This window comes from Vanessa atalanta, chromosome 8, assembly GCF_905147765.1.
Source record: "Vanessa atalanta chromosome 8, ilVanAtal1.2, whole genome shotgun sequence".
Classification (NCBI taxonomy): domain Eukaryota; kingdom Metazoa; phylum Arthropoda; class Insecta; order Lepidoptera; family Nymphalidae; genus Vanessa; species Vanessa atalanta.
In genome coordinates, this window is record NC_061878.1 from 2782764 (window position 1) to 2997499 (window position 214736).

Genomic DNA, 214736 nt, shown 5'->3' on the forward strand with positions numbered 1-214736 from the left:
ATTAGCAAAGACTATATCGGCATTGTTGTCACCCCCACTAACTGACCCTCGTCATTCAAATGCTTTGTCTATCTCGGCGGAAGAATTTGTTCAATATTTGTATATAATGTTTGTTGTTGTACTCTAGATCTAGGATTATAACTGTTTTTTTAAACGACACACTCTGCCACACCTTTCGAGCTATGCTTATAATATTTATGCATATAAATTATACATATATACTTATATGATACTAATAATATGTTTAAATATAGTATAATAATAATATGTTAAAAATATTAATATATATACATATGTAATAATATTTTTAACGTTCAAGACGTGTGATGCGTTTTAATGTTTAGAGATATTACAATAGAAGAACAAACTAGAAATTCACTTCAAATCCCGATCGTAAAACGCCAAAAAGTGATTGCAATATTTACTATTTATAATAATATTTCAAGGATACATATATTTATGTGTTAATATATCAACATCACCATGAGTCGGTTTTCAAAATTTCACTAGTGAGTTACCAAGTGAGTTCTTACAGAATTCAACTGCATCTTAAAAACTAAATAAAATAAACACTGAATTAAATGCTTTATTATTAATAAAACATAATATATTGTAAGAAAGAAAAATATTTAAGTTTTACTTTTAGGAATGAAAACAAAATTTCCAGTTTCAAATAATATTTTCCTTTTCGTCTTAACATGAAAAAATCCTTTAAGCGGCACAATTTGATATAACTATTTAAGATAAACTCGACTCTTCTGCCGTAAGCCTTATGACTATATTATTAATAGTACTCAATTTTAATATCCTTTGATAAATAAACAGAAGGAAATTCAAAGTATTAATATAACTCTTTGAAATAATCTAGCAAAATTAGTACATCCTGTATTTACCTAAAAATAATTATAACTTAAATAACATTAACATTAAATTTACTATTTGAGTCACAGACTTCGGGATTATAGGGACTAAATTACAGTTTTAAACTTTCACAATTTAAACACATAATAACAGTAATTTGCGGTTCAGTTCAACGTTTAAACGTATATTTATGTACGTAACAGTAACAAAACAGTAGAAAAACTTTACTTTTATTAAACTAGTCATTATAAATGTTTTAAAATATAAATAATATTGTTTAAATCACGCAATTTTTGTATTATTTTAATTGAACACGTTAGGTTATTTTTTTTTTGTTAGTTTTTGTTTTTTTTTTGATAGTCATGTCTCAAATCAGCCAGTGTAATATTACAATGGAAAATTAACACGTCAAAAATATTTATCAGTTTTGACATTGGATTTTTATAAATAATTATTTATGGAATAATTATTAAGTTCAAGTGACTTTTCATTATATAATAGCTGAAACTGTGGTATAAATCGCGGAAAATTTATAAAGAACAATCCTATAGCATACAAACCGTCACCTTTCGTTTTACCCCTTCGAGGGGTGAATTAAAAAAAAATAGGCTATGTCTTTTTACAGTATCATTTCGATACAAAATGGCATCTTAATCAGTTGAGTGGTTTAAGCGTGAGGCAACAGACAGAATTACTTTCACATTTATAATATTAGTATGGATATACGTATCATATTAAATATATAAGAAGTATTAACTACCTCTTGGCGATTAGTTTTTGTTATCTATAGTTGTTTTAAATTAAGCAAAATATTCCCGCGACATTATATCGACATCAATCTTTCGAATTAAACACAGTAGCAGTGTAAACTTATACGAAGCATTATAAAATCAATATCAGTGAGTGTGCTAAATTAAAAAGCAATCAAAATAGTTGTTGGCTTAACGCTAATTAACTTAATCGCCATTTCCAATGTGTACACATTATTTCTAGAAGTTTTAGAATATAAAATAATTGTTTGTCTGCTCCGGTCTGATATTATAACAGGTGTATTGTAGGTTCACCAGGCTTGTCAATTAGTGACGGATAGAAATTATATTATATTATTAACGCACCATGATTTCGAAATATGATAAAAATTTAAACTTTTTATAAGTAATTTATGAATTTAAAATTAAAAAAAAAATGTTCCATTGGTGCAATCTTTAATTATTTTTTTTTCGCATTATGTTTTGTCTGCAATTTGTGCTGATGCAATTTTTTTTTTCTATTCTATTCTTTCTGCAATACCCACACATACATAATTTAAACGTAAAGTCAATTCTATCAAGGCAGGCATTAAAAATTCACGATACGCGGTTCAATATCAGCCTACAAACGTAAGACGGAAAACTTATAAATTGATTCTTAATAATGTTACAAGTCAAAGTATTGAAACATTTAACTTGTGTCGTGGTTACCCTAGATGCAGGTGTGGTTGGCGTGGGCCCAGAAGATGATATCTTGCCTTATTTATACGCCGCACTCTGCTCGTTATGCTGCATATTACGTTCCGTGCTCATAGTACAGTGACGTCATTTTTGACGTACGATATATTAATTTTATATCGCAAACAAATAATGATAATCAAAGTGTTTGTTCGCTCGCTACAAAGCAATTATAGAATATGTCTCACAGGAGTTAACACCACGGAAGGTTTGAAAGATAAAAGCAATTTCCGTTTTAACCATAATTCCTACTTGACTTTACTTAATCTTAAATTGTACATGTATAAATTTAACGCTCTCGCTGCCTCTTGGGAGTTATTCGTATAACCCGTCAACAGCGGATATGTCTGTTATAAAGTAAAATATTTTAACCAACATTTATATTAAAGCGAGTTTTAGGAATAAAAAAGGTACCTATTATTTTACGTTTGGTTCTTTGGAAAATCCGATTTGACATCGTTTTATAGCATTTTTATATTCATTTAATTTTTCCCAGTTATATTAATTTTCGAATACATTCGATCGCGTCACTAAGTGCCATAGAATGTGATTATATTTATGATACAAAATATATACATATACCTAATATGTATAATTTTTATTATGTTTGATAATAATTGACATGTGTATGTGTGTTGTATATATATCATTCATAAAAAACGTCACATATAAATTTAATAATAAAATAAAATAAGCAGTCTATAAACTTTTTTATTACGCATTTTAGAGTTAACCTACACGCTATCCGCAACAGTTACGTTCCAAGGCAATTGCCAAAAAATGCTTGGAAAGGGTATATAAATGATGATGAAAAGCCGAACAAAGTTTATTTCGATTTTTGTTTTCACATAACGCTTTAAACCATTATTTTTGTAAGCAATTGAAATCACTATTAATGAAATGTAAGTATTTTATATTAAATATGTATCCTTGGTATCTTCTAGTGACTCTTAATCTGAGCCCGTACAGATAGTTGAAAAATAGTTGCATGAATCTCACATTATCATTTAATTTTAGACCGGTATTTGCAAGCTCCCAGTATTGCAGACGCTCGATAGCCACCTATCCAATACAAAAAAAAAAATTTTTTTTGACGGTCCGATAAAATCCTTCATCACGTATTGTATAATGGTGAACATCGTATAGTTGGATTGCTTTAGACTAGGTAATAAGATTTCAGAGTAACTCATATGTTAGTTGTAACGGCTACCATATGATTATAAAGCAATAATAACAAAAATCTAGACACAATCAAGATAATTATTAGTAAGTATGCAATGATTGTTAAACTGGCGACCAGTCCTAAAGAAAACGAGGAGTCCTACGTGCACACTTGCGAGAGATTTAATAAGTACATTTATTTTTAACATGTATTTTTTCATATAAATCAATTATGATATAATAAGAAATATGAATAAAAAATTGACATTGTATTTATTGACGTTATAGATTTAAATTTGGATAATTTTTCAAAGGTCCAAACCGAGGTCAAAGTTTTATTGTTTATCCGACAACTCGTTTCGAAGCGAATTAATTTATTTTCTCTAGTCTTTATATACATACAATTAAATATATTAATTGAATTCATAGACAAATTAATTAATCAATTCTGAATATTGACGCAAAACAAATATATCCATCCCAGGTCTATACCTTGTAATATTAATATTACCAGCCTGTAAATTTCCCACTGCTGGGCTAAGGCCTCCTCTCCCTCTGAGGAGAAGATTTGGAGCATATTCCACCACGCTGCTCCAATGCGGGTTAGTGGATACACATATGGCAGAATTTCGTTGAAATTAGACACATGTAGATTTCTTCACGATGCTTTCCTTCACCGGCGAGCACGAAATGAATTGTAAATACAAATTAAGCACATGAAAATTCAGTGGTGTTCGCCTTTTTTTGAACCAGCAATCATCGGTTAAGATGCACGCATTCTAATCACTGGGCCATCTCGGCTCTCCTGAGCTTAAATAAGTAAGTAAGTAAAGTAAGTAAGCTTAATTTGATATCAGACATTGTTTGTATTTATATTTTTTTAAGATTTACTTACAAAACAAATGAGACCTTATTTTCAAATGGATGTGATATTTGAAGGCTTACATGTCTAGTATACAATAATTCTTTATGGCAAATAGGTACAAAAATATGTTACATTTATTAATAAATAATAAGATTAAACACATCATAAAAACGAATTGTCTAAATAATATGATATATATAGATTTAGCATATTTTCAAGAAAAACAAAATCTACAATTATTTAAAACGGGATCTTTATCATGTTTTTTTATTTTTATTTGGTGGAGCTCGATATTTCGACATTATCTACGAATGTCTTGTTCACGAGACCAAGAAAAAAAAGCAAAAAAATCGGCAGAAGTAGTCAAATATTGCAATAAATCTCTATTTTTTTAATCGAAGTTTTCAATTGATATAATATTGTCGAAATAATATTATTATCATCATGGATTTTTTTTCTCTATTCCTTATAGAAACAACAAAATTTTGAATTATAAAAAATAATGGTGAAAATAAAAATAAATGAGTCCATTGACCCATGATATTTGTTCGTTCGCAAGTACGAAACGATTTCGTTTAAGCACTGTTAAAGAATGTTACATGAAACATTTTATTGTAATGCATGCATGTCTCGAAATGCGAGTAGATAGTTGGTAATATATCGTGCACTACAGGAAAAAGAATGTTTTCCTTTTCCATACGATTACCTAACTACTATTCCATTAATCGAGTGTACTCGTAAGTGAACTTTTAAAAGTGAACTACTTTACTTAACTAACGCGCAATAAAATTGTTATGTTTTTATTATTAATTTATTTTCTCTTTGTTATTCAGCCATGATAGCCCAGTAGTTACAAAGCGTGCATATTAACCGATAATTCTGAGTTCAAACCCTAATTTGTATTTATGTCGTGCTCGGAAGTGAAGTAAAAAATGGTGAGGAAGCTATGACGTGGCGGACGGGAATCTGCCACGTTTACACACCAATCTGCAGTAAAACTGCGTGATCGAAGGTGCTCGAAAGCTTCTCTTCAAAAGGGCGAAGAGTCCAAGTAGCGGGACGTTAACAGGACGTTACTTACCTTTGTTGCGTGCTTTTAACGTCACTTGTGCCCGATTCCTCAGGTAATTTATGTGGTGGTAAAATTTAGAATGATTTCAGAGCAATGCAATGTAAGATATTTTCCATTTAAATTATGATTAATTTAACGGCTTATTGATATACGAGCCTTATTATCAGGTTCATAATTTCATGTACTTCACTGTAATTTAAATCGTGGAAAAGATTAACATCTTACAACTTAACTTAACAACAAGATTACATTATACGTACACAGATAACTATATACATATTGTAAGTATATATGTATGTGTAGCGTAGAATGAAACGTATGTCATTCATTGTACTTTTGTTTTATTGGAACTGGCAATGTAATACAGGTATTTGATTAAATAAAAATAGTTCACAATTTTGATAATAAGTGGAGTTGAGCTCGTGGAAAATATTTAGTTTACCGGCGGTAAGGCTTTTTACTTTACCGTCTGGTATCATCAGTTATTTTGAAGCGAAACATAGACACCTAGTAACACCAAGTCCCTGTTTAAAGTTAGTCAGTGTAATCCATACTAATATTATAAATACTTAAGTATCTCTCTCTGTCTGTCTATCTGCTATTCTCGCTCAATCAAACCACTGAATCGAATTTGATGAAATGTTGTATAAAGCGAACTTTAATCCCAATATATCCTTCATATAAACTATAGCTATTTTATACTTCACGACCAGCTACTAAAACTTGAGTGGAGCCGCGGGTGACAACAAGTTACAACTAAATGGGCTAGATATTTAGAGATTTAGATCGCGGGGCAGTTCATTGACGGTATAAGTAGCTGTTTATAGTTGCATTGCCAGTGGACCATTAAATGGTCCATTACAGTCTGCCTTCTTTAAATAAATAAAAATAATAAGACGTTTAACTGTTGTAGATACGATCGCTGAGTATATTTTAGCTGCATCCACTGTATAATTTGACATGGCATTCTAATTTGGGGTAATGTACCCGCTTTTAATACGATATTCGTGCTCCAGAAATGGGTCGTTCGCCCAATTTCATACATTCGTAAGAAATATTTGTTGTGAAATATTAATATTAACTGTCCCATCCCAATATTTCATTGATGATGAAATATAACTAACATCTGATTATAATCTAATAATTGGATCATACTTCAATCAATTGGATCAAACTTAAGTGTGTGTAATATTTGTTATAAATATAGAATTTTCTTGTTTTTTTTTTTTTGTATGTATAAGAGTAAGGAATCTTATTATAAGTGTCGTTTAATAATTCACATGTATATAGCCTACATTGGAGCAGCATGGTAAAATAAGCTCAAGACCTTCTCTTTAAGTTTAATGAAGGTCTAAAGACTAGTAATCATCATAGCGAGCAAGCATCTAAATTTTACTCGGTGTTAGGGTTTAGTGCATGCCTGTTTTTATACGTATCACACATTCATCATAAATGATACTGCCAAGCAATAATAAGATTTGAAGGGTGAGTGAAGAAGTAACTACAGGCACGAGGAATATAAATCTCAGTTCCTAAGGTTGATGATACATTACTTATGTAAGAAACGTTTACAATTTCGAACGGTGCCAATGTATGGACGGCGGTGATAATTTAAAATTAGTAGAACATAGTCTGATGTCATAAAAACTTTAAAATATGTCCCAGGGCTGAATTACTTGTCTTATACTTTTAAAAGTATTACTTTATATATAAATATACCTTAGAAAAAGTATATTAATAATGTTAAATATATTATAATATAGAAGGAAATGAAACAAGTTAATATGACGTGACAAGCGAAACGCGTGACGCTTATTGATGTGGCACGATGACCGATTATATGTAATATGTTAGGTATTTTATGATGCATGGTCTGTCGTCACAAAATATAAACTATATTCTTAACTACAATGCTAAAATTTACACTCATGGTGTAAACCCATCTGGTCTGAGTGCCAGTTCTAATATAAAGGGTATTGTATATTACCGATTCTATTCATAACCAACTTCGACTATTCCGCACAAAAATTAAAGTATTGTTGTGTTCCGTTTTGAAAGGTGAGTGAGCCAGTGTAACTATAGGCACAAGATCTTAGTTCCCAAGGTTGGTGCATTGGCGATGTAATGGCCCATATGCTCGTCCGCCAACCTATTATATAAAAAAAAGACAGCTTTATCGTGGCTGAGGTCCAATTCTATTTATTTATATCGGTTATGATATGATCTCAATTATATTTCGATCTAACTTTGACCGAATGGGAACTGGGTAGTTGTGTTCGGAGAGCAGGAACCGCTAAACAGCTAACGTTTCGATTCGAGTGTGAAATAGAGTTACTATTTGTTTGTAGTATTAGCGCCCTGATAGATACTATTTACTGATCACTTATTTGCCTACTCACACAACATACTGTACGCTGATTTATAGTGTATAATTGCACAATGTATATTTTTTGATCGTTTTCAGTTTGTGCTTTTTCATACTTAGTTAGTTGACTTTTTAATTTTTTATGGCAAAGGTCGCAAACAAGCAGGAGGCTCACCTGATAGAAAGTGACTATCCCTGCCCATGGACACCTGCAACACCAGGGGGCTTCCACGTGTTTTACTGGCCCTTAAGAAATGTGTACGCTCTTATCTTGAAGGTTCCTAAGTCGTTTCGTTTCGGAAAACCGCCGGCGAAGCATGTAGTTTATTTTTATAACGTTAAATATTTTATTAGATGTGAACACGTGTAAGTGTGCACAGTTCTGAATATTTTACGGAGTAAAATGTATGACATTTAACGTTTCATCATTGAAATTATATAGTGTAATTTATTTTATATATATTTATTTCGATAATTTTACGATATTGATCCGATAGTGAAGTATTCTACAGTCTTCCAAGAAGGTCACTGTCTCTAAAAGAATGTTAGTTCATATATTTCTACTTCAAACTAAATGTTTTAAATAGGCCCTAATCCTGCCTATACCAATCCGAATTGAGTAGCTATTAATAATATATATCATCTAGATCATAAGGGTGTAGAAGTATGTATTATGAACGAACAGACTATTTATGACTTGTGATCGTTTATTTGTCATTTATTTACTTATAACAAAAATCCACAGCTACAAACAGAATTGAAAAATGTAAGTAAAATTAAATCAAACTTAAACTTATTACGCATTTATATTATTTATGTTTAACAGTTAGGGTAGTCTGAGTACTAAAGATAGTAAGTAAGAAAAATAGTATGTATGTTATAAATATATTTTTTGGAGATTTAAGATATAATCTACTAAATATTTCAACAATAAAAGAAATGTCTTTAGCTCGTTAACTTAAGCGAAAAGAAATCCGAAATGACCGTCACGAGACTCAGGATATTTATTTATTTCGAAAGTATAAGCACGGGAACAGACACTACGAAGCCTTGGTAGAAAAATACAATACCTCGGGGCCAAAATCCAAATACAACAAACGGCGTTGCTCATGCCACATTCTGACGTAGTATGGCGATACAATATCGTGTCGTGAGCATCGTAAGTGATTCGATATAAAAGCCGTGATTGGATATAAAATCACTTTGTGTGTAGTATTAGTATGTATTCGAATTTGGAATTAAACACTTAGTGCGACATCGTAATCTGCCATCAATAGACTAAAATTTGTAGGCACGACACCAAATTAAAGTTACACGTTAGTATGTCTATGTTATCTATCTATGTGATATCTATAAATGCATCTCATAACCTCAATATATTTGAAAAAATCGCTAGATTTTTTTTTTTGTTATATTTCTAACCGGTTGATTTTGGTATTATACATATATAGTAATCTTTATAAATGAAAAAAAAAACGACTTAGTAATTGTAATGTGTTTGCTTATAATAAAACTAGAAAAAGTTATACAGTCTCGTAGATTCGAACAAAATACGCTTCAGTTGGTAGGTATTAAGGGAATAGAGGAATAAATCAATTTGTGAAGGCTGAACAATCATGAAACTTAAGATTATTCTTTTGCTGAGCTCATTGTCTTGGGAGAGATTCATTTCCTTTCATTTCTTATTAAATGATAGTACTTTGGAGTTCCGCATTGATATTATGATAAAGAATAAGGTTGTAATTATATGTTAGTCTTATTAATCATAATATTATTCATCTTTCATAAACATATGTACGTCCAATAGCTTTTTGAAAGAGTCGAGATGGCCCAGTGGTTAGAGCGCGTGTATCTTAACCGATGATTTCGGGTTCAAACCCATGAAGGCACCATGTGCTTAATTTGTGTTTATAATTCATTTCGTGCTCGGCGGTGAAGGAAAACATCGTGAGGAAACCTGCATGTGTCTAATTTCAATGAAATGCTGACACATGTCTATTCCACTAACCCGCTTTGGAGCAGCAGTGGGAAATTTACAGACTACTAATGTTAATTTAAGCCTCGTTACATATTCTAAGGTTAAACAGCATTATTTAATAATATTCGATTTCATTAATGATTGAGCCAGTATAACTAATGTTCTAACAGCTTAGTTCTTAAGGCCGGTGACGTAAGAGGTGGTTAAGCTGATGAATATGCTTAACAAAAAATGCGCTTAGCCAGTTCTTACGACACTCACGTTGAGATGAAGTGGCCCATTTATCCTGTCGGAATCCGTATAGTATAAGTATAAGTATTTTTTTTTAATATAAATTTTGGACAACATCACATACATTACTCTGATCCCAATGTAAGTAGCTAAAGCACTTGTGTTATGGAATATCAGAAGTAACGACGGTAACACAAACACCCAGATCCAAGACAACATAGAAAACTAATGCACTTTTTCTACAATAACTCGGCCGGGAATCGAACTCGGGACCTCGGAGTGCCGTACGTATTGATATAAATAAGATTTTTAAACTATAAACTTGTAAGCAAACATGCACACACATACATAAATACACACATAACTAAATTTATTTTTGTAATAATATTTATTGTCAACATTATATGGTCCTTGGTGGTAGGGCTTTGTACAAGCCCGTCTTTTTTCAACTTCTAGACTCCGTACTATTACTGAAAATTATTCGATAGAAAAACCCAAAAACTTTTTATCGGATTAACCTAGAGTTTGGATCTACGATGTCACGTTCTGCGGCCATATGCCTATACCATAGTCCTCGGAGTTCATCCAACAGATGAAGGGATTTTTTTCATAAAGAACATTATAATAATCTGTAAAATTATATTTTTATTTTAAATGGTCTGGAAGGAAACACATAAAAAGTTGCCGCTTTTGTATTATATTTTAGCACAAACGTTCCTTAGAGATTTTCTATAAATCTATACTAATGTTAAATGAACTATAAATACAAAAGTAAACGTGTTTTATAAGTACTATGTTTTGGAGAACACCATGTAATTATTTTTATATAGCAAATATATATAACCTTAACATTAAAACTACTAATTAAAAAATGCATTTACATAAATTGTAACATTAACATTAAGGTGGTATCAGACGGATGTAGGACTGTATGATTAATGTGATCGCGTCCGGTCCCTAACGCTATAAATGTGGTCAGAGTTCCGCGGGATATCTGGACAATGTTTTATCTTTTTATTTAACATAATTAAAAGTTATACCTGTATTAATAAGTAGTCAGAATCCGAGAAAAATCCGTACATTTTTATATATTTTATATGCGATATTTTTATTTTATTAGCTAGTTCCCGTCTCCTTTTATATAGTTAATATAAGTAAGGTCAAGGCCCTCTTATCTTTTTAGAAAGAAGTCTATTTTTGGATCTTATATCACCACAGTGCTTTAGTGGGAGTTGGTCCAAACATTTGGCGGCCAATAACCAATTTAATTCGACATACCTGTTCCTATATATTGTTTCGTACATATATATTATACATATACGTCGAGACTCTGATCGATGTAGGAGAAGTAGTCCTATAATCTTCTCTATAGACGAGTCCTTGAGTTAGTCCAGCGTATGGATAGCTATGTAGTATATGCCCGAAAAAACTGGCGGGACTCGACTGTAAGCGAAAACTCCGTGATATATGTAAAAGGAAAGGATCCATCACTTTGACGCACCTAGTGTGAGGCCTATATCTAGTAGTGTTTACTCGTACCTCGGAAAGCAAGTTAAGTCGCTTGAATTATTTCCCATTATGACAGATTGGCAGCGTCATCGGTAAATACTTGTGTGCACTATAAAATTTCCTGCGCTGATGGTTCATATCTCTGACAGAAGTTTGTCAAGTTAAATCGTCATCGGACAGCAGTGTTTTTTTTTTTTAAATGATCATCGTTCAATTTAAAATGTATTCGACGACGGAACGCCTGAACATTTACACACAAAAATAAAGAATTTATAAATACATTTCCTTTGTAGTTTATCTATATTAGTAAACTCGAAGTAAACAAAAGATAATTTCTTATAACGTTATTCGAAACCTTAACAAGTTGAACGTTGTACTAACGAGATAACTTTATGTTTGAAAAACTTATATTAAAAGTGTTCTAAGAAAGTGAGTTATCCGTAACAATGTAACAAGGGAATAATTTACTAAGATAAATAGATCCTTAAGAATACAATAGTTATCAATTGAAAGTGTGTTCTTGTGTACCGAGTGACGTAGAGCCGAAGATTTTTCGTATGTCATAGGTGGATTGGCGAATGAGCCATCATTATCCGTAGACGTTAGACTTGTAAGAAATATTAATCATTCCTCATGTCGCCAATGTGCTAACAAACTAGGGAACTTCTGTCTGTATTTAAACTAGCTCCCTAACCCTTCAAACTGGAGTAGTACAATAGTAAGCAGTATTGTTTGCCCATAGAATATTTATGATGAGTGGGTGGTACCTGAAATTAAATCTCGAACTATGAATACGAAAAATTATTCACAATTTTGTTGAAATAAAACGAGCACTTTGCAGTGTTCGTGGTCACGGTCAGTCTGCCCGTGACCACGAACACTGCAAAGTGCTCGAAACGTCGGGATGTTAAAATAATTAATATACGCGATTAAATCCGTTAAAAACTAGTTTTATTTCAATGTGTAATAATCGCGAAAATCTAAGACAACACAATTTTGTTCTACTAACAACAGCATAGCTATATATGTACATATGCTTAAAAATATTATGGTTATGTAAAGTAAAGCTGCGTGTACATAAAACTAAAGGTTAGTTATTCAGTGTCACAGAAGTGACATGTTGACATCAGATTATATTATTATTTGAACTCGATCACCAAATAAATCTTGCTTTTAGTTATGCTCAAACGATGAATACACATGTGGATATAAACTATGAAAATAAGAAGTAAATGGAGGGATGATAATAAAATTGTAGTAAATATACATATATATTAAGGAATTACAAAAATACATTTCAATATCAATATCAATGCTTATAAAAAGCCAATACAATCTTTATTGAAGTAATAAAATAATACATAGACATCCGTTTGTAAGCACATTTACTTTAACAGAAGTGTTGTGAAGGTAAAATAATTCCAATGATTTTGACCTAGCCTTCATTTGCTAAGTGCTAAGTGTCTGGAATATAACGTACGATAAGGTATTTCGTCCCAATTTTGATGCTGAGAATAATAACCATACAGAAACGAAGGCCCCAATAATATATAAAAATATGTCGAAAATGTGACAATTCTGTATAAAAGTTATTCAACAAGTAATCCACTATTAAACGGGCAATATTTAACCACGCTTCATTTAACGGCATTTAACGCGAGTTCCTGTTAATCAAGTTAAATAGCGGTTGCATAAACTAAATATTTGATGTGGCTTAGCGTAATTTTCAATTGTGAATTGATTAATCCAAAAATCGTTGTGTGAAACAATACAGATGACAATAAATATAATCCTTGTTTCGAACGAAATGACGTCATAACCAAATAATATAATGTTGCGTTTCGATTATTGTGTAACTGAACTATAAAATTAACATAATTATAATATGATATTATTATAAAAGAAAAAAATATTTTAAGGCATTTGGTGATAGGGTTTTGGGTAAGCGTGTGTGGGTAGATACCATCCACTTATTATTTCTTCTAGCGGTTATGTGAGCCACTCAAAGAGGCACAGGGGACATAACATCCTAGCTCCAAAGCTTGGTAGTGTGTTGGTGATGTAATGGTTTGTTAATATTTATCACAGTTCAATGTCTATGTGTTGGTGACACCTTATTACCAAGCGGAACATTTGCCAGTCCATCAGAAATTTGATATTAAAAGTAATTAAAGAAATGTGAGTGAAGTTACACTACCCGAAATAATATAAGTAATAGAATATTTATTTTTTCTCCTTTCAATCACATTTCTACGAGTTATTTGTGTCTGCAACTATAAAATATAAGGTATTTGATACGAAGCTCAAGTTTTTTGACAGTTCTCTCTTAACCAATTCACTTATACGAATAAAAGTATTCTTTTCTAAACTATATTTTATTTCGTTAAGTGAATTACTTTCAGTAGAAACTTATACATTAATAGACACCAAGTACGTATATTAAACAATTGAAGCAACTGTCAAGTACAGTCTTAACAATTTATCTTCATTAATTTTCAGGTGTCCTTTCTGTTGCGTTTTTAATCGTAAGTATCGTAAAAGGCTGTTCCTTTTAGTTGGAATTTCGGCATTCGATTTTTGAAAAATCATTTTTATCTAGCTCATATTTCAAACACTAAAGTCAACGACAGTATAATTCTATAAGAGATTTTATGTGTTTCAGTGCAGATTAGTAAAATGAAAACATTAAAAACGAAACGAAACATTAAAAATACCACAAAGTATACTTCTAATTATTGTCGCTTATTTCACTAAATTTTTCACTTTTGGCTTGCGAATTGAATTTTGAGTATTTTTTGTTCGCTCTTAGATTTGGTCATCCAAGCCCTCTTGAAAGATACACCTGTTTTCGTAACGTTAAACTAGACACTTAAAATAAGGAATGTTTAGTTAGTAAAACCTCATTTTAACTTCACCTTTCAAGTAGTCGTTACTCTACTTACTAGGGTGTAAAGTGTGAGAAATTTCTTGAAGAAGGTGAAATATGCTTTGAACATCCATTACTTATAGTTTTATTGGTAAAAGTCTTAGGCAAATAGACCTGTAACTTTGACCTACACACATTCACATATGTTCATGTATACTCACGCACACTTTTTTACGATATTAATGTAATTTAATATGTATTATTTTATACTGAAGTTTGTAGTTTAACATGATATTGTACTTAGATGCTGTTACGTTGGAGATGGACGCTAATAAACTGCGACATACTAATGCAATTACCATGTAACTGTTATGGTTCAAAAACTATTGTTGATGCTTGTTTTATTGCACTAACATAACTAAAAGGTAAGTTTTGTTAATTCCTTCCGGATTCAAGTAAAATTTACTATTAATGTTCTATATCATGATAATGATTAATTGTAATATGACGTTGTAAACAAAATATTTTTAATCTGTGATCCATATTTTAAGACTCGCGAACTGCCTATAGTTAACCTTCTTAATTTTGGTCTCAGAAGGAGTAGAGACTGACAAACCTTAGATTTAAGTATTCCATGTTTAAAATTATTATAAACGTATTATTATACTATCTGATCTTCATGACAGATGTCAAAACTATCCTTTTCCCTGTCATACAATGAGACTGCGTTTTGCCGCGTTTTTAATGTTCTCTGCTATATATAAAAAAATCCTTAATAATTGTATTCCTTATTATTTGTTTCTTTTTTTTACTTACAGCCATTTTCCAGGAGAGTTCTCATTAGTTTTGCAATATAATGTACAAAAATAGTCCTTTATAAAATACAACACTATTTTACAAATGAATTTTTAAATCTTTAATTTAGCTTCCTGACATCCAATAACAACTTTGTCATTTTTAAGAATCCATTATGAATACAACTTTTATTAGTTTATTTGTCTTCCTGTAATATGTCCTTTGAATATAATCTGTTTTTTTATATAATGTAAAATGTATAGCTAAAGAACATTCAGATCGAGTCTCTCAAGACAATTCTTGATCTGCACTTGTTTTTTTTTTCTTTTCATGGTATACCTGGCAAATTATGAGGTTCACATGATTGAATATGACTATCATTGCCCAAGGACAGCTACAATACAGGGTCATTGGCCTTTACATGTAAGTGTTCATCATTATTCTAAATCAGCGACGATCGATGCATTAGCAAACATATTTAATAACTTTAGAACCTAATTTTTAAATTCATATCTTCAAACATCATTACATAGTATTCAAAATTGGTTGACCAATAAAATATTAGAATCACGTAGAAGTTATTTTGACTGTAATCACATATTTAGTATATAAGTGGGAATCCTGTCGAAAGATCCTTTAAAACAATGTCGAAAAGATTGATCACGTACAAATGTACGAACGTGATCGGTGAATTTAATTACGTGATATATCGAATATCTATGCTATTTGTATTCACAAGTTTTTATTTACCTTGCAATGTTTGTTTGTTAGGGTCAAATCATGCAAAGTGAATTAGAACAACTTCCTCTTATCCTACGGAGTTAAAATTTTTCATATCGATTCAGTGTCATGTATTTTTTGGTGAACATGACCCGATTCTACAACTAGGATAAGCTCCAAATGAAGGAACTCTACAACAGTCAGCGGCATAGATATAAATATTTGTATAAAATTGTTTTCAAAATGTTTTTTTTTTGCTATCAATTTATTTGACGAAACATTTTCGAATTCGTCACTGATGTTACTCTATCGAAGCCCGCAGGTGCAGGTTTCGTCAGCGACATGTACGTCAACAATAGAATAGTTTTCAGTTATAGTGTATTCGTCGTCTATCTGAATTGTTTTGAGATGGATTTTGCTAAGTTTATGGAAAAATCACTGATTAAATTTGTTTTGGAATATATACCAAAAACAATATTAATCTATTTATATTAAACATCATTAATGGTTAAAATTCATTTATTCCTCCCTCTTGTAGTCATCGTGTCTGTTGTTGAAGCTTTTCTTCAATACTTACCATGTTTTTTTGGATTTCGACTATTCTTGTATGCTTTAACTACGATACCAACGATTACAACGATATAAACCGCTGAAGATTTTATAAAGAAGATATTTTTTTGTTGTCGCCTCTAAGTGACTTTTTATTTAAATAATTACATTACGCTCTCATTTAATTTAAAATTCGATGTTATTCAAATGTCAAAAATTAGTACTACTATACATACATACTAGTATACACAAAGTTAATTAAAAAAATATAACATAAATTAGTTTGGACGTTTTTGACAGATACATAAACACGTCAATTATAATTTGCATTTGAAGACGGAGGTCTTACAGAACAATCCAATGTTTTGCATAATAAAAGCTTTTGTTCACTAAAATAGACGCTTAGTTATCGGAGTGTAAATGAGGGGTCAGTGTTGTCTTAGAACTCAGTTATTGCTTAAGTTACGATTTGATTTAAATTTCTATTCCAATATTATAATAGATGATATCAAAATGACAGCCTGATTTTATATAATGTTCTTGAAAAGTACTTGGTGGATAAGGCTTTGTGTAAGTTACTCATCAGATAATATTTATAATTATTTATTCACATATATGTGAATAAAAATAGATGCTTTTTGACTTTCATAGTCCATTGGCACGGTTGAATATAACCGAAAATCAGTCGTAGGACTAGTGACTATTCTTGGTGGAAGGTCCAGAATTTAATGCCAATTTTCTTACTCAAGGCAAGTTCAAATCTAAATTTTCATGTGATGAAGGAAAACATTGTGAGGAAACCTGCATGTGGTAGATGTGAATCTGCCACTTGTATCCACCAACTCGCATTGGAGCAACGTGGTGAAGTAAGCTCCAAAGCCTCTTCCCAAAAAGGAGAGGTGGCGTAAGCCCAGCATAACCACATTTACAGGATGTTATTTAAATTGTATAATAGTTTTTATTTTATTATTACAAGTAATAGTTACAAAAACTACGTCAGATAGAAATATTTTTATTTCTAAATTCAAAAATATACAGAAATTGCTAACTTCATCGAACAAAAACTATGTCAAATAAAAAAAAAAACAAGTTTTTTTTTCAATAATTTTATTATTGACATTCAGATTTTTATTCATTATTTACAATAGATTTATTATTAAATAATATTAACCATAAATTAAATTATTTTTTTAACAATATTACACTTTTATATTTTCACATAATTATTTATACATACATAACAATAATATATATTAACAAGTAAATGTGTTTATATGTGTATACAGATTAATCAAACGAAATATATAGAAGGTATATACTTATATTTGCTCTTCAGTGTAAATAATTCTTTAGTAAGTAAATATTCAAGTGATTTGTGTCAATGTCACAGTTGTCTGTCTGGTCACTCAGAATAAATAATTTACAGCAAGAACATTTTTTATTTTACTTACAGGCCTTTTTAAATCTGCGTATGTCACACAGGCGATTATTGGGAAATTGTATAGGTATCGTCAATACTATCTTTTATATTTCATACAAAAAACTGTGTCTCAAAGGAAAACTTATCGCTTTGTGGAACTGGAGTTTGAGTGACGTCCATTACAAATAGTTCTTGTGTTCAAAAACGTAACGTTGGCCAAATCTCAGCAATTTAACTAGTTTGAGAAACTCAATTGACTTAACTAACAAGCAGAGGGAAAATATATTTCATGTAACCGAAACCTAACCCAATAAATATTAAATGAAAGAAACCCATTTTATATTTACTCAGAATATTTTAAAGAGAAATGTTTTAAGGTGGGTCGTTCATTGCAATGCGATGCTATATTTAAATATTATAGCTTCATTTTTTTTTCATTTCTTTTGTAGTAATTTAATTGTGTTATAACTATACATACTATTAAACAAAGTCGCTTCACACCGTCTGTACGGTTAAATATTTTATACTAAGGAACTAATTAAAGTATGTCCGTAAAGTTGTAAATGTGTCCGTGAGCAGCTAGTTAATAAATAAAAATAATTTTCATGGAATTTAGAGAGAAAAAGAAAAAAAGATAGGGTGTTATAATAGGATATAAGGATACAGTTAGGATGTTAGTACACTGTAGTGCGACGCGTGGAAATAATAATTGCTATATTTTACTATTCTATATAAACTTATATTTACTAATGAAATTTGTTCATGTCATGTGTATATAATATTATTAAATATGTACTATGAAGAATATTTCATTTGATTAATTACAAATACAGACTCACGACAACAGATACATAAGACTTCATTCTCTTATTTGTTACAAAAATTATATACTTATACTTGCTCTTACCCAGCAAGTTCAATTAAATTTCAAAATAAAAAGAGGTAAATATTTCTTTCAAATAAAAGAAAGATTTTTTTTTTTAATGATAAAGGTGGTCAATGTTGAACCAAGAAGCCTGATGCTATGTGAAATGTTAACAATTCCTTATTTCTCGTTTGTTCATTGGTCATATACCCTTCAAACCGGAACACAACAGTACAAACACATTAGTTGTTTTAAAATTAGTGACAAGTGGCTGGTAACCAGACAGGTACGAAGACCTACCAACAAGAATATATAATAAAAATATACTCGTTTGGTTCTTATAAAATTCATATTAACCTTTTTCGTTGAACATTATTTTAATGAAATATATTTACCTGCTCCTTTATTTGCTTGGTAATGTAACTCTATACGATTTTCAGTGAAACGAGTAACATTTTCATAATATTCGGATTTCAAATAATGGAATGTTTATATTAAATGACCCTTGTATTATTAAATAAAGAGGCCAAGTATTGTTATAATATGTGAATTAATTTTAAGGTTCTTTTTGGATACAAAATAAATTAAAAATAATATTAGTAGCTTGAAAATTTGTTCTTTAACTAAGCAGAGCTAACATCAAAAATACCTTTTCTGACCTGAATAAAAACACTGTGCGTAAACTATGTAATCGCTGATCTTTGGTCTAAGCGGTCATTCTTATTCCGACTCCCGTAGGTATTTTATTGCAATATTCACTTCGGTTTCTGCTGCTTGACATGCTGGCCACTGATGTTATATATGTATATATGTATTTTTTATTTAAAATAGGTAGTCCTATAGATATTGGTACTGTTATAAATAAAAACAATCTCTAACATCATCAATGCACCACCAACCTTCGGAATTAAGATGTTATGTCCAATGTGCCTTTAGTTACACTGGCTCACTCGCAAAATGTATTATATTTGCCAAGCCATATATTCTTACCTTTTTTCGCAAATTAATAATAACACCTGAAAGTATTTCTCAATTACGTTCTTTGAAGGAATAATTGTAATGTCTCATTGTACCAATATGTATGGACAGTGGTCACCGTGTGTGGTGAGTCACTTCACTCATTTGACCGTCCGTCTACCAATACTATAAATGTATATATTTATGTATGTGAATTGTATAGCTCTTCTTGTTTGAACACATCAATTTTAGATGTTGTTTCAAATGACGTTTCGACTTTTACAAACAAAATTGGCTCATCACTACAATACACTAATATTTATATATTATGTCGTACTTTTACACCTATTCAACACTAATATGCTTCATATTTTCTTATTCTTTTACACTGTGCTATTTCATATTTTTTTATAGTTTATGTTCTGTAACAAAAGTCGCCTGTAAGATGTCTTACCGATAAGTTCGCCTCTGCACGCTTTCAACCTGTTATATATTATGATTTGATAATGTACTGTAAATTCTATAAACGATCAAATTTATTTCGATTATAAATTAAAAAAAATACCATACAAACACATTTACTATAAATATTATATTTAGAAATGAATCATTGTTAATTGGCACATTGACAATTATTTATACAAACAATATCACGCTGTACCACAATATATTAACTTTAACAAATGATATAATATTAAAAATCGTTGTTACACAAACGATTCTATCTATATAATCTCTGTACAATACGAGGTGCGATATTACAATAGAAGTGTGTTTAGAGATTAATTTGTTATTAAAATATTTTATACATTCACCAAAAAAAGTTAAGCAACTTTATGCCTTATTTCAATGAACATAAATAATGTTTTGTCATATACAAGTCCCAATAGTAAAAAAAAAACAATATTTTATAGCATTTACAAAAAAATAGTGCGTAACTAAATCTAATGGAATCTCCTTAGCGAACATAAAACGAGAAATATATGAAAATCAATAATAACACAAGTCTATTTTACCAAACCGATCCTTAAAAATCTAATTGACATTAATATATCGTTGACTAAATCCTTCATATTAGATCTCAATTTTTGGACGAAAATTATTTTCATTTAACATTTCTGAACATTATTATTCAATGAGATTTTATTTCAGTAATCTGTTTTTAAGAAATACGTGTTCGTTTTTTAAGAAATTTAGTCGAAGATATAATTTTGTAATATGTTCGTGACTAACAAACAATTACAGTAGTTGAGAGAAGGTTTTGATAATTTAATTAAATATACATATATTATATCTATATTACGTCCACAGCATTACGTAACTTAAGTCCATAGTAATTCGTTTATTCAGTCATACATTTATTTCACTAGACAAGGCACAAGTTTTCTCCCGAGCAATAATAACGTCCATAGACACAGATCGTTCTGTAATCTGATTGCGTTATTTTTCCCTACAGCATCTGAAATCAAGATTTATGTATTAATGTCTGATTAAAGATAGAATTTAAGAGGGAAATTGTTTTTATAGAAATTTATTTATTCTAGAATAAATTTATTGCACTTAACAAGAATCAATTTATATTAAGACTGACTTAATGTACATCATAAAAAAGTACTAACACTAAACTTTAATTTACAACGTTATACAATATGATGATATTATGTAGACATATTTCCTATATATATGTATATATAAAAGGCAAATTCCTGGCTGGCCTGGCTTTCGATGTATAACTAAAATACGTTAAGTTTCAAGACAATGACTTGAAACTTGTTAGAGGCACACTAAATCAGTTTTGCAAAATTTTGATTATCAACAGAGAAAATTATGAAAGACACGTTAAAACTATCAAGTACGCGTTGAACGTGGATTCGGAATTATTATTCAAATCATCCATATCTATCTATACATATATAAACAATAAAATATTTAAAATGTCTTACTGACATACAATGCCAGCCAGTCTAACAGGATGAAATTTTGTAAAGTAATTACTTATGGAAATAATAAGGAAGGATTTTTCATGATTCATCTCCTAGAGGGGTAAAATTGGGGATGAACGTTGGTATGGAAATTCGTTATGTTATAAATTTAGGAATATATATTCAGTATTTTATAAGAAAGATAATGCTATAACAGTTCTTGATTACGGGGATTACTTTAAAAAAATTAAAGGATAATAGACGACTGCGGAACCCGTAGTGGGTTCAATATCAATCGATATCATTATATTTTGCTAAAATTATATACATAATATATTATAATACGCACTTATTTTTACCTAGCAAATACGATATTAATATACTATTTATATTTTCGTCGAAATGTTAACCTCACTATCAGAGATAATTATGTCTCAATTTTTGTGTAATTTGTATTTTCCTCTGTATTTTTAGGTTTTATTTAATATTAATTACATTCGTACTTTTCTTAAATATTTATATATAATACAAGCCAAAATAATACCTTCGAATATTTGCTTACGTTCTAATTGGCGCTATAAAATAGGGTTTCCAGACTAAATGAGTGCTAAATTTCAACGGTTTTCGTTAAGTAAAAGCGAAGAAAATCTAAGGCGGATAGACGGATTTGTAATATTTTTGTTTTTCGGTTGTACACAACCCTGAAAACTAACTTCCTTTTACCACTAGAAAAAGTAATTAAGTTTTTTTTTTTAAGTATATTTAACAAATAGGTACTTAAAAATAACAGTTTGACACGCTACATGACTGCTCTGGAGGTCGAAACATAAAATTGAAGTTAATAATAAAGTAAACAGTTTTTTTTATAATATACTTTCTATTTTTTATCTTGATTAATACAATAGCGCTTATTACAATACAAATGTTTCAGTTGTTACTTTATCAGATGTATTTGGAAAAGTAAATGTGTTTTTGCATGAAAATTATATTTAATAAAAAAACGAAAAGTAACACTCCCAAATAAAAAATAATCCAAATCGGTTCATAAAATACGACGGAGTTCTGATGTAAGAAAAAAAAATACAACCGCATTGATGAACGCCTTCTTCTTTCGAAGTCGGCTATTATTTTGTTACGTTAATTCAGTACATAATCATGTATAGGGCTGGCCGCTTTTACGCGTTTGCCTCCAGCTAGAAGATCAAGATTATTACAATGTATGTAATACTTTAATTAATTAATATCAAAGCCTATTCTGCCATAGGGATAAATGAATTAGGCTACTTGATTAATTAAAGTAAAATATTTGTTATTACTAATATACATATAAAAAATACCTAATATTTATCAACACGAAGATTTTTGCAAACAGATATAGCACAATGGACAGAAGCCATAGAATTTTGAACCGAAATTTGTGAATTCAAATCTATACAAAGACTTGTATTTATAATGCTTCTCGTGTCCATTTAACCCGAACATATCCGATGAAATTTTGCAGCTCCTATCATTTCACGTAGATAACGTAAATACATTGTAAAAATTCCATCTAGGCTCTACAATATCTAATGTCTTTCTCACTTTCAAAATCATTATACAAGTAGGCTCATAAAGCACTTTTGAACCGTTACGTTATGGTATCCAATTAAATGTAAAGGTACCAATTTGGAAAGTAGATTCTACCGAGAAGAACCGGCTTGAAACTCAGTAGTTACTCATACTCATCAGATAAATACTAAGTCAACGCTTTTTTATGTTTAATACAATCTCGAGTAATGTTCCTTATTTATCGATATTTTTTTGACATGAATGTTCAATTTTTTAATAGGCCAAGTTGAAAATATCCTTGGAATCTTATTATAGAAACGAATATTGTGCTCTAGGAAGGATGTATTACTTTGCGAAGTCGGAAACTAGGTGTGTATATTGTGTATAACACCTTAATTTCTATGGTAAACAATTCAGAGTGTATATAGTACTTTATATTTTCTGTCTTGACTTGGGTTTGTTTCAGTATCGCCGGTTAAGATTTTATTACTAGCAATCTCGGGTAGGTTTCTGGTTTCCGAAAAGGATATGATAAAAATATAGTTAATACCCACTCGGGAATAATGTAACTTTCTTCTAGTAAACATAATTTTCGAATTGGATCATCAGTTCCGGAGATTACCCCCTACATACAAACAAACAAATTTTATCTCTTCGTAATATTTTTATAGATATTACTTCCAATCGCGCTATTTGCTCATTGGGCCTTCCAATTAAGGTTTAAGGATTAAAGTTTTTTTTAAAAGGATTGATATAAAACATTTATTAATAAAATAAAAATTCTGTTAATTTGTTTTTAATATAAATACGGACAAGCTTACTTATAGTAATGGGTTTCGTTTGAAAATATAGATTAATTTATCGCGTGTTCCACGTGTTCTTTAATCTATAACAGTTTACAACCCTTTAGCAATTCTTATGGACTATAATTAGCGTAGCGGTTTTATTAGTTCAAAGAATAAAAATAACTTAAAATGACATGCTATGTTTTGAGGCCAGCGATAAGTCTATGTAATAAAGATAATGGAGGCTCGTTGGTCTAGTGGCTAGATATGTGGCTGCATATCACGAGGTTCTGTGTTCGAATCCCGGACCGAAATAACTTATTGGGTTTTTTTACATAAAAAAAGAAGATAAACTTAAATGCATTTATATTTACAAGCATTCTAATCCTCAATCACCGAGAACGATCTCATGACTTCTATTATGCAATAATATTATTATTTATTTGTTTTTTATTATAAATCTATATTTATGTTATAGATACTATACGTGTATATAAGTATATATGTATACTGTTATGTATTGTCAATTATTAATTACTGCCTTCATGGTTTTCTGTTTGACCTGAGGGTTGACTGGCATATATGATAGTGAATCCCTTCAGGCATAAAGTCCGCCTTTGGTTCCATTTACTTTGTGGTGGTCAAGTATTCAAAAATAAAGTATTTAATTAAATAAATAAAAACATCATCAAAATATGTAAACAGGTTCAATTATTAGTATGGTAAAGAATCTTTAATGGCAAATATTTATACGTATGCGAAATTATATTATTATATAGTAGAATAGCTTTTAGCTAAGAAACATAATTATACAGCAATATGCGTATGACAATTAGAACACTACGTATTACTATAATCAACAATTATGTATGTCAGTCAGTCTGTTTAATCATTCACCATTTTGAGAAAGAGTTTGTTGTTAATTCCACCACGCTGCTCCAATACAGGTTAGTGGATACACACGTGGATTCTCATCCGCTACGTGTACGTTTCCTATCAATGTGTTATGTTATTATTAGCTATATTTTAGTTATTATTAGCATGAGATAAATTATAAATAGAAATTAAGAATAATTCAGTGGGCTTGAACTCAGAATTGTTGGTTAAGATTTTCGTCTGGGTCGATCGACTGGGTCATCACGATTATGTATGTAAATATATATGTATTGTATAGTCGTAATAAAAAAGGACTTAGTATTAGTAAGTAAGTAGAACCCAGATAGGTGGTTTACTTAGATTTTAATTCAGTGATGCAAGACTGTCTTTCCAAACTGCACGTGTATCATCGACCGTCCCATTAAATATTCTACTAACAAATAGCACAAATTCAGTATTGTTGTTGTTGACTATAACAACAGTCAGTATGAAGGGTGAATATAACAACAGTCACGAAGTAAATATCATCTTAGTTCCTGTATTGGTGGCGTGTGGACGATATGAGGATAGATTATAATAAAGGTATATTATATCAGATACGAGTTGAATTTGTACAAATAAAATTAGAATTTTACACCAATAATACGAAAAAGGTTACTTACTCATCTTAGGTAAATTTTGTAAAAAGTATATTCTTCTCAAAAATTTAATTAAAAACCTCATTTTTAATTATAGCATGTACAAATCTCTAAAGAAAAGTTATCCGTTAACCTCAGGGCTTTTTGCGGTAGTATTTTTACTCAGACCTAAATAACTAATGAGAGTTTGCTGTAAGTATTCGAATTTATAGCGTCGAGCGGAATAATAATGTCGACCTATTGTCGACTAGGATAGCCTTACAACGTAGACTAGACAAGTACAATATAAAATACATTACTTTTTTTAAGAATCTCTCTTCTCTTTCTTTCTTTGGAGAAATTAGTCTTATCTCCTTCCCTCTATACTTTCAATTAAACATATATCTCGAGTAAACAGTGGTGAAGACTATAGGTCAGGATCCTGGGATTTTAACATCACTAGGTGGACTGTGTATATATCTATATATACCTAATATGCCTTTTTTAAATTGAATAGCCCGATGGAATAGTTAGTCATCTGCCTTAAAGAAACGATCAGGTACGGAAGTGCTACACTGCTTACTTCCAAATTTATTGTCAGACAAACTCGACATTTTTATATTGACTACTAAACAAAAGGCCATATAGATAAAAAATAGTATAGTGTGAGTCAACATCTATGCTAAATTTAAATTAAATTAATAAGAGTAAAGTTCTTACACTCCATAAATATATAATGGTATCCTTAACACAAGATTAATTATCAGTTTAAGTGACATTAAAAAATACGCTGACCGAAAACATTACGCTAAGGAAATGAAGTTCATTGACCGTAAGGTAAGTGGGGTTTATAGGGCGAAGGGCTTTTAATTTTACTGCGCAAGGAGGGTATTTTATTTCGGGTTTTATTATAGTATAAAGGTGAAGATGTTAAAATCAATGTCAGTGATATGTTTCAAGCTTGAAATTATAACCTTAGAAAAGTAAGGTAATACAGAATTATCCTCCAACTGCCAGATAAGGCCTCTTTATCAAGGAGATGTATCCAAGCTTAGTTCACTGCGGTATTGGATTAGGGCTCAGAATTTACCTGAACGTGATCGTAAGATCGAGGTCGTGGATATTCACGATGTTAGGTATATGTATAAAATTAACTACTCCATTCAACCATACTCCACATAGATGGGTGAATACATAGATGTATATTGAAAAATGAAAAGATTACACGACTTATATGTCACGTTGATCTTAACTTCAAAAACATCAAAAACAAACATAGCAAGTTCAAATCCGCGCAAACACCGCCGAGCTTACGCATATTTAATTTGTATTTATAAATTATCCCGTGTTGAGCGACGAAGAAAACACAGTGAAGAGACACTACATCCGTGGGATTTTGTGATGTGTGTATACAAAATAAGAAGCAGCAGTTAAGCAGGGAAAATTTCCATGTATTTGTTATTATTGTAACTTCACAGATTTTTAGTCCGATTTTACGAGATTTTCGATTTTGTTCCGTTACTTACATTTACATATATAACAACATTTAACAATATTGTTAATATTAAATACTAGTAAGTATGTTTGCCTTAAACATTTTCCTAAACAGAAAAAAATATAAGTAGTTTTTTTTAGAGGATGGTTTCAAAGTCGAAGTATGTCATTGAATAAGCAAATTAATTATTTAATCTTGGTAATTGAAAATATATTTTCTATTTCTTATATCTATCTTGTAAGAATCTACTCAAATTAAGTATATTTTGATTTGGTTCTTACACAATATCTTGGGTTTATTTTGTTCAAAAATTCTTTATCCATAACAAATATTACGTGAGCAAAGTCATACACGACCCGCATCAAATAACCCCAACGAAATCAAATCAATAACATTCGAGACCACAAAGAAATAAAAAGGAAGAATTCATTTTCCTTCATATGTCTTAAATAAGTTTATTGCAACAGTATTTCATGATATTTGCATATGCAAGCAATATCTTTGCTGCAGTTTGAAACTGCGTTCTGTTCTAGAGACTGCTCGGCGCCGAGATAAATAAAAAAATTGTAGCCATTTCATTAACCGCGATATTATATTCTTTAGAAAAGCATCAAAAGTGAGTAAAGCAGATTCTTCTCGGATCTTTAAGATTTATTAGGTATTATATTAAAATTGGTGATTTTCCTAGTCACATAAACCTTTATTTTTATTTCAGTTGAATGTCGTTGTGTTCAACCACAGACGTGGGTTCACATTCAGAGAAACACTGTTTTCGAGTATATAATTTAACTAGTGTTCATTGTGAAAAATAATCTCCAAGTGTTGTATTAACTGTGCATAAACGAAATCACACTGAACCAGCGCGATGTACGCTCAAAGTCTTTCGATTCAAAACAGCAGGTTTGATTCAATACGACCTCGTAAGCGACTTACTTTGATGGATTTTGAAGCGTGTAATCACTAAACTGTAAATGGGATGGAAGTTTCTCAAGAAAGGTTTAGATATCCTTAGCCGAACATAATATATGACGAGTCACGTTTAGCACACCCTATCCCAAACTCCGAACGGGATTACTCATGTCGGACACTATCATTGTCTCTTATACAAAAAAATAATATTTTTTACCTCAAGTAAAAAAAAAACAGGTCTGGCTGAATGAATAAATTTATAGTCAGAATAATTCGGAATAAATTAACGATTCTAACGATATCGATCTCAATCTGTTCTAGCACTTAAAAGGTATTGTTGGTTTAAAAAAAAATGTCAATTACACAAACACACTGTTTTTGAACAGTCGTGTAAGTTCCAAAGAACAGTTGTTAAATTGATAATTCCTAAGTGTTATTAAATAAATTACAATATATATTATGACATAATTATTTTATAATTAGAGCATTATTATGTTATTATATTACTAATTATGAAAGTAACATATTATTACTCTCGTTTAAGCGCGTGCAACGTAAAGCCACGCTGTCATGGTTCCCACATGCAAATGACGTGAGGCCAAAGTCGCGTGTCCAATTCAAATAAAATGGCCGTTACATCATATTATAATTACTTTAACAATTAAGTTATACTTGTTCTTCATAAGGAACGTAAGTTGTGTTGTTTCTAGTAGAGTAGGAGAGCGCCACCCCTCAAACCGTATAGTACTAGGGAAACTTTTAGTGTTACTGCATATTTGAGTACCATAGGTAATTAGCCTGCAAGCCCAACGACATCTATTTAATTATATGCTTAAATTGTGTCTGGAAATAAAACTCGTAAGGATACCTTCCTATGTTAAAATTGAATAATGAAATTCTACCACAAGCGTTTTTAAGTAGTGTCATTAAATATGCTCCGATCTCAGTAGTTTCTCGTATAAAATGCAGTCGAAGTAAAATTACTATATATTGTATCGAATACGAACTAGTGGCTATTCCAATCACAGGAAGCGTAAATATAAATAAACTCAACTTTAAACCAACGCGATATCATTGGTTGGCATCTTGAATTATCTGTGTTATACCACAGATAATTTATGGAGTAGTGAAAAAAATGCGTTTTGAATGTCAGTAAACTTGTTATCAAAACTTTGGAAGTAAAATTAAAGTGGATATAAGGTTTTTTTTATAGTATTTATAAGCGAATATGGAAATGGGCCACCTGATGATAAGTGGTCACTATGGTTCAACAACAACCACATTGGCTCTGAAATACTAACCATTCTTTACACCGCCAATTTGCCACCAACCTTGGGAACTAAGATTTTACGTTGGCTCACTCACCCTTCAAACCAGAACACAACGATTCTAAGTATTAGTTTTATGCGATACAAAACCCTACCACCAAGTAATGTTGAATATTTTTGTTTTCTACATAAATATATAACATATAAAGACATATTTTTTCTTCTTATATTGAAATTTGTATACATATAGTTTAATTAACTATACAAATAATTATAGTCTGTAATTCGTCATTTTGTATTTATAGCACTATTAAATCTTAAGGATTCGTTCGATGTTTTCATATAACGAGTAACCAAAATACCGAAGAAATTAATCCTAATATAAAAAATACAAGACTTTCACACAAAAATACCCCAGCAATAGGTCTCTTCCAGTGCCCTTAACGTGACTAGACTTTCAATTCATCGATTACAGTTCTGAACTCGTCCAATAATATATTGAAAATGTTCTTTACTATAATATTGAATTAAGCATCAAAATAATATTAAACTATATTTCTGAACCGGTTTTTCAATACATGGGAGCAACCATTGACAAAAAAAAAGGCTATTGACTTTTTATTATATTTTATTAGTATTAAAAAATATATCATATTATATTCGGAAAGTATTTAATGTTAAAAAACTTCTAACTATACTAAATATATTATAATAATTTATTTATTTATGAGTGATTACAAAATAATCCTTTACACTCTTACTTGAAATGATCGGCTTTTATTGAAATATTTGTTATTAAATACGTCGAGGCGTTGGTACATTAAAACACTAACTTTGTCGATAATGCCCTCGACCTAGACTTTGGGATCTGCCATCAATCAAAATCAATTTCATCCTACGCGTAGTAACATAATTGCATTATGAGCTACATTTCATTAATTAAATTAAGTAAACTGTTCTTTTTAGTACTATAAAAATGGATTTACACGTAGTTGTATATTGATTCCAAGAGCGTCAATTTTGAGGTTAAAAGTGCAGCCAATTTTTCAATGATTTAATGGACTGTTGGTAAAAACGCTATATAAAAATAAATATTAATTTTGGAAGTTATATTTATAATAATTACTTTGTGGTAGAGCTTTGTGCAAGCCTGTCTGGGTAGGTACTGCCCACTCATCAGATATTCTTTTATTTTTAGATAGTAAAACTTTTTGCTGGCAAGTTTGCGTAACCATCTGCCACTAATACAGTTGAGAGCATTATAACTACAGACACGAAACATATTTTCTAATCTCTGATACGGCTGGACCGATTTTGAAGGGACTTTCACTGGCAGAAAGTTAATGTAATAAGAAGTAACTTAGTTAGTTAGTTAGCACGAAGTCGCGGGTACAGCTAGTATTTTAATAAGACCGACGAGCATATGGTGAGTTGTAATTTTCACCTATAGACATTTACAAGGAGTATTAACTCCTATCGCTGTAAATCCTCAGTCAATAAATCTAATATATTACATGCATCGTTCTTATAATTACACTGGCTCACTCAATCTTCTAACCGGAACAGTTTTATAAACAAGGGGACACCCACCCTCAAGGGTCTGCACGATCTATATATGTCACATCTAAAAGCGTACACGGTTATATTAATATTTTATCCTGATGAGCTTGAAAGAATGAAATAACAAAAACGATGTATTAAAATCAAAATTTCGCAAAAATTTCGTAAAACCGTATGGTCTCTATAAATGCCAAGTCTCAATACGCTTATTCTTATTGTAGCTTAGGCTGCGTGTTGAATAAAATAATCATTTAGAAAATTGCCTTCGATATATACACTTATAGATTGTCACATAATATCCGCAATTTATTTCGCTTTTACATGTATAACAATAATTAATAATGTAAAAATGTATTTATGTATAAATATTTAAATAAATGTTCCTAATAATACTTACTATTTTTACTTAACATATAAGATGATATGTGAGGTCGACTCGCGACATAAAGCCGTACGGCCATGCTACGGACGTGAGGTGGCCGCGTAGGCAGTGTCGCACGGCACTGCAGGGCGAGGAAACCCCGATGCGTGGAGTAGTCGTCGGGATATACGTGTAGAGTCCTCCACGATGCACGGAGACCGTCACCGTCTGCACCCGAGACATGAGTCTCGCCGGTTATAACTGGATCCTGTTAAAAATATGTTATTTAATCCAAATTTATGTTTAATTTATGTTAAATCATGTTCGTCCAAAAGAGTTCGTGCCAGGCATGTAGATCTCAGACTTCATTATTCATGAACAGCTTACGAAAGAATTTTGGTTCGTTATTTTGTGATAAAATAATAAAACCGCACTGTAGACTGTGTGTACAAATTTCAATGTATTAAATCTTTTTTCTAAAATCTTATTTTTCAAACATCTGCCAAATATCTGGCATAAGATGAAAGGATATTCATAACTTATACTCTCATAGCCTTGGAGATTATTCCACCACACTTCACATTCATAGGTAATTTGACACTCGACTTCTCACGTAATCTTTACATCTTCATGACGAATTCCAATTAAGATCCTCTTTTATTCCGGCTTGGCTATATCTGTTTTTAATCAAATAAAAATACGTGAAGTCTCAGATATAAAACGATTCAATAAATAGAACTTCTTACTAGACCAAAGTTCGGACAAGGCACAAATCCGGATAACTATAAATTAATTTTAAGAAGAACTTCGGAAATCTATGCAGCTTAAAGACGATGCTATAAATTGGAGCCAGTGATGAAATAAACTTCAATTTCTTATTTCTTACCTTCAACTTTGAAAGAAGATTAAGTGTTAGTATTAATAATTTTTACAGTCAACTCTGAAACACATTTTGGAAATGAGAAATTTCAATTAAAGAAATCCGTTGACGATGAAATTCCACAACATTGGTCAAAATACTAGTTTCACGCTTAATTGGCGTTTGTTATGGATTAACCAATTAATTGATTATTCGGTGGTCGACCAGAAAATAGATTCTCAAAATATATGACACAAATCATTGTTAAATTTTTTATACTAACCTTTGACCCGTTTACAATACCAGACCCATATTCCCATATTTGGAAAAAAAGTAAAAGTAAATACTATTCTATCCTTTTGTTAATTTAAAGAATATTGAATTAGTTTTTCTCCATCCCACCACGCTGCTTTAAAGAGGCAGATAAGCATATGGCAGATCTTCATCCGACACACAGTGATTTCTTTCACTGCCAAGTACGAATTCATTATATTATAATATATAAAACAAACGTAATGAAAATTAAATGAGCTTGCATGGGTTATAACCAAGAATATTCAGTATATTCATTGGTTCACCACTGAGCTAGCTCGACTCCCTCAATATTGTGAATATTATGAGAGGATAAATTACCTCGTTCCAATTATTTTAAATTTCGAAATACCAATTATTTTAAATCGAACGAATTAAATGTCTTGATATCTGTTTCAGTCGTTATATTCGGCTTATAACCGCGGTCATGCCTTTATTATTATACCTGACATTCCGACAGGATTGATAGGATACATCGTGAAAGATTAAATATTATTCGTTATGTTATATAATCCCTTGAAAAAAACAGTATATTATTTACAAAATTACCAGAGATTCCTCTGTTCAATAATGACGGACACTCAAGCGACACATCCGACCCATTAAAGACCGACGTCCGTTGAATTGGTCAGACTGAACAGTCCCATACTTAACGAGTCTTGTTATTAATTGATCGAATAATTGACTCAATTATTCATCAAAGTGTAGGGATTGAAAAGATTGCAATGCTGAACATTTTTAGGAAATCCGTATTCCATTTTATTTATATTCTCCTAGTAATCTCGAAATATAGTAGTAGAGAGCCTTTTGATTCACCATTAGTTTATTAGTTTGTATATTTTGTAATCGTTTGTGATTGTACTTGTGGTGTACAAAAAAGTGTTAAATAAATAAATAAATAGAGTATTAAGTAACTTTATGTAAATCCCAAGTAGTTGGACAACTTGGTAAAGTCTCGTCTCAACTTGAGGCTTGGAGCTTAATTCTCAACGCTTCTCCCACTCAAGTGGCATATTTTTTAGCTACTTTCTGACTCATCATATTCTACTGATTAACAGAAATATTTAGTATTGTTTTTGTAACGGTCTGGAGAAAGAGAAAGCTAGTGTAACTACAGGCATCAGTGATGTAACATCCATTGTGAGCGACAACTTTGATGGAGCAATGGCGACGTAAGAAATGGATAATTTTGTTTACAGTGCCAATATATATGGGGTGTGATGACAACATACCACCCGGTGGCACATTTTGATATTAATAATTATAAAGCGATACAATTATAAGTCGATTCTTATGATAATTTTCTTCAATAGCGAGCACGAGATGATTTTAAGCACTAAATCACTAATCAAACCCTCGTTAACACAGTTGTGCTATCACCTGAACAACCTCGAAATTTGAGCTCGATCGAAAATGAACGAACAATTATTTACTAGTGGGTCGCTCGTGAAACTTTTCGTTTATTCAACAGATTTGTACAAATTTCGAAACCTATGACAGTTTTTTTTTTATTTAATTTCATTGTAAGCTGAGGACGTCTGTTCGCACATTTTTTTTTATTCAGCCATACCACCGCACTCTACGTGGCCAGTAATTTTTTTTTCGTTTTCTAAATTTTTTTTTTAAATTATAACAATTTAATAAAAAGCAATCAAGAATTTTCTTTATTTTTCTGCACATGTACGGCTAGAGCTCTTCAAAATGGGACTGTAATCGATTATTTATGTGCACCTATCGTTCCATAATCGCTGGGACAAAAATCTGCTTACACTATTAATATAAAGGATTAGTTCAGATAAGTCTATATATGGAGCAGCTATTTTTTTATTGGATGTGATTTAATGTGTTCATTTCGAGATAATCACAATTGTACTGTTTGAAATATACGTCGCATTTTTCGATAAACATAAACCAATAAAACGGAATCACCAATAGTGCCTTTATTATAATATTATGAACACTTAGAATTCGTTTAATAGTTAAATTAAATAACAAGATTATGCTAAAGTTCGTCAATGAATAAATCCCATATTTGCTGTTTTATCGTTGGGTTAGGTTAGTCACTACAAGTTAATAGATAAAATATATTTAGAGGTTACGATTACAGTTTTCTGTACAATGTTTTTATTCACCGAGGGTGAGATGAAAAGGAAACACAAGTTAGGAAATATTTAAGTTGAGAGTTATCTATGTGCTGAAATTTTCATTAAAAAAAAAACTGTGTATCAAGCAGTTATACAGTAATTTATTGATAAGGTAAAGCTCATTTTTATCTGTGGTGTAAAATCAACCTACTAGTCCCTTCAAGGAGGATCACAGAGATAGCCGTGAATTCTAACAGTTTATTCTCACAGTATTATAAAATATAATATATTTTAATATCGAATATATTTTCATGAACAACAAAATGACAACAAATCAAACCAAAGTTCATTTGATAATCCAATTAAATGTGATATTAATAAATTATATAATGACAATGAATAAACCAATGAATGATAAAATGTAATCCGATCTTTGTATCAGTTAATGTAGTAACTCATCAAAGCGCATAATCGTTGTTACACTGATCCACTAATCGGTCGTAATTCGTGGTAATTTAGTAATATATTACGGGCACTCAGTCGATTCATCCGGTCCATTAGAATCGAGCCCCCGGTTCAGTGGACAAATCCAATGTTACTACGCCTAATGGAATTTATTAAAACGATTTATTGTTTCTATTTACATAAGAACAAAATATATATTTTTTTATTTTAAATATTGGACAACATTAGTAGTAGTAACAACAGTAGCTAAAGCACTTGTGTTATGGAAAATCAGAAGTAACGACGGTACCATAAACATCCAGACCCAAGACAACATAGAAAACTAATGAACTTTTTCTACATCGACTCGGCCGGGAATCGAACCTCGTTTTTTATCGAAGTCTGGTTTTTTTTATATATAAAAAAATATATTTATAAAACAATTGTTAACATATATATATATATATATTTTACTTTGACTTTGAGTAAAGACCGCTGCAAAGTATTAAGATATGAGCTAACAATCAAAGGCCCAGAGGTTTGTTTACATTTCGTATCATTTAAAAGTGCAACGACTAAACCAAGATATAAGAAACGTCCTATTCTCTGGGCTGCCGCCGCCGACTCGTCGCAACCATTTCACCTATTGTTGTTCTCGCTTAGCCCACTTGCCTACGTCTTACCAGATCAGCAGTGTTATTCTGTAAGAACTCAATTCGTATCTCAGACGTGAAATGTCGCTTGTGAACGTTGTAAGAGATTATTTCATAAATCGAACGGTGGGGTTTCTACAAATACCATCATAGAGTACAGCCTGGAATGGCAATTCCCAAGCAAGATCACACAGTCGCGGATGCCGGGTCACTCCTGCACTTATTCCGATTCGGAACTTCGGATTTCGGATTCGGTTTATTCGTTTGCAAATGAATGTGTGGACATGTCATTTATGTAATTAAGAATTATTGGCAACAAATTAGAATAATAATATCATTTTATCCAAAAAAAATAAGAATTCTCACTAGTCCTTCAGTGGAAGAAATATAGATGTGGTATAGTTACAGTATTGTAATAACATAATGTAGGTACTTGCAAAATTTTGTTACAATACGTCAAGTAAGCCAATAAAAGAAGAAACAAAACAAAAGAAACTGTTAAAAAGGCACGGACAATTAAAAGCCCGTCAATGTAGTTTGATTTAAAGAAAACCGTTGTACGATATCTAGATGCGGATATGATTTAAATGTTGTAATTCTTATAGGAAATTTATCCTCTACGTGGAATTATGCTTGGTGCGAATTTCCCTCTTCCAAGACTATGTATGTCAATAATAATAGCAAGTTTGTTGATATTTTTCTGAATCATTACATGAGTTCCGAAGTAAATGTAAATCGTGGATCTCTTGCGTCCTGCGAATACTTCATGAAGAAGTAAGTAAGAAAAGTATTTTTCTTTTATGGTTGTCAGAAAGTGATATTTTATATTATTTCATCAATAAAATCTTGCTTTATTTTAGAAAAAAAAACTGTTTTATTTTTGTTGTAATTTTATTTTACTTTGATAATTATTTCACTTTAATATTTCTAGTATTATATCCACGATATTTATAAATTAAAATTAATCAGTACATTTTGCTATTTTAACTAAGTATTTTTGTTGTGTAAGTAAGTGATTGTTAGTAAACCGAATAAATAATAAAAAAGTATCACTTCCTGACATTTAACGATTGTATTTTTACTACTCAGTGGATGGGTATTTTTACAACTCAGATGCTTCAGGCTGTCGCATAAAGCCATAGCCTAGAATCTTCTTTAATAATAAATCGTCAAAGAAGGTTTTATCAAATTTGACCGGTAGTTCTTGAGAATAGCACGTTTAATAACATAAACTATTCTTATTTATAATTCAAGTATTTTTTAAATTATGAATACAGTAGCTCGACGCTCTTCATAAACAACTTCAAATCGCAATGACTGGTATACATTTTTATTTATGAAAGGTATAAAGAATAAATGAAAAATCTTTCAGAATAACTTTGATCGTATACATGATCTATGTTTCTATCTGAGCCAATTTAATTCGAGAAATGTCGAAATATGTCTCGGAATATCGTTTTGCACCAGTCGCTTTAATCGAGGTATTTTATTTCTGACAAAAAATCTTTTCGTTTTCAAATATTTTCCTTCAAAGTATAATTTTTTATTTAAAATTAATAGGTGAGCAACGGCAACAGGTTACCACCATTAAAATCGGCACGGAAAGAATAATTTACTTTATTTAATAAAATAAAAAAACAATCCTTTTTTCATGATGGTTATAGAGTTCCCAACTCTAACTTACTTGAAGTTAGACAGGGTATTTCGAACAGGTAAAACTTTTATTCTTAAAATGAATGAGCAAGAACGTGCACTGAAACAAGCGCCGTCTTACTCTTTCATAGCGGTGTAGCGCTAAGATTTGATTTTAGGAGTAGGAACACGTTGTAACAATACAAAATTCTTAACGTCATTTTTTAAATTGAATGGATTTATATTTAAAATATGGACATAAAAGAGAGAAATGCCGTGGGTCATCCAGTCGAAACGAAGTTGCTTTCGCTATATAAAGAATTATTGGGATATAAATTTAATAATATAACCATTATTTATTAATTTAATAATATTATTTTTCAAAATAATATTAACTGTTGCTTTTCAATATACCGTAATCTTATGTATGTACAGAAAAATATTAATGATTTTATGAGAATGTGTGATACTCATAGCATTGGTACAAGGAACAAACACAAACTTGTTACTCCTATTACTCCTGCATAGAGTCAATAACTCTATTATGGGGCAATGTATACGGTTCTATAACAGGATCTCAAAAAGTGCACAAAATGCCTCTGTTGCCAAATTTAAATAAAATTGTAAAAGAACGCTTGTGTGCGAAAGGTATTATACAATTAGTGAGTTCATGGTTGATAACATACCTTGGGAATTAAACGAACGCTTCCTGGCTATTTCTTTTGATATTGAATATTTGTAAATAATTAAATTGACAAAAAAGGACCCTTTTCAGGTCGGGAAATTTTCTTTTCCGAACCGGTGGTAGTGTTTAATTTGACAATCAATAAGTAAGTGTAATGCTTCTATATTGAATAAAGGAATTTGATATAAATTATGTATTTAATTACAGAATCATTAAAATAAATTAACATATTTTGAGAATGTAAATTAAATGTTATAAAAATTCAGTGCGAAAAAAAGTAACAACAAATTAATCTAAATAATGTTATAAAATACCGTATATAATAGAATGATACGTAGAGAAAGAGAGGCAAAGGTCGCTAGGGATATAACACCTTTCCTTACGGGACGATTTCTGCCAGTTCACTGCAGCTAGAGGGAAATAATGTGACGTGTCGATATCTCCTATACCCTGTTCAAGTTAGCTTGATCTTTTTGACAGACGGGCTAGTGATGAGAAACAGAAAATATAACATATATAACAGTCGATGGAACGATGGAATGCGTAATTCAAATTAGAATTCAATTTTTTTTTAACTTATTTTTCTAAATAGCGTTGTACCAGCTAAAAAGACCCCAACCAAAAGGACCCCCGTTCGTAACAATAACTTAACAATGATCTTTAATAAGGATTATTTTAATCGATATTTGTAGCAGTTACTGCCTGTTATTCGCGTCCCTACAACGATCGATGTAACATTGTACAAGCGTCTATTATTTTCAGTGTATCTATTTAAATTTAATTATATTATATTATTCGCCGACATAATTACATCTAACAGGTTACAGCTAACCACTAGACAAACGAAGCGTTCTATGATATTATGTTTATAACCCATTTCTTGGTTATTACAAGTACTTAATAATTATAAGCGGTAATATAATTGTTACCGTTTTCAAAATGTATAGAAACTGGTATAAAGAATAATTTCATTTTTAATTATGTTATGTTTTATATATCAAGATAGATTAAAGTATGGACTAATATTATTCTTTTAATAGAAGTGTATTTGATCGCAGACCTTTAAAATATTAAACTGTGTTAGCTCAGCTGAGTCAGAGGGAATTTTTAATGACTAAGTATTTTTATAGTGGCTAATGAGTTTCTTATTTATTCAGACTTCATAAGAAAAATGTAATTCGAAAATATGAGTATGCAGATCAAACTAAGGAATTGAACTGTGTGAATAAATATTTTTGTAAAAAGCGTACATGAAATCAACAGAGACATGAACCTAAGGCATAATATGAGAGCGAACAATTATTTCTTATGAGTGTGCAGCACTTTAGTACTGACGGTGATCGAACTGAAATTTTTAACGTCGGACTTCGGCTACCATTCTTTTACCCAGACAACCCGGAAGTCTGTTTCGCACCAGTCGAGGCTTTGTTCGCGATTGCTGGAATAACTGGTGATCTACAATTTCTACGATTTTATGCGCTTGCACCTTGGTAGGCGGTTTCACAACATAAGACAAAGGACGACATCACAACGGAGTTAAGTTTGTCCACAGTAGAGTTTGTCCACTGGCTACATATATCGTCCGTTGTGTCAATCCGTAATCTCATGTTGAGTTTAAAATCAATGAAGTGTATATATGCGTGTATGTCTGTAAATATGTGAACTTTTATGTTTGTGTGTGTAATTTATTTATGCATATGTACACGTGTTGGTCGCCACAAGTCATAAGTCTCTAGTATTTATTGAATGCCTCTTAGTTCTAGTCTCTAGCTTAAAAGATCTTTTAATTCGAAGACCGGAGTTTCACAGTACAAGTATTGGTCCTACTTGAACTATTTTCAGTTGATTTGGATTTTAAATCTCACGCAATATCGCACGCACTATATTAACTATACTAAGTTCAGCACAATTGTACGCTTCCCTTGAGAATAACCGCCGTAGTCGATCAGTCAAAAGGATATCATCATCACCATCATCACCCCTATGTATTCAAATTTCATGTATAACTAATTAATGTCCGATAATTAATGCAATTCCAGCTTAAGCCACTTGTAACGGATTTCCAAAAACAAAAAAGAGGCGAGGCCCGTATGAGGCGAGATTTCAACGCATTCGCGCTAAGATTATGGAAACTGTAGTTTTCCTAAAGAATATCAAGCGTACCTATAAACAAGTTAACTGAATCTGTACTGATTAATAATAGCGATGCAAGTACTTATCATTTAGTAGTTAGATTATATACAAATTATTGTTTGTTTTCGTTATAAAATGTAATCGACCTACTCAATCTACCAAGAAATATTAAGTAGGAGAGTCAAAATCCGACCAACAGCTAATAAAACACGCTCCAAATGTTAAGTAATTACTATTGCGTGAAAAATCGAAGCAACAATAAGAAAATTAAAACGAAATAACCGAATAATGGTCCCCCTTTATTCGTTCCGCGTAATCTTTAATAGAAAAATGGTAATTCCTTATTTATATTATTCATTTATAAACTGTGCCACCGCTATAATTTCCTCGAACCGTCAAAAAAGAATAATCGTTCGAATGACACGTCAGAATTAAAATGGCGACTGTGTTACGAACAATGGACGATTGAACGGAAAAAATGGTTTTGTGTAGCAAGAGGTATACAGAGGTCCATTATGTTTTCGATATTGAAAATAATTTTAGCGCTGTAAGGAATTTTACAGCTACGTTGTCATAATATTTTAGCCGGTTTTTTTTCAAAGTTTGTATGTGATGTCTTGCATTATTAAGTTGAATTAAATGTGGCGTATTCGTTAGTATTTAGTAATAGCCTTATATAAGTACTATACTCACACATACATAATTATTGTTCTTTATAATCAACATGTAAAGTGATTTCGATTCATACTATCTTCTGTTATGCTAGAGTGTAGATATCAGAATAGAATTAGTAAATTAAATAAATTCATTGATAAGACAAAATCGTGATTTATCCACATTTATTGTGACTTTATTATACTTCCTAAAAACGTACTAATAATTTTCTACTAAGTATATATTTATATGTTACTGTAGAAGCTCGTACTACGGTTAATCTTAAGATTTTCCAGTAAAACTTATCTTTACTGATTATTAATGGTAAATGTCCATAAAATTTTGGGATTCAAACTTTTACCATCATTCACTTGGTAAATCTACTAGCCAAGTAGCAATACTTAGTATTATTTAGTTTCGATTTGATTTAGTGAGTCAGTGTAACTAAAGCCACAATAGACCGTATAATATCTTTAACATTACGGTCCCAAGGTTGGTAGCGCTTTGGCGATGTAAGAAGTGGTTAATATTTCATAAAGTAACAATGTCCACCACCTAGTCCCACATAAAGACATAGTTTATAATATAAAATAAAACATTGCCATAGAATTTTACCATAAGGGTAAAACCGACCCTAAAGTTTCTCCAGCTTTATATTTGAATTATTAGTATACAGTTCTGCTGTCATATAACCAATCATATTTGTTACCATTTACGGTAACTGGATTAATTTATTGCAAGGCACGTAATTTTGACATAATTGTCAAAATTTTGTAAGAAATATTAGCGGTTATTAAGGCAGTTTATTTTAGGTTGTTCCATTTTCAAAACTTCGTAATAAAAAAAAGGTCGAGAGTAGTTTGTTTAAAAGCTTTTATAGCGATACGGAACCTCAGGGCTTAGTTTTTCACTGAGAGCGATGAGAGTACACTTATACAATTCTAGGGATTCGAGAATAGCGTTTCTATAATTTATACGTTTGAAAAACAAGGTTCCCAAACAAAAAAGGTTATATTAGAATGTTCGTAATTTTTGGACAATATCCAATTACATTACATTAACAACCTGTAAATTTCCCACTGCTGGGCCTCCTCTCCTTTTGAGGAGAAGGTTTGGAGCATATTCCACCACGCTGCTCCAATGCGGATTGGTGTATACACATGTGGCAGAATTTCGTTGAAATTAGACATGTGTCTAATGTGCAGGTTTCCTCGCGATGTCTTCCTTCAACGCCGAGCACGAGATGAATTATAAATACAAATTAAGCACATGAAAATTCAGTGGTTGCCTGGGTTTGAACCTGCAATCATCGGTTAAGATGCACGCGTTCTAACCACTGGGCCATCTCAGCTCATATCCAATTAATGGAGAAATATTGACAGTCTTACAACAAAAATACATCGTGTGTCACAAAAAATATTTTTAATAAATAAATAGTCGAACATTTTTTTTATTATAAATAAATACGTTCTAAATTATTTTATTCCTTTGGATAAAATGGAATACAGGATTTTATTTAAAAATCATACAATTGTGTATGAGCGTACAGAAATGAACAATATTTTCTAAAAGCAATCTGCTTTCGTATACTATTTTTTAATCATATTTATAAAGTTGTCATAAATTGTATAAAGTATAAAATATTCTATATTATGCAATAACATCATCTATTTACCTCTTTAATATTTGATCGTATTATTTCATCAGAACTTTAGTAATAAAATTCATTCCCAGCAACGATAATTGGAGTTAGAAGTCATTTCATTAGTTTCAAAGCCAGTTTTGCTGATAATAATCTTATTTCTGAGGACAATAGTTTTCTCTACACTCAGTCGCTACAAAGAAAATAGAACGGGTTCTATATAATTATGTTCCACAAAAGTGGTAAAAGGAAAAACAAGAATAAACAGGCGTTTTTACACTCGCAACTTAACTCTTTCCAAAGCGGTTTATGTATTTTTATTTCAGAATAAATTATTTGCATCTGTTTTCCTACAGGGCTGTTAATATTCGTTTCTGTGTTTAAAATTACCAGAGGTGATGTTTTTTTTTTTGTAAATTCCCCTTAATAAGTTATTTTTCTGATATTGTTTAAGTATACAGACCTACAATTTATTGCAATCGAAGAAGAAATAAATATTGGACAATATTGGACAACATCACATACATTACTCTGATCACAATGTAAGTAGCTAAAGCACTTGAGTTATGGAAAATCAGAAGTACGACGGTACCACAAACACCCAGACCCAAGACAACATAGAAAACTAATGACCTTTTTCTACATCGACTCGGCCGGGAATTGAACCCGGGGCCTCGGAGTGGCGTACCCTTGAAAACCGGTGTACACACTATTCGACCACGGAGGTCAAAATAAAGATAAACATAGATTTACCTATTGGGCGCGATTACCTTGTTCTTGTTTAATCTTTATTTATAATACAACAGTATTTCACATATCTACTTTAATTTTACTTCCAAAGTTCCGATAACATTCAGTGTTGCTTGCCTGTGTTTGAACCCGAAATCATCGGTTATGATGCACGCGTTCTAACCACTGGGCTATCTCAGCTCCATAGCACTATACAAGTGTGAGCACAAACACGATGCACTTACTATTTCATCGTGTCATACACAAATCCGACTGGAAACGATTACGCGCTTTCCAAAGCACCAGAATGTGTATATTTAAAAATTATACCACTTCAAATTAAAAAATACTCAGGAGCATGCTAAAAACTTTGACAGAATAACCAAATAACTTTATATTATCTCTGTTTAAACTGTATCAGAATTACAAATAAAATATGTAGTATGTTTTTAAATATAAAGACAACAAGAATAATATGTACGTAAAAGTACACGAGTACAAAACGAAAGTATGCTGAATTACTCATCCTCACGCCGACAAAACAAAAGCTTTAGGCTATCACTATACAATTTACATCATGAAAATACGCAGCGTCGAGGAAAAGTTCTACGAAAATATTTCCTCTAAGTTTGTATGTTATAAAAATGCCAAAGACACCCTTTTAAATAAACGATACATACTAAAAGACTTTTGTTAAAACCTGTATGAATTGTTTATATTTCAATGAATACTTCTATAACTGTATCATATTTATTTTTATTACAAATTTTACTTTTATTTATTATTATTAGCTGCTCGTCTTAACTTCACTCGGATATATTACAGATTCTGTCGTACATGTTAATGAAAAATTTTCAAACCGGTCCAGTAGTTCCTACGATTAATATGTTTAAACAAATGAACCAACATATCTTCTAACTCTAAAATATAAGTATAGATATAGTATAGATCAGAAAAGTATATTATTTACTGTCTTGGTCAGGTTTAATAAAAATATGAATAATAAAAAAATATATAAGACAATTAAAAATATCAAAACATGATAAAAATGACTGAATCTATCAAAAAAAGCTTAGTACACTGATGAAAATACAAAAGAGTATAATTTAAGAACATAAAAAATTACTAAGCGTTATAAATTAGTGTAGGTGGTACAAATAAAAAAAACAAAAACGTCATCGCTAAATGTGACTATAACATTTTGTTTTCATCTGCCAAAGAAGTTTTATTCTAATAATAAAAATATAAATAATGCTTCCAAGGAACGAAAATGAACATTGATAACAATATCACGAGAGAACAGCGTCAAAGACGACACGCTAATGTGTTTCTCATTTGGTTTCATCTTCGATATAATATGTTTGAAAATGTCCTTCCTTAGAATTTTTAGGAAGCTGATCTACCAGACACAATGAGATACAGCGCGATACTTTATTAAATTATTTATTTTGTTTGACTTTGTTTAATATCTCGTACGGCTAAAATTGGAATAATTAATAATTATTCCAATTCAAATTTTAATTTTAAAATAATGAATAATTAATGTTTTCGTTTTGCTAAGTTACTTGTTTTTTATTATATTAAAACAATTACCTTGAAGAGCATTTCATGTCTTTTTTTTATGGAATTGGTTGGCGGACGAGCATATGGGCCACCTGATGGTAAGTGGTCACCACCGCCCAAAGACAAGGGCGCTAAAAGAAATATTAACCATTCCTTACATCACCTATCATATTGGGATTAACCTTGGGAACTAAGGTTCCCAAGGTTGATAGTACAACCTTGGGAACCTTAGTTCCCAAGGTTGATAGTAGATAGTAGATGTTATGTCCTTTGTGCCTGTGATTACACTGGCTCATTCACCCTTCTAACCGGAAGACAATAATACAGAGTACTGTTATTTGGCGGTAGAATATATGATGAGTGGGTGGTACCTACCCAGGCAGGCTTGCACAAAGCCCTAAAGCTTGTCAATTATGAAAAATAAAATGGCTTGATCTAGCTAGACGACTCTAGTTCATTGCAAAACAGAGGACATCAGAACTTTTGTTAAAGTAAATCTAAGTTACAAATATTTCAGGAAACATCTACATCAACATCAACAAGCATCTTTCATATTTTCTTGTCTTTAATCAACAAATACACTTTTTTAAGTTTTCTGGTTTTTTTGTCATATTCGTTAACAATTGCGTTGTCATTTGGTTACTCAGCGAAGGTCCTTCTTTTTAAACAGGCAACTTACAACTTTTCGAGAAGAACATAATCGTGATTACGATGAAAGTTTAGACTTCTATATTTATTGCTAATTTTGTTGTAAGTCTTTGGTAGTTTTTTTTACCATTCGTCAAAATATTCGCTTTTAGATGTTAAAATTGCATTATTACAAATAATAGAAAATATTTGTAATAATGTATTTGGGGGCACTATATTCACTTGACGGCAAATAGATGGAAAGTGATTCAAGAAGATCCATCAAAATTCAAGGCAGATATTGAAGAAAGCTAAGACAAAGCCCAAGGCTACTTTCGTTTGATTTCTATCGATGGGAGCCACAATTTACACCAAATTTATCACAAACTTTAATGCCAAAAATTAAGCCAAGATGGCCTAGTGGTTAGAACTCGTGCATCTTAGCTGATGATTTCGGGTTTAAACCCAGGCAAGCACCACTGAATTTTCATGTGCTTAATTTGTGTTTATTTCGTGCTCGGCGGTGAAGCGGCGGCGGGCTCCAAACCTTCTCCTCAAAGGGAGAGGAAGCATTAGCCCAGCAGTAGGATATTTTCAGGCTGCTAATGTACATGCTAATGCTATCACAAGCTACACCCTTTTAAATCGAATATTATCTATATGAATTATCCTGATTTTGGCCTTGGGCACAGAGTAATATCAGCGAACAACGGTAACACGGAAAGGATGTACTTCAAGTAGAGCAGCTGCTGATGCTGGATAACCAATGCGTGCTGATTAGTATGATATGTCTAATATTATTATTTGATCAGCTAATGCTGACCAGGTGATAACGTTTTTAAATTAAAAAAAAATATATAAGACCTGTACAGTAATTTAAAAGACAGATTGTTCGTCGTTTCGACAAATGGTTAGGTTAATTATTAAATATTAAAAATGAACCTTAAACATTTTTTTTTTTTATTTAAAAAGAAAACCGTATATACCTAATAAAATTAAATATTTCTCGAATTTTTCATTCAATTTTATACAAGATGAAATTATATTTTGATTCTATTATGATCTGCATGTATAATGCAACATAAAGTCTTTTAGAACTTTAGGTTAACAGAGCTCACAGCAAAGTTATCAGATGAGGTTTTCCTCGGAGCTGCTTTTTTAGATCGGAACAAGATAATAACAGGTCGATTCTAATGATATCATACTGTTTGAAGAACATTTGAAATCGAATCGGAAAGAGTTTGCTTTCTCAAGCCATTTTAAAAAGACATGAAGTTTTCTTTTTATAGTTCCTATATTATAATTCGACGACCTCCGTGGTCGAGTAGTGTGTACACCGGTTTTCATGGGTACGCCACTCCGAGGTCCCGGGTTCGATTCCCGGCCGAGTCGATGTAGAAAAAGTTCATTAGTTTTCTATGTTGTCTTGGGTCTGGGTGTTTGTGGTACCGTCGTTACTTCTGATTTCCATAACACAAGTGCTTTAGCTACTTACATTGGGATCAGAGTAATGTATGTGATGTTGTCCAATATTTATTTATTTATTTATTTATAATAGAAAATACTTTCAAAATAGAACATATCTAAATATTAGAGTTTATTCTGTAATATTATTCATTTAATGGCAGATTATTTTTTCGTTCCTCTCAAATATATATTCTTGTTAAATTTGTAGATCAGTTTTTAAACTGGTTGTCATGGTCATGGAAACATTAATTGTATGAAGTAGTCGTGACGATTGACATCAGAAACTTGTAACACTAGCAATTACTTTCTAGCGTCTTATTTGTTTACCTAAAATTGAAGAGATCCTGTTAAAAATAGCTTATCAGAAAAGGACACAAAGTCTACCAAAAGTCAAATACTGTAATGATAACAAAAATGTATTCTCACCTCCTGAGGTTCAGAATCCACGAACCAGTCTATTGTAGCAGCTGGCAGTGAATAGTCAGATGTGCAGTTGACGAGTGCCTGTTCGCCCGCATTCACGAATGTGGGAAGACCAGTTATCAGTGGCTCATATTCAGGTAACACTGTTGAATAACAAAAAATAATAATCACCGCTCCCAGCAATAAAATAAGCGTGTACCCACACGCTTATTTTGTTGCTGGGAGCGGTGATTTGGTTTTTTCTAGCATCCCATTAATTATCATACTTAAGAAAATGGTAATTGTAGCTTACGTTTGGAAGATCACGTCTTTATTAAAAATTCATGCATTGAACTTCTCGACTTACTTGTTACCGAATTGTGTCAAAAATTGTTGAAGAGAGAGTCTCGAAATAATATGCATCATATAATCATCTGAGTAACTTAATTTGATTAATTTTTTTAAATTATGGCTCAATATCTCTGTCAAAATATATTTTAAGGTCTCTAGAGATTAATGCTAAACTCGCATAACTAGACATGAATCTAAGTTTTTATGGAAATTGAGTTAGCAGTTGTGTGTGCTAAATAAAATAAATTGAATAAAAGTTACGATCAAAAAGAACCTACTACAAATTTTGCGGCACGAATCTTTTAGATTGGATTTTTTTTTTTTATTTAAATAACGTAGATTTTCATGCTTGTGTCGAACGAATAAAAAAAAATCAAATACATGATATTCTCTCTAAACTACTAGTTTAGGAAGGAAACTTTTAATTTATATGTATTCAAAGCTCAATGGACATGCTGTCAGTAAAACTTTAGTCATCTGTTATCCTTAATTTACTATTGAAATTTATAATAGCCCTACCCTAGTATCGAAAGGTCATAATCAATGATATGAAGTGCTCTCTAACTTTGATTATAATTAAGATAAAACAAATATCTTGTTTATAATCTAGCCTTGCTTAAGTAATAGTTGTTATATTGAGACAACTGTTTTTTGACTTATTGTTTATTTCTAAAGTACGAGTGTATTATGATCGATCGCTATCATACTTGGACATTTCAGGTTACAGTCTTAAACAAGAAACATTCAAGAATTACACGTAAAGTATCATATCAGAAAATACTTATTTTCTTTCTTTTTAAATCTTTATTCTGCAATCATGAAAATTTTATTATTTAAAATGTATAGTGTCCTAATATATTTATGCTTTACTTACCACCTAATGTCATGTTAGCCGATTTTCTGTCCACCGCAAATCTGGGGCCCTCGCTGGAAACCTCACAAGTGTACTTCGCAGTACCGGGTTCAGGTTTTATGGTGATAACACAAGCAAAAGTGTCACAAGAGCTGTTCGTCACGGAGACCCCGCTGCTGTTGAAGGCTCGTGTTTCGTACTGAAAATAAGTTAAACGAATAAAATATATTAAATAGTGTATATATAATTAGGGAGGTCGTATATAATATAAAAAAATAATTGATGTGCCTAATAGGGTGAAATGAAATGGTACGATATTTATTTTATCATAGCACTAAGATAGTGAACTCTCCACAAAGCGGTCGTAGTTAATAGAGTGATACACGAACATTACATCAAATTAATTGCTATCGGTTCTTTCCGTTTCCCGTATGGGAAAATAGTGTAATGATTTTCTATTTACTATATTCCATCGGATAGATATACGCCAAGTTTTCCGTTTCACATGACCGAAAACGTCATTATTTGTAATTGATCGTTGAACGAAAACTTATATTATATAATTTTAATTAACAAGTCTACCCAGTAAAGAAACATTCAACGCATAAATCAGTATATAAGCTGAATCATAGTGATTATGACAATCCTCTTGTCTTTCCAGATCTTTTTTAGTTTCTGCACTGAAGACCAAGTAAAAAAACAAGAAATCTGATATACATATATGATTAGGTGACCTCAATATTAGCGTTTTATTTTTAATTCGAGCAGAATTTGTGTTCTGCTTGGCTCAGACTATCATCAACTTAGTATCATGCCTATTGAAGGTTTTCATTCTCGTCATAATCATTATACATATAATTATTACATAGCGTATATTATAATTATATAAAAATAAACCTCCATTACAAATAAAATGAGAGTACAACCAAAATGAAAATATATTCAAATAGACAATCTGTTTGCATCGAAAATGTTTTCAACGAATTTACATAATTAAATATGTAAACTGGAGTCTAAACATTTTTATGGCTAAACTTAGCCAATACCGCGGGGAGTCATAAATATAAATGTTCACCTAAAGACGACAGTGACCAGTTTCTGTATTGCTAATTTTATATAGCTGAAAACTTTAAATAATGAATAGCACCCCATGTAATTGAAAGCTAAGGATTTAAAGAAAACACAGAAATTTTACAAAAAATTAGAATAAATTCATGTAAAATTAAGTTTTATATTGAAATGTTATATATTTTCTCGACTTTACTACTTTCGGCTTTCTCTACTTTACTTGGTGGTAGGGCTTTGTGGAAGCTCGTCTAGGTAGGTACCACCCACTCATCAGATATTAATAGTAAGTGGCATTGGTGATGTAAGGAATGGATAATATTTCTTACAGCACCTTTGTCTATGGGTGGTGACCACTTAACATCAGGTGGCCCATATGCTCGTCCGCCAAACAATGCCATAAAAAAAGAAGTCCAACTTGAAATGCCTAATTGATAATAAAATTTAGTATTCATTAATTCATCCAAAATATTGTCGTACGAAAATTTTGAGCTTTCGTCTTCTCGGTCGATCTTTATTTTATACAAACGTAATAATGTATATGTTTAAATATAACATTCAGATAGAGCTACTGTGCAATTAATCTATACCAATATTATAAATACAATAGTAACTTTGTCTGTTTTCTCTTCACGCTTAACCCGCTGAACTGGTTTTGATCAAATTTGGTATAGAGATAGTTTGAGGAAAAACATAGACATACGTTTTTTAATCCACCCCTCGAGGGGGTAAAATGTGGAGTGACGTTGTTCTATAGGTTTCATAAATTTTGCTCGAGTTAAGTTACATGCTCGGCTAGTTCTCAATATATGGAATATTTCCTATATATCTCATGTCCTTGTCATGTTCCTATCAATGTCCTTAAATTGTATTATAAAATATATTTTCTGAAGAAAAGGAACAAGATGGCCCAGTGGCTAGAACGCGTGCATCTTAACCGATGATTTCGGGTTCAAACCCAGGCAAGCACCACTGAAATTTCATGTGCTTAATTTGTGTTTATAATTCATCTCGTGCTCGGCGGTGAAGGAAAACATCGTGAGGAAACCTGCATGTGTCTAATTTCAACGAAATTCTGCCACATGTGTATTCCGCCAACCCGCATTGGAGCAGCGTGGTGGAATATGCTCCAAACCTTATCCTCAAAGGGAGAGGAAGCTTTTATCCCAGCAGTGGGACATTTACGGGCTGCTAATGCCAGTAATTAAAATATAAAAATACAAATAGGTATTTATAATTTATTCAATTAAAACTTTTTCCATTTACCGCGTATTTCAATTGTAAATTATTCTTTAGTCAAAGCAGGAAAACGTGGAATAATATAACATTTGGAACTTGAAATATTTCAAAATTTTACATCAACTGTACAGTCTAAAAACAAAATAGCTTAAAGGATGAGAACAGAACCAACTGATCAACCGAATTACATGTGAGTCAGATAAAGTATTACTTGTTTATTGCATTTATTAATCTTGTACATTAACAGACTCGTATCAACCATAAGCTTGGTAGCGAGACACCAACACGCAAGTTAGAATGTTTCCAATGACAGCTGCTGACCAAGAAATGAAAACAGGCTAATAGGTGTTCTATAATATTAAGGATTCCGTATTTATCTATAAAAACGTCAAATAAGTCATTTATATTGTACGGGGCCTTACTTTAATATATATTTTATTTGTTTTTTGTGTTTTTTATTATAGCGGCAACAAAAATACATCATATGTAAAAATTTCAAGTGTCTAACTATAACGGACACGGACGGAACGGACAGCGGAGTCTTGGTAATAGGGTCCCGTTTCACCCCTTGGGTACGGAACCCTAAAAACTATTGAAGTCTGTATATGAAATAAACATAATGTATTTGCCAATAAATGGTATCTTTATTATACAATAGCTTATTATATGAAAAAAAAGTATTAATTAATCTATTTCATCATTATTTTAAAATTACCTTACTTTATTCAACAGTGTTCTTTTGTATCGGGGTTTTAATGATGAAATAGTTCCTTAGTCCGATTTCGGTCATGGCAATCGTACTCGAGAGATATACTAGACCACTGCACAATGTTGCGGTTAAGAATGCAAGTGCACTTTTTATCCTATTCCTCTCATAAATCGATGCCAAGAAGCGTTCTATATAAACTCGCAAATTGCACATGTAATCTATGTATAAGAGTGAAATACGACTCAATGATTAATCACGATATATCAGAACTTATAACACCTACAAACTTTAAATTTGACAGATAGATTCCTTATAAGGTGTAGACATCAGATCAGAATGCATTTACGACACTCTACCCCTGAGAAGTTGGAAGTTTGTATTTAATAAATTTTACGTGTGTAAAGCCGCAGGTTTAACTAGTTCTACAGGTTTTATTTTTGTATTTAATTATTCAACAAAGCTTGTGATAAATATTAGTAACTGTTTACACTTACGATATTTTGCAATTACTAACATAGGACAAAATGCACGAGGCAATTTAATGTCTTGTATTTCCTCCACAGACATTAATTTAAGTCTGAGTCAGAGTCTGAAATAGTGTTTTTCTTAAAAAGGATAGCGTTAGGAAATCTTATAGCAAAGCAAACACAGGGTGCCTAAGTCTCTGCTACCGATATTTTTTATATAAAATTTTATGCATATTCATTATTTTTGCCAACAAAAAAAAATAATATATTTTTTTAAGTTTTGTCTTTTGACAGCTTCAAGAATCTTTACGCTTATGCACAACCAACTAACTCTATCTATATTATACTCATATTTATAATCAAATTATTACTAAATTATTAATTACGGATCAGAAATTATTTATTAATAGTAAAAAGTTGCTATGAAGCTTAGCACTTTCTTTGTTTGAAGGGGTTGTAAGCAAAAAAGCTTGAAAAAATCTAAAAATATTCTAATTTAAAACGTACCCTAAATTTAAATCTGTGTGTAAAAAGGTATCATTAATCACGACCATCTGTTCCAAGACTCATCAGTCGCAGAACAACAGCGGTGTTTTAAAGTAAATTACGCGGATCACCCCTTCTTGAGCCGAAACAAACAACCCTAAACCCGTGTTAAAAATCGCTGCTCTGTCAAGACTTATCTGTTCCATGATCCTTTGAAGAATTGTTTTTCGCTCGACCGGAACTCGATGTGGTACAATTTAAAAGGTATTGTGTCGCAATAATTCACCAAAATTTTTTTTCATATATCGGAAAATTTTGCGCGTACGTCAGTGCCACCGGCCAAGTAAAAAATATCAATCTTGTTTTACAGGTTAATAGGTAAAATTAAATTTAAATACACAATAATATATATTATTTAAAACAAACAAACTCAAGTTAGTAGTAAAAATTATGTTTACAATTATAATTTTCAATCATAGCGAACTAAAGTATGAGACCGATTGAACTCGTAGTTACACAGGGTCTTTCAAATCTGTTAGAGAAGTACCGATAAATATTTTTATTTGCAATTGCGTTGATAGTACATGTTTTTAAAACGAGATATTTGTACGCTACCTTAATAAAGAATTAAATTAAATTTTTATCACAATGGATGTACAAACAAACCAAATTTATGTACATGCCTTTAAAACAGCTTTAAATTTTGTGTGACTTATCTATGCTGATAATATTTTCATCTTAATACCTGTAAACGGTATACAGGCCACTGGTTGATAAATTGGATGTCGAATCGTGATTCATTGCGCTATTATCTTATCCACTCAAAGATTAGATTGAAGTAATAAAGAATACACCAGAACAACCGAGCGAAGTAAGATCCAGCGAAGCGAATCATGGTACCTTGACGATCATATAAACTACAATAAAGAAAAGTCACATTTATATATTCGCACAGTATTATAACATGCTTAATTTACGGTACTTTCGAAAGACAAAATAAGCAATGTATTATGATAACAATCTCCCATTTGATTTTGGCCATTGTTAAAAGGGACTAGAAATCTGCACAGGATATATAAAAGTGCATAAGTGTGTTAATATTCTCCTCTCATATTCTCATGGAGCAGAAAATTTAATACAACCGGGAAGTTAGCAAACACAGGATTAATGGCTTTATGAGCTTCTCAAGACAAAGCAATTTTAAACATTGCTAACTTCCAAAGTCAACGCTGCTATTGATGTTTTGTCAACAAAACCCAACTATTTGTTCGTCAAACCCAGGGTTTGAACGTAGGGCCTCAAGATTTGCGGCCTTATAAGCTAGCCACTAGATTAATGATATAGTCCAACGATGCGTATAATTTTATCAAATAAATCATAGTAACTGTTAAAATCGCTTAGATCTTCTTTATTGTGCTTTTTCTAACACCTGAATAACGTCCCAAGCGAACCGCCAAGTGATATTCGCCGTTCGTTTTATTTCTGGAATAAGGAAAGGTATTAGGAATTTGCAATGTAGGCAACATTGACTGGAATATATTCGATTTTATTAAGCGCAGTAATAAATCAAACACGAGCTTGTAACTCAATCGCACTTAAGCCGACGAATAAATTAAGGTAGATCGATAACCTATCTAGATTAATAAATCGGGTGCTTTTTCTAAATAAGAGCGTATTATTCTTGAAAGAGTCATAAAGTGTGACCTTGTTAAATTATATTGTGAGTACTTTCTAGTTTCGAATAATCTACCTTATTTTGGGTAATAGAGAATATACTCCAAATGCCAAGACAGGTCTCCAGATTATAAGGGTTAAAGGTCACAAAAAAAATGGCAATCCGTCAGTGACACGCTGCTGGGCATATTTTTTTTCTTTAACTTTCTACCACTAGACTAATTGTGTACGGATTAGACCAAGTTATAAATGTGGCAGAACCTCAATCAACATATACAATAGTTTTCATTTTAATGATTTCTTCATCCTCGAGTACAAGATGCAAACTTACTAATTAAGCACATAAAAACTAAATGTTACTTCTCCGAGTATTAACCGAAATATATAGACCAAAATTTTCTATCCACTGGACTATTCAAACTCGTGATATCTGTTACGTAGATAATAATATAAAAATATATCAACTAATGATAAAGAAAAAAGTAATTTTAAGACTTGAGCCTTAGCTCTTACTCAGAGCTCGTCACATTCGGAGCTTTCCACGGTCTGCTTTGTGGAGTGTATTTGCAAATACATGTACTAAATGGGTTATCGACCTATACTGGTGTTCTTATAATATTTCTTCTTTCCCAAGTCACAACGTCGTAAGTTGCAAACACAAATATACAATTTTAAACTTTGTTAATCTAAGCACCTAAAACTTCCTTACTTTGTATTGATGTGAAGTATTAAAACGATGGAAATTAGCTTACAGATTATTATTATTTTTCTCTAACGTGTATTATATATAACCAACCCTCTTATAATAAAACATACTTATGTAGGTATGTCTATGTTCAGATTGTGAAGTATAAATCGTATTAATAAGGTCGGGCTATAAGGAGGCAGCTCAATAAACGAATTAAGCAGTACTTAATGTTAAGTGGATCTTGACTAAAAATCGAAGTCTCTTATTATTTTTGAATATAAGGAGTTTCGTTATGATTGAACAATGTTCCGAATATTCTCAAGTATTTAAAAAGTCATAAACTTGATAAATTTCAAGTATTACGAGCGGCCCACGTTTCTTTCTTTACACCTTTTCGTTTCTTTAAGCAATAATGAAGGACGTTTGAAAATTTTGAATATCGAAAATCTACTTAAATTATAATACAACTTGCTTAAAAACCACAATATGTCGATCGTCCACAACAATATAGCTAGTTATATATGACATATAATAGACATGCTACTCTACCAAATACTGCTCGAAAAGCAAAATTTTTAGAGATCTTGTAACTTAAACCTACTTTAACTTAAAGTTGACTTTGTAGCTTGTTACAAAGTTTAATGTATTGTGATTATCAAGTAATTTCCATCCTAGGTGAGCTACAGTTGAAAGCTTTTTGAACCTAGTTTAATTTATCAAGCAGACTTTTCAGACTTTTGTTAGTTCCATAGCAAAGGATATTTGTCTTCAGTACCAGAATAACATGAATAAGCATAATCAAAAGTGAACGAAATAGAGATGGGAAAAGATCGATAAAAAAGCATTGATTGTATTCAAGCGACCGAAGGAAACTTTCTTTCTGATAGAATATGACAAGTCATGAAGTCACTTCTTATAAAACTACAGGGGGATTATTTTTCACCAAAAATTAGTATTATATATAGAAATAAGCAACGTAAGTGTTCATAAAAAAATCAAAGAACAGAAAAATATACCTTGAGAAACACCAAAATTTAAAGTACAAATGTGACGCTCACAAAATTGTGCACACTGCGAGCGTCCACGTACATAAAATTCGAACCAGCTGCACCAAACCAGTTAAACGTAGAGAAACGAACAAATATTAGACGATCGTAAAATACTTAAAATAATGTTGGTGACTACAGAATTAAATGCATTACCGAAGTCCATTAGCATAACAACTATAAGTTGGTAATTTTCTAGAGCACTTCTAATATCCTCTGAAACGTTCATAAGCGCAGTTAAAGTGTTATGCTCGGATCGAAGCCCAGATTGCCACGGCTTCGGAAGACAATTAGATGCTTCATACTGAGGTAGTTGTTACCGATCAATATGTTCAAGGACCTTAGTATAAAATTAAATGAAGATTTAGGTTTCGAAATTTATTGTTTTTTTTTAAGCAATGTTCAAAGTAATATAAGTTTAAGTATAAATAATGTTTTGCTAAATAACATTAATAGGAAAAAAATATATCAAAATAAAGACCAAAGCAATATCATAAAATTTGTCGCAATAATTTAATCTTTACTCTATATTATTATTAGCATAGATAAACGATTATAAAGAAATGTTATATACTGATAATTTATTATACCTTGTTATAACTGTTTCGTTTTTCAAAAAAAAATAAGGTTGTTGTTTCAAGATTTTCATTATTTCGATCGATTTCTTTATCACATCCAAAGTCAACGATGTAAAATTGCAAGCACAGCTCTTATTTAAATAAAATTAAAATGTTCCAGCATAATCCTATAACTGATCTTCGTCAAGATAAAAAGTAAATTCAAATCTTGAATTATACCATCAAGCCAAGAACTTGGCTCGTTTGCCGACCCTAATGGTATTTTTATTCTGAATAAAATAGAAACTTGTGTCACATTTATTTACTTCTGCTAAATTAGTTTGTATAATACTTCGTTTAAGATCGTTATTTGTCATGCTAATATAAAAATTCGTTATGAGAACGAAATAGTTGTTACATCGATTAAAAACAAAATGACATTAATGCGTTTCAATCTTTATTTATTTCATTTATCACGTCAGTTTCACGTGCAAATATAACTGATTTGAATGTGTGGAACGGATGTGGTTACGTCAGTTACAGAGTCTGCAACTTTGCTCAATTCATATCGATGCGTTTAATTTTCATTTTAATATCTTGCGAGAAAGATTTTTTTACTGGATTTATTTGTTTCGTAATGTAACCTTTTACGAAGGCATATTATTCTGTACAAGGCTATACAGATAACAAAACAGCTTGGAGTTTCTATTGATCGTTTTTTTTTTTTTTAAAACATGATTCGATTACATACTGTATGATGATGAGAAATAATAACTCCTGAGACTGCCGTGGAATTTCCGGTAGAATCTACTTTTCGAATCGATGGTAAATTTAAATTTGAATTTTCTTGTCAAAACTGTTTGTAAATTTATATTTGAATAAGATTACTTATTATATTGATTTCAATTTTTTTTTACCTCTCAGTCACCCTTCAAACCAGAAATCAACAATATACTAAGTATTGCTGTTTGGTGCTAAAATATATGGTGGGTGGTGCCTATCAAGATAGATTTATACCAAATAAAACTCTATTTTAAGTAAAAACTTAAAATGCTATAAATTAATTTATTGCAATCGACTCACAATCATTAAACATATGGTAAAAACAATTTTAAGCGTATCTACAATCAATTTGACCACGTCGGCGAATTAACGGCCTGTGTGGCATGGAACTACTCTAAATCCCAAGAGAGTTAGTGTCAGGCAGGCGGCCGGCCGTGAAATAAATCGGATAGTGAGAAGTATAATGACGCTGATTGTTTTTTTTCGGAACGCCGATATGTATATCAGTCACTTGCTGTTAACCATTTATAGAGCATGGCAATAATAAATTTAAAGTACCCATCGTTGTAACAAACAAACATAAGATCTAAATTATTATTTTCACTGCATTTGTTATTCTGGCTCAACCTTCAAACTAAAACACAACATTACAAAACATCAAGATCAATTTGCATAAATTCTACGTGATCGTGAGTGTAAGTAATAAGTTTTGTTTAGTTCTATATCTAAGTATGGAATTACTTCGTTGCAAATAAGATACAATTTTCCACTACTTAAAGACTAAAGAGCGTGTCAAGGCAATTTTTATTAATAATCTCCCCGTCATAAGTTTTAAGCTTTAAACTAATTTATAGGCTATAAATTTTGAGCAACGGCTAAAATTCAATGTGCAATAGCTATACGTTTTTAATAAAGCGCTCGAAACAGCAGGTTTTGTACACTTTGTTATGAGTTACAATGAAACTATTCGTGCGTAAAATTATTAATTAAAATATTTGAATGTTATGTTTTTCTTTATTAAAAAAATAAATAAGCTGATGAGGATTTCTCTTGATTTCGTTGTTGTAATTAGAGATAATAATAAATATATTTATTGGTTCAAAATAAAGAAGAAAAACATAAAACTTACATTGGAAAATCATATCTGTATTATAATAAATATGGATATGGCAGACTTACTGATTGCTTACAGACGTCTCCATAAGAGGCAGCTTTCAGGTACAGTTGCCAATCTCAAAGACTAGTCAACTGCACAGGAGGTACGATAGTACGTACACAAATGTGTGCGCAATCGTAATGATTATGTAATCATTTTCGCTTGTGGTGTGCACTCACACATACAAAGCCGACTGTATTTTGCTGTATTTTTTATTATTACGCAGACATACGATCTTGTTATACTTCAATTTTAGTGTAATATAATATTATATGCCTCGAACAATATTTCCATGTAATCATTTTGAAGGTTTTTTTATGTTTGTTTGTTGGGTGATCCTGTATTAAGGTAAAAATACTGATCCAATGTTACTGGTTGGTTGGTCCGGAAAGGTTGGCGGAAATTAGATGGCAATCACACTATATAGAAAGTTGTAACTTAGATTAATTTTAGTTACAGTTATTGGAAAATCATAGAAAGCTACAAAAATATTGTAAAATACAAAAAAATAAACGAACTTTCTATCAGAAACCATATAATAAGATAGAATGATTTATCAATATAAATATACTATAAATTAATTTTAAAAGAAAGTGTATCTTAACGCCTATAGGAATTATTATTTTTAATGATATCATTTGGTACGAAGAATGAGTGTACAGTATGGGCACGAAAAGGTTTATCCAAAGGAAGGAACTTCATCGATTAAGTTACATTTCAAGGCTTTTCGAATGACATCCGGCTCGAGGGACCAATATTGAACACTTATACATATAATACAGCTATGATACGGGGATTCAGGTAAAAAGTCTCCAAAAAGTCACGGAGCGGGGTTGGTAGGTTGAATACGCTTCGGTATACGTGTTACGTCACTTCCATTGACGGTGTACACAGTCTAGAGTACAATAGCGAAAATTAAGTTGGTATGCAGATCACCATGTGTAAGAAGTGTACAATATATTAACTTAAGATTTTATGTAATTAGTAGGTGGACAGGAAATTGTGCCACCTGATGGTAAGTAGTCACCGCTGCCCTTTGTCATTAGCGCCGTATGAAAAGACGACAATACGATATTAAGCTTTACCTGCAACCTTGTGCCTGTAGTTACACTTTCTTACTCATCCTTCAAGCCGGAACACTACAATTCTAAGTATTCCTGCTTGCGGGTAGAATATATGGGGAGCTGGTACCCACCTGGACTGGCTTGCATAAAGCCATACCACGAAGTAATTATCATCTTTGTCTTGCACAAAGGGAATATGACGTCAGAGTGTATGTGAGAAGTATTGTTATGCTTAGGTAAAACATACATCAGAGAACATTTACTTATAGCTATTTATTGTCGCTATGCGGATGAAAAATAAGGATGAAGATAATTTCACATAGACATAGTAGATCACGTATGCGTAATCACGGTAGGTTGTCCGATGGTAGAAGGCTTCGCCCTTTAAAAGCCTATCAATGTCTCTACTAGGCTGAGTTCTTTTCCATTAGGCTGAGACTAACACTTGCAGATTGTCTTACGATGTTTTCCTTCACACCCGGGCACGAGATGAATTATAAAAGCAAATAAAACATGTGTAAATTCTAAAGTGTTTGCCCGGGTTTCAATCTGCAATCTCTGCTTAAGATTGAAATATTTTAATCACTGAACCAATTCGGCTGTCATAATGGTAAAGTAGGTATTGAGTCAGAATTAATTAAACCAAGAAGCGGAATCTTCCAAAAGGTAAAAAAGAAACATAGCAATAATAATTATAATATTATTTACAAATTTCACAGAAAACTTATTACAAAACTCATTTCAACTTAAAAGCGTTACTTAAGGCTTTTATAATTACTCTAACCCGTCTAATTAATAGCTCGTACCAAATGGACTTCAAAAAAGATGTTTACGTTAATAATTCTGATACAACCTTTGAATGGACTTCAAAGAAATTACGTAACAGCTTCGGTATCTCCGTCAAGATAAACCAAGTTAATTTGACACGGCTAATGAAATAAACACGGATATTTTTATCAGATTCAGAAATAGGAATGCTAAAAACCCCGAATGCGAATATAGTCACAGATTCAATTTTGACATGTAGGAATTGGGGGAACCACCTCCCACCGCAGACTTAATGCTGAATAATCGTGAGTGGAGGGTTTGAAATATGAGATCCTATTTTAAATATAGGTGATGACGGAGCACTTGACATGCACTGAAGAAAGAAAATTTAATTAATAATAATAATATGATTTACGTTGACGTTATATGCTAGTGATATGTTATATTGGTGGTAGGTCTTTGAGTGAGCCCGTCTGGGTAGGAACCACACACTCTTCACATAATATACTGCTTAGCGCACCCTAGTACTGCCGATTACCCACGAAAAAACCAGAGGTATCAAAGGTTACCGCTAGATGCAGAGGCATCTCTTCGGCGAGCATCACAGGATACCTTACACACGCTATCCTGACGAGGGTGAGTGAGCCAGTATAACAACAGCCAGAAGGGACTGAGGTCTACGGAAAATAAGTCACCATTTATTATTCTATATAAAAAAATGGTTTCTTGTAATTATAGAATTATATTAACTATTAGGCATTTTTAACTTTGGTATACTTATATTTGTGAGTCTTTATTGTTTTAAAAACAATATCAAGTCTCGCAATACAGCGTATCACGCTCCAGATATTAAGTCGGCATTGTTTGAGGTGTCGCTACTTTAGTAAGGAATGTAACATTTTTAAAAAATAATTAAAAATCTTATTTACTTAATATTTATTTAACTTATGAATAACTTTACAATTAGGTACGTATTAATTCAATTGATACAAGTTCCTGAACTAGGCCGAGCCTCTGTCTCAGACGATAGTCTCTTCCGATGACATTATATAATTTTGAATGTGACATGTTTAAAATTAGTACATCCTAATATTAGAAAAGTAGTCTACTGTCGGTAATAATGCAAAAAAGTTCTATTGATTTTGTTTTCTTCATCTACCGACTTATTTACAATTTGTTCTGTTGGACAGAAAATGTGAATGTTTCAAAAAATGCTTATACAGAATTTACATAGAACTTAAATATAAATTTGGATTACATATATGTTGTTACAAATATTAAAAATTTAATAAAACTTAAAACTAAAAATCAAATCTATATACACACTTTAAGAAAAATATAATTCACACCTTAAGAAGTAAAAAGGATGAGATGATCATTGCTGTAAGACTAATTCACAAAACTATTTCTACTAAGTATGTTTTTGCATGTGTATGTGTTGCATACTTTATAAAATTATTCATCTTTTATCTTTGGAATTATATTTCATATGAACGTTCATGTCATACGACTGTGTACCAAAAATTGCGAATCAGAGGCGGGTCGCTAGTATTATTGTAATATCCATATTTCAATATATCGACGGATGCGCCTTACTTAGAATAGAATATTTATTTCCAATAAGCGTCGTCACAATTTTGTCGCCTTCACTAGTTTTATTTCAAATACTAATTATAACAATATGGGTCAGTAATTAACTTTGAATAAGGAGAGTTAGGACTCTCGAACTGAGTTACCTCGAATTACAAGTTTTAGAGGCTTAATATGCTAATGATGACATTTTTTTATTGTTTTTCTGTAATTCATTCTTACAGTAAAATTCATAGATAAATTTCGTTGTTTCTTTCTGGTCGTCCCATTAAGGACACATTTTTATTTTTGAAAGGAAGCCTTTTCTAATAATTAGATTTTGGCCGAATAAAATTGCCTATTGCATGAACTAATTTACCCCCTAAGGTGAACCCTACGCTATTATATTAACCCAGTTCCCGGGGGGTAAAGTATGAGAATATCCGAGCGTTATATTACGTTATTGGGTTATATACATAAATTGGGCACTATGTTACTACGAACCATATTCTCTTAATTTACTATGATATATTGTAGACATTATTTATTCTATTTATAAATATTATATATACACATATTTTTGTCTGTGCTATTTTATGAGATATTTTATTTTGTATATATATATCAAATATATATTACCCACATAATTACATTTATTGTTACTTTTATAAGCTTCTATAAAAAACTGCATATGCTTTCTATTAGGTAAGTCAGCCATCGCTTTCGCTTAGCTTCTTAAAACGATATTTCATTAATAGCAAAAATCTCCCAAAAATATATGATCATTCATGAATTCAGATTAAAGAATATTTCGTTACACTTATTAAAAATAATGTTTCTTAAATAAATATTAGATCATACACCGTATTGCTCAGGTCATGTTGAAAGGACACATGAAAAAAATAAGCGTAAAATATGTTGATAAGTATAATATCAGTACCGGATGTGACAGCAGAGTGCGGGAGGGAAGACTGTTGTTATTAATATAACACTATATAAAATATGTTTCTATAAAACCTCAATTCTGAGCCTCAGCCCACATTTAATCAAGATTTAATGACTAATATTATAGCGAAAGGTATAGTTATCATTAAATGAATAAAAGGCGATCTTATTTTTATAACTCGGTTAATCTAAAATCTTGTTTGTTTGTTCAAACTTCGTTTGCACTTAACCGAAATTAAAATTGTAGGTTGCAAAAAGTGTACGTGTTAAATGATAACACTTGAATTGTCAAAACGCTGCTGGAAAAACGAAAATGAGTTGAAAACGCTGAAATTTTGTTAATACGGGGTAAGCGGTGATAACAGCAAAAGTAGAATTTGATTATGTCGGAATTTCGCCTGCGATTATTATAATAAAGGGCTTAACGCGAACGTTTTGAATATTATCATTTTTTAGGATTTAAATCTATGCGGCTTTATACCGTGTTATCGTAATCACATTATTTTGGGATGAAAGTCTTTGTACAGGCTGAGCGATTTCACTGTGATCGTGATTCTGATTTGTTACGAACGTTTAAGTTTATTTTTCCATGTAGATTTTATTTTTGATACGGCACTTAATCAGTGGTGTGTAAGATAGTTTCAATATGAACATTTTAAACATATAATATTCGTGTAAATCGAGATAGAAATAATCTAATACTTAATAAGGCATTTTTAGAACACATTTATATTTTTGATGTAATAACATTTAAATTAAATAAATTTAACATTTAAAATTTTATCAATTCAAAGTGAATAAAGATATTTTACAAATATAAAACAAACTTTACACAAATACAATATTCTTAACGTGACTTTAACATACCTTAAAAAAAGATACACAATCAGAAAAAAATGATTGAAATTTTCGTATAAAAGAAGGTAATTTTGGTAGTAGAAGGTAATAAAAGGCTGATTCCATAAAAGCTCAAATATCCCTTTTCAAGTACAAAACCAAATGAATGCAAGAATACCGAATGGTTGAATGGTTTCCGAGAAATTCGCGAAGGGACAACCCTAATAAGAATTCCTTATTGAAAGGGTTCGGAAAACCTTCGAATTTCAAATAAATTCCTAATTCAAATTTCATAATCGACAAAGCAAACATTTGAAATAACATACATCTTAAACGATATTTATTACGTACAGATATTGGTGAATAATTTGATATTTATTCCTCTTTATCGTCAAATTGAATGCCAATCAAAATAAGACGATGTTTTCATCGAGGCTTCCTAATACATTTTTATTAAAATAAATTACACAAATGGATGATTTGTTAGGGCAAGTTATACAGTAAATCATTACTTCATGAGTCTGTTTTTTTGCCATTTTGCTGCCCATGACTGGGTCTTGATTTACATTTTTATTAGGTTTGATTTTACTCTTATGTGACGATTTGGCTTATCTACTTTTATACATAGTAAAGTTAAGCTGGCAGGCAAAAAAGCACCACCCATTGACATTGGCACTTTAAGTAATAACAATAATTCCATACATCGCTTATGCGTCTACCTCGGGAACTATGATGTTACTTCTCTAGTTACACTGGTTCATCCCCTTCAAATCAGTAGTTAGTAAAATTTATCCTTAATTAATCCTTAGAATAATTTTTCATTTTCTATGTTTTTTTTGTTCAATACAATAAAACTTCGTTCGTTCGTTCGTTGTATAATAAACTTATTGCATAAATTAAATACATTGATAATTCGAAAAAGCGACAAATGTACAGCCTTAACTCTTCCAATAGTACACTAAAACTGCCGCTTTGGGTGTAATAAAATAAAAGAAAAAACTAATATCAGAATTTTAAAGATTAAATTTACAAGTCAAGGTAAGCAACAAAAAATTATACAATATCTACCAGTCATATAGATTAAAAATAACACCTTCAAAATGTCACCATGTTCCAGTATGTCTTTAGAAAACTTTATTTTTCAAGTTACCCAAGTTTCTAACCTGTCTCTGTTACGTCATAGACGGAAATTAAATTCTGGATGCTGTCCGATATCTTCCTAAGACGAGGAAAATAGACGGTTATTGAAAAATAACTTACAGCCGCGGATTTACTCGCCCGGATATACTCTGCTACATAATTCAAGACCGCTTTAAAATCGTCTGAAAATATCAGCAGATATTTGGTATGGGCAAAATATGAATCACTTTTATATTTTTCAAGATATTTTATAGATAAACAACAGTAGTTTATAGGTTAGTAAGCTAGTGTCAATGTAGGCTTAATGGATACAAAAATGAGACGCGTCTTGGGACGCCCGGTTGAAACAAGTTGTTTTCGCCATATATTATGCAGGTCCGGCACCTTAAGTTTAGAGGATCCTGGGCTAACACTACTTAGGACATATCTGAACGTAGACTTGAAACCATACGACCTGTTTAATTTAATGAATTTATGGATTATTTCGCATTATCGGCTATTTTTGACTTTGACTTAGTTGGGGTCCCCTTGAATCCACGGGGCCCTAGGCTAAAGCCCAAAAAGCCATACGGTAGATCCGGCCCTGATATTATGTATTAAATCACTGACACAGAAATATAATAACAACTTTTGAGAATAAATGATACGAAGCAAATAATGAAAATTATTTTGTACAAAAGCGTATAAAATAGAGGAATGTGAGGGAAAGGTCTTCTGGGGGCATAATGTCTTCTCCATTTGCCACAAGCTACTAAGTGTAAAAGAATTTCGATCAAAAGAATGTATTAAATTGCATTATCGGCGAAAGATGGAGGGGGGGGGGGCGTATGATGGAGCTAACACTATGAAACAAAAGGCAGATAGACCTTGCAAAGCAACAAAAGTGAATATTATTTCCCAGAAACGAGTCTTTTGTTAATATGTCGTTTTGCATCCATTTGTTTTATAATTTGATCTACAGAGCTAATGTCAAAGGATATGATCACTCACTATTATATATTTACTCAAATTAGATTAGAGCGGAATTTAAATCTGATTGTATTATATCTTATTCAAGAAAATCATGGTAACACAAAAATATTCACACGTTCAATGTATTTTGTCGTATAATCAAAATCTGCTAATCTATCACCTAGTAATTTATTAATTACTACGATCTCTATGTGTGCACAGTGCTGCCATCTATTGAATCGATGTATAAATTTCACCCGAAATATTCTGATGGTGACCGATTTATTATGATTATAATTCAATGTCCTGTATGCGTCACTTAAACATTTACCCCAAGGTTGAAAGTAAAACAAAAAAATCCTTATGCTAACAGCTATGTCCTATCTGAGCACTCAAAAAGTGCTAGTTTTTCTTAGTATGACCAACGGGATTGACCTTGCTAAATTCAAATATTTAGGCAATTATCTAATAAAACACATTTATAAACAAAAATTTATTAATTATAGATTTGAATTCAACAAGGTATACATTTTTTTAAATCAATTTAGTTTATCGAATACAATTTTTCTAAAATCGAATATAAAAAATATCAGTTAATTCTAGAATATCAACAAAGAGATTTTTATTGCTACCGTATTTCGGACTATTTTAGATGAACACGATACAATGTTGAACTCAATTTTGATGTTTGTTTCCCTTGAAATAGAAATTGCAAATCCTCTCTCCCAACTCTACCCATCATGAACATTAATAAAAAACTAAAAAAAAAAACCCTGAATTTCAAATAAAATAATTATTAATAAAAAAAAAGCTTTCTAGTAAGCAATTCGGTTGTTTTATTTTTTTATTTTTCTAACCTCTATCATTTATGTCCCCATTTTGGAATATACATATGTATACATACATCCTATACGATCCTCGTTGAGTTTGTTGAAAAAATATCATCTTCGTAGAATACGGGATGTGTTTTCAAAAATATTTTTTTATTTTTAAGAGTATTATTTGAAGTTTGTTTCTATTTCGTTATTTTTTTTTTAATGTTTTATATCAGCGCTTGGCTGAGCCCATAACATTCTGCCAAATTCTCGTATAATTAAAATGACACACAGAAGATTTATCAACTGAACAACTAAAATTAACCGAAAGCTGTTAGTACTTATCATTAACGTGTACACTTGTAAAAGTTGAGTTAAGCGGGTGTTTAGTTAAACACTGTTTTCTCTATTTCTGACATTGATTGGCTATTCAAAAGAACACAGAAGCATAGTATTGTCTAAATTCCTCTAACCAAAATAGTTACTTACTTATTGTTCTGATTTAGCTTCGAAAAAATTGAACATATTGGTATATATGTATACCTTATTTGCTCATGTTTTATTTTAGTAAAGAATTAAAGATCAGTAGTGCTAATAAACACTGCTAAAACATTGGCTTATACTCCTAGTTGTGTCCATTTGATTGATGACGCGGAATACAAAAAATAAAAAATGGTGGACATTTCGCTTATTGATTTTAAATAGAAGAGCCATCGAGTCACAGACTTCGAGGTGGAAATCCATAACCGCGTAGTCTTTTAGAAGAAATCGGAACTTTGGCGTCAGAGGCAGACATGAGCGATGCGCTGCATTCAATTCCGACAATTTAATTCAGCACTACCTACCACGGTGGTAGACGCTGTCTTTAATATGTCTTATAATACTCTTATTACCATTGGTAAAGTCGATCATATGAACAAATCATATAGCTCACGAGCAAAATATTGCCATACTTCTAAATTTAAAAATGCTTAAGTTTTTTATTCTCTTTTTTATATGCATGAATCATACTTATAGGCATTTTTTAAATTAATCTAGATTTTATTCCCATTGAAGAAATTAATTTGATTTAATATTTAGTTATTATAAAATTCGTATATATATTATCAATTAAAGTAACTGAAACGAATCAGAGTTACATAACGTGGACTAAAAATAACTTTATATTGTTCCATGAAACGCCTTTGAATGCTGCCAAAGTCCAAAGCAGTCACTCCTGTCGAGAAAAACTATTCGATTGGCCATTTTACTTCATCGCATTAACAGATAAACTCAAAATGTCGTACCAGACATACATTTTCCCCGTTACATTTTCCTTTCTAATATTTTTCAAGATAAACTGTAAATACAAACTTGTAATTTCAGTAATATTTGTGTGAAATTGAGGGTTAAAAGCAATTCTCTTTAGAAGTATTCAGTATGAAACTATTAGCACATTATTCGTTGGATGTAAAACTGGCACAAAATATTGATTAACTCAGTTTCCAATAATCCTATCACCTTTGCAGTTTGCTGGCACAGCGCCAATGTTTGCTAAATAACCTAATCCAGTTTTAACTGGTTACTAGTTTTTACACAAAGTGGTTGACGTTTAAAATTTAATATCCTTACGAGCTGGCCGTTGTTACCATTACCGTACATAATCAAGGCTTGCGTAACATTACTACGGAATCCCAAAAACTATTTCATCAGAAAGCAATTCCTTTTCTTGTCTCCATTTCGTTTTAGTAAGCTCTTATTCCGTATATTGGCATTAAAACATTCATGACAAACTTTAACGATGCTATATATGTTGTAATAATACAATTGTGTTTTATTTAAGTGTCATAAGATTGTTTTAATGTTATTAAAATTTTTGAAATTAGTAGAGAAACTAAAAGGCGAGGTGCAGCAGCACTTATCCGAATAAGGCTATGATTTTAAATGGTTTATATCAAGTTTATCTTAAACAGAGGATATGGAACTGTGAATGAAATTAAAGGTAGACATCGCGATAAAACTTGTGTGTGTCAAAATAAAAATATAAAATGTCTGATAAGCGAGATATGAATATTATAAAAAATCTGTTTTAGTCTTCAATGTTGTTCAATTTTAGCCATGACGGCAGTTCTCAAGGGAGAAAATGTAATTGCGCAGAGTATATTACATGGCAATTCAAATTTCCTTACTTTCAAAATTTTATTAGAAGGCAAATCAAATACGTGCAGAAATAATTTAGCCACAAAATCAACTAATTCACGTATTAACATAACATTTTCATACTGACAGATTCCGGGATGCTACTGAGAATATTTCGAAAGAGAAACCTGTCTGATGACAGCTGATGATATAGTTACACCGACTTAATAATATATAATACAAAAAATACATTAATTATTATTTTATATTACATTACATTGCGAAATTGGTTTTAAAATACAAAACAGTATATTTTGTCAATGGAAGAAAATTGTTCGTCATTCGACGCCGAATTTTTATATTTTTTTATTCTTAGAAATGTTTTTTCTCATGTAGAACATAGTAACTACTCAAATAGGGTATACCTTTTCAGTTTTACCGTTGTTTACTGTAGATTACTGTAGAGCCTGGCTAGAGATGGCCCAGTGGTTAGAACGCGTGCATCTTAACCGATGATTTCGGGTTCAAACCCAGGCAGGCACCACTGAATTTTCATGTGCTTAATTTGTTTTTATAATTCATCTCGCGCTCGGCGGTGAAGGAAAACATCGTGAGGAAACCTGCATGTGTCTAATTTCAACGAAATTCTGCCACATGTGTTTTCCTCCAACCCGCGTGGTGGAATATGCTCCAAACCTTCTCCTCAAAGATTACTATATAATTTATTGAAAAATTATAAATATATAAACAGAAATTTTATAATATATTGGCATTTCATTATTTTCAAGACTAAGATAATTTTCTACCTTAACTTACACAGACTAGAATAAAAAAAATATATTAAACGATTGAATTATATTTCAGAACTCTCAAAATGTATATTTAAAACTATTCCAAATTTTGAAGGTATATCCAACTGCATTATTCAAAATAAATCTAGCATAATTACTCTATAGTTGCGTAATTTTACAAAGACAGTAACCTTTTTTTATTGTATAGATAGGCCGACTAATATAGGTAAGCGGCCACCACTGTCCATAGACTTCGGTCCCATACGAAATTTTAACCATTGTGAACCGAGATGTTATGTCTATTTTGCTTATAGCTACACTAGGTCCCAACTTTAAGCCGGAACACAACCATAGTAACTATTGTTGCTTGGCAGAAGAATGACTGGGGACTGCACAAGCCCAGTCAACAAGTCGAAGCAGTAACCAGATTGGAATACTTAAATAAACTCATTCGACTCAAACTATCCTTGAAATCTACTTATAGATTTGACAATGTTTGATCAACTACATTTCCTGAAATAGCTTATTGCAGTAACTAACCAATTCCACGCCACAAGTTCACTAAATTAAGTAAACAGTTTCAAACCTAACTCGGATGCCTGGTCGGGGAGTTTAGTATCAAGAAACGATGCTAGCAAACGTTACCTGGAAATTGGATTAGCGATGGACTTCGCTTTTAAAATCTAGACTCGAGTCCGTAATTCTTGTAGTTAAAAGAAAAAGAACAACAAAGAACACTTCCTTTTGTAATTTAAAACTTTTGGGTAGATTATTATTTTGTTCGCGAGAAAATATGGAATAATATTAATGTTTCAGACATGCTGTGCTATGACGAATAAAATAAATACATTTTATTCAAGTAAACTTAAATAAAGTATAACAAATGTTAGTTGCAGACAAATTCTTTAGTTATTACCATATTTGTGAGACTTGAAAACTTTTGCTAATTAATTAAAAAATATTCATACGGGCTTGTTATTCAAGTTGTTAAGGTTATTTTTCCCACATACCCTTTATATAATCCTTTACAATAAATATATTAGAAAAAAATATGAATGATAAAATACAAAACAGTTCGGTCGTTCTCTCCTCTGTGCGTCAAATGATTTTCGAAATAATACTTTAAAAAAAAAAAAACCGAAGCATGCAAATACAATAATGATTATGTTCACATATCAACAAAGAGCAAACACTAGTTAGATTTAAATGAACTATTATCGTTATTGATCGAACTTCACTAAACCTATATAATATATTCTGAAGACTCTTTTTAGAAATCTTTTTAGGTATATGAATCACGCAGTATTGTACTTACTTCTTGTGGTGTGTATCTGAATATCTCGTGTGTGCCTCTGTACCACTTGACGGAGTGAAGCGGAGGATCGAGTGGTTGTTTCGCGTAATGACAACGCAACTCGGCTTCTATTCTCGGGTCTGCCCAACGTGGAACGTCCAAGAATGTTATCGTGTGGCATACACTGCGGGCTGCAAAGAAGATATATGGATGAATAGTAATCATACTAATAATGTCGAGAGGTAAGTTTTTTTTTTTTTTTTTTTTCGGATCATACAGTCTGTCAAATCGTCTGTATAGTAGTCAAATCTACACTGAGAGAGCCTTAAGTGACTGTTAGATACGATAAGAAGTCAAATTGTTACAAACATATCATCTTTCTCATGTATACTATTTATCAGATAAATTATGTTTCATAAAATGATCAATCCATAATATCGTTTAATAGCAGGAAAGCTTACGGAAGCATACCAGTGCAAATATAAGTTAAGAAAAAAAAAAAAAAACAAAATTTACCAGTCAATAGACCAATACCACCCCACTATTGAAATAGTTTACACAAAAACTTACCACAACTTATATCTTACAGACTAACTTACGTAAATAATCGAATGATACTTGAAAATGCGGTTCTTTTGATAAACATTTTTCAAGCGATCAGAAATTCTGAATAGTTTAAAAGTAAGACCTATAGTCTTAGTTTAATTTCAGAGCTCACCAACTATGGCTAATTATATAAAATATAAAGTTTCGTCAGGTTTTCTATGATATCTCTAGAGTAATATAAAAAGAAAACCTCGTCTAGTCTTGCAAGTTCCGAGCGAAGTTCTGTAGGATGTAAAACTCGCTGACTTTAGACATGATTCTATTTTCCAGACTTTCTACCTTGCAAGTTTAAAATTTTATCTCTTGTAAACACGAATTGAAATTTTAGTTCGAGTTTGAAACTGTTGAAGGAAACTAACAAATGATTTTACTAGAACATTGATTTGGTCGATAGTTTAGTTTGTATATACTTGGATAAGTTTGGTATGTTAAATTATAAAAAAATAAAACGTGTGCAAGTCGTTAAAACGTTCCTCCTATCAACGTTGCGTTTAATTTAACTAGAATTAAATTTTTCAAACATAAATATATAAAGATTATTACGTAAAACTTAGATTCTATAAATGTTCGGGATTTAAGTTTTCGGGAATCTTGTATCACCTGACGACATATAATCTTAAATTATAATTAAGATTTTGCGCCGATCGGTTACGTCACTGCGTGGTAGAGAATCTAACAACTTCGTATTCATAATATTAGTAGCGATTAAATATCACACGATCCTTCATAAATTAAATAGTATATTCTAGAAGTTTATCTTATAAGCTTCGTATCTGATAACAAAAGACATGAAATAGCGGCCATTTGGAATTGAATAAGAGACATCAGACCTGACCTATTTATCTTGGACTAAAACTGTTTGCTTGAGGCTCAGATAAAGATATCAATCTATTATGCCAACAGTTTAGCTTGGATATAAAAAAAATATATAGCCAATTATGTCTTCATATTATTTTAACTTTCTTATTCGAGATTTTGATTACTTTCATTGCTGTTATCAAAGCTATTATATTTCTAACCTTACAGTCGTAATAATTATCTTTGTATAGTGTGGTAATATAAAACTATATCTTATCCTTTATTAAGTTCTCTCAGGATCTCATCTTAGTTTTGTAAGAATAGGTCAAGTGAATCCTGGTATCGCGACAGACCAACGTTTCTTTCGAATATTCAACAAAGAACTTGCTGCTTTGTTCATTTATCTAATAATTCTCCGTAAGCACTATAATCTTACTATAATCCTCTCTGTTATCTTAAGAAGATTAGTGCCAATGGTCGCAGAGCCAATTATTGGAATATTAAGAAATTAATATTTTTATGTAAGACTTATTTCGTTACTAAATACTTCGGCGTTAGCTGCTCGTTGTGTAAGAAAGAAATTAATTAATTTAATAAAATATATACTCTCAACAATTTTATCACTTCAGAACTTTTAATGGTCAACTATATTAATTAGTCTCACGACTAATTAATGACACGAAACACTGACGGGCGACCAATTTTACAAGTTGAGATTTGAAAATAAATCAGTCCATTCGGGAAGAAGTTCGTGTACGGGAGCAATACCGGAAATAATATCAGCAAAATGTAGAATGTGAACCAAATAGTTTTGTAGATTTTAAAGGCTGCCATAAATTTATTTTAGAATGAAATAATGATAATAAAATAGGAATGAAGTGTTCTGCAATTGGAACAATAATTGTATCGTAATATAAACAGGAGTACTTAACCATGACTGATCTGCCGCTTAAGGGTGCCCTTCCGTTTATAGGATATTATATATAATCTGTACCCGCATTAGAGTAAATCAAGCATTACAGGAACCTAGAAACTGTTCTAGGAACCTTTGATGTTTGATGACGAGTACAGGCTTGTAATATGTAAACAACCCATTAAATTTAAAGACAGTTTTCTAGCAGTTTAATTATGCTATTAATTTTAATTTAATTTAATTAGATATTTATGCTGCTCTAAGGATTGGAGCAAAAGAAAAGCAATTATTTACTAATTTTAAATATTACTGGATAAAATGTCAAATAAAAATGTCTGGTTCTGAAACGAAGTAATAAATTTGATTCAAAATCATTCGTTGCATATGCTTATTAGATACGCTTTTCAATAAATTTAGTTTAGACAGATTTGGAGACAATTTCAAATTATTTAATAGTAAATGGCGAGACGTTTGAGATGTTTAATTTTATTATTTAACTATACTTAACTTACTACTTACTTACTTGAGCCGAGATGGCCCAGTGGTTAGAACGCGTGCATCTTAACCGATGATTTCGGGTTCAAACCCAGGCACCACTGAATTTTCATGTGCTTAATTTGTGTTTATAATTCATCTCGTGCTCGGCGGTGAAGGAAAACATCGTGAGGAAACCTGCATGTGTCTAATTTCAACGAAATTCTGCCACATATGTATTCCGCCAACCCGCATTGGAGCAGCGTGGTGGAATATGCTCCAAACCTTCTCCTCAAAGGGAGAGGAGGCCTTTATCCCAGCAGTGGGACATTTACGGGCTGCTAATGCTAAAAATTTGGAGGCAAAAGTCCTGAATATTATTAACAAGATATTAAAAATAAAATGCGAGAAACACAATATCGAAAACGTGAGAAGACTCGGAAGGAAAGGCAACAAAGTCAGGCCTATTGTAATCACTCTGTCGACCATGGGCATAAAAATAGAAATATTAAAAAATAGAAAGCACTTTGGTAGTACGTCTTATTACATCAAGGAAGACTTCCCACAAGACGTCCTCCAAAAAAGAAAAGAACTTCAATGTGAAGTAGAAAAGGCAAGAGAAAAAGGTGTAAAAGCGATAATAAAATATGATAAACTGGTAATTCTGAACAAAGAAAATAAGCAAATAGAATACACAACAACACATAACAAAAAAAAGAGAAGCCTATCAGAATCCCCCGAGCAAACCACCAACTCTACGGTTACCGAAATCCAGACTAAAAAACAACCCGCTAAAATAAATAAAACTAACAATATAAACAACTACATTATAAAAAAACCTACATTCACGCCACCTGAGAAAACTCTACCCCCCCACGATACAAGCGAAACAAACTACTAAATAGCAACAAACGTCCGCCCCTCTCAACCTCAATCTCCCAACACGGCTTGTCACCGCGGGAGATTTAGACAATAACCCTCCAATATGTCAAAAACTCTATATTTGCACATACAATGTTAAATCTCTACTATCACCACAAAGAATGTTACTGCTAAAATACTCATTGGAAAAAATCAAATATGACATTATAGGCCTCGCGGAAGTAAGGAGAGAAGGTAATAATATTATAGAAGATGAGGATCACATTTTCTGTCACACCGGAGAGTCGAAAGGGATTCATGGAGTTGGTTTCCTGATTAAGAAAAAGTTAAGAAACAATATTGAAAATTACATAGGGATATCGGAAAGAGTATGTTTGCTAAATCTAAAATTCGAATCAATAAACCTTGCAATTATCCAGGTTTACGCCCCCACTTCCGAAGCAACTGAGGAAGAGGTCGATAGTTTTTACGAACAGATAGAAAACGCCCAGAACCTAGCAGTAGGTAGGGCTATCATACTACTAGGAGATCTGAATGCAAAAATTGGTATGGGGAAACCTGAGGAAAGTATAATAGGATCTTACTGTTATGGAAATAGGAACCCAAGGGGAGAAAAACTTGTCCAATACGCTTTAAAAAATAAATTAACCATAATTAATACAATATTCAAGAAAAACATAAAAAACTTATAGACGTGGATAACACCAGACCAAAAACATAAGAACCAAATAGACTACATTCTGAGCAACAAACCTAATCTCTTCACGAACATTGAAATTATAAACAAAATGTATTTTCCTAGCGACCACAGACTCCTGAGGGGAACAATAACACTAATCAAACAAAAGAAAACCAGAAATAAGTTCAATCCACCCATACCCAACCTATCAAGTAAAAAATCACAAGAAATATACATATCTACTTTGTGCAAGGAACTAAATTGTATGTGCTGGAAAGACAATGACGACATAGAGACGTATTACTTCAAGATAGAGTCCGCCATTCAAGAAAGCCTAAAGAGCTCGATGTCCATCAAAGCAAAGAAAGAAATAATATCAGTGGAAACCTTAACACATATTGAAAGACGAACTGCTCTACAATATAAACCTTCAAAAGATAAAAATGATAAAAAAGAACTCTCAAAGTTATACAAAACTACAAGCAAACTACTTAAAAGGGATTATGAAAACTACAGATTAAACATAATTGAAAAACACTTAACAAAAACAGGAAGTACAAAGAGAGCGTATAAAGAGTTAAGAACCGAAAAAACATGGATTACGACATTGAATTCACAAAATACGGCACAGAATCATCAAACAAGAAGTGACCTAGTAAAAACTGCAACAAAATTCTTCGAGAATTTGTACAAAGATAAATCTATTAGTACCAGTAGTAGGTGCTATGAAAAGCTTCCAGAGCCTGCAGATATGATAAAAGTCCAACCATTCACTAGCGAAGAAATAATGATAAAAATTAAAAAACTAAAAAAGGAAAAGAGTCCAGGCAGAGACAACATACCCAACGAGGCCTTAACAGTTGGATGCCAAGTATTGATAGAACCTATTACTACTCTATTCAATAAAATACTAGAAAAACAGGAAGTGCCTACGAAGTGGACGAAGTCAGAAATAATCCTAATTTATAAAAAAGGTGATCCAACAGATATAAATAATTACCGACCGATCAGCCTACTGCCTACAATGTACAAACTGTTTGGAATGTGTTTGGAAAAAAGAATAGAGCCAATTCTCGAAGAGAGCCAACCAGTGGAACAAGCAGGTTTCCGGCAAGGGTATTCAACAGTAGATCAAATGTTCACCTTGGACCAAATAATAGAGAGGCATATAGAATTTAGAAAAGACCTCTACCTCGTTTATGTTGACTACGCCAAGGCATTTGACTCTATCTCACATAACAGCATATGGGAAGCATTACAACATCAAAATCTGCCATACACATACATCAATATAATTAAAAACATTTATAAAAAAAGCACTAGTAGTGTGAAACTCGATAGAGTAGGCTTAGAATTTAGCATTAGTAGAGGCGTAAAACAAGGAGGTCCGCTGTCACCTAGAATTTTTATTGCTGTATTGCAAGATATAATAAAAAACCTTAATTGGGATAGGAAAGGAATACTTATCGACGGAAAGTATCTCACCAACCTCAGATTTGCAGATGACATAGTCCTCTTCGCTAAGACTCCAAAAGAACTAGAAGGTATGCTTACAGAACTAAGTGATGCTAGCAAAACCATCGGCTTACTACTAAACACTTCAAAAACAAAGGTGTGTACAAATGGCAAGCAAACCCCCATCCAAATAAGTGGAACACCCGTTGAGTATGTTGAAAACTATATCTATTTAGGGAAACAAATTTCTTTTAAAAATTCAAGGCATATAGATGAAATAGATAGACGGATCAATATGACTTGGAAAAAGTATTGGAGCCTTAAAGAAATTATGAAGTCGAAACTCTCAATAAATCTAAAGAAAAAAGTGATGGATTCCTGTCTACTGCCTTGCCTATCATATGGCGCTCAAACGTGGATCTATAATAACAAAATTATGTTAAAAATTCGTTCGTGCCAGCGGGCTATGGAGAGGAGCATCCTTGGTTTAAAAATCACAAATAAATGTCATAGTAGAAAAATCAGAGAAAAAACTAAGGTACTAGACGCACTACAACACACACGGCGTTTGAAGTGGAGGTGGGCAGGCCACATTGCTCGCTACTCTGAAGACAGATGGCCAAATCGCATTGTTAAGTGGCAAGGCCCGGGAGGCAAAAGATTAAAAGGCAGACCAAGAGCTCGTTGGATTGACGAAATAGAAAAAATAGTGTGTAAAAAATGGATGGTTGTAGCGATGGATAGAGAACGATGGAGACTACTGGAGGAGGCCTATACCCGAAAGGGGCCATGACGTTCTTTTAAATTAATATAGTATTAGCAATAGCCTAGTATATAAGTACTTTAAATCTTTTTCTTTCCTGCTATATTAACCTCGTAAATATATGTACTTTTATTTGTTGTCATGGAAATAAAAGGCTTATTATTATTATTATTATTATTAATGCTAAAAAAATTATACTTAAACATTTTAAAAGATTAATTTTTTATTTTACATTACATATCTTTAAAAGTTTCATATAAATGGCTAAAAACTTGTAATTATTTAGATGATCAAATCGCTGATAGTAGTGAAATAATAGCAAATTTATTTGCTGATAATTTTCTCTCAGTTTGAGTTTGTTTCTTGAAAGTACGACAAAGATCGTGGAGACGATATTATTTATTGTGATTTTATCACGACGTAACGTCATCCAAGTAATAAGGCATGCCTGAAACTCAAATGGAATGCGAAATAATTTCAACTTGATATGGTCTAAAATTTATAAAAGTAACGAAAAGGAAAAGAACAAATAAAACTGATAAATACTGATATTACTCACTGATAAATTATATCATTTATCATGTGACGAAAAGTTGAAGAACTTTGATATATTATAGTCATTATATCAACGTAGAAACTTTTTAAGACTTGTGTGTATTTTTAAAGGCGTTATTAATAACTTGGAGAAACAGCATCTCCATCGTTTCTTACCCCAATTTTACTGTAACATTCTCCATAACTATAAATCAATTTTTAGGAATTTAAATACAGTAACGAAAAAAAATATTTTGTTCTAAATCATTCCTTGTATGGTTTTTGAAATATAACGATTTTTTTATAAATTCAGTGCAGTTTTGGAGGCAAATTCTTTAATTAAAAGTGGCAAGAGTTTTTTAATTATATTTAAAGATTTCAAAATATTTATTTTATCTTTTTAATTACATATTATCATTAAAAGTTTGTTCCTATAATTTGCTATTGCGTTCTAGATTTGTTTTAATTATAGTTGTTAAGCGTTTGTGCAAAAATTAAATAAGTTTCGGTATAATTATATTTTCACGTATTAATTGAGTTAATAAACCATCCTTAAATAAATAAACACGAAGTTTAATTACAATCTAAATTTCTGACATGGACACGGGTCACGGGTTGTGGGTACTAATTATAAAATTCAAACTTTACTGAATCGGGAAATCCAATTTCCTTTATCATATTTACAGGAACCGAAGTATGTTACTTGTCAGGCATTGCTCATTCCAACTATGTGTAGCTGCGTGCGTTCCTGAACATAGGATTTTGACTTTTGACACGTGTAAGAGAAACCTGGACCAAAATAAGGACTACAATAAGATTAAAGTTGTGTTAAAGGCGTTTACTAAAAAATCTTAACTATCATTCGAACTCCCTTGAACCCTAAAAATTATGCAAGTTATCAAACTGTGTTACGTCATGAGTATATATTCCCAAAAAAGTCCGTAAATGTAAAAAGCGACGTCTTTTATTTGATTATATTTTCCTCCTTTCTTTAATAAGAATACGTATTATAATGAAATGATAATGATTATTAGTTTATATCAAATTCGGAGAGAAGAAAATTTCTCTTCCAACGATAGCAGTGACGCTTTAACGGTGAATATAAAGTTTTAATAGATGCTTAAATTATATTTTGTATGAAATATTTCACTTAAACTTTTGGTGTACCGAAAATGTTTCGAGAAATAGTTTTAACTAAAATATGTTTCGCAAGTATGTATATAATAAGCTTATAAATGTTTTGAAATATGAGTAAAGTTACTAAGTTTTTTCGTAAATGACTTTATTCTTAAGAAACGCAGAGAAAGTCGATCAGGTCCATACAATTTTGGAATTGATTTGTAAAGTTTTGTCTTGTTCGTGTTCTCTGATTACATATGCTCCTGAGAAGATTGATCCAATACCATTGATACAATAAATAAATACTATATAGATCGATAACAATAGAGTTATGATTAAATTAATACAAATATTTAAAAAAAAAACCGTAAATTTTGATTACTTTTAAATAAAATATACATACTCGTACAATAATACGACAGAAATGTATCCACAAAACTATTCCACAAGAATCAACAGAACACGGAACTTGTGTTTTTACGAAAAGCTTTATATGAAAATTATTCTCTTCAGTGTATAAATAATTTTGCTTCTATTTTCCCCATTCTGTATAACTCAGATTTGAGATACGAATTATTGTGTCACAATGCGCAGATTCTCATAAATTACCATAGCCAAGAGTTATTATATGCTCTAGAGTATTGCTTGGAAATGGTATAGATTTTTATACTAAAAAAACTTTTATCACTCGATATTATAAAACAAAGTTCTCGCTTCAAGCGTTTTATTAATTTATTAAATATACATATATTGACAATTATGTTTCAATCGTCGCAAGTCGCAAAAGTTTTTCGGCGTAAGTGATGTTGTTTCCTTTTACTCGTAGAAATACAGACATATGAACTAAGTGATATTATAGTCTTACTTCCACTTTAGACGTCGATACTGCAAGACAATATAATATATTCTTGACAGTCTATTTCAACCAAATACTACGGACAACCACCACCGAATTTTCACGTGCTTTATTTGTGTAAATAATCCATCATGTATTCGCCGGCTTAGAAATATATTATAATAAATTTACTTTTTAACATTGAGTCTAGCCAGTCCAGAATTCAAGAGTCGTGTTAGTTGGAGGTGTCAAGTGATATAACCTAAAAAATATTTCCATAAAAGTACAACAGACTTTACCCAGCATTAACTCCTATTTTTTAACTCCTTGAAAACCTTCAGAAAGGAGGGGGGGAGGGGTTACTGGATTACGTGAGATTCCTACCCTCTAAAACTACTGCCATGGCCGTCCTCGGCATGGATCGCAGGGCGCGCATTCGTGTCGATGTAACGCATCCGCGGCCCCTCTCGTGTAGTGCACCACTCGTGGCTCGGTGGAGTTCTCCTCGGGGGGCAGCATTAACTCCCGTTCTCATAATGCAATTATTAACATTTCATTACATAGCTTTGAATAATTATTGTAACGGTAATTTAATTAAATCAAAATAGGTACATTATTTAATTATACTTATTATTAATAATCTGTAATTGTGTTAAAGTGTTTTTTGTGTGACATTTGTTAATTATATAAATTAAATTACGTTAAAATATTTAGTAATATATATATATATAATAATAAATAATATTCAGTTACAAATTATATTTATTAATAATTTTTTTTTTTTTTTTTAAGTAATGTTTACGTTTCGAATCTACTTGAAATTGAAATTAAATACGTATATAATTGAAAGGCACATCATACATAGACAGACGCATGACATTTCCGATTCTTACAATTCTATATCTGTGTATATTACAAAGCGTTTCGCGATGCAATTTAGTTTTTATGAGACTTTTATACGAGCTTTGTATACGAAATTATATTTATAGTACAAGGTAAAATTTACGAAAATTAAATGCACTCTAACATTTTAATTAAGTATGCTAAAAAATATAGTAAATAAACTTAAGTTGATATATATAATAACGTGAAATGAATAAGTGGGTTACATACATAATAGTAAAGAAGCATACACGAAACTTATCTATTATGACAAGGTGTACATATAAATACATATACTCATTTTTAATAAGTTCTTATTTACAAAAGAAAGGTTTCATAAATTGTTTTTATTTTTAAGGTTTCATAGTTTTTTTTCAATCAGGTTGTTTAATTTACCTTCGCATAATTACTGCCTGATAAGGTTCGGCCCTTATCCGATGACTAAACTCCAAATTAAGGCTAAAGATTACCAGAATAGAGAATTCATAAAAAATACCACTTCTAGTGTTTAAAAAAAAAGGAACCATTTCTAACAATGCAATAAATCTGACTTTGATGTTTTGTCGGTCTGTAATTTCACTGACTTTTTTTGGGAATAGTATTATCAACTTCCGCCGGTAGCTTACGTGTGGATTAAATTATTCTAATTACAAATAAAATTTCAATATTATTGACATTTTTTTTTTAATTTCATTTCCAGTTTAAGAGTATCTTTGATTATTTACATAATCGAGCGTAGTGCATTAAATCACAGTTTATTTGAAAATACTTTAAGGCTTAAATTAGTTTAGAATAAACCATGTAAATCATGTAAGACACAGAACGATTTTAAATAATTGTATTTCATAGGTAAATGCCACTCATAGTTATAATAATGCATCATAATAACTCAATTAATTCATGCCACTTCCAGTTGCCTTTTTTCTTAGCTCATAACATTTAACGTACAACGTCACGCACTTCATTTCCCTGTTATTATTTCACGCGATTTCTTTCATAACCACTGTATTAATATTTATGACGTCACAAAATGGAGGTTAAAAGAGCCTTTAAACTTTGTTCGAAAAGGCGTGCACTAAAAGCTTTCACGTTTCGACCAAGTTTATTTATTGTAAAAACGTCTGATTTATTTCGGAAGTAAAATATTCATCGTTGTGAAAAGCAAATATTTTTTTACATCAGCCTCGAATATTATTTGAAAGATGAAAGTGAATCCAAAGGAAGGATTTTTATATACAAAAAAATATTCAATTTAGCTTAAGCTTTAAAAATATAATACCAATCCAGCGTACACAGAACATAGATACGTAACATATGCATAAACATACATGCATATTATGTCAATATATATATATATATATATATATATATATATGCGTGACCCTCCAGATCGACAGAGGGAACCGCGTTCCATATACAAAGAACTGATGAGCTGATAATGGAAAATTGTTTGACAATTTTCACTTCTATTTTCTACTAAAATATAAAGTATTAGAATAATTCTCTGATGGACTCATAAACTGCATCAAAGTTTAGGAATACTTTCGAATCAATATATTTGATAAATATGCAAACTTTTTAGATTAAACTAAATGGATATGACGAGACTGTCCATTAATTACAACAAAAAAAAAGCAAAATTTAAAAATAGAACTGCTGTACAAGATAAAATTATAGCCTGAAAAATGATGTATAGTCTAAAATTCGTGTGTTATGTTTCAAAGTTTGAAATTATTTATTTCTGTGTTTTTATTTAATTTCCAATTTAAATTATTCTTACCAATAGTATTGATTATTAGTTTATTAAACTCAACAAAACATTCGAAACCATAAATATGGATACTTCGTCCGAACAAGCCGCTCAAATTGAGGCGTGTTCCTCTTGGAGGCGGTTCGTGTGTCGTATGCGACATTTCGATGATCGAACGAATAGAACTTGCATTCATCGATATGGTTCAAATGCATTCGTTCATTGTAAAATTTTTAATATGAATTTTAAATTAAAATAACGGCACCACTGAATTTTCATGAACTTAATTTGTGTTCGTAATTCATCTCGTGCTCAGCGGCGAGGGAAAACATTGTGAGGAAACCTGCATGTGTCTAATTTCAACGAAATTCTGCCACATGTGTATTCCAACAACCCGCATTGGAGCAGCGTGGTGGAGTATGCTCCATAACCTTCTCCTCAAATAGAGAGGAGGCCTTAGCCCAGTTGTGGGAAATTTACAGGCTGCTAATGTAAAATGTAATATAATACTTTCTTTTTGTCTGTTTTCTCAACCGTAAGGGCGGTTCATCACTGACAGCACTCACCAGTAATGTAAGAAAGTGTTCGATTTTGAGCTTTAGCTTACAGTGTTGCATCAATGATTAACGAGCTCAGTTCTTTTCAATCACTCGTGTAATGCTCGAATCTAAACTTTTACAATACAGGTAAATTCTTCCGGTGAATTATCGCCCTAAGGTTGCACATATGGTCGGATACGTATGTGGCAGTTATCGAACACGTGCAGGTTTTCTCACGACGTTTTCTTTCAGCATTCGTTGTTTCATGTCCACTTTTATTTTAAGATAATTACGATAAAAATACTCATCATTGTGTACCAATAAACTAAAAACTTAAAACAATCAAAATATATCTTAAGGCGGTCTTAACGTTATATAAAGGATAGTAAAATCAAAACTTATTTTAAAGATAAATAAAGACTTAGATATCAAATGTTTAACTGTGATCATTTAACTATGACTAACATAGAGTTCTATGATTCTCAAACTTTGTTTCATTTATCCGACTAAAAATACTTCGGATTTATAACATATTGCTGTTCGTTATTTTTAATGAAATCATATCCGTTTTAGTTTGATAACAAATTGATATTATTTGATTGCTCAACCATTTATCATAAAAATCTAACGAGTTGCCATCTTCTTCCTTTTATACTGAACAAGTTTTTAAAATGCACTACACTAATTTTATTAAACATGTCACTGAAAGAAAACTTAAAAGTACATAAACCCTGTAAATGTCGCATTGCTAGGTTTAGACCCCGTCTCATTTTATAGAGAAGGTTTACAACTTATTATATTAAGCTCAAATGTGGGATGGAAACATATGTGGCAGCTTCGGATATGACACATGATTGTTTCCTCACGATATTTTCCTGAACCCATCGTAGCAATCATCGTTCAAGGTTCAAGATTTCCGGGCCATTTCGGCTCAAAAAATTCAAACAAACATTTATTCATTAAGCGAGTAGTTGAATGTTCAGACATAATTACCTTCGAATTATAAATTCATGATATTCAGAGCGGCATTAGTTAAAATTTCAAGGAACTCCCGTTTTGAGTAAATTATTTTGCAAATGTATTCCGACCTGCGACGATCTGTAACATCTAGTGTGACAAGGACAGCAAGTGAATTGAAGAGAGAAAGAATTATCATATTAATATTTTAGAGGAAGGTTTGCTTTGTATATTTCTTTCCTCATTTTCATGTCTTCATAGCTTTCATTATAACATACTTATAGTTAGTTTCTGTTTTATCAATAAATAAATATCAGAACATAATTATTCGGATATATTTCTGTCCGATTTCAGTCGCGCTGGCAGTTCTCAAATGAAAAGAGTGCATTTCATAGAGCATAATATTAGTGGAAAGGAAGAAACGTTTAAACGCCAATATGGTAATTTTGGGAAAAAGAAATTTAAACAAAAACTATAAACCTTATTTCTTAAAAGGATCGATCGGTGATTATATTTAGTAAATTTGTTACTTAACTGTAAATGTCGCACTGCTTGTTTAAAACATTCTTTACCTTGGTTGATTTAAAGCTATTCCACTTCGCTCATCCAATGCGGGATGGGCGATACACATGTGGCAGAATTTCATAGAAATTTGACATATTCTGATTTCCTCACGATGTTTCCTTTCGCCACCGATCACGAAATAAAAGACAAACTAAGCACACGGGAATTCAGTTAACCTTACTTGGGTTTGAACTTGCAATCATCAGGCAAAACGTTGTAACCACGGGGTCATCTCAGATCGCGATAACATCTACGAGGATCATATCCAATTTATATTTAAGAAAGTTACAAAAACAATTAAATTAAGGCGTTATTCCGGGACTGACATTTACTTAATAAGAACAAGTCGTCTTGCCCGGCTTTTTAATTAAAAAATATTTCGCTCGGTTTCATTTTTCGATTGTCCTTACACATAAATCCTGAATAAGATCATATTTGACTATCGCGTCTCCGTCTATTTTGAGGGCCCGGAAATGATGTCATAGTTTCCAATTTCAAATACTTGACTCAATTTCGTATTTTGTAAAACTTAATTTAAATTTCAGTTCATAATATATCATCATATGTTTACTTAAATTGAATAAATTTTAATTGTAAATTTATGATATTTTTCGTGAATATATTGGTCCATTTATTAAAGTTATTAATTAAAATTTTACACGCTTATCCAATAATTGATTTAAAAATACGTTTAAAATTTGCATGAAATTTGTCACGTCAATAGTCAAACTTAAATATGAGTGGAGCTGCAAATCACATTTGATTATGAAATAAAAATGATATACTAAAACCTTTGAAACGCGTTGCACCTTCTGGTATAAGTTTACATATCCATGTAGTCAAAGTCAAGTCAAAGTCAAAAATCTTTATTCAATATATGTGTTTACACTTGCTTATTGATTGTCAAAAATCTACCACCGGTTCGGAATTTAGCACCTCGGACCTGAGAAGAACCGGCGAAAGAAACTCAGCGGAATATATATATATATTTTTTTGTATATTGGTTTAGTTGTTTTTAGTAGTGTATTATATAAAAAAGTTTCCTCATTTATTTATATAATCAAAATTTGCTGCTCACAATATCGATGTGTGACTATCGTGTAGCATTAGTTAAGTTACGGCCTCACTTGTGCGATACAGCGACTTAATAGGAAATATGACTGAGTACGCACACTGTTAATCAATCAAGTGTGACTGTTGCTGATTACAGTCCGTCAAAATATTTTCCCTGACGTTCCGCGGCTGTCACATAAGTATCTAGTTTACTAATAAATATAAGTTCACTACGAAATAAGTATCATTCGAATATAAAATAAATCCATTTATTCTTAAAATTGGTTCAGACACTTCAAAAGAAAAACTGATCTATAGATAGATAACTGTGTGCATTATACAGTGCTTTAATTTATCCGTAAAATAAAAAATCCATTTAAAATAGTATCGTGTGAAACCGATTGATTGTATTTTACCAATGTAAATGAAACTAAACTTAATATGTAAGTGGCATTTCATTATCAATTCCATCAAAATATGTCCCTTTAGCGCAAGCCTCAAGACGAATACAGGCGCCATTGTATTGACAATCTCATTTCTTGCACGAGTTTGTGATTATAAATCGGGTCCTATTTTTATCGATATCGATATTTTTACTAGCATTCAAATGTAAATGATAAAAGTTCAATATGGCGCGATAAATGAAATAAACGTAGGTTTTTTTTATATATAAAATAAATTGAGTGTGATAAAAATTGAGAGTGAATAAGCATTGCTATAAATTTTATTTCTGTTACGAGATATTTTGTCACAGTTCGAATTTTAAAACCGAAAACTAACAATATTGTGTTTAAAAGATCTAGTCAGTTTATCGTTCAGCCAAAACGGCTTAAACTAATATTTACTTTCATCTAAATAAACATATTAACGTGATATTATAAATAACACGATTATTTATTAAATCCAATCGTATTTGTAACATATATCAATATTGAATATTATCTGTGGTGACATGATAATGAATTACAAACTACAATGTAATGTTTGCGAAAATTTATTAAGTGAAACGAATAAAGTAATTAATTTAATAATTAACATATTAAATACATTTCAGCAATACGAAATTATTAAATCAGCGCTATTCATTATAGTTTATTTTTTCCGAACACAACATCCGTTTATCAATGTTATGATACGTCGCATTTTTTCTCAACCGTTACATATGTATAGAACGTTGGATTTAAAATCGATGTTGTAATTTCGAAATTAGAACAATTAAGAGTTTAAAAATTTGCGTCGCAAATATTTTATTCCTTTGTTACACTAAAAGAACTCATTAGTTAGGCAGACGAGTAAATAGGCAACCTAAAAGTAAGTGTTCCAATTCGTCCAAAGACAAAACCCCTTACAACATCAATGCACCGCCAACTGATCTAAGATACTATATACCTTTTCTCTGTACGCTCATTACACTGGATCAATTACGCTTCAAAGCCGAATACAGCAATAGAGAGCTACTTTGAGGATATTCTTTACTTGGTGTTATGCCCCGTCTGGTATAGGCACCACCCACCCATAATACATTTTTCTGCAAAGAGCAATAAATAGCACAGGGACATAACATCTTAGATCACAAGGTTCCCTATTACATTTCTTACAGTAATCTTATCAGTATCATCAGCTTAATACCACGTACCATCAGGTGGCCTAGCTACATTATGAAAAAGCGGTAAAATAATTGATATATGGGCCAGTACTCATCCACGAAGACGGTAAATTTTTATTCATATTTATCTGAAAATACAATATCGTAAGCATACATTGCACCCAGTGTAGTTTTACAAAAATATGGATTCACGGAAATCATACACATCGTTGATAGGATTGCTCACGATGTTCACTGATCACTAGATGAATTGTACACACGAATGCTCTCAGGAGTATATAAATCAGTGACGTTCGAACCTATTGAATCAATGATCTTTGATTTAAATTAATAAATCGAAAGAAATCAAATGAAATCAACTTTATTTAAATGAGCCCTACACTTTGCACTCTACTCTTTTAATGCAAACATTATTTTGAATTTTTGTTTCAGTGGAAGTATCAAGGACCTCAGTTGTCATTCAGCAGATTTATTATTATTTTTATTATGACTATGAATAACCCATAAATTTAAAATTTAAATCATTGGAGCTCAAAATTATAATATACAACATGATTGTACTTTTAATAAAAGATCAATCAGATATGTATTTTGAAAAATATTATAAAGATTTTGTTTTGAAAGATTATAAATATTTCTTCGAGTTAAAATTCAATTTATAAAAGTTACAATTATTCTTTCTACTATTTGAAATTAATTTAATAATAATTGATTTACCACGAGATAACAGTAAAATTAGTTAAAATCATATTTAATAACAAAATACAAAAGTCATTAATAAACAAATTATAACAAAATAAAATAATAATTATAAAGCAGGCTTGAAAATCAATTTAGAGTTTACAAACAATCTAAATCACCGCATCAAACTATCTATAAAAACAATTCTATAAAAGTAATAATCCTTTTAAATACTCTTAAAAATTAACTTAAATCAATCCGTAATGTAATTGTTACAAGTTCATGACTCTTTCAATAAAATCAATTTAATACACAATCATAAGTTGAACTAATTAAACAGCTCCAACAAACTCCTCAGAACATTGGCTGTAAAGCTAGACAGTCCTCTGGAGGAGCTGGGATGGTGCACACGTGCAAGAATTATTGTAATTGATCGCTTTATTTTTTTACGATGGTGTGCTATAAATTAAATAATTGCATAATTCAAATTAATATAATGTTTAAAAAAAAATGTAAAATTTAATTATTTTTAATTATTATTATTTTAAAATTTGTAAAGTAAATATGTAATTGTTTTGTTGTTAAATATTGTAAATGTACTAATACTAGATTTTTAAGAAAACATTGTTTTACGAACACTATATCGGCTAGTCCCGAAATAAAATCATCATTATTATTATTACATTTTTTTTGTTTATATTTGACTTTAACTGTCACTTATAAAAAGTTATATTTTTATATTTTACATTAATAGAACAATTTTGAATTAAGAATGAGAAATTTGAAATAAGGCTAATTGATTCCATAATGATATAATAATAGTCATTAGAAATTTCAGCTTAAAATAATTAATATTAAAGTCTAACACGGACATAGAAACCGTAGACAATAAAATCATAAAGGCAGATAGACTTTGCGATGTCAAAAATATAACAATCAACACGAATCGTATTTCAAGAGACCTAAAAATATCATCTCCGAAATAACGAACTGACAGACCATTATGAGAAAAATGTACCGTCACCATACTCATACGCCGGGTGATGAAACAATAAATCACGTGAGGCTGCCTATCAATTCAACGCCATATTTTATGACAACGATCGGCTGCAATATTTCGAAGCGTTTGAAACATGATGGTCGTTTATACGAAAATATACTGAGTTTTTGACTTTAACAGTAATGTAAATTCAGATCTAAAAAAATGAATTGCGTCATTAGATGTTTTGCTATCTCTACAATATATTGTAATTTCAGTAGCTTAAGATGACAAAACAAAATCACGTTTTATAATAATTCTCCAATAAATATATTTTTCAATAACATCCAATAATATCCTTATCTCTCGTGACAGATCAATCTTTTAAAAAAAAATAAGTAGGTATGTATTTGTGCCAGTCTCAAATAGTGTGCCAATTAAAATAGTATTAATTAAAGTTGACAAATTAATTTTATAAGTACATAATAATGTAAAATAAATAGTTTCGATTATAATCGTTGTATGTAATAATGTGATATAATTTTATTGATTATGATATTCTATGACGGAGCACCGTATTGGAGACTAGAGCTACTCGGTAACAATATATAAACTTGTGATGCGGCTATATTTGTGGTAGCGTAGCGATTAAGTAAACACATCGTGTCAAATCAAATTGTACCAAATCAAAATATACTTTATTTTGCAAGCACTTTTGAATCGTCATTTAAGACAACTGTATGTAAACGTAAAGCCAACGATTCGGAATGTATATTCTACCGAGAAGAACCGACAGGAAACTCAGTAGTTATTCTTATCCGAGAAAAACAAAGTCATGTCAGTTAAATACAATTATATATAATCCTGCCTTAAAATCAACAACAGTATTACCTAGATGCTTTTATATCATCTTTATAATATTGTGTTAAATAAAACCTTATTGGTTAATGTTTATTTTACAAAAGTTTTGAATTTATGAATCGCAGAGTTAGAAATATCTCCGGAATTTTATTAAAGAAAGGAATACCTTGCCACAAGAAGGATTTATTGACTTTGCGTAGTTGGAAACTTGGCGTTATAAGCTTATCCTTACTTTTCATGTTCATACAATGATTATCACTGATTCTATCAAAGTGATCGATGATACTGTCTGTGTAATAAAACATGTTAAGTTAAATTATTGACAGTGAAAAAGGGAAATAAATTAAAAAAGATTATATTCATAAAATACTATTAATTGTTATTTAGGCTTATTTTAAGTATATTTTTATTTCATCTCCAAAGATTGCGCCCGTGCCTTTGATTAAGCTAATTACTATATGTATATAATGTTTTGCTTGCTTACAATAATAAAATTTGAAGGATTCAATTATATAGTAGATAACATAACATAAACAGCCTGTAAATTTCCCACAGCTGTGTTAAGGCCTCCTCTCCCTTTGAGGAGAAGGTTTGGAGCATATTCCATCACGCTGCTCCAATGCAGGTTGTCGGAATACACATATGGCAGAATTTTTTTGAAATTAGACACATGCAGGTTTTCTCACTATATACATGTTTTCCTTCACCGCCGAGCACGAAATTAATTATAAACACATGATATAACCTTTAAATTAGTGATTGACGGTGTATGAATAGTTTCCATCTATCTTTATAAAGGAAGAACACATTTAACAAATTAAACATTTTATCGTATGTTTTCCGACAATTAAAACACATAACACTTGACACTTCGTGATACGTAAAAAGTTTCAGTGATCATAATTTTTAATTTAAGAAAAAGTACGATAAAGTAACATATTCATACTAACTTTTTAATGCGAAAGTAACTCTGTTTGTCTATCCGTCTGTTGCTCTTTGGTGTAAAGCTGGCTTGAACTCCAAGGAAAGATATACATAGGTTTTTTTTTTGCCTAATCCTTGACGACCAAGCCCTAGAACCCGAGCGAAGCTGCAGACGAAAGCTAGTGTATTATTATTGGCTTCTACAATCCACTCATAGTGTTCAAAATACACGCGGCTGAAACCGCAGTTGAAATATGTATGGCAATATTACTGAACTCACGAATCTTAAATTTATATTCAGAATATACAGGAGAAAATGCAGTCCTTCTTGTTTGCAAGCACTTGTTTTAATTAATAGACTAAGAGTCTTAGCAATTGTACTTCGAAATACCTTAAAGGCTACTTTCGACAAATAACTTCCTTTGTTTGTTGAGTTGAATTTCATTTCTCTTAATTAAAGTAATAATTTTTAACGAAATGAAATGTTTATCACGTTTTAAAAAAAATATTATTATTTTTGGTGTTACGACACAACCCTACGGTTTTAACTTACCTTCTATGAATATATATGATAAATACATGAGTTGCGGGTAAGACTGATTCGTGTACTTCACGGCAAACTGCTAGATGTTAAAAAATTCTCAGTAATAGCCTGGAGTGTGAGAGTTGGATGTGTGTTCGTGCCTCGGAAAGCATGTAAAGTCTGACTCTTCCCGGTCCGAATTTGCGGCCACCTCGGATTATAATAGCGAGAGAACAGAGAGCGTACCTGTGTTTGTGTGGTCTCCTTAGGGAATGACCGCTATTACCGATATCGGTTGGGACACCATCATCGCCATGTTTTTGTCTTACTCTAATTTTATTTATTACTTTTTTTTTAACCAACAATTTCCATGTTTTACATGACCGTGATATGGACACATGTTTACCCCATTTAAAGTTTCGCTAGCTTCGCCCGCATTTGTTAGTAGGATTTATAATTATATCGATTGGAAAATTATTCATATTACGATGTTTGTTACTCAATCACGCCTGAACGGATGAACTGATCTAAATGAAATTAGGCATGGATATACCATAGATTAGAATTGCACATAGAAAAGCGCAAGCGAAGCCGCTGGCGAAAACTAGTGATAAATGTAAATGTAGTATTTACTATTTTCTAAGCTGCAGAAACTATGTATTCATGACATGGAGATTCTCAGATACATTGGAATTTGTTACGAATTCCTCATCGTCGGTCAAAACATCGACAGTGGTTCGTAACACTCAAAAGGGTTTTCAACCCGAATAAGACACATAGCAGGAATTTTCTACTATCTCACATCAATATATTTGATCAATCAGTTTCAAAATTTATTGTTAGATTATGTTAATATTGAAAGATACATCAAACATTTGATCTTCAAGTTTAACTACCTATTATTTAAAAAAAAAAATCAGAATATTTATGAAATAAGAATTCACGAGGAAAACTTTCTGAATGCGTGAAATAAAGAAAAAACTAGTCAAAGTGATAGAGAGAGAGTTCACTTATATATATAGTATATAAGTGCGTCATAATGATTTTCATTTGTTTTTTATTAGCTAGGTTCTCAGTATTAATGTTCTAAATCCTTAAGTTTTTATATCATTACCATAATTTTATTGAAGTTAAGCTGCCTATGTTCTATTAATTTAATATGTTTCTATTTATTTAATTGAACCTTCGTCAGATTTTGAGTGGAAATATTTACAAATTATAGGAAGAAGTGTCCTATAAGTATAGATTTTTTTTCAAATGAGTAGGGCTATCCAATTTGCTAAACTTGATGGTAAGTAAAATATGAATTATATTTATATGGTCAATGTGTCATTAACTTTAGGAACAAAGATGTTATGTCCTTTGTGCCTGTACTATGGTCCACAGTTCCAACATGAAAAATAAAAATAATACCAAGCATTGTTGACGTAATACCCAGACGGGTTTGCATATACGACAAATATATACACTCCCATTAAAAGTTGACTAATTAAGTCCCACTATAAATATTCTTGATTTGGTAAATCGTATATGTAATATAAAAACATACAATAAATATATATTTTAATTTATATTGACACGTTAAGGACGCACAAAGCAGAATTGAAAATAGCTACAGAGGAAATTGTTGACCGCGTAGAATGGTGGCAAGAATGCCAGCAGCATTTTCCCTTTGAATCGCAATTCGGATTCTATGGAAGGTAATTCTACCATCAATAAAAGCAATGAGACCGGGATGATATACATATATATATATATATATATAATAACTACTGTTTTTATTTAAATCTTATCTTCTCAAACAATCATTTTGAAATTTTGCTTAGATTGAAAGGTACCGAAAAGGATATAGGTTACATGGCACTACATACCCCCCCCCCCCCACTCATCATAGACACAAACGAAGCCGCGGGCGGTAACTCATTAATTAAAATGCAGTGTATGTGATAATGTTTTTGTGCCTGGAGTTACACTTGCATACTCACTCTTTAAACTGCAACAGAACAAAATTAAGTCTTGTTGTTTGACGACAACAATATGACGAGTGGGTGGTACCCACTCGCCATAAAGTCTATTCCAGACGGGTTTGCACTTAATTTAGACGGATTTTATTCAAACAGATTGCAAGCACTATTGAATCGTAATTTTACAAGATAAAATTAAATTCAAAGTTAAGTTCTGTCCTGTCCAATCAACGAAGTAGCTCTTGTTTAATGTAATTTCAAACTCATATTAATCACACTCTGATGTGGCAGCGAGATATAGATAAACTCTCTGAAAACTTGTTGATTTTAAAAATTCACGAGATTTTTTTTATATAAAAAATAACATAAATGAACCCATTGTACTCAAATTCGACCTTGATATTTAATCACGCCTGAAAGGGTTTCAAGGCAAAAAAATATTTACACTTTCTATGACGGCATACGACTATAGACGTTATAACAATCACTTAGCTATTGACGTGTGCTGTACCTCAAAGCGTTAATATTACTTTAGAACAATAAAAACGGTAATATTTAAAGCAAATAACCAACCATAATTATATTAAAAGTTAAATTCTACCCTTTCATTAGGAAGCAAACGAAATTTCTCGAAAATGGAACCATTAATGAGTTACTTAAAATTTAAAGTAGAAAAGCAATTTGCATCCTAAGCGAGTCTTGCTACAAATCCAAATTAAATTCAAAATAATAAATTATTAACTTTGATAAAGGTCTAAAGTATTTCTAAGTACTAAAGCTTCTTATTACAAAACTACTCAGTTGCAATAAATGATCTTAATTGTCTTAAAGTGAAGACGACGACGAGATGGCCCAGTGGTTAGAACGCGTGCATCTTAACCGATGATTTCGGGTTCAAACCCAGGCAGGCACCACTGAATTTTCATGTGCTTAATTTGTGTTTATAATTCATCTCGTGCTCGGCGGTGAAGGAAAACATCGTGAGGAAACCTGCATGTGTCTAATTTCAACGAAATTCTGCCACATGTGTATTCCGCCAACCCGCATTGGAGCAGCGTGGTGGAACATGCTCCAAACCTTCTCCTCAAAGGGAGAGGAGGCCTTTATCCCAGCAGTGGGACATTTACGGGCTGCTAATGAAGACATTTATCGGTTATGTAAAGTATTATAAACAAGACATTTCTTTTTACAGAATCATATTAAATGTAAAGCTGTTACATGCTCGAAGTGTTGTACCGTGAAGAACCGATAAGAAACTCAGTATTTTTTTTTTTTTTTTGGTATAGCGGGCAAACGACCAGGAGGCTCACCTGATGGAAAGCGACTACCACCGCCCATGGACATCTGCAACACCAGGGGGGTTACAGGTGCGTTGCCGGCCTTTAAGAAATAAGTACGCTCTTTTCTTGAAGGTTCCCAAGATTATATTTACTCAGTAATTATCCTTTATATGTATTTGAAATACAATTTAATTTCAATATTAATATCCTAACCTAGAAAAACTAACTTCATGCTTTATACTAAATTTCATAAACACCTACAATAAAATCAATATAAAATACTAATAATATATTACCCACATACCTTACATTATGTTTAAATATTTCAAGCCATTTAGGTTATATAGGATGAAAAGAAATAGACGCACAAAGATATATTTAAAAAACATTACTCTCCATATAGAGCAGTCAAGTAAATAGAAGGCGCGAGTCGTTCCGTAAGATGTATTGTATTAGCACTATATAGGTTAGAACGGATGGACAGAGATATCGCACAGAACATCACTTATTATATTATAATATTTGCATACATATTGAGAATAATATTAGGCGTACAATGTTTAAAAAAAAAATTCGGTAATTGTTAGCTACAATAATCTTAGATATGTACCTTTTTTAAATTTAAGCAACTTTTGCAACAAAAAAATAACAGCAAAATAATAAATTTAAATAAATATTTGTTATTGTTAGCTTTTTTTTCGTAAGTTATATATAACAAGATTTTTCTATTTACGTACGAATATTACGTTAAACAATACAAGGGGAACCTTCGACTTATTTTTTCTTAATTAACTTTGAATATATTTTGTAATGGTTTTGTTTTCTTCACAATCACGAACCGAACTAAACACAAATGAAACATCAAAATTCAGTGATTATTGCGAGAATCTCCGCTTAAGATTCGCGTGCCCGAACTAGCTTACCTTGTCGTACTCTTATTTATCAACGACGACGAAATTATTTATCTTTATTTCGCTTTGGATTAATAAAGGGATTTGCAGTATGTTTCATCATCCGACTCCTTCCCTTGAGATACGGTTTTAGATTGTTACTGCTACACTTTGTGAGACGTCGGAAAATACTGAATCCCTGATGATTCAAGCATATTCGTTTGATTACAAAAACAACCCTCTTTGTTGTAGTGGAATTTAACATTTAAACATTATATTTTCTTTCTTCTTTACGTTTCTTTTTCTTCTTTCATATGATTAATATATGATATTCTTAAAATTATTTAATAATTTAGATAAATAATGTTATCAGAGTTTTTTGATTGTAAAATTTATTTGTGTTTAATCTCATGTAGGATTATTTATTTTAATTTTGTTTCAAAATATTTTTGACTCTGATAAAGCACATAAACTGTAATAAATACAATTCAAAATAAACTAATAAGCGTCGGCCATATAATATTATCGATGTCACAAATAAAAAATATGTCTTAATGATAATTATAAATAAAACCTATTATATCGTTTTGGTAATTTAAATAATGTTAAATTTACATAAATAACAGTATTTATTATGAAATTATAAAATATACAGAAGGAATAGATAATCCACTAATAGTAGAAATTTAAAATTAGAATACGCTGTAACTACAATATATAAGTATAATAGTATTTTTTCAATGCAAACATAAGTATTTAATATTGAAATTCGTAAAGCATCTGCAACGGCAACTCTGCAACTTCTTTGTTGAGTTGCTCAACCTAAGGAAGGAAAATTTTATGTTCCACTGAATAGACGAATCTTTTTCTTTAGGTTACATTGTAGGTCTGATAAGCTGTCTAACCAGCCACTTTATAAATTGGAATGTGCTTTTAGCCTTATATCGTTCAAATTTAAAGTATTTTTATGACCAATATCTGAATATTAATCCTAATTTTAGTAGTATTAATATTTTTTTTCTGCTATGACAATAAAAATACCGTCGGTCGCTCAAATCAGTGAAAAAGTTTTTTTGCTCGTCATACGTAATGGGCACATATATAATTTAGACGAGGGCATACAATATATTGTAAGTAATCAAAATAAGTTACACGGCATTTACACGACATGTAAATAAATGCGCACACATGTGTAATTGCGGCTAAGCTTAAAACTATTTTTTGCATTTGAATCATCTTACAAAAATAAATAATACCATCAATTGCAATTTTTAAATATAATTTTAAAATTGAATGCAAAAAATAGTTCAATAAACTGGTAATAATACGATCAACATCGCCATCTCACAGTTACGCCAATTGAGTCTGAATGCAAAAGAATGTTAAATAAGAATATAAAATGTTGAAGTATCCTCACAAAGTAACGAATGGTCTACTAGACCGATAATATCGCAAACTTTTCACTAGTTTACCAGAACCAATGTTCTGCATCGAGCTTAAACTCGAGTTCCTGGGGGAATCATCGCTCACAATTCAGTATACTGATATAGCGGAGGTGGAAGTTAATAATTTTTCATATCACAAGTTTTTATCTGTCGAGTTTTTCTACATAGAATCTTTGTAACAAACTTCAGCAGCTAATAGCACGTTCATATATTTTTATATCTAAATGATGTTTAACGCGCTATATACATGGTGTTTTTCAAGCCATTTAGGTTATATAGGATGAAAAGAAATAGACGCACAAAGATATATTTAAAAAACATTACTCTCCATATAGAGCAGTCAAGTAAATAGAAGGCGCGAGTCGTTCCGTAAGATGTATTGTATTAGCACTATATAGGTTAGAACGGATGGACAGAGATATCGCACAGAACATCACTTATTATATTATAATATTTGCATACATATTGAGAATAATATTAGGCGTACAATGTTTAAAAAAAAAATTCGGTAATTGTTAGCTACAATAATCTTAGATATGTACCTTTTTTAAATTTAAGCAACTTTTGCAACAAAAAAATAACAGCAAAATAATAAATTTAAATAAATATTTGTTATTGTTAGCTTTTTTTTCGTAAGTTATATATAACAAGATTTTTCTATTTACGTACGAATATTACGTTAAACAATACAAGGGGAACCTTCGACTTATTTTTTCTTAATTAACTTTGAATATATTTTGTAATGGTTTTGTTTTCTTCACAATCACGAACCGAACTAAACACAAATGAAACATCAAAATTCAGTGATTATTGCGAGAATCTCCGCTTAAGATTCGCGTGCCCGAACTAGCTTACCTTGTCGTACTCTTATTTATCAACGACGACGAAATTATTTATCTTTATTTCGCTTTGGATTAATAAAGGGATTTGCAGTATGTTTCATCATCCGACTCCTTCCCTTGAGATACGGTTTTAGATTGTTACTGCTACACTTTGTGAGACGTCGGAAAATACTGAATCCCTGATGATTCAAGCATATTCGTTTGATTACAAAAACAACCCTCTTTGTTGTAGTGGAATTTAACATTTAAACATTATATTTTCTTTCTTCTTTACGTTTCTTTTTCTTCTTTCATATGATTAATATATGATATTCTTAAAATTATTTAATAATTTAGATAAATAATGTTATCAGAGTTTTTTGATTGTAAAATTTATTTGTGTTTAATCTCATGTAGGATTATTTATTTTAATTTTGTTTCAAAATATTTTTGACTCTGATAAAGCACATAAACTGTAATAAATACAATTCAAAATAAACTAATAAGCGTCGGCCATATAATATTATCGATGTCACAAATAAAAAATATGTCTTAATGATAATTATAAATAAAACCTATTATATCGTTTTGGTAATTTAAATAATGTTAAATTTACATAAATAACAGTATTTATTATGAAATTATAAAATATACAGAAGGAATAGATAATCCACTAATAGTAGAAATTTAAAATTAGAATACGCTGTAACTACAATATATAAGTATAATAGTATTTTTTCAATGCAAACATAAGTATTTAATATTGAAATTCGTAAAGCATCTGCAACGGCAACTCTGCAACTTCTTTGTTGAGTTGCTCAACCTAAGGAAGGAAAATTTTATGTTCCACTGAATAGACGAATCTTTTTCTTTAGGTTACATTGTAGGTCTGATAAGCTGTCTAACCAGCCACTTTATAAATTGGAATGTGCTTTTAGCCTTATATCGTTCAAATTTAAAGTATTTTTATGACCAATATCTGAATATTAATCCTAATTTTAGTAGTATTAATATTTTTTTTCTGCTATGACAATAAAAATACCGTCGGTCGCTCAAATCAGTGAAAAAGTTTTTTTGCTCGTCATACGTAATGGGCACATATATAATTTAGACGAGGGCATACAATATATTGTAAGTAATCAAAATAAGTTACACGGCATTTACACGACATGTAAATAAATGCGCACACATGTGTAATTGCGGCTAAGCTTAAAACTATTTTTTGCATTTGAATCATCTTACAAAAATAAATAATACCATCAATTGCAATTTTTAAATATAATTTTAAAATTGAATGCAAAAAATAGTTCAATAAACTGGTAATAATACGATCAACATCGCCATCTCACAGTTACGCCAATTGAGTCTGAATGCAAAAGAATGTTAAATAAGAATATAAAATGTTGAAGTATCCTCACAAAGTAACGAATGGTCTACTAGACCGATAATATCGCAAACTTTTCACTAGTTTACCAGAACCAATGTTCTGCATCGAGCTTAAACTCGAGTTCCTGGGGGAATCATCGCTCACAATTCAGTATACTGATATAGCGGAGGTGGAAGTTAATAATTTTTCATATCACAAGTTTTTATCTGTCGAGTTTTTCTACATAGAATCTTTGTAACAAACTTCAGCAGCTAATAGCACGTTCATATATTTTTATATCTAAATGATGTTTAACGCGCTATATACATGGTGTTTTTTTGGACGGATGGAACATTCTGAACCTAAAAACTATATTAAAAAATCGGACAAGTCTTTCGGTCAATATTGTTGAAAGCTGTATGAAGAGTAGTCATCACACGTTCACTCAAAACATTAAATTAAATTTATGTAAATATAGAATCTGCACAAGACCGGTCGTTGTGGCGTTCTTTGGGGGAGGCCCATGTCCAGCAGTGGATGTAAATCGGCTGAGAGATAGAAATATCTGTATTCGAGTATCAGGGTAGATCATTAATGACATTGAATATGGCAACACTGTCATACAAGCTTTTATCTTATGAATGCCTAAAATTGTCTCAATAATCACACATAGTTTATAAAAATATATAAAATCTATATAGATAGGACAGTTGGCCAAAAAAGATGGACTGTGACGCTGTAATAGAGCTTGCTAGTTTTTACTACGAAACCGTGGCTAATGCACGCTGCGAGTCGAAGCAATATATTTTCAACTCAAAATAAATTCTCTCAAAACTCGAAAACAAAGACGCTGTGAATAAAAATTTTTATATCTTCAAAAGAATTTGTGCAATCATTTCCTATTGTGAGATTCCATGAATACTTTTAACTTTCATCTTAAATATCAGCGTTTGTCTCGCGATACTAATAAGTCGCATATTTCAGAATGAACAGAATCTTAATTTGAATTTGATGAATAACATAAAATGTGATAACCTCCTCAGTCGAGAGGTTAGAACTTATATACTTACAAAATTGTGATGATTCAATATATTAAATATTTGCTGGTAGGACTTTGTATAACTCCACCTCCGTTGGTACCAACCGTTCATCACATCATTATCACATCACATATACAATACTTAGTACTGTTGTATTCTAATTTAATGGTGAGTCAGTGTATCTACAGGTACATAACATCATAGATCTTAAGGTTGGTGGTGCATTGATGTTGTAAGTTATTATTTCTGGCAGTGTCAATGGTGATGGTGACCACATACTATCAGATGGTTTATTTGCTGGATCGCTTACTTACTTTGAATTTAATAAGAGTACAAATGAAGCACGTGAAAATAAAGGTGCTTACAGCTTATTGTGTTTTGTGTTCTGCGCCATATAGGCTCGTGTTACAGATATATAATGATAAAAAATAGAACTAAATTTTAATTTCTGACAATTGTAAAGTATGAAATAACTATAAGAAACTGTTGTATATAAAACATGTAGATATTATAAATATTTAGTACATAGATTGTTTTATCACCAGCTCAAAAACTCCTGTAGAACTAGTGTGAATTAGGAGCAGCATATACTAAAATAAAGTTGATTGATCAAAAATATAATGATAAAATAATACGGGCTATTCTTCTAGAATTATGAACATTGTCATCCAATTTATATATAGAATATAGGAACATATATATAACGAGAAATGTTGTGATTCGAAAAAATGGATTTGTGATCGCCTAAATTCAAATAACTAGTAGATCTGATACCACAGTAATATTTTATAAGAAATAATTTTGTATTTAATAAATCTATCCCCGGAGAGCCATAACTCATTTTTTACTCTAAAGAAACAACATTGTAGCGTGCCCTGAATCTGAGGTGACATATATAATTTGTCACGTTGAACGATTTAGAATTTCTTTAGATCTTTATTCTTTGGATGGATAGGAATAATTGGAATGGTCCCTTGAATGGCACCATTAATAACTTTAGAAAATACGTCAAATTAGACGATTATATAATTTGTTACGGGCTTGTATTAGTAGTTCAAGATTACATGTTTCCATTACCCTTTAAATAAATTAATCATTCACTGCTCATGTTAAAAAAGTATATATATCCAGAAGTAAACAGAGTTTATTTGAAGATTAAAATCAGATGAAGCAGTAGTCTGATCATTTATGTCGAAGATTCGATGTCCGTTATAGCATCTGAGTGGAATGGAAGCCGCGGATTGATACGAGTAATTACAGTGTACGGCGCCCTCCAGCCAAATGAACTGATGATTCGAAGCACCAGATTTGATGCGGAAGTCGAAGAAGCGGAAGCTTTGGCGCCTATATCAAACAGTGGATTACTATTAGCTGAATGTAGACGATAATTATTAAGGCATACTATTCTCAACATTATTAAGTGTTGATACCTCGGATGTAGTATTCGTTGATTTTCATGTAGGTATATTATATAAATTTAACTGAACATATGCAAAAACCGATATAAAATTTCGTTGTGCGGGTAACTCATGTCCATGGCAGACGCAAATCTGTCGAAACGTCGTCGACCAAATTTAAAATGATCGCATTTAAAATACGAATAAAATATTTATACAAAAGATCTCCGATCTTGAGGTTTTTAAAGATAGATATCTGTTATAATATAATATTAATTAAATATAAAGCTTAAATTATATTTAAGGTAACATACATAATACAAATAATAATAATCTAATAAAAATGTATGACAATAAGTCTCTGATCTTGTTTTTATAATTCTGAGTGATTTACAGAATAATCTACCCGCAAACCGTCACTTACTTCTCACTGAAGTGTACAAATAAACCTTGGTTTTATATTATGCATGAGAGATTGTTAAACATATTAAAAAACAGCTCGATCCAGTTCTCGGATCTCAGCGGGAACAGTAACATACTGTAACAGTCAGATTATTCCCGTATTATGGTCATATATCAGCGAAACGACGGGTGTAGAATAAAATTACCCTCTCTTGGCGTATTTTTTACCCCACTGTAGCTATTTCTGTGGTCAATTACTCCAATATTGTCTCGTATTTTGTTCTTGATGGCGTTGTAATGTCATTTCGTGAATTCGGGTTTATCTAACGTAGTCATTTAATGTTTATCTAAAGTTATGGTTTGTTTAACTATGCTTTGGGTAATCAATATTATAATTGTTGCGTTATTTGAATCATTAAATACGTATAACGTAAAATGTTTCAATAATTAATTATATTCTAATGAAATCTCATACTAATTAAATTTAACACTACATATAGATCAATTAACTATGGAAGGCACGCCGCTGTATGCTAAATTGTCGGCATGTGTATATAATATCAAAATACTGATAAAACCCGGAATACGTACTCCCTGTACTCCGTGTAGCTATTAACGTTTCTAGTTTTATTTTATCAATTTGTAAATTAACCGTACAAAAAGTCAAAGTTAAAGTCAAAAATCTTTATTCAATATAGAAGTGTTTACACTTACTTATTGATAGTCAAAAAGGTACCACCGGTTCGGAATTTAGCACCTCGGATCTTAGAAGAACCGGTGAAAGAAACTCAGCGGGATATTTATTTTTTTTTACCATTTTGCATGTACAATGATAATTATATTTTAGTTTTTTGAAGCAGCCTGGAGGCGATCATTTCATTCCCAAGGTGTGCAGTCAACTAAAAAGTCATTAGTGTTGTAATATCCTTTAGCACACAAACGCTCTTTAACGATTCTTTTGAATTTTATAATTGAATAATTTTGAACGTTTTCTGGGATCCTGCTGTAAAAACGTATACATTGCCCCAAAAAAGAGTTACTAACCCTGTGTAATCGGGTACTTGGAGTAACAAGTTTATTCTTGTTCCTAGTGTTATAGAAAATTAATTATTTACTTAAGCCGGACTTTAAAACTCTACAAATTTTCTTTAAAAAAAATCTACAAGTGTCGTGGGACATCCGTTTGAAACGAAGTTACTATCGCTATTTATAATGTATTAAATAATAGAGACGTTCCAAAATATTACCAACGTTTGACAATAATTAAGTGCCAAGAAACAAAAAGTTATTACAAATGCCGTGTGAAAACATTAATTAAATATAAGTATTATATAAGTATAATATAGATACATTTCTGCCGGTTCCCTCTAATGTAAGCCGAGTAAAGAACCAAAAAAATCATATATATTTTACAGTTACAGGAGGTTTTCAGTCAAATTCGGTCTACGAATAAACGACTTATTTTAACGATGTGTTAAATAGCCTATTGTCATTATGATATACTGAGAGCCAGTGATCTGCAGACTTACGGTATAGTAGCAAGCTCCATATTACTACCAGGTATACTGCTTCACCTGCTGTTGGTGAAATAGAGGTTCACTATTCCTCTCGAGGGTTCCTTTGAGCGTGCCATGGAGTCGAAAAGCATAAAAATTTGACTTTCAAAACGTGTTCGCAGCAAGTCTGCCCTTTTGATATCTTAAAATATGTAAAAAAATATATAGAAAACTTCAATGGCAGACACTTACTCCGGTTCCTTCTATACTTTTTTTTTAATTTCAATGCTACTTAAATTTGACTTTGACTCGACAAAGTACTATAAATTAATTTTAGCTTCCTAAAATAATAGCTAATAGCTAGTTCATTTATTTACAGCTTGCTTCATTTTTTTCCATTCCATCTTCCATGTTGAAAGGAATGGAATAAATAACCTTACTAAGTTTATCAAATTCAGATTCGATTCAAGATAAAGTACATTATTTTATAAAGAACTTACTTTGAGATATGAGTTAAAAGAAACATTTTTCGTCTTTTCATCTTAAAATAAACGCCTTTTTGGAAACAATTTCAAGTCAAATAACTTCGCTATTATTACGACATTTCCAATATTGGGGTGATGTTCCGTAATAGGGTTCGGAGTGGCTCACTTCCCGGCCCTCGCTATCGACGAACAAATAGAAACTTCGACGTACGAGGTGCGAACAACATCACGTCTGTATTGAAATTAGATATATATTTTTTGTTATATTACCGTTAAATTTTTTTATTTAATCATAGTATCGATCTTGCAGTTGCTCTACTGTGTCACTATGCTATTTTTACAAAGACCATTGATCTTAATTCTATTAAAACAAAGACAATATAAATGTTATTACTTTTCAAGCTCTTTTGAATCGGCTTTTGACAATGTTCATTTTAATATAAAGATTTAACCTTTTCAGAATGTAGTATATATATTATACAGAGAAAAATGACAAAAAACGTAGTACTTACTATTCATTACAAATTAAACACGTACATATATAGTCAACTATCTAAGACAAGAAGTAACACAATTATAAATCAAACAAAAAAATAATAGTAAATCTACTACTAGGTATGTGAAATATTGGTTATAACCTCGAAATTACTGCAGACGTACATCAGTCCCTAGAAACTCGTAAAACGTTAATGCTCCGCAGTGTCGATGCTGGTTCAGAGCAATTCAATGCTTCTATAAGAACTTGTATCCGGTTTACACTATCACTTTCGCTATCTCGCTAATGTTCATTAAATAAACTTTAATTTTAGCATTTTTTTTATCATTAGCAGCCTGTAAATTTCCCACTGCTGGGCTAAAGACGTCCTCACCCTTGAGGAGAAGGTTTGGAGCATATTCCACCACGCTGCTCCAATGCGGGTGACCAGACACATGCAGGTTTCCTCACGATGTTTTCCTTCACCGCCGAGCACGAAAGGAATTATAAACACAAATTAAGTACATGAAAATTCAGTGGGACCTGCCTGGGTTTGAACCCGAAATCATTGGTTAAGATGCACGCGTTCTAACCACTGGGCCATCTCGGCGGATAATAAGGTCTTATATCCTTATAATTTTTTTTTTTTCTGCAAGCCGTTAATTATGCTAAAATGTTTATTGAAACTTCAAAATGAGATCACTTATTAAAAGCATTTTGGAGAACATGAATAAATACTACAGATCTTTACAATGTAATGTAAACCCGCGTTATAAAACCATACAAATGATACAAGCGCAAGTTATTTGTATAATAATAACACTGTTCTATGTATAATACTCCTTAAATCTGTTAATCTAAGACATTCAATGTCTGTAAATTGATGATACTTTTGTTTAAGATGTAGGTTATCAGAAATATAAGGTTTACGTAAATAACGTTAATAGGAATTAGTTTATTAATTGTTAATTTGATATCACCACGACAACATGTAAACGAGATATAAGCTGACAATCAAAGGTCAAAGCCAGATTATGCAAATGGTAACGGGTTAGAACTCGTGTATTCGGAGCTAGAGAGTCACGTATAATTTTCACTTAAGCTACCTTTTCCAGCTTGTACGTGAACATATAAATCTCACTTAATCCATGAACAATTTAAATTTCAATTAATCTACGCACGATATCGTGTAAACGAGATGTAGCATCTGATCGCAGCTCAAAGCGTGATTATGCAAATTAAAACATGCTTGCAAAGAGACTCGAGACATGATAGTGATCGAGGTTTAAGGAAACCTCTGTGATCGATTATTATTTTATTGTACGTATTATTACGACAATTCTATATTTGAACTCTGCTCTTTATCCACTCGCTCTTATTAATAAAAGGACAATTTTATAAAGCAGAGATGGTCCAGTGACTAGAACAGGTAAATCTTAGTCCAGGTCGAGTCGATAATTCATTTGATGAAGATGTAGTAGAAGGATTACAAGCTATTAATATGATAACTTTATGTTCATGTAAAACTATAAATATCATGACGAATATTCTATAAGAATCTGAAGAAAATTTGATGGAATCGCCTGCAACTAACACGTGTTAGATTTTAGTGGAGAGATAGACTTATCCTTTATGGTAGGTTTGCTCAACGATATAGCAATATCGAATGGTGTAAACAAAGTATCACCGAAGAAGACTCTGCTGGACTCAGAGATGCTCTAAGCGACCTAAATTCAACCTTTGTATAAACGAGACTCCCGAACAACATAGTGTTTATACTTGCAGTTATAGTAACTTTTTTAAATAGTGGTGATATATGTCCTATAGTCGCAATATGTAATTGATATGACAAAAATAAAATTTGTGCAAAACGGACTATTCATTCACTTCATTTTATATGTACTTTAAAGATTGCACTAGAAACTTCTAAATCAGTTGAAATCCAAGAAATAACCGTGTCGATTCTGTACAGTATCTAAGCTGAACTAAGACAGGTTAAACATACGCTATCTCTTTCAAGGTAGAGATTAAAAGAAATAGAAAATATGAATGAGCTGGTAGACTGTAGTTATAAAATGTTTTACTATATTTCGTTAGTGTGGAGCGATGAAAAAATCTAACGAAACGTAACAAATCTAACAGATGTCAGCAATTGTAGTTTTAGTTAATGTCTGATAATGAGACGTATAAATGTTTTTTTTTTTAATCGACTGCGATGAAAACGCTTGGCTTGGCGAAAAAAAAAATCAAAAGTAACAATACGTGTAGCATCTCCTTGTTAGTTACGATTATGACTTAGAAACTTATCGATAAAATTTCTTTTAGAAAGATTTAAGAAAGTACGTAATTATTAAAAAATTATACTGATAAATCGTCTATATATTAATAGCTTATTTAAATTAAATATGGGAATAATGTACGGCAGATAATTTAAGAATATATTTTAATGTATACATATAAATGAAAATGAATGTTTGTATTCAATGTGTTCCTAAGCAATTTGTGATATAACTTTTATCGAAAAAAAAATCTTTTTATATTTGACCTTCAACAGAAATATTTTATAAGGACATGTTTTATGTAGACGGGGAAGCTGTCAAGAAATATAAAGTATGTCTTAATGAAAAAAAAAAAAAATAACAACGAGATGTAACCAACAGGTTTTGTCAATTTAAGATGACTTTTTAACGAAACGACATTAATTGATGGCTAACGCTCAAAGAGAACTCGGTGTATGTTAAGTTTGAAATTTTGAGGAAAATGAGGAAAAATTTTTAAGTCGAATATATATAAAGATCTTATACATCGAAGACAGAGTCTCCGGTCGCGAATTTAAATAAATATTTCGAAGTGATGATTTGATAAGTACTTTTTTACTCTGTATTTACTTTTACTAAGAGGTTTAATATTCTATGCCAATAAGAACAGATTTTTATTGTTTGATTCTTTTGGTGCGTTATAAAAATGAATGGATTGCATTGTTATGACATGAAAAGTACATGATGAAATTGCTCGCTAAATTAATTGAGTGTCAAGTCACTCAAAATAGACTTCACGTCTTACTTTACAATGTTATTTTATTACAAATTTTAATTATGTTTGTTTCAAATTTTGAGACAGTGTTATAGTAGAGATGAAAAAGGAAATGAATATATTTATCATTTTAATATTTAGTAGTAGATTATCAACTTTTATGGATTACGCTGAATAAGTAGATATTCTCAAGCGCGTACGTGTAGACCGCTTTGTTTTTTATTTGTGTATTGAACATATATCTTTATTATATTATAAGAAATTATTTTATTCTTCTAGATTATGTTTAAAATATATTTGAAATAGTGACGTAAATAGAAAAAAAAAATTCAATCACGAACTAGAACATACACGTTACACGGGCGTACGAATGAATGAAGCATGATTGCACTTTAATAATTTAAATTGAACTATACTATACTTAAGTATGAAATATTAATCTGTACTAATACTATAAATTTAAAAGTCAGTCTGTCTGCTACCTCTTCATGATTTAACCGCTCCACCGATTTAGATGGAATTCGATTTGAGATAGTTAGGGTCCCGGGGAAGGACATCACAAAAGGCTTATTATTTTAATGACGTGACGTGGGTTTCGTGCTTTAGGTAAAGTTTTATCAATTTCGCTCGGGTAAATCCGCAGGTTCAGCTAGTTTTGAATATAGCAAGTAAGCGACTATTCCTAATGATAATTATTAATAAAGCCAAGGAAACTGTAACTATACTTTTGTAGGGTTTTCTATCAATCTATTAAGAAAATAAAATTAAACCATACTGACTTAAAGATGTTTTTTTATTATACTTTGATGATATTTTGACACATTATTTTTATAACAACAGTTTTTTTTATTGAGTAGGCGGTTTTTCTCGGTTGAATCTACTTTCCGATCCAGTGGTACATTGACATTTAGTTCTACACTGTAACTACGATTCAAATGTGCTTTAATGTCTACTCGAATAAAAAATATTAAATTTATATAAATTTAATATTTTTAATTTAAATTTATTATATTTTGAGTGTAAAATTAAACAATAATATTTAAAATATTAAAGTCAAACTAGAAAGCTAATTACACTCGGTATAAATTCGTCTACCTTCAGGCAAATTATTTCAAACAAAGCAAAGCAAGGGGCTAATTTGTAAATTTACATATACATTTACATATTTCAAAAAAAAAAACCCTTAGAAGTATTATTTCGAACCAATGCACTGTTTCTTTATGAAAACCCCTTTTTTTATTAAATAATAAATGTTTTAAGTGTCAATAGCGCAATGGTTTAGGGTTCGCCTAGCGATTTAAAAAGTCGTACGATCGATCTTTGACTCCTTGGGCTATTGTCGTCCCCACTCCTAACACGATAAACTTAAAAGGAATAAATAGTTCTTAAAAAAAATACTCCGCGACATAATTTTTATCAAATACTTCTAAATGACATCTACTTACATAAGATCATAAGAACCAGTACTTTTACCCAACATTCTGGAATTCCACTCTAACTGTTAATAGCGTGATGTGCCTAAAACAGCTCCATTATGTACTTAAACTTTACAAATACTTTCAACTTCTTCGCGAACGAAATCGCTGTCAAGAGCTACAGTAAAAACATATATAATAACATGAATTTACCTCTAATTATTTTGTGTTCTAAATATTTTTAGTTGTTACTTTTAGTTGAAAATTAGTTGGTATTTGTTTCGTTTGAAATGTTTTTATGCAGTAGATAAATAAACATTTATTATTTAATAAAAAAGGGGTCATCTTTATGGTAAAGTTACTTAAGATCTGTTTCATAAAAATATATTTCAAATGCCCCATAGATTTTATTAACCTCCCAACATTTCCCATTAGCCTGAACACGCTGCATGAAGTATAAAAAAGTAGGGCTTAGAAAGATGAAAAATAGTCTTGAGCTCATAGTGCTCTTATTTACATAATAGTGAGTGTTGCAAGTATAAAATAAACACGGGAATATTGCGCTTCAGCTGCCGTTTTCCGATATCGTTCATAATTTATTCAAACTTCAAATGTACCGACGAAAATTTGTGTTTATCGAAACTTTTGCAGCATAAAAATATTGTTAGTTTTGTAATAGTTATTCGACTAACTGAAATAATTAATTCTATTTAAGGAAAACACAAAGATTTTATTAATTCCACCAACACTCATTTAAATCATCGATTTGTGTTGATATAAAGGGAAAATGCATATTTTATTTATTGCTATACTTATACTTTTCAACTGAACACAATGTAAGCGTGATTCAGAAACCAGGGCTATGACACGACACTGCTATGACAAGTAACAAATTGATGCATTCTTTTTATTACAAATTCAATCAAAAATGAACTAATCTTTTTTCAGCGCTTTCATTCCGTCATCGAAAAAGTGAAGGGAAAATTAAATTTTTTGCTCAAGCTTCTTTTGCTTAAGTGGAATTTAAATACGATTCGTCTGTTGCGAAGAAAGAAATTTCATTAAATGACACTTTAATATTGTTTAAGTCGCCTTGCTGTGTCCGGAAATTTTGCGGTTTTGCATAATAAACGGAACTTTGTTTTTACTTTGACATAATTTCTCCCGTCATTAAATAGATCGGTAACTTATATCGGTCTCGCGTGCACTTTAAACAAGAAAAGTATGCGTTCTGCTTTAATTCTCGAAGAAAAGCTGGAAAATATTTTATATAAAGTTCTTAACTTTATTGTTATTATATTCTGACTAGTATTTTTTACCATATATGATAATTAAATATTATATATATATATATAATTAAAACCGCAAATGATATCATCATATCGAAAAAATTGTATAAATGAGATCTAAAATATTGAGATTCTTTTACTATTACACGAGGTAATACACCTTTCACAGAACATAGCAATACAAACTATGAATTCTTAGAAGCATAGAACTGATAGTCGGGTAGTCCAGAGAAAGACAGTAATCCAAGTATCGTTTACTCTTATTTTCTATAATATTTCCTTTGAAAATATAGTTTAAGCTATTAAATAATATATCTAAGGGCAAATAGAATTGTGAATGTGTGTGTGAAACATCAGTTCACTTGCACCAGAGTAAAAATGTGATTCGAATAATATAATGGACGAAGACAGTCACAAAAATGAGTATTTAATTGTATCAATTGATAATAGATTAGTTTTACAACGTCGCGAAAAGTGAAGTCAAACTGATCGAATTTTTGTAGGCAATTTCAAAGACTAACTTACCCATACAGCTGATAATACATACGAGTAGTACTCGTAAGTCGGTATATACAGTGTATATACACTTGTACGAATTCATAGTCATATGAGACAGCTCCAGACCGACAAGAAATGAAGCGCAGGATTCATATCAGTTTACGTTTAAGCACAAGTGCCATTTCAAACTACTTTTAATCATTTTTGTGAGTAGTTTTAATTGAAATTAAATGCTTTGAACATTTCAGCTTTTGAATATGTTATACGATTAAATACTAATGTCTTATCAACAAGTAATGCGAGATAGACTCCATAAAATCCATGTTTACATTTGATGAAAATATATTTTATGCGTACACTTTAGTAGGAGTTCACTACCAGTTCAGGCGAATATTTGATAATTGAATCAATATTCCCGTGCCTTGGAAAATTAAAACCATAGTTTTTGTGATATCATACCGGTCGCTTCGGACAGCCACCCTACCGAATTATGCAGTGTTAAGGAAAAAAAATACATGTTTATGCGTAAATACTTATTCAGCCATTGATAAAATAAACTAGTCTCACTGTTGAGAATCATCGCCGTCACCAGAATCAGGACAACAACGTCATGATTTATAATATTGTATTAGTTTATTAAAGCTGTTTATAATTTAATGACAATGCTATAAAGCCCCTCTCAATATACAGTATTTAAAATTACAGGGAATTATTTTGTTATATTTAATTAAGTGAAATTCATAATATGTATCACGCTATCCGGATTAGTTGTATAAAATTCGTGGTTTCACACAAAATGTTGCTCTATGTATGGAAATAATAAATATGTTGGTTTTTAATTAAAATGTGATAATAAGTTAATTTATTATCTAATATAAGTACAATGTATTCATAGTATATTTAAAATTATAGTTTTAACAATTCAGACATTAAAATAGAATATATATATATGACATAGCCCACCGTATTAGTAAGCTGAAGTGGCAGTGGACCGGCCATATTTGTCGTAGAACCGAAAACCGTTGGAGAAAATGTGTTCTAGAGTGGAGACCGCGTCTCGGCAAACATAGTACACTATGGACGTCCTCAGGCACGGTGGAGTGACGATTTGCGCAAGACGGCTAGCAAGAGCTGGACCACAGTGGCGTGCATTTGGAGAGGCCTATGTCCAGCAGTGGACGAATGTGGGACGATGATGATTATGATGATGTAGGAAAAAAATAGTTTAAAAAAAGCCACTAATATTTCAGATTCTAAACCACTATAATCGATGGCTACTTTCATAATTTATTGAAAATACTATGAGTTATCGTTTCAATATCTTATCATCTTCGTCTTATTAGATCCACCAACTCTATAGTAAAGCTCAGTGGTCATATGTTCCAACTACTCGTCTTAAATCACATTTTTGACAACGGTGGAATATTTACTAGCTACTAATTCACTATTCAATTCATTTCCACATTTTATTAATTCGAATATAGTTTGATTGAATATACTACTTTTATAAAAAAAATAAAACTCGGAACGTCATAACAAGAAGGTAATATAAACAAATATTATTTATATCATAATGAGCTTTATCTCCCTTACTTAAGAAATGATTGATTTCCCAAACAAATTTCCATCTCTCATATCACACCCTTAAGGAATTATTTCTATGATAAAAACTACTGTCCTTCCGCGGGGTCTCAATCTATCTCTAAGCCAATTTTCATCAAAATCGGAAGAGTTAACAGACAGAGTTACTTTAGCATTTACAATATACCTTTGCATTTCAAGAAAGCAATTTTTAAAACAAAGTCACAACAAAAAGTCCCAAAGATATCACAAATCAAATCTGACAACCTCCAAGTTAGCAAATTCATATTTACTTCACAACTTATAAGTGAACCGCGGCTCGCACTGCCTCTGTTATCTGAATAAAGTCTTTTCTTACGAGATTTTGCTTTACTTTGGTTTGGTTTACAATAAACATTACGTAATTTACAATTTATTATGTGTTGCTATATGGAATCTTGAAGTGCGAGCTTAAGAATTAGACGGATCAGTTTTATTATTTTATATATGATGCCCTCTTTTTATGGCGGGTTATATATAAAACTGGTTCGAGTTACAAACGTTACAACTGACGTATTCATAGAGTAGGTCATAAAAATACTATAGATTTTTTTTTTTCAAAATTTGTCATAGTGTATGAATTCACCTAAATATTATTATACCAATTAATAATTCAATCATAGCAAAATAAAAATGACATCCTCCCCTTTATCCTGAAAACGACACAACTAATGGTAGTACTTGCACTAATGGTAGTCTAGATGTTTTGGTCAAATAAACCACTATTATCCAAAGTACAACTTTTTTAACTCAGGGGAAATCTTCAAAAGATACTAGGGGTCTTAGAGGTTGATGTATAGTTTTTACACACTAAAAGCCTTGCGACATCCATCCTCGGCGAAGATTGGTGACGATAGTTTGAAATTCGTATTGCAAATTCTGCATACACATTTTCCAAAAAAAATATTCTTCGCTCTCACCAGTAAAAATAATAACATAAAAAAGTTGGACACATAACGCACACACGAGTATTTGTGAATGCTTATGACAAAGTTCTGAATGTATGTGTAGACAATAAAATCCCTATAACTAAGTGCCAATCACGTTCCAACTTTATACAAACTTAGAAATTTAACGGACGTATCGGAAAAAGTTTTCGGTCCAATCATAATTATTTACTTCTGAGAACATTGTCTAACTAAATTCGTGTTTAAGGGATTCGATTCTATTAGACTCCGTTGGTATTTGCTATTAAATAAGTTTGAAGCTTTAAAATTGACTGTGCTATACTCACTCATTTTATTATTATTATTATATAGTTTGAGGATGAGCAAATGGACCATTTGGTGGTAGATGGTCACCTCTGTTATATATACATTGGCACTATAAGAATTCAAAACTATTCCTTACATCGCTGATGCGCTACCAAACTTGGGCACTAAGATGTTATGGCACACACTGATTCACACTTGACACTCACCCCTCAAATCGGATTGCAATCGTATTAAGCATTACTGCTTAGCGGTAGAATATGTGTGGGTTGTACCTTTTAAGTTAAATATATTAAGCAATAATACCTGTATAGTTTATATGTTCGGGCTTATAAATATTTTTTTGCAGAAGTTTAACACTTTTTCTCTCTTTCTATAACCATCGATTCAACATTCGATAGAAGGAGACAGAGCATTGATTAACCAATCACTTACTGAGCAATGTTTATAAGTCGATAGATTTTATAAATTTTACGTCAAATGATTATACGCTGATTTTAAGGTATAATGTAAAAAAATACTTCTTAATTAACTTACGCCTTATTCAAGATTCAGCACTAAATTTTTCGTCTTAGAATCTACAATCCGAACGAGTGGTAGATTTATGTTCAGCAAATCCAGAAGGGCTCGTAAGATATTTTTTATATTGATTTTGTTTTATAATTCTAGTAACTTCCTTGTGGCAGTATTACGACATTTTCGGCGATTATTTCCTTTAAATATGCAAAGGTCACTTAGTCCTTGTATTACGTACGTTAAAGTGCTTAAACTCTTATCTGCACACTTTCGGCAGGATCCTCGTCAAAGGAGTGATGAAACTCGTATTCCGCACAACTTCTTAAGATACTTAAGTCCGGGAGAACCAAGTTATTACTGAATATTATCCACTAAAATGCACGATGGCCTTGAGATAGATCGGAGAGTATCTTGTTAAGCCCCGGGAGTTGGTGTCGTGGGAGTATCGAATCGCCAACACGATGCTGTAAGTGTATGCTGTAAGTGTATTTCTTGTAACTATTTTTGGATATTATTTATAAGGCAAGAATATATAAACGAAGTCATTATTTACTACGCAAGTTGCTGTATACATATTATATATGTACCTATATATTAATTTCACCATATGTGTTATTTGCCTGAACAGATTTCGATGTATGGGCTATCGTTAGCATCCTCACATCAACCTGAGTGACTCTGGCTATTTATTAAGAGCGGTCGAGTTTTTTAAATTATTATACTAAATATTTTTTATTCCTGTATTATTATTATTTTGTTGCCATCCTGTTATCAATAAAATAATTGTTCAGGCAATTATAACATTTCTAACGGAATTTCAGAGATATAACATCTAGCTAGTCATGTATCAATTTTTAATTAAAATAACTATTTCAGGAATTCGTTTCGGTAGTTTACATAAGCGGATATAGAAAACCAAAATGAAAGAAAATATATTAATATTATTTTTACTTTTATACTTATATTGTGAATGTAAAAGTAACTCTGTATGTCTGCTGTTTTTTCACGGCCCTACAGATGAACGGAATTTGATGAAATTGGTATGAAGCAACCTCGAACTCCAACCCCTAAAATGCGAGCAAAGCCACACGCAACAACTAGCTAATAAATATATTATGATCTTATAACATTAATGTTTTTTGTTTTTACATTACATATTACATTAGCAGCCTGTAAATTGTTTCACTGCTGGGCTAAGGCCTCCTCTCCTTTTGAGGAGAAGTTTAGGAGCATATGCATATTTAGCACCATGCTGCTCCAATGCGGGTTGGTGGAATACACATGTGGCAGAATTTCGTTGAAATTAGACACATGCAGGTTACCTCACGATGTTTTCTTTCACCGCCGAGCACGAGATGAATTATAAACACAAATTAAGCACATGAAAATTCAGTGGTGCCTGCCTGGGTTTGAACCCGAAATCATCGGCTAAGATGCACGCGTTCTAACCACTGGCCCATCTCGGCTCTTGTTTTTTGTTAGTAAATTTAAATCAACAGTTGAAGGAATGTGAAACAGTGTGGAATTAGTATTCGTTGTTTTGCAAACATGCTATATACAGTTACTACACTATATTGTATATTTTACGTAATTGGATAAGCAAAAGTGTACCGGATAAAAAACTGTTTTCGCCGTATTCTCGGTATTTAGTTTAATTCGTTAAAAAAATACTTTAAATTTTTTAAACAACGACACAAAAAGTTTCCTATTATATTCGAATAAAACTTATTTATTCTTAATTGTAAAAAGTAATAACTAATACAAAAACTCAATAACGAGCTTAAAAATTATACGCGCAAAATTTATACAGAAATGATAATATTTTAGATTTTTTTTTTTACTTACGAATGAATGCATAAAAAGGTGGCCAAGTGCGAATGAGACTCGCCCATGAAGGGTTCCGTAGCAGTACATAATATAAAAGTTCTTGAAATTCGTTGTAACTTTTGAATGAAAGGTAAATTGAGGTTTACGATTTATTTTATTTTGGTTTGGTTATGGTTTTTTTTTTAGTTTTATCATTCACTTATTTTAGAAGTTACAGAGGGGGGCACATTTTAATACTTTGGAAGTGTCTCTCGCGCAAACTATTCACTTTCGAAAAAATTGACATGAGAAACCTCAATATATTTTTTTAAAACCTATCCATATGGATAACCCCAAACGTATGGGTTTGATGAAATTTTTTTTTTTGAGATTTATTTCTAAATATTATTGATTTTTTCTGTATGAACTCTTATGCAGTCCACAGTGTACATTTACTTACCAAGTTTTAATAGTATAGTTCTTATAGTTTCGGAAGAAAGTGGCTGTGTCATACGGACGGACAGCAAGACAGACATGACGAATCTATAAGGGTTCAGTTTTTTTGCCATTTAGCTGCGGAACCCCAAAAATGGTAGAATTATACACTTCAGAAACGTTACATAATAGCTTAAACAAAAATTTGACTTAAAAATTACTATCTGAATAGTCTTTATTATTTATATATATATATGTGACATAAGCATAGATGTATCTAAAATACTGGTTATTGCAGGATCATTATCAAGATGATAATGATTGTAGAGCCTTGCTATTTTTTAATTTATTTTTTTCAATACATAAGTGCAAAAGTTTATCATTAAATGTAATTAATGTGTGTCGTGTAGTGTCGTCGTGACACGACAAAAAATAATATACAAAAAAAAACTCAAGACGAATAATAAAGTCGTTTTTTTTTTTAAATAATTTAATGACTTCGACGGGCTCGCAGTTGCCCTTGCCTTTTTTACATTATAATTTAATACATTTTGGCGTTTTATATTGTATCTTTTTACTAAACATCCTGCCGATCTTCACTGAACTTTGAGCTAGTCTTCTTCTTGGAAGACGTGGCCTTCTTGAAACCTAAATTGTTACAATTTAGTGAAAGAAATATTTAAACAATCTACAGATCTTTACGATTTACTTTCATCAACAAAATTGTCAGCTAGATGCTGATAATGATGTATTGATGGGCAGTTTATCTCTCCAATCTGTTGATCGTACAAGCCAGAACGTATTCAGGTAGGAGAAATGTACCTCATAAACTCGAGCCTCGGAATATATATCATGCAAACCCCAGATGAATAATGCCTTATCGTCCATCATCATTCAACTTGACGAGGTTCCCTGCCAACGTGATGTCTCGATAGAATCACACTTATAACTATGGTCGTTTTGAGCAAAAAATAATGACCTACAAACACTCTACATGCGATATGTTTCTAATTTAATTTAATTATTTTAACTTTCAGGGAGACGATTGATTATCCTTAACATAGGTTATTTAATTAGCCTTGCTAGGATTGCCAGTACTTGATTGAGTTATTGTTTATAAAGATTTTTTTTTTGGATAATCAATATTATTCTGGTATTATATTATCGTGAAGCGAATCACGTGGATAAATTTTTCAAATGAGTCACAATGTTATTTCCGCCACCAGTGACTCCACTAGTGCTCTGTAAATTTAAGGAATGAAATATAACAACGGAAAAAAAAACTGAAGACATTCTTTTTTTAAATTCATAATTTAAAAATCGAAAATTTGTTGAAGTGACAACGGCAATTATATGTTAAAGATAATGTCGAAGCTATATTGAGATTATTCGTATTATGTCTTCTGCGATCCGACCGATCTAGCGACCTTTGTATGTTATATTTGTTTATCTACAAAAATATTTACGCACGCTCATAATAAGAAATAAAAAAAACAACCGCGAATTTCTGACTTTACAATAATTATGCATCGGTTTTTATTAGTTCACTGATTTAATTATACTTTTGAAAACCATTTAAACAATATTTTAAAGTTAAAATTTAAATCGCTTCCACGACATATATTGCATGTACGTTTGTACGGTGTGTATTATAACTGTTGTGGTTATAATTTTTTAATGGAGTTATGTATTATTTAGCACAAATTACATATAAAAGTATAAAATACAGTTCATTTCAAGAGCATGTGTTTGGACAGCACTCTTACGGACAGTATTTTCAGCTTATTCACGATATTTCAAAGTATTGAAAAGAATTCTGCTGAGGAATTCTGGATTTAAGCGAGTGAAAATTGCCTTACCTTCTGTCAACGTTTCGATAAATGCAGCCATTGTATGGACTTTATAGGAACGGGTGATATTTCAGGTTTATTGTATGGACTGTTCACTTATTTTCTTTATGAAATCATAATGTATTTCACTCGTGGTGGGTGAACATCTAATTTGCCTACTGCTACCGAGCTGCCTCTCAGCTATTTCGAATAATGTTTATGTTCTATTCAGCTGGTATGTATAGCTCGAATTCGAGATTTTGCCGGTATCACACTTCCTTGTCTACGAATGCTTGTAAAAGCGTCTGTGTTGAACTCTCTCCATGAAACCAGAGCGCAACTGTACTTATACGAGCATTTATTCAAATTTTTACACACATACATTTACATTAGCAGCCTGTAAATTCCTCCTCTCCCTTTGAGGAGAATCTTTGGAGCATATTCCAGCACGCTGCTCCAAAGCGCGTTGGTGGAATATACATGTGTCAGAATTTCATTTAAATTAGACACATGCAGGTTTCCTCACGATGTTTTCCTACACCGCCGAGCACGAGATGAATTATAAACACAAATTATGCACATGAAAATGTAGTGGTGCCTGCCTGGGTTTGAACGCGAAATCATCGGTTCTTTGTTCACTATAATACATTCTGCTCATTTGGCTAGAATTCGTTGAGAATAACCTACGTGGATCAGATCAATTAATCTGGATAATAATCTGTTATCAGCATCATCACTACCACCACAAGAAAAGTTATTCTACCACCAAATACGAATTCTTTATATCAATGTATTCTGATGTAAATGGCGGGTTAATAAAAGGCGAGGGACACATTACCTAACGTTCAAAGCGAATAATTCTAATGTATTTTTTGCTAATAAATACTACAATCTGTGGTTAAACCTTCTTCAAAGCATAATATATTTTAACCCATTGTATACAAAGTTTCCAGTTTTCAAATCCCGTTCAGAGTACAACGGAATCCGAAATTAATACATTAAGTATTGAAATCCACATTTAGCTGGGGACGTGTTGCAAAATGAGTTTTAACTCTAACGAAATAGGGCTCATTTCATTTTACCTGAAAGTAAATAACTAGGTAGTTTAATACGTAATAGTTAAGGATAATAAATGTTTAATTAGGAGCTTTTTAATTACAACTCTAATAATATTGTAGTTATTATGCCTGAAAGATGTAGTATGAAGGTCGAAACAATGTCGGTTTCTTAAATGTGCACATTATTACATTACATTAGCAGCCGGTACATGTCCCACTGCTGGGATAAAGGCCTCCTCTCCTTTGAGGAGAAGGTTTGGAGCATATTCCACCACGCTGCTCCAATGCGGGTTAGCGGAATACACATGTGGCAGAATTTCGTTGAAATTAGACACATGCAGGTTTCCTCACGATGTTTTCCTTCACCGCCGAGCACGAGATGAATTATAAACACAAATTAAGCACATGAAATTTCAGTGGTGCCTGCCTCGGTTTGAACCCGAAATCATCGGTTAAGATGCACGCGTTCTAACCACTGGGCCATCTCGGCTCTCAAATGTGCACAGGAATATTTAATTTGCATGCAAATTTTTTTTTTTTATATACCATTGCACAAAAACGTTCTCTGTGCCGTATGCAAAAGGAAAGTAGGAGTTACAAGATTTTTCTTATTTCTAGTATTAATAGTATGTATATCAGTTTTTATCATCTCTTAAATATTTATTAATAATCAAATTATGGTTAAATTCGTACATAATGTTTGTAATCAAATCGAATCAAATGAATATAATATAAAATTTTTGTACAAAGTCATATTTAAAATAGTCTCTCCTGGTTCCCACCCGACGCAAAGCTGCCCATAATGCAGGCTGCATTTCCACGCTGTACGGCAATGGACAACCTCTGCGCCAGGTAGGACCCGGAGCGACTGTCAAATCCCCTCTCTCTAAGGCGATAGCCAATCTCCCTGATTAAAGCAAGGGCATCCGACCCCCAACATCCTGACGTCTCGAACGCTAGTGGCACAAATAAAAATCTTTTACACTTTTGCAAATTGTAGTGTATTGCATGTAGACTATTGTGTTTTTAAACTTCGATATCATTGTTTGATTTAAAATATTACTCCATACTTGACAGTAGCCCAATCTATTTGGGGTCGGTGCAGTATATTTTTTCCTTCCATTCTCTTCTTTTTACTTCTCCTTTTAAGCGTGTTACTGGTGTTAGGAGTAGGGACGAAAATAGCCCAAGGGGTCAGGAACAATCCTGCGACTTATACATACGCTGTAATCGCGGAAACACTTTTTTATTTTTTAAAACAATATTTCTTCATCCAAGCAATCAAAGTTTTGACCTTGACATCTCCCAAGGTACACTGAAACTCCCGATTCCTCGACCTTCTCATTAGCTAGGTACTCCGACTTTTTTCAGGACATCAGTCTATCTAGCTGAAAGGCACCTTTCCTAAAAATATTTTCTAAGTCACTATTAAGTTAAAATCGGTGTTATTTTGTTAAGCAAACCGATCGAAAAAAATGGTCGTCGATCTACTAAAATTCATATAGCTTATCTATCTAAATAGATAGATAAGCTATATGTATATTAAGCAATATGTTAACAAATTCTTTACACATTAGCCATGTTCGAAACACACGTTACGCTACATGAAATGTTAATACATTGAAAAGCAATAGCATAGTCATTAACATGCTATAAAATATTTCACATTCCTCTTAGTCGATCAAATTACAATCGAAAGTCAGTCACCTGTAGACGCTGTTACAATTTACCAAATATTTACAACAATTGACAACATTTTTAAATGAACTTTTGTCTAACTTTCCAATTCAATTTCAAATCTATTGAAAAACAAAAAGATAAATAAGATAATATTGATTTTTTTAAAGAATAGTAGCAATGCCACATTATAATAAATTACTAATATACCTATTTAGCTTTCCCGTTTAAGCTTAAAACGTATGTTAGGAATGGTCATGACTATATAGCCCAAGGCGTAAGGATAGATCCAGCGACTTTTAACATCGCTAGGCGGGCTTTAAACCAATTGCACTATTAAAGCTTAGTGACTTTAAATAATATACATTTAAATCACTTTAATAATAAAATCGATTTAACATGAATATTTCATGTCTATCAAAAACTATAGTCCAATTATAACGGTCAAATCTGTGCTCTTTGAGTTCTACGATAAACTTTGGGATAGTCATAATTACAGGCGTAAAGTTCCTAACTATTTACATTCTCACTAACGGATGTTACGCCATAAAGAGATACAATATTCATTCAAAAACTAACTCTGGTCAGAGATGGGAATTAAACAGCGTCACGATAGCATGCATAAGCGATTTTTCTGGATTTTATTCGACGCAGTTTGTTTTAATTAACTTTATAATAAATGTTTAGAATCAAGGACTTAACGCCTGAGTACCTCGTCTATCAGTCATATTAGATAAACCATAAATAAAGGAAGATGGTGCAATAGTTGCAAAACATATGTATATAAATATGTAATAATATATAAATATTTTGAATATAAATCGATGGTCTAGCAATCATATAGGATTAACACATAACAAGTAGTGTGCTGCTATGTGGGTATCCTATCTGATTTCTAGACTTCTGGTGAAATAATTCCTTAATTCGTGAACTAATTCCTTAAAAATCCCTAATTCATTTATCAGCATAGAAAAGGAAAAATTTTATAAAAATAATACATTCATAAAACAGTTGAATCTCGATAGACTGATTGTTTTAGGACATAGTAAAAACAATCGTCTTCAGCCAATCGGAAGAGCGTCGGAGATACCATAGTCACGACGCAGAAAGTGGATGATCGTTTTTATTGATCTTGCTATATCTTGGGAAGAATATAATGAAAATTTCTTAGAAGACCTTGGTAAGTTTTTTTAGTTAGCCTGATTTTTTTACATTGTGATCGATAATAGTCAATGAATAATATTATCCTGTTTTGTAATGGACTAAGGTTTTTGATGTAGTTTAAATATATAGTTGGATTGGTAAATGGGTCACTTGACGCTAAAAGATCGCTATATAAAACTGTTACCCACCACGTAGCATATTTGCCACCAACCTTGGAATCCAAGAATATAGTTATGTATAATGAACAATAATAATAATAATAAAACTCGAATATTAAACATACTTTATTCCACTCGTTAGAACTTCGCTTTAATGGAATCAAATAATAAATGATACACATAAAAAGGCTTAACAATAAAAATACAAGGATTCAGTCGTTTCATAAATTGTTATTAGTAAAGATAAAGTTTCAAATGTCACGTTACAGTAAACTTTAAGGATAGCGCTTAAGGACGTAAGAAGTGTTTATGTCGCAATTAGTTTTAAATGTCTGTTGTCATGCCCCTTTGTAGTGTAAATATTTTAGCTTGCTGCTATATATCAACTGCGTTCTGCTTGCAATTTACAACAAAAGGTTTATAATGTTACACTATTTGTTTTATTAAAGTGTTTTGAAAACGGAGTTATATCATTTTCTAATTTGAACATTTCTAGTACGGTGACAGTAAAACTGTCTTTGCGTTTTCTTTTTTGTAGCCTTTGCTGTTGGACCTTTGGACTTTGGAGTAATAGTGCATAAAGCTTCGTTAAAATTATAACACCTCCTTATTGCCTCTACTGGCGACAGGAGGGCTGGTTCATGTTTTGCCCAGAGCATCGGAATTGCGATGCGGCAATTGCTGCTAGCATTCTTGCCACCATTCCACGCGTTCAAGATTTATACAGTAACTATTTTTAATTTATATTTGTATATATTTGAAGACATTTTAATATTAATAATGTCACTCAAAGGAATAAATCGTAATATTATTATTCATGCTATTAGTTAATCTTATACGTTTTAATATACATATACTATCAATTCATGAACGTATTGTATAAAACTTGTACATTGTATACGTATGACGCTGGAGCATATCCTCTGCCTCAAGATTGTCTGAAAGAGATCCTTTATTAGAGATAAGACCGCCTTTTGTGCTATCTTTTACGTTGTTTTATTTGTTTCCATTATAACAGTTTTGTCTTGGTGTGCAATCAAGTCTATTATTATAATAATAGTATTGTTATGTTTTACTGCCTCTGGTCTAACAGCTTTTTAGGCTGTAATTTCGAGGACTTGGTTCCAAACTCTGTGTCGGGTCAGTAAAACTTTGGTATTTAAAAAAATAATAACCTCGTCCTATCGGATCAGGAGTAATTATAATATAAAACGTATAAGTAAATAAGACGTAAAGTCTACGACGAGTAAACTAAAACACTATTCGTATTCTATTCGAGTCCTGCCTGAATTAAACACTTGTCAATTTCATCGCGTATTGGGCTAAGGCTCACTTTGAAATTTTGAAGCTTATTCCACTATGGTTCTCAAATATGGGTTGGTGGATACAAGTCTGAGAGATTTTCGTTCGAAACATATAGAGTTTCTCACGATGTTTTCCGTCACCGTCGAGCATGAGATGAATCATAAACACGAACTAAGCAGATGAAACTTTAATACTTGATAAGATAATTATAATTTTAGTATAAAATATTTTCTCACTACAGATTTTACAATAGGATTTATTATTAGAAAAAAACCAGGTCTAAATAATTCTTAAGTAACTTGGAAAAACTTGTCCTATTATTGTATGAGAATCTTAAATGAATCTCGTGAATGACATTGCAAGTTGAATTAAAATCTCGCCAACAAGGAGCGGTACTTCTTTGATTAACTATTTTTACCTTTGTATTCACCTCCCGGACGTTGGTATATTTTATTAAATTAAAACAATTAAAATCGTCAATTTCAACAAATGACTTTTCTAAAACAAATTTGTTTAACGAAAACGTTTCCTACATAACCTTGAACGTACGTATTTTTAGAGAGTCTACATGTACCTGCCTATAGGATTTTTTTTATTTCTAAAACTAGAATTTAATACTCATTAACACCAAGAATGTTATTAAGGCAACAGTTGACTTATGCAGAACCAATCAAAGCGAATTGACACACGATAATTTCAATCTATTTAATATGTAAAGGGTGTTTGAACAGATGTAATCTTATAAGTATTGATTGAACATGACGTCTTGTGTGCCCTACGATTATGATAACTACGTAGAAGTACAATAAAGTAAAAAATAGTAATGTAACTGTACCTAATGATTATTTTATGACACATTCCAATTCAACGTCAGTATTGGCATATTTATATTACTTTTTTTTTATGGTATATTTTTTTATTTTTAGTTTATGTCTACAAAATAAAATGACAATCACAAAAATACACATGATTACATTTTTCACGGCATGCGTTTAATATTAAGTAACAATTAGCGTCTAGTCCATGAGAGCAACAGATACCAAGCATACATTTTTTTTGTTTAAGTTGTGTTGTTTAATCTATTGAAATAAACTTTTAAAATATTTTAATAGACTTTTTTATTTTAGTATATGTGGCAAACGAGCAGGAGGCTCACCTGATAGAAAGTGAATACAACCGCCCGATGGACATCTGCAACACCGGGGGGCTTGCAGGTGCGTTGCCGGCCTTTAAGAAATGTGTACGCTCTTTTGAAGGTTCCCAAGTCGTTTCGGTTCGGAAAAGTTACGCATACAAAAAAAACTACAATATTAAATTGAAGGTGCACCAACATGACGGACAGCATTAAAATTAGCTGAAGCTACAAATAAGAAAAAAAGTCACCTTTCATGATTAGAAGGTCACCACGCTAGTCCAAGCGGTATGCCGAAAACAAATATCATGAAATTTTCTTCCTGGATAAATTCGTTTCTTAACGACGTTTTTCATCTCAAACGTTATTATGAACTTACATGATTTGAACAAATCCAAAATCCTTCGATATCATTTGCCGAACTAACTTCAGCATCTGCTTCTTTATTTATTAAGGTAGCAACATTTACATTCAACCCTTTGGTCATCTGATAGAACTCTCTTTATAATAATAAGACCAGCAGAGCTCTTTAAATATTAAAACATTTGGTATTTTATTATTATTACTTGAACTCCGATATAAATAATCAAACCAAGCAAAGTCGTCTACAAAGGCACGTATTAATCATAATAAATAAATAAATAAATACATATATATTTATTGGTGTTCCGCGATCTGTTGCTCTGTTACATTATAGTGTATGTGAATTACATATGAATAAAACTAATCTAATGCTATAATCTAACAAAACTGATCTAAAGCTATATATCTATGTATTTTATAATACAATAAAACAATGAAACCTCGTTTGTATCTATGCTATATCGGTTATACAGATATATACAACTAGTTGTCGTACACGGTTTTGCTCGCGTTTTTAAGAGTTGGTCATAATCGGTCAGGGGCATAAAAAGTAACCCATGTACTTCCTTGGAGTTTTAGCTCGCTATATTTCATCAAATTCAGTTACTTATAATAATAAAGAATTAGACACCATATGTACCTGTTTTACAGTTATTGTATGGAAATACTTATAGTATTGACAATTCAAACGATCGAAATAGAATCTAGTTAAACGCTTTTAAAATTATTTTTAGTGCCCTCGAACCTGTATTGGTCGATAAATTTAGCCCAAATAATAGTATATAAAAAATTCAGTAAATATAAATACGTGTATTTGATACAGTAACAACTCAAAGCATTGCTTTTTCTTCAAACACATATCTGTATGAAAACATCTAATCCTTTATCTTTTGTAATCGCCTTAAACTATTCTGTCTATTGAAGTAATCGTATTTTTCCATATTTCAAAGCATTGTATATAATTTGCGAGACATAACATTCTTTGTAACATGAGAAAAATATCACAGATTTTTCTTAAGTAAGTTTTTATATCAAGATTCAGAAAAGGCAATTTATTTCAGCGGCGCGTTGTTACGTATCTAAGTGCAGAGACCGTGTGGTGTCGTTGCGAGAACATTACACGACTGACTCTGGAATTTGTAAGGGTTTTATCATGTTAGTTAAGTACACACTGTGAAGAAAAATGGTCAACGTGTTGTGTAAAATGAAGTCTCAAAACAAAGGTTGAAATAAAACCTATATTTGAATAAAACTCTTATAATCCTGAATTTTTTTCGTCGGTTTTACGTCTGATATTTATTTTTCATCGAAAAAAGTTTTTGCCTTTAACTGAATAACAAGACTTCAAAGAATGTAAAATGCACAGTATAAGGCGTTGGGCTTAAAAGGCAATTGGTACTTCAGGAGAGCACTGCCCAGCCACTAGTAAGGCATAGCACGGGAGAACTGCGGATGTGTCATATCGACACGATCCAGCAGCCTCCCATGCCTAAGACGGCCACCGCCATCTTACATAACTCACCAAAACTCCCGGAATAAGAAAGGATTGGTGGACGAAATTTTAAGGCTGTTCTAATAAGTGATAAAAGCTTAAGATTTTGCAGAGAATAGTCATTTTTGAAGATAGAAATATATTTATATGTACAGATAAATACAGATATTGGTGTTTATTAACTGCTTACAAATAAAAGTCAGTTTTGTCAGTGGTTCTGGGAATACTTCCTTTTAAATGTTAAACAAGCGATGAAAGTTTGTACGAAAGTTCGTAATTTTTGTACTAAGAAATGTGGAAAATTCGTGGCCTTTTTATTTTAGAATCCTCGGTACTAGTTTATCGCCGCAACTAAAGGAAAGACTGCGATGAGTGCATGAAAGTTACTTAAAAACTTTGACATTTGTGAAGAGACCGATGTTTCCTGAGAAGTTGCCGATAGGGGAAATCCCATTGGGTTTACAACTAACTAATATAATAAAACTATACATGGAAAAGTGTTAAACGTACGTTACACTGTAACAAAAATTTAATTCATATATTACATATGTACATTAATTATGCTTTGCTGACCGAAATTTTTCTTGTACATTTTATTTTGAACATCGAAACGCTCTCTGGAATGTATGTAACACGACAGTGTGATCCTTGTACTTTTTGAGTTACGTTATCAGTCAAATATCACGCTTCCAAAAAAAAACTTAACCTAAAAAAATTCACAATAGTACATTTCGACTGAGTCAGTTAAAGTTGTTATAACCGGAATAAAGTTCTCACTGTAATGTATCAACGACAAACAGTAACAAACACTCTCTTATACTTTGCACCAATGTACAAAGGAAAAGAAAGAAAGTAGCTCGTAGCAATTTTCTTGTGAACGTACGATCTCTTCCAGACCAACATTTGGACATGACATATCTATAGCATTAAAAGCATTATACACACTTAACATTGCGGTGCATTGACCTCTAAAGTGCAAGTGTGTACTGACGTCGTTACGTAATATTTACTGAATATATTAAGCAGGGAAAGATACTCGCATACAAACGTCTATTTCTGAAATATTGCTGTGATTCAGAACACAAATATGATAATAAAACTTTTGAATGTGTGCACGTAACACATGCGTATTAATTAAACATGGTTGGGTGATAGTATCTAGTAGTACCTCGTATCCTACATAACTTAGCAGACTGTCCAACGCTTACGAAACAAAGGAATATTTCGAAGAAGTAGAAGCGGTCGTCTCTTTTCATCATTTTCTCATGATACGCGTAATTTAAAAGCTTATTATAACAAAATACGATTCTCTAAAGAAAATGACAAGACAAGCTAAAACCGTACCAAATGATAAAGGACGTCCCTCATTTACCTTCTCTTAAATTTACGTACATTCATTATTTAGACGTGTAATATTTTCTTATTCAAAGAAAAGTTCAGACCCTCCGGGCGGGTTTTATTTGCTTTAGTTAAAACTTGCGGGCCCTAATCATATTTCTGAAGTTCATGCCGAACACTGTTTTATTCTCGCACATAATATGGTCAGGACAACAGGTAGGCTCTATTGCGTATGAAATAAGGACTACATTGCGATGAACGTTTGACAATTGTTGAGTTTTCTGTATTGAATAAACATTATAATTGGATTTATTTACATAATTATGTGTTATTTTGTTTGTATGTGTAAATAAGTACGTACGACGTTCTTTCGGCGTGTCGAATGAGAAATGGTCGTGTTGTTTTGTTTCAAAGTTTATTTTTTAAAATACGTTTAATATATATTTTTTGAACATTCATTTAAGTCTAATTCTATAAGTCTAACTAAATCATTTTACATATCTTCTCTTGTGTATTGTTAAAAATATATGCTAACTTTATAGGATTTTGAATGTCCAATACATTAAGAAATATAGAATTATTAGCTGATTCGGCAGAATCTTAAAATTTATAAAATTTTACCTATAGCACAAAAACCGTTATGCCTCCCTTTTACTTTCTCGAGGGATGAATTAAAAAAAGTATAAAGATAAATAAATGTACGCTACGCGACTTTTTAAATGTCATTTTAGAGTTTATATATACACTGGCTGAGCCTGCGGCGTTTCTGGAAGAACTTTATAAATCTTTACGTAGCTAAAGCACTTGTGTTATGGAAAATCAGAAGTAACGACGGTTCCACAAAGAGACGGACAGTAACCTCGGAGTGACGTACCCATGAAGACCGGTGTACACACTACTCGACCACGGAGGTCGTCGATTATATTACTATAGATGCTATTTATTAAAATGGATCAATTCGTAAAGAGCAGAAATAAAAACAGAAAAAATATTGTATTGAACTCTGTCTCATTTCAAATAAAAGCTAAAATTGTCCAAGCTATTTAGTATGATTAATTTATCGACGACATTCATTGTACGGATAAAATACATATTTGAAGATGGATATGGATTTCCATAACAAAATTATTGAGTTATTCGTAACTAAATACATAGTACGTACATAATGAAATAAAGCTATGGTATGTACCTACAGAATACAAATGTTACTTAAGTTAATTTTCTTAAGGGAGGTTTTCAAAAAGTCGTAACGACTTTTTATCGACGACAGTGTTAGTTTTTTTTTATATCATATAGGTAGGCAAACTGGCAAATGGGCCTACTGATGGTACCTAAGTGCTCACTTTTGGTTTCTCATATTACCAATGCGCCATCGACATTGGAACTGTCATACTTCGGATACATAACATATAAAATACATAGTATTTGGGATTAGAATATATGTGTACGATCCTTGAGTAGTACTTAAACAGACAGTCTTGCACAGAGTCCTACCACCAAGTATTTAAGTAAGTTGATAGGAATTCGATTCCATTTTCGGCTATACTGGTGTCTTCCTATTTAATCTACATTAATTCAACTTCCAATAATACATTAACGTATAAAATACGATGTTAAATAGTATAATTGTATAATAAACACTCGAATAGCTATCAGTTTATCGGCAATACGATACAATTACTACTCACATATACGTGACCCATTAACGTCCTATATGCCTTCAAGGGGACAATTAAATAGCAAATAAATCACAATCATTACATATTATAAAACAAAGTCCCCAACCCCCATCGCGGTTTCCACTAATGGACGAAGTGATTCATGAAGGTTTCGATGTATAATTCATTAAGTTTCTTTAGAAATTCGCTGAAATATAACGATAATTACAATTATCAATATAATTGAATCTGTCGAGAAAAATCATGCTGACTGGGACCTTTGTTGGCGTGAGAGTGACCGTGACCGTGAGCCAAAAGAATATTAAGAATTGAACTATTTATGTAGACTTTATTCTTCCCTATTTTAACTAATAAACTTGGATACGTTTTTTTGTAATATATAACTGAAAAAAACTTTATGCTAATATGAATGAACTGGCATAAAAAATATTTTTGAAAAAATTATTCGCTTCAATAATTACGGTGGGGACTTATTAATAAAACATTATGAAAGTTCGCATGAGAGTGACCGTTTACAACGTTTATTTCGTCGACCTCATTTACTGTAAAAATGTCGACATAATTTTACCAGAAAACTTTGTATGATATCTATTAATATATTTGAAAAAAAAAAAAGTAAAATGACTTAATGAGAAAAGTTAAAAAGTAAATGGAATAAATTAATAATTATATTCAAATATTGCGTTTATTCTATAAAATATAGAATTAACTCCAATATCATGTTTTTGAACAAAAACACAAAAAATGGTCATCTTAGAACATTGAGTCTACGCTCTACCTGCTTTGTGCAATCCCGCCCGGATAGGTTACTACCCTCATATCAGGTTACCTACTCATCATATATTCTACAGAATAGCAGTAATACTTTTTATTATTGTGTGGCACTTTATAGGGTCAATGAACCAGTGACTACAAGCACAAGGGACATAACATCTCAGCTCTAAATGTTGGTGGCATACTGGTTACGTAAGAAATGGTTAAAAATTCATACGGTGCCATTGTTTATGGACCACTTACCATCAGGTGGCACATTTTAACGTCCGCCAACAGATGCCATGAAAAAATCTGAAAAATGTGTGAGTTTAATCTTTGAGTAATATCTGGTATCGATTTATCGTCACGACATTAAGTAAATTCTTTCTGCGAAAGTTCAAATAATCTCCTTATATAATGTCGTCTCAGCTATTGGAATATTGAAAATTGGCAAGGCGACGATATTTTTATCTGTACTGTGAACTGTTGAAACATTTTAAAAGATCTTTTCGAAATTGTAACTTTGTTTGTATTTATGAACGCTTTCAGGGATATTGTGTTCATGCGATTTATTTATATGAATATAAATAAGCATATAATAAAACAAAACTGTCAAAGTATTCCATTGATATATATAACTAAAAAAAAATAGAGATGTGTTTGTTTGTTCGTGCATCAAGCAAACGTTGAATAGACTAAAATTGAAGTTAGCATTATACATAATTAATGAAGCCAACTCGTTATACAGACGGTTTCAAGATTACCGCCTAGTGGTAGTCAAATTACTGTTCATGTTCTATGGTGATCTAACTGCCTCGTTAGTCTAGTAGCTATCTTGTGAGGCTTTATCTTGAAGTCCAGAATTCAAATATCAGGTCAAAAATGGGAGTTTCTTAACCAATTTGTGGCAATTGTTATTAGATAGAATGAATTTGAAAGATAGTATTGCCGTACGCAAGTCATTTGTTTTTTAGGATTTAAATAAGCAGCACAAACAACGTGCCCCCTGACTTCGTAATAAGAAGAAATAAGGATATTAGTGGGGACGACCAAAGATACAATGGCTGGCTTGTGTGAAAGACAATATGGCTAGAGATAATGTTAATTATGAGTTGACGTCAGACAGAGAAGTATGGAAGAAAAGAGCATGCTGCGCCGACCCCAAATAAATTCGGGGTAAGGGCAGGAGGATGATGAAGGAAATGAGTGATTGATATTTATTTCTTAAAATAACTTGGACCCGATCGCGTGCCACCTACTGGGACCAATCTAAACCATCCCAATCAAATACACTCAAAAACCCAACCACTTATAAGGAGTTCAATGATATCTAAAATATATAATATATATCTAATGACGTATGTATATACATATAACTTATAAATATTTAACAGTCCTTCCACTTGTGAAAAGAGCGTTGTTCATTTTTCGAACCAAAAAATGACAATAGATGTTTAAATAGCATAAATACATAAATTACATTTATACGATATATTTTTTTTTTAAGTAACGGTCAAAAAAATATCAATTACGTAATCAATATAGATATTCAGATGTAGCGAGGAACGTGTCATTAAGGGATTTACTTGTCACGTCATTAAAATTCCATTTTTAAAACTTGAAGTTTTAATCGAGTTTGAAGGGAAATAATGTGTAGTACCTTATATAGGATTTCAAACAAAGCTATAAAAACAAGATGAAGATGACGTTGTTATATTATGTTTTAAGCTGTCATGAATTTCTGAGCGCGACACAACCATAATCATGTAAAAGAAAAATAAAAGTAGATCATTTGTTATTCAAATACAGTCATGTTCAAGGGTCAAGTGCCTCATTACAAATCTTTTGACAAAGTATAATAATAATAATTTATTCGGAAATCTTCCTCCTTATACAAAGCATCTTAATTAGAATTGAAGGAAGTTATCAAAATTCATATCAATGTTAATTTGACCTAGAATTAAGCCTAATTTGATTTGCACGATATCATGTCTTGTTTTATTTTTGCGAATCTTAACTTTTGTCTGCTATTAATAAAATATGTTTATTTTTTTAACTCTTTATATGACGTTTATTATTTTGACCTTTAACAAAGGCTGTAGAATATTGGATTTACGATAGTGTAATTTATGTTAGTGGTACTAAAATTTTTGATATTTAGGTAAGGGTTAATTTAGATCTAACTGATTATTAAAATTTGTTGTGAATTACCTAATAATTGTTTGTTGAATGATAATGACTTAGAGCATCTAGTTATAACACTTTAAGCTTTTGCTATGTATATCAAGTTTATATATTGAGCCTATAGACGCGATCAAAAATTACTTTTACACTTCAGTTCTATACATAATCTATATTATGTATAGAATTATAATATTATAAATGATAAAGTAACGTAAAGAGAAAATAAAATATTTTTTGGGTGGGTAAAGGCAGGTTCAGGTTATTAACATTTAAATAGAATACATTCGTTTAATTTAAAAATAGAACGTCTTCCTAAGTCGAAGTAGTTTAAAACAACATTGATATAATCACAAATATATCTTAATAATAAGGTCTGTATATACAAGTTATATTGGCCTTAATATTAACGTACCAAGTTTAATATTTATATCTGTATATAGCTTAACATATTAAACCGAAAATAAACACAAGTAATATAGTAATATCTCAAATGTTGGTTTGAAATGCTGTAAGAAAACGTAAATATTTCTTCATCTTGGTATTAACCTATTATGGAATTTGTTATTCAAAATATTTCTCGTCAGTTACCTTCAGTACAGAACCTTACATATACCGACACAATGCATTTCCTAAAGGTAATATCGTAGCCTTCTACAGCGCTGAAGCCTTTTGTACCGGGCACTTTGCTTACCCCAGCGTTAAAATACAATATACCTGGATAGTACCTTTGATTATTAATCCAATAACCTGACATAGCTTCTTAAGTTACTTTAGAATTACTTAGAAAGTAAAAGCGTTGTGTAGAATACTTACTTATGATATATATTTTATAAATATATTAATTAATAATAGGTCCATAAAAAAAGGAAGAAACATTTAAATTTCTGTTTTCTTAAATGTACGAAAAATTTATGTCAATTGTTTTTTTAATGTCAGTTGTGCACTTACCAGTTGATTTTTACTTCTGAATACTAGATGGCGCTAATTCAAATCTTTGATATTTCTACATCGCGATGGCAAGATTCGCAAATGTTTTCATATAGTGCACTAAGATTTTATATAATTAATTTGGCACACTAAAAAGCACAGTGTGACGTCAACTTCTTCCGCACCGAAGCCGACGGTGTCTCTGCAGACAACACCAAGTCCTGCACGCACCTCACGCTTTCCCACGCCGCCAATCGCAGTGGAACGTTTCCCCTCTCTCCCAAATGTATTAAGGCAGAAGTCGCCAGCGGCATCGCCCAGCATGCCGCTCCTGTCTCTAGAATCTCCGGTGAAGATGGACGCGGCTACATCCGGAATGACATACGCGGCTGCGACCGCGTCCGCGTCCCCGGCGAGCAACACACCTACCCTGGCTACCAAAACTGCAACCACGGCCGCTACCGCGACCACATATGCTGCTGCGAGCGGATCAAACGCGCCGAAGACGTCTAGCCGCTATCCACCTCTTATAGTAGAAGCACTGCCAGATTGGCCAACACACTTCTGGGAGCTAAAGAAGCTGCTCGGACACTCACCAAACGGACGTCCGTTCGGAAAAGGCGTCCGTTTCATCCCGAAGTCGGACCAGGAATTCCGGTTAATCCAACGATACCTGACCCAGCTGGAGAGTACCGTTGGAATCTCCTGGTTCTGCTACTCGCTCCCAGCAGAGAGGAGCATCAAGGTAGCAATACGCGGCCTACCGGCTAACACCGAGCCAGCGCTGGTCGAGGCAGAACTCCGCGACCTTGGCTATGTCCCGGAATACGTGCGAACGATCCCCGCGCGACCTGGCAGACCAGGCTGTCTTCTGTTTGCTCAGCTGCAACGGACACCAGACCTCATCCCGGGCATATACGAAGTGAATGAGCTTCTATGCATGCCCGGGATCACCATCGAAGCATGGCGCGGCCGTAAGGGGCCCGCGCAATGCCACCGCTGTCAACAGTTCCGTCATTCTTCGATCAACTGCCATAGGCCTATCGCCTGTGTGCGCTGTGGGGAGAATCATGCGGCCAGGGACTGCCAGCGCCCCTTAGAGGAAACCCCGACATGCGCCAACTGTGGCGGCGCGCACACAGCAAATAACTCCTCTTGTCCAATTTACCACAAGGAAGCGAAGAACCGCCGAGTGGGAACTGTTGCACGCACCACAGCTGCGCGCACCTCCTCAGCCACCGCTCCTGCAGAGGCCAACACGCCCAGCTCGCTCATGGCTGCCGCCAACCAGCCACAGCAGCAACCGAGTAAAAAGCGCCGTCGAAAGCGCGTCAAGCGCACTCGGCAAGATGCACGGCCTGAGGCTGTGCCTCCTCCAGCGCCTCCAACCTCAAGAAAAACTGCGATGGCATCATCAGTACCGCCTAACCTACCGTCTAGGTCCACCGTGGTCGCTGCCCCTGTTACGGGGACGAAGGCGAAGCGGGTGGCTCCTCTGGACCCAAGACTGACCAGTATCATCGGTACCCTTAACCAGGTTCTGGTGGCCATCCAGGAGCAGCGTGACCCAATCCCGCTGATCCTGAAATGCATAATGGAGCTTTGTACTGGGTGAGCTCCGTATTGCATTCTGGAATGCCGACGGGCTTTCGTCACAAAAAGTCCTGCTATTTAAGATCCTGCTTGCCCAACGTCGAGTGGACATCGGCCTCATCAGCGAGACTCACCTTAGACCAGTAGACAAGTTGAAGGTTTCCGGATATCATGTCTACCGGGACGACCAGACTTCGCCGACCGGGACTGCATATCGGGGTTTAGCCGTCTTGGTCCGTCGAAAGATCATCCATCAACTGCTGCCAGTACCACAACTGCAGTCGTCGTACGCTCTGGGCGTGGAGATCTGCATCGATCGCCAGCTCTTCCACGTGTTCCCCTTCTACAAACCTCCGAATAACCGACTCGCAGTAGCTGACGTCCGCACTCTATTGGCCTCGCCGCTGCCCACGGTTATAGCTGGAGACTTTAACGCGAAACACACGGCGTGGAATTCAAGTAGCGTGAATCCGGATGGCAGACGCCTCCTGGATGATGCCGACCGCCACGGCTACAATGTACTCGGACCAGAGGTTCCGACGCACTACCCGTACCGCGCAGACCACGTGCCAGACGTCATCGACATTGCAGTCACCCGCGATTTGCCCGCCGCCCCGTCAATCGATGTAATGGATGACCACCTCATTTCCGACCACCAAACAGTCCTCTTGACGCTGAATATTGTACCGATGACAGCAAGACTACCTTCTCCAAAACACCGCCAGGACTGGCGACTCTTCGCCGAACATCTGGCTAAGCATTCGCCGTCCTACAGAGTTGAGTCCCCAGCGGACGTTGATCGACTTGCCTCAGACCTCAGCGTGACCATGTCTGATGCGCTTCGCGAATCCAGAGTCGATGCCACAACCTCACCGAGACAACCGCAGCTACCCCTCTCCGTCAGAGCGATGTTAGAGGAGAAAAGGAAACTACGCAGGGACTGGCAAAACCAGCGATGCCCAGCCATGAAGACGCGGCTCAATGCTCTGGCTCTCAGGATCTCGGAAGCACTGGAAGCTGTCGCAAACGAATCCTGGCAAGTCACCACTGAGCAAGCTGGCGAAGGCTGGAACGGTATTCACCGCCTTTGCCGCCGACTCTCCGAGAAGCCCCCCCCGATTAGGCCTCTCATGGCCAGTGACGGTACCCCCCGTTACCGTGCCGAGGACCGAGCGGAGATCTTTGCAGATTTCCTCGAAACGCAGTTCACACCAAACCCGACCATTGATGTGCAGCATGTTGAAGCCATCGAGCGATACGTAAAAGCATACCTCGAATCATCGATAGCACCAATCGAAGACCCCGTCGTATTCTCCCCTGGACAAGTCCAACGGATGATTCGACGAACTAGACTACGTAAAGCGCCTGGCCCTGATCGAGTCACCAACGAAGCCCTGCGTCACTTACCCCCGCGAACAATAGCGACACTAACGCGACTCTTCAATGGTATCCTTCGCATCGGACACTTCCCATCATCGTGGAAACTCGGTCGAGTCATCCTCATCCCCAAGCAGGGGAAAAACATAATGCTTCCCGGGAGCTATCGCCCCATCACCCTGCTGTCATCGACCTCAAAAGTCTTCGAAAAACTGCTTCTGCTGCACATCATACCCCACCTTCAACCACGCGACGAACAGTTCGGTTTCCGTGCCGAACACTCCACCACGCTGCAAGTCTCAAGGGTACTGCACCATCTCGCTGTCGCCTATAACAAGCGAGAGCACTCCGTCGCAGTACTCCTTGATATGGAGAAAGCGTTCGACCGTGTCTGGCATTCCGGACTTATATACAAGCTGTCCACATCTACTACTCCCCGTCGAGTAGTTAGGACTGTGGCCAGCTTTCTTGAAGACAGGCGCTTTCAAGTGGCGGTTGAAGACGTCCTGTCCACGGAACGCCTCATTCGAGCCGGTGTACCCCAGGGAAGCTGCCTGTCACCCGTCTGCTACAGCAGATACACGGATGACATTCCAGTTGCGGACGGTGCCATCTTAGCACTGTACGCTGACGACGCTGCTTTCGTTACTACATCCATGAATGCCTCGCACGCAACGACCAAAATGCAGCGAGCATTGGATGCACTTCCCTCTTGGCTGGAGCGCTGGAGGCTTAAGGTCAACGTTGCGAAGACTCAGGCGCTACACATAGGGCGGTCATTAGCCCCGCGGCCACTGGTGTCGCTCCTGGGAGAGTCGGTCGAGTGGTCCCCGACTGCCAAGTACCTAGGCGTGACCATCGACAGGAAGCTCTCAATGCGACACCATGTTAAGAACGTAGTAGCGCAGACGCGCACGGCGAGAACCCTCCTGCGTCCCATTCTGGCGTCACACCTGCCACTCCGTGTGAAATTGTGCGTATACAAAGCGTACATCCGCACGCGACTCACCTACGCGGCCCCAGCGTGGTACGCGCTGACAAGCGAAACAAGCCGCAAGTCGTTGCGGGCGCAGCAGTCTCTAGCGCTTCGCACCATCACCGGAGCCCCCCGATACGTCAGGAACGCAGTGATAGCAAGAGATCTGCATATAGAGAGCCTCGATGACTACGTTCGCCGCCTGAGTACCTCTATGTTCGCGAGGGCCGACGGAGCGCCGTCCCAGCATCTGCGGGGTATTGCGCCATACCATCGGCGACCACCGGACCCAAGAGGATTACCACGCGACCTCATCCAGAAATGACCGCTTCCTCGTCACAGGTTGACGGGCGCTCGCCGGGATCTACCGGCGAACTCGACCCCGCTGCGTGACGGGTGAAGCCATCACACGGACATATCAGAGCGGGATCCGCCGTAGCTCACTGATCGCCGAAGGCTCGATCGCTCAGTGGCGTGAATCCCACCCAGTTCAGACATCATGGATAATAATCCACCCAGTGACCCGTCTGTAGTTGCAGACGGCGTTGCCACCACTGTAGGGGGCCATCGCCCCGACCAGTTACCCCGGGGCCTATGCGGGCCTGCGTGGATATCTCAATGTTATAATTAATTTGGGTTATCAGTGGCATCTGGTAATCTATTCGTCTAACATTAGTGTACTATATAGCATTAGGATCTAACTGTCCATCGGTAATAAATAATGTGCAATTAATAATACTATTAAACAAAAGCAAATCGTCAATACTTGTGTTTCAACATTTTGGTAATTTAAAAATACCTTAATTATATGTGTGAGTACTATCGCTTTATAACATAAATAGTCTCACCACTTATATTAATACATAAGAACTTTAGCAACAAACGATGCGACTATATACTGATTAATTCATTAATTTTAAAGTCCTTGTTCATAAAATGCTTTACGTATGTATTCAAAACATCAGTTTATAAAACTTTAGATAAAACATTTACCATCCTCATCTTCTTAGTTTCTCTCTAATTACTAAAGGTATTTATCTAACCCTCTTATAATAAAACTAAAAGTGTTATGAGAAACATAAAAACTGGCTAAGTTTTCCACTAAATGTCTTATCACAACAACTAGAAGAGCTTTCCAGTTTATGTCTTATTTTAACCTTATAAATACTAAAAAGGTATACAAACAGGATTTAATCAGAACATGGATTAAAATTACAGACTAATACAATTTTGAGCCATTCCTAAACAAGGATTGTTCATTACAGCACTACTGAACTTAAATTCAGAAATATCTACCAATAAGTCATTTGCACGATCAATCATTGGATCGTAGATATCACATGCCTTACAATGTTTATTCTTTTAATTTCGACATACTATCTAATAATGAGAGTATAAAGTACTGATCCACCGACACTGGGATTAAAGGTTTTAAATTTACAAAGTGTAAGAATACTTAAGAAAATACTAGTAAGGGATCGCTCGACTAAACAATAAAAACTATATAGAACTCTGAAGGTAATATTTAGATAGATTTTCTTTTTATTAATATTATTATTTAGATGTTATTTCGAAACAAAATATTGTGTGTAACTTAACCTATAGCTTAGGTTGTAGTTTAGTTTTATCTAGACTCTTTCCTTCCATGTATCAGATCTCTTTCCGAATATATGTAGCATTTTAGTGTCTTAAAATATTTATATATATTTTTCTTATATTATGTTTATGCCTGCACCATCTGCCCAGATTAAGTAGTATTATGCACTAACTCTCTCAGATAAGGTGGTCTGTAAGAGATGGCTGAATAGCCATAGTCTGCCAGTTGTATAACACATAAATTTTATTAGAAATCCTATTATTTTTTATATTATATGATGGCATGTTAAATGAAGTATACTGATAATTAATTATTTAATTAATAATAGACTATTTAAGTGCTCTATGTAGTCTATTTGCACGTATTTCTAGCCGTTTTGCAAATTACTCCAAACACGTGAAGTGTTCATTATAATAAACATTCAACTCGAATGAAATTGCATTAATACATTGGAATCAAGACATATTTCATTCGAAAAGGTACTTTCGAGCTCTTTGAATCATTGTTTTACAATATTAATTAAACTCAGGGCTATTAAACGTTTCTAAGTGGAGATTCTGAGAATTTCCAAGAAACAGCAGTTAAACACAAAATTTAAACGTAATTTTCTAAAATTCTACCACTTAATAATTTAATCAACTGAAATCGTAATTAGATATTAAGTTATTTCGTATTTACACATGATCGAATATTTAATTAACGAAGCGTACAAGTATTTAATAATTCGCTCGAAATTTCTCGTCGACAATTAACAAAATACGTGAATCAAATAAATTTGTAATATTATCCTAATAATTAGAATATACTATATAAATGCTTATTCTAATATCGAATTAGAATGGTGAGTTTAAGTTTGTCTATCTTAATGTCTGAAACGCGATCAATATCTAATTTATCTAGATCTGCCTTCCGTCTTAATCTTTAAGATGGACGTCTAACTTCTATTGCTTTAGTTGCACTATTAAAATTATTCATTAATACATACTATAAAAAAGTCGCTTACCGCTGTCTGTCCCTATGTATGATTAAATCTTTAAACACAACGTGATGGCTTATTTTAAGCAATATAGCACCAATACTTATCCAATTAAGTACCTTAAATATATTGTGCATTTAACATAGATCCATATGGCTCTTTGCAGCATGTAATTTATATGAATATTTTCGAAGATATTAAAGGTTTAAAACGCAGGGACATAGAGGTTTGTATTGTCTAACGATTGAAAAACTGTGAACGTTGTAAGACATTCTGTAGTATATTTAGTATCAGCATTTCACCCGTGCGAAGTCGAGGCGGGTCACTAGTGAATTATAATTAATTATATTTGAATTAATGGACACCTACCATTTCAACTCGTTTGTTCTAAAACATTACATTACAGTTTTTATTTTATAAACAGTTTTTTATAGATTTATATTGTACATGAATGTAACGACCCTGTTTTAAATGTTACAATAACTAAAACTTTTGTAAACTACCTTCTTTTGTTATACCGATTATCCCGACTACAGTATTTAAAAACTACTGTTAAATAAAAAACAAAAGGCATTTTATTTCCGTCCTCAGTTTTTCGTACGTTGCCCATGTACTGAATAATAATGTATGAATTTTAATAAAAAATCTTGGTCCTTATTTGGAACTTTGTATGATTTTTTTTTTTATTCACCCTTTCTTGGCCAAAAATAGTAACATCGTATAGAAACTTATAGTGTCGTGTGAAAGTATTTTTTTTATGGCATAGGTTTGAAGACGAGTATATGTGTCACCACCGCCCATAGACAATTTCGCTATAAAAAATACTAACCATTCCTTACATCGCCAATCCACCACCAACCTTGGGAACTATGTGCCTTGTGCCTGTATTTCCACTAGCTCACTCGCCCTTCAAACCGGAATACAATAATACTGAGTACTGTTGTTTGGCAGTAGATTATCTGATGAGTGGGTGGTACCTACGCAGACGGGCTTGCACAGAGCATGTCATATGTATGTTCTTCCACCAACTTGCATTTTTCTAATTTCGAATCATCAATTATATTTTATCATACATCTTACGATTTCATTCAACACGAGTGGAAATAATGGCTAGTATGGCTCGATTTTTGGTCACCACCGCCTAAAGATATTGGCTCTGTAAAAAACTATCTCGTACTTCGGTTATAAGTCACCAATCCTTGGAATTCTGGAGTGCCTTGTGCGTGTAGTTAGTCTTGCTCATTAATTCTTCAAACCGGAACGCATTACTGTTTTCGCTGTTTGGCGTTAGAATATATGATGAGTGAGTGGTACGTACCCAGGCGGATTTGTACAAAGCGATATCACTTAGCAAAGTTTTATTAATAGTAAAGCTACAAAACAAAAAAAAAAAAAGAAGAAACAGACAATTGGTTGACAAACATAACATAAAAAGGTACTGAATTGTTTCGTTTTGAAGATTAAAAGTTCTGGTTTTATAAATACTTTATTTATTGTCGAATTAACAACACATCTCGAGAAAACAGCGGTTTTTAACATCACGAAGTGGACACGATACAATGCCGATGTCATATTTTCCAACAAAACTTGATGATGAAATCAAATCTCTAGAGGATTTATAGTTTAACAAATTAATCTGATTATTGGGTTCCATAGTTAAGCTGCTACAAACCCTCATAATTCCCTGTCGTCAGTCCATCCATTTTGACTACCCCAAACTTAATATTCAGTATTTCATACATACAATACAATAAAACTAATCCTAATAAACACTGTAGGTATTACTATGTTTTTTGATTTGTCACTTTTGATTACAAATGCAGGAAATTAGATCTAACAAATATGTAACATGCTAACATGCCTAAGTTTTTAAGTAATTGTTTTGGGTTGAAGCTTGAACATAAATTATGTTTGAAGAAAAGAGATGTCCATTTATAGTTCATCTTCATCGTGCTTTGCGATACAGAAAACATCGTGGGGACCTAGCAAGTAACAAAGCAATAAAGTTTTAAACAGACTCGTGGAGGTTAGACCTTTGTTCGGTGGAAAATTTACAACTGTTACAATTTTATATATAAAAAATCGTCACTTAATATATATGTCACGATAGTTTTACAAGATGATACAACTTTAAATTGTGAAATGTTCGTAAGAAACTCTGAAGTTAGCTATCTGAAGTCATTTTAGCAGACATTTTAGTAGATTAAGTTCTACGCTGTTCCATTCTTAATATAATCTCGTACAAAATAATTTACTACGAAATGAAATATTCTGTACAATAATAAATATAATAACATTTCCAAGTTCCTTTTTTTTTAGAAAATAGATTATGTAAGAAAAAATTAAATGATAGATTGGGTAATTCAAAATTATTTACTGCTTAAGATATAGTACTGTTCACTTACCAAGGCGAGACCCTCCACGTTATCAGCGTTCATAATATAATTAAATTTGGATTTTTAGCTATCTTTTTCTTATATTAATCATCTCACGTACACTAGGCAATCTCGAAGCACGAGCGTCAAAAATACTATCGATATAATCGATAATTTACATCTTTGCGAACGATTAAATCTATATGTATATGACATAAACAATCATATTGATTGCTTATGGTAGTAAAATATCAAATAAAGTATAATTTCTTTAAGAAGCATTAAACAATTGTACACAGTAATATGTTTCATGATTTCATGATAAAATATAAGCATTCCAAATTTGATATGTCAATAATGACCTCATGGATATAATTATATCTGAAGTGAATGTTTATAATGCCAGACGAACAATGTAATGATTATTGACAAACACAAATGGCAATTGTAATGTTGATTATGTGACATAAGAATGGAATTTTCACAAACAACTCCATTATTTGATTTAATTTTAAGCAAACAATCAACTATCAGAATAAACATAGCAGTAATTGCGAGCTTGTCTGATATAGATGTTTCATTTAGAATGCGCTCGATTGAGTAAAAAGCTATAATGTGAATAGCAACGTATCTTTATATACGAGTTGGTAATATAATGATTTACACGATATGTAGTCTAAAGTTAAATTAAGCAGCATTTTAATCGTTCTTTGCCCCACCTTGGGCGCCAGTATTACATTAAAAAAAATAACATCTATTAATGCTGTCGTTCATTGTCCCACCTTGGGCACCAGTATTGCATAAAAATAACAATTATATTAATGAATAATAAATTGTAAAGGTTATTAGAGTAAGGCTACGCTATAGTCCGGAATAATATGTGTGTGTGTGTGTTAATGTATGTTATGAATGGTTATTAAAAAAAGAACGATAATTTCATTATTAAAGCAAAAAATATGCTACCAAGCATTATTAGAAATTTGAATAAAATTTTAAAGAAAATACCTAAGAAATATTTTTTTATAAGCAAAGTTATTCCGAAATGATGAATTTGCAAAGTTTCATTTTTAAATACGTGTAAAAACTTAAATATTTAAGTTAAGCACTCTTTCAAATTCTGTCGTTGAATCATTAAAACGGCGTTAAGTGAGAAAATCTTTATAGTAACGCAAAGAAGAGAATTTTTAGTTATTAAGAATTTTTTGAACGGAGTAACTTCTAACCACAAAAATATTTGCCTAATGTGTGTTTTACATTACAAAATAAAGGTTCGATTTTCAAGCCTATAGATAGAGTTTAAACTATACTTATGTTTATCAAAATGTCAATAACATACATGGCTCTTTTCAAATAACTGATTCTAATATCCCAAATAAAGTAAAACAACAAATTTAATTAAAATATCTTCAAAGATCAAATAAAATTCTGCTACGCGTGTTTAAAACTATTACTTTAAAAGATCAAAAAGGAAATCGAAGAATTTTCAAATATAGGACGAAGTCAGAAACAGCATCACGAAGCTGAAGAGTTTATTTACTCTTAGGCAGTTTATCAAGATAAATCGTTGTAACAATTTATCTCGCTGACGGAGTGAACCACAACTAATGAGCCAGCGGTTCAACCAAGCACTACGTATAACGAAAAGAGTTTCCAAGGAGAACATAAATTATTGTCCAAGATTTACGCGGGGATACAATAATTGTAAAAATACTTTACAAAATATATAATTAAAGATAACGTTTAAGTATTATCCAGCCATTATACAACGATTATCGGTAAATGTACAATTTCAATTTTTATTTAAATAAATCTTGTTAATTTATAACTGAACTCCTCATAAATTGTTGGGCCAAATTTTGATAGTTTTTTTGTGTGTATTTTAATAGGATAGTTTAGATTGGACTCAATAGGAAGCGCTGCGACCAGAAAGTATATTAAATTAAATGGTTTTTTTTTATGATACAGATAAGCGGATGAGCAAATGGACAGCCTGATAATGAATGGTGACAATACTGAGTACTGCTATTTGGTGGTAAAATATCTGATGACTAGGTGGTACCATCTCAGACAGGCTTGCGCAAAGCCCTACACCCAAGAAATAAAAGAAATAAAAAATAGGTTGACATGCTTTATTTTGGCTATCTTTTCTAAATAGTTAAAACTATCATAAAATATAGCAACAAACCACGAATATAACATTTAAAGTAATTACTAAAATGATGTAAAAAAAGTTGATATGAATGTGACCACAATCTGTCTAAACAAAATTAATTAAATTAGTTATTTCCTTACGTGTTTGTTTTAATCGGAACTTATTACAAAGGTAAGTTCAGTCCATTTGGCATATAATGTAAATTCACTACAAGTAAAACTTTATTTAGACATATATTTTATCCGTAGTAATGTGAGGCTACATAAATGAGCCGTTTTATCAAGACGTAGAATTGTGGGAGATGCAATTTGTCTTCTTGACATAGAGCACCGCAAGTTTCGCTCACTAATGAGTCGGCCTGAAATGATACCACAAGCTTGCCAGATTACGATGAGAATGCATTCGTACGTATGAGATTGTATCAGATTAATGAAATATATTTCCGACAATTCATATTCATTGATTGATACTTATGTTATAAGTTATAGAAGTTGATATGTTTTTAATAAAAAGGCCTCACGATGATACGTGAACATCATCGTCTATAGCCACTGGCTTGACAAGAATTAATATCTCCTTACACCGTCGATACAAAGCCAAGATGTTACACTGGGTCACTACCTCTTAGAAAAATAACAATACGGGGTAGATAAAGGTAAAGTAGGATGTAATACCCAATGCAAGAGTAGACAAACGTCCTTAAAGAGAAGGCATGATACTTATTCTACCAAGATACTCAGTCTTAATTTACAAGAAATTTTCCTCAAGTTTTCTTCACGACTTGCTTGCCCGTGTTTGTACACGCGATTATAGTTTAAGAATTACTCTTTAGGTTGGATTTATTTGATTATGTTAGGCAAACAGTGTATTATCGGTGAATTTTTGGAATACTAATAATAAAGGCAAATAACATACTTTGCTTTACTTAATTATACACCACACGGAGAAAATAAATAATTACGACATCGATCCAGCCTAAGTGTAAGAGGCGTACAAATTTGGCGACCTTATCGAAACATAACGATCTCTTTCAGGCAACCAATGGTGTGGGTTAAGATAGCTCTTAGAAACATAATTATTGACACCTACTTTTATATAAATAAAGCAACAATCAAAAACCACGGGTCACTTCTGGTAAATTTCAGTCAGTCTGACCATAATGAGATGAGATAATAAGTAATCAACCTCTGCTCACACCTTCAATGTGCCTTTTATTACACTGGCTCACTCACTCTTCGAACCGAAACTTAACAATGATTATAAGTCTCACAGTTTTGCATTTTTATCGTAACTTAGATTATTCTGGATGCAAAGAAGGTATAATTTTATATTTTTTAATTGAATTCTTAAAGAAAAGTAAGTGACCAGTCAATGGTAGGTTCTGAAAAACCACACAGATAATTATTCTATTTGCAATCAAGGAATCCTTTCTCTATTATGAGCAAAAATCATCTATAAAATTTATAGTCACCTCAATTTTTAGTCAGTAAAAAAATTATATTACGTCAACATTATTATTATTATTATTATTTATTTTATTTTTTATTTTATAAATATGGTAATTGTCAGTTTTGGACCGCATTAACATGTTCTCATTATGTTTAGAAATATAAATGCATAATACTGCATTTTATTTTTAAGATAAAATCCTACATACTGCGATGTCAATTTCATCATTATTATTAGAAAATATTCCATACAAATGTGTCAGAGTAAAATGATTTTTGTTCCATGTTCAACATGTAGAAACAACTTAGATTTAAATAAATTACAGTCGTGTCCTGTGAATATTTAATTTAGCGACGTATATTCATATTAGCGCTCAAACTTACCAATAAACAGGCCAAAGATCAGTAACACGACCATTTTTAGAATGTCACACACTAAACCATCATTCACATTATTTAAAACACTTTTAAAAAGCACAATAACACCTCAATATATTTAGTCGTAATACGCGATGAGGAGGGTTCACGGGAACAGACGTGCGTCCCCTCCGAAGGCTGAAGACATACTAGGGGTGAACGATGATAACAACTTTGAAAAGAGTTGCGCAAATACTGAATTATGAAAATTATGTTAACTTAATAAGACCTTGACCAATAAGGTACAACCTCTTAGTGAATTTACCTTTATGTACATGTAATGTTATTTTTATGGTTGTGTTGCTGAAGTTTAAATATTAATAACAAAATCTCCATGCGCTGCTATATATTGCCATATGATAAAGTATGCAAACTCAAATATTCATTTGAAACCTCCCATTTATAGCGCGTGATTTAATTTTGAATTTTTTTTTTACAAAACACGTTTTTTTACGTCCCTGGAGGTTTCTATGAAGCATCCTTGTGTGCGCTTAAGCAAGTAGCCGTGTGGTTTCCGGCTGAGTAGAATTGAGCAATCTCATCCCTAGCTGAGGTGTCTTAAAGGCCAACCAGGGGAATCTTTGTTACGCGCGTAAATGAACACTATATTTACAGCGATACTGTTATGTAGAAAGTCACTTCGTGATATGCTGTATTGATTCGTTTATTATTTCACATATATGCAAATGTAAAATGTTACCCACATTTTGCCATTTGGTAAACAATTTCAAAACAAATAAATTTATTTTGTGATAAAACAATATATACTTAACATTACTAATCACAACAAAATCACAAAAAGACACATGTTACATAAAAACATCAACTTCTGTTCATTTTTTTTATTCTGATTACCACAAGAAAAAGGTTTTATTTAATTTCATTAAATTGGAAATCAACACAATGTAAATTGTATATTTTTATATGCATGCATTTTATATTATTATACTCTAACTTATAACATAAATATATATAATATGTATAAATATATATAGTTGTACTTAAACGTCAACAGCGCAAAGATTTACGCGCTGCCTAGCGATGTAAAGTCGCTAGTTCGATCCTGACCCATTTGAGTTGAGTCCCCACTATCCTAAAATTGCGGTATATTGCAATTATAGGCTGACTCATCATGGAATTATAGAGATCTAGTTGTTCTCACTCCAATTTAACAATTTTCAATCTAAGCTTGCCCTAAACTAAAATGATATGTATAAAAGTAAATAAAACAAATTAAAGTAAAAAAAAAGTACTACAATATAAACTAACGTACGTAACGTGACATAAGGTTTTAACTCACGTAACATGATAAAAAAATAAACCAAAAACGAAATAAAATAGATATCGTTTTCGGAGTTTACATCTATGTGTATAAATTGTTTTTAATATTTTATTCTTTTAATTTTGTATCATTTAATGTTGTCACTAAATAAGTGCTATATCCACTTCTTTGTAAATATTATTATGTATTTTTAGGGCAATATTTAAAGGCGCTGTTTTGTCTATATTACGTTGTTGTTGAAGCCGATATTTGAAAGGCGGTATATGTATATATACCTTGAATTTTGTCTCGGAATAATATGTTCCCATGTTGTAATGTTTTAACAAATCGGAATGTTTATTCAAATCATTGTTATTATTGTCTTTAGAACTCAAAGATTTCAAATTCTTTTCTTTTCTTTTTTAACTTACTTCTTATAGATGATTTAAAAAAAGTAACAATTGAGTTTGATTTCTTAGAATGTTTAGTGTTTCTTTTGATGAAGCCTACTGCAATTAAAATCAAATTAAATCTTATTCCTTTATTCAATGTAGAAGCATTACACTTAGTTATTGATTGACAAATTAAACACTACCACCGGTTCGGAAAATAAAATTCACTGACCTGAGAAGAACCGGCGGAAGAAACTCAACGAGTTTTTTTATCAACTAAGTATTATATCCTTAAATATTTTGTTTGTTATATTTTTTTTTATTAATAAAATCTTATATGTTATAATCATGATTTATATTTGATGGTTTTCTTATAAACATGCCGAGCCGAGCCGAGATGGCCGAGAGCCGAGATGGCCCAGTAGTTAGAACGCGTGCATCTTAACCTATGATTTGAGCAGTGAGCAGGCACCACTGAATTTTCATGTGCTTAATTTGTGTTTATAATTCATCTCGTGCTCGGCGGTGAAGGAAAACAACATGAGGAAACCTGCATGTGTCTAATTTCAACGAAATTCTGCCACATATGTATTCCGCCGACCCGCATTGGAGCAGCGTGGTGGAATATGCCCCAAACCTTTTCCTCAAAGGGAGAGGAGGCCTTTAAAGAAAATTTACAGGCTGCTAATGCTAATGCTTATAAACATAATACTGTAACATTTAATTTAACTATAAACTGCAACTAATAGTTTCGTTAAAAAAATACCAAATAATACTGGACCCAGAGGAGCCTTGGGGAACTCCAGATGTTGCCACAAATGTTATTGACTCAAATCCCCCCAAAACCATATTCTTTTATATTATGTTGCAAGTTGATATCCAAAAGTTTAGGAAAATTCTCATTGAACCCATAGTTAAAAACTTTACTTTCAAGAATATTGTGATCAACGAGTTCAAATGCTTTATCCAATACAAATACAGACTACTTAGAAGTAGTTAATGAAGTAATGACAGGTATTCAGGAATATTGTATATCATCACGGTAGCATGCGAAAGCTGCAGTACCGCTGGTTAATTAGTGCGTATTCCGATGTACTGGGGGACCTGGGCACTTCGCGTGAAGGAAAAGCGTAAAGCGTTTTTCTAGCGAGAAAAATAGTTAGCAAATCTCTTTTCTTAAATTATGAATTATTATCCTTGTGATTTACGTGGTTTACCTTGAACATTAATTTTTATAATATTAGTAACAACTAGGTCTAAAATTTTTTCGTAAACACTATTAATAATTTTATATATTATTATAGATGTCGGCCTATTTTAAATTAACAATTAAAATTTTGAGATAGGCCGGTTAAATCCCTGAAATCCATGACCAATGCACTACTTGATGAGTTGGTTTTATTAAATATTTTCATTACCCACTGAACGGTAATTTAAATTCCTCAATTATTAATGTATTTGTTGGTTCTAGATTTACTTTTTCTATATTTTGTATAAAAACATCGAGAATGTCGAAATTTTAAAGGAAATGTGCAAATTGATGTGATAGCATTTCCTACAGTGTTTACTCAAAGATCCTCATACTTCGTTTCCCTTCCCTTCGTTACCCTGTAACTTTAATTTTTTTTTTGATACGATTAATAAGACACCCCCATCATCAAATTGTTTCTATTTTTCTAACTCTTATGTATGCATTAGATCATATATCATATTCAGACAATTTTCTGTAAAGATTAAATTGATGTGTATATCGAATTACGAACTAAGCAGAGCACAGTAAATATGATTAGTTTTTGTCCTTATTTCGTTTCGCTTTGATAAAAAAAGTATTGAAAGAGATAATTAAATATCAAAACAGATAATTAAATCTATATTAATATATAAAAAACAAAAAAAAATAAAAATTGCTTAGCAACAAAGTGATCGTTAATATAAAAATTTTCATTTCTGAACTCTGAATTTTCTCGTATTCGATGTTATTTGCTTCTTTCCCCTATGTGATAACTGTATCACTATCATTGTTAGTAATTTCTCGTAACTCACTGTTATTCTTCTTCAAACAGCAAATTTCACTTTTCGCCTTTTATAGGTCTTGTTTTATAATATCTTATATATTTTAAAAGAGCTCCTTCTTCCTAATTCTAAGTCCTCCTTTATTTGCTTTAATTCAGCGCTTTTGGTGTCGGTAATTATTCCTTTAATTTCTATTGTAATAGTCGTTAAAAAGTCCTCATTACCAATTGACATACACGAATGAGACGTCAACGGAATGGACGAAACTATGTTATTGTCAGGATTACTTTATTTATCTGTGGTTGGTGTATTAACGATTATACCACCTTTGCATGTTTTAATACAGATTGTTTTCTGAGTAGCTAGTACCTTAATGGAAGTTCATCGGGGATCCCCTTTGACTTCTCGCTGTTGAACCGCTACACAACGACTGCGTTTACGTACGTATCACGCCACATAATTGTAGGAGAACGTGTACATTAATTGAACTTAAACTAAGTCGCAAAGAATTAGTTTTGTTGATCAGTCGCTGTATAAGTTTTATTTAATCTCATTTACGAATTTAACAAAATATATTTTTTAAGTATTTATTTATTTATGTTATACGACATTTTTTTCTTGTTATATAAAATTGTGATATCCATTAATGCTGATGCTTGGATAAACTCAAACGGGAATTGTTACAGCATAACTGTTTATTAGACCCTAAAAATAAAAGGTGTATTTCATTCAAATAAAAATAATATTATAGTCAATGGTCCATGTCATTTTCTGACATTACTCGTTTGTGTTCTGTGTTCTTTCGAGTTTGTTATTACAGAATGGTCTCTATTACCTCTATACGAGCGTGAAATTTTAGAATCTCTAAAGTAAATTAACAAAAGCCTGCAAAAGTCTCACATCTAGGTTAAGACTACCTCTCCCTTTTGAGGAGAAGGTTTGAAGCTTATTCCATCACGCTGCTCCAATAATTGCAGAGCTGTTTCAGAGCTGGTGGATACACATGTGGCAGAGTTTCGTTCAAATTAGACACATGAAGGTTTCCTTACAAAGTTTCCCTTCACCGCCTAACACGAGATGACTTATAAATACAAACTCATGGATATTAAGTGGTGTTTTCTTGAGTTTAACCCCGCAATCATGGATTAACCCCTCGTTAAGATACACACATTCTAACAACTGGGCTATTCCGGCACATCTCGCTATCTAAAGTTGTGGGCATCAAAGAAAACGTCCGTAACTTCAAGGCATCATCATCACTGCTCTTATTAAATTTTTCAGGTGTCGGTGTGGTAAGTTCATAATATTGCATAATTCATACAGGATGTGTCAGACATTTATGTACATCCAATTTTAGCTGTCTGACGCTAATTCCCTTTGGGAATACTTTTGTTGTAGCGTTAGTTGCTTTACTAATACAGATTTTAAAAATACAATGTGGTAATGTTTTGAAAATAATCATCGTTTTATTTCAAAAATTAGTAAGATAGTACTTAACTAATATTATCCAAATCGTCATACTATGTAAAATGGTTCAAACCCAGGGTGATTCCATAAAAAGTTATTGGTTTTGTATGTCAAAAAATTGACAGTAGCAGTCAGGAGTATAAAATTTGGAGGTGTGTTAATTTCCGAGTCTCGAAAAAAATATCAAACCTTAGTCCTACGCCTGAACCCTTTTTTTTTGAATATAGAGTGCACATTAATTTGTGCACATAATTATGCCTTGCGTAATTGACTAGTCTTTTTGTGGTATATTTGACAAAAGAGCAGGAGGCTCACCGGACGGAAAGTGACTACCACTGACATCTGCAATACCGGGACACTTGCAGATGCTTTGCTGGCCCATATAAAATGTAAGCTCGTTCTTAAAGGGTCCTAAGTTATATCTGTTCGGAAAAACCACCGGTGAAAGTTTGTTTCACTTTGAGTTTGTGAGTTGCAGTAAATCTAGGTGGTGCGGATATCGCCCTTAGATACAGATAGAATAACTGCCATGGCTGAAATCTTGGTACACTGGATAATAGGGCGTCGTACAAGCCCAACATTGTAGATCGCACTCATCATAATAAATTCTACCGCCAAACAGCAAAATTTAGTATTGTTGTATTCTACTGCGAAAGTTGAGAGACCTAGTTTAACTAAAGGTACAAGGGTTTGTTGATTTATTTTTAGTAACAATCATATAACATTATCATGTCAAAACATTTAGAAAACATTTTACACGCTTTTATTTAATTTTCTATTTTATACAAATATCTTGTTATATCACTAATTTAAGTTACAGAAAGTAAAAAAATACGACAAACGAAAATTATATATTTTTGCTAACACAAAGAAAGTGATAATTGGGCTTATCCCATTTATTATTAACATTTATGGGTAGATTAAAAACAAAGACTCACTAAATTCTAAATACCTTAACTCGATCAGATAAATATTTTCATAAACAATTTCGTTAAATCAGTTTCATTATAAAATTAATTTATAACTTCATATTGAATGCGTGATACAAAAAATATAAGCTACTACATACAGAAGCTACTAAATTTACTTCAGAATTCTGCCAGAGAATGATAGTATCGAAAGAAAAAGTTTTTAAAATATTCCAATGTTTATTTTAAATACATTGAAGTAAGAAATTTTTGTACTGTAATATTTCTGTATTTGAATAATATACTTTAAGTATATATTAATGCTAAAATACAAGAGTAATAAAAAGCTAGAGAAATAATTGTTAGACTAATAAATGGGCTATCTGATCATATATTTACTCTGCACTCATAAAGCGAGCTATAAAAGCGAAACAATCACATTTTCGCCGACGAAATATTTGTACGGATAAAATTCTTTTCATAAATTATCATCCGGAAAAGCTACATGCTTTTCAATAAAAAAATCGTTGGAGCAAACGTTATATTTTGGTTGTAGTGAATGCACTTACCATAGACTTATAGTCTATGGTAAGTGCATTCAAGTATTGTAAAAGTTGCCGTCACGGGATTTAATTTTAACGCTAAAAGTTAGAAAGAAATAGTATGCAATTAAAATACTGGGGAAAATATCGTTTTGGAATTCGTGACATTGATGTTTTTTAACACAATATTACAGTTTATTTTTTAATACCATGTCTGAGTACGAAACGCACACTAAGGGTCAAAGGTTAAATCACCATACCACCCTTGAACTTGGACATTTTATTGCTACTATTATTTGTCACGATAGTGGCTACAGTTACACTTACTGAGCAAATATAAATCTGGCTATTACGAGTCTAAAGAAACAGATCCCTTTGTATATTCTTAGTGAAATGGATCTCTAAATAGGCCTGAAGTCAATCGTTATATTATTACTTTCGCCGGTTCACAGGTAAATTGTCCATAAATGTTCCATAAACATCTTTTGACATCACCAGCAACGCTTCATAAATCTGAAATATCGTCTTATATAAAGCCAAATTCATTATTCATAGCTCGGCATTAGTAAATAATTCCGTTGTGTAATTTAAGTAAACAGATCTGACAATTAAACTCAATTATCCCCGTCTCAGCCTGAATAAGCAGATCTGAGCCGAGATTTATGCGCTGAAGATAAATTAGGGTTTTATGTGGGTGTAAACGGAATAGAAATATCTATAAAACGTATAATAATTGATTATATTTTGGTAAACTTACTTAGATTTTTATATATAGAAACGAAACGCTAGTGTGGAAAGACCAAACTCCAAACGACACATACAAGATTTACTATAATATTCTCTGTTTTCCTATGAATAAGTACACATAATAACATAAGGTTACAAAAAAGCTTTCATTTTTCAAACTAAGAGAGCCTATTCCGATTCAGTTTTATATTTCACCTGTTGAAGCAATTTGTTGAGGACTGACAAATTGTGCGGTGAAGAGGTATGTAGATGACTTTTAACATTTTGAATATCGATTCGAACATTCTAGTAAATGATATGTTGAATCAGCTAATTGAATGCATAAATGGTGAATAGAACATTTATTCAAGTTCTCTTAGACGATACAAAAAAACGTTTTTTTTTTTCAAATATGCTCCTGATGTTAAGTGGTCACGACCATTACGTAAACAAACAGCCATATCTAATTCCAGAAAGAAACTCATGATAGTAGTTCTGGCACTATTTTTAATGTAAATTTCTAGTCAAGTTTGAAACTTTGACCAGTAGCTGAAAATCACAATGTACCAACAAAGCGTTCTTTCGAAGAAATTCTTTCACGCATCAAAGTATATACTTTCTTGATAAAGGAAGTCTCAAGAGTTAGTATTCGTATGAATAATTCAGAAAACCTTTTTTAAAATAGCCACTTCTTTCTCCATTATATTTTAATCTTCTATTAATTATCTTTTTTGTGTTATTGATGCGATTTCCAATATTAGTTCACGTTGTTATTTAACTGATGTTAGCTGTCCGTCCCGAAATAGTAAGCTCAGTATCGAATAGAGAACAGTCAATTCTAACTTACTCAAATGGAAATAGTTGATGGATATTAAATTGAATAATGAATATGCAATTTGAATGAAATGGTCTTATTTAAGTTCCTTCGTTGAATATCAAAGTCAAAATCTTTATTGAATATAGAAGCATTATACTTACTGTTTTTAAAATCTACATGAGGCTTGGAAAAAATCTCATCTCGGACCTGAGAAGAACTGATCGATCGATTTAACATCATGCACATACTTGAGTTCTATAATGTATCCTGCACAGGCTAGTCTCCCAATGGAAATTGTAGCTGAAATCACTGAGGACGAAATCATAATAAAATGCCATCAAGTCTAATCTATTAAACTTCTTGGTATCTATCTATTATTTCCTTCATAAATCAGTAAAGGTTTGGACTGTTTGAAGTATTTCGCAAAGGTGAAAGAAAAAAACATCTACATTTATATTAGTACTATTCGTCATATATTATGTCGTACACGAAACAACTCAAAATCTGAGCAACGTTTGTAAAATCACTTCAAGTTTCCGTAATTTCAACCGAAGCTAATTAACTTTACAGCTTCAAAGTTATGAAGTAGAGTTCAACTCGCTGTAACGATTGACATAAACCCTTATGCTAGATGGATACCGGAGTTTGTAGTTTGAAAACTGTTATTTTTTATTATCTCTATACATATTAGTATTCGTCAAGCGGTCGAAATTCAACCATCATGGTTGAAACGATATTGAATTTTTTTTTTATTGCATTGGTTGGCGGACGAGCATATGGGCCACCTGATGGTAAGTGGTCACCACCGCCCATAGACAAAGGCGCTGTAAGAAATATTAATCATTCCTTAAATCACCTATGCGCCACCAACCTTGGGAACTAAGATGTTACGTCCCTTGTGCCTGTGATTACACTGACTCACTCACCCTTCTAACCGGAACAAACAATACGGAATACAAAATTTGGCGGTAGAATATCTGTTGAGCGGGTGGTACCTACCCAGACGGGCTGGCACAAAGCCCTACCACCAAGTTTACAGATTTCGATTATTATATTTTGTACTCTAATTTAAATGTTTTTATTGATGATGCTAATGGTCATGGATAAATATTAAAATAAATTGGTTGAAAGAGGAGAAGAGGGCAGAACTGTTTTGTTTATATTCTGTACATATTATATAAAGTTAGGTGTCGTTGTGTGTTCATTTTCAAACCGCAGCCAGTGAAGCAAGCTTCAAACTTACTCAAAATTAAGAAGAGAGCTTAGCCTAAAACTAAGTCATTTACTTTACTTCACGTCACATCACTTGACTTCACTTCGCTTCAGTTTACGTTACTTTATGGATAATCCTCAGAGGAGTATACAGTCAACTAGAGATCGCCATTAACTTTCAGCCAGTAATGGCTTGTTATACTATAGTTTTATAATAATTATTTGACAATATAATATCAAAATTAAAACCGTAGTCAAGCTCCGAAATATAAAGTGCATTATGTGTATGTGTATGTGTATGTGTAACCAGAATGAGTATAATATAATCTCACCAAAAAAATTAATAAGCTATCAGATTAAAAATTTATATATAAATTATTATATAAATTATTTTTTGTTTAACTTCAAAATGGCGGTTTTTTACAGACACAACAGTTCAAGACTTTCAAATTTTAGATATACTTTAAGTTGTTATTAAACTGTTTTCATATTAAAGAAGTCACGTGACTAACATGATTCAGAATAAACGCTTTCAAAATAGCTCGTTAAGTTTAAAAGAAGCAACTTGAGTATGAAGTCTTAACAACTTTGAGAAGAGTTGCCAACTTTTAATCCCTATTTAAACTCTTTGGGTTAAGGGGTTTTACAGGCAACATTTTTATATTTTTCATAAGCTTAAAAATACGTACTTTTCGTTTTATTTAAGTATGTTTTCATTTATGTTTAATATATTTGTTTAGTGAATGATGAGAGACAAACATTATTATGTTTACACTTGCTTAGTTTGTGATTAGAATTAATCTTGTGCGCAGTGATGATAATGTATACGGTGACATTGTAACCACACGTCGAAATTAAATTCGGCAAAATCCTATACTTATACCTACAGTGTAGAAGCGAGATGAAATAATTTATTCTTAAACATTTAGGTTATTTGCGCGCTCTCAATATTAAATAATATAATTAATACTATTTAAGTAATTCTATTTTTAACGAGTTACTTATTTGTTTTTTGTTTTTAACCTTCAGCTCATTTATCAAATAAAATAAACCTTGTCCCGAGATTTATTTGTGTAGACGAACAAGTAAATCAAATAATTTGACTTGAACTATTTGATCTATTCAAATTTTCAAACTAAGTAGGACTAAATACAAGTACTTAAATACCACGACAAGTTTTTATATCATAAAAAAAGTTGTGCCAAATGTGAAATGACGTTATAAGTTAACAGTAAAAGTTTAAGTGTAAATGTTTTTTTTATCGCATTTTAAAAAAGCTTATTTTTTTACTTTTAATTTATTTTTCACTTTTAAGTAATTTAATCACATTCTCAGTAAATCCTTTCATTTAATACCCATATTATTATAGGCAAGCACTAAAAACCATGCATTGTCATTCAAACTGAACGTGTATATATAATTTCAGCTCTATCGGTTGAAGATATCTGCTTCGAAATTGAGTTGCAAGATTGCATCCGTACATACTTACATTGCGAGTTAAATAAAATTTAAATTTGACGCAGGGATAAATTATAATCTGGAACAACACATATAATACTTTAAATGCCGCGACATTGTTATGTAAACAATGACGCGCGGTCGTAGCCCTGGGTCGATAGTATAGAATATAAGCTGCAACCCTGGTCATCATCATCATCATCAGCCCACATTCGTCCACTGCTAGACATAGGCCTTTCCAAATGCACGCCACTGTGGTCTTTCTTCGGCAACTCGCATCGAGCTCCTGCCAGCCGTCTTGCGCAAATCGTCACTCCACTATGCCTGAGGACGTTCTACACTACGTTTGCCAACACGCGGTCTCCACTCTAGAACACGCCAACCTTGGTCACTGGTGTCATATTAATTTCTACATTGGAACATTGTTTTGAGCAGAACTGGTATGATCTATAGTATTAAAAACCAACCACTAAACCGACAGAGTAATTAATTATATCGCTTGACAACTAAACATATACGAACTGTTCTCATCTGATATTATATGAGATATTTTATGAGCTCTATGATAATATTATGATAAGTATCAACAGCCTTGTATAATATTTGGTAATGATTGCTAATATCTATTTAAAATTCAGCGTCGATTAGGATTTTTTTGTAAATATTTACGTATTCTCATTTCTTTGTCGTTCCTGGAATAAGAGATTAAAAAAATAAATGATCTTATTCTATGAAAGGAAAGGGTCGCTTAATAGAAAAAGGTAATTTTTTTTTTTTTAATTAATTGAATGAAACCTGTCATGGAGCCGATTTTAATTATGTTCCATTGTGTGGTTGAGATAGTTATCGTATTTCGTGTCGCCGACCATATTTTTATTATTTTTTTTTACGATATTAATATTTGTATTAATATTTCTAAAAATAAACACGTATAAGATGAAATCACGATAAAATCATCACGATTTTTACAATTATAATAATATGAAAACTTTTTTAAAGTTCGATCAAGTATATTTACAATTAAAACTTAAATTATATTGTTGAAAACTTATTGTTTTACGTTAATAAAGACAGGAACTCGAAGTTGTAAATCGATTTAAGTTTCTGAATCAACTTCAAACAAAGATATATTGTACGTTCGGCTTCGGTTTAATTATGTGTAAACGTCAACAAAGGGAAAACATAATAATCAAAGTAACAAACAGGAGCAGCTCCTTATGAATACCTACGAGAATAGTACTCGATAATAGGCTTAGTAAAAAATACTATAAGTAAATACTTTGCCTGAATAAGCGTTCATATTATCTAAGAGTTTATTTTGCATAAATAGACTTCTTCGTTAGTCTTGAAAGAACGACATGTTGAACGAGATGATCGGGCTAAGTGGAAGATTAAAGTGCGGGCTACGCTTAAGTCAAAATTTTTATACCTAGTAATTTTGTTCGCCGTGTTACGTGTTACGTTTACTTGGTGGTAGGGCTTTGTGCAAGCCCGTCTAGGTAAGTACCACCCACTCATCAGATATTCTACCGCCAAATAACAGCACTCTGTATTGTTTTGTTTCGGTTAGAAGGGTGAGTGAGCCAGTGTAATCACAGGCACAAGGGACATAACATCTTAGTTCCCGAGGTTGGTGGCGCATAGGTTATGTAAGGAATGGTTAATATTTCTTACAGTGCCTTTGTCTATGGGCGGTGGTGACCACTTACCATCAGGTGGCCCATATGCTCGTCCGCCAACCAATCCCATAAAAAAAAGTGTGCAATAGAAATAATAGCCCGGTAATATCCCACTGGTCTAAGAACTCATATCCTTTGGAGGAGAAGATTTTAGGGACTTACAACGTGGTGGGTGAGTACACAAACATATACATCTTAACTTCTTAATCACAATGTTTCTGCACTGCCAAGCTAAGTGATGAATTATAAACCCAAATTAAGGATAAGAAAATTCAATGATGACTGCTCGGTTTAGACCTCGCGATCTTTGGTTATGGTTCACGAATTCTAACCACCTCGGCTCTAACTCACCATACCTATCGTAAATTGAACTATGAGCGAACGCATAGTAGACGAACAATTACTATCCGATACAATGATATCTCCCGCGCGCAATTGTATTCATAATTAATGTATTTTATTGGATAATTAGGTCAAATATATTATTCGGAACGATAATTACTCAATACCTCCCTTTAATATGTCGCCTATCTAATCAGTGATGTTGTATATGAATATATATATATATATAGAATAACTCTACTTAGTGGTAGGACTTTGTACAGGCCCATCTAGTTGGATACCACTCTATTATTAAAATTAAATATTCTCCCACCAAAAGCAATATTATGTATTGTTTTGTTCCGGTTTGAAGGGTAAGTATTCCTATAGGTACAAGGGACATAATAGCTTCTCCCAAGGTTGGTGGTGCATTGGCGATGTAAGGCTTAAAATTTCTTACAGCACCAAACTTACCGCTTACTTATATCATATATACATATAATGTAGGTACATACAATTACGACGGCATAAGACATCTTCGCAACATTCACCATTAAAAAGTCATATAAAAATTAACATAGATAATTTATTTTTTTAATTTCAATGTCGTGTTTTATTGGTTTACTGATTAATTCAGTTTTAGTTATTACTAGCGACCCGCCCCGGCTTCGCACGCGCATTGCGGTTACTAAATATACTACAGAATGTCATTAGACAATACAAACCGCTATATCTCTGCGTTTTAAATCTTTAATATCTTCGAAAATATTCATTTAAATTACATGCTGTAAAGGGCCTTATTGATCTATATTAAATGCACAATGTATTTAATTGGATAAGAATTAATGCTGTATTGCTTAAAATCACTTCGAAAATAAAACATTACTTCTCGTAAAAATAAAGGATAATAAATGGTTATTGTGGGTTATCCCTAAGAGATAGACATATCAAGAACTTTTTTCAAGACCTTTTTAGGGTGTACAATACTGTAGTACATTATTTTGATCTATCTCGTAGGGTTCAGTCAGCGTTTGCAATATAACCGTAAAAAAATTGTTTTTTACGACATCACTTTAGAAACCTCTAAAATTATAAGTGTTTTTCTACTATATTGTGCTCGTATTATATGAACCTTCCTCTTGCATTAATCTATTGAAAAAAAAAAACACATCAAAATCCGTTGTGTAATTTTAAAGATCTAAGCATACATATGAACTGACCGACCGTTGAACAGACCGCGGTAAGCGACTTTGTTTTGTACTAATAATTATTATCATTATTTTTTTTCCACAGACATAGACATCCTTTTTTTCGCTGGAATAAAGCCTTTACGCCTTTTCCCCACATGATGTAGGGTATGTGGAACTCGGTGGCGCTGGAGGCACCGGAATACCAACTAAATAACCAACGGTACCCACTCCGTCTTCGTCTTCGGGGGACGTCACAGAATCGCTTGCGCATATACATCCCGACGATAGGCCCACCTCTGCAGGCCTCTAAATCCCAGGGGATAATCAGGGCCCCATAGACATGTTTTGTGTTTTTATTCAAAGTAGTATGTTGTTCCTTTACATAGGTGACAATTAAATACTGAATAATATTAGATACATTCACTCACGAAGACATATCCACGGTAAATTATTATAACGTGTATCAGTATGAGGAGAAACACTCTTGGTTGACGAGATGTCTTTGTGTGTGTGAGACCATAAATAGTAATGAAAAATCAAATTATATTTGCTAAGTTTAATTTATTAAAAATTTATTTATTTAACATTGACTAACTTTATTTATACGACTTATTTTATTACACGACAAAGGTGGCTGAACTCATAACAAATTTATTACTTTACCGAGATGCTTTGCGAGGGAAGCAAACAGTTCAATATCAATTAAGCGTAGCAAGTAAATCATGAACATCAATTGTTTACCTTTCGTCGCCATTAATTTGAAGTTTACGGAGTTTATTTTATAACACTGTAAGAAAAATGCCTTGGAAGATCTTGCCGGGTGGATGTCTATGAAAAGCCGGGCCGGCTGAGAATTCTTTTGCTGCTAGTTTATTTTCCAGTCTCGCCCAAATTCACATAAACACACACGATCACGCATATATTCTATACTTTAAAGTTTTAATTTATTTGCTATTAATTATAATTCTTTTATTTTAGTTGTATGGCTTTGTTAAAAAATGTTATTTCATTATTGAAATTCTATGTCTTATAACTTAATTCAAAGCAAATTGTACCTTTTTCTGCAACGCTGGTGTTTACAAATAAATCACAAATAATGTTCACTTGTACGCATGGTATAAATTCGCAATTATGCCCATCTATGGCTACCATAGACTGGAATAGCTTAGTTTTCCGCTGTCGTAATATATTTATATATAAATACTACTAGAAATCTTAAAATTCAAATATAAAAAAAAATTCTGATCACTTATCAAATAATAAGCATTACTTTCAGTAATTGATTCGAAGGATAAATATACTGCTTAATTTAAACGTTATATGTAAACGAATAATTGAGAAATTTGTTATTTATTCTTAATCAATATTTGTCAAAAATGAGGATTTCTCACAAGCACTCACGTCGTGTTCGGCTGAAGGAAATCATCATGATGAAACCAAGTGTCCTACATTCGTTTTCAATGAAATTATGCCACATGTATATACACCGACCCTCATCGAACCGCGTGGTGGAATAAACTCCAAGCATATTCTCAAAGGGAGAGCAGATATTAGCCTGTGCTAATTATGACAGACATTTGCAGGATGTTCATGTTATTTAATATAACGTAACTCAATTATATGAAGAAACTGTTAAGAATATTTCTTGGTACATAATTGTTTTTATGCTAAAGACGTTATTAAAGGTACTACTGACCTTTCCGACTTCTCATAGATTCAATTAATTATTAGAAAATGTGAAGTGCGCTTAGAAACATTCAGACATCCTCGTCGATCACTATTAATGAGACTCGTATTAAAATCCGTTCAAGAAGAAAGCAAAGACACAGACAGAAACAGGAAACGATTTGTTTATGTTATAATTTAAATAAATAAAAGTAACTTGCTGAAAGATAAAAATATTATATAAAAAAAAATGAGCAGTATAAACGGAAATGCAAAAAACAGTGTACATGACACTACACTTTGTATATATAGATACAAGTTGTAATCCAACCCTCTATTAAAACCATAAACGGGGTAGACTTACATGCGAACGCAAATTGGAGACAGGAAGGTACGCGTTACCTGTCGTCTTTGACTCTGACAAGCGAACAACTCGCTAGGGATTCGGCACCGTTCCATATCTTTATAGATTGAAGATCTTTGCAGAAGTGTCGTAAATCTACTTAACTAATATGTAACTGTAAAGATATAAGGGAGCCATTTGTAAGACTGCTCTTTATAAACAAAAATATGGCATACTTTGATATCGTTAAACAAACTAAACAAAAATTTTATCATGTACTTATGTACATCAGCGACTACTCAATGTTAAATTTTAGTTAAATCATTGCAGTTTTAAAACTAAAATAGCTTAAGGTGCAATTTGATCAGATTTAATTTGACAATTTTATGTTTTCTTTTACAAAATTATGATAATTGTAAGCAATTGTTTTAAGTATCTTTACCAAATAATATCCTGTATATTTGACTGGTGAATTACTATCGATACTTGAGGACGTTATATTTGACAAAAAGTCATCCTGTATAAAAAGGTAAACATGTGTATGTATATAGGTATAATTAAAGAAATTTAGGAGGCTACTCCAAACAAATGGGATACTGTACTATACTAGGATACCGAAAATAAAAAAACATACCGACTTACGAATTTATATTTCAATTATTATGGGTATTGTTATTTATCACTTCTAATATCAATATTTACTCCGAGGAACACAAGTAGCTGCGATCGAGAAACTCTGAGGAATTGTAAATAATGCCAACAGGATTTTATAACCTCTATACGGATATCAGTACATGACATCCTTGGTGACATAGAATTTGTTCATTTGAATGAAATCTATATAATAATGCTACATATATTCTGACTGACTATCGACGATCAGAAGAAACTTTTACCTGTTCCCAAGATTGGTGGCGTATTGGTGACCACTTACCATCAGTTAGTACATTTGGTTTTTCGCCTACCATAAAAAACTTAATAGCTTGATTTTTTTAAATATAATTTACGAGGTCACTGTTACTTAGTCTTTAGTTAATTTGAACAGTTTGTTCAAAAGTACAATTAAATTTATGTCTAAAACAAATTAATATGGTCTTAAATGATTAATGATAAAAGAGCCGAGATGGCCCAGTGGTTAGAACGTGTGCATCTTAACCGATGATTTCGGGTTCAAACCCAGGCAGGCACCACTGAATTTTCATGTGCTTAATTTGTGTTTATAATTCATCTCGTGCTCGGCGGTGAAGGAAAACATCGTGAGGAAATCTGCATGTGTCTAATTTCAAACGAAATCCTGCCACATGTGTATTCCGCCAACCCGCATTGGAGCAGCGTGGTGGAATATGCTCCAAACCCTCTCCTTAAAGGGAGAGGAGGCCTTTAGCCCAGCAGTGGGAGAATTTACAGGTTGCTAATGCTAAAAAAAAAAAAATATTTCGGGATTACACAAACGTACTTGAAAACCCATGTAGGTATAAACCATACAATTATATATTATATTTATAAAAGTATATTCTAAAGCATACACTTACTAATATACATCAAGCGAAGTCGCAGATATTACTTAATATTATTAAATGAAGAAAAATTAATATGTCAGAAACATTTTGATTTCATTCCGTTCCTCAATACTACTCCTATTTTTGGCTAAATGCCGGAACAAGTAAATGACTTGCTATAGAAACTAGGTGGGAGGTAATGGGCAGAAGAAAGTCAGTCGTCAATCGATCAAAATTAATCTGTCGTCGTTGGACAGACAGATGATCAGTCACTCGTTGATTTGCTTCGTAACTGGAGACCAACAAGCCTTTGTCGTCAGTATTATGCTCAAAAGTTATATTAAGATGTCTTGTTTATCTTGTATTCAATTTAAAAAAAGGTGCGTGTTCTCTCTTTGTAGTTAGTTTTTGATAGTTAACTGTAAAGTTTAGTAATATACTTTCGTCTTTGATTACGGTCTCCTATCGGTATACTATTAGTTTTTGACTTATGAGCATCACATATAAATGTAGCACTTGTTTTCAAGGAAAATGTTCATTACTACCCAGAGATTATTACGGGAAAATCGATAGTTTGTTTTTAACTAATTTTATTCAAACAATAATTTAAAAGGGATATGCAAATCATGATGACTTAAAATTATTATAGTATACCAGCTGTTTTAATCTGTATTTAGGATAGATAATTATTTAACCAAAAAGTCGTTTCCATAAATTGAAGATATGATTAGGGTGGATTATCAATTGTGATCCTCACTTTATTACGTGATAATTATAACTAAATAAATATTAGACAAAATCACATATCTTACTCTGATCCCAATGTAAGTAGCTAAAGCACTTGCGTTATGGAAAGTCAGAAATAACGACGGTACCACAAACACCTAGAACCAAGACAAAATAGAAATCTAACGAACTTTTTCTACATAAACTTGATCGGGAATCGAACCCGGGACCTCGGAGTGACGTACCCACGAAAACCGGTGTACACACTACTCGACCACGGAGGTCATAACTAGTTGGAAACACAACTGAAAATTCGTACTAAGTAATTTTAACATTACATTTATTTAATATACTTAAATAACACACATTTGTTCATGTAGAAGATGGAATTCGTAAGCAATGATCCATTTATCAATATAATTGCATTACATACAAAGAATCTATGAAAATAACCACCGAAAAACTATTAAGCAAATCACGCCCTTAAATACAAACGCATTATAGCACATTATTCTTTGCAGTGACACTCAGGCCCTTCTTATTCGCCGTCAGATTACGTCCGCTGTTTGTGTGTCGGCTTAGACGATAATATTTATTTTGGATAGGCTTATACTACCTTGGGTCGACTTTTAATTTTTTATGCTCTTATGGTAACTTAAGATAAAATAAAATAGAGGGTCGGTATTTTCTCGTCTGTAAATATTTTACTATACATAATAACTCATTTCTTGAAATAGAAATATAGTTTTTGGGGTGGATATTGGCTATGTTGTTGATTTATATGTAGATTTTGTGAGATATTATTAGATAGCTTATTGTGACATGGTCCGAAAAAATTGTCAGTCCGGGCTATCAAAGCGAATGCTGCTTAAGCTACAAAATGTGTATAAAAGTCAGCGATGGCATTTATCTATCTATATAAATATATATGTTATAGGTAAGGCCAGTTATACTTTTTATATTTTAAAAATCTCTGGGAAAGGTTAACGACTTCTATAGTTTAATTACATACATATTGTTACAGTATATTAATCCTTATCAAATTTGATAACACATTTATTTGAGACGTTTTATATAAGCATATATTGTTGTTTTTTTATGAGTCACCACCGCCCATAGACAATGGCGCTGTAAGAAATATTAACAATTCCTTACATCACCGATGCGCCACCAACCTTGGGGACTAAGATGTTATGTCCCTTGTGCCTGTAGTTACACTGGCTCACTCACCAGTCAAACCGGAACACAACAATACTGAGTACTGCTGCTAGGCGGTAGAATATTTGATGAGTGGGTGGTACCTACCCAGACGGGCTTGCACAAAGCCCTGCCACCAAGTATATTGTATTATATTTGAACTAGTAGTTTTAGAAATATTACAAAATTGTAAATAAAAACAAGAAGACAATTTATGTTTATTGTACGTATATATTAGTAGGGCATACATAGATTGGTTAGTGTAGTGAACAAATCACATTCATAAAAAAATATCACGAATAACCGTGAGAACGTTTTAGTAGTAAAATTGGAAATTTCTACATTTTAATATTTATGTATGTAAGGAAAGTTTTACATACAGTTTTAATAACAAATATGAATATAATATATGCATATAATATCTCGTTCTATTCAAGTAAGCTAATTGAAAACGATACGTAATCAAAATACGTACAAACAGACCAGCATTTCAATTGCATTGAAACATTACCGACTCTGGTATTTGCTGCGTATTTGCATACATAGAATGTTTGTGTAAATCGCTTTTAGGTATGTCGAATGTGTTGTTTATAAAATTTTAAGCGATCGTGATTTTATTTATTATTAGATTATTTATGTTTCTTGTTTTACACGCTTATATTAGCTTCACTTGTAACTATGTACATATTGTGTAAAACAATCTTGGAATCTTAATTTAACCCACTTCACGGTCTTCGATTAGGATGAAATTTTGCACACGCTCCGAGTTCTGATGACAATAAATGACTAGCTAAGAAACGTCATTACAAATCCAATATGGCGGCCTCTCCAAGATGGCGGACTGGCTGTTTGAAGTCCACCCCCATGATATGGATATTAAATGGAAGTGTTTGCTGACAGGAATACGAAAAAAATAGTCACGTGACTTAAATCTAATATGGCGGGATGGCGGACAGGCTAGGTTTGAAATTCAAAGGGTTTTCTTTTGTAATTTTTAGTGCGTGCTAAAACCATGTTTTTTAGTTTTTAAACTATTATTTTTCGATTCAACTTTGCTGGGTTAAAATGTCTCTAAAGATTTCACTAAGATAGTACGCTACATACATACATATTTAAGGCACCTGTTTAGAGGCACAACAATTCTTCTGAGGTGGTGGACAAGAAATTTGGATGAATGTACGATTTCTTTTTTTTAATTTTGGCCTTTATTTGTGTCGAGAGGCCACAGATTATTTCGCCAATATCACGTGCGAGAATATATGTTTACTCAAAGAGATTGTCTCTGACAATGTATTGGAGTTGATTGACGTCTCCGATGTGTAAGAACTCGCCGGCTTTTATAATACGCAATATCATCACGATGCTTCAAAAGTGATTCGTGAGTGCCACGTCGACTATAAGCCGTTAACGCTGTTTCGGTCTTGCTCTTTGACGCTATTGTGAGTAGCTTTTTCGCGTCCGCTTTCGCCGATTTTAACATATGTTTAATGTTTTTTTTTTTATATCTGTAATGTTCACTTACCTATTACTAAACCCGATATCCATCCTATTTTTTTTGTTTGACTTAATATGCAAGTCATTTTCATTGCGATTTATTTAATAAGCAAGCTTTCTGATACGTGGGTCTCTTAAACGAAGCTAAGTATACTTTATTTGTCTATTTTTTCATTAGACCTGGTAAGCGGTCACCACCGCCCATAGACTTGACTCCATCAACCTTGAGCACTAAACACAACAAAACTAATTATTGCAATTTGTTAGTAGAATATCTGATGAGTAAATATAATTATATAACTCGCCTAAATCGCACTATACAGAAGCGCTGAAGAACAGCTAGATATGGTAACATACATCTTAAGTGAAAATCATAATCTTTCTCCGATTTGAAATATCTATGAGATGCAAATGTATGGATATAAAAGTAACATTATGCATATCTTTTAAAATATTCGATATAGGTATTGAAGCCTTTTGCATGTAACTCTAAAATTCTAGACACTTCTGAGCTGCATTTGCTCAAAGTCCATGTCACTTTAAAAATTCAGTATCTTGTCCCGTGTAGGGAGACCAACATTGTATATTATTGCACAGAATATTACGGTACCTTTGCATACGTATTGCCATACTCTGAAAATTATATTGTATTACCTTTTATACGAATTGAAGTATAAATTATTTGATATAAATATTGGACAACATCACATACATTACTCTGATCCCAATGTAAGTAGCTAATCCACTTGTGTTATGGAAAATCAGAAGTAACGACGGTACCTCAAACACCCAGACCCAAGACAACATAGAAAATTAATGAACTTTTTCTACATCGACTCGGCTGGGAATCGAACTCGAGACCTCAGAGTAGCGTACCCATGAAAACCGGTGTACTCACGATAATACTCACCTCTTAAGTAATTAACCTTCACTTAAGTGAATACAATGCCTTTAAATAAAAACGTCTGCCGTGACGGCAAGCGGCGCGATATTATTTTATGACGTCATGGTATCTTTCTCTAAATACTTCTTTGGTATATACTATTATAATAAGATATATACATTATATTTATTTGTTTTCTTCAATAAAAAATTATATCAACAATCATGACATTATATGTGTCACACTTGCAGGGTATCTTGTGTCAGAGAGATTTTTGTATAAATTCAATTAAAAAAAATTAGCTTCTGCAACTCGATACAAATGACAGCCAGATGTTTTATTTACATAGCATAGAACAATTTCAGAAAAAAAAATATTTCACATATAAATTGTCACTTTAACATTCCTTTCCTGATAGTCACTATAGCGATCGAGAGTATTTCCTGAGAAAGAGGGAGAAACGAAACTTTGGCACATTGCAGTCCTATCCAATATTCCCAGAGAGCATTAGATATTAGCTTACTATACTGAAAAACCTTCTTTAAAATATAGCACTGCCGTTCCATATTTTCTTTATAGCAAATTTTTATTTATAGTGGGAACTTGGCGAAATCTCCAGGCAAATTTCAAATAAAATAAATTAATTTTATTTTCAACAAAACTTATTATATCAAATATAATATAATATCTGTCATATTTTTTTTTTTGACAATCAATAAGCAAGTGCTATGCTTCTATATTGATTTCGTTGAGATTTCTATGTGAAAAAACCGAGAACAAGCGCCACAAATTTAACGTTAGTCTAAGAACAGGTTTGATTGCCGCCAAGTATCACTAAGTTGTTATGTACATGCACATTTATAATTAATCTATTACTCTAATAAATATAAAAAAAAAATCTGCACAAACGCGATGAAAATATAGCAACTGATTATCCATTAATCTACATTGAAACAGCCTGGTGGAATAAGCTTTCAGACTTTCTCCTCAATAGGTGAGAATACTTTTGACCATCACTAAGACATTCACAGGGTTTACCGTTCAAAATTTATCTTCCATATATCATAGATAAAATGATCTTTAATAAAGAGTTACAAGTCACCAAGCAATATTCTTTTGAAATAGATGCATTTTCTAAATCTATATTAATACTGGACTAACTTGAACGCAAGTTCCATACTTTAAAACCTTCATATCGAGTCCAACTCGCTTTACTTCTACTTCGAAATGTGCATGACAAATATCACAGGGAATATTCGACAAGATTTCTCCAAACTTAGTTGAAGTCTACATACTTCACAACTACACTCGCTAACTTCGGGGCTACTGAACATAGCTCAGAGAAATGCAAGAACATTAACTTCGTTATACGTAGAATTGACAGCAATTTTAATATATTGTACTATTGAATCCACAAACAATATTATTTAAAGAGTCATTGCGTAAAATCACAGATTCAAAGTTGTACAAAAGTTACTTTGTCGTAGATTTTCATTAATACAATCGCAATATTGACAACAATACTGCCTATATAATCTGATTTAATATTCTTATTATATCAAATTATCAAATATTCGGATTCTAAGAATCATTTATTTTAATTAAAACATATATCGTAATTCAATACTTTGGCAGCGTATGTAATTAAGACTACATTATTTTTTACATTTACAGCCTGTAAATTTCCCACTGCTGCTCTAAGGCCTCATCTCCTTTTGAGGAGAAGGTGTGGAGCATATTCCACAACGATCTTTCAATGCGGGTTGGTGAATACAAATGTGGCAAAATTTAGTTGAAATTAGACACATACAGGTTTCCTCACGATGTTTTCCTTCACCGACGAGCACGAGATGAATTATAAACACAAATTAAGTATATGAAAATTCAGTGGTGCATGCCTGGGTTTGAACCCGAAATCATCGGTTGAGATGTACGCGTTGTAACTACTGGGCCATCTTGGCTCAGTTAAGATAAATTGATTAACAAAATTACCAGTTTTGCTAAACGACGCCTCTTTTTTTCAATACGTCAAAAGTACTATCATAGTCATTATTAATTATTGACGTATCAACAAAGTGACGTTTTGTTTCGCACTACTGGTAATTCGTTTTCTGTATCTGCCTTTTATATTATACTTATTATCTGAGAAAGAACCATTGTTATTATACACAAGGTAACATCTTCCGAGGTATAATAACCTATTTCTCGGCTAGCAGCGTATTCATGAATGATATTAAAGGAATGACAAACGTTTTTCTTAGCTTACTAATATCGAACAAAGATTATGACGATAATGACCTCCTTGGTCGAGTATATATAAATATATATATATATATAGCTTTCATGGATACGCCACTCCGAGCTCCCGGGTTCGATTCCCGGCCAAGTCGATGTAGAAAAAGATCGTTAGTTTTTTATGTTGTCTTGGGTCTGGGTGTTTGTGGTACGGTCGTTACTTCTGATTTTCCATAACACAAGCGCTTTAGCTACTTACATTGGGATCAGAGTAATGTATGTGATGTTGTCCAATATTTATTTATTATCTTTGGAAGAGAACGATGGTAGATACCATCGGCCATATACGAATTTTGATTTGGTTTAATATAATATAGATATTTCACAAATAATTAAGGTATGCCTTATAGGAAAAAGCGATTTAATTTAATTTTTTTTTGTTTTCCTTGCTACAAAATAGTATAAATTTTAATAGTTAATAAGTATGTTTATGATTGAATTTAGAACAAAACGTTTGACGACCTTGAAAAATGTATATGAATAAATCATATTTATCAATAAGGTTTTTTTAATAGGTGACAGTAAATACCTTTATTCATTAATCTTCTAAACAAACACATGTCCAGATAGATGCGCAGACACATAATATATGCTTAAATATTTTTTTATATAACATTGATAATTCATCCGTTGACATTTTATACCCAAAAAACCCAGCGACCGTTAGTGCTCAATTACCGCCTTAAAAAACAGCGCTATTCAGTTTTTAAAATTTTTATTGTTTAAGAGATATGTCTAGCAAATGTTTCCAAAGGATTTAGCATTCAAACTTCCAAGAACAAACTTACTGACATAGCTCAGAGAAATGCCAGAGGGAACATAATAATTGCGCTGATAGTAGACTACGAAGTGGCTACAAATGCAATTGTAGAAACAGAATTGAGGTTTTTGTCTGAACAATAATATATATTTATTTAAATATTTTTACAGATTCAATAATATTTATATGTAATACATAGATTCGATAAATGTTAAACCTCTTTGTAGTCACTGTTAACTTTTAAGGGGTTTAACATTAACAAGCTATTGTCGTCTCAACTTCTCCAGCACGCAGATTTATACCATACTATGTATAATTATACAAATATTAGAAACTCCTTAGAAATATATTGATATACATTTATTTAGAATTTTTAAAACTGAAGTGTTTATTATTATTGAATATAGAATATCGGTAATAGTAACAAAAGTAAGGATACTTAAACAAAAATATCTAAACATTATAGTTGATTCTATGAAAAGTGTAAATATTTTATATCTTTAAAATTCATTTGATAACTATTGAAACTTACAAATTAAAGTCATAATTACAATATCATATTGCATGCAATATTAGCCATTAGGTTAACCTATTAAAAATGATAAATTAGCTAAGCAACTCGGCGAGACATTTTTAGTATGTTTTAAGTACTTTGGGTAGTAAAACTCTTAAGATACAACTCCTGAATTCTATGTAGCCTAAACCCCAGGAAACTTTCCAGCTAAGTAACGGTAAAAAGAACTTTCTTTACACTAAAACTTTATCATTATATAAATAAGACACTTGAAGAGCCTTACTCGTTAAATAAAAAAGGATTTTTTACAGCAAAATTAACCAAAATTTGTTTTGCTATATATATTAAGTAGTCTTCATTTTTAATATACTTCCCTTGCTTTTTAAAAAAGAAGTTGTTTTAAAAAATCTTTCTTTATTATAGAATTTTTGATTAAATATGATCATGCCACCCTCATTTCTTCGACTTCGTTCCGGATACACTCCACTATGACATGATAAGCGTTTTCTACTTTATGGCACTCAGTACAATCAGGTGTGTTAGTTTTTGCCATTAGGAATGCAAAACTATTTAATGGAATATGTCAGGATCGAAGTCTCAAAGCAAGAACAATATTCGGTTTGGATAAAGAAGAATCAGAAAACTAAGGAATTCGCGTGAGATTGAATTGTTCTATACCATACACCCTTCGTTAAAAATCTCTCGTCAAAATACTCCTTCCACAATTTCGAACTTTTGAAGTATAGGTCAATTGTCGTAGCTATCAGTTGAATGGTATACAAGTTGATTTGATGAAACGCGACCTAAAAATAAGGTTATAATTCTTATTTTTAACACTTACTTCTTTTTCTTTGACCATATTTGAAAAATACATTTTACAAAATTCATATACGTCGTTGGCAGCGTGGGAATTATCTGTAATACATTAATTATGTACTACGGTAGAGTAGGTTCCAAAATAAAACAAAATTTCTTAAAATATTTTGTTTATTAAATCTAAAATGTATGTGAAAATTGGTCGATGTGAGAATCAAAAGTGACAATTTTTACTCAAATTTAATTTAAAAAGTATTACCAAAATAAAGTGTCATAAAGTTTATTTTATGAACACATTTCATCACATGAATCACGCCATGGACGATAACTTAATCAGCAGATCCCACGTCGCGAGGGAATGTAACATATTTATAAATATTTATGAATATAAGCAAAACGCGTTTAAATTGCTAATCAATATATATATATAAGCGAATTACCAATATTTTTTTTTTTTTTATGGCACCGGTTGGCGGGCGAACATATGGGCAACCTGATGGTAAGTGGTCACCACCGCCCATATACAAAGGCGCTGTAAGAAATATTAACCATTCCTTACATCACCTATGCGCCACCAACCTCGGGAACTAAGATGTTATGTCCCTTGTGCCTGTGATTACACTGGCTCACTCACCCTTCTAGCCGGAACACAACAATACAGAGTACTGTTATTTGGCGGTAGAATATCTAATGAGTGGGTGGTACCTACCCAGCCGGGCTTGCACAAAGCCCTACCACCAAGTAATGTCACATCACGAGAGTTCCGAAACTATAATCACAATAGTCTTGAAATTTATCATAGTTACTTCTTTGACAGACGCTCACTAAGAAAGGATCTTTCAATTTCAACTTCAGAGATATGGGAGGAATAAATTTGTATGATTTTTTTCCATACCATATCGGGACAACTAGTACTGTGTAAAAATAAAGAAATCCGACCGTTAAAGGTTTTGTCTAAATGTAATACTAAATCCATGCAAAACTACGGCAAATCTAAACCTTGAAACTTTTGCTTGTTATGTTATAAGTATGCAATCAACAATAGAGTCCAGAATCTCCCCATAGAGATTAGAGAAGTACTCAGTGGTCAATATTGACGTCCATTGTTTGAGCTTATGAGCCATTTACCGGGAACTGAGTCTGAGAACTGATTTAAGTCAGGTTTGTTTAGGAAAGTTTATTTTATACCAAGCTCGAATAATCGCATGAAAAAATTTACCTGGATTTGGATAATTAAAACTTTTTAGATTCTCGAAATTATTTCGAATATCGAACAAGATTTTATTTTTTTATCCAAAGAGTTTTTATGGACAATTTTTTTTTTCTAATACGTATTTAAAAATAAGACAAGATAAACCGATTGGTTTTTTGTATATATGTACTGTCTGGACTGTAAATGCTCTAGACAAGAAAACAATTTCTGAATTAGCGTCTTAACTAAACCTGATACAATTCATAAATTTTCAAAGAACAATTGAATAGTTACTAAAAAAATGAATTTAGAAATCCATATAAATGAATACATGCAAACGTAAGCTATGAATTCAAATGCTGTTCTAAATACCACAAGTTTTCTGACAGAAAGACACATTCTTCAATAATATATGTATAGATTTCTCGTCAGTTCTCTTTGCCTTCGAACTGAAATTTAGCGGTATATTCCCGAACAGATGTGGTCTTGGTATTATATTTTTCCTTGGAATATATTTGAGGAGCCGAGATAGCGCAGTGGTAAAAAGGCAAGCACCACCAATATTCGATGTGCTTAATTTATGTTTATAATCCTCATGTTCATTAGTGAAGGAAAACATCGTAAGGAAACTTGCATGTGTTTTAATGAATGCACCATGAGTATGTATCAAGTCGCATTGGAGCAGCGTGGTGGAATTAGCTCCAAGCCTTCTCTTCAAAGGGAGAAGAGATCTGATCACATTTTTCACTTCCAAATAGCAATACTAAGTATTTTTATGTTAAAGTTAAAATGGTGAACTGTAACTGAATAAGGGACACCTTAATTTCCAAGTTTATCGGTGCATTGACGATATAAGATTTCTTAAAGTCTCTATACCCAATGAAAAAAAAAAACCGCCTTGTAATTTTAGTATTGAAATATTCACAAACATTTTCAATAAACGAATGAATATGTATAATAAAAAGAATAAAAAATAAAAATCTTTTAACATTTTCTTCAAGATGCAATATGTACAAAACTGTACACGTCCGCAACGTATTCGCAAGGAGACTTGAATTTCACTTCACTTTGACTCGCTTCCGTATCGAATTAACTTTTGTTTCGTGCGCGACTGTACGTCTCCGAACTGGTTCCACTTGTTAAGTTTTATTGAATTTTCATACGATATTCTGAATTAGATTTTAGAAAAAGACTACAAAGACTAATATAAAAATAATTTACATAGCTTATAGTAACAATCTGTGAATATCCCACAGCTGGGCTAGTGGTGGAAAATAACGAAAAAACTACAATTTTATCATGTCCAAATAGTCCTTTCAATATATTTATATTTTTGAAAAATATTCAGGTATAGGAGCCGCACTCGTCAGTGAGCTGTGGAGGTGTTAAGTACTTCCTTTTTTGCTGACAAAGGAAGTAGGGTATCGACATATAAAATTTAATAAAGTAAAGAACATTCTGATTAATATTGAAATGATGAGCTGTTAATATTATGAAATTCCTCACATCCTAACCATACTTCCAAACTTTGTGCCTAGAGTAAATTATCCTCTTGGGATTTACTTTATCTAAAGAAATGTTTATATTTGATCACAAGCAGGATCTTTAATAAATACATCTCTGAAGTTGATATACCACCACGCAAACCAAGGGATTTACAACAAAAATGATCAAAAGACTTTTTCATGGAAAAATACACACACATACGTCTTTTACTCATGGCTTATTAGTGTCGAATATTAATTATCTCAAACATTATACGAACATGTATAATATTTATATACAAGGTAGTACAAGTTTGAGTGAATTATTTCTGCCGGATAAAGATTTAATTTTTATAAATATATTCACGAATGGATGCTGTAATCTTCTTTTCCTTTTACAAAATGAATGCAAGCCTTGGAATAAAAACATCATACTTGAACTTACAAGATCTTCATATAACAAGTAATTAAGAATCCAAAGATAAATCGAATATGTTCGAAAAAATCAACAAACAATAATCAGCATGAATTATGGACCAATCAAAACAATAGCTCGTTATAAAATGTCGTTAATTACGTATTATTGGAAACTATAAGCATCACTTGGCCAATGGTTATTGAATTCTCGTTCCACGTAATTGGATCCCGGAGAACCTTTACGCGTATCTGGAGCGGGCTCTCGATCTATTTAACTGATTAAGACGCCTTTAGAACTGCGGGAGAAACGCTTGGATATATTTGAAAGCGTTTTCAAAGAAAGAACGGAACGTCATTTAGTTCATCTGAGAAACTTTTCCTTGTGAGCAATGTAATAAGTTCATATTTAAGGCTAACTGTTTTCGCGTCTTTGAAATTTTATAAAATTCATTAATTTTTTATACGATAATTTAAGTCTGTTACTAAAAAATATGAAATCTTCTTAATAAATATATATAATACATGATAATTATACCAGAATTTGCAGCGCTTTTCGTAGAAATTTTAGTAACATTACAATACGTCATGTTAGAGACCATGTCTTTTTTTTATATGATAAGTGCCAAACGAGCAGGAGGCTCACCTGATGGAAAGTGACTTCCACCGCCCATGGATATTTGCAACACCGGGGGGCTTGCAGATGCGTTCCCGGCCTTTAAGAAAGAAGAACACGTTTTAGTTCCCATGTTTAACTTAAGTACTAGTTATTTTAGTTATTAACTTTCATATACGTCTCATAAAAGTACAGGTCTCAGTAAAGTAATGATCACGCTTTATACTAAATTTGCTAATTTTATATTAAACTTCATCACTGTTGAATCCGCTTTAAATATTGATGCGTCCTCGTGAGTCGTCCCTTCCTTGAAGATCGTGCTATCTAATGCGAAAAGTTTTCAAATTGGACTGTTAGTTTCTGATAAAAGAGATATATAAACAAACACACTCTTCAACTTTATAGTATTAGTCTAAATGCAATTCTTTTTAGGGTTTCGTAGCCAAATGGCAAAAAAACGGAACCCTTATAGATTCGTCATGTCTTACTGTCTATCTGTCCGTCTGTCCGTATGTCACAGCCACTTTTTTTAGAAAATATAAGAACTATACTGTTGAAACTTGGTAAGAAGATTTATTATTTGAACCGTATTAAGATTTTCACACAAAAATAGGAAAAAACCCAATAATTTTTTTTTTCATCAAACCCATACATGTGGGATTTCTATGGATAGGCCTTCAAAAATGATATCAAGGTTTCTAACATAATTTCTTTCTAAGCTGAATACTTTGCGCGAGAGACACTTCCAAAATCGTAAAATGTGATGTACATTATGTAAACTTTCACCCTAAATTGGTTTGAACGAGATCTAGTAAGTAGTTTTTTTTTTTTCATAAATCGTAAACAGCAATTTACCTTTCATTCAATCAACTCAAACATAAAAAAAAACATTTAATTTCATAAACATAAATCTTGTTACTGCTACGGAACCCTTAATGGGCGAGTTCGACTCGCACATGGCTGCTTTTTTATCTTCTTTGGCGTATAAATTATATGTTGCTTTATCTATCTCTCATTCGAGAGATTTATGATCTGGATACTGTACTGTATCATATGGATGTTACTTGAGAATGAGTATATTATTATTATATAATATATTAGTAATGTTAAGTATATACAGATATAAAAATACTCTTCTAAAAAAAATTTGCATGAATTTTATGACTTATTTATTCCAATTTAAAATGATGAAGACGAAATCAATTTTTACCATAAAAGAGTCCACGTGACATTTTACAATTTTACGTTGATCACTGAGATATTAAGAACGTAAGGATACAAATTCAGCGTTTTTACACAAATCGTAAATAACTTTATGACCTAAAACAACAGTTGGGATTTAAGAGGCCCCGATAATCCTTCCCACTACCGATTAGGTGTCAAAGGGTCCAGGGTTTATTGAAATTACGTTAGTATGTACGCTCTCGTTATACACTAACCTCATTTAGATGTGATTAATATATTAGTTTAGGGGATAGTTACAACGTTGAATATCAGAAGGGTTAAATATTTTTATGTAAGTGAAAAGATGTAGTCCTATTTTTAAAATATGTTAGTCATTATCTCAAATCTTATTTTAAAACATTAACAATGACTATATATTAAAAAAATAAAATAATGGACACAATACGCATAATCTTGCAGCTTCAAAACTGTATCGAAGTACTCATAATAAATTTATTATAAAAAAAATATATATAATATAATATAAAAAAAAATCCCGCTGAGTTTCTTTCGCCGGTTCTTCTCAGGTCCGAGGTGCTAAATTCCGAACCGGTGGTAGATTTTTGACAATCAATAAGCAAGTGTAAGCACTTCTATATTGAATAAAGATTTTTGACTTTGACTTTTGACTTTATTTGTAACAAAGTCATATTCACCGTAGAACACGATCGTGAAATGTCAAAAAAGTAATTATTATTATAGCATTCTATTGGCTTACTGTGTCACGAATCAAAATTACCTATTTACCTACTATTTTTTACCCGTACGATACGGATTTAATTTTTGCAGACTCCACATAGTAAATATTCACAATAACTTTATCTTCAAGACAAACTTTTTATTTTATTGAAATACTTTGTTTTATTATTATTAACAATAATCAAAATCTTATGTCAAATTATTTTGTTGTCACATTTGCTGTTGAAACACTTGAACCTTGGTGTAGTTGTGCAAAAATCTTGATTAAAAGTTTAACACCTCACCTTATTGCCTCACTATGTGACAGGAGGGCTGGTTCGTTTTTTACCCAGAGGATTGGAATAGCGAATCAACGGGGAAATGCTGCTAGCATTCTTGCCATTTTACATGGTCTAGATTTATACAGTAACTATTTTTAATTCATGTTTGTTTAAGGTCTTTATGTTAATAATACTTTTGTAAACAAAATAAAATATATAATAGTATTAATAATCATAATATTTTACCTTTATTTGAATCTAAGGTTGACGCAAATTGACAAAACATTTCTATATAAGCCAAAATTTGTTGGCATTGAGTTTTCCCAACTATAGGATCATAAATAGACAAAACGAAGATCGCCGTTTAAATAAGCCGTTCTTTTTCAAAACTCCTTTTACTAAATGCTCTATTCTAGGAATAAAACCTTAATAATAACTTACGTAGATAAACAATAAGTTTTCTTAAACAAAATTTCATATACATTTAGTAGAGAATCAAAAACATCTAGAGCGTACATTATCAGGTTATTCCACTGCGCCGGGCCGGAATACATATCTCAGTAAATTCCTCGAAAAACTCCTCAGAATATTTACCCACTTTCTTTCCACAACGATTCTATTAAGCTACGCTTGCCACTTCTATTTTTCATGCTTCTGCTGTTGAAATCAAGTTATTTATTTACAAGCGAAACTATGAAATGTTTTTAAGCGGCGTTTATTTTTAACTGTCTCTTTTTACTTCTGTACAAAAATAGAAAAGAGGTAAAATTTGTTTGTTCGTATATAATAATTGGTAATCTGTGGAAAGAATAATCTAATTAGCCACTAGACCAACGAGGCATATGGCCGCAGATCCTAATGTCCTGAGTTCAAACCCCAGTTCGGGCCGTTAAGAAGTTATTAGGTTTTTCTATAGAATTTCTCAACAACAGCCTGTCCTATCCAATTATTAAAGTGAGTGAAGGAAGAGTGTACCTATGTTGGCGTGCACTATAATATCTCCTGCGTCGTTAACTGATCTATTTCTATTTCTTTCCCTGGTAGAAAACTTATTATTTCTGATTGTTGTGAGATATTAATTTCATTTATTGTATCCGAGCAATCACAATTGTATCCGACGATTCAGAAAGAAATACCTGTTAAAACAGAATATCTCTAGAATATATCACTGATTCCAAATTACGCGCCACCATAAATCATTCACTGCAAAATGGACGGTCGGATAACTGATTCTAACAATAAAATTTTAGTCTTTATTAATATATTGCACCCTTGCAAAGTTAGGGCGGGTCGTTAGTATTATATTCGAATATTGCAAGGTTTACATTAATATTTGTGTTTATATTAGTCACCAAAAGCAAGGTGTTTCCAAACTGTTCCTAATGTTATATATTTTGAGGCACGAATTACCCTGGCTCACTCAACCATCGAACCGGAACACACCAATGCAGAGTATTGATGTTTGGCGTTAAAACAAGTGATGAGTAGGCTTTACTGCACTGCACATAACATGCTTACTAATCGAGTTTATTAATAGTTTTATATTATTAATTTACGCTCTTGATATAGAATGGTACTAGTTAGATATCTATACTTAAAAAATAACTTGCATTGACTGACTGACTGATTGATTCATCATCGCCGAGCGTAAACTAGTTAGGGCATGGAATTTGGTAAGTAGGGTCGTTTTATTGAGAAAACACCCACTAAGGAAGTAATTTTGGTATTTTTACCCCTTAGGGGGTGAAATGGGGGCTGAAATTTTATATTAAAGTCTGTCATTTTTTAATTTAAACAAATTTGGTATACAAATAGGTATTTAATTAAAGTAATATTTTAAATTAACCTGTTAATATATTCAACTTCCACGAGAGCAAAGTCACGGGCAACTGGTAGTTATTTATATATTTAAACACTTGATTAAAACAACACGACTATTGAATTCTGAAATATTTCCAATAAAAAATATACTCGTTATAAATTCAAAGACCACTCGTAATGGTACAAAGCTTTGATTCAAAGAAGTTATATCGTGTATTTGGCCTCAATACAAGAACTTCACAAATACGAAACAAAACATGAATGTTTAAAGTTGACATTTTTCGAATCGTTTGATGTACTAACATATTTATTGAGTCACTATTTATTTTTAATTTGAATTTTACGAATATTTTATTTATATTTGATACGGAATTTTTTGATCATTTTACCTAAACGTAGAAGTTTGTTGTTTGTTGTTAGGGCTTTGTACAAGACCAACTGGGTAGGTAATATCCACTCATCACATAGAAATATTTTGTAACATACAAAGTGTTCGCTTTTAATGTTAAGTGATTCAGTAATTACAAGCGCAATAGACGTATTAACTTCTTAGGTTCCTAGTTTGGTGGTTCATTTGAGATATTTAGTATAGTAGAAATTTCTTACAGTGATAATATCTATGGGGAGTACCACTTAACATTAGGTCGCCGTTGAACTAACGCCCACGTGTGACATAAAAAAAAATTCTCATTATAAATTTATATCAGTTGTTTATTGTACATGCATAATAGTTTAGCGCCACGTGCAATTTCAAATTCGTTTTTAGTGTACTGGATTCTTGTCATCATCCTCCTGCCCTTATCCCAATTTTACTTGGGGTCGGCGAAGCATGTCTTCCTCTTCCATACTTCTCTGTCGGTTATCTCACAAGTAACATTATTTCTAACCATATCGTCTTTCACACAATCCATCCATCGTTTCTTTGGTCGTCCCCTACCTCTATATACACCCACATTCATTCTCAAAACATGGTCTGTACTGGAGTCTTGTAACCTTTATATTTGTTTCCTTAGGCATCAAAAAAAATATATTATATTAATAAATACAAGCGATAACAAAGCTTGAATTTTACATATCTTTACATCCGATCGCATAAAGTTATATCTCGGTGTATTGGGTGTATCATGTCCTCACTCGTGTACGATATTATCGCAAAACAAAACTGTGAGGTATGAAAATTTTATATATTAACAGCGTAAGCTGATTTTTGTCCCAGTGATTAGGGACGATAGCAGCACATAAAAAAACGGTTATAGGCTCATTTTGAAGAGCTCCATCCATAGATGTGCAAAAAATAAAAATAAAAAGAGGATTCTTGATTGCAATTTACTAAATTGTTACGATTTAACAAAGAATTAACTTTAGAGCGCGGGAAAAGGTTACTGGCCGGTTAGAGAGCGGTGCTACGGCTGTATAAGAAAAATAATTGAATACGTAAACAAAATGAAAGTAAATTGTTATCGATAAACTCCAATTCCAAATGAACGAATTTATACTATTTGACATTCAAAATTTCATTTTATAAAGTCTTTATTTTTTTTTGCGCCAAGTGTAGACGAGTGACTTGCAGATTACAATGAAATGAAATAAAAAAATAATCTGTCATATGTTTCGAAATTCCTAAAAAAACTTTTATTAATAACATTTGTATAAAAGACTGTTGTACAGAACACTAATACGTGATGATGTTTTATAATTTCGACAATTACTTAATTATTAATAATATTCCAAAGAAGAAATTTAAACCGTATACCTACATTAAAAAAATTTTTTTGTTACTCTTAAATTTTTTGAAAGAATATAACTATTTATTTTATCATGCTATGAATTTTACGTAAAATCCAAAGTGATGTTATTTTTTTTAATTTAATTAAATCAAAATATTCTTCATTCAAGTAGACTCATAAAAATAATTTTGAATGGTTATGATGTAGTATCAAATTAAATGTAAAGCTACAAGCGGTTCGGAATGTAGATTCAATAAAAAAAAACGGACAAGAAAATCAATATTTACATTTTCCCTCTGTTTTACATAAGTAGGTTAATTAAATACAATTATGTTTTTAATGTATTTAATCCTTAATTGAATAATAATCATCAATGTTGTTCGACATAGAATTTAAATTTAGGTTAAGTTAAGAATATCTGTGGAATTCTATTAGAGATACAATTACGTGACCCAGTAAGAATGTATTGATGCGAAGTTAAAAACTAAGTACGTAATCCGACGTGTCTTAAATATAATATATAGTACTCCACAAAACATACTTTTAAAATTTTACACGTTTAATAATTCTTTACACATACCACAACGAACTAAACATTCCAACGGTATCTGAAATCACACGAATATAATTCTAACAGGTTCTTAAACATTATAGAAAATTAGCCTTTAAATACGTAATGCATTCTCTTATTTCTCATCCCTCAATCACGGCAAGAATAAGCACAGACATAAGAAATCAGTTTAACGGAGATCTTTTACGAGGGCATAAAAACGAAACGCGTACGAAACTGGTAATGCCAAACGTAACATCTAAGCGCTTAAATCTAGAACGTCTAAGGCCTTTTTATGCTTTCAACGTAAATAAAATATTTTACGTTAATCTGTTTTAATGATAAATATAACAAGATTCTAATTAAAAAGGAACAAACAATTTCGATCAATTGAAGTCGTTAGTTTTTTTTTTCTAGGCCTAAAGATAGCCTTTATCTTAAAATAGTACGTAATACTTGTATTAAACCAAAATTAAAATATACATTCAATATACAATAAAATCATAGCAATATAAATTTGTATATGTTATGACAAAAACTAAAACTATATTTAAACTTGATTGAATGCATTTTTTATGATATTGAGCAAAAGGAAATGATGGTATGTGGTCACCATCTACCATAGAAAATGGAGCTGTAAGAAATATTAACAATTCCTTACATCAAATGCGCCACAAACCTTGGGAACTAAAATGTTATTTTTCTTCTGCCTGCAGTTACACTGGCTCACTCACCCTTCAAATCGGAACACATCAATACTGAGCACTGCTGTTTGGCGGTAGAATATCTGATGAGTGGGAGTTATATGCTCAGACAGGTCTGTACAAAGCCGAACCACCAAAACAATACAAAACAAAAAATAGTATTCTATTGTATATAACATATGATAAATTTAACACTTTCAGTACTAAGTCTCAATCCGTGGTGTATACTTATTTGCGAACCGAATCAGATCTGATTCGTGGAATACTTGTTATTCCTGCGGCACGTATCATTTCCGACCAGTAACAACCCCTTCAGACATTTTTTCTGTAAAATTTTGATGTTTTTCATATTTTCATGCAGATACGGCATCTACGAATATAATTATGCAGCAACAACTTAAAATTTTATCGACAAAGTACGAGTGACGTAAAAGAAAACTTCAATCAAATATCGATGACATAATTATATTTTATTTTATGATTTTGGCTTTCTTCTCCGTATCCCGGCTTCTCATGGTTCGCTTCAACTCATGCTACCAGTGCTGCTAAAATCCTACCAGCACAATGAACACCGTTTTTGGATCGGCTGTTTTTTCAAATAAATGTATGTTATTAGTTGGAGGCTATTATTTACGCTAAAAAGTATCGATGCAATTTGTATCTCACTCGTGACGTCATTTTGATACGTGTACTCTATAAATATTAAAGTAAATGTTTTGCGGTGACTTTCGATTTTCTTCTTACAGAATACCTATACTGATCAGTGCATATTGATTTTGACTTTGATGTTTGTTTGGAATTTCCGGAATAATTCTCACCACATTTTTTTGTTTTCTTCAACACCAAGTTCCAAGATTTTTCGTGACTGCGTCATGCGTCACAAAAAAAACGCAGCACTTATTTCGTTTGCATATAATACAATCAGTTCTGATACGTACTTACCGTACGCCAGTATCAAAATACAATTTCAGAAATTATTCGTAGGTACTATGTAAATTTGTCAATGGGGTATTTGAATAAACAAATAGAAAAATATTTACCCAGCCAACTTTCAATTTGTTTATGAAATATCTATGTAACAAATACGGATGACCCTGTGTTTTCACTTCCGCACCCGCTGTAAGGCACGATAGCTCTTTTCTGATGCGTATAGCATCGAACTTGTTAATTATTGGTAAATATACTACTAGTAATATATTTCATTAAACTCCATGTATTTTGAACACTTCTACGAGAGAACGTTTAACGTACTGCATTAGCTTCCTTCTTCATTGTCGGTTAACGTTTGCTAATAAAGCAAACCAATACACCAAATTGTAAAAGACTTCAATACTGTTTTAATAAAACGTACTGTACACAAATCCGACAGCGCGAACATTCGAAACGCGAATGCTTTCATTAGTATTTTTTATTGTCTCTTTGTAAAGAGAAAGCGCTGGTAACGATTTCATTTCTATTGTTAACTAGGTCTATAATTATTTTAATTAATCTGTTTATACCAAATCAATGACGTATATTTTTTTGTTATTTATAATTTTCATAAAGTTCAATTGGTTTGTTAATTAACTCAAATTATCTATTATATATTTGTGTCTATATTTAATTAAAAGAAAAAACAATTTAATTTACAATGTGTGAATTTGACTTTATAATTTATATATTGTTGAACGAAGACTGAGTTACGTGGCTTGGGAAGTGACGTCACCGGACAGACGACGTGGCATAAGAAAAGATATGACACGCGGGCGGCGAGGCAGCCATATTTTTAGTTGACATAAGAGATAGAATAGAATAGTCCGTTGCTAATGATATGAGTTCTTTAATGTTTTCGTTATTTTGCTGTATATAATTGTTACTTGTGTATATTTTTTTCAATTTTTGATGAATGATAGATTATAATATTATTAACAAAACAAATTTACTTTTAATAAATTTATTACATGAATTTAAAATAATAATTAGTTAATAGCAAAATACTTTAATCAATTTCTGGTTTGCTAATATTATTACATAAACAGTTTACAATGATACGCCTGACCGTATAACGCGCTGCTTCCCGCCAAAAAGTGAATGCCTTTAAAAGACATCTGACAGCTTGACGCATGACGTTCGGAAAGTCACACTAATTCTCCTTATACGGCCTCTCCTGATGTCCTGGCGTCCTCGTCAGTCTGAGGTCCAGCTTCTTTATCACCTCGGTCAAAGGCGCTGATAATTTCCATAGGGTAATTTATACTCGTAGGGGTCAACTCATCGGTTTGGTCTACACCTGCGAAATTCCAAATTTATTGTTAGAACATGTTAATGTCAACAGTAGACATTTAAGCCAGACTAGACATAACAACTAAAAGGTCCAGTATGTATTCACATAGGACTAGACATACAACAGCGAGGTCTAGTAGGTATTCACATAAGACTAGACATAGAACAGCAAGGTCTAGTAGGTATTCACATAAGACTAGACATAACATAGCAAGGTCTAGTAGGTTTTCACATAAGACTAGACATAACACAGCAAGGTCTAGTAGGTATTCACATAAGACTAGACATAACACAGCAAGGTCTAGTAGATATTCACATAAGACTAGACATAACACAGCAAGGTCTAGTAGATATTCACATAAGACTAGACATAACACAGCAAGGTCTAGTAGGTATTCACATAAGACTAGACATAACACAGCAAGGTCTAGTAGATATTCACATAAGACTAGACATAACACAGCAAGGTCTAGTATCAAAGTACAAGGAATAACTTACTATCAAAGAAAGCGGCACACTCATCAGGGGTCCATTCTCCATTCCAAGGCACCATATACTGAGCGGCAGCATAAGTCAGCTTGCCATAGTCTCCAGCCACAAGCCGTAACTCATATCGTCCATTCTCAAGAATTCTTGTCACCTTATAAGGGCCACGCATTCCAGGATCTAATTTTCCTTTAGATTGAGAGTACTTAATGACGAATACAAAATCATTGACTTGAAATGCGCGAGGCGATTCACGTCCCTTATTCACATATTCATTTTGTTTCTTTTCATTTTCTTTGAGACGTTCGGCCGTCCTTTGTCTAGCTAACTCCCGTAAAGACTGGCGATTTGATCCCGAATAATCAGTAGCCACATCACGGACTAAAGCTTGTATCACAGGAGTTGTCCCCTCAGAACCAATTAAAAGGTTCAATGGAGACATTTGTGTCGTCTTTTGCTTAGTAATATTGAGCACCAACTGCAGACGCCATAATTCCTCAGACCACTTCTTCTTTTTATGACTGGCCTCTATGCGTAACATATTAAGTACAGTACGCACGTATCGCTCCACCTGACCGTTAGCATGGTGCATCTCAGGTGTTATATGATGTATGTTACACCCGAAACCATTCATCCACTTTATGAATCCCGATGACTCAAACATTCGACCCCTATCAGTAACGACAAGACGTGGAGTACCAAACAGCGATATAACATTTTTAAACACACGCTTTAATTCATCAAGATCTTGTTTGTAGAGAGCATACATGAGACAATACTTAGAAAAGGCGTCGATGACTATCATTACATGTTTATAGCCATATGATTCTGGCAAAGGCCCTAAAATATCTACATGAAGCGTGTGGAAAACAGTATCCGGCTTAGGCCATGATGAAATAGGTTGTAATGATGCTCGCGGGATTCTCTTATAGGATATACAGGTTAAACAATGACTTATGTATTTCTTCACGAATGTGAAAAGACCAGGAAACCAAAAGTGGTTTAAAATTAGCCCGATCGTTTTCTCTACGCCTACATGGCAGTTTTCATCATGAAAAATCCTGAGCAAACTTAATCGATAACCTTTGGGTATGTAGCACAATAAACGTGGTTGTTCACCCACAGGCGTATATTTGTAGTAGAGGATGTCGTTCCTTTTTTGGTATCGACTAGCATCTAACTGTCCTTCACCTAACTGTTCCATAAGTTTTTGCGTCTCTTCATCTCCTGATTGCGCTATCCGTGCCCAGTTGCGTGGCCTATCGATGCTATTTATTACTCTGATGGGATTGCGACTCAAATAGTCAGCATGAGGCATTAAAACACCTTTTCGGTAAACAATCGTAAAAGAAAAATCCTGTAAGTAAACCCACCATCTTGCAACACGGGGTAGGAGGTCCTTTTTATTTTGTGTAGCTTTCAAAGCGTTGCAGTCAGTGATAACCTTAAATTCAATACCTATAAGATAATGGCGAAAGTGACGCAGAGCTTTGACCACCGCCAAGGTCTCTAATTCATAGGAATGATAACGTACCTCAGCCCCTTGCGTGACCTGACTATAATAAGCGACGACGGACTTGCTACCATTTTCACGAATCTGAAGTAAAACGGCACCATATCCAAGACTGCTAGCGTCTGTGTGAACTTCAGTTACTCGGTTTGGGTCAAAGATAGTGAGTACTGGTTCACTTGTTAAACATTTAATAAGATTTTGTCGAACTTGTTCCTGTTCTATACCCCATTTAAATTCAACATTTTTCTTTGTTAAGCGAGCAACACACGAGGTTTTAAGGGCGTAGTTTTTTATGTATTTTCGAAAATATCCAGCTAATCCTAAAAACTGTCGAACCTGTCGAACATTCTCAGGCACCGGAGATTTGACTAAAGCAGCTATTTTTGACTTTGATGGCCGTACTTCTCCATTCGAAATAACACGACCTAAATATTCAATTTCGGTGTTTAAAAACGAACACTTTAATAGATTTAAAGAAAAACCGGCATTAGTTAAAGTACGCAGGACATCGTGCAAAAGCTTTAACCCTTCCTCAATGGTATCACTTACTAATAAAATATCGTCGATATATACCATCACCTTGTTATCATTAATAAATGAACGCAGCGTGTTATTAATAATACGCTGAAACACTACTGGTGCATTAGCAAGTCCGAAAGGCATTTTTAAATATTCATAATGGCCCTCGGGCGTGACAAAACCTGTTAACGGAATTGATGCATCGTCTAAACGAATCTGGTGAAAGCCAGACGCCATATCTAGTGTTGTAAAATAACGTCCTTTACCTAAACGATCTATATGATCCTCGATTAACGGCAGAGGATACCTATCCTTAATCGTCACCCTATTTAATGCGCGGAAGTCAACACACATTCGATCCGTTCCGTCTTTTTTCTTTATTAATAGAATTGGGCTGGCATACGCAGATTCGGATTCACGAATTATACCTTTTGATAAAAGGTCTTGTATTATTTCGCGGACTTTGAGTTTTTCATTAATTGACAATTTATAAGGTCTATAATATACAGGCGTATCACTGTTCAAGCGAATGTGCATACTACCTGTAGTTACTGTAGAAGTAGCAGTTCCAACAATCATAAATTTCGAATATTCTTTTAAAATGTTATTAAGATTCTCATAATCTTTACCAACCAAAGGGGTTTTAATAGAATGTTCATTCGCTTTTACAATTGAAACATTTGTAGAGGCAGGACTATAAGATAAATGCTGAAAATATTTTGTACGCACGTACGTTACGCCTTCACGGTTGAGGACATCAGTACCAATTATAATAGGTGCGTTCATACTCTCACTAGGCACAACTAATAAATCAACTTCAAGAGTGATTTCTTCAAATTCAATAAAGAGAGTAACATAAGAAAACACTCGAGTGATACCTTGTCCGACACCTTTTAATTCACGATAAATCGGTTTCATAGCGCATGCTAAATGACTAACCACGGATGACGAAATAAGGGACACGTCTAAAGCACCGCTGTCTATGAGGATATCAATAGGTATCCCTTGAACCACTCCAACCATTACATCTCTAGAATTATTTAATTTAGGCAAAGAACAAAAATTAACGTGACTTTTTCTCTGATCGGATCGTTGCTTAGCAAAACAAACACTAATATGATGACCGAGTTTTTTACAATACGCACAAGTTATTTTTGTATTCGGTTTTACATCGTTATTGTTTATTGTTAACTTTTTATTCGTCGGACAAACGGCTTGTTTGTGGCCCGTTTGACCACAAGAAAAACACTTATATGTCGTAAAAAGTGGTGCACGCTTAGTCGTATGTGATTTTATTATGTGTTTGCGTGTTCCAGAATTATATGACAAGGAATTTTCATTTTTAACTAATACTGGCTTAACGAAGGTAGACAAGTAATTAACTAAATCACTGGGCATAAGTTTTCCATTAGTAGCTGAGGCTTTTACATGTGGTTCATTAATTCCCCGTATAACAATTGCGCTAATTAGTTCCTCACTTAAACCTTTTACCATACGCAAACGCAGTAACGAACGACGAGCATATTCGGCATATGTAGGATAATCGTCAGAATTTGTACTCATGACGTCATACAAAATATTAGCCACATCAACATTTTTAACACATAAGGATTTAAAATCATTTTTAAAATTACTCCATGAACGATCCGTGGTGACCCAATCGTCTAACCAAGACTTTGCGTCTCCCTTTAGACAGTGTCCTACGCGTGACAAACATTCTATATCACTCCATTTATTAATACTTTGTGCGCGATCTACCTCATCAAACCAAGAATCAATATTATGAACATTAGGATCAAAATTTGACACGTAATAGTCGCGAGAACTATTTTTTAAATGATGGATAGCCTCAACAATCTTCGTAGCAGTATCACTAGTCATATTATTATTATTTTCACTATTAAAATTAGATGATACAGGTACCGAGGATCTATCTTCTAATGCATTAAGACGAGTGATAATTGTATTCAATGACTCACGTAATTCTGAGTTTTTAGAAGTACTTCTAGATCGCGAACTGTGGGTAGAACGACTACGGGAACGATGACGACGCTTCGAAACGTTATAATCCCTAGAACGGCTACACTTGCGCTTTCCCATAGTCACAATTTCAATTAATCACAAAACAAAACGCAAATTACGTTTAACAAGAAAAAAAAATTAAGTTATTAAGAATAAATAGAAAATTAACCAGAAATCAACAAAAGAAAAAGTGAGTTGGAAATCCCACTTCTGATATTAACAAAACAAATTTACTTTTAATAAATTTATTACATGAATTTAAAATAATAATTAGTTAATAGCAAAATACTTTAATCAATTTCTGGTTTGCTAATATTATTACATAAACAGTTTACAATGATACGCCTGACCGTATAACGCGCTGCTTCCCGCCAAAAAGTGAATGCCTTTAAAAGACATCTGACAGCTTGACGCATGACGTTCGGAAAGTCACACTAATTCTCCTTATAATATTATATATATATTCCTGTTATTGTTCAACAAGTAAAAGTATGTATTGTTTAAAGAATCTTTATATTTATACTTATAATTAATAAACTTATTTGCTACTAATAATTAAAATAAACATCATCTAATATTAATTTAGTTTTATTAACTATAATATTGACGGAAAATCTTTTTATTTCATCGGAAAACAAAATTCATTTTTTTTTTTTGACTAACGTCTCACAGAAATCTTTTCCATCCTTTGGTGTATCGTTTTATTATCTTAATTGAGTTTAGTTACATAATATGCCTGCTATTTTTATTTCCAGGTATCAAAACAATTGAAATTACAGTATTACACCTTTTCAACATTTCCAAATTATATTTTCCAACCTAGTTAACCTTTTCTTATATTATATTTCAATGTGAAATATTCATTCATTCACTTTACAAACGACATTTGCATTATTAAGGTATCGTGAAGGTTTTAGCAAGTAAAGATATTTATAGAAAAAAAATATAAATGTTTAGCCTTTTGACGTCGAACCAACTGTAAGGATTATCAGAACTATTCAGCCTCGATCTAGTGCAGGGCTGTTCATATGCTAATCTACTTGACAGTCTAATGCTGGATATTGATCGAATTCGGCTTTACTGTCACTGAAATGTTCTGATTGGACAAATTCTGCTAATTGTGTTCAATCTAAAAACTCCATCCTCAATGCTTATGTATGTCACCACGATCATTATTTTTCTATTGTTAATTATTTTAATTAGATAATTTCTGTAGGTTTATTGTATATCATTCTATATAAAAATAATTAATTAGTCATTCTTTTGATATTGAGTTGATTGCTTCAAAATATTAATTGGATCATTAATACAACTTAACTTCTATTAATATATATATTTAAATAACTTGAATGAAAATTGCTGTTAATTTAGAGTATTGTTTCATAGCCTTAAAAGATTTTGAAAATATTTTTTATTTTTGTGATATCGTGTCTCAGGATTTGGAAACAAAATAGAAGAAACATTGTAACAATGTGTGTGCAACTCACTGTGCTGTGTTTGATTAAATTTCATGATTATTAACATTTAATACTATATGCTTAGTATATTCGAAAATTTCAAGAGACTTTCAATTTGGCGTATGTAGGTTTTCGGAATTTTTCAGATTTCGTAGAATGATAAGTGTAATAATACATTCGATATTCGAAATTTCAATTTCATCATTTTGTCGAAATTAAAAATCGGTTCTAAATTCAAATGAGCTCCCAAAAATTCAATGAAATTTAAAGTTCCTCAAATTTATTGGTATATAAAGCCGACTCGTATTGGTTGGACTCAGTCTAGTGGAAAGTGATCTGAAAATCAAAAATGGCGGAATCGAATACGAGGATGGAACAGACGTGAAAGTAAAAAGTAAAATTAAATCAGGAGTGGTATTACGTCGAAGGTACTTAAATGCTCTTGTCGGAGAAAAATAAAGGAACCTTTGTTAATTGGTATATATTTCCAAAGACCATTAACAGAAATCAGAATTGGAAGAATCATCAATGCCATTTATTAATCGTTCGTCATAAATCGAATATCATAATTTGAATTCAACGCGAAATCCGATTTATACGAACTTAGGAAATTATATTTTTTAAAGTAACAAAAATAATATTATAGATGCTTTGTCCGTCGTTATATTACGCTTTCACCGTTAAACCTCTGAACTGAATTTTATGAAATTTGTTATGAAGAAAGCTTGAACCACCAGGAAGGATAGAGACTTGCTTTTTAATAACTAGCATTTAAGACCGCCTATACATGCCGGCGAAGACACAGGTGAACACTAGTTGTATATATTTCTAATACAGAAATTAAGATTGTTCAATCGACATAGCTGAAATTATCATTTTTGTGCAGGTTCTAATCAATCGAACGCTGTCAAAACACTATACCATTTTATTAAAGAATTTCCAAAATATAAAAAACCAAAAATATTTCCAGAAAATATTGCAATCGCATTATCTATTAATCAATAGAAAGCTGCTCAGTTTATAAAGACTTCAGAAGGCTCGAAATTTATTTCACGACGTTACGGGAACGTAGACGATGTGAGAATACGCATTACACACACTGCAAATTTCATCTAACTCATAGATTAGGTAGATTTCCTAACGATTTTTTCTTTACCCGCCGATAGCGTAATTATAAATAAGAATTCTAGACTCACTTAAGCAGTCTATGGTTAATACTGTAACCACTGAGTCAAATAGATTCTAAATATAAAACCTTAATGTAAATTGACGAGTTCATCTCCATCGAAGATCCATGCTCCAATTACTTGATGAAGTCAGAATTCGATAGCCAACAGTCAAGAGCAACTTATATTTTCCAATATTTAATTGGTATTACGAAATAAGGTTAGTGGTCAAATCGGCGATTCGAATATTTTGCAAGTTAGCATTTATTTATAGACAGATAATATTAGATAAAAATATATAGTTCATTGTCGAACGTATTAATAGCTTGATTTACAATGTAGGAGTGTAATGGTCAGCTGAAGGTTTTAAATGTGAACAGAAATTTGTGATTTGAGCTAGCGATTAATTTCAGCAGAAGATTTTTTCAGCCTTTCAAAAACGAAAACCATATGAACTGATAAAAGTCGCTTACAAAATTCAGAAAATCTCAGATAGTCCTGTATCGTATTTAGGATAATTCATATATTAAAACGTTGATAATTGTATATGGTATGATTTCGACGTATGACGTACTTCTATTCTCCTTTGTATCGTAAATATAACGAACAAAGCCTCAAACAAGTGTTTAAAGTTATCCTTCTCCTATCCTATAAATATCACCCATTGGATCTTGTTATTTAAGGATGTGAAGATCAAGGAAGTGCTCCTAAGAAGAAATGTCTTCGACAGAAAGATCCCAGATTTCGAGGTAATAAATCGATCTCTCGAGTGTACAAGTCCTGTGATTCTTTTTTTTTTAATTTAGACTGTCGAGCTGAACTTTGTTTGTTCGTTCAGATTTTATAATTACCTTATTAACCAAACGTACTATCTAGTTTTATTACATGTTAAAATACAAACAAACTTATTAATAATTAATCTGACAACTTACACAAAAAAACGTCGAGACCAAACGGCATTTACAAGTATTTACATTTTCAGTTTCATATTTCATAATATTTCAGAGTTTAAAGTAATTAAAATTATTGGATATTAGAACAAACCCGGCGTTGGAAGTTGTAAAGTTGAACGTTATTTAATAAATTCGACCTGTCATACAACTTTCTGAAAGTAAAGAAATGCCAGTCAAAATTTTAATTAATAATGTTTTTGCGATTTCCAAATAACATTCGATATTAATTTTTGGGTCACTATTCCCCTAGAGAGGAGTGGAGGCCTTTGCCCAGAATGTGGAACATCTGGCATGGAAGCAGGAGTAAGAAGTCCTATTCTTCGACCACAATTATTATTTATTTTTTCGTTTAAATTAGTCTTGGCTATTGCCCTTACATACAAATGTAATTTCTTATTTTACATGTATTGCGCCAACCCCTATTGGAACAACTTGGTTTATTGTTCACATATTATTTTTATAAAGGAGAGGAGATACAAGACATCAGTGAGACGTTTATAAAAAAAATCTATTTCAGTATTGTTGCGATCAAATTTGAAGGTAACTTGTGCTTGTCTAAGTACAAACACAAGGAATATAACAACTTCGACCTCATTTCATTCCGGATATTTTAACATATTTATAAAAATGCCGAATACGGCTTGTACCAAATTTAAAATCAAATTAATTGAAAACTCGTATATTAATTTTTATGGAGTTTTCTTATAGCGTACATGGCAAGCGAGCAGGAGTCTCATCTGATGAAAAGTGACTACTTTAGCAACAACTGGGTGCTTACTGATGCGTTTCTGGCCTAATAAATCATCATATATCTATATATCAAATAATCAGACACAAATATCTACTAGAAGAGGACAAAAATAATCTGTCACAGACACCAAGCTTTTTGTTGTATTAAAACAATGTGTTTCAGTTTTAACAAAATACTCTTCAAATTATTTACAAAACATTAGAAGATAATATAAAAGAGAGCGTGTAATTGCTTCGACGAATTATTTCGCCTAATTAGCGCTGGCGGAGAATCGAGGACGGCGATTTAAGGATGGAACATGCCAGAAATAATTCAAATATATTGTTTATAAATACAACCGTTTTGTCTAAGTACTCTTTTAAATTCAAAACAAACATTGTTATTGATTCAAATCTAACATTTTAATTGAACATATTATTAAAATGACATATTTTTCACTTATCTCTCTCTCTCTATCTCTCTTTCTCTCTCCTGTGCATTTATTATTCCCATCTGATGGTGGGGTCTGCCTTGCTAGTCTTTTGCTTCCATTTCGCTCTATTAGACGTATCGTTTTCGGTAACTTTGCAGGAACTAAGATCTTTTCTGACCACATCTGTCCATCTGGGTTTAGGTCGCCCTCTGGGTCTTGACCCTGTAACGTAAAGATTGGTCACTAAATTTCCACTTCTTCTTCTTCTACTTATAATTAATAAATATAAAATATTTGTCTCTTATTACAAATGTGTCATTTATAAATAATATTATAATAATTTTAATATGTAAAAACAATGGTTCTTTATTTAACATAATTAGGTAAAATGGAACTAGGGATTTCATAATCATAATGTATAGAGCGACGGAACAATACAAACATTTGCCTTGAAATGAAAATAATAATCGAGAAAGCTTTAAAACAAAAACTGTTGCTATAACCACATTTTGTTCTTCTTTGTTAACATAAAGTTATTCATCAAATTTTATTAAATATTAAAACTCCGACGACTATGAATCCTCTTACAAACATTATTTACGCTTTCAATACAATTTCGATTCGATAAATACTTAAGTCGACTTTTAGAAAAACATTCAAAACACCGCAGCCGAAAATCGGCTATTTGTAGACAAGCCTTCTCCTCTCGTATCAATGTCCAATCGAAGAATAAAATCAAAGAACTTCTTGAAACGAAACCGATACTTAAGGTCTACAATTTAAAGTTAGGTCGGCGGTTAAGTTGGCAAAGATACCGCAGAAATTCCCAAGTTCAAAGTTCCAACGTTTGATGTAGAGGGAATTATTCAAAAACCACTAAGAGCTTCGGCGTTTAAAAGCGAATTGTTTGCAACTTTGGGACCGGGAATAACGAACGTTTGCGCCGCACCCGCTAATTGATTGTGGAGACCTGCGGGCTTGTTTATAGAACCGAATATTCAAGTTTGATTTCAAGAGGCAAGATAAGCTCAATACTAATAATGTTTTTACATAGACAAAACTCATCTCAATAGCATATGTTATAAAAAGTCATTTATGAAATAAAAATAGTCCAAGTCATAAAATTTAAATTTAATGTAAGATTTATACTCGTTTTGTGAGTTCAGAGTGACCATTACTTTCATAATCCGACGGGTTTTCGATGCAATTCCGACAAGAATGGAAAGAGTTCAGATACTGGAACAACTGCTTTACGTGCTGTCCGAAACACTGGAGTCACCTGAACTTCCCGGTATATCACAGATCGCATTTTCCTTTTAATTTTTTTTAAGAATTATCTTGTATGTATTAATTCATTGATTGATCGATATGGATATTTTATAACTACGCTGATTGTTCCATCAATAACAGATCCAATATAATTGTATTAATTATTTAGTGAAATTGATCATCAATCATATAAGTGACGGTAATGAGTTGAAGTTTACTAATTGCTGAGCTCGTTTTAATATTCAGGAATTTAATTCGATATTATAATTTTTGTAATTTCTCCTCAAACTAGTTCACTTATTCATTGAGAATTAATCGAATTTCACGTACAATTAACGAGTATTCGTGATTATTTAAACTCTTTTCTAGATAAAATTCATCAAGGTTTATAGAGTAATTATTATTAAAATAGTTCATGTTATTATAGGTTTTATTTAACTAGCAATGTTTGTTTCGTTCAAATCTAGCAAACTGAGTACTTCGTCTTATCCTACGGAATTGACATGATGATCCAGTTCCGACGACAATATATATTTTTATACCGTAGGTATGCGGACGTACATAACATGGGCTACCTAATGTTTAGTGGTCACCTCTGCCATACACATTTGTCCCGTAAGCAATTTTAACAATTCCTTACGTAGCCAATGCTTGACCAACCTTGGGAACTTGTTACAGTGAGTGAGCACTCACCCTTCAAGCCGGAACAGAACAATACTTTATATTGCTATTTGGTGATAAAATATACAATGAGTGGGAGGTACTTACCCAGATGGGCTTGCATAAAGCCCTACCATGTTTTAAATCCATACCCACGGATTCAAATCCAATTGAAAACATCATGACAAAACATGCACGAATCGAATGAAAATCTACCGCATCTATACACACTCAATACGAGATTTGGTTTTTAAACAGCATTGTGACAAATGTTTTCACTCTCAAAATGCAATAAAGCTATAGGGTAAATTATGTAGTACGTTACATACGTAACGTTGTTTTTTTTCTAACGCAATAAAGTCGTTTAAGTCAAATGATAGTCCATTTAAAATTTAGTTCAATCTGGCTATTTTCGTAGTGCCAAAGCTAAAAAAATATTGTCAATCTGTGTCTATTGATTTGAATTTATTTCATAACTTTTGTTTTATTTGAAGGTAGGGATTTGTGCAAGCTCGTCTGGGTCGGAACCACTCACTTATCAGATGTTCTACCACCAAACAGCAGTACTCAGTATTATTGTATCCTGTTTAAAGGGTGAGTGATTGAGTGTACCTACAGGCACAAGGAACCATAAGATCTTAGTTCCAAAGATTGGTGGCGCATTGGCGATGTAAGGAATGGTTAACCATTCCTTTAAAAGTATTTCTTAAAACGTCATTGTCTATGGGTGATAAGATCATCACCATTTGCTCGTCCGCCAACATATATCATAAAATAAAAAAATAAAATAAAATAATAATAAATCATAAAATGACGATCAATTTTAACTAAACGCCGTTCTATTACAATTTCAATATATGTAAGTATGTATAGATTACTTCATTCTGTAAGATATCTTCTCGGGTGAAATCATTCTATCAACCTGATGCTAATGAACAATGAAGACAAACTCGCAATCAGCAATGCTTAGCATATTTAACTAATCAATACTGTCACTTCGAAACGGCTGTAGGGATTAAATATATCCGTGTTTCTTAGTTGACTACAATTTAATTCATTAAAGCTTAGATTTTACCCTTTTTTTGAGTCACTTATAAAAACCGTCACGCTTTTCCTAGGAGAGTTGGTAGATACGTTCACAAATACCAAATTTATTTGTCACGGCCGCCTCTATGTACTAAATACTTTATTATTTTAACATATACCAGGTGTTAAGTTGTATTTGAAAACAAGATAAAAATGACTCCAAACGGTTCCAAGTTGGACAAGCACTATTAAATTTTCTTGCGTTTTTATAAGCTTTTGCTCAGAGTGAATTAAAGGAAACCTACATGCGTCGGATGAAAGTCTGCCAATTGCGTATTAACTCAGCAATATATTAGCGTTATGGAATATGCTTCAAACCTTCTATGAACGTACACTCTCATAAAATCATCGATAAAATATTTATTGACAAGATTAATTGTTGTGAATATTATATAATGTCATTGGAATTAATGATCCATGACATCTATACCATGTCCAAAACGAATTATATCGCGAATATAATAAATAAACTATTTCCATAGAATAAAACGTAAGTACAGAGGAATACTCATGAATGAGTATGTTTGGGCTTTGACTTTTAGACAAGCCCGTAAGTACCACTCACTTATCAGCTATAAAATTTATATATTTTCTACTAATTATAATAATAAATTGATAATATCATATCAAATTAAAATTACATATTCTAAAGCCAGACTTTATATAGTTTAATAAACAATACACATCATATTTTATTGAATAAATATGCCTCTATTATAAACACGACATGCTCTTTAACTTTGTGAAATCAGTAACTTTGTGCTATAATTGTGCTTCTCTTTCTTATTAAATAAATGTCAACACGGGTTTAGCGATTAAAAAAATATAAGTTATCATAATGAAATAGTTAAAAATCTCATACATTCAGTGCAAAATCGATATATCATCATTTTCTTCACAAAGATCAATTGTAAATGCCATACCATCTCTTGAAAATTAGCAGATACTTTGGAACACTAGTCTTGCAATAAATGTAGTTTAGCTTTGTTTAAATATTTAAATTGTCGTATATATTATAAGTTTTGTGTTAAGACATTCGAGGTTGCCCGTAAGTTTGTTATTACTGTACTCGTCTATCGGATTTAAGATACAACGGCCAATCTTAAGTGAGACTAACCAGGAGGATATTAAAGTGCACAAGTTAATATGCAAACACAGGTGCACTCTATTCTCTATTCTTACTGACTCGTCGACGCCTAGGCGTGCGACGATGAATGCACACGTCATTCCCCCCTCCCGTCGACGACGGCGCCCTAAGCCGAGGTCCGGCCTCACAGGAGGCACCCTTAGGACGCGTTTATTCTGAGCCCTTAAGCGGGTTCTCAACATCAAGGCTTGAGTAGTTTAGCTCGCCTATCCCGCTCAGTGATGCTGTAGAGGCCATTAGGGCCAATAGCGATACACATTTAAAAAAATATATATTCTCTCACTTTCATTATCCAATGGGACAGCAAATCAGACACAACTGGAGTTCAAATACCGAACCAACCTTTACGTGATTTCCGAGGCGCACACGGTTCCAACATCCATACTCCGGGCTGTTGCTGAAAAAAACCAATACTTTTTATCAGCTGTACCTGAGCCTGAACTTCGGAATCTGCGGCCATATATCTAGCCACTAAACCAACGAGGCAAATAAATATAACAAAATATTTACATCATTATCGGACAATACATCTTCTATAATACTTATTTATGACTTATTTAGGTGTCCATTTTCCGCAGATAGGTACTTTAAAAACTCAATATCATGCAGTCGAGAGGTGTACTAGTTACGACCCTTAATACTTCGAATCATTCTCCTTTATAAAAAGCGGATTGGAGCATGATCCGTAATAATAAAACTTTTTGTGACTTTGGAATTTTGACAGGGTTCAATCATTATTATATATGGATAATGGTCTCTTTGAGTTTAGAGACTTGGATACTGTTTGACTGGTTGTTTTTTAAGTTGATATTTCCTTCTTCTGTAAATTATATTTGTCCATCATAAATCCACCGTAGGTATCTTAACGCAACTTTTTTTGCCTTTAAATAAGTTTACCAATATTTTTTTAGGTGTCAGTTGCGACATCGTACGAAACGAACATTATTAATAAAAATAATAAAAACTAATTGGAACTGTATCTGCTCTTGAAGTTTATCATAACAATGAATACCAACGTAAGTATAAACGAAAAAATAAAAAATAATTAAACAAAACGATTAAAATGAGAAATTCTTATCGGTAAAAATTAAATAAATAGTAATTTTACATCATGCTTTATACTATATTTGTAACAATTGTATTATGTTTGTTTCTTACTGTACAAAAAACTAACTTCGTCCATACGTTGGAAGAATACATTTAAAATATCAGAGTAGTATTGTTAAGGCATAGTTTCCATTTCAACCATATTTAAAATATATACGATCATATTTAAATAAAAATTAATTTGTTTACATTAGCAGCCTGTAAATTTCCCACTGCTGGCCTAAGGCCTCATCTCCCTTTGAGGAGAAGATTTGGAGCATATTCCACCACGCTGCTCCAATGCAGGTTGGTGGAATTCACATGTGGCAGAATTTCGTTGAAATTAGACATGCCGGTTTCCTCACGATGTTTTTCTTCACCGTCGAGCACGAGATGAATTATAGACACAAATTAAGCACATGAAAATTCAGTGGTGCTTGCCTGGTTTCAACCCGAAATCATCGGTTAAGATGCACGCGTTCTAACGACTGGGCCATCTCGGCTCATTAAATCATAATTTGTTTGTGTGTAGTTTCGAATATTACATAAAGTTCAAAGTTTTTCACAGGTAGAAATCTATATTATTCTATATTATTTATTTATAAATTACACTTGTGCGAAGCCGAGGCTGATCGCTAGTTAAACACAAAGAAAGTAACAACCAAATATGTTCCATTAATTGCCTAAGATCTCCTCCCCTATTGAGAAAAATATTTGGAGTTTATGCCAACTCTTAAACGGGCTGAAGAAAACACATCGTGAAGATTATAATCTTATTCCGTTTTTTTTTTTGCTACGAATATTCTAGTAGGAGTACATATAGGAATAGGAGTTTGTACATATGTATATGCTGGATAAATAACACCCAATACATACAGATACTACCACTAAACAGCACTATTTGGTATTATTGTTTAGTAGTATAAATAGTCGGATTGAAGGATTTGAGCCCACATTATTACAGATACAAAGGACATACTCGTATTATTAGTTATCAGGATTGATTGATGGATGACAAAAAATCGTGGAGCTAATACTTCTGGACTTCCAGATAGTATATTTTATGAAATGTATATAATTAACTAAAATAACTTTGTACAATAAATGATACAAAAGAGTAACTACTGAGTTACATGCCTCATGAGTTTTTCTCGGTAGAATCTAAATTCCGACCCGGTGGTAGCTTCACTTAATATAGTTTCTAAAATGACGATTCAAAAGTGTTTGAAAAGCCTACTTGAATAAAGTATATTTTTATTTTTATTTTGATTGGTGATCTAGGGACTGGTTAATATTTTATAGAGATAACCACTTACTATAAGGTGGTCCATGTTTAGCCAGACAGGTGCTGTTAAATTAAAAATAATAAACGCAAAATCCAATTTTTAATTTTAGCCGCGACTTCTTCGGTCTTCTTGTTATAAAATATGGAATTACGAGACACAACATGACATAACATAACATAACAAGGGTTATTAATTATCTGTATATACGTCAAAATTAATCTTTGAAATAATTTAAATACTCAAATCTCATAGGTTTCCCCTCAAAAGATAGGATTCTCAGCTGTCAAGGGCCGTGAATCGTGATCAATCTTAACGCGGAATATTTTTCGATTTCACTCAGGGGATCGACGAAAAAAACACGATCCAAGAATTTTAATACTTCGCCGTTTCACGCTATCACGGTCTCTTACTTTGTCTTCGTTACTTTGAATATACTGATAATTTACAGATATACATTAAATTATAATAATATTGATAAAAACTTGACATTTCCAAAACAATAAATAAGAATTGTATTGTAGGTCATAAAATAATACACAAAGAACGTTCGAAAATGTTGCAAGCTTATCTGTGTTGAAGTTTAAATAAATATTATGTCCTCAAGACCGATAACTAATCTCAAAGGATTCGACTGCGCAGGACAAATTCATTGTGTACCTACAAGCGTGTGTGCAATAAATATAGAAACTTTGATATATATAAGTTTGACCTTCGTCCAGTTGCTGTTCCCGGAGCATATTAACAACTTATTACTAAGTTTCAAGATAAGGACGAAGCTCTTTATTTTATTAGCAATTGTCTTAATCGTGCCCCATTCGATTCACAAACTTTTGCCGACAATCCTCTGAGTTGGGGCACAATCTCCCTTACTTGGGGCAGTTACGACCCGTCGGCCCTTAATGTGGATATTACCACGAATTTACGTGTTTTCTTTTACTTGTTTGCGGTGATTTAGATATGTGCCTAATAAGATTGTATTAAACATCATGTTTATTTTGTAAGAAACGAAATATATTTACGTCAAGACGACTATTCCACGATTAACATTAATTTGTTAAAGATCTATAATTCACTTAAGGAATCGCGCTTCTCCACGTAAAACTAAATTATCGGCGTGCGTTAGTAGGAGTGACACTTGTACTTATGCTTTAGTTTGCGTAAGACAATTGATATTCAGCAAAAAAATACAAATTACATTATGTAATAATTAAAAGATATATCTATATTTAAGTACAATATATAAACTACAACTAATTTTTAACAATAACATACTCAAATTTAAATTTAATTGTTACTTGGTTTGTTGGTATAGTTCAAACGAGGCCAAAGATGTCGACTGACATATTGGAATGTAATAATTTATAAATATATAATAAAATATTAATTGAACTATTGTGGTATTATAATTATACAAAACTTCTATACGTGTGTATGTATCTGAAGTCCATCTTATCGGTTGGTACGATTTCAATTAAATTTTTGTGTATATTTTTACTGTACGTGGACCTGGTATGTGGTGCTGCAATCGGGGAGTAAATTAATTTTCATTTCACCTAAATCGGTCGGGCAATACATCTACTAATATAAAGTAATGATATTATCTGTCTTATGTTTGAATATATTCAAAAGCTACTCTGAGTACGAGTTAAAATAATATAGTACGAACTATCAATAGACGTCGGTTGTTCCTTTCTAACTTTCTAGTTTAGTTGAGATAAGCAGCTGATTAATGAAAAAAATAATACATAAGGATTTTTGGATTCGACCATGAAATTGCCGTACTGTAAAAGTGTAATAAGTATGCTTGCTGCAAGTTTGGATGTGAAAATTAATCTCCTCCAAGCTGTTACTCAAAATCACTGAATAATAAAACTGTAAACGAGTGCTATGTTGTTTTAAATGATATAACGGTAGTGTGGTTCTCTAAATATAAACATAAGTCTTTCTTCTGTCTCTCTATAATCTGCATATTATAAATAATCGTCGTGATAATATTGACTGAGATGTTTTTGCCAACTCTTTGTAAAGCGACGAGTACATTTTGATACCTTCTCGCGAATACCTTGATTTATAACACTCGACTTATACTTAATTTAACATTCTTATCATAAGCAAAGCAGAAAATAAACATTTTAATATGATATATGTGTAGGGCGTACTGTGGGCTGTAATTTAGGGGATTTGCGAATAACGTGGTGACAGTATATTAATCACACTGCGACGTGTCTCCAACAGACTGACGCGCGTCATTGGTAGCGACGCGATGCGAGGCTGGTAGTGTAAGTTATGAGAGAGGACAATGCTAAGGTTCACCGACTGCGAGTTGATTTTTGAACTATATACATGCTATACTCTGTTTCATGGATATGAGCAAATATCAGAGTTCAGGTTAAATGGCTTTTAATACTTTGAATGTCTACACAAACTCGTGGTGCATTTAATAATTGTTTGTAATACAGTAATACCAGTAATGTCAAAGGTGGCAAACGAGCAGGAGGCTCACCTGGTGGAAAGTGACTACCACCGCCCATGGACATCTGCAACACCGGGGGGCTTGCAGGTGCGTTGCCTGCCTTTTAGGAAAGAGTACGCTCTTTTCTTGAAGGTTCCCAAGTCGTATCGGTCGTTGTGGTTGTTCGAGGCAGAAAATGCCTTAAAAATCGCGCTGTTGTGGAATTACGGACATCTAAGTGGTGCGGGTGAAATTTAGAATTTTGACGAGATGTCCGAAGGTGAAATTCAGCTGCCGGGATTAATCCAAACAATTCCTCGGAACACTCCCCGTGGAAAATTCGGTAGAAGATGCAGAGTGATCCAACATCTATTGTATTGAGTAATTGACCTTATTTAACAAAGTTTTTTTGACATAAGCTATTTTATTTTAATAGGCCAAGCTTAAAAGAACTGTGGAATGTTATTCAAGAAACAAATACAGTGCCCCAAGAATTATGTATTTCGCGTAGTCGGAAACTAGTTTAACTTTCCTCTTCGTGTATACAATTATCGTCACTGTTTCTTTCAAAAATATATGATTGTAAAAATACGTAATATTGTTGTAAGCAGGATTTTTTGTGAAGGAACTAAGAAGAAAAGTATACCCAAAAGCATCCTGTAGGAAGTCTCCAAGATTATAAATAGACCGGACACCTCTTACTTGTAAGATGAAAACAGATTCACTGATACTCACAAATATATATAATTTATGTATATCCTATATATGATATAATGTATATCCACACAATATATATAATTTATGTTTCGCGTTCACAACCAGCTAGATATATAGATGGTGATGGACTTAACTTTATACTCGTTTCCCTAAGTCGGTTAATTTTAATTGTTGGCTCAGAATAACTAAATTAACCTCAATGTATTTATTCGTCAAATTTAGGGCTACAATTATCTTAATGCTAAGAAAACCTGGATGTCAGTTGTAGTCATTTAAAGATCATTCTTTGATCTTTGTCACCCTCCTCGAAAAGGCATTATACTACATGTAGTTTGAGCTCCTTGGAATGTCCTTTAACTTTAAAGATAGTTTTCAGACTTCGTAACTATATACACCTCGGACAACTCATAAAAATTCCAAGTTCCTAGATGTACGAAAATCCACAACAGCGACACAACGACTCTTTGGAACCAGCTTTTGTCGGCGGTTTTTCCGAACCAACTTGGGACGACTTGGGAACCTTCTAAAAAACAACCTACACGTTTCAGACCGACAACACATCTCTAAGTGCCCCCGTGTTGCAGATGTCAATGGGCGGTGGTATTCACTATCCATTAGATGAGCCTCCTACCTATTTGCCAACTAAAGCATAAACAATATATAAATTAATTGAAAAAAAAAAACATTTATATACAGCTATATATATTAGCTTACCGTCTTAGCTTCACACAGGATTGCGGTACATTTATTGATACGGAAGATAATGGAGCTTTAAAGAGGAACTGTCCCGCTCAATGATCACGTTATGTATACACAAAAGCAAAGATCAATAAATCCCATTAGACGTACCTTTCACCTCCCACAACAATATCCGATTCAATGAAAGCTTTCAGCCTTTGTGATTTTATTTTGTAAAACTTGCTTTAAAACATTTATCTAAAAGCACATTATTGACTACGATAAACTTGTTTAAATATATATTGTTATACTAGACAAGTTGCACCAAATTGCATAAAATTTTAATATTAGTATCGACAAAGTAAGAGAATTAAAATTAATTAAATATATTTCTATAAATTACATCCCATATGAAACTACTTGGTCCCATCCACTCATCAGATATTCTACCACCAAACAGCAGTACTCAGTATTGTTGTGTTCGGGTTTGAAGGGCGAGTGAGCCAATGTAACTACAGGCACGTAACATCTTAGTTCCCAAGTTTGGTGGCGCATTGGTGATGTAAGGAATGGTTAATATTTCTTACAACGCCATTGTGTATGGGGGGTGGCGATCACTTATTACATTTGCTCGTCCGCCTACAAATATTATAAAAAAAAAATTATACTTATTATACAGTATATACTGTTAACACAAATAATTTTTAATTTATTTATCAGGTTAAAAGTCAAAGTTTTCTAGGTGAATTCGACTCTTTGTAAATCTTTTTGATATGTAACCATCTTTCCTCTCACTTCCCTGCAATGTTTGGGAGTAATTTTGTGAAAAGGGATGGAAGTGTATAAAAGAAAGCCGGAAAACCGCGAGATATTTGATTAGATTTGAATACTTATTTCCAAGGTGAGATTTGAAATGTTACACATCATATTATGTGACTGTGAGCCTTTTTTCGGAAAAAACCTGCCAGAACACATTAACTGCGTGTTCATATTTAACAAGACTTTTTTTTTTAATTAGCTCAATTGTTTTTTTTCACCTTTTAGTAATAAATGTGTCTTATAGTTAATATCGACTTCGATACACAATAAAATAATAGTTAGAGACATACACACGCATTAACGCACAAACATACCAGTGCGAACTCTTAATTTTTTGGAACGTATGGTAATGGAATGATTAGTTTAAAGTGAAGAACAAGGAGATTATATGTGTCGGCCCTTCTAACCACGCTTCCGAAATGAGATATCGAGACCCAGTACCCTAATTATTCACTTTTAATGACGTATTTTTTATTAACAATGGACAACCCTCGAAGAAGTTTTAATCTATCTATTACAATAAATTTACAAACGACTGTGATATTAAGTAATGTGTAGAAAACAATTAAAATATCTTTTAGTTTTCTCTGGCCTTATTGCAGTCTAAGTAGATAATTATTTTATTTTTAAAATTGAGTTTTCGAAAGGTTTTTCAAATGCCTGACAATTTTTATACAGCAATTATTTTTTTTACAATATTCTTTCTAAAGTAACAACAGGCGCTCAGAAAAATCTATCACTTTATTTTGTACTGGATATAAATTTAAGCAAATATATGAATATATTTATTTATAGATTTTTTCCCCCGAAATATTATGCAAGCGTATATTAAAAAAAATCTTTATTCTTTCTTCATACCAAAATATAGCTTTAGTAGCGGCAATTTATTATCAAAAGCAAAAATGTTGAATTAAATGATCAATATTTTTTTTATTTTATAATAATAATAAGAAATGGTGTTCACGACGTTTCAAGTCTTGAGAGTTAATCGGTTTATTTGTAGTGTTGTCACACATGAATTTGGTGCTAGAATGGAGACACGCTGTGTTAATTTTTAGCAGATATCGACATAAGAATATTCAAATAGTTATATTAAAAAACATTATGTATTGTAAAATATCATTTTAATCATTAGCTATTAAATATAAAAAACACCAATAAAACAGCGCTTCGTAAGGAATTATTCTTTTTGGTCGGCGTTATGATATTTCTTTCTAGCAATACAGTGACAATGTACTATAATGATCTCAGTCAGATCAATTGCTTAAATCAGTCGACACGTTTCATTGTGATATTAATTTAACAAGCGATAATTAATGATTATCTAAAATTGTGACGTCACATATACAAGGTCATATATAAACAAGTGTAAAACATAATACAACGTGAGTGATTTTTAATACTGAAAACCTCGATCGCTGAATCGTTGACCATGCTTTATAAATGCTCCATGGATTTTAAATCCTCTCCACAGTTTTTATAGTTCGTTAATTTGTTAAAAAAATATATATACGAAATCAAAGGAATGCTTAAATTAATTATATGTTATTTAAAATTAAAACATTACCAAATAACGTCAATTGTTTCAATAATAGTTTGGATACACTTATCATAAAACTCACTATTTAACTTAATTTTAAAGTCTAATAGACTCGATAAATTTCAGACAGTCAGACAGTAGAAAATAGAAAGATCATATAAAACGTAAGCATAATAAATATTTTATTTTTTATGTGACAAAAACTTTAAATTATAAAACTAAAAATCAAATCTACACAAATAAATAAAACTTAACTGTCTGTCTGAGAATTCAAAATTACTGTCTTTGTACGTTCAAAGAGAGGCGGTACTCTATGAAAATAAGCAAAAAAAAAATATTTTTTTATAAATTAGTTCGCCTGTATGTTTGCCTATTTATCGGGGTAATCTTCAAATGTGATTATTAAAAATATTACAGTGAGTATTAACCGATTAGTCTTCGATGACAAAATCGGATGAGTTTAATATTGTTGTAAAAACTAAGCAATGCTGTGTTTTTCTTTCGTATGTCCAATCAATAAAGACGGAAAGAGAAAAAAATGTGTTTAAATAAACACCAGCTAAAGAATTTTCATAAGTAAGGTCGATAAGTTTACATATGTATTACTTCCATGTTAATATTCAAGTATAGTATACAAGTTTTATAGGTACAGGATGCGTCATAATCACAATTTTTTTATTCGTAAAATTCATCCAATTGTTCTATCTGTTTGTAACCATATTAATGGTGTCTGCGAGGTCATTGCCAATTTAGTCGTTTACAGTTGACTTTATTGTTCACGACAAAAATAGTTGGCTATACAAACAGATTTTATGTCTAAAGTTATCTTTAATATTTATCTATAAGATATTTAGTTACAGAAATGTCCATTAAAATAAATTCAAATTATTTGCGAGTGTTAGTTCTAAAAAATGTACTGGCTTTTAATGTATTTATAGATATACAGTATACACTGCCATATTGCATCATCAATCTAAAATGGGAATAAAGTATATTTTGATTTGGAGAAAAATATGATGATGAGATATGATGATGATATATGCACGCAGTATATATGATATATATACTGCGTGTTTATCAAATAGCAAATCAGTTACTGATCAATTGCCATATATAAATAGGGTGGTGGAATGAGCTCCAAAATCTTCTTCTTAACAGGAAAAGAGGCCTTACTTGCCTTCACTGAAATTTACATTCGAGTTGTTAGAAAGTTATTATTAGATGTTTTTGATACCAGTATAACCCGGAAATTTAGCTTAACATCCTACAAGGCACGGTGAGCAAAATAGTTACATATATATTACATAAAGTTATTTTACTTACAGATGATCATTTTGATGATATGGATTGGCGTGCTTTTAGCAGTCCTTGCTTTGTACTTCCGCCAGATATACTCCAGGTTTAGTAAGCATGGAGTGAAACATATGAGAATTGTTCCAATGTTTGGAAATATGTTCAGGGTTCTTTTCCGTAGAGAAACTTTGGCTGATGATTTGAACAGACTCTACTATACTTTCCCAAAGGAAAGGTCTGTATTTAAGATTATCTACTGTCATAATAATTATTCTTTTTTTATTCTTACACCTATAAGGGAATAAACTTGTTTCTGCTTCTGACTAAATGATTGTGGATTCGCAATATATTTTAACCATATGCTTATGATGTGTGTACTTTGTCTTACTTTAAAACTTATTCTGATTAAAGATTCGTTGGGAAGTATGAATTTATTACACCTACATTAATAATAAGAGATCTCGAGTTAGTGAAAAAGATCACTGTCAAAGATTTTGAATATTTTCTTGACCATCGAGGTTTTGTAGATGAAAAAGTTGAACCTATATTCGGTAGAAATATATTCGTCTTAAAAGGTTAGTTGTATTCATAGAGTTTAGAATACAAATACGAATAATTTAATGAAACCAATTGGAAAATTTACAGGTCAAGAATGGAAAGACATGCGTTCGATGCTAAGTCCAGCATTTACGAGTTCAAAGATCAAACTGATGATACCATTCATGGAAGAAGTGGGCAAGCAAATGATTGAGGCTGTCAAGAAAAAAATAAACGAATCTGATAGTGAGTGATATTGCATACAACAACAACAATAAAACTAATATTGGTATCTAATATACAACGCACTCGTATGCAATGTGTATCATTATATATATTGCATTCTTATTTCCAGCTGGTGCCATTGACGTCGACTGTAAGGACTTAACTACGCGTTATTCTAACGACGTAATCGCATCTTGTGCATTTGGACTTAAAGTAGATTCATTTACCGATGAAAAAAATAAGTTTTACGAGATGGGAAAAAATATTTCAACTTTAAAGATCCGGCAAATATTATTATTCTTTCTTATTGCAGCATTTCCTTCCCTTTCAAAGGTAGTTTAATATATTGTTCATTGACACGCCTAGTCTATGATTTGATTTAAAGTACTGGTACTATTTTAGCTTAAATAAAAACAGTACAGCTGTAAAATGTCATTATTATACATTATAATCTAAGCATAATAGCTTAATATTTAGCTCCAATAATCCTGATTGTTTTCATACATACATACCAAATATTTCCTTTAAAATTAAATTTTATGTTATATTGCCATATGATAAAGCTTCTAACTGCATAATTTTCTTGCAATTACGGTATTCATAAAATAATATTAATGAAATGAGACTTTTTCTTACATTATTAGGTTTTCAGTTTTTAGTTAGGTCGTAATGTTTAAAAAATATTTCTAACCTACATCAATTATCATTTTTATTACTAATATCTTTTAACTGGACTAAATGTATTATTTAACTCTAATTTTACTGTATTTATTTCATTGTGTGTACAATTTTAACAAATGAAACATTATTGTTTCCAGAAATTAAAATTAACGATATTTTCAAAAACAACTACAGATTTCTTTAAAGATTTGGTACTCAATACAATGAGGGACAGGAAAGAACGTAATATCGTCAGACCTGATGTAATCCATCTTCTAATGGAAGCTAAGGAAGGTGAGATGAATATTTTAAAATAATGAACACAACTGATGTACAATACTAAAACATTAAGAAAACGCCGACCATTTTTAACAGGACAATTAGTACATGATGATAAGGAACAAAACGAGAATCAACAAGATACTGGTTTCGCCACTGTCGAGGAATCCTTTATTGGCAAAAAAACAAATAACAGAGGTTGGTATTACGGAATTATTAAATACTTTATATTTTTTATAATTTGTGACATTAGAATTTGATTTTATTTATGTTAATACGTTAGTTTTTGAAGCGACTTTATAAAGGTTCTCAATTTGGGTGTTCATATATTGTTCTATTTATATTCGGGCATAACTGCATCATGTAAAGACGGATTGCTAAATTATTTTTAATTCTAAATAGGTTTATTCCAAAATTCCACTTAAGTTTGTTAAAGATATGATAATGAGTTTCGGAGACAAACATGCTTGCTGCTATATAATGCAATTGAAGTCAGTTTTTTTAAAACTTTATTTTTATTAGTTTGGTCCGAGATCGATCTCGTTGCTCAAGCGGTACTATTCTTCATGGCTGGTTTCGACACGATATCAACAGCAATGTCGTTCGCACTACACGAGCTGGCCGTCCATCCTGAAATACAGGAACGCCTGGTACAAGAGATTAAGAATCATGATTTAAAAAATGGTGGAAAGCTGGACTTCGCTTCAATCCAGAACTTGACATACTTAGACATGGTTACATCGGGTAAGCTTATATATATCATACTATATATATATGACTGATTATGCAGATTCAGACTATGTTTACTATTCCAGATCCTTGGACTCAATTTAAATAAAATTGTGGACAAGGTAAAATTTATGAAACTCTTACCTTTGAAGGGAAGGAAAAGTTGCAATAAGAAACAATAGTAACAACTGTGAAGTTAAAATATTTTTTTCCATCTCGTAAAACTTATTATTTTCATCAATGAATAAATATACTTTAAAATAACGCGTAGTTGACTAAGTTGTTTTGGAAAATGTGACTGACTGTTTCTTTTAATCCACATTATCTTACTTAGAAAATCTTTTTGGTCTCATATAGTTTATATGTATATATATTTATTCGCAGAAGTACTGCGACTATGGCCTCCTGGTTATGGTTTAGATAGAATTTGCGTAAAAGACTACAACATTGGAAAACCGAATTGTGATGCAAAAGATGACTTTATCGTAAGCTTATTTTGTTACTTAAATTGCTTACATTTTCGAACAAATACAACACTAAATAAAACACATAATACATATAAAGAAACTTATATTTTTTTCTCTTACCAGGTAAGAAAAGGTGAATTAATTATAATACCAACGTGGTGCTTCCACCATGATCCAAAACTTTTTCCTGATCCCATGAAGTTTGATCCTGAACGTTTTTCCGATGAAAATAAGCATAATATTGACCCTGCAGCATACATGCCTTTCGGTCTTGGACCGAGAAACTGCATCGGTAAGAATTGGTTTTTGTATTTAAATTTTATTTTATCAGTACATGGTATTCTTTTACATTTATTTAATGTCAAATTAACTGTCATCTATATAAACCTTTAAAGTTTTGTATAATATATGTAGGCTGCCGAGCAATTGGGCCACTCATCGGTAAGTAGTAATCACTACCCATAGATAATGGCACCGTATGAAATTTTAACCTTACATCGCCAATACGCCGTTAACCATTGAGAACTAAAATTGTTAAATCCTTTGGTCCTATAGTTACATTTGCTCATTCATCTTTCAAACCGGAACCCAACAGTACTAAGTACTACTGCTTGGTGGTAGAGTATATGATGAGTGGGTTGTTCTACTCAGTCAAGCTTATACAAATCCATGAGTAAGTCTACAAAACCTCTAATATCAATTAATATCGTTGACATTTCATTGATTTCAGCTTCAAGATTCGCCCTGTGTGAGCTGAAAGTTCTTCTGTACCAAATTATGCTCCATATAGAAATTTCACCATCGGTCAAGACATGTCTACCCGCAAAGCTATCGGCCGAGTCCTTTAACCCACGCCTTGTTGGCGGACACTGGTTAAAATTTAAAATTCGCAGCTAAATGCATAAGCCATGAGAAATAATAATGCACACCCTATATTTTGAAGTGGTAACTAAATGTCCTCGGATTAAGATTACCTTCTTGATTAAGCAGTGTATATTGGTAGGATAACAAGGAAAAAATGCAAAACTTAAAAAAAAAACTAACCACAAATTCGGAAATAGAAACAATTTCTAGAACCAGTAAAAGATTAGTTAGTGTTTTTTCTTAGGCTTATAGCCTTTTGTATCATATGAAATAGGCGATAATGTCATTCCTGAAGTGTGTTTTTGTGTAAACTGATCTTGTGCGAATAAAGTTTGTATTTACATTTTATTTTTGTTATGGGGGTATTATACCTTTCCTAATATTTCGGTATACAGTCGTATATATCATCAGTCGTATATGTCGTTTCTTTTGTTAACCTTTAAAATCAGTGTTTATTCATTTATATCACGGCAATTACGAATTTGAGGAACGCTGAATGTTGATATATTAACATGTCTACTGTTTCAGTAATAAGTAACAGTGGAAGTAAAGGATCAAAGTGTGCAACCAGAGCTGCAAACATTTGAAAATTTATGTAGCGGTTGGTTTTAGATGATAACTTCGAAATTATGATAAATAATAATAATAAATAAATAAATATTGGACAACATCACATACATTACTGATCCCAATGTAAGTAGCTAAAGCACTTGTGTTATGGAAATCAGAAGTAACGACGGTACCACAAACACCCAGACCCAAGACAACATAGAAAACTAATGAACTTTTTCTACATCGACTCGGCCGGGAATCGAACCCGGGACCTCGGAGTGGCGTACCCATGAAAACCGGTGTACACACTACTCGACCACGGAGGTCGTAATATTATGTTGATTATGAGAAATAAAAATTATACTTATTATATAAGCTGCAAAGTGTAAGAGATATTAAGGAAATATTCGAGGATCGAGCCTCTTGTTGTCTACGTAAAATGAAAAATACTCTACAAAATAATTATTATAATAGGCACTTAATTTTTACAAGGAAGAAAGGCAAGATGTTATTTGTTCGCGTCGGGGGCGAAGTTAAACGTTTTTTTTTTTTATTTACATTAAGGTTGTTATTTATCTCTTTAAATTTGTATCATAATATTCATAATTAAGGACTACAAAAAAAAACATAAACTCCTTACATTATATAGACAAATTTACGGGACTATGAGTGGTTTTTTTATAAAATAGTAAAAAAAAACGAATGAAATGACCGAGCAGAAACTCATGCTACAATCAATTAAAATTATATTTAATAGAATATGTTTCGATATGAGACGATTCTCGTTACTTTCCTATAATTCTGATTAATAATTAACATGTAGGTCTACACCTTGAGCCAACATAACTATATCGTGATAGTACCAAACCATCTTCAAGTAGAACTCCCAATATCCAGAGTTTATATGTATATTTAAAATACATAAGAACTATTAACTTGAAAGCAATAAGTCTATCTAGTGTTCAAGTATACCTATCATAAATAAAAATGGACCTAAAGTTGATCCCTGTGTAACTAAAATAGTCTACTAATAATCTAAGCGTGAAATCAATATTTAGGAACGATTTATTTCTTCACTTCTTGTGTTTGGTTTCCAGTAATATTATAGTGACATTTAGGAGCTCGTTAATATGACGATAAATAGTTTGCAGTATCATAATATTCGCTTGTTATTGAAAACAAAATATAGAAAATATTGACGAGCACCGAAATCAAATACGAATAAAGCAAATTTAATGTTTATAAACAATAACTAATTAGTAAAGTCAACATTAACGATATCACAGAGTTCATTATACTAAAAAATGACAAGTTCACTAGCCGTGTTCTTGAAAAATGTGCTTTATCATAACTAATTTAGATACATTCAACCTCACAACGATTACAAAAACCGATACTTTGCTTAAAAAATACTAATATTACAAAGAGATAAGACTGATAACTTTTGTTTGTTTTTTTGCAAATATTATACGGGACATATAATACGCATAAGATAAAAATACGCCATGTGCTTAGTACGACGGCACGAATAGATTTTTTATCTCGTTATATTATCTTAATATCAGAAAATATAATATAATAATTATTAATTTAGTGTCAATGAACAAAACAATTATTATATTAATTTTTTTTACACTTTCACTTCACGTCTTCTAACTGATCATCTTTAAATTTAACATACACATATAAGCACCTAACACCAGCACACACACATAAGCGACTATGTGTGCGGAAAATATTATTAGATAGTGATAACCTTCTATCAACTTAATTACTATTATTACATGTACAATAACAATACATTTTTATACAAATATTGATAAACAGATAAGCCGTTAGAAGCGTCGCTGCTATACTGACATTATTTTATCATAGATAGTATTCTTATCGAAAGTCCTGTTTAAAATCCGGCTTTTATTTCAAACAGATAATGTCGCGACTCCACTTACAGATATGTTACAAAGAATTATAAATAGACTTCGAAATATATATTCTTATCGAGTAATTCGTGCGAATACCATTATCAACGCATAATATGATAGATTGTGTAATTGTTATATAGGAATTGTTTGTATAATTAAGAAAAAAAATTATAATATAAATAAAATTAGGATTTTTTTTAAATACGATATAAGTAGCAAACGAGCAAGAGCCTCACCTGATGGAGAGTGACTACCTACGCCCAGGGACATCTGCAGCACTGACGGCTTGCTGGTGGGTTGTAGGCCTTTAAGCAATGTCTACGCTCTTTTCTTGAGGGTTCCCTAGTCGTTTCGGTTCTGAAAAGCCGCCGACGAGAGCTAGTTCCACAGAGTAGTTAATCGAGGCAGAATATGCCTTAAAAATTTCGCTATTGTGATGAAACTTCGAATTATGACGCGATATCCAAAGGTTTAAGGAAATTCCGGCTCAAAGCTTCAAGCTGGAATTATTCCACAGGATTCCTCAAAACTAC

At 32.2% G+C, this 214736-nt stretch overlaps 2 protein-coding genes across 2 annotated transcripts; one reads left to right on the top strand and one right to left on the bottom strand.

Moving 5' to 3' along the window:
• Positions 1–20969: 20969 nt before the first annotated feature.
• LOC125065812 lies at positions 20970–145640 on the bottom strand. The gene is made up of 6 exons (XM_047673646.1): positions 145493–145640; positions 70316–70485; positions 48154–48331; positions 46953–47092; positions 31079–31310; positions 20970–21160 (listed from the first exon to the last, which is right to left on the bottom strand). Exons 1-6 carry the CDS (start codon positions 145524–145526, stop codon positions 21060–21062), a joined length of 855 nt encoding a protein of 284 aa, XP_047529602.1. The 5' UTR covers positions 145527–145640; the 3' UTR covers positions 20970–21059.
• Positions 145641–206395: 60755 nt separating this feature from the next.
• LOC125065861 (cytochrome P450 9e2-like) lies at positions 206396–212075 on the top strand. The gene is made up of 11 exons (XM_047673710.1): positions 206396–206520; positions 208001–208203; positions 208380–208543; positions 208614–208751; positions 208861–209063; positions 209549–209684; positions 209766–209867; positions 210192–210413; positions 210783–210883; positions 210989–211157; positions 211596–212075. Exons 2-11 carry the CDS (start codon positions 208001–208003, stop codon positions 211760–211762), a joined length of 1605 nt encoding a protein of 534 aa, XP_047529666.1. The 5' UTR covers positions 206396–206520; the 3' UTR covers positions 211763–212075.
• The last annotated feature ends 2661 nt before the right edge of the window (positions 212076–214736 follow it).

What these genes read in the sequence shown, in the direction of transcription:
- LOC125065812 (XM_047673646.1), bottom strand. Translation starts at nt 145,526, where the DNA reads ATGGTCGTGTTACTGATCTTTGGCCTGTTTATTG. An exon ending in TCAGATACACACCACAAGAA is followed by an intron (nt 48,332 to 70,315) that starts GTAAGTACAATA and finishes ACTTATTTTCAG; the next exon opens with TACGAAACACGAGCCTTCAA. An exon ending in TGGATTCTGAACCTCAGGAG is followed by an intron (nt 31,311 to 46,952) that starts GTGAGAATACAT and finishes TATTTTTAACAG; the next exon opens with GATCCAGTTATAACCGGCGA.
- LOC125065861 (XM_047673710.1), top strand. Translation starts at nt 208,001, where the DNA reads ATGATCATTTTGATGATATGGATTGGCGTGCTTTTAGCAGTCCTTGCT. An exon ending in TATACTTTCCCAAAGGAAAG is followed by an intron (nt 208,204 to 208,379) that starts GTCTGTATTTAA and finishes TTCTGATTAAAG; the next exon opens with ATTCGTTGGGAAGTATGAAT. An exon ending in CAAAAAAACAAATAACAGAG is followed by an intron (nt 209,868 to 210,191) that starts GTTGGTATTACG and finishes TATTTTTATTAG; the next exon opens with TTTGGTCCGAGATCGATCTC.